Source organism: Myodes glareolus, chromosome 12 (genome assembly GCF_982192425.1).
Source record: "Myodes glareolus chromosome 12, mMyoGla1.1, whole genome shotgun sequence".
Lineage (NCBI taxonomy): Eukaryota > Metazoa > Chordata > Mammalia > Rodentia > Cricetidae > Myodes > Myodes glareolus.
The window spans coordinates 54,992,508-55,280,865 of NC_142037.1; the positions used below are offsets into that span (position 1 = coordinate 54,992,508).

Consider the following 288,358-nt stretch of genomic DNA (forward strand, 5'->3'; position numbering starts at 1 on the left):
GGAGGGCCACTGATTTTTTGGAGTTGATCTTGTATCCTGCCACGTTACTAAAGGTGTTTCAGCTGTAGGAGTTCTTTGGTAGAGTTTTTGGGGTCACTTATGTACACTATCATATCGTCAGCAAATAACGAAAGTTTAACTTCATCCTTTCCAATTCGAATCCCCTTGATCTCCTTATGTTGTCTTATTGCTATTGCTAGAACTTCAAGCACTATATTGAAGAGGTATGGAGAGAGTGGACAGCCTTGTCGTGTTCCTGATTTTAGTGGAAAGGCTTTGAGTTTCTCTCCATTAAATTTGATGTTAGCTGTCGGCTTGCTCTATATTGCTTTTATTATATTTAGGTATGATCCTTGTATCCCCAGTCTCTCCAACACCTTTATCATAATTGGGTGTTGAATTTTGTCAAATGCTTTTTCAGCATCCAGTGAAATGATCATATGGTTTTTTTCTTTCAGTTTATTTATATGATGGATTACATTGATAGATTTGCGTATGTTGAACCAGCCCTGCATCTCTGGGATGAAGCCTACTTGATCATAATGAATAATTTTTCTAATGTGTTCCTGGATTCGGTTTGCCAGGATTTTATTGAGAATTTTCGCGTCGATGTTCATGAGTGAGATTGGCCTGTAATTCTCTTTCTTGGTTGTGTCTTTATGTGGTTTTGGTATTAAGGTAACCGTAGCTTCATAAAAGGAGTTTGGCAATGACTCTTCTGTTTCTATATTATGGAATACATTAAGGAGTATAGGAATTAGCTCTTCCTGGAAGTTCTGGTAGAATTCTGCATTGAAACCATCTGGTCCTGGGCTTTTTTTGGTACGGAGATTTCTGATATCAGCTTCTAATTCTTCGCGACTAACAGGTCTATTTAGATTGTTCACCTGTTCTTGGTTCAACTTTGGTATATGGTACTTATCTAAAAAAATGTCCATTTCTTTTACATTTTCCAACTTTGTGGCATATAAACTTTCGTAGTAAGATCTAATGATTCTCTGAATTTCCTCTGTGTCTGTGGTTATATCCCCCTTTTCATTTCTGATCCTATTAATTTTCAAGTTCTCTCTCTGCCGTTTGATTAGTTTGGATAGGGGTTTGTCAATCTTGTTGATTTTCTCCAAGAACCAGCTTTTTGATTCATTGATTCTTTGGATTGTTTTCTCTATTTCTATTTTGTTGATTTCAGCCCTCAGTTTGATTATTTCCAGTCTTCTACTCCTCCTGGGTGAATCAGCTTCTTTTTTTTCTAGAGCTTTCATGTGTGCTGTTAAGTCTCCAATGTGTGCTTTCCCCGTTTTCTTTAGTTGGGCACCTATTGCTATGAACTTTCCTCTTAGCACAGCTTTCATAGTGTCCCATAGGTTTGAGTATGTTGTGTCTTTGTTTTCATTAAATTCAAGGAAGACTTTAATTTCTTTCTTAATTTCGTCCCTGACCCAGGGGTGATTTAGTAGTTGACTGTTCAACTTCCATGAGTTTGTTGACTTCCTGGGGGTAGCGTTGGTGTTGAATTCTAATTTTAATGCATTGTGGTCTGACAAGACACAGGTGGTTACTAATATTTTTTTGTATCTGTGGGAGTTTGTTTTGTTACCGAGTATGTGGTCAATCTTCGAGAAGGTTCCATGAGCTGCAGAGAAGAAGGTATATTCTTTCCTATTTGGGTGGAGTGTTCTATAGATGTCTGTTAAGTCCATTTGATTCAATACCTCCAATAAATCTCTTAATTCTCTGTTTGGTTTCTGTTTGATTGACCTGTCCATTGGTGAGAGAGGAGTGTTGAAGTCTCCTACTATTAGCGTGTGTGGTTTGATGACTGCCTTGAGTTCTAGAAGAGTTTCTTTTACATATATGGGTGCCTTTACATTAGGAGCATAGATATTCAGGACTGAGACTTCTTCCTGATGAGTTGTTCCTGTGATGAGTATGAAATGTCCATCTCCATCCCTTCTGATTGATTTTAGTTTGAAGTCGATTTTGTTAGATATTAGAATGGCCACACCCGCTTGTTTCTTAGGTCCATTTGCTTGGAAAACCTATTCCCAACCCTTTACTCTGAGTAGGTGTCTGTCTTTGTGGTTGAGGTGTGTTTCTTGTAAACAGCAGAATGTTGGAGCCCGTTTTCGTAACCAATCTCTAAGTCTGTGCCTCTTTATAGGTGAATTGAGTCCATTGATATTAAGAGATATTAATGACCATTGGTTGTTGACTCCAGTCATTTTTTTGGGGGGTGGGTAATAGAGTGCATGTGTTTTCCTTCTTTGAATTGTGCTAGTAAAGGGTCGCTAGATGTCTGAATTATTGTAGTCAGTGTTGGCAATGTTGGATTCCTTGGGATGTAATTTTCCTTCTAGTATTCTCTGTAAGGCTGGATTAGTAGTTACTTATTGTTTAAATTTGTTTTTATCCTGAAATATTTTGTTTTCTCCGTTGATAGTGAACGAAAGCTTAGCTGGGTAAAGTAGTCTGCGCTTGCATCCATGGTCCCTTAATTTCTGCAGTACCTCTATCCAGGACCTTCTGGCTTTCATGGTTTCTATAGAGAAGTCTGGTGTAAGTCTGATAGGTTTACCTTTATAGGTTACTTGACCTTTTTCCTTTGCAGCTCTTAATATCCTTTCTTTAATCTGACTGCTTTGTGTCTTGATTATTATATGGCGAGGGGATGTTTTTTTCTGATCCAATCTATTCGGTGTTCTGTATGCTTCTTGAACCTTCATAGGAATATCCCTCTTTAGGATGGGAAAGTTTTCTTCTATAATTCTGTTGAATATATCTTCTGGACCTTTGATCTGCAATTCTTCTCCTTTTTCTACTCCTATTATTCTTAGATTTGGTTTTTTTATTATGTCCCATATTTCCTGAATGTTTTGTGATGAGAATTTGTTGGATTTGCTGTTTTCTTTGGTCAGGGCATTTATTTTCTCTATGGTGTCTTCATAATCTGAGATTCGTTCTTCTATCTCTTGTATTCTATTGGCTATGCTTGATTCTGTAGTCTCCGTTCGTTTACCTAGGTTTTCCATATCCAGCTGGCCCTCGGATTGTGTTTTCTTCACTGCCTCCATTTCAGTTTTCAATTCTTGAACTGATTCCATTACCTGTTTGATTGCTTTTTCTTGGTTTCCCAGGGTATCATTTACGAATTTACTCATTTCTTCAACCTTTTTGTTATATTTGTCTTCCATTTCTTTACTCATTTCTTCCATCTTTTTGTTATATTTGTCTTCTAATTCTTTAAGTGAGTTATTCATACCCTGTTTAAGAGACTCTATTGCTTTCATAATGACACTGTTTTCCACTTCTTCCGGAATAGGGCGTTCAAGTCCTTCTGTCATAAGATCGCTGGGTTCTGGTGTTTTCATGTTGTTTTTCAGATTGTTGGAGGAATTTTTGCCTTGGCACCTGCCCATCTCTTCCTTCAGATGCCCTCCAATGGCTCTTCCCTCCGCTGGGTCTTCTTCTACTGGATTAGTGTCCCTTGCTAACCAGGAATCACTTTGCCTGCAGTCTTAGCTCACTGCAGGCAGGCTCTTAGAACCAAGGGACTTCCTTCCCTTTGCACTCACCACCTGTCCCGACCCGCGGTGCCCACCCTGGCTGAGATGGAGGAATTTAAGCCCCGAAAAAGGGAGAGAGGACCGGAGGGGTTCCGGGCCAAAAGCTGGGATGGCGTAGCAGGACAGAGGGATTAGCTGGGGGAAGCTGCCCCTGTGGAGCAGCCAGGGAGATAAGGATGGTGGGAATACCGTGTGTACCTAACCTGAGTTGTATGGCGGTCAACACACTCACCCCTCCACAGGATCAGAGCCCCTCGCTGGTCAGAAGACTCGCTGCCTGCGGTCTTAGCTTGCTGCAGGCCGGCTATCCGAACAAGGGGACTCCGGTCCCTTTGCACTCACCGCCTGCCCTGGGCCGCTGTGCCCACCCAGGCTGAGATGGAGGAATTTAAGCCCCGAAAAAGGGAGAGAGGACGGGAGGGGTCGGGGTTTGTCAATCTTGTTGATTTTCTCCAAGAACCAGCTTTTTGATTCATTGATTCTTTGGATTGTTTTCTGTGTTTCTATTTTGTTGATTTCAGCCCTCAGTTTGATTATTCACAGTCGTCTACTCCTCCTGGGTGAGTCAGCTTCTTTTTTTCTAGAGCTTTCATGTGTGCTGTTAAGTCTCCAATGTGTGCTTTCTCCGTTTCTTTAATTGGGCACTTAGTGCTATGAACTTTCCTCTTAGCACTGCTTTCATTGTGTCCCATAGGTTTGAGTATGTTGTGTCTTTGTTTTCATTAAATTCAAGGAAGACTTTAATTTCTTTCTTTATTTTATCTGTGACCCAGGGTTGATTCAGTAGTTGACTGTTCAACTTCAATGAATTTGTTGGCTTCCTGGGTTTAGCACTGTTGTTGAATTCTAACTTTAATCCATGGTGGTCTGACAAGACACAGATGGTTACTAATATTTTTTGAATCTGTGGAAGTTTGCTTTGTTACCCAGTATGTGGTCAATTTTTGAGAAGGTTCCATGAGCTGCAGAGAAGAAGGTATATTCTTTCCTTTTTGGGTGGAATGTTCTATAGATGTCTGTTAAGTCCATTTGATTCAATACCTCTAATAATTCTCTTATTTCTCTGCTAGGTTTCTGTCTGATTGACCTGTCCATTGGTGAGAGAGGAGTGTTGAAGTCTCCTACTATTAGTGTGTGTGGATTGATGACTGCCTTGAGTTCTAGAAGTGTTTCTTTTACATAAGTAGGAGGCTTAATGACCAGTGATTGTTGACTCTGGTTATTGTTATTTTTTGTTTGTTTGTTTAGTAAAGTTTGTATGTGGCCCTTCTTTGACTTAAGCTCGTGAAGGGTCGCTAGATGTCTGAGTTATTGTAGTCAGTGATTGCAATGTTGGATTCCCTGGGTTGCGATTTTCCTTCTATTACTTTCTGTAAGGCTGGATTTGTGGCTACGAATTGTTTAAATTTATTTTTATCCTGGAATATTTTGTTTTCTCCGTTGATAGTGAATGATAGCTTGGCTGGGTATGGTAGTCTGGGTTTGCACTCATGGTCTCTTAGTTTCTGCAGTAACTCTATCCAGGACCTTCTGGCTTTCATGGTTTCCATAGAGAAGTCCAGTGTAAGCCTGATAGGTTTACCTTTATAAGTTACTTGACCTTTTCTCTTTGCAGCTCTTAATATTCTTTCTTTAATTTGTATGTTTTGTGTTTTGATTATTATATGGCGAGGGGATTTTTTTTTTTGATCAAGCCTATTCGGTGTTCTGTATGCTTCTTGAACCTTCATAGGAATATCATTCTTTAGATTGGGAAACTTTTTTTCTATAATTTTGTTGAATATATTTTCTGGGCCTTTGATCTGCAGTTCTTCTCCTTCTTCAATCCCTATTATTCTTAGATTTGTTTTTTTTTATTTTGTCCCAGATTTCTTGAATGTTTTGTGATGAGAATTTGTTGGATTTGTTTATTTCTTTGATCAGAGCATTTATTTTCTCTATGGTATCTTCAGACTCTGAGATTCGTTCTTCCATCTCTTGTATCCTATTGGTTATGCTTGATTCTGTAGTCTCTGTTCGTTTACCTAGATTTTTCATATTCAGCCGGCCCTCGTTTTGTGTTTTCTTCATTGCCTCCATTTCAGTTTTCAATTCTTGAACTGTTTCCATTACCTGTTCGATTGTTTTTTCTTGGTTTCCCAGTGTATCATTCACGGATTTACTCATTTCTTCGGCCTTTTTGTTATACTTCTCATCCATTTCATTACTCATTTCTTCAATCTTTTTGTTGCACTTCTCATCCAGTTCTTTAAGGGAATTATTCATATGCTGTTTGAGGGACTCTATTGCTTTCATAATGGCACTTTTTTCTACTTTTTCTGAATTAAGAGGTTCAAGTCCTTCTATTGTAGGGTCGTGGGGATCTGGTGATTTCATGTTTTTTAGATTGTTGGAGGAGTTCTTGCCTTGGCGTCTGCCCATCTCTTCCTTCAACTGCTCTATATTGGATCTTCTGGTACCAGGTCAGGTTCCCTTGTTGGGCAGGGACTTCACTGACTAGAAGGTCTACCTTTCCTCAGGCAGTCTATTGAAACACAGGCACTCCCTACCACCGGCTTGCACTCACAGCCCTGGCCCAGCGCACAAGGGAGCTGCTCTGGGGAAATCTTGTGGCCCCAGTGGGAAGGGGGAAAGAGCGGAAGGTGTACCTGGATGAAGGCTGGGATGGGATTTGGGAGAGCTCCGCAGGGTGGAGCCACCACTGCAGGGCAACCAGAAAGTCGAGGGGGGCGGGAAAAGTCTGAATTCCTCCTAGCCGAAGCCCTAGGGCCAGGAGAAAACTCACCCCTCCTCCAATGGATGCCTGCTAGAAGTTCACTGTCTCTTGCTGGCCAGGAATGTGGCTGAGCTGATTCAGGGCCTGCCTGTCCTCAGGCAGGCTCTCAAAGCACAGGACCTGCCCCTGCCCGGCTGAGCCCACAACCCAGGCTCAGCGTGCACGGGAGCAGCTCTGGGGAGATCTTGTGGCCCCAGGGGGAAGGGGGAAAGAGTGGAAGGTGTACCTGGATGAAGGCTGGGATGGGATTCAGGAGAGCTCCACAGGGTGGAGCTACCACTGCAGGGCGACCAGAAAGTCGAGGGGAGCGTGGAAAGTCTGAATTCCTCCTAGCTGAAGCCCTTGGCCCAGGAGCAAACTCACCCCACCTTCAATGGATGTCTGCTAGAAGTTCACTGTCTCTTGCTGGCCAGGAATGTGGCTGAGCTGATTCAGGGCCTGCCTGTCCTCAGGCAGGCTCTCAAAGCACAGGAACTGCCCCTGCCCAGCTGAGCCCACAGCCCAGGCTCAGCGTGCAAGGGAGCAGCTCTGGGGAGATCTTGTGGCTCCTGGGGGAAGGGAGAAAGAGTGGTATGTGTTGCTTTTATTGGTTGATGAACACAATTATTTGGGCCAATGACTTAGCAGAGTAAATCTAGGTGGGAAATCCAAACAAAGATATATAGAGTAGGTTGAGTCAAGGAGACATTATGTAACTGTTATAAAAAAAGATATCAGAATATTACCAGTAAGCCATAGCCTCATGACAATGCATAGATAAATAGAAATGTTTTAATTTCAGATGTAAGAACTAACTAGGAATATGTCTGAGTCATTGGGCAAACAAGGTTGCTATTAATTTAGATTCTGTGTGATTATTCAGGTCTGGAAACCAGGAAACAAAAGCATAGTCTCTGTCTACAATTTCTGTGTTTGTTCATATATATCTGTGGGTGCTCATACCTGCATATACACAGATAAAGCCAGAAGTCAACATCAGGGCTTCTTGAGTATCCCACTATCTACTTTGTATTTAGAAAGTAAGCAAATAGCTGAATGATTTTCTAAGCTAGATATGTATTTCTTCTCAATATTCCCCATGAACAAATTGACCTGTCCTTGTAAACCAGGTAGGCCTTGAGCTCACAGATATCCACCTGCCTCTACCTCCTGAGTGCTGAGATTAAAGTCATACACCACACCACCTGACAACCTCTCCCTGATTTTATAGTGTTGTTATTGGAATTCAGGATCATTTTTCACAACAAGTAGTTTGCCCACTGATCTATGTCACTCAAGGTCTTGTACACTTTTAAGATTAAAATATTTTTATACATCATATTACCATGAAATGTATATGATTGCTAGTGCTACAGTATAAGAAATATAGAATGACCAATAGCAAACAAAGACAAACATATAAAAGTATAACTACTTTTACAGTACAAAAATGCTTAAACACTGCTGTAGGACAATTGTCTGTATTCTGTCAATTTTATTTTAGATAAATGCTGATTGGCCAGTAGCCAGGAAGGAAATAGAGGTGGGACAACCAGACAGATAATAGAGATGGGTCAATGAGAACAGGAGAATTTGGGGGAGAGGAGAAGGAAGCTCATTCCTCTGCAGTCCTGGCCCAGCCATTGAAGACGCAAGATGTGATGGCTTCGCTGAAAAAGGTACTCATCTGTAACATGAGAGCCGGCTTGTTGGGGTTTCTATCCCACCCAGTACCCCACAACTGGCAAATCCCAAAGAGAAAATAACACAGACGGGACTCCATAAGATTATAAACTGATTGGCCCATTAGGTCAGGCTACTTATTAGCTCTTATAACTTATGTTACCCCCTTATCCTTATCTACGTTAGCACATGGCTCAGTACCTTTTCCAGTGGTGCAGCTTACATCTTTCCTCTCCGGTGGTCTGGACAGAACTGCGGAGGGAGCTTCCTGCTTGCAAGTCTCTTTGCTCCACCTCTATTTCCTGACTGACTTTCCTGCCTATACTGCCTGCCTGGCCAATCAGTGTTTTATTAAAATATGATTGACAGAATACAAACAATTCTCCCGCACCACTCATCCATGTGGCTAACACAGATAAGAATAATGGGCTATTATAAATTGTAAGAGTTAATAAGAAGACTGAGATACTAGACCAATCAGTTTATAACTAATATAGCCCTCTGTGTGATTTCTTTGGTACTTAATGATTGTGGGACAGAAACCTCAGACAACAAGGCACACTTTTACGTATAAAGTCTAAACATCAATGTTTGATAATAAAACTAATCCAGAGGTAAAAATAATTTGCACAGCAAATCCCACTTCCACTTAGCATTTTTTTTGAAAAGATGCTCCTGGTCATAAAATTATTACAGATATACAATAAAGAAAGATCCAGATTAAAAAATAATCTGAATTAAAAAAAAATCTAAATGAGCTACCATGTGTTTAAAACTGTATGTAGGCTTAAGGGGAGAAGAAAGAGAATATAGACAATTATAATAATTAATAAACCAATTTAATAAATAAAGCATTATTTAAAGAGACAGAGTACAGTCATAGATTAAAGAAGAGTCCTTCATTTTGATTGGCAGACAACAGGAAGTAAACAGAGTTATTGGTTATGGCTTGAGAATATATGTGACACCAATGCCTGTTCCCACAGTGGCATACTTGCACCCAAATGGCCACACCTACCCCAACAAAGCCACACTTTCTAATAATGCCACTCTCTATGAGCATATGGGATTAACCACACCCAGCCTACCACAATGTTAAACTTTGGATATGGATTCATATGCATGTAATCTTTTCTCTTTTTTAAAGACATTTCATTTTCATAGTTTTATATGGGAGTCTTTCAACCAGCCATATTACCTCCAAGATCCATTGACTATGTTTTTTTTGTAATAACCTAACTAAAGATGCATGTTGAGATGCAAAAATCTTACAAGTTGCCACCTGCCATCCCAGCTCCCATCCAGGTACGAATTCCTATATTTCTCCTTTCCCCCTGGAGCCATAAAATTTCCCCAGCTCAGCTGCCTTGGGAGCTGGGCCTGGGCTGTAGGCGCATCCCAGCTGGAGGCAGTTCCTGGGTCTTTAAGGCCTCCCTGAGGACAGGTGGACCAGGTGTCAGCTCAGCGACATTCCTGACCAGCAGGGGCCCTGACTTCTAGCAGAGGGCCATCGGAGGAGTGAGTTTGCTTCGGGCCCCTGGCAGGGTCCCCGTGAGGAGGAGCTCGAGCGTTCCCTGACCCATAGACGCCCAGGTCTCCCTGCAGTGCTGGCTCCCCCCTCCCGCCTGCTATCCCAGCTCCCATCCAGGTACGAATTCCTATATTTCTCCCTTCCCCCTGGGGCCATAAAATTTCCCCAGCTCACCTGCCTTGCAAACTGGGCCTGCATTGTAAGCGCATCCCGGAAAGAGGGAGTGCCTGTGCTTCAATAGCCTGCCTGAGGAAAGGTGGACATTCTGTCAGTGAAGTCCCTACCCAAGAAGGGAACCTGACCCGGTACCAGAAGTTCCAATAAAGAGCATTTTAAGTAAGAGATGGGCAGACGCCAAGGCAAGACCTTATCCAACAATCTGAAAAACAACATGAAAACACCAGATCCCAAGGACCCTACAATAGAAGGACTTGAACACCTTAACCCAGAAGAAGTGGAAAAAAGTGCAATTATGAAAGCAATAGAGTCCCTTAAACAGGATATGAATAACTCCCTTAAAGAATTGGAAGAGAAATATAACAAAAAGTTTGAAGAAATGAGTATAGAATTAGATGAGAAATATAACAAAAAGTTTGAAGAAATAAGAAAATCTGTGAATGATACCCTGAGAAACCAAGATAAAACAATCAAACAGGTAAAGGAAACAGTTCAAGAATTGAAAACTGAAATGGAGGCAATGAAGAAAACACAAACCGAGAACCGGCTGGATATGGAAAACCTAGGTAAACGAACGGAGACTACAGAATCAAGCATAGCCAATAGAATACAAGAGATAGAAGAACGAATCTCAGATTCTGAAGATACCATAGAGAAAATAAATGCTCTGGTCAAAGAAACGGCAAATCCAACAAATTCTCTTCACAAAACATTCAGGAAATCTGGGACACAATAAAAAAAACAAATCTAAGAATAATAGGGATTGAAGAAGGACAAGAACTGCAGATCAAAGGCCCAGAAAATATATTCAACAAAATTATAGAAGAAAACTTTCCCAACCTAAAGAACGATATTCCTATGAAGGTTCAAGAAGCATACAGAACACCGAATAGACTGGATCAGAAAAAAAAAAAAAATCCCCTCGCCATATAATAATCAAAACACAAAACATACAGATTAAAGAAAGAAATTTAAGAGCTTCAAAGGAAAAAGATCAAGTAACTTATAAAGGTAAACCTATCAGGCTTACACCGGACTTCTCTATGGAAACCATGAAAGCCAGAAGATCCTGGATAGAGGTACTGCAGAAACTAAGAGACCATGGATGCAAACCCAGACTACTATACCCAGCCAAGCTATCGTTCACTATCAACGGAGAAAACAAAATATTCCAGGATAAAAATAAATTTAAACAATTCGTAGCCACAAATCCAGCCTTACAGAAAGTAATAGAAGGAAAATTGCAACAAAAGGAATCCAACATTGCCATCATTGCCTACAATAATCCAGACATTTAGAGACCCTTCACAATCACAACTCAAAGAAGAGAAACACACAAACTCTACTACACACACACACACACAAAATAATAACCGGAATCAACAACCACTGGTCATTAATATCACTTAATATTAATGGTCTCAATTCACCTATAAAAAGGCACAGACTAAGACATTGGATATGAAAACAGGATCCAACATTCTGCTGTTTACAAGAAACACACCTCAACCACAAAGACAGACATCTACTCAGAGTAAAGGGTTGGGAAAGGGTTTTCCAAGCAAACGGACCTAAGAAACAAGGGGGCATGGCCATTCTAATATCTAACAAAAGTGACTTCAAACTAAAATCAATCAGAAGAGATGGAGATGGACATTTTATACTCATAACAGGAACAATTGATCAGGAGGAAGTCTCATCCTGAATATCTATGCCCCTAATATAAAAGAACACACTTATGTAAAAGAAAAACTTTTAGAACTCAAGGCAGTCATCAAACCACACACACTAATAGTAGGAGACTTCAACACTCCTCTCTCACCAATGGACAGGTCAATCAGAAACTCAACAGAGAAATAAGAGAATTACTAGAGGTAATGAATCAAATGGACTTAACAGATATCTATAGAACATTCCACCCAAAAAGGAAAGAATATACCTTCTTCTCTGCAGCTCATGGAACCTTCTCAAAAATTGACCACATACTCGGAAAAAAGCAAACTTCCATAGATACAAAAAAATATTAGTAACCACCTGTGTCTTGTTGGATCACCACGGAATAAAGTTAGAATTCAATAACAATTCTAACACTAGAAAGCCTACAAATGTGTGGAAGTTGAACAGTCAACTACTGAATCATCCCTGAGTCAAGGAAGAAATAAAGAAAGAAATTAAAGTCTTCCTTGAATTTAATGAAAATAAAGACACAACATACTCAAATCTATGGGACACAATGAAAGCAGTGCTAAGAGGAAAGTTCATAGCACTAAGTGCCCAATTAAAGAAAACGGAGAAAGCACATATAGGAGACTTAACAGCACACCTCAAAGCTCTGAAAAAAAAAGAAGCAGACTCTCCCAGGAGGAGTAGATGACTGTGAATAATCAAACTGAGGGCTGAAATCAACAAAATAGAAACACAGAAAACAATCCAAAAAATCAACAAAACAAAAAGTTGGTTCTTGGAGAAAATCAACAAGATTGACAAACCCCTAGCCAAGCTAATCAAATGAAAGAGAGAGAACACTCAAATTAATAAGATCAGAAATGAAAAGGGGGACATAACAACAGACACAGTGGAAATTCAGAGAACCATTAGATCTTACTATGAGAGTTTATATGCCACAAAGTTGGAAAATGTACAAGAAATGGATTGGTTTTTAGATAAATGCCATTTACCAAAGTTAAATAAACACCAAGTGAACAATCTAAATAGACCTGTTAGTCGCGAAGAATTAGAAGCTGTTATCAAAAACCTCCCCACCAAAAAAAGCCCAGGACGAGATGGTTTCAATGCAGAATTCTATCAAAACGTACAGGAAGAGCTAATGCCTATACTCCTTAATGTATTTCACAATATAGAAACAGAAGAATCATTGCCAAACTCTTTTTATGAAGCTACAGTTACTCTGATACCAAAACCAAGCAAAGACACAACCAAGAAAGAGAATTACAGACCAATCTCACTCATGAACATTGACGCTAAGATACTCAATAAAATACTGGCAAACCGAATCCAAGAATACATTAGAAAAATTATCCATTATGATCAAGTGGGCTTCATCCCAGAGATGCAGGGCTGGTTCAACATACGCAAATCTATCAATGTAATCCATCATATAAATAAACTGAAAGAAAAAAACCATATGATCATTTCACTGGATACTGAAAAAGCATTTGACAAAATTCAACACCCCTTAATGATAAAGGTGTTGGAGAGATTGGGTATACGAGGATCATACCTAAATATAATAAAAGCAATATATAGTAAGCCGACAGCTAACAGCAAATTGAATGTAGAGAAACTCAAAGCCATTCCACTAAAATCAGGAACACGACAAGGCTGTCCACTCTCTCCATACCTCTTCAATATAGTGCTTGAATTTCTAGCAATAGCAATAAGAAAACATAGGGGAATCAAGGGGATTTGAATTGGAAAGGATGAAGTTAAACTTTCGTTATTTGCAGATGATATGATAGTGTACATAAGCGACCCCAAAAACTCTACCAAAGAGTTTCTACAATTGATAAACACCTTTAGTAATGTGGCAGGATACAAGATCAACTCCAAAAAATCAGTTGCCCTCCTATACACAAAGGATAAAGAAGCAGAGAGGGAAATCAGAGAAACATCACCTTTCATGATAGCCACAAATAGCATAAAATATCTTGGGGTAACTCTAACCAAGGAAGTGAAAGACCTATTTGACAAGAACTTTAAGTCCTTGAAGAAAAAAATTGAGGAGGATACCAGAAAATGGAAAGACCTCCCCTGCTCTTGGACTGGGAGAATCAACATAGTAAAAATGGCAATTCTACCAAAAGCAATCTATAGATTCAATGCAATCCCCATCAAAATCCCATCAAACTTCTTCACAGTCCTTGAGAGAACAATAATCAAGTTTATATGGAAAAACAAAAAACCCAGGATAGCCAAAACAATCTTATACAATAAAGGAACTTCTGGAGGCATTACCATCCCTGACTTCAAACTCTATTACAGAGCAACAGTGTCGAAAACAGCTTGGTATTGGCATAACAACAGGGAGGTCGACCTATGGAATCGAATAGAAGACCCGGGTATTAACCCAGAAACGTATGAACACCTGATTTTTGACAAGGGAGCTAAAGGTATACAATGGAAGAAGGATAGCATTTTTAACAAATGTTGCTGGCATAACTGGATGTCAACCTGTAGAAGAATGAAAATGGATCTATATCTATCACCATGCACAAAACTCAGGTCCAAATGGATTAAAGACATCAACATTAATCCGACCACTTTGAACCTGATAGAAGAGAAAGTGGGAAGTAGTCTACAAGATATAGGCACAGGAGACCAGTTCCTAAGTAGAACCCTGGGTGTACAGACAATAAGAGAAGCAATGAATAAATGGGACCTACTGAAACTGAGAAGCTTCTGTAAAGCAAAGGACACTGTCAGTAAGACCAAATGGCTACCTTCCGACTTGGAGAAGATCTTCATAAACCCCTCATCAGACAAAGGTCTGATCTCCAAAATATACAAAGAACTCAAGAAACTAGACACTAAAACTCTAATTAACCCAACTAAAAAATGGGGTACTGAACTGAACAGAGAATTCACAACAGATGAACTCCGAATGGCCAAAAGGCACTTAAGGTCATGCTCAACCTCCTTAGCGATCAGGGAAATGCAAATCAAAACCACTTTGAGATACTATCTTACACCTGTCAGAATAGCTAAAGTCAAAAACACCAATGATAGCCTATGCTGGAGAGGATGAGGAATGAGGGGAACACTCATCCATTGTTGGTGGGAATGCAAACTTGTGCAGCCACTGGGAAATCAGTGTGGCAGTTTCTCAGGAAACTGGGAGTCAACCACCCTCAGGACCCAGCAATTCCACTCTTGGGAATATACCCAAGAGATGCCCTATCATACTACAAAAGCACTTGTTCAACTATGTTCATAGCAGCAGTATTTGTAATAGCCAGAACCTGGAAACAACCTAGGTGCCCCTCAACAGAAGAATGGTTAAAAAAGGTGTGGAACATATACACATTAGAGTTCTACTCAGCGGTAAAAAGCAATGACATCTTGAATTTTGCATGCAAATGGATGGAAATAGAAAACGCTTTACTGAGTGAGGTAAGCCTGACCCAAAAAGAGGAATATGGTATGTATTCACTCATATGTGGATTCTAACCATAATTAAAGGTCTTTGAGCCTATTGTTCGTGATCCTAGAGAAGCTAAATAAGAAGGTGAACCTGACGAAAATCATGTACCTATCTGCCTGGAGATTGGAAGTAGACAAGAGTCCCAGGTAATATCGGGTGCATGGCGGGGTGGGAGGGTTGTTGGAAGGGGAGAGGGTTAGAGAGAAGGGAGTAGGGGAGGAATGGGGAAAGCTAGGTGGACTGGGATGCTGGGGAGGGAGGAAGGATGGATATGAGATCAGGGAAGAGTATATTTCAACTAAGGGAGTCATTTTAGGGTTTACAGGAGACTTGATTATATATGGGATCCCAGGTCCAAGGAGGTCCCCATATTGTTCTCTGGACAGAGGAGAGGGTGCCTGAAATGGCCTATGCCCATAACCATACTGATGAAGATTTTGCTTATTACCATAGAACCTTCATCTGCCGATGGATGGAGATAGAGACAGAGACCCACATCGGAACTCTGGACTTAACTCCATAGGTCCAAATGAGAAGCAGAAGGAAAGAGAACGTGAGCAAAGAAGGCAAGATCAGAGAGAACCTTCATCCGACGATGGATGGCGATACAGATGGAGACCCACATTGGAGCACCGGACTGAGCCCCCCAAGGTCCAAATGAGGAACAGAAGGACGAAGAAAATGAAAAAGGAAATAAGGACTGCGAGGGATGCTATCACCCACTGATACAAGGGGATGGATCTAATGAGAGTTTACCAAGGCCAGTTGGACTGGAACTGAACGAGGAAGCAATCCAACCAGATTCTCTGAATGTGGCCCGATTCTCTGAATGTGTTTGCCCCGGAGTCTTTCTGAAAAGCCATTGACAATGGCACTAGGACTTGTTTCCTCGGCATATACTGGATTTTGTGGATCCAGTCCGTCTGGACACTCACCTTCCTGGACCTGGAGGGAGGCGGGAGGAACTTGAACTTCCCACTGGGCAGGAAACCCTGACTGCTGTTAGGGATGGAGAGGGAGGAGGAGAGGGAGTGGGGGGAGTGGGAGGGTGGTGGGAGGAGGGGCGGAAATGGAAACTTTTATAATTTAATAAAATTACTAAAAAAAAATAAAAAAATAATTTAAAAAAATAATAAAATAAAATGAGATCTGGTGCTTGCTTCTGGTGTGCAGGCATACATGTAAGCAGAACATGCTATACATAATAAATAAATCTTAAAAGGAATAAAAAAAAAGAAAATGTAGATTTTTTTCAGTTCTTCAGTTGAGTGGCATCTAGCTTATTTCCATATAATGCTGCTATGAACATAGTTGTGTAGATGTTCTTGGGGTATGATTGTGCATCCCTTTAGGTAAATAACCAAAAGTGTTGTTTCTGGGTCTTGAGGTAGATTGTTTCCTAATTTTCAGAGAAATCACAAAACTGTTTTCTAAAGCAGTTGAATAAGTTTTCAATATCACCAGCAATCGAAGAGTGTTACTCTTATGTATTATACAATATTCATCTTTTTTAAAGTTATTATGTAACATTTTTTATTAAAAAACACATAATTTAATTATTAGTAGGCTACTTACTTCAAAATATCCTGCTGTTATTCTAAGGTCATTAGATTATTCTTCAAATGTACAGATATTACTCTTTTTAATTGCTTGAACTTTAAATGAAAAATAATTCTAGAACTATAGATGTCAATGAATGATAATATTGTTTTCTCTAATTTATTTTATTTAATAATTTTCTTTAAGTTACTGGAGATTTATGGTTACCAGAGGAGATGTGTTAAGATTTTAGTATCTACTTTTACTATTTTTTTGTGTGTGAAAATACACATGATATTTCTCGGTCGGTGATAATTGCTGATTATCTACTAAATACTTACACACTAATTACACAAAAATAAGTTACATACATACTAATTGCAAATAAAAATGAATTCATCCAACATACCCCATGAAAATTCTATATGAAATAGATCTTTTTGTTTCTAACTACTCCTACCCAGAGTAATATGGTTAGAATAAATGTCCCTCAAAGACATATGTGTAAGATGCACAGACATAAGCTTCTAGTTTATTGAGAGCTGGTTATATTTTTATTAGATTGTTTGGGTATTAGGAAGATAGGTCACTGGAGATACAGTACTGAAAGGAAAATTGGTACATTTCACCTTTTCTGCTCATCATATTTCACAAGGTAAGTAGCTTTCTCCAAAATATATTTAGCCATATTATATACTGCCTTTCCACAGGTTCACAAATAATGAGATAATTGCTATGAGTTAAGAAATCCAAAATAATGAGGTAATATACACCTTTATGGTTATTAAGTTCATTACTTAAAGTGTTTATTGTAGAAATTTAAAACTGGCATAAGTAGTAAGGAGCTTCATAAATATAAATATAGTAGGTCATATAAACTAAGAACATTGGTCCTTATCTGCTTTCCAATGAATTAAAAAAATTTCACTATAAACAAAAGTAAAAAGATAATTAGCTTTAATTTTGTATATATACAAATGTCTTAGAAATAAAAAAGGACTTTCAGATTTCAAATGTAGTATTTGCTCTATTTGTTATATATGAACCATTATAGGAAAATAACATTACATATCATTGAATTTATAGTCTATTAGTGTGAAGAGATAATATAAAATAGGCAACTCTTAGAAAGAAAATGTTTAATTGACAGCTTATAGCATGGTGGAAAGCATAACACGAAGCAGGAGCTGGAACAATAAATAACTTTACATCCTAATCTTCAGTCTGAAACCAGAGAGAGAGAGAGAGAGACAGACACAGAGAGAGAGAGAGAGAGAGAGAGAGAGAGAGAGAGAGAGAGAAACTAACCTTGACATATGCTTTTGAAATATCAAAATACATTCAGTATTGTGAGCATCCGCAATAAGTAAACTTTCCCTGTAGTTAACATCAAGAGGTCTTCTATTTCTGTAATGCATGTTTGAAATAATTCCTATTGTGCTTTAGTTAAGTAGAATATGAGAGAAAACTGGAATTTTTCCATATTTCATTGTACCTCTGCTAGTATACAGACATTGGTAAGAAAAACACCGTGGCATAAGTACATAAAGAGAGTATGCATATCTTAAAGTTTAAAAAACTTAAATGTGTTTTTCCAGCTCATAAACAGCTAGGCTATGTAACTGCACAAGTTGCCAAAGCCTGGAAATTTCTATGAAATAAAGAAACAGTTTTTAAGGTATAACTCAAATCTCATGATCACAGAGCATGTAATGCTTTTGTGAGACTGTCAGATGATAAAAGAGGATGTAGCCCCCAGAAATTAATTAGCTGAAGAGAATATCTACCTATCTCAGTGAATTCCTGTGGAAAGCATGCATTTAGTTTTATGCTAAAATCCGTTGTAGAGATGCTAATAACTTTATAGAATCTTAAATCTGAAAGAACGTGAACTATGAGTCAGTAAGCTACACAAAATTTAAGTTATTTTATTTGAATAAATTTTCACTTTGTAAGCATGATTTGAGGCTACAGAGTTGCTTATATATTTTCATTCTGAGTTTATTCCACTTTAAAAGTAATAGATAATTAATACTTCTTTTAAAACTCTGTCTTTCTAGTGTCAGTACTAGGCTCCTATTCATGATGTTTACTGAAATAATATATAAAATATATATGTAAGATTTAAAATGCCCATTTGCTTCTGACTCCCTATAGTTTATCAGACTTTCACACATTCTGTTTATATATATATATATATATATATATATATATATTCTTATATATGGACAAATATTTATAAATATAAATGAATATAAAGACAAAATATATAGATATAATATGCAGATATCCTTGAGCTCCCAGGAGTCCTGATCATTTGAATCCATAGTCCATGCTCAGTTTGTGTTCCTAACCCCTCTCTGATTCCGTTGATTCTTCCTTCCCCTTCTCAACAGGACTTCCCAAACTCTGCCTACTGTTAGATGGGACTCTGCATCTGATCCTGTCTGTTGCTACATGAGGTCTCTCTGGGCTCTTTGATGAAGATTATTCTAGGCTTGAGTACCAAAAATATTTTAAGGAAGGACAGACTGTAGGTTTAAGGGTGGGTTGATATCCCAGTCCATTCATTTGAGGCTTTGTCTGGTTACAGACAATGACATATTCAGGCTCCACGTTCCCCATTACTAGGAGTCTTTGCTAGAGTTACGTTCATAGATTCCATGGATTACCCATTGCACTATGATATCACCTTTTCCCTGAAATGCCACCAATTTCAGTTGTTTACCCAGCATTTTCTCTATTACCTGCCCAATTGATATTCTCTGTTTCCAAACCTTCCCATCACCAGTTATCCACCAGGAAAATCTATTCTATTTCCATTGCAGAGGGAGTTGCTTGAGTCTCATTTTAGGCTTCCTTACTGCTTAGCCTCTCTGGGTCTGTGGATCTTAGCATGAATATATATATATATATATATATATATATATATATATATATATATATATATATATATTACTTTACAACTAAGAACTATTTATAAGTGAATACATGTCAAGTTTGTCTTTGGTTATTTCATTCAAGATCCTGTTTGAAATTCCATCCATTTGCTTGAAAATTTCATCATGTCATTGTTTTTAACAGCTGATTAATACTCCACTGTGTAAATGTAACACACTTTTTTTTATCAATTCTTTGGTTAAGGGATACCAAGTTTTTTCCCAGTTTCTGGCTATTATGAGTAAAGCTGTTAAGAACAGAGTTGAGCATAATCCCTGTGCTATACTAGGGTTTCCTTTGAGTATATGCCCAGGAGTGGTATAACTGAGTCTTGAGGTTGATCAGTCCCCAATTTTCTGAGAAACTACCATATTGATTTCTAAAGTAGTCACACAATTTTTACTTCTATTAACTGTGGATGAGTGTTTCCCTTGTTCCACATCCTCAATAACATGAGCTGTCACTTATGCTGTTGATATTAGCTATTCTGACAGGAGTAAGATGGAATATCAGAGTCATTTTTATTTGTATTTTCCTGATGGCTAAGGATCATAAATGTATCTGTAAATATTTCTCAGTCACTTGAGTTTCCTCTGTTTAGAATTCTGCTTAGATATGTATTCCATTTTAATTTAATTACTTGGTTTATTCATGTTTAGTTTTTAGTGTTCATCATATATTTTGGATATTAGACCTCTGAAAGATGTGGAGCTAGGGAAGATCTTTTTCCACTCTGTATGCTGACAGTATATCTTTTGGAGGCTGTCCTTTGCCTTACAGAAGGTTTTCAGTTTATTGAGGGTTCATTTATTGATTCTTGATCACAGTACCTGTGCTATCAGTGTTCATTTATGGAATCTAAATCCTGCGTCAATGTTTTTGATACTATTCACCATTGTCTCATCTATTAAGTTCATTATATCTCATTTTCTATTAAGTCTTTTGATTCACCCAAACATTAGTTTAGTTCAGGGTGATAGTTTTAGATCTATTTCCGTTGTTCTACATGCTGACATCAAATTAGATGGCAAAATTTGTTGATGATCCTTTTTTATTTCATTCCAGAGCTGCTTTACTACCTAGACCACAAAATGCTAATGATTTGATGTCTCAGAGTGATGAAAGATTGACTGTTTGAGTTGCCTTTGTATTATGTTAATAAAGTCTTTTGCTACCTTTTTCCTGTCTACATTGGGTATAAAAGCTGTGGAAAAAATAAACGTGGGCGATTTTAGGATTCCAGTCACTGGAATGCCCTCCCAATAATTTCTATGGTTCTGTCCAGTTATTTTTTATGTATTTTCATATTCTTTAGTTATATTTTTAAAATTGTCATGCCACAACTCTGGAAAGTTGTATTTTTGTTGAGGCTTGTCCTCTACGTTAAGAGTTGTTATGATCATGATGTCTTTTTACAGAAATGGAACACTGAATAGGACTAAAACAGAATAGCTCCCATTCCCAAGCCCACTGATGCCTTGGTTTTGTCTGTTTATACTTCAGAACAGTGAAAAACAAACATCCATTGTTGATACATGAAAAATATTTTGTTTTAGCAGAGCAAGGTAAGAGTAGGAATAATATAAACTGAGTAAATTAAGGCAGAGTCCTTCAATATTCAATTTGAATTAGAAATGCTAACTCAAACTTATTCAAATGATACCACATTTGGTACCACTCATGGATTCTGAATTATCAAGAGAAACATATCAACACAGGAGCAATCAGACACTCATTACCTTAACAATATTAAAATATTTACGTCACTAAAAGGAGATAAAAGGCAATGCATGTGGTTCTGGTAAGAATATATTACTATTACATCCTTGCTGAAAACAACTGAATGAAATCTGAGTCTTCTTCAAAGGCCCCCCCATGTGTATATATGTATGTGTGTGTGTGTGTGTGTGTGTGTGTGTGTGTGTGTCTGTGGGGAGTATGTTCAAACAATATGCAATAGCTCAATTTTAAAATATATGTACCTATAAACCCTTCCTCCTTCCATTACTGATTAGTAGACTCAATCTTGTAATGATAGCAGTTCTAAGACAATGAGAAAAATTCTAAAACTTTTCTTTTAAATTAATTGTTTATTAAGATACAATATGACAATCCCTCCAAAATCTTTCATTTTGCTTGGAATTTCACGGATTATGTGGAAACTTTTATGTATACATGTGAATTTTAAGATGGTTTTTCTATTTCTGTGAAGAATGTCATAGAGATTATAATAGGAATGTTATTGAAACTATAAATTGTTTTGGAAGAATATTATTTTTATGATATTAATTTTATCAATTTATGAGCATTGAGAGAACTTTCTATTTTCTTTTTGATTTTTTGATTTTTAAAATTATATTTTTTGGTGTACATCTGAGGGCACATACATGCTATACCATACATTGGTTCTCTGCTTCCACATGTGGGTCTGAGGGACTAAACTCAAGTTGTCATGCTTGTTGGAAGTGCCTTAACCTGCTAATCCTTTGTGCCAGCCGTAATAATGGAAATATTAAAAAGTACTTATGGCCCAATAAAATGCAACAGAGTACACATTACTTTCAGCCCACAGGATTGAGCTGAACCAGTTCTTGAAAAGACAGCAACAATGTCAGCCTGACAATCTACAAAGTAGCTTGTAATTTTCCAATGCCAAGGTTAAGGAAGCAGCAACCATTCCATGCTATAGGTGACCTATGCACTGTGACTACTTAACTGCACACAGGGAGAGTTTTGTATGCTGAGGTCATCAGAAATTCCTGAATGGTCTACAGATGGTAAGAATGTCACCATGTTTTTGCCTGTGAGAGTCATATTTGTGGCAAAAGAGGTTTGTTTTCAGGTGGACAAATTGCCCATTAAAACACACAGGGCTGTAACATTTCCCTTGTGACGTGCCTCATACACTCTAGCACTGACTGTGTCATTAGATATCTTCTATCTGAGAGAGGGTCTAGGTTATTCAGCTGGCTTGGAATTCTCTCAGTAACCTAGGAGCAATCCTCCTGTTTTGGCTTTTAGAGTGAGTTGTTGGGAATAAGTCTGTGCTACCATGCTGTGTGTTCTAGCACTATATTTTTCTACAAGTTTGGAAGTACTTAATGCTCTCTGAGCTATATTCTCAGCTTTTTTTCGACAAGGTTTTTTGTAATAGCTCTAGCTATCTTGGAACTAGCTCTTGTAGACCAGGCTGGCAGACTCACAGAGGTCCATCTATCTCTGCCTCCTGAGTGTTGGAATTGAAGGTCTGTACCAACACTGGCATGGTTTAATCTTTTTTCTAAGAATAGCAGAGGATGACCTTGATTTAATCCTCCTGCTTCAACTTCCCAAATGCTAGAATTATAGGCGTGCACACCCATATTTAGCCTGTCTAATGTGGGATGTATTTCTGTAGGCTGTGAGTTATGTGTTACTTTTATTGGTTAATGAATAAAGATGCTTTGGCCTATGGCAGGTCAGAATACAGTTAGGCAGGAAATCCAATCAGAAATACATGGGGAAAGGAGGCAGAGTCAGGGAGATGCCAGCAGTCACCTGAGGAGAAAGATTCCCAAGCATTACCAGTAACCCATAGGGCACCAGGTGATATACAGATTACTAGAAATTGGTTACTTTATATATATGGTTAGTAAGTAAGAAGCCTGAGTCATCAGCGAAACAACTAAAATTAATATTAAGCCCTGAATGATTATTTTATAAGCAGTTGCAGGATTGGTGGGCAGCAAAGAAACCAATCCAGAGTGCTGTATGGGACACAGACATCTCCAGTTAATCCTGCCTTTATGTTGTGAGATGTCCTTTGGTCTATGTGTTGCTTTTATTGGCTAATGAATAAAGAAAATGCATTGGCTTATTGATAGGGAAGAACTTAGGTGGGCAGGAAAAACTGGGTGGAATGCTGGGAGAAAGGAGACAGAGTGAGAGAGATGCGATGGAGCCACCAGAGTCAAACATGTTGAATGTTTGCCAGTAAGTCACTGCCATATGTCAATATACAGATTAACAGAAATGGGATAAATTAATATGAGAGTTAGCCAACAAAAAGCTAAAGCTAATTGGCCAAGAAGTGTTTTATTTAATATAGTTTCTGTGTGGTTATTTTGGTTCTGGGTGGCTGGGATGAACAAGTGGCCCCCTCCAACAAATTGGTACTCACGTGGCCAGCTAAATCCACTTAAATCCTGAGAGAGTTTGAAAAGAAATTCTAGACACAGAAGTACAGAGTTTAACACAACTTCTTGCTGTTTGCTGGCAGCATACAGCAGCTCCTTTAAGAGAGATTTTCCTGATTCAGTGGAATGAAAAGAAAAATGCCATGCCATTTTGAAATGACACTGCTGCCAGCACAACCTCTGGCTCTTTCAGGAGACCGATTATTTGGATGGGGTTTGTGAGAAACATACTATAGCTTGCTTAATGGTAATGTGGATCCTCTGTATGCCTGGAAGGGAAAGATTGCATGGCTCAGAGGCACAAGCAGCTCTGTCATGCTGGACTGGGCCAGACAAGCAGGGAGTACCATATGTGCCCTAGTAATGGCACAACTTATGTTTTAAAAATTGCTTAACATTTTTAAAAGTGCTCCTGGACAATAAAATATTACAGATATGCAATAAAGAAAAATTCAGATGGAAAAGAACTAAAAATGAGTCAAATTGTTCGATAAATGTACATAGGCTTGGGAGAGAGAACAAAAGGAACATAGAGAGTCATAAAATAAAGTTAATATTTTAAAAGCAAGGGTTAAGTCTTTAAAGAAACAGAGTACAGATAGTCATAGATTAAAGGGAGTGAAAAAATATAAGCCATGTAAAATTGAAAAATTCACAGAGAGTCTATGTATTGCCTGGGTGTACCCTTGCTCCTGGGGTGCATCTTGAGGACAGTTTCTGGTCAGCCAGCTAAACATCCTGTTTGTTCCTATGCTCCCTATGCCTTGCCTGGTGATTAGCTGTAGGGCATTGTTTCATCTTTGGTATGGTAATTTCCCACCTGCCTGGTTGGAAATCCTTGTGCAGCAGCCAGGTATAATAGGATTTCCCCTACATTGAATAAATGGCATTCAGCCGATCTCCTTTTGAATGACCCAGGTCTCTTGTGTGTTTTTTCAATCTCCAGACCCTTGCCCGGACTCGCATACAGTGGCGCGAACTGTACTGAGGGGGTGACACAGAATCGGGTGTTACAAGTCTGGACTATGTATATTATTGTGTTATCTTTGAATATTTTGACTGTGAATGAGCTAAGTACAGAGACACATTTCATTGTATGGACTGCTACACTAAACCAGCATGAATATTATACAGATATCATGACTTCCAAATTTAAGTCTAATCTAAAGATATTTACTTTGGAAAAGAGGTTCTATTTTTGTATTCACAGAAGTTGAGACCTATGAATTGCTTCCAGACCAATATGGTTTGATGGAACAAGATCCCCGAAAAGGTTGCTGTTAACACCCCTACAAAGAAAATATTTCGTCCAATAAACAGCAGAAAGCGGTTTGAAGAAACTAAGCCAATATTACCAAATATTGTCTATAAATGTCTGTTTACATTTAAAGGGAGATATGATTTAGATATGAATAATCTGCATTGGTATAGATTGTTGTTTATTGATGCAAATTTAAGGTCAATCTTTTTGTATGTATACTTCTGTTCTTGATTGTGTAGTTCATTTTAAAATGTAATGTATAACTAAGAAATATAGTTTAATAAATGGTCATCTATAAGAGTCAAGATTGCAGTCATGTTAGTTAGGTTTTCTAGATATATAGAGAAATATTTCAGTTAGTTAAGAATTCTTCAAATCTTTCAGAGACCTACCTTCAGAATATGACATTTAAATGTTTAAAAAAATTAGGACATTTTATGACAGAGAGACACATGTGCTCCTGGCAGTACCAATCTACTTCAAGAGGAAAATGAGCATCAAAGAGGCTCCTTATAGAGTGTGTCAAATGAAATGGACATGCAGGATCCACAGGGAAATGACTACTGAACTTGCCTAAAGGTGTCACAATCCTTTGGGATTCATGCTTCATGAAAGAGTCTGTGAGGCATTCTACAAGATACAGAAGAAAGTGACTGGTTCATGTTTCTTGGAAAAGTCTGTTGGATACTATGGGCCTGTGGACTGAAGATTGGATGCCCCAATGGTAAAGAAGAATTTTGAGTGACTTTCCAGGCAGTGAGATGTCGCTGTCAATTCTAGAGTTTTGGAAGTTGCTTAAAATGTACTTCCTGTTTACTTAAGTAATATTATATTCCTCTGGAGTCTTTGATGGAGTTGAAAAATAGATATAGTTGTCCTTAATTATGATAAAAGATAAAGTAGATATAAATATTGTAACTGTAATTCTTGCTTGATACCTGCTTTGTAATATGTAATTTTACTATGTTAAAGTTAAAACCTTCCTTTTTTTTTTTTGAACAGAAAAAGGTAAATGGTGTGGCAGTTCCTTCTGTCTATGTGTTGCCTTTATTGGTTAATGCATAAAGAAACTGCCTTGGCCTGTTGATAGGGAAGAACTTAGGTAGGCAGGGAAAACTAGATGGAATGCTGGGAGAAAAGAGACAGAGTGAGAGAGACACCATGGAGCTGCCAGAGGCAGGCACGCCAAATCTTTGCTGGTAAGTCCCTGTCACATGGCGATATACAAATTAATAGAAATTGGTTAGATTAATATAAGAGTTAGCCAATAAAAAGCTAGAGCTAATGGGCCAAATAGTGTTTTAATTAATATTGTTTCTGTGTGGTTATTTTGGTTCTGGGCAGCCGGGATGAACAAGCAGTCTCCACCTACACCCTTGAAGCTTTCTGTTCTACCTTATGGAAATACCCCCATTTTCCAAACATTTAGATTCCTAAAAAGAGGCCTGTCTTGTCATATTTTCTTGGGAACAGATACAGCAGTGATGCAGTTCTCGGGACATTTGAGGTAAAATCTGGAATTAAAATTCCTTGTTAAATTTACAAACACATCCCAGTGATGCATACACATGCAAAAGGGAAAATGCAAACACTGAAATCACATAGATGCGGACCACATTCAAGTGAAGGAAGATAGCACAAGTAAGCTTCTCTCTCAACTGCTATTAAAGCAAGTATTTAAGGGCGCAATGAAAAAAAAAGACAAGTTTGCTAAAAACAGCGGATCTTTCTTAGTTATTTAGGCACTCTGGTAGTTTGAATGCAATTGGCCCACATAATCACATAGGGAGTGGCACAATTACGATGTATGTCCTTGGAGGAATTGTCTCACTGTGGGAGTGGGCTTTGAGGTTTTATACTTTCAGGATACTTTCCAGTGTCTCTGTTGACTTCCTGTTGCCTGCAAGATGTAAAACTCTCAGCTATTATTCCAGCACCATTTCTGCCTGTTTGCTGCCATGTTTCCGGTCATGAGAATAATGGGTTGGACCTCTGAAACTCTAAGTGAGCCATCCCAATTAAGAGCTGTCATACTCATGGTATCTCTTCACAGCAATAGAAACCCAGACTCTCCATCATCAAGTCATCATTTACAGATGTCCCCTCACAAAAGCCCTGATACATGATGACCTCGTAGTGTGCAGCATGTACGCCTTCCTGTTGGCACTGGGCAGGAGAGGTTTGCTGTATTTGCATTGAATCCAGCCTCAGTACACAGTGAGCTCTTTCCCTCGGTTCACCTTCCAGCAGCGATCCACCAGGTTTTGCACCTTTTGCAGAACCGCAGTGGTGAAGAACTTATCCAGCTCATCTTGTGTGAAGAGGTAAACTCTGGTGCCATCACCTCTCACATAAAAATTTCCGGAGAGACTGACTTTAAAAATCGAAACTGAGCCATGTCGTAGTGGCCATAGTCTCGAAGAAGTATCACCCCTCAAAGCTTTAGAAGTCGGCTGAGTCTGTTGATAGTTTTATGTATCTTGTCAGGGATAATTGCTCAAGTATTGGGTATGGGGCGAAGGATCCAGGAAATTTATAAGCACAGATTTCTGGGTGAAAAATCTCCTGAGTCTCTTTCCACAGGAGGCACCTGAGTGTCACATTTACTGCTGGGCCAAGAACACCTGTGCAGATCTGTTGTTAATCTAGGTCCCACCTCACTGTTTCTGCCTTTAGAGACCTCAATCTTCTCTTGTCCAGGGGTAAATCCATCAGCGGATTGTGACTAGGTGCCAGTTCAGGGAATTCGGTAAAAAGCCAGTGTCTAACCTTGAAAATTCCGTTTTCAAGAATTTTTGTAGAAGTCATTCCAGTACTATGGGCATTGACTTCTTAGTCAACTTGCTTCTCCGAGGTAGCTAGGAACTGTTGTCCTGCACATTCCTCTCCCCCCACTGCGGTCTGTTCCTCTGACCACTCCACATTGTCCCATACATTGTAATGAAAGACATGCTGGATTGATTGCTCAGGAACCAGTTCCCGAACTGCCGACTTTCCTAGTCCTGGGTCTCCGGCACACCTTCAGGGGAGGAGGCCACCATGACACCCAAACTTTCTATTTTCTAGTCTCCTCTTCAATTTTTTCAGCGATTTGAAGTTTTCATAGTAGAGTTTTGACTCTTTTATTAGGTTTATTCCTACATATTAAGTTTATTGCTACATTATTGGTTCTGAAAATATTGTGAAGTGAATTTATTCATGATTACCTTTCACCATCTTTAACATGGGTATATAGAAGGACTATTGAATTTTGTAAATTGATTTTATATTTTTTAAAATATAATGATTTTATAGTGGCCACATTGCTGAAAGTGGGGATCTGTGTTGTGGTAGGGATTATTCTAGAGAGTACTCTTGAAACATGATCAGAGAAAGAGCAGAGAAATTTCAATCCCTACCTTTGAAAACATAACTGAACAGAAGTTGAACCTTGTCACATTGTTCTTGTGAATGATACTTCAAACAATAATTGCACAATTTTCACATTCTTTGCTTTTAAACTATATATAAATATAAATGTTAACAGCATAAATAATAATGAAAGCAAAAATGTACAACTTCATAGAAAAAATAGACCCAGAGTTAACATTTTGCACAAAAAATTTCAGAGTGGGTCAAATATCTAAAGCTTAAAATTGAATATTTATACTTTTTACTGAAAATGTACATAAAAATATTAGTGACCAGTTTCGATCACTTTTTAGATCAAAAGACAAATGATAATCCAAGGAAAGCCATTGATTTTCATTTCATTTAAACATTAGTAAGGAAAAAGTACTACTCACATAATGAAGAGACTACAAGAAAATTTTTGTAAAACATATATGTGATTCAAGATTTGTCTATAAAATTACTTTTTATAAACTAGAAAGTAAAAAAACAGTTTAAAATTGGTAAAAAAAATGAAGAGACATAGCTTCAAAGGATTGGACAGAAGTGTGCATGTGAAAAGAACAACTTTTCATGGTAGATAATTCTGAATCAAACAGTAAGATATTAAAAGGTACCTGTTGAGTCTAAAATTCAGAATACTTATAACAAAAAGTATCATTGGAATGTGTAAAAACAGGATCACCAAGAATGTTGATGATAACACAAAATGGTACACTTTTATTAGAGGGTCGTTCAACAGTTCTTTGCTTTAGAAAATATAATCTCAGTGTGTAATCCAGAAAATAGGTGCTTGATATTTACCCAAAGGTGGTGGATCCCTGGTATTTACATAACACTAAATGCCACCATCCATAATGGTTTTAACAATAATCATGCCCTGAAAATTTGTAAACAATTGAAATTTCCTTTAATATGTGAAAGAACAAACATGATTCAACTGCCTGATAATCTGGAAATAAATGATGGAAATACTGAAAAGATCAACACTTGGTAGAGGGAGAACTAAAGGGGATAAATGTTGAAGGAAATGGTAAGAGTGAATACTGGACTCCTCTTGAGATTAACCGTTTATTATGAATATGCAGGTGAATAACTTACAGAAAAGGCTTCCTAGATTCCTTATCTTGTATCGTGTAAATTCACAAAAATCCATGAATTTGATATTGTCTTGGAATAAATCTAGGATTAATTGTGACTACATGCAAGTTTAAGAATCTAAAAACAAATATTTAAGTATATCAGAAAATGTTCATTTATGTCCTAATATGAAAAGTCATGGTGTATTTTCCTACCTTTTCAATAAAAAATGTTATTGTGTTTCAGCTCATGAGCTAAATTATTGTTATTAGTAATGATTAGCTAATCTCTGATCATGAATTAATAGGAATATTTTTATATTATATATACAAAATATTTTATAGGAAAATCAGAATTTACATGACAAATTCAGAAATATTACATGAATTCACCAGTGTTTTTGCCAATATTTTACTGTATTTTAAGGATAGCACAGGATAGAAATATTTAATTATAATTTTATAAAACTCAGCTATACATTTTTTAGTTACTGAAAATTAAATCATCAAGAAAAAGTCTGTTTACACGTATAAAATCTATTTTATGTCAGTATAGTTTCTAAAATATGTTTAGTAAATCAGGACTCCATCTTAAGGATTTCCTTATTATCTACTTAAAGATATTAGGTACTCTTTGACTTATTATAGTGTTATTATCTGAACTGAATGCCATCAGTATGTAATATTTGCCTCTACTTTGAGCAAATGGTAGAAAGCTCTGATAACTATGATGAATGACTGTAAGACCACAGGTGATTGATGAATGCCCAGAGGTCCGAGAGTCACATAATTGTCAATGATATTACAGTTTACCTTAAATGAAAAATATCACTATCTTCCTGAGCTTCCTTGAGCATCAGAGTGGGGTCTGATAAGAACTATCATTGGTACTCCAAGTTCAAGTTCGATATAGTAAAATACATCTTTAAGGTACCATTTATTATCAACGTAAGTATTTTTTATAAATAGTATCCATAAGCAGAATTCATGTTCATCCAAGGGAATCCAAAGTTATAAGTTACTATATCAACTTTTAAAAGTTAACGAGCAGCCTGGGGACTTATGATTTACTGTCAGCCCACCAAGAAATGTCAGTGCCCTAGAATAGGAGGAGGCAAGTGTCATCTGGCTGGATTTGTGAACTTTTCACTTTGCCATGCAGTAGACAGCAAACAGAAAATTAGTCTATAAATAATTGAACTTGAATTTTTTGAAAATCTATCACAGCATGCTAAAAGCAACCTTGTTCTTAAGTTACTCCTCCACAAGTAGTAAATATATCAAATAGTCCTTAAATAATGCAATATAGAGAGCAGCAGATAAGGGTTTCAAGAACAAGAGAACATAAGACATTAGGAAAATATAGGATATTGATTCTGCTCCTTGTGTTTTCAGAGAATATTAGAATATAAATCAGGTCAGAAATTAACAATTAAAGGAAAGCTATTTGCATAATGATATATCATTATTGTCAAAATTAATATAATATTTGAAATAAGCATTTCTGATGTGAGATTCTCTTATCTGCATAAAAATAAGCATATATTTTCTTTTTGATTTGATTTTTATTGAAAATAGATTGATCTCTCATAGAATAAGTCCCAATCACAGATTCAGCTCCGACCACTCCTTCTAGATTTCCCCATCTTCAATCCCTTCTGTCTCTTCTTCAGAAAAGAACAGGTCCTTTGGGGACTCCTGCAAGATAGGCCAAAATAAGGTACAATAAAACACAGAGGAGTCAGGGGACATAGCCAGGACATAGCCTTGTATAGGAACAAATGCACAAATATGTGTGTGTGTGTGTGTGTGTGTGTGTGTGTGTGTGTGTGTGTGCACGCTCATATGCATAATTACTAACAGAGTATATATTTATACACCCATAAATAACTATATTAATGCACATCTAATATACTACTAAAAAGTTGACTACTATATCTACTTGATAAAGAACTACGTTTTTATCTTTTAACATATTTATAGTTTTCTTTCTTGTTGGTAACAAAACTATATATTACATCAGATTTTTTACTCAATCCTTGTGTGTACTAATTCCCTTATCATTATTGCTATTCCTATATTTCATTTCAAAAGCCATCCTCAACCAATTCATATTCCGAGTAAATTTGATGATAATTAAAATAAAAAGTTATGATACCATGCTTTGTATCATCAATCTATTTATTTTATATATTCTCACTGGGTAGACTCAAAATCTAAAAACCATGATTCGCAAATTGTTTTATAATATTGTTCTAGGAAGAGTTTAATTCGCACCCCCAAAAAATGTCACTGAATATTGAAAACTGAAAAGGAAGTCTGTGTTCATGCTTATCACGTTATTTTTTCAGGAATATATTATTATCCAATATCTTCAGAAATAGATCTTATATCAGGTACTGGAAGGAAATCAAAGGAAATGTCAATAATCCATATTTTGTGGGGAGTTTCTTGTATGCCCGTGACCAACAACTAGAGAAGAAGTGTGCCATGACTGCTCTTGAGGTAAGAAAGAAGAAAATCAAAGACAACATAAAAATTAAGCATAAATATAACTTAAAAGTTGGGAGTTTTTCAGCCAAACTATATTATAAAGAAGAGAGATATGTTCAGGAAATCATAGCAAGACTGTGACTGAATAAATCTTTCATAAGAGGATTAGAATGGATTGAAGGAAGTTTGAGTGAATTCATGAAAACAATGACTCTAAAAGCATTTCAGAGATGTATGAGGATCAAAATCATAAAACCAGTTTGCCAGAAAAAGGAGGAGCAGAATGGTTTCCAAGATCATACCCAAATTCCTTTCAGTTTTCAGCAATAGGTCCAGTATTTTTTTATTTACACACCTTGTGCAGTATAAGTAGGCACCTGTGCAACAGTCTCCAAGAGCTATAGGCAAGAGACCTTGGTTTTGTCCATATTGTGATAACTCAGTAGAATTTTAGAATGCACAATGTAGACAAAAATAAATACCGCAGGCAGAATGTCATGGTAGTACAGGGTGGGTTCCAGACAGAGGCAGCGTTGTTGGAAAATGACTAGTAGTCTCTACCATAGAGGTTGCTATGAGTACCATGAGGTTAGTGCCACTATAAAGTGCTCCAAGGAGGACAATGCTGAGAGTAATAGGGTGCAAGTCTACAATGAAAGTCATTGAAGGTCATTGAAGGTGTGCAAAGATGTCTTTCCCTAAGATTACCAACTATAGTTATCATATGATTCATCTAACCTGGGCTAGGACCAACCTTTGAAAAATACCTCAGGTGGAAATTACCAGTAACACCATAATAGTATCAGGTATGCCTCTTTTGGGAATTTCGAGGCTCCAAAATCACAGTTGTGGAGTCCATAACCACCCTCCAGTTGTTTGCCATAGTAGGGATTGGAATTCACATCACTGCCATCTTATTTTCTTTCTCTACTTTAGAATGCGGATGTGTATTAACAGGCTTTCTTATACTCTATCTTAGTGAAATATCTGAGGAGTAGTTTCAACAGATTTTTCTCTCTGTATTTTTCAAAACCATTCCCCTTCATCTTTTCATCTTCTTTATTCTTTGTTCTTCCTTAAATATGTTATATAGGCTGAAATTCAAAGCAATCCCTTAGTATTTTCCATGTGCATATAAAATATACATGATAAAAAACCTCCATATGGTCTTCTGTTATGCATATGCATTTCCAGCAAGTGTCTTTTTCAACTAAGAATTTAGGTATCAGTCTTTTTCTTCAAGAATACAATGTTGATATCTTTCTTTCTATATGTAACAATTGTTGCCTACTGACAGTATTTCAGTTATTAATTTAAAGAATAAATTAATTTCTATATTATGAAAAGGATTGCAGTGTAGACAAAAGCAAATAAAATTATAAAAACTGAAGCAATATTGATAATCCTGAAAGACCATCACAAATAATGCCCATGTCAAAACAGCTAACTTGCTAAAATAAACGTTTATAGATATGTTAACTTTTCTTATTCTCAGACAATGTTGTGCCCTCACTTGGAAGAAAGAAGCAATATAATCCTTGGAATTACTGTTCCCTTTATTAAGTCTTTTACTCCAAAGACAATTTAAAAAAAATATGTTAAACAATCAACTTTCTAGCACCTGAATGAGAAAACGGTACTTTGAAGGGCAGAATTACAGCTGAGAGTGATTGTTCATTTGCTTACTGACCTGGAGAGTAACTGGCACTCTCTGTAATCTCCTTTGGTGCACGATGTAGTAAGTGGCTGCTTCTGCCAGCAAGTTTGCCTCCTGGCCAGTCAACAGGGGAATTACTCCAGTCTATTTTATAGAAGTAATTTACCCCTGGAATTAGTTAATAATGGCAATGGCTTTGTAAAGTTCAAGTTCTTTCAAACAAATCCAAACTTGACTGATGAAGGGGAAGAAATAAAAGCAATCTCTCTTGACATGAGCAACGATTTTGTTGCTACCTCTGAGGAGATACTTCTGGGTAAATTGAAATACACGTTCTCTATGAATTCTGAGATACTGTATTATTTTTGTTTGTTGTTTTAGTTGTTTACTCATTCAAGTAAATATTCAGTGCATTGTGCACAGTAAAGTCATAATAAAGTTATTGATAATGAGCATATTGAGGAAAAGGAAGAAGTTTTTTAATAATGTGTGGATTGAATTCTAAATTTACTTCCTAGTAATAAACCCATTACCAAGTATAATTCAAGGTCAATTACGTGATACAATGTGATTTATCCAAAAAGAGACACAAACAAATGTATTAATCACAAATGGGTCAGGAAAACAACAGGTCTAAGCAAGAATACCATGCAAGTCTAGCCTGGTGAACCCATAATGGCTTTATTGTGTTATTTACAGGAAAGTCTGCCTTTCTGTCATGTGTGCTGATTCACAAAAGCTGCATGCCTGGAGATGAACAACTTACAGACAGTTCCACTGCAACTCTTCACTGTCTTTTTGTCATTGTCTGGAGGGACCATGTGAATCTTATAACTTTCAGATCATCCCAGACATGGTAAGTAAATGTCTTTAGTTTCCTGAGCCACTTGAGCCTCTCTTTGCACTCCAGACTGGGAAGCTTGAATTTGTAGAAAATAATTACAACTCTAAATGTGCATTGACTTACAGTAATTCTGGACTGTTGCTATTATGAGGTTTCAAAATTCATCTTAGTTTGAAATTAAAGCTCCCCCTCCTCCGAAAAATGCTATGTGATCCTAAACTAAATACCTATGTTCAATCCTATCACTTTCTAATGTGTAGTTTTTAAGTCTGATTTTTGTATCCTCTTATTGAAAGTAGTGAATGTTGCAATTGTATTCATTGAAAAGACTGGGCAAGCCATATGCCTCTCACCACATTTGAATTTTGCAAATTAAATATATATATAAATATAATTTGTTTTGATTACTATGGGATAATAGCTGAAATAACTTGTAATTCTTGAACTTTTTTTCAGAGAACTTGGCATATTATGTATCTCTGTGACATAAATGTTCTTTTAAGGTGGTAAGTTTAAAATCAGAACTCTGCTATCCAAATATCATTTGAATATATTTCAGAATTTGAAGGGTTAGTAAAAGTTGTTTCATTTAATATCCTTTTGATGTTCTAATTTTCTTTAAACAATCTTTTAAATAAATTCCATTAAAATTACATTCATTGAGCACTCCCTTAACTGGTACATTTGTAGACTGGTAATAAAGAAAGATGATGAGATACTCTCAGCTTTCAGGGGACTCAGAGTTCAGCATGATGAGAATAACAGGGATAAATAAACCATATAATCCAGTAAAATGATCGTTCTGAAAGTTTCTAAAAAGTATAGTAAGAGTGCAAGAACTGGATTCACTCACACTGTCTGAGGAAGACATGGAGACATGTAAATAGAACTTTCATTTTAAGTTGGAGTGAAACTTGAATTCATATGGACATGATGGTGTCACTAAATTTATTTGAGTTCTCTTAAGTTTCATTCCCTTGTGCCTCCCAATTTTATCTTCTTCCTTAAAATTGTTCTTTATGGGACGCTGTTTGTAGATGAGGTAAAGGATAGTTTTCTTGGCTTCTTTCTCAGAAAGGTTATTATGGGGCATTGAATTTTGATCTGTAAATTTAATGAGATATTTAGTCCAAGCTGAAGATAGGAAATTACAAAGATGGGATTACTTACACTAGATTAATAGCTATAGAAGATAATACTACCAATATGAAAAACTGCATGGAATTCTTCAGATTAAAAAATATATCTTGTGATTTATTAATTCCACTAGTATGAATTTACCTACAGAAAGAAAATCAATATGTTGAAGAGATGCATATGTTGGTTGCAATAATTTTCAAAGCATACAACATATGAAGTCTATGTAAGTGTGCATCAATGGAAAAATGGAAAAATAAAAATAAATAATAATTGTGTGCATATATATGCACTTGAGTATTTGTGATTGTATATGTGCATTTATGAAAATACTATCTATATGATGTAATATTATGTAGTCAAAGAATATTAAATTAAGTCCATTGATAGAAAATGATTGATATTAGAGGACATTTCATTCTATACAATGTATGATATACAAATATATAATTATTTCACAATATCAAAACACATATGATCTAAAAGAATTCAGTTCCTTAATAGAATAAGAATTTTAGTAGCTAGAGATAGAATAAGAGTGAATATGTTGCTAATATTGTTATTGGGTACAAAGTTGACTATTTTTGAGGAATACATTATTTATCTCTATATCTCTATCTATCTATTTACCATCTGCCTGTCAACCCATATATCATCTACCTATTTATCATACAATACTTATCTCTCTCTACATATATACATACATAATATCTGTATACTATATATATATACACATAATGTATCTGTCTATATAAATATATACATATAAAATCTATTTACTAATCTTCTATCTACTATGTGTCTCTCTTTCCTAAAACATTTATTTATCTATCATCTACATATTCATTTATCTATCATCTCCTTATAATCTATGAAGTGATATGTAAGAAATTAGTATAAATTCTTTTAAGCAGGAAGGGTCTTGGCAATTTCATAAAGAAAGAGGTGAATTGAGTGAGAGGTCCTCATAATTTGGAACACTTGAATACTTGTTCTGAGTTCATGGTGATATTTGAGGAGTATTTGGAGTTTTGGCTCTGTTGACAGGAGACTGACTTTCAGAGCTTAAAGACTCACATCATTCTTATTTTGTAATTTTTATTTTTCTTTAAACGTTACAGTTTTGAGCCCTTAGTTTCCTGTTTATGATGCCTTGTAGGCAGACTTTTTACCTTCCTGCCAGTTCCCAAATAACTGACATGGAGATGTAATATAAATTACAAATGCTCAGTCAATATCTCAGGTTTATAACTAACGAGCTTTTATTGCTTAAATTTCTATTAATCTATGTATTGCTATGTGGCTTGCTTATGTCTTTTTCTGTCCTCCAGCATGTCTTTCTCTCCCTGCATTTCCTAGCAATCTCTTAGACTCCACCCTTCTTTTTCCCAGTCTTCTTAGTCTTCCTCCCTTGCTTATCCTTTCCATCTCTTGGTCTGTCAATGTACACAAGTTTTTAATTCTGTATAATTTAACTTATCTACAATGTAATTTCTCATATATTGTAGTATACTTCCACATAATCTTTTACTAGATGTAGATACAATTTCAAGTGAGGTAGAGATGAAGAAATGTAAAAGGAGAGGAAAAGGATAAACTTTGGAGATAAAGTGCACATTTGTGCAGTAGAAACTAGAATTGATGACTGGAATATGAATATTAAATCTCTTATACTTTAATAATTCTCACTTATTAGTCAAGAGCTTGACGGTTTCACTTCTTAAAATATGTTGCAATTACTTCAGGTATTTTTAATTCTCTTACTTATCCTCTTTAATATATAAACTGTTCATGTTGAGAGAATTTCCATTTCACTTTATTTTATCCAATATATAAGAACTGATATATTTTTCTACTCATACTACTGCCATTTTACAATGGTGTGAATGAATGTTGATTTATTCCTTTTCCAATGCATATCTTAATGATTTTAAACTCACACACATAACAATAGATACAAAATATATGTTTTGGCCTAATTAATTATAAATTAAGCTATTCTAACATACCAGATTTTACACAATAAAACATTCTTCTTAACTTTAATGATCTAGTAGGACTGACTGATCTCAATGGGAAATTTAATATTATTGTACATCTCCTACTCTATAGTATGTAAGCTTTTTCCATATATTAACTTTTGGAATGAACTCAACATTTTTGTCATGTTAATATAATATAGATCATATAAACAAATACTTTTTGCATTGATTTTCTATATTTTCATTAAAACAATGCCAAGTACCTTTTCTCAAAGTCAACATACTTAGTCAATAACTAAAAAATTAAATAATAATAATCATATGTAATAATAATCATAATCACATACTTTACATCTTCATTTGTGCACTATCAATATGGCTCATTGGGTAATTATTTTTATTGGACAACCTAATAGTCTGAGTTCTATTCAGAGGCATTTGTGGTAGAAGGAGAAAACGGACCCCCAACAAGTTTTCCTTTGCTTTGTATTCATGTGACAACAATCATAAACTCACACATGAATGCACCCACTAATTTCATAAACATACAATAAAAATTAACTAACATGGAATGATTGAGTAACTTTTTTGGTTACTTATTTAAGATAACACAGTCTTCAGCATTGATGAAACTTCAATATCAAGTTTTTTAAAGAATTGATTAAAATATAACTTTGCTCATAAATTATTTAAAAATCCTTTACATTTACATTACTGTTAAAACAGGAAAATTATATTGAATCATAGAACCTGAAAGAACTATTCACCCATGGAAGTTCTCATAGTTTTTAGTATGTGATTATCATTGTGTTATTAAAAGGAAGCATGCATATATTTTAATCCTGACTTATCATTTTTACTCAGAAGATTTTTTTCAGTCTATTGATATGCTAGTTAGGTAACTCAACAGAAAATAAGTGTAAGAATTGCTCAGAGGCTGCTTTATATGTATATTTTGCTTTTGAAACACCTTTAACATGTGGCAATACTCCACATTTTTCTGAACTATCATTTCAGATATTTCTCTGTAGCAAATAGGCTTTGAATATACAGTAATGTCTATTCACCTGAAGTACATACCAGGTTTAGTTTTGGACATAGAAAACAAAGATAGACACTTCCTCTGAAGAAGAGAGAATGAATGTTAACTGTCTAGTAATGACTCCTTTCAATGGAAAGTTGTGGCAGCCAAACCGCAAATGTTTCGTAGACAGAGGCTGTCCATGTGGCCTATGTTTTCGAGTAATATGACATGCTAATTGCCATCATTATTGCTGTGCTGCAAGTATAATGATCTCATCTTGGCATGTAGAACCTCATATCTTTTACCAGTATACATGAATTTATGGATGATTGACTTATTAAATGACAGGTAAGATAAAATGTCTGAACCTTCTCATTTCTTGACAGTTTCATAATAATGAGATTCATGATTACTCAATTTTCAGTGAAGAAAAGTTTTGAGTTGCACATTGATAGGATGATGAATAAAATTTAGCAAATATCATATAGATCATTTATATCGAGAAATAATAAAAATTTTCAGTGATTATATAGATAAATCATATGACAATTTGGCAATAAATTTTTGGATTTTGTTGACTTTCTTGAAAAAGAAGTGAACTAGTGTCTCTTTATTTGGGCTAGAAAATTACTCAAAAATCAATGTTCTGGTGATAAGCAAAATATCCATCAGTATGGTTATGGGCCAAGGCAGGTTCAGGCACCCTCTCCTCTGTCCAGAGAACAATCTGGGGATCTCTCCTTGGACCTGGGATCCCATATATAATCAAGTCTCCTGTAAACCCTAAAATGACTCCCTTAGTTGAAATATATTCTTCCCTGATCCCATATTCATCCTTCCTCCCTCCCCCCCATCCCGGTCCACCGAGCTTTCCCTATTCCTCCCCTACTCCCTTCTCTCTAACTGTCTCCCCTTCCAACAACCCTCCCACCACCCCCCCCATGCACCCGAGGTTACCTGGGACTCTTGTCTATTTCCTACCTCCTGGCAGATCACCATAGATCCTTCATCTGGCGATGGATGGCGATAAAGACGGAGACTCACATTGGAGCACCGGACTGAGCCCCCCAAGGTTCAATAGAGGAGCAGAAGGACGAAAAAAATGGAAAAGGGAAATCAGGACCGCGAGGGATGCTATCACCCACTGATACAAGGGGACTGATCTAATGAGAGCTTACCAAGGCCATTTGGACTGGGACTGAACGAGGACGTGATCCAACCAGATTCTCTCAATGTGGCCAGATTCTCTGAATGTGGCTGGCCCGGAGTCTTTCTGAAAAGCCATTGACAATGACACTGGGACTTGTTTCCTCTGCATATACTGGATTTTTGGGATCCAGTCTGTTTGGATACTCACCTTCCTGGACCTGGAGGGAGGGGGGAGGAACTTGAACTTCCCACAGGGCAGGAAACTCTGACTGCCCTTAGGGACGAAGAGGGAGGAGGAGAGGGAATGGGGGGAGTGGGAGGGGGTTGGGAGGAGGGGCGGAAATGGAAACTTTTATAATTTAATAAAATTACTTTCTAAAAAAAATCAATGTTCTGTATAGAGTGTAGGTTGTTATTAACTTTTTCCTCAGCAGGGGTACTTCCTTGCTACTTGGATTTCAGATTCTGTCTGTTGCTGTGTAATAACTCATCCTGTGGTTTATGCTGAATGTGAACAAGTGTTTGATATATTCTATTTCCATCATTTAAAAGTGCTAAGAGATGTGTTATATTCACTGATCAGTGACAGGAAAAAATTATAATCTCCATAAACTAAAACTCAAAATCATTTTAAACCATTGGATCATAGAGAACAGAGAAGATGCTGTTTGTGAAGAATGGTAACATCTGGTCCATTTCAAGACTCATATCCTTCTATAGTCTGTCTCAACAGTCTTAAATTATCTTAAATTATATTATTTAAATAATGGTAACATTATATAAAGTGATTGCATTAGTTTAAAGTGACTACTATTAGTTTAAGTTTTCATTATTAAAGAAATGTCTTGCATAAGAAAAAAGTTCAGAGTAAATATTATTATTTGTAATATGTTATCTCCAGTTTGGATACACACACACATACACATATACATACATACATACATACATACATACACACACACATACACACAAACACACATATATATTAATTATATACATATATGTATGTATATATATAATTAATTTGCATTAAAGGGAATAGGATGTTATTTAAAAATAATCTCAATAATTTCTTTGGAACATAGTCCTTCTTATATGAAAAAAATGATCTGTCTTGTATTTAAAATGACTAGAAATTTAAAATATATGACCAAAACAGTAAAACAAAACACTGACTTGGATTAATATGAACTTATTTTCAGACAGCACAATTTTATCGATCATGCTACAGTAAAACAAAGAGTTCATATTCTATGATTCCAATGGAAAAACCAGATTATATAGCTTGGCAAGAAATTCAGAATGCACAGTTGTTTATTTAAGTAATAATAATTGAATAGTAAATTTTTCTTTGTAATAAAAAACAGTAATTTAAGCATGTGAGCACCAAACAAACACAATGCTACTTTGAGTTGTCCTTTCTTCACTGGTGATAGACATTATTTTAATTAAACAATAGTATCCACTATCTATTCTGTCAACTTATATTTTATCATTATATATTGTAAATTGAAAGTTTTCTAGCTTCACTTGATGGTCCTATACAGATACACATATGGATATGACTAATTAGACTTAATGGGATTAGAAACCAGGACAAAAAAATCATTAACTTGGAATAGTTTTGGTGTGGGAAGACATATAAAATTGGAAGGAAATATCGGGTAAGTATATATTATCCTATTTTCATGTATTCTTGTTTGAAATTATCAAACGCAGAAATATAAAGATATAATAAATATAACATGATTAAGTGTGGACATAGTTTCTTCTTATCAAGAATGATTGATGACCATTTTTACCTGTATATATTTGTACATACATACACATATAAATGGGATAATAAAAGTAACAGAAAAAAATAAATAAAAATAAAAGTAACAGAGACTATCAGTTTGAGTGTAGAGAGAAATAGGAGAGGTTGAAGGAAGGTATCTGGAAGGAGTTGAAGGGATAAAGTGGAATTATTAAAAAGGACAAAAATATTTTTAATTAAACTATATTTACAAAATAGACAGATGTCTTAGTCAGTTTTCTATTTCTGTGAATGGACACCATGATCAAGGTCATTCATTAAAAAAAGCATAATTGAGGCTTGCTTACAGTTTTGGAAGGTTATTGCTATGGAATAACTCTTCTGTATGCTGTCAATATTTGCCACTTTTATTAGTTAATTTTTTTTTAAAAAAAAGAAGTCATTTTGGCCTATATCAAAGCAGAATACAGCTAGGTGGAAAAGCCAAACACAATACAGGGAGAAGGAAGTGTGGAGCTGAAAGGGATGTTAGCCAGTTATTCAAGAAGCAAGATGCCAATAGACCGATAATGCCATTGGCTATGTGGTAATATATAGATTAATAGAAATGGGTTAATTTAGAAGTAAGAACTAATTAGTAATAAGCCTAAACTATAAGTCAAGCAGTTGTAATTAATTTTAAGACTTTAAGGGATTATTTTTAAAATGGCTGCAGGACTGGGAAGAACAGAAGTTTCTCTGTTTATATTTGGACCAATAGGAAGAACACAAGAAAAAGTAAGTGCTGAATCTTGCCGAGACAAGGTAAGACAATGCTTCAAATTTTCCGGCTTCTAATAATAGTCTGTCTGCTATTCTAGTCCTATAAGCCAAGTTAAGCGCTCCAATATAACAAAGAACACCTTGGGTGACTCTCCAGGCAGCCAGCTATTTCTGCTGTTTCTCACAATTTTTTAAGACATCAGTTAATTGCAAATCCTGCTTACTCAGTCAATATTACTTCCTTTTCAGTTCTTTGATGGAGGCAAAGACTTGATAGCTGTAATAATAGTTGTTTGTTAGTTGTAATAAAAATATAAATTAAATAGAAAATTTAAACTCTTCAAGATATGATAGATAAATATTCAATAAAATTTTGTCAAATTAAGTAGATGAGCTATTGTAAGTGTTATTCATACTTGGTAACTGTTTTATTGTCTGTAATTTTACTATGTTAAAGTTGAAGCCTTCTTTTTTGATTAGATAGAAAGGGAGAAATACTGTGGAATAACCCTTCTGTATGTTGTGAATACATGTTGCTCTCGTGGATTGATCATAAAGCTAATTTGGCCTATATCAAGGCAGAATATAGCTAGGCTGGAAAGACAAACAGAATACAGGGAGAAAGAAGGATGGAGTTGAAAGGGTGGACAGCCAGCTGCCCAAGAAGTAATATTAAAAAATAAGTTATAACTCATTGTGTAAATGTTCCACTTTTCCTTTATCCATTCTTCAGTTGAGGTGCATCTTGGTTGCTTCCAGGTTCTGGCTATTACAAATAATGTCACTATAAACATAGTCGAGCTTGCATCCTTATGCTATGATTGAGCATACATCCAAGATTGATATAGCTTCATCTTGAGGTAGATTGATTTCCAGTGTTCTGAGAAAACACCATATTGATTTTCAAAGTTATTGTTCAAATTCACACTTCCACCAGCAGTAGAGAAGTGTTCCCTTTTCTCTAAATCCTCTCCAACATAAACCATTATTAGTATTTTTTATATTAGCCATTCTGGCATTCTTATCATATCTCAGAGTTGCATTTCCCTGATGGCTAATGATATTGAACAATTCTATAAGTGACTCTTTGCTGGGCGGTGTTGGCACATGCCTTTAATCTCAGCACTTGGGAGGCAGAGGCAAGTGGATCTCTATGAGTTCAAGGCCAGCATGGTCAACAAGAACTAGTTCCAGGACAGGCCCTAAAATTACAGAGAAAGACCCTATCTTGAAGAAAAAAAAGAAAAAAACACCATGACCAAGGCAATTTGTTAACAGTCTGAGAGACGGCTCAGAGGCAAAGAGAGCCTAACGCTCTGCCAGAGGTCCCGTCTGCTCTGTCTAATCGATCAATAAATCGCTATAAATAATCAGGAAAAAAAAAGAATTCTCTATTTAGATCTGTATCTAATTTTTGAAATTGGATTGTTTGGAATTTTGATGTCTAGTTTATTGGGTTGGTTATATAGTTTGGAGATTATTAGCCCTCTGCCACATCTGTATTTGGTAAAGATGTTTTCTAATTCTGAAGGTTGCCATTTTGTCTTATGAACCATGTTCTTTGTCTTCCAGCAGCATTTCAATTACATTAGGTCCCATTTATTAATTGTCGATCTCAGTGTCTATGCTGCAGAAAATAGTCTCCCGTGTCATTGAGCTCAAGACAATTGCCCACATTTTCTTCTATTCGGCTCAGTACAACTGGATTTATGTTGAAGTCTCTGATCCACTTGAACTTGAGATTTATGCTGGGTAATAAATGTGGATTTATTTGAATTCTTCTACATGTCAATATCCAGTTATGCCAACACCATTTGATGAAGATGCTCTTTTTTCCTATTGTATAATTTTGTCTTCTTTGTCAAAAATCCTTTGGTCATTGGAATATTAAATTTTATTAGGATCTTCTATTAGATTCTGTTGACAGACCTGTCTGCTTTTAGGCCAATACCATGTTGTTTTTATTACTATAATTTAATAGTAGAGCTTGAACTCAGAGGTGGTGGTAACTCCAGAACTTTCTTTATTATACAGGATTCTTTAAGCAATAAAGTTTCATATTGTTCTTTTAAGGTTCATGAAGTCTCCTTGTTTTATTACTGCAGATAAAACATCAAGTACTATACTGAATAAATATGGAGAGAGTGAACAGCCTTCTCATGTTACTCATTTTATTGGAATTTATTTGAGTTTTTTTCCATTTAATTTAATGTCTCCTGAAAGCTTGTTGAATATTACTTTTATGATGTTAGGTGTGTTCCTTGCATTCCTGACCTCTCAAAGACCTTTATCATGAAAAGGTGTTGGATTTTCTCAAAGACTTTTTTATCATCTAATGAGACAAACATGTGTTGTTATCTTTCTGTTGGTTTATATAGTGCATAGTATTGATAGTTTTTCATCCTTACATTTCTGGGATGAGTCTATTTGATCATCATGGGTAATATTTTTGATATGTTATTGAATTCAATTTACGAGTATTTTGATATGTATTTTTCAATTTTTGCATCTATATATGTGAGGGAAATTGGTCTGTAATTCTCTTTCTTTGTTGCACCTTTGTGTATTTTGATTATCAGAGTAACTGTAGTCTCATAAAAAGAATTTGGAAATGTTCCTCAAGCTTCTATTTTGTGGAACGATCTGAGGAGTATTGGTGTTAGTTCCTCTGTGAAAGCCTAATAGAATTCTGAGTTGAAATCACCTGGCCCCTGGCCTTTTTTGTTTTGAGGACTTCTGATTACTGCTGCTATTTTCTTAGGGTTTATATGACTATTCAAATTGTTTATTTTATTTAATTTTGGTGTATGGTACTTATCAAAAAAATTGTCCATTACTTTCAAAAATTCCAACTTTGGGGATTACAGGTTTTTGAAGTATGACTTATGTATGATTCACCTGATTTCCTCAGTGTTCATTTTTATGTCTTCTTATTCCTGATTTTATTAATTTTGTCCGCATGTGAAGGCTGGGGTTTCATTTAATATAGTCAAAAGAGTGGACGTAGCCATATGTATTTTAAATAACCTATAAAAATATATTAAATGATCCAGTACTATAATTTGCATTTTTATTCCTTGTAAATTTATTTTAAAATATATTATCCTATGTTATTTATCTCAATAATCCTGGTTCATTAAAGATAAATTTGAGGAAAAGTTCACACTCATATTTTTTAAGATAATTTGGCTAGAATTTCTGCATGGTTGTGGAACATTTATTAATGGATTGAATGTCCTAGGAACATGGGCTTAAAGATACCACATAGTTGCTTACATATAAACATTTGTAGAACATTTAAAAATGAATTTAATATCTTAGCAACATGGGCTTAAATGACATCACATAGTTGCTCGTATATAAACAGGAATGATTTTATAGATTACCAAAAATCTATTTGTGCTATTCAAATTGAATGAAAGGAATTTTTAGTTGTAATAACAAGAATATTTCATACCCTTTACAAAGAAATGTGTGTATATCTGAGAATAAATGAGAATTTAATCCTGTGTCAGAGAAAATGATGTAATTATGTCTTTTACGTGTAGTCATTCATGGCCTTTATCTCTTAAATTCTCCACAGGCCCTCCCATCCTTAATGATTCCTGAAATGTGGAGTGTAATATATATATTTTCGTCTCTTCACCTTGATCAGTTGTGGGTGTCATAGTTAAACACCATGCACTGCAAAAAGACGTTGTTTTTTTTTTGTTTTTTTTTTGTTTTTTTTTTCAGAGAATTGAGTGGCATATTCATCATTTAAACAACAACAAGTGACTAGGGTTGTTTTAATACTATGTTCATTTACCAGCAAAATGGTAGGTTTTTTTTGTTTTGTTTTGTTTTTTTGTTACTTTCTATCTTTACAGTGATTCTCAACCATCCTAGAGCTCTACCCTGTATTGCATTTCCTCATGTCGTGGTAACCCCAAACATAAAATTATTTTTGAAGCTACTTCATAACTGTAATTTTGCTATGTACTGTAAATATCTGGGGTTTTGATTGATTTTAGGGGAGGAGTCATTTGACCCTAAAAGGGTCACTAACGACAGATTGAGAAGCACCGCCTCAGATTTCCCACATTTTAACTGGAATGTTTCTTCTCCAATGTTGGGGCTCCTAACAATGGGAGCAGGGGCTGTCTCAAATATTTGACAGGCTCTTGGGAAGTGATTTCTCATACTGAGGGGCCTTATCCAGACAAAATACAAGGCACGGTGGTGGTTTTGTCTTACAGCAACTTGATATGGCATGCTTTATTGATACCCATGGCAGGGCTTCACCCTTCTGAATAGAAACAAAGGAAGAGCGGATTAAGAGGGAATTGGAAAGTTTTGAGTGGGAATGTGTGGAGAGAAGAAAGAGGAAACTGAAGTCTGGATTTAAAACAAACTAATTAAATAAAAAAGAGTTCTTAGCTCTGTTTTCTTAATTTCTATTTTATCTTCAATGTTATGGGTTTATATAATCTATTTTATTGTTTTAGTTACCACTCACAGCTGACACAGTTAATGTTTTCCCTCAGTTTATTTCAGGATTGGTAGAATTACTTTTTTTTTTTTTTTTGGCTTATGTCCTGATGGTATTTTGGTGTATTGCACTTTTTTTCTTCTCCAGTTTTAGCATTGAAATCACTGAATTCTATAGTGAGTTCTGGCTCCCTTTTCCTCTTAATAATAAAGATTTGGACACATATCATGAAATTTCAATCTTGGGTGTCAACCATAGCTTTTCAACTATAGAAAAGAAAGACATTCCTCAATGAATTTTTATGATTAGGACTCAGGAAGAGTTTGTGATAGAAAAGCAATTCACACAGCAGAAATATATCCGATCTCGTTCAGGTTTTAGTCATTTATTTAAATTTTAAGTAGTGTTATAAAATGAATGTTCAAGAAAAATACCTTGTTTCAGAATGTTTTTCATGAGTATGACAAGCAAGATAAAATATTGCAAGAGAAGGTGTGATATTGAATGTGTGGGGGCAAATGTGGGATGTGGAACAGTGTAGAAAATGTGAAACTGATCAGAATACATTTCATTAAAAATACTTTACTTAAAGATTTTAAAAAAAACAGACTACATGCATGGAAGACACATATTCTGTGATACAAAATTGAAGTTATTCTAAATAACTATGATGGGGCTTTGTACTTTTAGGACTATTTTTACTGCTGGTCCTGAAAGGTGCCAAGGACAGCTTTGTAAGTGATTCTAGCTGTAATTATACCATGAAACTTTGTAATTTCTCTCCTTTAATCAAAATGCTAATGGTAATAGCTCAATTCTTTACACCTTAAAACATTATTGATATTGATGAACAGAATGTTAATCTAAGCAAAAGTTATTATGGGGACAACACAGTATTGAAAATGTTGTATTCACCTGTGTTGGAATTTATGCAAAATAGGAAAAAGGCATCAATTTTCAAGTGATAAATTTATATATAATAACTATATATTAATCTATTATCATTCTAAAATATCATTCTCTAAATTAATTAATTGTACTTATATTCTTAACTACAGTGCAGTTATTTTATTCTGCTTGAAATTAATAATAAAAATTTTGTAGAAGGATAATATGCCAAATGTAAAAATTTCCAGAGCTTTCCATGGATTAAATTCTATGGACATGAGTGATTAATTATTATAACATCTAATTCCATAATCCTGAAAATTCGTTCATTTTATATTCATTTTCATTATTCAGCACTAAACACTTTCAAGCCCTCATTGTTATTCCTATCAGAAGTTGCAGTTTGCACTTGGTTGCATAAATATACCATGTGATCTTTCTCATTCTATGTTTTGTTCATCAATGACTCTCAAGTCAAAATAAGAAAGCTTTTAAACTTTTCCAACAGTAAAGTTTTGGTATTTTTAGTCTTTTAAAACTATACTCATAATGTTTTATATGACTGACACATTATTCAGAATGGAGAACACTACATGCTGGAAAAATATACAATTTCTAATGAATTTTGTAAACAAGATTTGGCACGTTCAGAAAACATGAAATCTAATGATTCTTGTTGTAATATAATTGCGATTTAAAGTTTGTCTTGCTTTCCTTTGAATTTGCCTCAAGTTAGTTTTCCAATAAAGTTGTGCCATCATTTATGTAAGGTAATAATTTGTTGGCATCTTCCATCAGTCTGTTCCTAAGTCTGATGCTTGATAGGAATCTTCAAAAGAAGAGTAATTAACTTCATATGGAAAAACAAAGAACCCAGGTTAGCCAAAACAAACCTGTGCAATAAAGGACTTTCTGGAGGCATCACAACCCCTGACTTCAAACTCTACTACAGAGCTACAGTACTGAAAACAGCCTGGTATTGGCTTATAAAAAGACAGGAGGACCAGTGGAACCAAATAAAAGACACATACACTAATCTACACATCTACTGACACTTGATTTTTGAGAAAAAGGCAAAAAGTATAAAATGAAAAATGAAAGCATATTTAACAAATAGGTGGGGCTGTCAAATTGGATATCAACATGTAAAGAATGAAAATAGATCCAAATCTATCACCATGCACAAAACTGAAGTCCAAATGGATCAAAGACCTCAACATTAAGCCAACCACACTGAACCTCATAGATAAAAAATTGGGAAGTACAATTGAATGGATTGACATAGGTTACCACTTCCTAAATATAACCTCAGTAGCACAGACAATGAGAGAAACAAATAAGAAATGGGACCTTCTGAAACTGAAAAGCTTCTGTAAATCAAAGGACACAGTCAAAAGGACAAAAAGGCAGAATACAGAATGGAAAAAGATCTTCACTAACACCACATCAGACAGAAGATTGATCTCAAAAATATATAAAAAAAAAACTCAAGAAATTAGTCATCAAAAGAACAAATAATCCAATTAAAAAAATGGAGCAGAGACTTAAGCCGAGAACTCCTAACAGAGGAAGCTAAAATACTTGAAAGACACTTAAGGAAATGCTCAACATCATACCCATCAAAGAAATGCAAATCAAAACAACTCTGATGTTCCATCTTACATCTGTAAGAATGGCCAAGATCAAAAACACTGATGACAACTTAATGCTAGAGAGGATGTAAGGTAAAGAGAACAATCCTACATTGCTGGTGGAAGTGCAAATTAGTACAGCCCCTTTGTGTATAAATATAGTGATTTTTCAGAAAATTAGAAAATAAGCTTCCTCAAGACCCAGCAATAAAACTTTTAGGTATATATCCTGAGGATGCTCAATCGAACCACAAGGACATGTGTTCAGTTATATTCACGGCAGCATTGTTTGTTATAGCCAGAATCTGGATATAACCAAAATACCCTTGACCAAAGAACGGATGAGGAAAATGTGGTACATTTACACAATGGAGTTCTACACAACAGAAAAAAATAATGACATCTTGAAATTTGCAGGCAAATGGATGGATCTAGAAAACATCATATCGAGTGAGGTAACCCAGAATCAGATAGACAAATGTCATATATACACACTCATAAGTGGCTTTTAGACATAAATAAAAGAAAACCAAGCTACAATTCACAATCCCAGAGAACCTAGACAACAATGAGAAACCTAAAAGAGATATACATGGATCTAATCCATCAAGGAAGTAGAAAAACACAAGATCTTTTGAGTAAATTGAAAGCATGGGGATCATGGAGAGGGATAAAGGTGAGGGCAAAGGATGGGAGGGGAACAGAGAAAAATGTGTTGCTAAAAAAAACAATAAAAAATTTTATAAAGATAGTTGATAGACAATATATAAGAAAATCAAAGTATTCATTTTTTTCTTACGTCATTTTTAACTTGATGTGGGGTATACCTTTACTTGTTTATTTTTAGTGTAACACTTCATCTAATAAATTTTAATTATAATGAGGTTAGACTTTGCAAACATTGACATCTGACTTTTACAGCAATATTTTTTCTTCTTGGTGTAATCCTGTCTGTCTCACAATGAGAAGAAACAGCATTCTCTAGTGTATTGTGATACTACAGTGTACTTCGGAAGGAAGTGTTTTACATGTCATGGTGAGGCACTTAAGATAGCTCTGCTTCTAGCAATATCTTCCATACAGTACTTCCGTAGCAAATGTGGGTTTCTCTAGTGAAAAGCAGTTTTATGATGTCATTTTGAATTGCTAACTCTTAATAATGCTAATTCGCCTCTCTATAAGAAGGCAATATTTTTGTTAGCTATTAGCACTAATATCTTAACACAGTGAAGAAGCCATAACCATTACACATTTTATAGTTAAAATTTTTGGTCTTATTGTATGTGCTTTATTTGAGCAGCCAACATAGGTCTTCAGAAACTGGAATGCTCAAGTAACAAGAAATAGAAAAGTCTCTGATGCCACATAATATTTTTTCTTAAATGAGTTACTATTTTGCTTCAACATTTGCTTCAATGTGACTACTACAATGTAATGAAGAAGCCACTAGTTAGTTCCCAGATGCTTAACACTGAAATAACCACACAGAAACTGTGTTAATTGAGTCACTACTTGGCCCATTATCTCTAACTTCTTATTGGCTAACTCTTATATCTTAATTTAACCCATTCCTAGTAACCTGTGTATCACCACGAGATTGTGGACTACCAGCAAAGGTTCAGCATGTCTGTCTCTGAGGGCTCCATGGCTTCTCTCTGATTCTTCCTCCTTTCTCCCAGCATTCAGTTTACTTTTCCCAGTCTACCTCTATTCTCTGTTCTGGCCCAAGACCGTTTTCTTCATTAACCAGTGATATTCACAGCATACAGAGAGAAATTCTACATCACTACAAATATTTACCTATGCTTCTATGACTCTAACCTATTTACAGGTTTTGACTAAGCTAGAAAGTGCTCATATTGTACTAAATCAAGTCAGCTCTTTTTGAAGCACATTCACTTCCATATTCACTTTCATCTAATATAAGCTCAGAACTGTATGACTTTACAGAGAAAACAACGAGAAATAAGTTTTGTCTATGCAAAAATGAGACAAAATATCAAAATAAATCTTGAGTAGACTATTTTTATTCATTGTTAAATAAACCCACACTAGTATTATCATAACTTATAATAGTTTGATTAATCATATTTTTCACTAATATAATCTAATTAATGAATATAACTCTGATGGTTAGAAAGCACATACTTGCATTGATAAAATTGTATGATGCAGTGCATGATTTAGGCAATGTGTCCCATTAAAATTTCAAGATTTATTGTATTTAAAGTCAACTTTCTAGATTTTCTGAGCCCCCCCTCTCTCTTTGCTATTATCCTTGCTTCTGAGTGTTAATTCGTCATTCATTTTCTGTCAGCTGTCTGCAGTGTTAGTTCATGCTTTCCAAAATGCCTGAAGGGTACACTGTCAGCTGTAGATGCTCAAGTCAACATGGGAATATCATTTGATCCACACAGTGCACACACACACACACACACACACACACACACACAGAGCTCACACTCACTCACAAAGACATACACACTCCCACACATAATGCATTTGAGGAACTATTTGGCCCATTTCCAAAACATAAACTTTGCCACTGTCTTACATGTCAGAAGTAACATAAAATTTCCATCACATTTATGCCCCTAAATTATTTTTAAGCTATGAGTGAAATGTAATGTATATTTTCATAAAAGTCTATTCAATCACATAGCTCTTATAATAAAAAATTTTTAAAATAACTCTCATTCAAATTTTTAAACATAAGTGACTGAAGGTGATTACTGTTTTTTAGGATCATGTCACTTGTGTAGACAAGCCATCTTACTAATATTGTGTTATTTTTAAATTGGTGCACAGCGGTGGAATTTAATTTATTTAGAGCAGAGACATAAAGAAAATGAACTAGACACAGATACTGCAAACAAGCAAATTCAGTATTCAAAATTATGGTGAAATATTTTACTGTCTTCTCTATGCATTCTAAAGTGCATTTTTTGACTCATCCCTTGCATACTCCCACATCTTTTGTCAGATATATAAACCGATTTCAATGTATATAACATTTGCAATAATAGTCAATCCTATGATTGTCTTGAATGTGTGTGTTTGTATATCAAAGCACTATGAAGATTAAAGAAAGATATAACCTACTTCATCCAACAAGCCATTCTTTTAAAAAGTTTTCACTGTACATGCTCATATAAAAATATATGTGAGAAGATGAACATATACAACTGCAGAGGTATAGTATGCAAGCTTATATAGTTGTAGGCTCAGACCACCTATACCTGTGAATATTCTAATGTATAATATCAGAGAAAAGAATGTAATCAGTGTAATTCCTCTCCAAATTAATTTAACAGAGGGCCAAGGATCTCCCAGTCTCAGCAAATTAGACATGCTTGGGAAAGTCTAATAAACATAGCTCAGACTTACGATCCAGGAAGATAAAAGGAAAGAACCGAGTCTAGATTGTTGTTCTCTGATCTACTCAATTATTATGTTTGCAGTCTCACCAACATACAACTACACACCTACAGCTACACACACACACACACACACACACACACACACACACACACCGAGCAAATAAAAACTTTATAAAAATTTACCAGAACTATCTAGATTATATAAAATCATTGTTTTCAATACTGTATTGTTTTTCGATATAGCACTGCGCTGGCACATGAATGAATAAGTTTTATATGAATGTGAGATTACACAAACCCATAAATATGAAATCCAGTTATGCTTTATCATTTGGGAATATTAAAATTTCATCATACAGTCAGAAAAATAAGTAATATTTTGATAATAATTAGTAATGAACTTTGAAAATAGCATTTTATAATAAATATCAAACCTTAAAATGTCCCTTTAGTCAAAACACACAGAAATAATGTTTTAATTTATTTTTAAATGTATTCTATTCAAATACAGCTTAGAAATTATAATAACATTCTAATTTTAAAAAGTTTCATTCTGCACTTTTACAAAGTAAATTCCTTACATTTCTCTTATTGTTTTTTTTTCTTCTTTTCAAACTTCTGTACTTTTTTTTCAAGGTCATAAAGCCCTGTATCAGATAGCAGTAGAGCTTCATTAATAACAACAGCTGCCATCTTTGATTAATGTAAGTGAATGCTGTTTTACAATTTTCATAGCTTCCCTCCTTTGCACTAGTTTTGACAAGGAACAATGTTGGGTTCAATGCTGGATGCCCTAGAGGTGCCCTAGAGTTATTTTAACGGATTCAATTTGCTCTGCTTTTCATGTAAGCACAGTTTTCCTTCTTACATATTTCTGGGATACAGGAGAAACTACTTCTTACATAAAATATTTTTAAAACTTTACTCTTTAAATAAGACTTTGTTTTATAGAGAATATATTGGGCATTCAAGACTCATACAGCAAAAACATTGTTAACCATCTGAGTCCCTTACTGTCTTCCTTCGTTAATAGATCTCTTCTCTCCTGTTCTCGGATCTTCTGTAGCTCAATAGCGAAAGAAAGAAAAAATAAGCCAGTTTACTTAAGTCTCATATATTATGAAAAATGAATACCGAAGTAGTTCAATCTCCCACTTCACAAATAAAGAACCAAATCTGTAGAGAAGTTTGATTAATTTCAAGGCAGTCCACAGGCAGGACCTAAACAGTGCAGTGACTTCCAAAATGAAGAAAAATTATGTGACTGGGTTGGTATTACAATCCCTCCTAGGCCTCCGGATATATGTGCCAGTTGATTTTCTCATGGGACTCCTAACAGTTAGAGGATGGACTATCTCTGTCTCTTTGCTGACTTTTGAAAGCCTATTCCTCATACTTGACTGCCCTGCCCAGCATTAATACAATGTAAGATGCTTACTAAAATTTGATATACCATGTTTTGTCTATGTCCATGGCATAAAATGAATAGAAAAGGAGGGGGCTTAGGAAAACAGAGAGTGGTAAGGAGGTTGTGGGAGGAGAGGAAGGTGGGGGAAATATGAATAGAATAAAGAAGAATTTACTCTTAGAACTTTAACTCTTCTTTTCACATTTTACTAACCTCTATCTCAATTTATAATTTCCTAACTGATAAATTCTGGCACATCTGGTTTTATTTTCATGTCTTATATTGAACTTTTTCCGATCACAAGGTCCCCCTTGTTGTTTTCTTGCCCACTGACCATACTTACTTACTCAAAAACACACATATATAAAGGTTTAATGCCAGGGTCAGGTACAAATGACAGTCAGCATGTAGTTCATGTATTTCTAAGCCTGGTTATTAAAGTATTTTTCAGATCCATTAATTTTCCTGTGAATTCTAAAAAATTTATTATACTTTTATGGTTAAAAATTCTATTATTTCAACCCCATAATGGCTCCCTCAATCAAAATATCTTATTCCTTGCTTCATTATGAGGCAAGCAAGAAATCTGGCACTAAGAAAATTCCCAGGAGTCCACAAGTATGATCATAGCTAAGAACCTAAGGAATAGAGGAGAGGGTGCATGAATTGACCTTGCCCTATAGTCAGATTGAAAACTATTCTAAATGTCATCATTGAACCTTTACTCAGCAACTGATAACAATCATTATCTAATTACTGTCCATGAAGTTATAACCAGATCCCATTAACTTGATCTTGTGAAAAGAACAGGGATATAAAACTATCCTTTCATTGGACATAGAGTCCTTTGCATATATCCACGGGTGTGCCAGGACTCAGTCACACGCTAGCTGTTTCTGGTTTGGTGAAATCTCTAAATGCTTTCTAGTGAATGGTTCCACACCTCTCATCCAGTACAAAAAGTCAATGGAAAGTAGACTAAAACCCTCCATTTCATGGCTAAAATGCAGAAATTTAATATGATCTATTAAATATTAGATAGAATTCTAATAATATGGTTAGAATTAACAAGTGTGATTGTATGTAAATTAAAAGGAAACCTTTCCTTTCTTCCTAGAAAGGAAATTATATCTACATGAGATCTAACAGTGTTTGAGCACTTACTAAAAAATAAACAACAACCTAAATTCAAGAAATATCAGGTACAAAATTGAATGTACTAGTTTTTCCTCAACAGAGAGGATAAACAGACCACTGAATAGCAGATAATTTTTACCAGTTGTGTTTCACTCAAGAATAGAGTGGCTAATATCTAGAATATAGAAGAAACTGCAGAATTAAGTACAGAAAACTCAACTATCTGATCTTTAAAGAGGAAAGTTAATGCCAGGCAGGGGTGGTGCGCACCTTTAATCCCAGCATTTGGCAGGCAGAGTCAGGTGAATCCCTGATTTCAAGGACTGTCTAGTCTACAGAACAATTTAAGGAAACCCTGTCTTGAAAACAAAGTAAAACAAAAGAGGACAGTTAAGTGAAAAGGCAGCTCTTAAAAGAATAATACAAATACTATACAACTATAGACTTTTAAAAAATGTTAACTATTCATAGACCTTAAGGAAAGGTGAAAAGGAGTCACTTGAGTTTTTATCTCACTCCACTTTTAGAATGGATATCAAAGGAAGGCAAATGACAACAAATGCTGGAAAACATGTGTGCAAAACGGGAACACTTACTCATTATTGATAGGAGGAAAATCTAGTACATTCTATCTTGTACCCGATATTTCTTGGATTTAAGCCATTGCTTATTTTATAGTAAGTGCCCAAGCACTGTTAGATCTCATGAATAATTTCATTGTAGCAACTGGTAATTTTCAGAAGAAGATAAGTAAAACTACTCCTCAGCATTGCTTGAGGAGTCAAAACATAATGGGATCTCCAAACTAATGTCACTGGAAGAGTTTACTACAGTTATTTATAATATTTTCCACATGTCTTCTAATGGTAAGAATAAAAGCTTTTACACATCAGATATTAATATGCATATTTCTGGAAAATGTGACTAGAAAGGAGAATGAATTGGGAGAAATTTAATAATGAATAAAGTTGGTAAATATGTAAGATTATTTTTTATCTTTATTGTTGACTAGAGATCCATCAATATTTACATTTCATGAAAGAGGTTGAGCATCTTGGTTAGTTGCTGTCTCAGAGGAGTAAAGTATAATAAATCAGAAACTTTGGGTCATGTCATTAGATGTGATTTTATTTTAAAAGCATAGAATAGCATTATGGCATGCTGCAAACTTCTGACTAGTACATGTTTATAGGCAACTAGTTAATTATTTGTTTTATAAATCATGGTTATAGTGATTTGTTTATGTTAGAGTTAACAAAAAGGCTGATGGATTACTAAAATGAATGAAAATCAAAATATCTTTATCACATTGATATGCTAATATTTTCAGATGAGCAACAGAACACATAATAAACACACAGCAATCTGTAGCCTTGTGATAAGAAAAAGAAAACATACTGAGGAAGAAATCAGATAAGTGATAATATTCTACTGCTGCAATAAGTAGAATGAAAATAATACATATCTTAATTCTGCACTTAAAAAAATCAAAATATCTCGGAATAAATCTAACCAAGAAATTGAAAGCTTTTTTTATACAATGAAAATTTTAAGCCTCTGAAAAGATATTGAAAGCAACGTCAGAAGGTGGAAAGATCTTTCTTGGGTGTGTGTTGATAGGTTTAACATTGTTTATGTGGTCATCCCACCAAACACAATTGAAATAATCAGGATACTCTATAGTAATAGTCCAATTAAATTCTTCACTGAAAATGAAGAACAAACTTTTACATTTTGTATGTGATACAAAAGATACAGTGTAGCCAGAACAGTCATGAATAGTAAAATCTGCTGGAAATATCACCATATCATATTTCAAGTACAATGCAGAGGTTCGAAATCAAGCATCATTTTACAGGACCAGAATCAGGCAAATTTGTCTAAGAACTATCTGAAAACATTGTCATAATCCATAGACCAATAACCACCGAGTTTGACAAAGAGAGAAATAAGACAAAGTGAAGAGTGGATAACATTTTAAACAAATGGCACTGTTCAAACTGAATGACCACATGCAGTAGAAGGAAAGTAGATCCATATCTTAATTCTGCACTTAAGTCAACTCCTAAGTGTTTAAAGACTTAAGTCTAAGACATTATACTCCAAATCTGAGAGAAGGGAAAGGAGGAGATATATTTGAACTCATTGTCACAGGAAAGGGAATTCTGAGCAGTACACCCATAAATAATAGCACAAGTTTTATTACTAAAAGTTATTAAGTAAGATAACATGAAAGTAAAATGTTCTTGTATAAGAAATGTCAGTCAGAAACTGCCCTTAATATGGGAAAACAATCTTTGTCAGCTACATATCAGCTATGATCTAGACTATCCTAAGAACTCAAAAACTAAAAATAAAGAAACAAATCAAAGTAAATATCATGACAAGATACTAAAAAGAAAGTTCTAAAACGATGAAATATAAATGTCAAAACCACACACATGTTTTTATGTTGTGCAAAATATTTAGCTGTCAGAGAAATGCAAATTAAACCTACTGTGAGAACTTATCTTACCCCATTCTGAATGGCTAAGATTTTAAAAAAGCAACAAATATGCTGGCATGGGTGTGGGTAAAAGAGCACATGGTGACTACAGGTGAAAGTGCAAACCTGAGAAGCTACTGCTATGTAAATTGATATGAAATTTCCTAAAGATCTTAGAAATAGATCTTCTACATGATTGACATGTACCACTCTTGGACAGAACCAAAGGAATCCACACCCCACTACTGACATACTATCTCATCCATGTTCATTGTTGCCTTGTTCACAATTGCAGGGAAATGGAAATATTTTAAATGTCTATCAGCTGATGCGTGAATAATGAAAGCATGGAACCATTATACTATGAAATATTGCAAACTTATTAAAAATGAAATTATGAAATCCAAAGTAAAGGTATGGAGCTTCAAACTTTCATTCCAAGTGAGGCAGCAAAGATCCTGCACGACCAATATTACATATTTTCTCTCATTTGTAAATGATATCTTTAACATCCTCATATGTGTGCTTTATTTAGAATATGATTATCTATATATAGCAATATTATGTGGACCATAAATATGTGGCTAGTCAGGTAATAGGCCTAAGACACAACCTAGGCATATGACTCTGAAAAAAAGTGCATATCACTTAAGATCTCCCTATCAATATACCCATAGAATATTTCACCTCTAAGTCCTCATCAAAACAGCTTCTTTATGCACCAGGTGGTAATGAAAGTATAGACTCACAGCTGAGCAAAGTTCAGAGAAAAAAGGACCATGGAATTCTCAGACCTAATTGCTGCATCTATATTACATGTTTTCTCCTAGTACTCACTGGAAGAATAGGGAGAAAGATCATATGAGCTAGAGCCAGTTTATCACTACATGAAAACTATCTTCTATGTATGAACATATAGTTGTGCATACGATGTCATAGCAGTTGTAACAGCAGACACAGGACCTGTGTAAGGTCATGAAGTTCTAACCTTAGTTAAGGAACTACTGGTAACTAATAACTACTGGGAGTTGGATACTCAGTTTTCTTTGAATGGACATTATTATGTCTGTCATGCTGTAGTGCATGAGCATGTCTGTAAGAGCAAATATAAAGCACAAATTATTCTTGTTGGCTTTAAAATCATTCACAGAAACAAAGAGACAGGTTAAGGGAGTCGCAGGATGGTGTGAATCTGGAAACATTTGAAAACAGGATAATTATGATCAAACTAAATTATATAAAATTTATGGAAAACTAGTAAAAAAAGAAAACTACGTAAAATAAGCATGTTACTGTTTTCTTTCTTAATATATTCCTCAAATTAACAAATACACTTGTTTCCAACTGCAAAATATAATTCTTTAACCATACTTTAAGAGATTACATATGTATAAACCAGGCCTTTTATATGTAATGCAGTTAAAGATCATCATGTAAATAGAATACTTCATTTATATGCTAATATTTTATACATTTAGAAATAGCTATAATCTTTAACATACATTTTATCAAAAGATGAGTTTTAAAAGCTATAATTGTATGAACCAAATGAAATGGTCTTGAAGGTCTTCTGCTTCATTAGTTCTTTCTATACTGAGTCCAAGTTACATAATAGGCACTACATATCCACACTGAAGTAAACATTTATAACATACAATTAATATAAGTTGACTTTAGTAGTTTTCTCATTGTTTAAATTATGTTTTTCAGAGTTTCTAACTTTTTTCTTCTTCTGTGTCAAGCAGGATAGTTAAATATGGGATCATTTCAAAATTATTATTCTTACTTATGCGTGTGCATGTGAGAGTATAAACCACACAAAAGGAAGGCCCAGGAGACCAGAAGACAGCATTTGATACCCCAGAGCTGTAGTTAATGGTGTTTGAAGCTAATCAGTGTAAGTGCTGGGAGCCACACTTGAGTCTTCCAGAAGAAGAGCAACAACATTTAAGTGCTGAATTGTCTGTCTATCCCCTATGTGATAAACACCTTTACATCATAAGAGTATATTTTCTCATGTGTTTTTAACTTTTGAATCTCTAATTTAATCTCTCATTGTGAGGAATAATTAAGTCACATACAAATTAAATTACGTGTTGGTGCTTTAATTTAAACTAAATGTATAAAATGAATAGACACTCTTTAAATCATAATTATGGGCATCATTAAAGAATTCTAATTACATATATAGATGAAGAACTGTACCAATGTACTACTTCACATCATATTTATTATCATTATGATTATTGATACTGCTATTACAATTTAAATAGCCTCATCCATTTCGTATTGTCTTTCTCGAAGTCTGTAAATGAAAATAAATTATATTATGTTGAAAGTACCAAGATTATTCTCTTTGGAAACCATAATTTCATGAATAAGAATCATGAGTGGATATTAAAATGTCTTCACTGTAAAACAGATGCTTTACTGTGATATTCACCTATTTTTGAGCCTGTCTTTTAATATGCTTCATCTTCAAAAACTGGAGATAATGTCTCATCCATGGAGACCAAAGTAGATTAACTGAATAAGTATAGGTAATGGTTTAGCTGAAGTTATTCTGAATTAGTCACATGCAAACAAATGAGAATTTTTAGTTTCCAAATGTCTTACCTCTTCATTCAGTAATTGTTCACTTGTTAAGGTGCTTCAGATATATGGAATATTGTTCCTGATTTAAATGTAAAACATAACCAAAAAGGCTCACAGGACACTTTTGTCCCTCATAAGGGACATACAATTATTGAAAAATTCCTAGATCCTGATGTACCTAACCTAATCATTGAACATCTCTCTTTATGGATTAATTATATTATATAATGGCATAATTGGGATGTGGATATTTTTTGAGTTTATATGTCACCAGATGCATGCCCTACAAAGTATTCTTATGCCTAACTTCTTTGTGTCTTACTGTCTCTTCTTTCTGGCTCCTTTGCGGTGAGTAATTATGTTTCACGATGGTCTTGCCACCATGACACTCTATTTAAGCTCAGAACCATAAGAACACAAGGTATTTGACCATGACTGTAAACTCTGAAACAAAGATCAAAAGTGAATCTTCTATTGAACTGTTTATATTAGGTATCTTTCATACTAACATGACTCTAGAATACAGAGTTATTCATTTCTTACTTTTTTCTCCTTTAATTTTTTCCTTTATCCTTTCAAATATCAGATGCTTTCAACATTTCCTATACCTTTTCCCTCTAAAACCTTACTTCAAAATAGCCTCATTTTTTTCACTAATTGTTGTTGTTCAGTATATTTATTTTCTGAATAGATAAGTATATCCCGATCATTCATTATAATGCTGCTTAGATGTGTTTATTCAGGTATAACTATTTGGTATTGGAAAACCTCAGTGTCTGTTTCCCAGGGGAAGGCTGTTTCTCATGTTCTCAGTGTCCCTAAATTGCCTCATGATCTTCGTGTTCGTCTAAGGTCTCATGGTCTTTTCTCCTTCCACTTTGACATATCTGCGTTCGTTCTTGTTTAGTTCTTGTTTATAGAGTCTTGTCTGTGAGTATTTTTTTATGGTGTAACTTTGCTTCTAATGCTACTAGGAGATACAATCTTGGAGCAACTCACTGTTCCTCTAGCTCTTAATACATGCCTATCTCCTCTTCTGTGGCTTTCCCTGAACCTTAAGTGTAAACATTGCTTTTTAGAGGTAACCATTGGGGTTGAGCTCTAAATAATACATTTTGATTGCTTGCTATTTTCTATAATGGTCTATGTTTTCTGTTGCAAAACAAGGGTTTTCTTGATAGGGGGTGAAGACTGCACTTACATATTTGTATAAGGACAAATATTTAGAATGTAGTTAGGGATTACATTAACTTAGTGCAGTGGTAAGTGTGTATTATCATCCAATACCCATGACTTCACTAGCCCTGGGTACTCAGCTAATATTTTAGTAACAGACTTGGTGTCCTTCTCTTGAGCATATTTTTTCTTTAGGATAATTGCAAAGAATTTTCTGAAAATTAAGACAACAGGAAAAGTGACCATAGATAAAACCCTGTTATAATTAAAATTTTGCTAGATGGATTAATTTCAATTGGTAATGGTAATAATAATAATAATAACAATGCTAAGACTATAATGCTATGCCTTTTAATTTTAATCAATTTTGTATATGTACTCTACTGTACATTATATGATGAGTAATCTTAGATATATTCGTGTCTAATATTCTAGAGTTTCTTGCTTATTTCCCAGAAGATGGTTAGAATTTTCTTAGTCTACACCATAGCATATAAAACTATATAGAAGAAATAATTTGAACAAAAAATATTAAAATAAGTATATATAGTGGCCAATTGTTTTGAGTTATGGCTCATCCTTGAAAAATGTATAGAATCCTAAGTATCTTGTATCTATTTGAATGATGCTTACCAGCATGGGCTGTCTTCAGCAAGACCTCTAAGGAAAGTAAAGATCCTCTACTCATCTATTAAGTACTTATCATTTCTTGCATCTTATGTTTGGTTAAGTTTTTATAACTCTAAATTAAATCTAAGACTATCAGATATTAGATTTTAATTTTTTTGTGCAATTAACAATATGAGCTAAGTCTGGTGGTATAAATTTATAACACTAGATACTAGGTGTCTTGACTAAAGAGCATCACAAATTCAAAGTCTGATTGAGCTCTAGAGTGAACTCATGATCAACCCAAGCTTCTTAGTGAGACGTCTGTAATGAAACAGTAAACTAAGAAAATTATGAATTAATTGATAAAATGTTGGCCTAACATTTATGAAGCTCTGGCTCCAGTCTCTATAGCACGTAAACAAAAAAAATGGATGGAATATAATTCTGACATTCAATGCAATCGACCTTCACTTATAGTTTCACAATTATATGAAGTGAATAGGCAGGAATGAAATAACTACTGAAAGAGAGAAATGAAGATAGAAACTCACAAACAAATAAAAATTGACCTGGGTCTTCTACATATATGTTATGGTTGTCAGATAGATGCTCTTGTGGGAATCCAAAAAATTGGAACAAGGGTCACCTTTGACTGTTCTGCATGCTTTGAGTAGCCTTTGTCTCCTATTTTGTTGATTTTTTCCAGCTTTGATAAAAGGTATTTGCCTAGTCTTATTAAAATGTGTTATGATATGGTTGGGTGATAATCCTGAGAGCACTGCTCTTCCCAAAGGCTAACAGAGAAGTGAATGTGGGAAAAAGAGGAGGTGGGGATGATAAGCTGAAAGAGAAGAGGTGGAGGGGTGCTGTAAGAGGCTGCTTGTCGGTTCCCTGCTGCTCAGCCCCCAAATAATAACACAGAAATTGTATTATTTAAATGACTGCTTAGACCATTAGCTCTAACTTCTTATTTTCTAACTTTTATAGCTCAATTTAACTCATCTCCATTAATCTGTGCATCACCACAAGGTCTTGGCCGACCTGCAACTTTCAGCACATCTGTCTCTGGTAGCAGCTCTATGGTTTCTCTACGACTCCATCCTTCTTTCTTCCAGCATTCAGTTTCGTTTTCCCTGCCTACCTCTATTGTGTCCTGCTCTGCTATAGGCTCAAAGTAGTTTCTTTATTCACCAATGGCATTCAGAACATACATTGGGGAATTCCACATTAGAAGAGGAATTTCAGTCAAGATCTGATATATGAGAGAAGAAAAGAAAATAATAAAACCTGTTATCATTCCTGATAGTAGTGAATTTTTTTTCTAATCCTTTCCATGTTTTTTTTTAAAAGCATTGCATTCTTACAATATACCATTGTACATGAATGTTCTGTAAATTAGGTTCATAATAACTTAATTCACTCTGTGATATTCAGCTTTATTCTTTATTCTCTTTGCTTTATTTCTAAACAAGAAGATATTTATCCTTAAATATAGGGAATACTTCTATTTTGTTATATCTCTCATGTAGAGATATTAGACAGAAGAATAAAACAATGATATTAACTACATATTGTAACATGAGGGCCAGCTTGCTGGGGTTCTGTCCCACCCAGTACCCAACAGCTGGCAACTCCCAAGGAAAATCACACACAGGACTCCATAAGATTATAAACTGATTGGCCCATTAGGTCAGGCTACTTATTAGCTCTTATAACTTATGTTACCCCATTATCTTTATCTACATTAGCCACATGGCTCAGTACCTTTTCCAGTGGGGCAGCTTACATCTTTCCTCTCCAGTGGTCTGGGCAGAACTGCGGAGGGAGCTTCCTGCTTCCCAGAATACTCCCAGTCTCTTTGCTCCACCTCTACTTCCTGTCTGGCTTTCCCACCTATACTGCATGCCTGGCCAATCAGTGTTTTATTAAAATATGATTGACAGAATACAGACAATTCTCCCACATCAACATATAAATAAGAAGAAAATGCTTTTATATTTCTGAATATGATATTGTGATAGAACATTGTTTCTTGTTGTAATCTAGAACCACTCATTTCAACATTTTCTAAGATAAATAAATACATAAAAATGTGTGTTCCAAGATTATTCTGGTTTAAAGTGAAGAAATAAATTCAATGTTAAGACATGCCAGAAAGTGGAAGAGAAACTTGACTTGATTGTCTTTTGGTACATGGTAGTGAGATGAAAATCTGTAAAGATACAAATGTAACTAAGCCAAGATTTAAAACATTTGTGTTAACTCTTTTAAAAACCCATTTTGTATTTTGAGGCCAGAGAACTGCAGAACTTATGTTGATTGATCATGTTTGCCATCTTGGTTGGTCATAGAATCAACTTAACTAGACCTCGGGTTGTATCTTTGAGAGGATTTCTTTGAAAGACTACCAGGGCAAGGAGGACACTGCTGATCCTTTCCACACATTCCCTGGTATCAGTGATAAGTTTGAAATTGTGAAAGAAGATGGTGAAATTAGACTTTTCTTTAACCACATTTCAAGGACCTTAAATTCTCAATTACATTCTCTGTCACGCCTCCATCCCTATTGTTTAGGATATGAATGAGGTATTTTTGAAATAATTATTATCTATTTCATGCCTTACTTTTAAAATAAATCCAGATACTATCAAGTCATAGAAAGTAATAATATTTGCAAAAATACTTAACAAATTTATTATACTTACTATGGTGATGAAGGTGGTTTTCAGTTTACCCATTACCCTCTAGAAAATCTTCACATGGTTCCTCTAATTAATTAAACACATTTTTTCTAATGCATTTTTAAAACATGTAAATTTCCGCTCAAGGAATGTTTGCTTCCTTCTCTTCCCAAACATATGTCTCTGTTTAGAATAAAGTCTAGCTTCCAATAAATAAAAAGCTTCAGGGTAAAAATGTTCTCATTTGAAAGAGTTTTTGTTTGTTTCCTACAGCTTGAAAACCTAGGAAAAGACCCACCCAAGCCTTTCCATTTGTTACATAAACAGTTTAAAATGTAGATGAAGTTAAATAACATATTAATTACTTACAAAAGATAATCTTGAAAAATCACACATTAACATGTACAAACCTAACAAACATACTAGTTAAACTAAAAACTCCCATAACGTTTAAGAATTAATTTCACTAGTAGTTCTGTACCTCATAGACTTCTGGATTAGAATTTCATAGTCCATAAATCAATCTAACTTATTAATAATTTAGTTCAATTTTTCATATAAAATATTTTCATCATATTCTTTTCCCTCCCTCAACTTCCTATTACCTCATCCACCAAGCTACATGTTCTTTCACTCTCAGACAAAGTGTAAAATAATCAAAACAATCAAACAAACTAAGCAAAGGTACAATATGGCAAAAAAATAAAAAATTATACTTCCACTGAAAAAGATCATAAAATTTGTCTTTTGTTTACCAAGAACTCCTGGGAATGGAGCCTTCCCACAAGTATGATTGATATATCCAGTGTGACTCCATTTGAGAAAACTGGACATTTTCAAGTTTCCCAATATGTATCAACTGCAAGTAGCTTTGTGGACAGTCTTTTTTTTTTGTAATTTTATTAAATTATAAAAAGTTTCCATTTACACCCCTCCTCCCAACGCCCTCCCACTCCCCCCTCCCTCTCCTCCTCCCTCTTTGTCCCCTAGGGAAGTCAGGGTCTCCTGCCCTGTGGGAAGTCCAAGTTCCTCCCCCCTCACTCCAGGTCCAGGAAGGTGAGCATCCAAACAGACTGGATCCCAAAAATCCAGTATATGCAGAGGAAACCAGTCCCAGTATCATTGTCAATGGCTTCTTGGAAAGACTGCAGGCCAGCCACATTCAGAAAATCCGGCGACATTCAGAGAATCTGGTTGGATCACATGCTCGTTCAGTCTTTGTGCACACTTCTGTCTCTCCCTGTTGGACCATTGTAGTGTTTCAACATGTGCAGGGGCTCAGTATGCTGGCTTAGGCTCCTTAAGTTCATATGTATTGGTCTGGCTGTGTATCAATGATGATATTTCCTGGAATTCATCCACTATTTCTGGATCTTACTATCATTAAGTGTTGTGTTCTGCATTGATACCTGAGCATGGAGATATAGGTTTTTACTGAACATATACATATGTAAATATAGATATATAGATGATGTGTATGATAGATATACAGATGACAGATCAATAGATAGATGGTAAGTAGATGGATAGATAGATGATAGATGATAGATAGATAGATAGATAGATAGATAGATAGATAGATAGATAGATAGATAGATAGATACATACATACATACATACATACATACATACATAGATCACCAAATTCATGGTCTATTGTTCTAAAGTCTCTCCATCTTGCAGATTTTCAGTTGTGGAACTTTGTTAATAACTATCTGTTTCCTTAAGGAGCTTCTCTGATAAGAGTTCAGTGATACTCCATTTGATGGGTATAGTGATATATCAATAGTAGTTAATTTATTTCTACATTCCTTTAGCAGGATAAAAGTAGAGTTTTCTTTTAGAGCACATGACCTCTTTATTCTCTGTTTCTTGTGACCTGTAACAGTTTCAAGTTTCCCATCTTATGGAGTGGATATTTGATTCAATATACCAAGGGTTAATTACTTTCATAATATTTTTGCTTCTATTTCATCAGTACATATTGCAAGGAGATTGCTGGTTTAGGTCACATGGTTTCTAGCTGTGTGATACTGATAGTCACTTTTCTCTTCCAGTAGTGTGCACTTTACTTTCTAAAACAGTGAAAGGTAGTCAGTATGTGCAAAGCTCCTATTTGGGCAGCAATTTAATATCTACATGTGCAATGACTTAAGTAATTATATCCACCATTAACTTATGAGTTAAGGAGAGAAATCAACATCCACTGGGAATAATCTGTTATGTCTGAGGTGCTTAGGAAACCCCTTTGATCAATGACTCAACAAGCTATTATCAATTCCTGGTACTGGAGATTTTACTTGGTCATTTACAAAGTCTTGCTGAATATAGTCCATATATGTGTGAGTGAATATGTATGTATCTATGCATGTATATGTATATATGTACATATATTTTTATAAATGCATATATATATATATATTAAAGTTAGAAAGCTTCTAAAGTAGTAGACTTCCATATGAGTTTTGAAAAGTGTTTGTGTTAGCTGTCCTTTCCCATCTTCCCTTCTTTACCCTGTTGCCCCATCTCTCTCCTCATTTTTTCTTCTTCATCAAGTTTTATGATTTATAAATTGAATTTTAATATTACCAAATCATTATTGTATTGTAAGGACTTAACTTGTTTTAAATATTTACAAACTTAAAATTTGTAAATGTTCTTAACATATATTCTAAAATTTGTTTCTGATATTCTCATATAAAAATTGATCCAAGTGTAATAAATAAAAAAAACAACCTTTAGAGTATTCAGTTTAAAGAAACTTTCATTTGAGTTCCATACAAGATGTGCATGACCATAGTCAAGATCTCTGCATAATTCATGTCTACAAAACACTATGCCATTTACTAACTCTAAAAATACTTAAAGAAACTTTTCTACCTTCAGAATAGGCTAAGAACACCCAGTGCCTTTACTTCCTTCACCTCTCTCTTCAAGGACACGAAAAAACTTGATGTTAGTACCAGGAGTATTTTCACTCCCTGCATTCAGCTTTCCTTTTTAAAGAAAAATTTCCATGTAATGATCTGTACTGCACAACTATTTTTCCATTTTCACTATAATTCATTAGACACTAGTGATTTCTTTACAGAACATTTTTTTCTTACTTTGCAGAAAACACTTCAAAAGTAGACTTTCAATCACTAAGGATGTATACAAGGAATTGTCCTTGAGGATTCTTTTGCTCTACATAATTTCTCTCTGCTTGAATTAACTTTTCAAGGTGGCCTAAACTTTTTGAGTTTCTTGTTTTAATTTGGATATGAAGTTATGATTGGAGATAGAAAGATATCATGCATATACACTTACATATAAACAGCATATTTATGTTTAAATTATTATGTTTACATATTTATGTACAATTTCACATATACAGAAATACACAAACCTCTCTCTCTCTCTCTCTCTCTCACACACACACACACACACACACACACACACACACATACACACTTACCCAGTAATGAAGTAATAATTAGCTTCCTGTTAATTTTCTTTATTTTTGTTTCTGTGTGAGTAAAAGACTGAAATAAGAAACAAACCTCACAATAGAGAGTTATTTGCATGCTTGTATATTTGTTTTACAAATTCTTTCAGGTTTTTAATAAAAAATCATATGAACCAATATGTTCATCTTTAACTATTTGAAATAACAATGTTTTAAAAAGCCTCATTAATGGTAGAAAGAGACTTAAATAAGACTTAACTTTGAGTTAGTTTTATTTTTACCATTTTAAATTTTCAACCTGTTAAGGATACATTTCTAACTTTTATTTGAAGATAAACAATACTCATTATATTTAGACAAAATCTTCAGTTTGGACTCATTATGGTGCATAATTGTATATTAACTAACAATTGCACTTTCTAGTAACTTCCTAGTACAACAGTGCTCATATAATGAACATGTGTGTGTGTTCATATAATGAACTTAGCAAAATCTGTTAAATATTTTTCATAATCAATTTACCATCAGAGGGAGACCTAACATCCTACTGAGGCCAATTTTGGATATCTGTTGTCTTTTATCAAAGTAAGGAGACTCAGGTTGTGAGTTAGACTACCACGAAGGAAAATGCAGATTTATTTTGTAGGTTTGTTTTATTTATTCTCCTGATTTATTTTGCATGACTAGTCACATAAAGTAAGGGTGAGTAAGATATAAGTCTAGTTTGAAATAAACCTATAGTTTTTTATATACTAAATATTTGACCATTGAACTAAATATTTAAATTTTAATTGCTTATATTAACAAATGTTACCTCATAATTAAATCATTTAATGAAAGGCTTTTCTTATTTGCCTCTTTATGACTTTGTAGTTGATATTTATAATTTCAGTATCCAGTAACTGATTGATTGCTCTTTGGGACATATATGTCACCCTAAATTGTATGCTAGAATTCTGTGATTATCTTGCAGATATTTTAATAGAAGGAAATTAATTTTTAAAACATATAATTTGTCCAGAAAAACACATATCATAAAATTTGTCGTAACTTTTAAAGAGTCATTAATAATGTTTCATAATTCTGAGATTTGATATAGACTATTTACTTTTTAAATTAATACCTAATTGTGATATAATTTTGTTGATAATAGCTAAAAAAATCTATCACAAATTATTTGTCTTAAGTTTGATTATTTTAGTGTCTGATGCATCACTGTCTCTTTGACACACTGAACAGACTCATCCTATTATGTTCATTCATAGCCATAGGTCATTTTTCTCCAATTTTCTCTAGAGCACTCTAGGTGGTTAACACTTAGAATAGTAGAATTAACACTTTCTGAAGCATAGTGCTTATTATGCTCCAAGTAGCATGATATGTGCATCAACTACTAGTACCCGCTTGATGAACATCATATAATCCAAACGATAAAGCATTTAAATATGCATTTCTTTTATTGTTTTATAGCTCAACAGAGTTGATTTTCAAAATTGCATGCTAAAAAAGAATTATGTTCAGAAAGATGATTAAATCTGTTTTATATATGCATGGATTTGGTGATATAAATAATTCTGAAAAATCAGTCCCTTAAAATGATTTATTTAACGTTATTAGATATGTTTAAAATAATTTCAATATTGTTTGAAACAGGAGAATAAATAAATTTTTGATATATATATATACAAATATATATATATATATAAAATGTTTATGTTTGTTGGTTGAAAATTATACTTGTCTGACAGGTTGATTTTATAGACTAAGACAAGGATGGTCTTTGTGTTTCTAAGGCTGTCGAAAATCAGTCTAAGATTAAAAATCAGTCTGTGATGATCCATAAATGAATATTCATATATGACGAGTAACTATTTCCTTACATTTGCAGTTAAACTGAAGAAAAGACAAACACTCAACATGGCAGATGAAGATGGACTGATAAAAATCAATGTTGGAAGCCCATTGCCTAATGCCAATTCATAGATTGAATCTCCTGATTTCCATTTGCCATTAGGTTTGCACTGTTTATCAAAAGTCTTGTTTTCAGTTACAAAGCTCTGGTATATAAGAAAGCTACACCCTGGCCCATTTCTAAATCTAATCCTGCAAAGTAATATACTTTCCAAAGACTTAACTGCTTTACATATTTATGAATTTCTCCACGGGTCCCCTAAGGGATTCATTTCTCAATTGTGTCATAAGACACCACAGTGCATGCTTGGCTTATTTCCCCATCAAGTATTGTTTCACAGCGACATGGTGTTTTCTATTTGTCGTTGTCTCGAGCCAGCTGAGGATGGAGCACTGACCCCTCCTGCTCGTCGTGCAGGACTCATGCCTGCAAGCCCCGGGATCTGTAGGACTTAGCACTGTATGCTTCTCTGTCATATCAGCAAGCTCATCTGCAGAAACACATTCTGACTGAGTAACCCCGAGGTAGACAGTGTTTAATTCTCCATTTCAAAATCTTCCAGGAATGGAAAAATGATTCAGCTGGAAGGCATCTGCCCTGTCAGCACCCTATTATCCTAACGCAGTGTTTACTCTGTTACTGCCTTCAGTTATTCTCACACAGTTTGATAATCATTCTGAAGCTGGCTTGGTGTAAAAGTTGACAGAGGCTCATGGTGTGGGTATGCTTGGTTTTAACATGATACCTATGGATTTCCACCTATTTTCCATCCTTCTATCTCTATTCTTTTCAATTGGACCAATATAATTAGAAAAACATAACACAGAAGGAAATGGTTTCAACGATTGAACAGCCACTTGTGAGTAATTTAATGTTATTTTAATCAGCAATCACTACTGTATTGAGTTTAATGTCCCACATATTCTGACACAGTTAAAACTGTGTATCATTGTGACTATAAATATCTTAATATGTGTCAAAATTAAATTAAAATTTTAAGAAGAAATCAAATTCTCACAAATAGAAAGTTCTTCCTCAGCAATTATTTAACATTCTTAATTTTCATGTATTTTTATAATGATTTATGTAAAATAACACATTAAGTAGTAAAAAAATTGATTGGAACAATAGATTTTTCTAGATAACTTCTTGTTACATTTAAACACCAATAAAATAAAAGTCAAATTTTTCAGAAACCAAGGAAATATATATGCTTACACATAATTTTATTATCAACACTATGAGCATTAGCATGCCACTTTCTTCATGATCATGATTAAAATGATCTGTTACAAACATGTCTCATAGTCTTACTTCTATATTTTTAATAACAAAATGTTAAATACATTTTTTAGTTTGATTTTGTCATTTTCTTTAACATGTTATATCTTCAATGCTAATATAAACAATATCAAATCACTACAACATTGATTTTCATTAGTGTCTTTCATGAAACATTATTAAAACTCCTCATCATAATAGTCCTCATAAAAGTCCCTCATCAGAGCAATGGACTGAGCCCCCAAGGTCTAGTAGAAGAGCAGAAGGAAGGAGAAGATGAGCAAGGAAGTCTGGACCGCGAGATCTTGGTCCACCCACTGATACAGTGTGCCAGTTCTAATGGGAGCTCACCAAATCGGACTCTCTGATTGTGGCTGAAAATGGGGGCTGACTGAGAAGCCATTGATAAAGGCACTGGGATTTCTTTCTACTGCATGTACTGGCTTTTTGGGACCATAGTCTATTTGTCTATTTGGAAGCAAAGATTCCTAGGACTGGATGTGGGGGGCAGGGCTTAGACTTCCCACAGGGCAGGGTTTCCTGCCTTCTTTTAAGGAAGGAGAGGGAGGAGGGTGTGTGGGGAAGCAGGAGGGGAATGGGAGGAGGGGAGGAAGGGTAAATTTTTTGAATGGAATCATAAAATTAAAAAATTAAAAAAGAAATAAAATATTATTTAAAAATCTGTTGAAATAATGTACTTATGTATTTCTTTTTAAAGTTTGTTTTCTATCTACATATTTTGGCAAACAATTTCATACTGGGATTGAGATCATTTTTGAAATTTATGTATTTGAAGGATCAAATCCTTGAATTAATTACGTACTTACATTACTACATGCCTTTGATTTTTCTTTGTAGTTTCATTTTCATTTCAATGAACCAAATTTTAATAATATGCTTGTCTACATGCACATATATATGCATTGCAATGAGTGAATAAGGAAAGAGTTCTTATTATTCTCCATTATATCTGCATGTATATGTGCCTGTGCTTGTAAATATACATGTGCATGTGTGAAAACTTGTACAGAAGTTTCTATGCATATATTCATGCATGATATCTGTATGCATGCATATTTGTGCATGGATATTGTACATTTCTGTGGGCTGAGTGGCTGTGTAATATGTTTTGGTGTTCTGATCTGTGAATGGTAAGTGTCTGATGTGTATTTATGTGTGCTATTTTTGAATGTTATATTTGTGTGTGGTGAGGGAATGTATGAGTATTGATATAGAAATCTGTAGGTTTGTGTGAATAGATGTGTGGTGTATGGTATCTGAGGATCACCATAGAAATCTAATGTTAGCTGTGTAAGTGGATCAGTAGTTCTTTATAAACTTCTGAAATCGAGACATCAACAAGCCATCTTTGTTATTAAGTCTCTGATGGAGATATCCAGTCCCTAGTTTCCTGGACATGGCTGCAGATAACCTTTTGTTTGCTTTAGTTTAAAGATGTATCAACACATTTTTGCTTCTACCTGAGGCAGAAACAAAAGAGAAAAGGAAAAAGAAAAGAAAAATGAAAAGGAACAAAGAAGCAAATAATATCAAGAAAAAAAATACAAAAATACAAAAAAAAAAAAAAAAACTCCAGCAATATAGTGTTTCTTTACCACAAGGTTTCAGCTCAAGTTCCCAGCCTGGATAGTCTGTGATGTGTTCCATTTAACTATGTCAGGGGCATCACAACCTGTGTAAAAACCTGACTCATTATTTAGTGTAAAGGCCATTTTGTTCTTTCTCAACTAAAGCAGAATCCCACTATCCAATAATCTTCTCCAAAACTGCATATAACGCTTTCCCCTAAGGAGTCAGTCAGTGTAGATAGTCAGTGCTGGATGAAAATTTTATTTGAACATAAGAAATATCACCCTCCAAAGAAGGTCTGTCCTGAGAGGGAAGGGATTTGCAGGTTTTGTCTAACACACACACACACACACACACACACACACACACACACACACCAGAGAGAGAATTAATAACAAATTAAAAGTCTAAAAGAAAATATAGATATACAAAGTCTTAACTGAAAAACATACAAGCAAAGATCGCATTGCTATATAAACGTATAACATATATATTGTCTTCATATGTCTCCTAAAGTAAACTTAAGTTCTGAAAAATAGCACAGTTGTAGAGAAATCACACAGCATTAAGGAGTCTTCCTTTCATTTAGAAGTTCAACATCCTTGCTAAAATGTTATTTAATTTAAAAAATAATTATTTACTACATGTACACATACAAACACCCCCCTACACACATGATCATACCTTCCATGAAAAATACATTTTAGTGTTTAGTCTTCCAATGGAATTAAAACTAAGTTTACAACAAATAAAAATTTGGTTTTAGTTTCCATTAATATTTCTTTTAAACCCTACATAGTATTAACACTAAAATATTATATATAAAATATTTCAGAATAAGACTACAGAAAATTCATTTATAAAAATAATTTTATCTCAATTTATATTCAAGTAAAATATTCATTATCAATTTGTTTTACATTTATAATTATTAATCTTTTACTATCAAAATATGGTTTCTAGTATCTTATTAAAATGTAATACAATAAATGCATTATAATGGGAAACTAATTATTTAGTTCATTTTAATGTAGTGTAGAAAAGCTATAATTTATTTGTTTACACTTGCTTTAATTACTTGATAAACTCTAACTGGGTCCCTCATTTTAATGTTGAATTATAAATTTATTTACTCCAATACTTAAAAAACAAATATTTGATATTTGTTTTCATGCACAAATGCATTTAATAGCTTGAAGCTAATGTGTCATATTTGACTACTCTTGTCATGTAACATCAATCATATTCTCTTCAGTGAGACAAAATCTGATTTTATTTGATTTGTAATAGTTAGAACATTTCATAAGAGGTCTAAAACATCAAAGTAATACAAAAATGTAATGTTCTAACATAAACAAAAGCACTTGCTATTGAATAATTGGAATAAAATGCAAAGGCATTTTTTATTCTCATTGTATTCTTCCTATAGTATTAAAGTGAATGTATAAAAAGTAAAATTAAAAAAGTAAATTTGGAATAAATGTATTTTAAATGTATATATGGTTATAGTTACATATCCAGAGTTTCTTGATGCTTCGAAAACAGTTTTAAAGGGGTGCTATTTGATAAATATTTGCTGAATTCATCATATAGAGATGAAAATAATTGTCGCTTTGAGGTAATAGCTCAACAGTACTTATTTAATCATTTCAGTTTTCCAAATTCCTTCATTTGAGTCCCGATTTTGCTATGTACTCCATGCCAACCTCATGTAGACTGCCCCAGTCTCCCTTCATCTGAGATAATAGACATGACCCATGAAGCCCATGGAGGCTATATAAATAAGCATATTCTGTCCAGTCACTCTGTTTCACCATACTTATTGAAGGCTACTTTTCCCTTACCAATAAATAATAATATTTTTCCACAGTCACATTGGTTTTTTACTATTACTTTGCAAAAGGTAAAATTTATAGTCATTAAGTAACACATTCCTTCAGATAATAGGACAGTAAATGCTACTATTTTAAGTAATATAGAAACAATTTATTTTAATGGATGAGGCTATTTATTGATGTTAAATATGGTATTCATCCAATAAGGTTATTAAAAGTAATTGAGAACACTTGAGAAGCATAACAGTGGAAACTCATTCTCTAAAGTTCCAGAATCTGGAAAACCAAAAGTTAAGAAAAAGACATTTTTAATGTCTGGAGCAGGTCTTTCTTTCTTGTTTGTTTGTTTGTTTTTAATTAATTTATTAAAAATTTCCACTTCCTCCCCGCTATCCTTTTCCCTCCCCTTCCCCACCTCCCTCTCCCTCTCTAGTCCTAAGAGCAGTAGCATTCCCTGCCCCGTGGGAAGTCCAACTGTTGAATTGTTTTGTCTTGATCAAAAATTTGTTTATAGATATAAATAAAAAGTTCTCAAAAAGGGGGGAATGGATGGATAATAAGCATCTTTAAAAGTATTCTATATGACTGGCCACCCGAAATTCCTTTTTATTTCAACTCATCCTAATCAGGAAAAATGTTTTCATCAAGCAAAACAATAGCAACAAAATCTGTTAAAATGTGGATGAAAATAAATGTGGATGAAAATGAACAGTTATTTATTGTTGCTGGGAGTAAGAAGTGGCAAAGTCAGTATTGAAATAATAGTGGAGATTCATTTCTCAAGTAACTAAAAGAAAACTTACCATATAATCAGGCACAGCATTCCTAAATGAATATGTATACTACTGTTGTTATACATAATTACCTATGTCCATCACTGCTCTGTTCACAATAGGAAATGAGATTAGCCTAGATGTCCAACAACTAAAGAATAGATAATAAACATTATTTAAGGTGTGTGCATAAATAATTAGATATCCCTAAGCTGGCCAAAGTATTTTATTAGTTTGCTGACACCAAAAAAAAAAAAATCTCAACAAAGTTATAGTCTTGTTTAAGATACATTCAAGAAAAGTGTTCTAAAGAACAAAAATTAGCTCATATTCTTCCTTAATATATTGAAAAACCAAAAAGAAGCATCACGTAGTCTGGTATCATTTATTTTTTTTTTATTCAACAGGTGCTCAAAACAGGTTACGATATGATTTTAGTCAGTGGCTGAGATTATACAGATCCTATCAATATCTGAAGACTTTTGAAAACAGTAGTGTGAAGATTCTAGAATTTAAAATGTCCATCAATTAGCATGACATTCGTCCAAGAAAAAAATGATACTTTACATTTTTTTCTAGATTTGTTCTAAATTATAACCATTGGGCGTTATTAATATCAAATTATTCAACATAAATGGATTATCAACTTGAAATCAGACCTTAATTTCTCACTAACTGCATATACCACTGCAGCATTTCATTCATGCGCTTATATATTTATGTATGTATGCAAGTATGTACATATTTATGTGTATGCATATTTGCATTACTGTAAGTGTGCTGTTTGTGGTATATAAGTGGTATATAAGTTCTGGTACAAATCTGCTAATAATGTCGAGGTGAGTAGGAAAATAAGTATACAGCATGGTCATTGGGCCTTCACTTCCAACTTCTCTGGGAAAGGGTTGTTTGTTTGTTTCTGTACATTCCTGACTAGATACCTTGTGATACTCTGGGGAATGTCCTGACTCCCTTTCTTGTTTCAGCTGGGTTTATGGGGATGCTTCTCTAATTCCTGTATTAGCTGATTTCTAGATTCTTAATTTATGTCTTCACACTCTCTATGCTAATTTATTGTCCAGTCACACTGTAATTATTTATTGCAGTCATCTCTGCAAATTCTTTCCTTTTTTTTCTTTTCTATTCTATTTATTATTTATTTATTTACATCCTAAACACAGTTTCCCCTCTCTCCTTTTTTCCTAGTCCATCAGCCCCTCCATCTCTCCCACTCCCCTATCAACTTCTCAATTTCTATTAAAAAAGAAAAAAAAAAAGGAAGTCTTCCCCTGGATATCGACAAAATGTGGCAAGTCAAGTTGTAATAAGGCTAAGCACTTTGACTTATATTAAGTCTGGGAAAGACAACACAGTATGAGGAATAAGATTTCAAAAGTAAGTAAAGGAGTCAAGGACAGCCCCTGCTACCAGTGTTGGGAATTCCACAAGAAGACCAAGGCATACAACTGTCACATCCTTGCAGAGGGCCTAGTTCAGTACCCATGCAGACTTCATTGTTGTCAATTCAGTCTCTGTGAGTTCCTGTGAGGCCAGGTTAGTCCATAGGATAGGTTTTCTTGTGATCTCCTAGCTCCTCCTGACTCCTACAATTCTTCCCTCTCTGTAGAAATATACAGTGACTTCAGCCTAGTGTTTGACTGTGGTTCTCTGCATCTGTTTCTACTAGTTGCTGCACGAAGCCTCTCTTACGACTATCGGGCTGTGTACCAGTCTATGAGGATAGCAGAATATTATCAGGCATCATTGCATTGACATTTGTTCCCCTCCAGTCATATTTGATTCTATCCTGCGTCTCTGGGTCATCCAGCCTCCTTGTAGATTCCTGGGAGTTTTCTCTGAACCAGGTTTGTATCTGACTCTGAAGTGCCCCCTTGCCGTGCACCGCGGGGGGTGGGGGGCACTATCTGCGCTCTATGCACTAGAATCCAGTTTGCAAGCTTCGGGCAAGGGGCTGGAGGTTGAGGAAGCACACGCAGAAACAGACCAACACACGGACCTCCAATCACTGATGCAAAGGCCCCCTTTAATAGCACCATGGAGGCTTACATACCCTGCAGTCAATGGTCAACAGGTGGAAATGCCATCCTCTGATCCTCTAGGCAAAGCACAGCTTTCAGTAACTTTAATTAGAAGGTTCTAGTAGGGAAGAGCAGCTGAAAGTCAGAACTCAATTATTCCCAACACCCCGCTTTCCTAGCTGGCTCTTGCAGGACTCTGCCCTTTACCCTGCCCCTACCTGATCTCTCACGTTTCTATATCCACCCACCCTCAGTTCAGTTTGTGGCCAGTTCACTCATAAAATCTCATCTATTTCCCTTTCCCAGAGAGATCTGATCATCCCCCTTGGTCCTTGTTGTTAACTAGTCTCTTTGGGTCTTTGGATTGTAGCATATTTTCCTTTATTTTATAGATAATATCTACTTATAAGTGAGCACATACCATGTTTGTCTTTCTGGATCTGTGGGACCTGTTTTGAGTTGATTCATTTCTAGTTCCAAATATATGACTATATATTTCACGATGTCATTCTTTTTAAAAAGCCGAGTAATACTCCATTGTGTAAATGTACCATTTTGTTTATCTATTCTTCAGTTGAGGGACATCTAGATTGCTTCCAGCTTTTAGTTAGTGTAAATAAAGTTCTATGAACATAATTTAACAAGTGTCTTTTTAGTATGATTGGGGATGTTTTGGGTAAATGCCCAAGAGGGGTATAGCTAGGTCTTAATGTAAATTGATTTCCAATTTTCTGAGAAACTGCCATATTTACTTCCAAAGTGGCTGTACAAGTTTGCACTCCCACTAACAACACTGCACATCATCTTGAGAATAAGTTTTCATTAGTGTTTCAGATCTTAGCCATATTGACAGGTATAAGATGGAATCACAGACACATTTTGATTTGCGTTCTCCTTGTGGTTAAAGATGATGAAGATTTCTTTGTTTTTTCTGTCGCAAGGGATTCTTTTATTGAAAATTCTCTGTTTAGATATGTACCCCATTTTTAATTAATTTATTTGGTTTATTGGTGACTAGTATTTTAGATCTCTATATATTTTGGAGATCAGCCCTCTGTCGGATGTGGGGATAGTGAAGATCTTTTCCCATTCTCTAAGCTGCCATTTTGCCCATTCATGGTATACTTTGACTTACAGAAGTTTTCAGTTTCTTAAAGTCTCATTTGTTAGTTGTTGATCACAGTGTCTGTGCCATTGTGCTCTCTTCAGGAAGTTGTCTCAATGTACCAATTCTTTCAAGACTATTTCCTTCTTTGTCTTATATCAAGTTCAATTCAACTGGAATTATGTTGAGATCTTCGGTCTATTTGTACTTGAGTTCTGTACAGTGTGATAGATAATGGAGCTATTTGCATTCTTCTATATGCCAACATCCAGTTGTACCAGCAGTGTATGTGGAGGATAATTGCTTTTCTCCATTGTATAATTATTTAATTTTGCTTTCTAGTTTATTTCTTTTTCCTCACCTTTGTTGCTTTTGATATTTCATTTCCTAGTATCTCTTTAGAATCTATTGAGGAGTCTTCCTCCTCCACAATGTTTTTATGATTTTCACCCATTTTTGGTTACTTCCTGTTTACTCCTCTTTTTATAGTAACTATCATTAAATATTCCTAGTTAGCAAGAAAAGAAATTCAATTGCATGAAAATTCATATTCTTTTTCTCTGATCTTTGCTCCCAAAGTTTACCTAGTTGACCAATTCTTTTAATACACAAAAATAACCTGAGTATATGAGTTACTAGCATGTTAATTCAAGAAGAGACAGACTATATAATGTTCTCTTCTGTAACCTCTACAGCAAAAGGGGTTCCAGTTACAAAGTAAGAACATTAGTAAATTGGTGAAATGTTAAATGGGTGTGAAGAAATTGGGGCATGTGATAAATAATACAATAATTATATAAATACATATACTTATGTATATCTACAATTACTTTAGTTCTTCTGTTAAAGTTCATCTTCCCCAGCTGCCTGGTATATTGTAGATTAAATTTACACAAATCCAGTTAAGGTCACTTCTGTAACACAGCAACAATGATTTTACCAATGTAGTCTGAAACAAATTGAGGTCAGTGTGCATTTTCTCATAGCCTTGCTCTTAGCTTTCTTCCATGAACTGCAGAAGGTTTCAATTTACTGAAGCACCGAGGTAGGTAAGATCCAATCAAAGTAAAAGGAAAATCAATACATGCTAACCTCGAAGGGCTAAGTAGTAGTGACATCAGTCACCAGGAAAACTTGTTTGTAGGTTTGAAATACTGTTGTTCAGTAAAGATATGGTTGTGAAACTGTGGCTGTGATCAGTTATAAATTATCTTCCCCTAAGATACTGAAAATTCCCACAAAAGAAAACCAAATATGTTACAGTCTGTGTGTTTGTGAGCACATGACAGTGAGAGAAAGTATATTCTCACCATATTAGAAAACTATGCTGTAACTGAAGTATAGTTATTATAGTCTAAACGTTTTAAATGTTAGTGATTACATTTGTATAAATAGTAATTTCTATTTTTAGGAGTGATTTTATTGCCAACATGAAACTATTACACAGATTTTTAAATAAAACAATGCGTAACCAAGGTAGAATAAAATTAGGGCTGAAAAATGCGTCATTAAAATTTATATTTGAGTCCATTAGCAAATATACATACTCACTTATAGCATTAATTCTGTTTTTACATTTGTAATAGAATGCTACTTATAAAGAATAATGATTTAAGTAAGTTAAATGACCAAAAAAACCCGATTAAGCACTAATTAAATATTTATTGACTGGGCTTGGCAGCATAGTACATTCAGAGTCACCTACAGTTACAAAGTAAGACTCTGCTCAAAAGCAAGAAGCACAGAGAAGGAGAGATAAATAAGTTAAGGGAGGAAGGGAAGAGGAAGGATGGAGGAAGCAAGGGAAGGAGAGGGCGAGGAAGTAGAGAATAGATGGAGGAATAGAGGAAGAAAATTGTAGCTACCTTCTGAAATAGTTCAAATCACTATATTGACAATTATCATTCTGACAGAATGTTTGATTTATTTTACAAACTAATATTTTCATTGATTTATGCATCACTAAATTAAACCTTTAAGTAGCAGCTTTATTTACTACTTTATGTAATAAAATTCACGCTAATTAACTCAGTCATCATAAGCTTAAAACTTCTATAAAAGTTATCATCTTATATTTTATTTCTGTTTATGAAAAAATCAATGTTACTATACTGTGTATAGGTCATACTTAACATAATCACATATCATATTATAAACCTGAATACATGTCAACATCTTAAATATTTTTCTCTCATTGTTTTTATTTGCTTCCATGTATACTATTGGCATTCTACAGACAGTACAGGGAAAATTAAATTATCCTTTCCTTTATGTTTATGTTACTATTTTAGCATGTCTATTTTGTCACTGATACATCCAATATTTGAGCTAACTCTCTAATATAAACAGACATAACTTTCAGGTATACCTCATATCACCACTAAGCAGACTGGGTTTGAGAAATGCCTGGTTTTGCCAGGGAAGATTATGATTCATCCAGAAAGGAAATGGGTTTTAAGACAGGATACTAGAACTAGGAAGGTGAAGATTACATATCATCGCCGAGGAGCAGACATGTGTAAGGACATAGCCTATGATTAAAAAAGTCTTTGCTGCATGAATCAGGTAGGGACCAAATAGATACTGGCCTCTCTTCCTTTTACCCTTTCTTTATCATCCAAGGCCTCATAAAATTTTGATTTAATGTCTTGCCTGATTTCATCTCTTCCAGGTGTGATGCATAATAGGGTCAAACAGTTAGTGGATTGATGTGAAAGCAGAACTCCCTGAGAACTGTCCATTACCATGTTAACTGGCTGGAGGTCTCAAGGGGGCTATAAACAAAGGGGCACAATGACAATGTGGCCCAAAGAATTCTTGCTGATGTTTTCTCCAGGTTAACTTTGATCACTTAGTTTGGCTTCACTGAAGATTTTTGCTTTTAGCTTACTTGGATTGAATTTGGGACCTTGTTTAGGCTGGCAAGCCCTGTATTACTGAACTATGATTCCAGTTTCATTTAAAGCTTTTAAAGAAAAAAATAGATGCTAGGCATGGTGGCACATGCCTTTTATGGCATCTGTTGAGATGCAGAATATAGATTGATCTCTATGAGGCCAAGGTTTCTCTTGGCAATATTTCAAGTTCCAGACCAGACAAGGAGAGCTAGTAAGACGCTGCTTCAAAAACAAAACCAAATAGATAAAGCTTCAAATAGTGAAGAAAACATTTGGAGGACACATAAAATTTTTGTACAAATTAAGAAGCAAAATACCTTTCATTTTGAGGCTGTGATAGTTCATTTATAATATATTGATTTTAATCTGGAAAATGCTTCAATATTATAGCCAATAATTGTTTTGTGTCTCTGGCTTATTGCCAGAATTAATGAAATTTACACTCCTTGCCACAGTCAAAGCTCAACACTTGGTGATTGAATATCCTTCTGTGTGTACATATGGCAGTCAGTCCTTTATGGCTTTTGTAATTGGTACTAAGAACCAATTGTATTATTTATTTGTTTATTTTTTATAAATTTATTTCTTCTTTGACAGTTTCAGACATGCATATAACACATTCTGCTTCCTCTTATCCCTGTTCTTTTTCTATCCACCTCACAACCTATTAAACATATCATCCAACCAAGTGTCCATTGCTTCTCCTGTCTTTGAGGTGTGCATGCTCATGTGTGTGTGTGTGTGTGTGTGTGTGTGTGTGCAACTGTGTGTGCAAGTATTTGCATGTGTGTCCTACTGTATGAAAGGAGTTCCACTTGTGAAGCTATCCACCGAAATATGGATGACTCACCAGTGCCTGCTTCACTAAAGATAATGACTTGCTCTCCTGAAGCAACCCGGCAGTGTCATTAGTTGCCCTCCACTGATACTTTCCCCATCTGTGACTGAAAGTTTGCAGGTTCAGTCCTACGTAGGTCCTAGACACAGTCAAACGCAGCTTGTGAGTTCAAGTACTGCACTTAGTCAAATGTCTATCATACCTTCATGGTTTTCCATTTGGCTCTTTCTTTCTGCCCTTCCTTGAGGAATAATTTTCGATCATTGGAAACAGCATTGTAGATGTTCCTTTTAGGTGGACAGTTAACGTTTTCAGATCCAGTAAGCACATTTTGCCTCACAAGTTGATATGCAAAGTCCAAAGGATGGAAATATTATTAGAGGTTTTCAATCTCCCAACTGCTGCCATAGCATCTTCTGACACTATGAAAACTAGTCCTGAGAAAAACTTCCTGCCCCTTTCTGATAGTGGCCCTTAATTTAGAAACTATTTTCCAGCTATAGGATGGGCTCTTACCATCTGTCCTAATTTAAATTGTTGTTATCACTAAGATAAAACAACGAACGTAAGCAACTTGAAGAAGGGAAAGATTTTATTGGCAAACAGGAAGGACTTCCTATCATAGAAGAAAGTCAAGGCAGAAATTCAAGACAAGACCTCAGAAGCAGAGACTGAAGAAGAAACCATGCAAGAATGCTGTTCTATATTTTACTCCTCCAAGCTTTCTTAGCTACATTTCTAATAGAGTTCTGGCCTACCGGCCCAGGGATGGCATTGTTCATGGGATTTGACCTCCTAAATAAATTAAATGAAAATGTCCCACAAACATTACCACAGGCCCACAAACCAGCATGATGAAGGCTGTTCTTTATTTGAGGCTGTGTCTTTCTAGATTACTCTAAATTGGTGTCATTCTTACATTTGAAATTAATTACACTATTGCACCTATTGGCAATTTGTCATAAAAATACATAAATTTAGGTCATAGCTTTTCTTTCTATTTGTTCCAAAATTTCATAATGATATCACAATATAAAATAAAGACTGGTTTTAAATATCATTTAGTCTTAATTAATATCCTAAGAGGCTAATGCTTCTTAAAGTTCTAAAGTCTGTTAATTGTGGACTCCTATAACATATAACATAAGTTATATGGTTTCTTAGTCTTAATGAGAAGAACCACAGAGTAGTTACAGCCAGTTTAAAGCTAAAATAAAGTATAAAACAAATCCTATAATGCAGTGACTGATATTTGAAAATCACTCATTATCCTATGATCCAGAGTATTCCCACTTTTCTGACTACTGCATGCACATGGTTGATCTCATAAAATCAGGTTGGCATCACCTCACACTCACTACTATCCGATGTCCTGGTATCTCCAATAACCTAAGGTCTAAGTTCAACGGATGCTTCACTTTCCCCAGTTGATTTTCCAGGCATCTCGTGGTACCAAGCCTGAGACTATTTCCATTTGATGAAACTTTGAGCAGAGGTCTCAACTGAAACTGAGGTTGGACTACTGCCAATGGCTTCTCCTGGCTTTTCAGAGTTCTAAGCCACAACTTGTCTTCATAAACACTTCATGCCTTCAAACACATATAGTATCATGTGGGGAATTAACATATTATATTATTTATTCTCAAGCTTGTAATGAAATATTGTCCTCTCTGAATCAAAGCTTCTAGTGATGACCCGATGGAGTTCATCTCAGTGATGTTTGAACCTAATTAACCACAGCAGAATTTTACCAAGTCTATCCAACATTGATCATTCCACTTTAGCAAAGTTTTCACGTAAGTGGAGATGCTCTTCCATTAATCATGGCTAATTTTCTAGTTCCAGCTGATCTGAAACCACAAATTCTCACTTCAATATATCACATGAATGATGATGAAAAACTTCTTGAGAGATAATTAACCTTCCCTCTGAAACATCATACATCAGGCCTCCATCATTTATATTGCTCTCCAAATTGTCTGAACACTCAGGACATTTTCTAGACAAAGGTTCCAGATGCTTCAACCATCTTCCTCAAGCCAATATATTGAGGTCTCAGCAATACACCATTTCCTCCAGTTCCAGTTTCTGTCCTGGTTTGCTTTCTGCTGTTGGGACCAAACACTGACTCAAAACTATTTGAGTAGTAAAGAGTTTATTTGGCTTAAAAGTTTTACTCTATCATCAAAGAAATCCAAGAAATTAATTAAAAGTAGGTACCTGAAGGCAGGAACTGAAGCCAAAATCGCGGAGGACAGCTGATTACTGACTTGACTTTGTCTTTCTCAGCTGTGTTGATATTACATTAAAGAATAGTCTTCTGTAAGGGTCTTTGTCAGTTGTGTATTGAAGCTTCTTTGCTAAGTACTGATCAAACTCAAGGAAAAAACTATTTATGTGATTATAAGTACAATTGAAGTTTTATGTATTATACAACTTCTGTACCTAATACTCAAGGAATATTACCAAAGAGGATCAGGAAGATTCTAAGAGTCAGGAGACCAGGAAGCAATCTGTGAGGTTTTGTTCTACAGGTATGAAAGGGAATACTTATCCACTATACCTCAACAATATGGCTACCTAAACAAGACTTGAATAGACATCACGAATAAACATGGTAATGTGTGAGTGGAAAATCTTTTATGGGAGTACAATCCATAGACAAAGAAGTACAGCAACTAAGGGATACAGAGAGCACAAAACATTTTCTTTCCTCTGGAAGGAGTCTATTGACCACAAATCTAAGAAATAATAGCTTGTCAAATCTGAAATCATGTCCACACAAACAACATGTAAATGACTCAGAAAGCTGTATTTATAATTTTTATATGTAGCATAAATTAGTAATAATTAAAGAACAGGAGAGCATGAATTTTAGAATTAACCAGGTTGGGGAGGGCATGGAAAGAGTTAGAGGAAGGAAGGGAATGAGGAAAATGATATGAATTTATTCTAATAAGTTTTGTTCAAAATAGCGTAGACCAAGAATTTTCCTCTTTTATCTCTATTTTTAGATTTCAGAGTACAGAGTAATAAGACAAAATGCAGAAAAGAGGCCAAAACCTGACCTCAACAAATAATCACCCACATTTCAGTGTCTGGGATGATAGTATCCTGGTTTGCATAAACAAAAATACTATAACATTATATATTTCTTTGCTCAACTGTTTCAGGGAGCCACTCCCCAGAAAAGAATTTTTGTTGATACAACCCATCTCCCAAGAAAATCTGTCTTGTTTAAACAAACAATTCCAGTAAGAAAAGATAGTTATCATGTCCATGTATCCTCCACTAAAATATCAACTTACTCATCCCAAACACATCAGAAACCCCTTCAAGACTTTCCAGACAGTTTTTTTTTTTCTGAGTCTCTGGGACTAAATAATTGTGGGGACCTGATGGGAGGACAGAAAAACCCACAAACAAGCAGGCTCGACCTCTTCATGTTACAGAATGGCGCCAAACGTGGATAACTGCATCCACAGAAAGCCTGAGAAAGCTTGGGAAAGACTAGAGTAAAGCATTTCAGTTTTAAGTTGTAGCAGGAGAAAAGCTGCGCTGTTTTAAAATGCTGGCTTTCTGGGCCGTCCTGCCAGGGAAAACTCTGATTCTTTCAAGCAGTCTGTCCCTATGGATACAATGTTGCAGCTTGCTTCCTGGCAAGGACCTTGAAATGCCTTAAGAGCTTTTGACTGTTGTTTTCTCCATATTCCTTAGCAAATTAAAGACCCATATGGTCAAAAAAAGAGAGATATACAATAAAGAGAGATTCAAAGACTAAGAAAATTTTTAAATGGTTTACAATGTGTTAAAAATATATGCAGTCTTAAAAAAAGGGTTTAAAGCCTTAAAATAAAAAAAGAAAGAAAGAGAGTAGTTCGGTGTGGTGATACACACCTTTAATTCCAGCACTGAGGAGGCAGAGACAGACAGATCTCTGGGAGTTCAAAGATAGCCTGGTCTACAGAGGGAGTTCCAGGACAAAGATATGCAGCGAACCTGTCTCAAAAAGTCAAAAGTTAAAAGTAAAAATAAAAGAAATAGAGGATAAAATAAAGCCACATAAAGATGGAAAATACACAGAGAATCTTGATACTGTATGCTATTATGCTCTCTTTGAATTGTTTAAATGCTGAGGAAGGAGCAACAGCTACTAAAAGATATTTGCTTATAAATGCTGCAGAATTAACCCAAAATAGGTATTTTGAAAATACCCTGGCTTCAGAATTAAAGTCAAAAGGTATGTTACTTTGGAGAAGAGATTTTGCTTTTGTTTCTTCAGAAAATGAGAGGCTCTGGATTTATTCAGAGTTAAGAAAAATCATCTTTGACCAAGGGAGACCACCTGAGCAATCTCCGGTACGAACAGATGGCCCAGATATCTGAGTTCTTCATCCAGAACAGGTTCAAGACCGCTGCCTGAGATGACCAACACTCACAGGATACTTCAGTCAGGATTTGATCATAACTCTAAATTTTCTTTAGGTCCCCATAAGATTATCAGCGCCCCCAACCAGCAGGAAGTAGCCTGGAATACTACGCCCACACTCCCAAAAACTGGACTATGGATACTTTCCTTTGTTTGTTTGTCTGTTTGTTTGTTTTAAAAACAGAGGGGGAAGTCGTGCGGGAGAATTGTCTGTATTCTGTCAATCATGTTTTAAATAAATGCTGATTGGCCAGGCAGGAGGTGTAGGTGGGAAACCCAGACAGGAAGTGGAAATGATGCAAGGAGAGCAGGAGAATTCTGGGGAGGAGGAAGTTGATTCCTCCCACTCCTGCCCAGATCACCGAAGCCGCAGGATGTGAGCTGCCCCACTGAAAAAGGTACTGAGCCACATGGCTAAAATAGTTCAGAAAAATGGGTTAATCAATATGTAAGAGTTAGCCAGTAAGAAGCCTGACCTAATGGACCAATCAGCATTATAACTTATAAAGATCTCTAGTGTGATTTTTCTCTGGGACTAAACAGCTTGGGGGCAGGGCGGGAAAGAAACCCCAACAAGCCGGCCTCCCCTTTCATGTTACACTGAATGTATTTAAAAAATGAGTAAAACATTGTCTCTTCTTAGCTGCTTTGAGCTGAGGATCATTGATTTTCTCTTTCTTTGTAACTTTGAGCTAAAGAAGGCCATCATTGGGGAGAAGGTGCTCACAGTCCATTGATAGGCTGTAAAGGTTTCTGTGATTGCCATCGGGATGTAAATGATCCTGTGATTGCCATCAAACAATCCTGGAGGAACATATAAAATTTGTTAGAGGATGGAAACAGAAGAAATTACAATAAGTTGAAACAGAGATTTTCCACCAAGGTGGATGGGAGGAGAGGAGGGAAAGAAGAGAAGCAGAAGGATAAGGTGAAAGAATTGTCTATCTATAAAAAGCAGCTCTCTTATTGGGTCAGGGAAAGAATATGTCTTGTACATCAAAGGGCTGTCGATATTTGACAAGGATGAAGTAGGCCAGAATGGGAAGGATATCAGTAGAGTTAATAAGATGATGAAAGGGATAACTTTATGTTGAGGACTGTTGAAAACAAAGAGAATGGTAGGTTGGAAAATTTTTTTCTATCTCAGTTTAGTAGTTCATATTGACAATGACTAGTGCAACCAGCAGAAGTGCTTCACCAAGATAAGGTAGCAGAACAGTGAACTAGAGGAGAAAATAAAGGATTCATGTGAAGAATTGTGTCTGGCCTGGGGTGGAAGCAATAAAGGTCCCTTACAACTGGAACTTCTCCACAGTTTCTAAAAGATCTCTTTGGCGACATGCCAGCAAAAATGGAGCTGTTGTAGAGTGAGAGCTATTGGGATCATTTTGTTAGGAAGTTATACGGTTACGTTAAGGGTTCTAAGTGTAAAATATTCAAAATTAGGGAGAATATGAAAGTATAAGGTTAGTATATAGTTGCAATCAAGGGGTGGGGGGGGCATCCAGAGTGGAAGGAAACCAAGAACCTGGATATTGGACAAAGCTTTTGGTGAAATTTTGTGTTTTCCCCCTGTATTTGGGGCCCCATATTGAAGCATTTTAGGGTTTATTGATATGAAAGCAGCATAGTTTCTGGAGGAGGGCACACATCCCATCCTTAACTATAGTTAGATATATTCTTCCTTAATTTTGAAGTGCTGTAGCAAAGAATCAAGTTGGTCCAGAAGGATATTAAGTTGATCTGAAATTTCTATAAGGTTTGCTGAGAACGGTTGAGGGAAAGAGGATAACTCGGGTGAAAATGGTTTTAGTCTAGCTGATTTAGTTTTACATTCTGAAAAAAATGTCTAAAGAGGCAAGAAAGATGAATTGGATGACCCATTAGTCCCCCACTTCAAAGGTTGCAAACTGTTTTTAGAGAATTGGGGTGCAGAACTGTCTTAATTGCTTCAACTCTTCAAAAGGCAATGTACGAAGGGCAGTAACTAGAGTGCCTCAGATGAATGTCCTCTGATATGATAAATCAGGAGCAATGATAAAACTTAACATATGGCAATGATCCAAAAGTCAGCCATTTGGTGATAACCCTTCTTTTTATTATGTGAGGGAGATAATTACTGTACAACTTTGTAGGCAAACATTAAAAGACAAACTTAGTGAACAAAACTTTACATCAGGATTAAAATAAGTTTTATTTACTAAGGTTAAATATAATTGTACAACTGACTGGAACAGGTATCTGAGCTGTGTAAAAGAATAAAATAGCTCTAATTAGCTGTTTGTTATGGCAGACTTCTACATTAGGAACTAATACCTGGAAGCTTTATAAGAGAAATCAGTTACATTTTGAATCTAATTGACAATTTAAAAGAGAAATAGAACCCTATTGAGTCATTTTTTGCATAGAATTATCTAGTAATGTTCCAAGGACATTGCTTGGATGTCCTGAATAATTTTCCAAAGCTGTGAGTCTGGTGACAGAATATCTGGCAGCCTCTTTTAATCAGGGAAAATGAGTGGATAAGGCATGGACTCTTGAATTGGCTTTAACTAATAAGAAGAATTAAAAGACAGGGTAAAAGGGCATGGCAAACTGAACTAGCATACATATATCATACCAGTTGGGTTGTAGGTTTTTGTATAAAGTTCCCCTGTTCACAGCACCCTCATATGTCAATCAGGAAACATTGAGGGCAGAATAATTGCTGTTTGCCTTTTCATTGTTTGGACTTTTAGGATGTAAATGCTTGCATTCTAAGACCTTCCACTGAGCAAGAAAACCCTTCCCCCACCCTGGTGAAACATAAGCTGCTAGTCATTTTCTCTATGGATAAGTCAGATACAGGAACAGCATAATTCTGACAGATTTTACTTCCTCATTCATTCTTATCCTGTAATAGGGCAAACATGCCATTTATTTTGGTGGAATCTGTGCCCCATCCTAATGTAAAGATAACTTGACCATGCAGAAATCTAGCCATGCAAGTATATTGTAAATACCTTTGTGTGTATGTGTGGAAAGTGTTAACTTTTTCCTAATGGGAGATTTTGCAGTTTTTAAATTATGCCTACCTGCCCCAAGAATTTTACAAATTCTGAGAGTAAGAAAGTTTATATTTCAGTCAGATCTACATAGACATCTATTACCCCAAATGGAGAAACATATTTGTAACTAAACCAAGAAAAGTGGATGTAGTCAGAGAACTAGGCATCTACAATTATAATTTAGACATCTCAGCTTTTATTAATAAATCTCTCTTGTTCAAAAATAGTTAAATAACATAAAAAATAACAAATAACTCATTGGTTGTAATAAAATTTCTAAGAGTGAGGGGTGTTAGGTAAGAACTGGATCATTTGTTCAATACACATAACAACTGTATTATTGCTGTACATAGTGGTGGGCCTCTTCCAGCATTATTTGTTTTAAGTCTTTATATCATAGTTTCTCCATAAGAGCTTGAGACTTCCTTCAGTCAAGTAAAATTGCATACAACCAGCTGGGTTGAATGACTGTCTACTGAGGAGAAGAGTTGATGACCTTGCTCTTTTTATTTTTTGGTCTATGTGTTTATAACTGAAAAACACGAAGAAAGGCAAGAGTATCCAGACATCCAGGCTAAATGAGACAGAAAAAAGGCAGATCATAGCTAAAAGTCAAAAGAGTTCCAAGAACAGAAAGACTATCCTATCACAATCATGGGGGAAGCAGGCTTGGAGACTCAGCAGAATGATTATTAAGATCCACTATAGCTTCTATGTCCCTTCTTCCTCCTGAGTCAAAGAGCCTACAGACATTCCTACAGAGAAAAATTATAGTAATAGTATGTTACATAGTGATGTGGGATTCCCCTCTGTATGCTGCAAATACCATTGGTTAATAAAGGACTCTCTTGGCCCTGAACAGGGCAGAATGGAGGTAGGTGGGAAAAACTGAACTGAATGCTGGGAGAAAGAAGGAGAGTCAGAGAGATACCATGTAGCCACTGCTGGGAACAGATATGCTAGAAACTTGTCAGTAAGCCACTGCCACATGGCGATACAGAGATTTATAGAAATGGGTTAAATTAACATGTAAGAGTTAGCCAAGAGCTTCTGCAGCAGGGTCTTCGGTGTTCCAAGGGACCCCTCCCCTCCCCCCACTACTGCGGGCCCTTTGTCTCCTGAGTCCTGGGAAGACCAGCTAGCCCTGTTGCCCTGCTGAGCAGTTCTTCCCAGAGAGGTGAGTGGGTGCTAGCCTGGGCAGCCTGCCTGCCTGTCAGGGAAGAGAGCACAGCCCTTCCCCCCTCAGCTTCTGCGGCAGGGTCTTCGGTGTTCCAAGGGACCCCTCCCCTCCCCCCACTGCTGCGGACCCTTTGTCTCCTAGGTCCTGGGAAGACCAACTAGCCCTGTTGCCCTGCTGAGCCGTTCTTCCCAGAGAGGGCTGAGGAGCTCTATCCAGAGAGTGCTGTGAAGTCCTACCCAGAGAGTGCTGAGGAGTTCTATCCAGAAAGTGCTGAGGAGTTTCATCCAGAGTGGGGAAGATGGGCAGGCGCCAATGCAAGAATTCCTCCAACAACCTGAAAGGCAACATGACATCGCCAGAATCCAGGGAGCTCGAAACTAGAAGAATTGAACACCCTACTCCAGAAGAAATAGAAGAAATCGACTCTAAGCGCTTCTTTATGAAAATAATAGAGGAACTTAAACAGGAGGTGAAAATCTGCCGTAAAGAAATGGAAGATAAGTATAACAAAAAAATTGAGGAAATGAGTAAAGAAATGGAAGAGAAATATACCAAAAAGTTTGAAGAAATGAGTAAATCCGTAAATGAAATTTTGGGAAACCAAGAAAAAACAATCAAACAGGTAATAGAAACAGTTCAAGATTTGAAAACTGAAATGGAGTCAATGAAGAAATCACAAACCGAGGGCCAGCTGGCTATGGAAAATCTGGGTAAACGAACAGAGACTTCAGAAACAAGCTTAACCAATAGAATACAAGAGATAGAAGAAAGAATCTCAGACTCTGAGGATACCATAGAGAAATTAAACACTCTGTCCAAAGAAAACAGCAAATCCAACAAATTCTCATCACAAAACATTCAGGAACTGTGGGACACAATAAAAAAACCAAATCTAAGAATAATAGGAGTAGAAGAAGGAGAAGAATTGCATTTCAAAGGTCCAGAAAATATACTCAACAAAATTATAGAAGAAAACTTTCCCATCCTAAAGAACGATATTCCTATGAAGGTTCAAGAAGCATACAGAACACCGAATAGACTGGATCAGAAAAAAAACATCCCCTCGTCATATAATAATCAAAACACAAAGCATTCAGACTAAAGAAAGGATATTGAGAGCTGCAAAGGAAAAAGGTCAAGTAACTTATAAAGGTAAACCTATCAGACTTACACCAGACTTCTCGATGGAAACCATGAAAGCCAGAAGGTCCTGGATAGAGGTACTGCAGAAACTAAGAGACAATGGATGCAAACCCAGACTACTTTACCCAGCCAAGCTATTGTTCACTATCAACGGAGAAAACAAAATATTCTAGGATAAAAACAAATTTAAACAATATGTAGCTACTAATCCAGCCTTACAGAGAATACTTGAAGGAAAATCACAACCCAAGGAATCCAACATTCCCAACACTGCCTACATTAACTCAGACATCTAGCGACCCTTCACAAGCACAACTCAAAGAAGGAAAACACATACATGCTACTACCCAAAAAAATGACCGGAGTCATCGATCACTGGTCATTAATATCACTTAATATCAATGGTCTCAACTCACCTATAAAGAGGCACAGACTTAGAGATTGGATACGAAAACAGGATCCAACATTCTGCTGTCTACAAGAAACACACCTCAACCACAAAGACAGACACCTACTCAGAGTAAAGGGTTGGGAAAAGGTTTTCCAAGCAAATGGACCTAAGAAACAAGCAGGTGTGGCCATTCTAATATCTAACAAAATCGACTTCAAACTAAAATCAATCAGAAGAGATGGAGATGGACATTTCATACTCATAACAGGAACAATTCATCAGGAAGAAGTCTCAATCTTGAATATCTATGCCCCTAATATAAAGGCACCCACATATGTAAAAGAAACTCTTCTAGAACTCAAGGCAGTCATCAAACCACACACACTAATAGTAGGAGACTTCAACACTCCTCTCTCACCAATGGACAGGTCAATCAGACAGAAACCTAACAGAGAAATAAGAGATTTACTGGAGGTACTGAATCAAATGGACTTAACAGACATCTATAGAACACTCCACCCAAATAGGAAAGAGTATACCTTCTTCTCTGCAGCCCATGGAACCTTCTAGAAAATTGACCACATACTTGGTAACAAAGCAAACTTCCACAGATACAAAAAAATATTAGTGACCACCTGTGTCTTGTCAGATCACCATGGATTAAAATTAGAATTCAACAACAATGGTACCCCCAGGAAGCCAACAAATTCATGGAAGTTGAACAGTCAACTACTAAATCACCCCTGGGTCAAGGAAGAAATAAAGAAAAAAATTAAAGTCTTCCTTGAATATAATGAAAACAAAGACACAACGTATTCAAACCTATGGGACACAATGAAAGCAGTGCTAAGAGGAAAGTTCATAGCACTAAGTGCCCACCTAAAGAAAACAGAGAAAGCACACATTGGAGACTTAACAACACACTTGAAAGCTCTAGAAAAAAAAGAAGCTGATTTACCCAGGAGGAGTAGAAGACTGGAAATAATTAAACTGAGGGCTGAAATCAACAAAATAGAAACACAGAAAACAATTCAAAGAATCAATGAAGCAAAAAGCTGGTTCTTGGAGAAAATTAACAAGATTGACAAACCCCTATCCAAACTAATCAAACGGCAGAGAGAGAACTTGCAAATTAATAGGATCAGAAATGAAAAGGGGGACATAATCACAGACACGGAGGAAATTCAGAGAATCATTAGATCTTACTACGAAAGTTTATATGCCACAAAGTTGGAAAATGTAAAAGAAATGGACATTTTTTTAGATAAGTACCATATACCAAAGTTGAACCAAGACCAGGTGAACAATCTAAATAGACCTGTTAGTCGTGAAGAACTGGAAGCTGTTATCAAAAATCTCCCTACCAAAAAAAGCCCAGGACCAGATGGTTTCAATGCAGAATTCTACCAGAACTTCCAGGAAGAGCTAATACCTATACTCCTTAATGTATTCCACAATATAGAAAAAGAAAAGTCACTGCCAAACTCCTTTTATGAAGCTGCAGTCACCCTAATACCAAAACCACACAAAGACACAACCAAGAAAGAGAATTACAGGCCAATCTCACTCATGAACATCGATGCGAAAATTCTCAATAAAATACTGGCAAACCGAATCCAAGAACACATTAGAAAAATCATCCATTATGATCAAGTAGGCTTCATCCCAGAGATGCAGGGATGGTTCAACATACGCAAATCTATCAATGTAATCCATCATATAAATAAACTGAAAGAAAAAAATCATATGATCATTTCATTGGATGCTGAAAAAGCGTTTGACAAAATTCAACACCCTTTTATGATAAAGGTGTTGGAGAGACTGGGGATACAAGGATCATACCTAAATATAATAAAAGCAATATACAGCAAGCCGACAGCTAACATCAAATTGAATGGAGAGAAACTCAAAGCCTTTCCACTAAAATCAGGAACACGACAAGGCTGTCCACTCTCTCCATACCTCTTCAATATAGTGCTTGAAGTTCTAGCAATAGCAATAAGACAACATAAGGAGATCAAGGGGATTCGAATTGGAAAGGATGAAGTTAAACTTTCGTTATTTGCAGACGATATGATAGTGTACATAAGCGACCCCAAAAACTCTACCAAAGAACTCCTACAGCTGATAAACACCTTTAGTAACGTGGCAGGATACAAGATCAACTCCAAAAAATCAGTGGCACTCCTATACACAAAGGATAAAGAAACGGAGAGGGAAATCAGAGAAACATCACCTTTCACGATAGCCACAAACACCATAAAATATCTTGGGGTCACTCTAACCAAGGATGTGAAAGACCTATTTGACAAGAACTTTAAGCCTTTGAAAAGAGAAATTGAGGAGGATACCAGAAAATGGAAAGACCTCCCCTGCTCTTGGATTGGGAGAATCAACATAGTAAAAATGGCAATTCTACCAAAAGCAATCTACAGATTCAATGCAATCCCCATCAAAATCCCATCAAACTTCTTCACAGACCTTGAGAGAACATTAATCAAGTTTATATGGCAAAACAAAAAACCCAGGATAGCCAAAACAATCTTATACAATAAAAGAACTTCTGGAGGTATTACCATCCCTGACTTCAAACTCTATTATAGAGCTACAGTATTGAAAACAGCTTGGTATTGGCATAAGAACAGAGAAGTCGACCTATGGAATCGAATAGAAGACCCAGATATTAACCCACAAACTTATGAACACCTAATTTTCGACAAGGGAGCTAAAGGTATACAATGGAAGAAGGAAAGCATCTTTAACAAATGGTGCTGGCATAACTGGATGTCAACCTGTAAAAAAATGAAAGTAGATCCATATCTATCACCATGCACAAAAATCAAGTCCAAATGGATTAAAGACATCAACATTAATCCGTCCACTTTGAACCTGATAGAAGAGAAAGTGGGAAGTAGTCTACAAGATTTAGGCACAGGAGGCCTCTTCCTAAGTAGGACCCCAGCAGCACAGACAATAAGAGAAACAATGAATAAATGGGATCTACTGAAACTGGGAAGCTTCTGTAAAGCAAAGGACACTGTCAGTAGGACAAAAAGGCTGCCTTCTGACTGGGAGAAGATCTTCACCAACCCCTCATCAGACAAAGGTCTGATCTCCAGAATATACAAAGAACTCAAGAAACTAGACACTAAAACTCTAATTAACCCAATTAAAAAATGGGGTACTGATCTGAACAGAGAATTCACAACAGATGAACTTCGAATGGCCAGAAGACACTTAAGGTCATGCTCAACCTCCTTAGCGATCAGGGAAATGCAAATCAAAACCACTTTGAGATACCATCTTACACCTGTCAGAATAGCTAAAGTTAAAAACACCAATGATAGCCTATGCTGGAGAGGATGTGGAATGAGGGGAACACTCATCCATTGTTGGTGGGAATGCAAACTTGTGCAGCCACTTTGGAAATCAGTGTGGCGGTTTCTCAGGAAACTGGGAGTCAACCTCCCTCAGGACCCAGCAATTCCTCTCTTGGGAATATACCCTAGAGATTCCCAAACATACTACAAAAGTGTTTGTTCAACTATGTTCATAGCAGCACTATTTGTAATAGCCAGAACCTGGAAACAGCCTAGGTGCCCCTCAATAGAAGAATGGTTAAAAAAGGTGTGGAACATATACACATTAGAGTTTTACTCAGCGGTAAAAAATAATGACATCTTGAATTTTGCATGCAAATGGATGGACATAGAAAACGCTTTACTGAGTGAGGTAAGCCAGACCCAAAAAGAGGAACACGGTATGTATTCACTCATAAGTGGATTCTAACCATAATTTAAGGTCTTTGAGCCTATTATTCGTGATCCTAGAGAAGCTAAATAAGAAGACGAACCTGATGAAGATTATTTAGCTATCCGCCAGGAGGTAGGAAATAGTCAAGAGTCCCAGGTAACCTTGGGTGCATGGGGGGTGGGGGGGGTGGGAGGGTTGTTGGAAGGGGAGAGGGTTAGAGAGAAGGGAGTAGGGGAGGAATGGAGAAAGCTCGGTTGACCGAGATGGGGCGAAGGGAGGAAGGATGAATGTGGGATCAGGGAAGAATATATTTCAACTAAGGGAGTCATTTTAGAGTTTACAGGAAACTTGATTATATATGGGATCCCAGGTCCAAGGAGAGATCCCCAGATTGTTCTCTGGACAGAGGAGGGGGTGCCTGAACCGGCCTTGGCCTGTGACCATACTGATGAATATTTTGCTTATCACCATAGATCCTTCATCTGGCGTTGGATGGCGATACAGATGGAGGCCCGCGTTGGAGCACCGAACTGAGCCCCCCAAGTTCCAAATGAGGAGCTGAAGGAGGAAGAAAATGACGAAGGACTGCGAGGGATACTATCACCCACTGATACAAGGGGTCGGATCTAATGAGAGTTTACCAAGGCCAGATGGACCGTGACTGAACGAGCATGTGATCCAACCAGATTCTCTGAATGTGGCCAGATTTTCTGAATGTGCCTGGCCTGCAGTCTTTCTGAGAAGCCATTGACAATGACACTGGGACTGGTTTCTTCTGCATATACTGGATTTTTGGGATCCAGTCTGTTTGGATGCTCACCTTCCTGGACCTGGATGGAGGGGGGAGGAACTTGGACTTCCCACAGGGCAGGAGACCCTGACTGCCCTTGGGGATAAAGAGGGAGGAGGAGAGGGAGGGGGGGAGTGGGAGGGCGTTGGGAGGAGGGGCGTAAATGGAAACTTTTTATAATTTAATAAAATTACTTTCAAAAAAATAATTAAAAAAATTAAAAAAAAAAAAGAGTTAGCCAAAAAGAAGACAGAGCTATTGGGTCAAGCAGTGATTTAATTAATACAGGTTCTGTATGGTTATTTTGGAGCTGAGAAGTCAGGAATTAACAAGTGGCCTCCCGCAACAACATAAGAAAAGCTTTCTCTGCATTTCCTGGCCACTCTAAAGTGGAGAATCTTCAATCGTTGCTGGAAAAGCTTTTAGGATCTCAGGTAAAAGCAGGGAAGGACTTATCTATTCCCAACCTCATTGCAGTTCTTGCTCCATGGCTCCTGAAGCCACTCTTTTCCCTGGCTGTCCTGGTTGGACCTAATCCTGCAGGGCTCAGCAAACAAGACTCCATGACTTAGGAGAAGTGATACAGGAGTATATTAAGTTTGAACTCTGGGAGAAATTTTCAGTGGGATCCAAGCGGCCAGGATAAGAAAGGTTGAGATAATCTGGAGGCTTAAACAGCATGGAGGCTCTACATTCCATTTTATGAAGTAATCCAAATCTGTTAAAATATTTTAATTAAAAAAATTATGATTTCTGACCAGCAATTGTCATTGTTCAGTATATATACAGGCCAGATTTTCAATGAAAGCAAAGAAAAGCCATATGTCTTTCTTCTTTTAAATGGTTTTCCTTAAAATTAGCACAAAGTGTCCTTTGGTACAGATAATTTGGACCCCATGGCAGGTACAGGATCAAGGAAAAATGGGAATCAGATTCATCTTCCCAATACACACCTTAAATTTTAGAATAACCTAACATGTCTGGAAATTAGGAAGGAGTCCCTATACTTACACAATTCATTATTCAAGAGGTGGGGAGCAGGCACTGTAAAGTTGCTGGATCATTCAGGTTTGGGTAAAGTTCCCAGAACTCCAGCCATGTGAAACTCAGGATAATACTAGGCAGGTGTCTTCGCGTAAGGCTGCAAGACTTAACCTCTTTGCCTCCAAGTTAGAGCTGTTGAATTACCATCACCCAGCATTTGATTGCATTGAATGTGTGGTCTCTGTTAAATAGAAATAGCCTCTTATCTGGAGGTCAGACAATGTCAGGACAAAACAGAAAGAAGTGAGAAGAGAGACTAAGGATGAAAGAAATGTCTGCCTGAGAAGGGTGGGTGACATTGTCAGGCCTACGGAGAACTCTACATGGTATTTGAAACTATTACTAATAAACTACTCAGAACAGATGCTTGCACAGCACATGAAGACAAAAGCCACAAAAGATCAGCAATTACAGTCATCAAAACTGGTATCCTGGCAGCGTTTTCTGTTCATGAAGCATGAATCCAGCAGGTATCTGTTGTCCTGAAGGGATGGGTAAGGCAAGTGGAGCAGACAAAACTTTTTGACAGAGGGCTTGGGCTGCCACTGGACCATAGCGGTCCTCCTGGATTTTGGAACCCCAGATGTTAGATTTCAAAAAGCAGATTCAATAGCTGTTTTCTTTAAGGTTGCTTTGAACCTATTGAGCATTTTCAGCAATTGCCTTGACAAAGACAGATTCATAGACACAGGCACAGCAATGCACACACACGCATGTACATACACACACAAACACAGACACACACACACACACACAGAGAGAGAGAGAGAGAGAGAGAGAGAGAGAGAGAGAGAGAGAGAGAGAGAGGTTGGGGAGGAGACAATAATATAATATTCTTGTGGGCACTAGTAGACATGAATAAAACTTATAGTTTTAGAGACCTCAAGTGCTTTCCTTATCAGCCTGCTGTAGGGAAGTGTCCCAGTACTGACACTGGAACTAATTTGCTTTTATGCAATACAGTTTAAGACACTGAAAGAGCAAATTGACCCAGGAGTATGATTATATCATTATTCACTACCTCATTTGCAAGCAGTAATTAATTGATAAGAATCAAAACAAATAACAAAGAAAAAATATGCATCCATAGTTCAAGAAAGTGAGAGATAGCATATGTCTTTAAAAGGGTGGGATTTATTTGCCTTAATTTTTTTCTGTGACTTACTTTAAAAGAACACAAACAATTTTGATTAAAGAAAAGAGGAAAGAATGACTAAAGGAATATGGTAATTAATTGAATTGGGACATTGCAGCTCGTCTTACGTTGCTAAATGATTTATAGTGATAGCATCTATCCTCTATTTTAATTGTCAAACAATGTGGCAAATATTTTGGCAGTTTTCTTCTCTTTTTCTTGTAAAACTGATGCCAAGAATACCAATGATTTCCACTCCTCTGTGTCAAATATCTAGTGTCTGAATCTGTTCATCTGGAATTTCCTATAAATTTATGCTTACAAAATGATTGTGTTTTAAACAAGCTTTTTATGAAATGGTTGCTAAGCTAACATAAAGTTGACATTTTGACATTTATATAATTCAACTTTTACTATTCAATCTTGTCTTCGTGACTCTTTTGATCAGATTTCTTAGACTCAAACCTCACTGTGCCAATCCACAAGGTCATAGAATAATACACTTCTCAAATTCTTTCTGAGTTTAATTAACTTCCTTTCTGGTTCAAATTTCTTGAGCTAAAGCAATTTTTCTAAGCATGAAAGCTAAATATTCATCCCCAATTGTCTGTGTGACCGAAGCACATCACAGTTGTGGAGGTCACTGGTTGTGACAGCAGACGGGTCATGTATAAAGACCTTTGGTTTTTTAGTGTGATGAGTCCTGGTTCACTTGGTTTGCATGTGTCTCTTCATTTTGGTTAAAAGTAGATAAATTGGAACAGTACAATGTGCAAAGTTCATTTCATGGGTAGATAGTAGAAACTGGCAGAGTGAAGCTTTTTATAAGTTGCAGAAATATGGAGGTTGTATACTTTAATAAAGTAACAAAATGCCATCATATAGAAATTTATGTAGAATATAAAGGAGGAAACTCACCAGGGACACACAGAGAAACTCTATCTCAAAAAAAAATTGGCCCTCCACATAAAATTTACAAAGAATGAATAAAAAAATAAAACTAAGAAAATGAAGAAAATTATCTTAAGAATAAATTTGTTAAGTTGTCTCCAAGACCTGAAAAATATACAGCAGGACACATAGTTAACGTTCCTGAACATAATTCTGGGAAATCAAGAGAAGCTACATATAATAATAACATTTATTAGCTGTGAGAATCTGCAGATATAATATTAGTATTAACCAAAATCCTCAGTGCTGTGGATGATGTCTTACTCAGGATTTAATAATTTATATCTTTTCAACGATATCAAGGTGCTGAATATCAAGCACCTTAGAGACTGGATTAGAAATTTTGTAGAAATAAGATTACCTACTACCTAAAAATAAGAAAACTATTTTTGAAATTGCCATAGTGATAGTTTTTAAGTCAAAGGAAATATCTCATATTTACTTTAAAAAATATTGTTAAATATTCTAAAGTAACATTTAAAATATTATTTAGCATAATATTATTAAGTTTTAGAATCAATAAAAATGAATTATATTAATAATATACATTATTAATTAATAATGTATTTCTGAATATATTCTATAGTAAAGTCCAGAGGGCAGTAGTGGTAAACAGTGAAGAACTGTGCTTCTCTAAAATTTGTTATCTTAGAGATATAATACGTAATATTATATAAAATATAAACATAATGATTTACTGAATAAGCAGTCATTCTATACAGTATTGTATCTCACAGTCTATGCTATGGTAGACTAGATATTACAGTGACAGGAGCTTTATTAATTTCCTCATAGGCTTTAAACAACAACTCAGTATACACACACTGATTGTCCTACGGAAACAGTGTGCTGGTGGCCTTATCATCTCTGGTACAGACACCATGACTTCTTCTGTGTGGAACACTCAGATGTGAAAGGTGCATGGGTGCAGAGATCAAAAGGAAGAGACACGTAGCAACTGGGAGCTGGAAGGTAATGAGTCCTTTAATACATACTACTAACTGCATCACAGTTGGAGAATATTTGCTAATAAAATGTTATTGGATAAATATTTGCTAATAGTAACATGAAGCAGGTTATAGGTTTAGCTAATGGAGAGAGTTAGGTAGCACAGTCATATATACCTTCATTTACCAACAACTGGGATAGAAACAGATAAAAGGGGTGGTTGATTTTTTTTCAGTATTAGGATGGTTCTTCAAAATAAAGAAGTGAAGAATTAGAAATCTTGACACATGGCGTAACTTTTGTGAACTGAATTGAAAAGCTTTAACAGAGAAAAATCAACATGATGCCCTGATATTATGAGGTATATCATCATTCAAAATAGGGGAGCAGAGAAAAATGTAGAGCTCAATAAAAATCAATGAAAAAAATAGGGAGTCTGACTTACAACCAGAATAACATGAAGTCATAGATATAAGTCAGCTTGACAATGTTTCTTGCAGCTGAAAAACTATCAAATAGACTAAAAAGTATTGGTTTGATGGTAAGTGTTTGAAATTATGATTAAAGCATGGTATCAAATGACTCATAAAAATATAATGAATACTATACAGTCATATATGTTCAAATAAAGCTATACTCTAATGAAATTAATGTAAAATGTGTTTATAATCATGACATCATCATAGATTGTACAAACACAAATTATGATGGCTGTTCCCTTGTTAGGGCCCAGAATCCTACCAGGATGTGATTACATCTGCAGTTTTTCAGATGAAAGGATGAAATGACATAACAGCTTACATAACTCTCTCTTTATATAATTTACACATACAGATATTAATGTTTGTAATGTAATTTGTAATATATGTGTACATGTGTGAAATTTACATAAATATAACCCATATATCTTATATTTACACACTTATTTATTGTGTAAATAAATAATTTTTTGAAAATTATTTTGAAATTTATTGAAAAAATAAATAATAAACAAATAAATCCCAGGTTTGAAAAAAATAGTTCAGCAGTTTAAAGTTCTCACTTCCCTTGCAGCAGGTCAATGTTCAGTTCCTAACATCCTCGTCAGTAGCACACAATTAACGGTAACTCGAACTTCAAAGCGTCAAATACTCCAGTGGCTGAAAGTCTTTCATAAAACTGAATATAAAAGAAATATCAAATAATTATTCAGTGAGTATACTAGAAGTTGGTAAGTGGTATGGTTAAAAGAATAAACATTGGAGCTGGATAAGTTATTCTTGAAATGAAAATGATCTTTGTTGGCATGCAACCGAATTAAAAAGCAAGTAAATAATGAGATTGAAATAGTCTTACTGTTAATGATTCCTTTAATGAAATCAACTTCCAGTGATAAAGTAGAAGGAGGCATAAAAACCATTAAGAAAATTTAGGGTTGGCAAGAGACTGGACTCTAGAGGGGTTCCCAGGTGTCCAAGGAGATGTCCCCAGCTTGTTCCTTGAGCAGCTGAGGAGAGGGCACCTGATCTGGCCTTATCCTATAGCCACACTGATCAATATCTTGCATATCACCATAGAACCCTCATCTGGCGATGGATGGAGATAGAGACAGAGACCCACATTGGAGCACTAGACTAAGCTCCCAAGGTCCAAATGAGGAGCAGAAGGAGAGAGAACATGAGCAAGGAAGTCAGGACCGCAAGGGTTGCACCCACCCACTGTGATGGTGGGACTGATCTAATGAGAACTCACCAAGGCCAACTGCACTGGGACTGATGGAGCCTGTGATCAAACCGGACTCTCTGAAGGTGGCTGACAAGGAGGGCTGATTGAGAAGCCAAGGACAATGGCACTGGGTTTTGATTCTACTGCATGAACTGGCTTTGTGAGAACCTAGTCTGTTTGGATGCTCACCTTCCTAGAACTGGATGGGGGGGGGGGCTTGCACTTCTCACAGGGTAGGGAACCCTGACTGTCATTTGGACTGGAGAGGGAGAGGGAGGGGGAATGAAGGGAGGGGAAAGGAAATGAAAGGAGGTAAAAATTTTTAATAATAATAATAATAACAACAACAAAAAACCTGAAAAAATTTCAAGTGGGAAAATTTGAGCCAAGAACAAACAAAACCAAACCAAATGTTTTTGGGAGAGTTGAGGCAGTGGGAAGTTCAAGATATGGAGAAGACAAAATTCCAATCTTATGTTTACATACATTATTTTTTAAAAAATTACTCACTTAACATTAACATCTCCTAAATATTTCCAATAACATATATCTCTGTCACTTTTTTATCCTCAAATTTACTGTTTATTTCTTCAAGGCTAAAATATATATGAGGTATATAAACAATATATTAGAAAAATGTTGACAAATATATCTGTAAATTAGATAACATGATAGTGCAAATATTTCATAAAAGATAAAAAATAAATGAAGTTTAGGGAAATTATTTATATTCCTATGAGAATACCAGTAATTTAATCCAGCTAAAATAAATCATTACCCATATCTAAGTATGTACAATGAGATAGACCAGAGAAGACTTTTTTTGATGCCAAAGAAAATAAATTCAAAGGTACTTTAGATGTGGAATCTGAGACAAAGAAAGCAGACAAGAATGAAAGCAAGATATTTTTCCTAGTAATTGAAGAAAGATGATGTCATCTCAAATAATAGAGAGCTGCAGAGCATAAGATGGGAAGCTAAAATTGATAATCCACTTTTAAGTACATGAGATAAATTGGTCTGTTAAATATGTAAATGGAATTTCCAAATAGGCAATTAGATATATATCAGTCTTGTATTGGAAGGAGTGGTGCAAGAAGTGTAAAGGGATGAAAGTTTGGAATGGAGATACCTACTTGGAGAACTTTGCTCCAAAATGATTCAGCCAAGATACTAGAAATGTTTGAATGATAACCCCTGCAGATTTAATTGAATTTAGTAAATGAAGAAAATTGTATCACATAAAATACTAATGGAATACAACCAAACACTTGGAGACATTCAAGAGAGATGCTACACCAGTGAGGAACATTGGAAGTTTTGATACAGTTGTTCAAATATTGAGACTAGAGGACATTAATGCAATCTCACCTTTACCTGGGACTCTCTTTGCTTCCCTAAAAAGTACATGCTCAGTGAGCTAATTTTTCTTAGATTTAGAAGAAAAGTTAGATAAATTTTATTATTTCTTTTCAGTCTTAAGAAGTAGAATTCCTAAATTTGTATAGTGTAATTAATTAGATTTTTCAATAATTAGATTTTTCAATCAAGAAAATGGGCAAAATTGTGAAATAAATTTAATGTTAAGTATCAGCATTTACTTTCCTGGAAACTCTAAAGCTTTTGTTCAGGAAGGATGGTTGAATATGGTAAGTCACAAGACAAAGCCCCCCTGCCATTTCTTTTCAAACAACTATAAGACTCAGACATGGGCAATGTTGTTGACTTCACAAGAGCATCCCCTTAAGTTCGTGGCTGTGGGCATACTTCCTTTTCTTTCTTTCCTTCAATCTTAGACCTCCACTAGACTCAAAAGGAGATGTGTTTGTTTGTTTGATGGAAAGGAAAATTTAATAGGATTCAGACAATAAACCTGTTTGAAATGCTGACCCCATTTGAAAACTAGAGCTGTTATATTCCAAAAATGCCAGAAACTATCCTCTACCATTCTGCCCACTCATTCTTTCACCTTTATAAAGTCTGCCCCTTCAGACTTCTTGGAATAGGTCTAACACTGATCTCTCATGTCTCCAATTTCAAGGATAATACTTACATTTCTTATATAGGTACCTTAAGTGTATTTTCCCTGTCCAAGCTAGGGATGGTAAATAACACATTTATAGCCAGACATTGCTCAGCCATATTCCTGCAGGTTTTCTCAGTCCTCTCTCAATATTCTTGAATTAGGTTAACATCTAACTACAGCCACAGGTCTTCATCTTTTTTTTTTTTTAAATCTCTCTCTCTCTTTTGGTTAGTTTTTTTATTTGTTTTCTTTGTTTGTTTTTTTTTTTTTTTTGTGGGTGGGGGTTCTCTGTTTAACAGCTGTGGTTGTCCTAGAACTTGCTTTGTAGAAAAATCTGGCCTCAAACTCAGAGATCAGGAAACAAATGAAGCTGTGAGTGAATATGTGGATGACTCCAATACCTTGGAGTTCTTAGAAACTGACAAAAACCAAACAAATGGTCCCTATATGGGTCAGACCGAGGAAAGAAAAAGTCTTTCTCTGACAACATACAATATTTTATAGATGAACACAGAGTGTATACGAAACAAAGCCGCTGTTGCTCTTTATCCCTACTGGATATTTACAGCCTGAGACTGTGGCCTTCCTATCACAGCTCCTCCTGTTATATGACATACACAACTAACTCTCTGAGATTCAGGTCGCAGTGTAGTAGTTACAGGGCCATGGCAGTGCCAACTCCTGCTTATCCCAACTAATCTGTGTATGTGTCTGTCTTTTCTTCATTCTCTTGTTAACTCTAGACAGGACTCCAAGACCCAAGCCTAATGCATCATAGGAGAGATGAATGCTATGCTCACTGAATCTACATGATTCATACCAAAACCTGTTATTAAATAATCATTCATTTATAGAGCTGACAAGTGACTTACCAGACAAAAGCACATACTTCGTAAGAATGATGACATATGTTAATCTTCAGTACCCAAGGACTAAGGAGATTCAAATTCTGAAATTTTTCTTTTGACTTCCAGAGAGCAACTATTTCCTGTACCAACAATAATAAATAAAATGAAAATAAAGATAAAAATAATTTGCTATTTATGAATTTTCTGATATAAAATTAAAAATAAAACAGAAAATAATACAATATAAATTTACATGGTTACATAAATCAACAATGTTTTCACTGTGAATAGTTCATAATACTTTGAAAATATAATCTCACCTGATTTAAGAGAATTACTCTTAACTACAGAATTATAAATTCTGATAATTTAACATCCAAAATTACATGTATTATTGGATATTAAAAAATTACTTGCAATCAAACTTGGTAAATAATTTGTTTACTAGTACTTAATGAATAGTACTAAGATATAATAAATTCTCCTTTAAAAATATAGGCAAGTATCCCACACTGTGCATTAGTTGTAGATGGTCTCTTTATTTTTAACTTAAAAAAAACTTCAAAAGGAGAACATTTAGGAATACATTAAATAGTAATTTATTTGGAATCTCAAAAATCAATTTTCACAAAGCACAGAAAGTTTCAGAATATTATATTTCTGCTCTGCTAAAACACCAAAATAATTTTATGACTTCATCTACATTTTAATAGTTAAACTTCAGAAAATATGAAATTTTAACTGAATGTGGCAGCATTCAGACTGAATAGAAAATGTACGACTTTTCATCTTGGAAAAATAAATAAGAAAAAAATAGAAAAAAGCACTTATTTTGTGAACTTACCAATTTTATGATAATGGATTATAGAAACTTTCTCAGAAAGACTATCTGATAAAAATCTTAGAGGCAGGTGGAAAAGTAATTGTAGTATTCAAAATATTAACCTTAAATAATTCCACAGGGAAATATTGTGATAATTAAGGTTACAAAAGAGAAATTGGAAACTTTCAAATGAAATATTAAGGATTTTACTTTTAATTATTATGCAATAAAGGATAAATAAATAATATTTTATAAAGGTGAGACATATGTTTATGCACTTAATATGAGGAATTTATTGTGCAAGAACCCAAGGTAAAGATTCAACTAAGGTTAACCATAATAGTAGCTGTGCCTAGAGACAATAACATGCTACCATATCAGAGAGAACCAGTAAGAAATTCATTAAATTAATGAAATTAGGTTAAAGTTTCAGAAAAATAACATATATAAAACAAGAAACTTAAGGATTGAATTCAACGTTTCAACAGTGTTATATTTTGAAATTACTTAAAATAAAGCATGAAAATTAAAAATAGAATATAAGACTAAATTTGGGAAAGGATGGAGATAGGAAATGAAGATGTTCATTATGCTTTCTAAGACTGGTTGCAATATGAAGACTAAAATCCAGGTAAAAGAGAGAGAACTGTACATTAGGGTTTGAAGCTCATATAAACATGGAATAAAAGAAAGTATTTATATACAAGAATGTACATTATTGGGCGAAAATTTGCACATGTAGAAAGCAGAACTTGGTAGGTGTTGTGTTTCAAAAGTACTGTGGTATTCTTACACAACCCCAAGAAAATAGAGTCCCTAAACTGAGATAAGATTTAAAAAAAGTCCTTAATTCTGAGCATTTTCATCCAGATTAATCATCCCATTGATGAAGGCTAACCATTGGACAAGAACAACACAATAATACATGCTCAGCTCTGTGGTGTCAGCCATCAATACTAGTGTTATGAATGAGTTATTTCTCTTAAACTGAGGCATAACCCTTTCTTTCTTTCACTTTTCCCACTTTTGATTCACATTTGTAACAGTAGCTTCAATACATATGACTCATATTCTCCAAGACTCCATTTTATGTATTCTGAGAGAATGTATAATTTTTTTCAGATGGGAAAATGTGTTGTTATCTTTCTTTCCATTTCTTTGATCTCAGTTACAATATCTGATACTATTTCCCTACCAACAACATGGCAAATTTGTTGGTCTGAGAGATTTTTCTAGAATTAAAAACAATGTTTAGTCATCCGTAATGAGGTGTCCAATATGTGCTAATTTACTTCTTCATTTAGTAGGATAATTGAATGTGTGAAGTACCACATGAAATCTCTAAGGCTAATTATTGTAAACAATACTTAGCTACTATCTGTTTAAGGACAAGATTATATTATTCATTGACAGTTTGATAAAACCTCTGGTAAACCTTTTGGTTACTTCATTTGTATGTCAATACATGAAAGGACTGGAAAGAATACATAAAAGTCATATTTTAAAGCTCATTTGCAACTCACATCTCTGAAGACTCTAAGTTAATATACACAGATATAAAAAAATATGTATGAGTCTTTCGGGGTCTGAGTTACCTCAATTAGAGTGATTACTTATAACTCCATAGATTTACACATGAATTCTATTATTTTATATTTTATCAACCACAATATTTAATTGTCTTAATGTGCAATAATTTTTTACTATTCGTCAAATGATAAACATCTAGACTGATTAAATTCCCTGGCAGTTATTAATATAGCATCAATAAATATATAGATAGCAGGTACTTCTATAAGAAGATATGGAGTGTTTTGATTGTCCACAAGTGGTATAGCTTGATAATATGACAATTCTATTTTTAGTTTTTTGAGAAATCATCACATCACAATAATTTTCAACTTAGTTGCACAAATTTATACTCCCTTCACCAATGAATCAAAGTTCCTCTTTGCCATTTATTGTCTAGCATTTTTAAAATTTTTCTTAAAGTCTTAATAATTATGATTGCAGCAGGATAAATCTCAAAAATCTTTAATTTGTATGTATGTAATAAATGGGTATATTGAACTTATTTAAAGTGTTTCTCAATCATTTGTATTTTATTTTTTGACAACTCTGTTCTAAATCCAATGGTCCATTTTTCAATCAGATAACTTTTTATTTTGCTAATATATTTAGTTATTTATGTATTTTAGATACTAACCCACCATCAGAAGTATGTAAGGGGTCATAAGCAGATTTGAAGGAAAAGAAACATTAAAGACTTTTGCAAGAGGAAATGATAGAATAAGAATAATTAAATTGAAAAGGGAAAGAAGAGCAGATTAGCACAGAGAATATATAGAAGGATAATTATCACTAATGACATTTAAAATGTCATATGAAAACTATCTTCCATAGAAGATTAACAGAATATATGCACTGAAGGACCCTAAAAATTGCATTATTTACTAGAGAAATCTGTTTTAGTTGTGGTGTGGCTCAGCCCTAGTACACTTCTTTAATCAAAGAGCTCTCCGAATATTTTAAACAGAATAAAATAAAGTCAACCAGAGCTCAAGAGGCAGAGCAAGCAACAAGTTCATAGGAAGTGAACATAAATTACGAAGAAATAAACAGAGAGAGGGGGGCTTGAGAGGATAGATAGAGAGAAGCACAGAAAATAGATAAGAGGGACACGACTCAGTGGATTTTGTGCAACTTGCTTGAGAAGGTAGGAGGAAGACAAGGCTTCTGGGACAACAGTTGTTACAGAAAGTCAGCTGGGTGCTTTCTCAGCCCTCCAAGCTAGAAGGCTTGTATCCCAGCATCTAGCTAACAAGTCTTTATTGGTAATGGGGATTTTCTTAAAAACAACTCATATGTAAAATGAGGTCAGGTGATGATACCTTATACAAGGACAGCAGTGCCCTTACTAGATATGAAAGCTTGAAAAATAGCAAGTCATGCAAGGGATGGAACACATTTTCTGGAATTGTTGGACAGTGGAGTTCAATAGAATCACAAAAATCACATGCTGTTACCAATGTTGTTATTTTCCAGAAACTGATTATAAATTTTAATGTATCAGAATAATTATCAACCTTATTCATTTATGAAGCTACAATAGCAACCTGCCTGGGAAAACATGTTTCCTGGTACAATAGTGGCATGAAAGTCATAGGAATAACCAACCACTTTCTGATTATATTTAAGGACAGCTCCACAATTTTGAATCCCATGCCTAATATTGTTATTGGTTCCAAAGACCATTGAGTAGACAGGATATATTGGATAACCTACTTAGTGGATATAGTATTAAACTGGCAACTAAAGACTTATTGTAATTCCCCAGAAAATTCCACCAGTCAACCAGAGTCAAAGACACTTCTTTTAACACAGAGATTTCAGGCAGCCAACTGTAAAGGTAAAGAAAATTAGTGATTGAGGAATAGTCATGCCAACATGAGTCATTTTTTATTGCCCTACTCCCAAGGCTCATAGATCATGTCAGAAGGCAGTTGGTAAGACTGTTAACACCCCAAAGTAGTTCATAGCTGCAAGGAAACTGTTTTACAGGCCCAAGAGAGCATTTACACACATGAAAATTGGGTGCATGAGAAATAAGGAAGATCAATCTAGACAAAATTCCAAATGCAGCACAGTGCTGGTTATGAAATCCTACCTGTAGCTGAGCAGTATCACCACTATCAAGGTGAAGCAAATAAATGAGGCAAAATAAAGTCTCAATCAATAGTCAGCTCTACCTAAGCCTCAGTCAGTTATTCTCTGAGGGTTAAGAGAGGCCACATGAGTAAAGTTCTCATAAGTTCAAACTGTATATAGTCACAAGGACAAGCCACATGTGTCAAAAATATTCTTCCTATAGCGTTAAATAAGGATAGTTTTAGTATTTAATAGAGTAAATACTGAAAACAATACTGATTTATATGAAGTGAACTCATTCCTATCCAGTATACCAGGAATGACCAAAAAATAAATCACAAGAATAATTCCATATTTTGAAGAAACTGAGATCACAAAATGCTTGTCATCTTTCTTGGTATATTCTCTCAAGCATTCAAAATTCTCCTCACAGGACTATATGTCTGAATCAAGTTTAGATAGAGGAATTAATACCAGTCAATTGTGGATGTAACATCTGTACTCATTCATAGAGATGTGTTCGAGTTATGCTGATCACATTCCAATGGAAAAACACATATTTAAGTATATACGGGCAGTATAATCTGTTCTCAATTTATTTTTAAAAAAATAGAAAATGAAGATATAAGGCTGGGTAAGAAAGGAAGGTTATATAAAAAGAGTTATGGGTAATAACTATTGTTAATGACTAATAAAATAAGTGGTAAAGTTCAGATACTATATTATCTGGCAAAACTATGCCTTTCATTTTAGAGACAACATATTTACAGAGTTCATACTATAAAGATGTAACATTCTTCATGTGAGACAGTTAAATATTGGAAAGGAGGTTATGGTAATTACTTTTAAAATGTCATCTAATGTTTGTTAAAAGATAAATAATACAATAGATTCTGGAGAATAATATCCCATCCTCATAGTCCTCTGCATATCATTAATAATCCATTCGAGAGCATTAAGATACAGCGTGGTTCGTAAATGGTTTTCTAGCATCCACAAAGTCCTATGGAAAATTTCTACCACTACATATTACCTGTGCTTTTTGATGCAGAAACAGAACCATAGAGTTTTAGAGGCCAAAACAGGAAGAGTTGAAATTAAAAATAATCTTCCAATAGTTAGAGTTTGGTGACATTTGAAAATCTTGGAATCTTGTTTCCCAAACACCAAAACAAAACCACAGAAGGAGTCCATTTCATTGTGTATCCATGCTCATTCAACTCTGATATTACAGCATTTGACATCTAATGAATCCCTCTTCCCTGTACATTGCCAGATATTTATAATACTTTTCTTTATATCAAAGGAAGTGTCATGAGTCATCATTGTAATGACTGAAATATTCTGTTATCTCTAAAAAATGGTACTTATAAACTTAGCCAAAATAAAGAAAAAAAGTCAGTATTATTTATCAGTTCAATGCAAAATGAATTTTAACCTGCACTGGGTACAATCATTAGTACCAAGTGTCTAATTGTTCCCTAATATCAAGAGATTAATTGTATCACTAAAGGATGTTGAAAAGTTTGAGTTAAGAATGCAGTTACTAAATATATACAATATTATGTTCCTAACGTTATGGCTATCTGCTCTAACAAAAGTTCATGTTCCTTGATAGACTATTGAGAAGAATTCCTGTATAAAGACGAGTTTGAACTATTTTATGAATTCTTTACTTTGAACTACTTGCTTGTTTGATAAAGCCAATCTGATAAATTAAATAGTGCTATTATGAAAACAGCCATTCCCAATTTTTATTTGTGAGCCATCACTTCCTCCTGCATGTGATACCCGTTTATTTCTTCAGTAGCAAATAGGGACAAAATCAGAAGTTTTCTTTCAAAATTCCCTGTGGTAGAACTATGTGATTTCTCTGCCAACCACCTGCCGAGAAGTGTGAATGGTTGGAGGCTTTGCCTCAGTTAAAAGCTTACAATTTAGTCTGACCAAGAAGCTGCAATGCTTTCATATCAGGGTAAAATAATGTGATTATACAGACATGATTGTGCTGCATGAATTTTGCAGTCTCATAGGTACACAGCTCTCTGTAATGGCTAGTGGATCAAGTAGATTCAGCAAGTAACATGTGACATTTTTCCCTTGAAATTATATAATGCTTGAGAAACAGTTCTTGATAATAGGCAATGTTTATGTCCTTTGCTTTTCTGAGTTTGGGGGCATTTCAACATTATATTGAGAATTACAGAATATTGTCCTTTTTGTCAAAGTGAGGCACCATCTCATTCATCCTAGGCTATTTTAACACTTGAAAAGACATTTTCAGAACTATAATCAAACATCTCTGTACCAATTTTACCAGACATGAGGGAGATTGTTGCAACATTATATTTCTAAGCTACTGTTGTATAGCTGTTCCTCAGGAGAGGTGAGCGTGTCTACTTAGTCTGGATAGGTCACTCACAACAGAACGTGGAAACAATTCGATCAAGACTTTTTATCTACTACAGGAATATCTGTGAGGATTTTTCAGAGGAGCAGTGATCACTCACAAGCAGCTATATCACCCAAAACACACACCCAAGCAAACGGAGACATGTTGAGGCTGCATACATAGACTGTCCTGCACTATTTTGAGACAGTTCACTGAGGAGTGCATTTTCTCTAGTAATCATTTACAATGTATTAATCTTTAGGTAGAAGCCTTGTAAGTCTTTCCTTCCTCAGCTAACTTACAGTGTGTGTGTGTGTGTGTGTGTGTGTGTGTGTGTGTGTGTGTGTGTGTGTGTGATTTCCTGGTCCTCCACAGTTTCTTGAGTCTCAAGGGCCTCTCTAATCCCTTGGGAATGAAAGTTTCACCACAGAAGAAATGACTACAAAACAACCCAGCAGACTGCAATAGAATAATTAAGTCGGGAATCAAAAACTATATCTCTGTTTGCAACATAGACAGAGTGAACTCTATGAAGCAGACCTAGATCAAGACTGTCAAGACTTCACCATTTGTCTCCTATGCATCAAGGTTTCTAAGGATGCAGAAATAAGTCCTTGCTGAATCTCTCAGTGTAAACAAACTTCCACCATATTAGTCAGAAGACACATCTTTTGACCATAGTCCTTCACTTTCCCAGGAATAAGCACAAAAGTAAATACTGAATTAAAGCTGAGAAGAATGGGATTAAAGTTTCCAGAAAAGAAAATCTCTTGAAAAGCAAGAGATTAAAAGCACATGAAACACAAGGATAAATCTCAGCTCAAAGAAGCATGGGCAGCACTCAGGCTTCAAATTCTAGTACTAAAAAATTGTGAGTTAATAATCAAAGAAAGAAAGAAGGAAGACCAAAGAAAAGGTGAAGTGATAAAAATATCTAAGAAAGGAAAAAAAGAAGTAAAATAGACTTGAAACAAAGACTAGAAAAAGAATTAAGGGATTAAGAATAGAATAAAGATAAGCAACAGACAATACCAATGCTTTCAATATTCATGATTTTTTTCAAAAAATATTTTACACAAATATACAACTTTATAAAAAAGTTTTAATTTTTCTGTCCATAGAAGTCGTTATTTTTCATGTATTCTATTATAAATAATTTTATTCCATATTTTTAATTTCTAATTAATTTTGTTTTAAATTTAGCTGTAAATGTGAAAGGAAAAGAAAAAAAGAGAGTAGAGAAAAACTTCGGGGTGGGAATCACCTAACTTTCTAATGTGAAGGTCAGTGTGCCTTTTCTTAGAGTATGTAGCACGGGTCGTTTGGTGCTGTTGTGGACACACTGGCATCAGGCACTCTCTACCATCATTAGCGATGGCAGTAGGGCTTTGGGTCCTGCAGTGAGGAACGCTATCCCTGCCATCTCCTTTAGAGAGCTGTCCCATTTGGCAAATATTCCGCCTGACTGCTATTGAGCTTCCATCTGTTACAGCTCAATGCTACATCTAGGACAGACACTTCAAAAGGGCAATTGCTTCACTGTCTAGTGGACTTAAAAGTAATGAGAAAAAAGATATCACCATGGGTGTTTACATTAAATAACAGCAGAAACTCATCTAGTGAGTACTTCTTACAAGCCAAGCAGTGTACATATGCTTACATTTAATTAATACAAAGCCTTCTAATGTATCCATTAATTGGGAGAGAAAATTGGTAAAGCAATACATTTCAACAAAAAATATGAGAGTTATATTTAAAATTCAAGCTTATGTCTGCCAAATTATTTTTAATGATTAAGACCTAATACTATTTTAAGATTTCCAAAAATAATAAAAAAAATCTCTTTTGTTTAAAGATACATATTCAGTAAGTACCCAGTTGATGCGATAATTTGCAAAGGTTTATATTATGGGAATTAAAAGGAAAGCACAGACTCATAAAATAGAGGAGAAGATGAAAGTTGTAGTGTCTTATCAACATGTCCCTCTGCTCCTCTCCGAGAGATCTTAGTTCTGTTCAGGTCTCTCAAGAGAGTGAGAGAAACCCCTACTCTTACTTATAAGAGATCATGTCTGCACACATAAGCTGTGCCTATGACTGATACTATAAAACTATTGGCAGGAATAAATTCCCAGAGCATTTCCCCATTTTGTCTAAATAAGAAGGTTCTAAAACTGATACGAATATCAAGTACTGTCCAGGAGAAATGAAGTATATTAACATACACAAAAATAGTATTATAACTAGCAAAAACAACTTTAAGCAAGAAACAAAAACTCATAGTAAATGTTCAGGCTATCGGTAATAGGCAACTAACAGAGATTATTCTAATAGCTGTCCTATCCTAAGGATTCTAAGTCTTTTACCTAAAATGCATCTAAAATGTGAGAGGGTAGTAGCTGTGACTATCGAGTCTTCAACCCCCATAAAATTCCAGGGAAGGAAAATAATATTACCTGAGTAATCATTGTAATTGTAAGCAGGTGCCTTCCAAAAGGTGCAAGGAGTTAATGAAACAGCTGGCTACCTGACATCCACCCAAAAACTTACTGCAATGTTGGGGCAACTAATTTTGGCTTAGCTCTAGAGCATCTGATAGACCATTTTTAGAATAAGGAAAACTCAAAAGACTGTCCTATCCTGCCTTGGCAAAGTTCAGCAGACACTTCTGTATCCTGTTGTGCAGATGAGACAACATGCCTACTGTCAGCAGTAGTGGCAAAGACAGTTCTTTGCCCAAAAAGCCAGTTTTGGGGGAAAAAAGCTCCATGTGTAGTATCTTCTGTGTCCAGCGTTCTCTCTGGAATAGATTGCTGCTGCCTGTAGCAATTATATCTCACATTCACAGAATCCTAAGTTATTAATATACTAAATGCCATAGTTTAAATCTCATAATATCCAATCTTGAAAAATTTTTTTTATTAAGACTTTGTTCAACTTGTGAATGATCAGTTTCTAATAAAACAATATACCATAGGTTGATTTCATTATTTAAATATAATTTTAGTTATTAATCCTACTTAAAATGAACAGTGTGTACAATGACTTCCAATAATTGGAACGATCTGACAAAATTATTTCTGCCCTAATCTTTTGTCTCACTTTGTAAATCACCAATATACAGGAATATATGTGCAGCAATCCCATATTCCCATATTAGACTAGAAATAGTTTATTCAGTGATATTTGCATCTTTAATGCTTTATTTCTTTTAAAAAATATTGATTAATCATGGGCAAAGAGACATAATAGATAATCCCCAAGCATCATAGGGTACTATCAATGTTATTGGTTACTCTTCCAATTCTGATTTAAAGCTCTATTTCTTTTTTTTTTTTTTTTTTAGTAAATTTTATTAAATTATAAAAGTTTCCATTTCCACCCCCCCTCCCAACACCCTCCCACTCCCCCTACTCCCCCTCCTCCTCCCTCTTCGTCCCCCAGGGCAGTCAGGGTTTCCTGCCCTGTGGGAAGTTCCAGTTCCTTCCCCCTCCCTCCAGGTCCAGGAAGGTGAGTATCCAAACAGACTGGATCCCCAAAATCCATTATATGTAGAGGAAACAGGTCCCAGTGTCATAGTCAATGGCTTTTCAGAAAGACTTTGGGTCAGCCACAGTCAGAGAATCCGGCCAAATTCGGAGAGTCTGGTTAGATCACGTCCTCTTTCAGTCCCAGTCCAACTGGCCTTGGTAAACTCTCATCAGATCCGTTCCCTTGTATCAGTGGGTGATAGCATCCCTCGCAGTACTGATTTCGTTTTTCATGTTCTTCCTCCTTCTGCTCCTCATTTGGACCTCGGGGGGCTCAGTCCGGTGCTGCAATATGGGTCACCGACTGTATCGCCGTCCTTCGTCAGATGCAGGATCTATGGTGAAAACATAAATCTCATTGAACATGGAGAAGTCAAGCTGGTGACTAAATAGAAGTTTCAATCACACTGACTATTTTTCATGGTACTGAAAGGTAGTTTCTATGATACCAGAGGAGAAAGATCATCATCAATATCACCCAGATATAAATTATATAACCTAAAATAGTCACCTGCCTTCAAGATATACTGATGCAATAGAGGTACCAATGTGATGGGGGGAATAACCCTCTTTTGGATTTAAGGACCACTCCATGAGATGGAACACATACCTAACACTGCTAAATTGATCAAGAACCTAAGACTAGAAAGAAACAGACTTAAGGGAAAACCAAATACTATTATTTGCTGAAAGCATATAACAATAAAATGACCCTTAATGTATTTCTGCTATACCCAGAGATTAGGACTTTGATCATCTTTCTTTGGAAAAGTTTCTTCTTGCCATGTTTGTGATATAACAAAGAGATCTACAACTGGATAATATCATGAATGAGATGTCTTTATCAAACTCATCTCATAAAGAGGAGGAATCTATGCAGAAGGGGTGCTTAAAAGGTTTTTAAGTATAAGAAGAGATGTATTGCTCCAAGTAAACGGTATCTTCTGGACACTGTAGGACAGATTCACATATGAACTCACAGAGACTTTGGCTGTATTCATAGGGCTTGCACAGGTTTAAGCCAGGGAGGGTAACATCACTGAAAAGGGAAAGTGGATATGAGCTCCTACTTCTAACCAAGAAATTATCTAAAGTTAATACCCTTTGTAAAGGAAATAATATTATACACACACCTTGTAGTAGGTGTGATATTCAGGAGAACTTGGGCAGAATAAAATGAATTCAATGGTATTTTAGTAGATTTTTCATTTTGGTCTCATTTTCCTTTGTGCAGACATTTTTGTTGTTGTTGTTTCATGAGTCTTCACTTAAATGTTTTAGTTTCTATTTTGGTGTTTTTTTGGATTTTTGTGTGTATGTGTTTCTATCTTTTCTTTTTTTAGTTGTTTTGGGGTTGCTTTTTGTTTTTTAAAGAGGGACAGAAGAGCATAAAATTGGGTACCTTGGGAGGTGCTGAGAATTGGAAGAAATTTGGTGAAAGCAAAAATGCAATTAAAATATACTGAATCAAAATAAATACAACAAAAATTGACTCGTGTGTGTGTGTGTGTGTGTGTGTGTTTGTGTGTTATCTGTATCGAGTTTGAGGAAAATTGGTGGGATTCAGCTATTAAAGTATGAGCTCTGTAAACCAAATTAAATTAGGCAGAAGACCAGACATGTTTGCCAGTGAGTCAACTACCTTGATAATCTTCCAGTCTAAAAATATTCTTTTGATCTTCATAGACATTTTAAATTTTGCATTCAAACCCCATGAGAAATATTCCTTCATTTTCATTTATTTTTCTGATTTTTTAAAAGGTCCATATTTTTGTTCTTTGTTAATGTACTCATCACTATTCAAAACATTTTAATAGAAAGCCAGTCTTATTGTTTATGTTTTGCTGTTCCTCTGTGATTAAAGCAATGAAAGTTATCTCATACTGCTTGGCATAATCACATCTGTTAGTTATGCACATATTATACACAGCTCTATTAATATTAATCCTCTAAAGTATAAATGATTCATTTCCAAGAGTTTGAATATCACATAGTAAGAGTCTTGTACTGTTCTTGCTCATAAATTAAGAGCAAGGCTTACTAATAATTTTATTTTCTTATAATACTGTTATTCTTGTGGAAATAAAAAATGATTTTTAAGTTGTAAATTTTAAATGTTTTATGTTTTATGATTTCTAAAATAAAATTTAGGTTAATTGAAATAATGATTTGGTTTAATAAATTTATTATTAGCACTTGCTCATGGATGCATCAAACAGTGAAAATGCTTTAAAATGTCTCATAATGATCATAAAAATGAATGCCTGATTTTGGGCTGTTTTGTAATCAGAGACTTTTTTTCTGCAACTTATTTTCTGCCTGGAAGTCCAAAGTTAACTGTTTCATTATTGTTATATAAAATGTTCCATCAGTGAAGTCTTTACAATTGAAACGCAGAATTGATAAATTACACAAGAACTGTATTTGTAGAAAATAAATGCTAAAACACAATGCTTATGAAAGGATTTTGTAGGAAAATTGAGTCCATATTCCATTTTCCCCAAAGTTATACTTAGGAAGACTTTATTTTATTGCTATGCAATTCAGCAAGCATGAGTAATTCCTCCATTAATTCTTTTATCCAGTGGCAACATAAACACTCACACTTTCTGAAATAAAGGAGTTGGAGTATGCGACTTGCTCCATCCAGGCAGCTATTTGTAAGGCTGTGTCAGCATTTCCATTATATACCCAGTTTCTCAAAGTTTATAACTTGCAGTAAAAACTAACCCTTGGGTTGAATCTTTACTTACAGAGGTATTTTTTAGAGCAACTTATGGAGACATAGCTGCAAGACACCCCATTTCTGCTAATAGAAGCCAGGTCATGTATCCCTTTTTGGCACATTGAACAGATTTATCCTGCAAGTTTTCTACCTGTAGAAAATTATTTTTTATCTGAATGGGAGAAGTATTTTGGGTTGAGTTCTGTAGAGCTATAAAATGTAATGCCTGTCTGATGCAGGTATGAATTTTCAAGAGCTTGGCTGTGCTTGCAGCAAACGTTTGCTTATTTTTTTCCTCTACAAATATGGCCTTGGCAAACGATAAGGTAGTTATTTTTTAAGTGTAATTAAAATTAGCTTATTGTTTTTCTTCAGAAAAATTTGAATATTTATTTCTTAATCTGACATTAGACTTAAAAACAATTTAAATAATAAAATAGAATGAAACCATCATAAATCCTACCTTTATTGTGTGTGTGCATGCGTGTGCATGTGTATGTGTGTGTATATTACACCTACTGGTATACCACAGTTAGTGAACAATTTCATTATATTCCATAAACATTACAAATAAGTAATATTTAATAGTTATTAAAATTTAAAAGGCACATCACAAAAGGATTTAATGAAGAAGTTAAGATGTGTTCTTGTTTAAAAAAGAAATTATGTCCCAGCTTATTTATTGATAAAATTTGCCTCCTCTTTTTCATTTTAATTCACAAGTATTGATATAATTACTCAGTATATAAAGTATTCAAGTTTAACAACAAATAGTACATGTTCTGAAAAACTAAATGCTAAAATCAATCAAATAAGTTATATTTGAGGCAATGGCAGATATAACAATAAATATAAATTTTAATATAAATATTCGTAAAATGTGGTATAGTTTACAGAGAATTATAAGAGATATTATGACAAATAAAGGAAAAATATATTATACCTTTGTTAAACATTTATTGTTCAGGTAATGTCATAAATATATTAGTATTTGTTTCTGTATTATATATAAAATGCATTCTTTTTATTCAAAGTTTATTAAATTATAAAAGTTTCCATTTCCGCCCCTCCTCCCAACACCCTCCCACTCCCAACATTCCCTCTCCTCCTCCCTCTTCGTCCCTAAGGGCAGTCAGGGTTTCCTGCCCTGTGGGAAGTTCAAGTTCCTCCCCCCTCCCTCCAGGTCCAGGAAGGTGAGTATCCAAACAGACTGGATCCCCAAAATCCAGTATATGCAGAGGAAACAAGTCCCAGTGTCATTGTCAATGGCTTTTCAGAAAGACTCCAAGCCAGCCACATTCAGAGAATCTGGTTGGGTCACGTGCTCGTTCAGTCCCAGTCCAACTGGCCTTGGTGAACTCTCATTAGATCAGTATCCTTGTATCAGTGAGTGATGGCACCCCTCGCGGACTGATTTCATTTTTCATTTTCTTCCTCTTTCTGCTCCTCATTTGGACCTTGGGGGGCTCAGTCCGGTGTTCCAATGTGGATCTCCCTCTGTATCGCCATCCATCATCATATGAAGGTTCCCTCTGGTCTTGCCTTCTTTGCTCACGTTCTCTTTCCTTCTGCTTCTCGTTTGGACCTAGGGAGTTAAGTCCAGTGTTCCAATGTGGGTCTCTGTCTCTATCTCCATCCATCGTCAGATGAGGGTTCTATGGTGAAATGCAAAATATTCATCAGTATGGTTGTCGGCCAAGGCCGGTTCAGGCACCCTCTCCTCTGTCCAGAGAACAATCTGGGGATCTCTCCTTGGACCTGGGATTCCATTTATAATCAAGTCTCTTATAAACCCTAAAATGACTCCCTTAGTTGAGATACATACTTCCCTGATCCCATATCCCTCCTTCCTCCTTCCCCCCCATCCCAGTCCCCCAAGCTTTCCCCATTCTGCACCTACTTCCTTCTCTCTAACCCTCTCCCCTTCCAACAACCCCCCACCTCCCCATGCAACCGAGGTTACCTGGCACTCTTGTCTATTTCCAATCTCCAGGCAGATAACTACATGATTTTCCTCAGGTTCACCTTCTTATTTAGCTTCTCTAGGATCACGAATAATAGGCTCAAAGACCTTTAGTTATGGCTAGAATCCACTTATGAGTGAATACATACCATACTCCTCTTTTTGGGTCTGACTTACCTCACTCAGTAAAGCGTTTTCTATGTCCATCCATTTGCATGCAAAATTCAAGATGTCATTATTTTTTACCGTTGAGTAAAACTCTAATGTATATATGTTCCACACCTTTTTTAATCATTCTTCTATTGAGGGGCACCTAGGTTGTTTCCAGGTTCTGGCTATTACAAAGAGTGCTGCTATGAACATAGTTGAACAAATGCTTTTGTGGTATGACAGGGCATCTCTTGGGTATATTCCCAAGAGTGGAATTGCTGGGTCTTGAGGGAGGTTGACTCCCAGTTTCCTGAGAAAGCGCCACACTGATTTCCAAAGTGGCTGCACAAGTTTGCATTCCCACCAACAATGAATGAGAGTTTGCCTCTCTCCACATCCTCTCCAGCATAGGTTATCATTGGTTAAAGTTTTTGACTTTAGCTAATCTGAACGGTGTAAAATGGTATCTCATAGTTGTTTTGATTTGCATTTCCCTGATCGCTAAGGATGTTGAGCATGACCTTAAGTGTCTTTTGGTCATTCAAAGTTCTTCTGTTGAGAATTCTCTGTTCAGATCAGCACCCCATTTTTTAATTGGGTTAATTTGAGTTTTATTGTCTAGTTTCTTGAGTTCTTTGTATATTTTGGAGATCAGGCCTTTATCTGATGAGGGGTTGGTGAAGATCTTCTCCCAGTCCAGAAGGTAGCCTTTTTGTCTTACTGACAGTGTCCTTTGCTTTACAGAAGCTTCTCAGTTTCAGGCGGTCCCATTTATTCATTGATTCTCTTATTGTCTGTGCTACTGGGGTTCTACTTAGGAAGTGGCCTCCTGTGCCTATATCTTGTAGACTATTTCCTACTTTCTCTTCTATCTGGTTCAAAGTGGACCGATTAATGTTGAGGTCTTTAACTCATTTGGACTTGATTTTTGTGCATGGTGATAGATATGGATCTACTTTCATTCTTCTACAGGTTGACATCCAGTTATGCCAGCACCATTTGTTGAAGATGCTTTCCTTCTTCCATTGCATACCTTTATCCCCCTTGTCGATAATCAAGTGTTCATAGGTTTGTGGGTTAATATCTGGGTCTTCTATTCGATTCCATAGGTCGACTTCTCTGTTCTTATGCCAGTACCAAGCTGTTTTCAATACTGTAGCTGTGTAATAGAGTTTGAAGTCAGGGATGGTTATACCTCCAGAAGTTCCTTTATTGTATAAGATTGTTTTGGCTATCCTGGGTTTTTTTGTTTTTTTTCATATAAACTTGATTATTGTTCTCTCAATGTCTGTGAAGAAGTTTGATGGGATTTTGATGGGGATTGCATTGAATCTATAGATTACTTTTGGTAGAATTACCATTTTTACTATGTTGATCCTACCAATCCAAGAGCAAGGGAGATCTTTCCATTTTCTGGTATCCTCCTCTATTTCTTTCTTCAAAGACTTAAAGTTCTTGTCAAATAGGTCTTTCACTTCCTTGGTCAGAGTTATCCCAAGATATCTTATGCTATTTGTGGCTATCGTGATAGGTGACGTTTTTCTGATTTCCCTCCCTGCTTGCTTCTTTATCCTTTTTGTATAGGAGGGCAATTGATTTTTTGGAGTTGATCTTGTATCCTGCCACATTACTAAAGGTGTTTATCAGCTGTAGGAGTTCTTTGGTAGAGTTTTTGGGGTTGCTCATGTATACTATCATATCGTCTGCAAATAGCAAGAGTTTAACTTCTTTTCCAATTTGAATCCCCTTGATCCCCTTATGTTGTCTTATTGCTATTGCTAGAACTTCTAGCACTATATTGAAGAGGTATGGGGAGAGTGGACAGCCTTGTCATGTTCCTGATTTCAATGGAATGGCTTTGAGTTTCTCTCCGTTCAGTTTGATGTTAGCTGTTGGCTTGCTGTAAATAGCTTTTATTATATTTAGGTATGATCCTTGTATCCCCAATCTCTTCAACACCTTTATCATAAAGGGATGTTGGATTTTGTCAAATGCTTTTTCAGCATCTAATGAAATGATCATACGGTTTTTTTTCTTTCAAGTTTATTTATATGATGGATTACATTGATAGATTTGTGTATGTTGAACCAGCCCTGCATCTCTGGAATGAAGCCTACTTGATCATAATGGATAATTTTTCTAATGTGTTCTTGGAATCGGTTTGCCAGGATTTTGTTGAGAATTTTTGCATCAATGTTCATGAGTGAGATTGGCCTGTAATTCTCTTTCTTGGTTGTGTCTTTATGTGGTTTTGGTATCAGGGTAACTGTAGCTTCATAAAAGAGTTTGGCAATGACTCTTCTGTTTCTATATTGTGAAATACCTTAAGGAGTATAGGTATGAGCTCTTCTTGGAAGTTCTGGTAGAATTCTGCATTGAAACCATCTGGCCCTGGGCTTTTTTTGGTTGGGAGGTTTTTGATAACAGCTTCTAATTCTTCGCGACTAACAGGTCTATTTAGATTGTTCATCTGGTCTTGATTTAACTTTGGTAAATGGTATTTATCTACAAACCAATCCATTTCTTGTACATTTTCCAACTTTGTGGCGTATAAACTTTCGTAGTAAGATCTGATGATTCTCTGAATTTCCTCTGTGTCTGTGGTTATGTCCCCCTTTTCATTTCTGATCTTATTAATTTGAGTGTTCTCTCTCTGCCTTTTCATTGTTTTGCCTAGTGGTTTTTCAAAATTGTTGATTTTCTCCAAGAGCCAACTTTTTGTTTCGTTGATTTTTTGAATTGTTTTCTGTATTTCTATTTTGTTGATTTCAGCCCTCAGTTTGATTATTTCCAGTCTTCTACTCCTCTTGGGAGAGTCTGCTTCTCTTTTTTTCAGAGTTTTCCGGTGTGCTGTTATGACTCCAATATGTGCTTTCTCTATTTTTTTAAATGGGCACTTAGTGCTATGAACTTTCCTCTTAGCACTGCTTTCATTGTGTCCCATAGGTTTGAGTATGTTGTGTCTTTATTTTCATTAATTTCAAGGAACACTTTAATTTCTTTCTTTATTTCTTCCTTGACCCAGGGATGATTCAGTAGTTGACTGTTCAACTTCCACGCGTTTGTAGGCTTTCTGGTGTTCTAATTGTTATTGAATTCTAACTTTATACCATGGTGATCCGACAAGACATTGGTGGTTACTAAACTTTTTTTGTATCTGTGGAAGTTTGCTTTGTTACCGAGTATGTGGTCAATTTTCGAGAAGGTTCCATGAGCTGCAGAGAAGAAGGTATATTCTTTCCTATTTGGGTGGAATGTTCTATAGATATCTGTTAAGTCCATTTGATTCATTACCTCTAGTAATTCTCTTATTTTTCTGTTGAGTTTCTGTTTGATTGACCTGTCCTTTGGTAACTGAGGTGTGTTGAAGTCTCCTACTATTAGTGTGTGTGGTTTGATGACTGCCTTGAGTTCTAAAAGTTTTTCTTTTTCATTAGTGGGTGCTTTTATATTAGGGGCATAGATATTCAGGATTGAGACTTCCTCCTGATGAATTGTTCCTGTTATGAGTATGAAATGTCTATCTCCATATCTTCTGATTGATTTTAGTTTTAAGTCAATTTTGTTAGATATTAGAATGGCCACACCAGCTTGTTTCTTAGGTCTGTTTGCTTGGAAAACCTTTTCCCAACCCTTTACTCTGAGTAGATGTCTATCTTTGTGTTTGAGTTGTGTTTCTTGTAAACAGCAGAATGTTGGGTCCTGTTTTTGTATCCAATCTCTTAGTCTGTGCCTTTTTATAGGTGAGTTGAGTCCATTAATATTAAGTGATATTAATGACCAGTGGTTGTTCATTCCGGTTATTACTTTGTGTGTGTGTGTGTGTAGTAGAGTTTGTGTGTTTCTCTTCTTTGAGTTGTGGTTGTGAAGGGTTGCTAGATGTCTGGGTTATTGTAAGTAGTGATGGCAATGTTGGATTCCTTGGGTTGCGATTTTCCTTCTATTACTTTCTGTAAGGCTGGATTTGTGGCTATGAATTGTTTAAATTTATTTTTATCCTGGAATATTTTGTTTTCTCCATTGATAGTGAACGATAGCTTGGCTGTGTATAATAGTCTGGGCTTGCATTCATGGTCTCTTAGTTTCTGCAGTACCTCTATCCAGGATCTTCTGGCTTTCATGGTTTCCATAGAGAAGTCTGGTGTAAGCCTGATAGGTTTACCTTTATAAGTTACTTGACCTTTTTCCTTTGCAGCTCTTAATATTCTTTCTTTAATCTGTATGTTTTGTGTTTTGATTATTATATGGCGAGGGAATGTTTTATCTGATCCAGTCTATTCCGTGTTCTGTATGCTTCTTGTACCTTCATAGGAATATCGTTCTTTAGATTGGGAAAGTTTTCTTCTATAATTTTGTTGAATATATTTTCTGGGCCTTCTCCTTCTTCAATCTCTATTATTCTTAGATTTGGTTTTTTTATTGTGTCCCACAGTTCCTGAATGTTTTGTGATGAGAATTTGTTGGATTTGCTGTTTTCTTTGGTCAGAGTGTTTAATTTCTCTATGGTGTCCTCAAAGTCTGAGATTCTTTCTTCTATCTCTTGTATTCTGTTGGTTATGCTTGTTTCTGAATTCTATGTTCGTTTACCTATATTTTCCATAGCCAGCCGGCCCTCGGTTTGTGATTTCTTCATTGACTCCATTTCAGTTTTCAAATCTTGAACTGTTTCCATTACCTGTTTGATTGTTTTTTGGTTTCCCAGAATTTCATTTATGGATTTACTCATTTCTTCAAACTTTTTGGTATATTTCTCTTCCATTTCTTTATTCATTTCCTCAATCTTTTTGTTATACTTATCTTCCATTTCTTCATGGCAGATTTTCACCTCCTGTTTAAGTTCCTCTATTATTTTCATATAGATCTGCTTAGAGTCAGTTTCTTCTATTTCTTCTGGAGTAAGGTGTTCAATTCTTCTAGTGTCGAGCTCCCTGGATTCTGGAGATGTCATGTTGCCTTTCAGGTTGTTGGAGGAATTCTTGCATTGGTGCCTGCCCATCTCCACCTCTCTGGATGAAACTCCTCCGCACTCTCTGGATAGAACTCCTCAGCACTCTCTGGATAGAGCTCCTCAGCACTGCTACAGGAATAGCTGGTCTTCCCAGGGCCCAGGAGACATTAGTGCAGGGCAGTGGGGGCAGGGAGGGGTCCAGTGAAACATGGAAGACCCTGCCGCAGAAGCTGAGGGGGGAGGGGCTGTGCTCTCTTCCTGGGCTGGCCGCCCAGGTTAGCACCCACTCACCTCTCCGGGTAGAACTCCTCAGCACTGCTACAGGTATCTATAAAATGTATTTTGATTAATGGTTAAAGTTGGATAATTTTATCTAATTGTACTTTATGCTGTCTCTATCAAAATATTATTACGTATTTAAAATGTAGCCACTTCAAGTGCAATTTATATTTGGTGGATTGTTATTTTAATGATTTAAATATCTTCATAGCTTCCAAAGTGTATACTTTTTCAATATTTTTTAATTACTCTCATACAATATACTTTGATTTTTTTTCTTTTCTGCCAACTCTTCCCCAACACTTCCCATATTACTACACACTAAATTTCATGTTCTTTCTTTCTCTCTCTCAAATAAACAAAAATCAAGTAAACAAATAGCAATAAAAACAAAACCCAAAACAGATAAAATAAAAAGAAGGAAATCAATACAATAAAAAATAACAAAACAAAAAGTACATACAAATGCTCATTGTATATACTTTTGTATAGTTTTCTATAGTCCTGTTTTTGTTGGGCAAATAATCCTGATCTTAGGACATGTACTATATTGTTTCTCTCCACTGAATAGAACTGATTTTCACTCTTTCAACCTTCATCAGGCAAGTTTCTACTTGCTGTACACAGTAATTAACAGATATTCATAACTGAACATTGTACAGAGAGTGGAAGACTTTGGAGCAATCATCCCTGGAAAGACTGTTTTTAACAAAAGTTCTCCCCTCAAGATTCAGGAATTTATACAGAACAGTGGTGAAATTATTTGTAAGAGCTTCAGGTGGTAGATGACTCCAGGAACACAGCACCTTCCAGACATGAGAGGACTGAAGCACATGAGAATTTGCAGAGGTTGAGACACCATGCCCAAGAGACTCACACAGTTTCAAACTAAACAAAAATTCCAGCACTTAGAAGGAGAAGTGAACACAGAACACAACCAGCCATGAAGCTATTTGCAATAGGCACATAAAATTATACTTATATAATTTAAATAAATTGAAATTTTAATGAAGATTATTTAATTTGTTCTGACTCATCCATTTACCAATATGTAAAAGAATCTAGAAAAGACAATGTACTATGATTAAGAATGTTAGGTCAGGTGGTGGTGGTGCATGGCTTTAATTCCACAACTTGGGAAGCAGAAAGATGGATCTCTATAAGTTTGAGAACAGTATTGTTTACAGAGTGAGAGAGTGAGTTCCATGACAGACTTCAAAGCTACAGAGAAATGCTGTCTCAAAAATAATAATAATAATAATCCCAGTATTGTTGAAAGGAGGGCTGCTTGTCTCTTTTCTGGCTGCCTGGCAGCTCTGAAATAATCACACAGAAACTATATTATTTAAAACACTGCTTGGCCTATTAGCTCTAGCTTCTTATTGTCTAACTCTTACATCTTAATTTAACCCATATCTAGTAATCTGTGTATTGCCATGTGGCTGCGGTTTACCAGGTAAAGTTCTCAGCCTCTGTCTCTGGTGGGGCTACATGGCTTCTCCCTAACTCCTCCCATCCTTCACCCAGCATTGAGGTTCGGTTTTCCCCGCCTACCTCTCTTCCCTGTGCAGACCAAAGACATTTTCTTTATTAACCAATGGTATTCACAGCGTACAGAGGGGAATCCCACATCACAGTATTCTGGAAGCAGAGTCAGGAGGATCTCTTTGAAATCAAGGCCAGTCTTTCATATAGAGCAAGTGCCAGGCCAGCCAGAAAGTTTGAAATGAATGAATTTAAATAAATAAAGTTTAAAATAAATAAAGAAGCAACAGTTCCTTAATACAGGTTTTGAATAAAAATTCAAGTTTCAAAATCTTGAGGAAAAGTGGTTAATAATTAAACCCTTGCGTGTCCTGCAAGCTTGGAGTTACAAATGGTTTGTAACACGTTAGTAATAAAAATAAATAGGAACACTCCAATTCTTCTTTACAAATTTTATATACTTAGTTTAATATCTGTGCCAACTATTCCCAGTTGTGTTGCTCATCTCGCTTCAATGACACTCTTAGTGTGAATACTAAGCTCTAAATCAAGCAGAGACAAACAAGGCAAATATAACGTGCAAGTCATTTAGACGCCAGAGAGGTACAGCACAATGTGGGTTTGAGCCTCTGAACTGAAATTAGTGAGACAAATGAGATAGATATTTAAGAAATATTTGCGTAAACTAGGTAAATTATACTCTAAGAGAGGAAGTGCAGTGGCTAGCCATCTTTGTTCCATGTTAATGACATATACAAACACTCCCTATCCGCTTAGATGGCAGAGGAATCAACTTGCACTATATTTTTCTAACTTACGTTTCTGTGGGGTTTTTGCTCCATTGGGGAGCAGTGAGGGAGACAGAGTCACAGTCATGTGTCCTGGGAAGAGGGAAGAAGACCCCGGAGACCAGCAGATCTGGTTTAATGTGTCTGTTCACTGGCATCTATGTATACATCATTCCATCCTTTCAGGTCATATCAAGTTACTGTCCAATGAATCCAATTGACACACAACCCACATTATGTGATGATTTGTGTGTTGGAGGGCGGGGCAGTATGCCCAGGCAGTGTGTCTGCAGACAAAGAGCAGGAAGCAGGCAATGTCATGTGCTTTGGTGGCAAGTTAGAGGGTCTCCAGGTATCTGAGACTCCATTATGAGCATCTAGAGTTTCAGAGACTATGTTCTGCTCAAACAGCAACAGGAGGTGTTGGCACTTCTCATGTACCCTGTCATTTAGTGACACCATCTGAACAGAAACTGACCTCTCTCTCTTTCTTTCTCTCTCTCTCTCTCTCTCTCTCTCTCTCTCTCTCTCTCTCATTTTTTTTGCACAGTATTAACATTTGTGAAAATATGTTGACACATAACTGTAAGTCATAAAATCATTAATGTGACTGATTGTCCTATTGAAAAGTGTAGTTGTTGGCAATTATTTTTTCTCTGGTTTTAGTAAAGACGTGACACAAAAAATAAATGATATTCTATATAGGGAGATAAGCAAATGGGTCGCATTAGTAATGGTATTTATGCTTTGATGGCGAGTGACTGCCAACCACATACTGAAATTCACCTCCACACACATCTGTGTTTAATTGGCATGACAGCAGTGGTTTCCATATTTTCTTTACCCATTTACATCCTAGCCACTGTACAAGGGTCTCCTGCCCATCCCATCAAGGACACAAATACAGGAATTCCACTCAAAATTCAATTTCGTTACTGTTGCAATATTAGTCTATGATCTGGAAATAAAAGTGATGAAATTCATAGTGAGAGCAATAGCGGTAAAACAAGAAAGCAGAGATACAGTTAACAAAAGGGTGCATCCTGTACGCCGCCATGTATTAAAATTTGTAGAAATAATATTTAAGTCATAGGAGCACATTTCTATAAGAGACTGCTTTTAGTGGATTTTTTATTGAGTAATAATGAAGGAAACTCATAATTTATGCTAAAATGGATCAAACCAGAGAATATCAAGTTAAGTTAAATAACTCTTGCACGGAAAGGCAATTGTCAGTTTTACTCTAATTATTCATCCAAAATATTGTGAAAGGAAATAAAAGGAAGACAATTATGAACTAGAGAGAGACTAATAAGGAAAAGTGGAAGAGGAGAGGGGCTAAAGAGGACTAAGTAAAAGTACATGCATGGAAAAGTTGCATTACACATGTATGTATTAAAATACCAGGTGGGGCACCCTAATCATTTACAACAAACTTTATTTATATAGTTAAATTCCTATATTTCTACTCTGCTATTCTTATAAAATTAAACTGATACAAGGGGACGGATCTAATGAGAGTTTACCAAGGCCAGTTGGACTGGGATTGAATGAGCACGTGATCCAACCAGATTCTCTGAATGTGGCCGGATTCTCTGAATGTGGCTGGCCGGAGTCTTTCTGAAAAGCCATTGACAATGGCACTGGGACTTGTTTCCTCTGCATTTACTGGATTTTGCGGATCCAGTCCGTCTGGACACTCACCTTCCTGGATCTGGAGGGAGGCGGGAGGAACTTGAACTTCCCACTGGGCAGGAAACCCTGACTGCTCTTAGGGATGAAGAGGGAGGAGGAGAGGGAGTGGGGGGAGTGGGAGGGTGGTGGGAGGAGGGGCGGAAATGGAAACTTTTATAATTTAATAAAATAAAAAAATAAATAAAAAACAAAAAATTAAATAAGCTGTAGTTGTGGACTAGCATTATACTTAAAATGTAAATTTGTTTTAAAATTGTGTGTTGAGCATAATCAAAGTTGCTTACCAAACTTAATGGCATTAGCATCTTTACCTCCATTCCTCTCTAGGGGATATCTTGTAAGAATTCTCTGTATGTTCTTAATCTTCCTCTTTCTGTTTGTTTTCTTTTTTCTTTTGCATGCTGCAGCCTAAAAGAATGCTATAAATTAATGCATCTTCTAAAGCAAAGTTCTGAATCAATTACCAGTAATAAGAGGTAAAACAAATGCAGTTACATGTATTATTAGATAAGTACTTGCAATTACATCATGTCTGGAGTTCCAATTTCAAGGGAGTAGACCATGGAATTAGGCTGAAAGGGGAGTTATGCAATTAGTTGTAGAAAACTGTCCCTATAAGCTCATGACACAGCCCAAAGCAATCTGTATACAGGACCATAAACACAAAACAGGAGGATCACAGGACTGCAGAGAGAGACCCTTATTAGAAAAAATAATCATGAATAAAGGGGATAGCAAGAATTTTCTCATTCTTCATTTAACTGATTTCACAAATTTATAGTTTCTTTCAATTGAAAATGAAAGGGATAAGCTATTTCTAATATTTTCATTTACAAAATCAAATAATGATACAAAACATAAAATGAAAATGCACCATAATTTTTGAATTTATTTTTGGCACAACCATTTTTACCTCCAGGTTCACAGTAACAAAATCACTGGTAATTCAGCACTTCTTTGATTTGTCTAATATTTTCCTAACATGTTGAACTTAAAGGTGAAATTAAAGTTTGTGCATCCAAATATATTCCGGTATCCTTCATCTTTTGTTGCAGTAGCATTTTGCCTTCATACTTACATTAATAGGATCCTTTATTTTTCAAAAACTTTATTGTTTGTAATTGATATGCTTATGCATTCTTAACCTAATATTTCAAATACATGAACCAAAGATAAAGCAATCATTCCTCATGCTTTTTAAAACTGAATACATATTTAAAGGATTTATATAACTAATAGAAGTATTCCTTTATGTGTTAGAAAATTAATTTAGCTGACAGATCTTTATTTTTGATAAGCCAATAAAATTTTTATTGACTATCTTCTATGCTTTTTCACATTTTTTAGTGAAGGAAAATAGTATTTATAATTGTTTTCTCTAACAAAATTATATTTATGTAAATAAATGTTATGTGGGCATTATGTGTATGTGCATATAAATATGAATATTTACATACATATGCCCATATGTTTATGTTACATATAAGATATAACTTTAAAAACATTACTTCCTTTACTTTTATTACATTGTAACTATATAATTACACATTTTCCTTTTCCTCCCTCCAAATCTTCCAAGAGAAGCCTCCTTGCTATTTCTAGGGATTTTTCCCCCCAGGGAAACCCTAGGACAGCTCAAAAACCTGCAGCAGTTAAAGAATGCTAAGAGCGGGAGAAATAGTCTTCCCTAGGAAAGAGCACACCAATTGTTTACATACAAATGCTCAACACTTCTGAACACTTTCAAACAAGTAACGTTATATGCAGCTCTTAAAAGTTGCATGAAATAACTGAGAATGATTATCTTTATCTTCCAGATATTTCCAAATTTTATAAAAGTTTATTAGCCTGAAAATATGTTTTATGAACATTGTATACTATTGCATGTGGTCATTACATAAAATTAGCTTCACAAAAGAAAATACTTTAAAAATAATTTCACAGGACAAAGTTCTATCAGAATGTAAACTAGTATAATCATTTGGGACACACTTTATTAAGATGGAGATTCAATGCAAATACTTACAAGAATAGACTCTGTTTGCAGTTGTAATAATGAATACTTGAAGGAATGACAAGATAGACAGCCTGTCATGGCAGTAGCTACTCCAAACTGTACAAGAGACATGGAAAAGAATGAGCAGTCTGTCTGTTTCCTACCTGCTCTGAGATGTATGACTGCTGCAGAGATCATGGCCTAAGGCACGTCTATATGTATGCCAATTAATTGGAAAGTGAATATGTGAATTTTCCTAAGTAAAGAAGGAATTCCAAATGAGAGTATTGTCATTGAGCCTGCACATTTGTTCTATAAGCTACATTTATTGATCATTTGATTTAATTGATTTTATTCATAAAGTAATCCTCACACAGAATCTGAATATTAATTTGACTAATAATTTAATTATGCTAATTTATAACAAAATCCTGGCCTTTGTCCACTTCTTTCATTAAACCAAGTTTATTGTAAGGGAAGAAAAAGTTATTAAGCCAGGTGCTATTTCCTTAGTGCAGATTATGAAACATTCAAGAGTTCAAAGGAAAATGAGCAGCAATTCAGTAAATCAGAATTGTTTTTTTGTGAATTTTCAGTTCCTCTTATGGCTTTCCATTTTCTTGTTGATGTTCGCTACTATTTGATGTTTATGAGTTCTTCATCACTCATATTGGCAAAGGTTAGGTTAAATATGAGTTTTGTCTCTGTGACCTCATGTTTAGAATGGGAACATTATAAACAGAGTCTTAAATAAGTTAAATAAATCAAAATTTGAGTAAAGAGCAAAAGTAGCAGACAGGGAACATGCACTTTGAAATAAAGTTCATAATATTTCTTGTAGTGATATTTTGTTTGTATTTTAGAAAGTAAAGCTTGCCTGATGATCAGAATGCAAAGCTAATCCACTATAGGTCACGGAGTGGTGGCACACACCTTTACTACCAGGACTCAGAAGAAGGAGACAAATGGATCTCCCTGAGTTCAAGGACCCTGGGCTACACAAATTCAATCCAGAAACAGATCCAAGAAAAGGTTGCTCACACCTTTAATCCCGGTATCTGGAAATCACACACCTTAAATCCCAGCACTAGGGAAATGGAGACAGGAGTGATATGACTGGGCAGAGAGAGAATATAAAAAGGAAGAGACAGGAATTCACTGGAGTGTGTAGTCTGAGGATTCAATTTGAGGAGACAGAATCTTGTCCTTTTAGTCTGAATACATGGTAGAGGTAAAAGATCTCTCTAGAGGTTGATTGCTTTGTTTTTCTGATCTTCAGCTTTAACCCCAATTTCTGTCTCTGGGTTTTTGTATTATTTGTGCTACAATTTCTCTTTATAATAATGACTAAAATTTGGAGCAATCATGACAGTCCTTCTGGACTTTTATAAACTGCCCTGTTGATATTGTTGTGTGTGTTTCAAGCTGACTTAAATGCTGTACGTGTTCGCATTAGTATTCAACTGTATTCAGAAGCTGTTCATTTCAATAAAAATAAAATATAAAATACTACATTATCATAAGATAAAAAGAACACAACAGAGAAAGACAAAACAAACAGATAGAAGGAAAAAGGATCCGTGGAAGGCACCAGAAACAGGGACCCACTTGCTCAGCCACTGAGGATTTCCATAAAAATACTAATCTGAAAGCCAAAATATATACACAGTGGACCTGGTAGAGATATGTGAAGGCCCTGATCATGTTGCCTCACTCTCTGTGAGTTCATGTGAACTCTGATGTGTTTGATTTACAGGGTCTTGTTCCCTTGATCTCGATCCCTTCTGACTCTTACATTCATTATGCCTCCTCTTCAGCTGGGTTGTCCGAACTCTGAGGAGAAAAGTTGGAAAGAGACATCCCACTTAGGACTAATTGCTCCAAGAACTCTTCACCTTCTACGCGTTGGCTGACTGTGTGTGTCTGAGTTTGCTCCCATCTAGTACAGGAGGAAGCTTCTCTGATGATAGCTTCAGAAAAGCACTAATCTATGGGTAAAGGAGAATGACATTTTATTGTTTTCTTTTGTTTTAATACAGTAATATTGAGTTTTACCCTAGGTCCCTGAGCTATGTAGTCTCAGGTTCTTGATCAACAACCTGCGTTCAGTAAGCAGAGATGGGGTTCAGGCCATGGAGTGAAACTTACGTCAAATTCAATATTGTTTGGTTATTCCCACAACTTTATGCCACTATTGCCTAGTGTATCTTGCAGGCAGGACACCATTGTATAACAAAGAAATTCGTATGTTTTATATGATACTTACGTTTGCCTTGGAATGTTAAGAAATATTAAGACATTGGTTATCCTTAAAATGTAAAATGTGTCCTGTCCAATACTTTTTGAAACATTTAAATATAATGTGTATAAGAGTTTGTATATATTTTTTCACAACAAAATAAACTAATATATATTTAATTATATGATATTACATTATTGTATCCTTAAATGTAGAGTACAAATTTTATCAAACACTATGAGATGTTTAGGAGTAACAGAAACATTGTCTTTCCACAAATATTATCATCACTAGACTTAACGTCAAATGTACAAAACTGTACCATATACCGTATGATCATAAACTATGAAAACTAACAATAGTACATCTCTCAGGATACACAAAACCTGTACAATGTTATATCCCTGTGTGTTTAGAAAAGATATGTAATATAAATTTAAAGATGTAGATAATGCTCTCCTATTAGTTGTTTAAAAATGTAATTGCCTTTTTCATTCATACTCACTTAAAGATGCACCAAAAAGAAATTGTTGCTCAGAATACCAAGGAAGACACATAACATGGACAGAAAAGTATCCAAACGGAAATATATTAGCATATAATTATATAAGTGTGCATGTTCAGATACAATTTTAATGCTCCTTTAAAATAATTTTCACCCAAGAATGCTAATTTTCTTTTTATATTTGTCAGAGTTGAATGATACAATTTCAACTACACATTACCTGTTCATAGTCGTCATAGTGACTTGTTAAGTAGCAAAACTCAATTTTGACTTAGCTCATCAATCCTCAGTTTCATGATGATTGGCAGGGTATGTTTCTATGTTTTGCTACATCATTTTTCTGTAACTGAAAGAAGAAATCCATCTTTAGGTGGAAAAAGTATGGGCCCAGCTTTGTGTAATACTAAAAAGATACATTAGTAGATCCATGACATATGCAGGATATATGCCACATTATATTCTACATCAAAACTCAGAGAAGAAAATACACATTGGTTGTTGGTTCCAAGTATTTCACACAGTCATCTATGACAGCATCTTACCCAGAGTCGTAGGAAAAAAAATCTAAACCTTAGAGTTTAAACATAATTATATTTGGTAGATGATAATGTTGCCATCAATGGCAGGCGACATAACTACAATATGAGTACTTCTTAAATATTCAGAGATAAGTGAAAGAGTAAAAACATGCTTACTTTTCAGTTTTTGTTATAAATAAATGAAGTGTTGACTTGGTTACAAATAGATAATACAGTTGTGGAAAATAATATTTGTACTGTGTGATGAAACAATCTTGAAAAGAAAATCTAATATTAAGTAATCTGTTTCTCCTATGTTTGCAGAAATTTCTGTCCTGCAAGGCACTACCAAGTAACTAACACAGAGGCTTAGTATTAGTTATAAATGCGTTGCTTATAAATCAGGCTTGTTACTAACTGTTACCTTTAAATTAACGCATATTTCATATCTGTGCTTTGTCACATGACTTGGTAATTTTTCTCAGAATATCATCCCCATCTTGCTTCCCAATCAACTGCTGATGATTGCTGAATCTGCCCTTCTCTCTCCCAGCATCCTACCAGTCTGGCTATTCTGACCAACCACTTCCTGCACAGCCATTGGCCAGCCAGTTCTTTATTAAACTATGAGAGTAGTATATATTCAGAGTGTATAGAAGGACAATTCCACGGTACTTTATGAGGTAATTTGAGCTTCTCTGCCTGTAACATGAGGGGCTGTTTGTTGGGGGTTTTCTGTCACGTCCAGCCTCCCAGCTATTTAGTCCCAGAGAAAAATCACACACAGATCTCTTTAAGTTATAAAGTTGATTGGCACATTAGGTCAGGCTTCTTACTGGTTAACTCTCACATCTTGATTAACCCATTTTTCTGATCTATGTTAGCCATGTGGCTCAGTACCTTTTTCAGTCGGGCAGCTCACATCCTGCTGCTTTGGTGATCTAGGCAGGAGTGGGAGGAATCAACTTCCTCCTCCCCAGAATTCTCCTGCTCTCCTTGCATCATTTCCACTTCCTGTCTGGGTTTCTCACCTACACCTCCTGCCTGGCCAATCAGCGTTTATTTAAAACATGATTGACAGAATACAGACAATTCTCCCGTACCATCTGCCAAGCATTTTCAACCGCCAGAGACTGGAGTCTTTGAAATCAGAGAAAAAATAAATATTTCCTCCCTTAACTTGTTTATGTCAGGAATATTAATCCCGGTAATAAGAAAAAATAGGAAAACAAATAATTTTATAATTAACACACACTCGTACTGGGTACATTGAAACTCTCTCGACTTAGTCTTAGAAACTATGCAGTCCTAGGTGAAGTTTTCTCTTTCTGAAGCATGTGATATCACCACTAATGCCTAAGCAACATAGTTTTCTAGTAACCACAGGTTACATAATTACAATACCCAGAGCAACAGGAAAATAAAGAAATCATTTATTAGACAAACAGAGAAACACTACAAGAAAAATTATTACAGGTACGGTATATTTTTTTCTATGTTCAATTTTCAAGAGTAGATTATAACTTTCAACTTTGTATTAGATTTTCCAATTTAAAATGAAAAGAAAATATTTCACGTTTTATTATCAAGCTTTATGATGATAACTTAAGTGTCAATTTAAGATATAAATATGATACACCTAAGTCCCACATGAAATGATTGAAATTCCAAATTTTTGAATGATTTTTTTGCACATATTTCATGTTTGCTCTTTAAAAAATGGCTTAAACTCTTTCAATGCCAAATTCTTCTTCTCAAATTCTATGGGTTGGGTGGTACTTATATAAACTACTTGGTTTCAGGTTACTGTGGGTTTCACACACTTTTAGATTTCAGAAATAATAGAATATCTGAAATGGTATTGTGTTGGTGATGAGAATAGAGGCAAAGTGAAAAACTTCCCTTATATTTTATACACTGTAGACAGGAGCATCCCATGGGAAACTTGTGCTTGATGATATGCTTGAAAATGGGCTGAAATACATTTGATGATGTCAGGTGTGGGTTTTCTAAATCTGTCATTTTTATCTTCATGTAGCTGTAGATTTTGATCATGAAAGTTGGATTTTCAAATCAGGGCTGGTCATTTTTTAAAATAACCTATTTGACTTACTCAACAATAATAAAGTGTACCAAAATTTTTTTGGGGGGAGACTACTAGCCAACTCCCAAATCATGACTAATTAGACCTATGCTTAGACTCATTTCTTGCCAACTTTTAAAACTTCACCTTTCTCTTTATCTACCTTTTGTCTCAGGAATTTTATCTTTTATTCTTTCTGTATGTCCTACTTTCCTGCTTTTTTCAGTGTCTGCTTGGCTGACAGGTGCCTGACTTCTGTTCCTAGACGTGTCCCTTTTTCTCCCTAATTCTCTTCTCTTCTCACTTGAGACGAGATTTCTCCTCCTCCTTATTCTCTGTGACTAACAGCCCCATCTCTTCCTTCCATCCTTGCTATTGGTCATTCAGCTTTTATTAGTCATATCAGATACTTTAGGCAGGCAAAGTAAAACAAAACTAACATATCATTATGCAATTAAACAAACACAGCATATCCAAATGTAACACATCTTTATGTCATTAATTACATCAGTAGAAACAAATATAGCACACTTTTACATAGTTAAAATAGTATTCCTCAGCATAAACAAATGTAACATATCTTTACATATTTAAGTATTCCACACCATTGAAGGGTTAAACAGGAAAAAAAATGTGTGCCACATTAATATACCCATGCCTCCTGTAAACTTGCTTATACCTAATTTATTACAACAAGAAAGAATTCAGATAACAAATGGATGATTTTCTGAAGTTCTAGGCCTTATATCAACAGTGGATGTTTCTTCATGTGGAACAAGTTCTTACTTTAATGACCCCAGTTAATGAAAAAGAAATTGTGCTCCCAGTGCTTCCTTGGTACTCTATTGACATTTCATTGAAAGCACTCGCATCTCAGGTCTAGATGCACTACTTCAGTAGATCCCGGGAAGTTTCTAAAATTTCTACATATTTTGAATATATTTATTCTCATGAATAATATGTTAATAATCATATGTTAATGCATTGGTGAATATCCTCTTTTTATAAATACTCTTTGACATATTTTAATGAACTTTTTATGTGGGCTATTATAGAATATCAGTATAGTCAATCTTATTTACTCACTTAAGTAGTTATTTTTCAAGTTTCTACGTATACATAAACGTATGTGGGTGCAGTTGCCCCTGTGTGCATGTTTATTTCAGATATTTACTTTATTATCTTCCACGTTATTTTTGAGACAAAGTTTCTTACCAAACTGCAAATTCACTATTTCACCTAGATTGCCTGACAAATGACACCTAGTTTCTGCCTGTCTAGCTTCCTGGGATGATGTATGGATGCCGTTGTTCTAATTGTTATTTAAGTTTTGGGGAAACAAACTCAGGTTCTCATGCCTTTGCAAAGAATCGTTATACCTCAGCCATGTTCACTTTAAATAAAATTAATTTACTTTATATATTGAAAAATCATCTTTTATTTGGTGTACAACTCTAGGATTTATATTACCCCACTGCTGTTCTAAACTTAGCTAGATAACAGTATATGGTAAGCATATTTTCAGTTGCATATTAAAATAATGCAGGTAGCAAGAAAAAGTAAAATAAAAAGTTGTGACACACTATCATCAAATCAGGTACTTAGTGTAACTAGTAAAGAAAAATTAACCTGTAAGCAGAATTAAAATAGTCAGATTGACTTTCCCATACTAAGAGCCAAGGGAAAGCAGACAGATATTAAATCTCAATTTCATATCTCAATTAAAGTTTACAGTTAAATAAAACAAACAGACACTCAATTAAAATACAAGAAAGCTGTAGTTAGGAAGACAATATCAAAGCAAGGCTCAGAGCGTCCCTTTGAAATCCACTAGAGAACTCTGCCTTTGTAGACAGCCATGTTGCATTTTCTCCAGGGATGAACCTCTGGCTTGTCCTTCCTACTCTAGAAACTTTTATAGTATTGGCAAAGCAGTAGCAACCTCTGCTTGAAATAGCTCATCTTTTAGGTCTTTTCAAGGAGTTAGTGTTTAAATACCCTGCAATCTTTGACAACCTCCTTTCTCTGTGATATAAAGGCACAAGTTCAGACTTAATATGGATAGGAAATGTGGAAGGACATTTCCGATAAACAAGCCTACGTCTGAGACAAGATAGCACCCCCACTTATTCATCACATAGTCTCGACAAGTACAAACACCACATGACATCGTACAATTTTTATTATAAGACATCTTCCAACCTTTCTAACTATCTACCTCCTTCTATGATTTTGAGATGTCTGAAAATCACTGGGCTATAAAATATGGTGAGATATTTGATCACACTTTGAACCCCGAGTTTGCATTTATGTTAATTAAATAAAATCAACCTTGCTTCGGAGGGGGGTGCTGAGCTAGAAGCTAGTTGACTGGTATTAGCAGTAGAGAGTACAAGAGGAGCCAGGATAGAGAGACACACAGGAAGAAGGAGGAAAGGACTTAGAGTTCCAGGCTTTCTTTTTGATTGGTAACTGTGGAGAAACCCCTATCTTGCTGGATCTCCAGCCAAAAGGGAGGATCAGCTGGTTGCTTCTCATCCTCTCTAATATAAGTGGGTAGTGGTTTTCACTACCACACCTGACTTCTGAATCCTTGCCTGTAAATGGAATGGTAGAGACTTAGATAAAACCTACTCAAAGTGGCAGTGGCAGAGCTGGGGTAGAGGGAACAGAAGTTCTTCCATGTTCTGGCTTGAGTTGCTGTCAGGACTACGGGACCACAGACAGTAATGAAATTATCAATAGATTCAAATACGACAACTAAGCAGATCAAAAAATATGTATTTCCAAATCTTATGACAGTAAAGCAATTTGAAACTAAGAATTTGTTGTATTAAAGAGGCTAATTTTCATGTTCTAGGCTTCTGAAGTTGTTCTTAAAGAATATTTGCTCTTTTTGAAATAAAACATCCCTATCTACATATTTAATTTCATGGAAAATATACTTAACCATTATTTTATGAGGACTCAAATTTTCTTAATGTCTTTAGTGTGTGTTTTTGAAATATAAGTAGTATTGAATATTGGACCAAGGCTCCCAGACATGATAGGAAAATTCTCTACCCAACCCACAAATAGCCTTAATTTCTATGTACAATATAGAGCTTATGAAACAATTGATTAAGACTATTTCAAGAATAAATGACCATGCCTTTTAGGTCTTTCGTCACCATCATTGTATCTCCGCAGAAATGTACTTGGTTATCACATTTGATTGCATTAACTTTTCATTATTTAATTTTAAAAGCGTATTTTCTTTCTTCTGCTTTGATTCATGGTTTTAGACCAAAATTCTATTGTTAGAGTCACCTTGAAAGGGGCAGAAAACAAAGAACATCTTTCCGTAGTGTACGTACACATTCATCAATTTAGATGGCAATTCTATTGGAAATCAATAAGCAGAGAACACAGAAATTTCAAAGTTGTCAGCTAAATGGCTAAGGTACTAGGGAGCTTAGAAAAATCACCCAATATGTGATTGCTGGCTTAAGAGAGTGAACCACATTATGATCAATGTCAAATATAGCTTACATATGATATTATCTAACATTTTTTTCCTGTTTTGTGGGGATGTTTTCCTATACAACCTTTCTAAATTTTTCCATCAAGTAATAAGAGGTAAACATCAGCAGCTATAGAGACACAAATTGCATTAAAATATAAGTTCCTCTTGTAGAATAACTCGAAGGTAAATTTTAAAAATACTACTAAAATATGCACCATAAAAATTAATCTTCTATATTTCAAGAAGTTCAATATTACTTTATCAGAGTAGTGACAATAATAAAATAAATTGTGTGAGCTTGCACATTTTAGGCAAAAAGTAGTATTAAAATTGCATTTAAATCTAGATTATAAACAATAGTATGATTTACTATGTTATGTGTTTATAATAAATGACCATTTTGAATTAATTACTAAGAACACTAGGCAGCTCAGTAGAATATTTTTTATTTAAAGAAGCACAAAGAAATATGCCTTACTTTAAGGACATAAGAATATGTGTGTGAAAATATTGACCAAATTTAATTTAGACCAATCACAAATATATTTTAATTTGTGATTATTTATTTAATTTTCTTGTGACCACGATATAATATGTAATTGTTGTGGGAGTATCTTCCGCTGCCTCAGCCAATAGTGGCTGGAGTAGGAGCCGGGAGCAGGAGCCAGGACCAACGCCGGAACCAAGAGGGCCTGATCCAGATCTGTGTCTATTTTTAAAAGAGAAATATACCACGCCCCAGTGGGCTGGTTATTCAGCAGCTATTGGCTGATGGAGTGGAAGTCGCTCCCCGCTGCACTGTGGGCTCATGCTTCAGCGACTATTGGCTGAGGCAGCGGAAGATACTCCCACAGCATGTAATTACATAAACAGGTAATGTAGTTGTAATATTGCATCTTATAATTTCTCCCTTCTTGTTCCCCTTTCCAAATGCTTACATATACCTTGCCTTAATCTCTTTCAAATTCATAGTCCTTTTTTATCATGGGAAAAAATGTTTATTTTGAAATTATTCTAGTTTGGAAATACAAAACCTCTTGGGGAGGGGAAAAGGAAAGAAAAACACAACGTATACAGGCAACTTTTTACTTCATAAGCTTCTCACACCCTCATTTGCTCCTAGGTCCCACGAAGAGGAAGCACTCAGCTACCCACAATAATGTTATTAATAGGGATATGGATCAGTTTCACAAAGAAGCCAATGAATCCCATGATAGCAAATCCTATGCTGTGGCCATGGCAATCTTCTGGAATTCTTTTCTGTCGGGCTTGGTGCACCTTTTAACCAGCCGAATTGAGTCCTTTACGAACTGCCGACTTGGCCCAACAAACTGCCTTACCTGATCCATGGCTGATTGCAGGACTGCGGCTTGAGGAGGCAAAGACACGTAACTTGGGAGACGACTGATTGTTATAATACATGTATACACTTATGTGTTCCTAAATAGTACTTGTTCATCCCTTTAGTGTTGCTTATATATTTATGTTATGTCATTATATTTAGAATGCCATTTTCCTTGTATTTCTAAGAGATACTTTAATAGTCTCAATCTTGATGGATTTTATCATGCTTAGTTTAACTTACTACAGTCGTGAAGACTCCTGCAAAAAGAAAAATGACTGTTCGGCTCTTAGTCAACGCAGAAGTATGAATATGTGAGATTAATGAATTTTAAAACTTTATCCTAGTGGGAGAGGAAAATATTTTCAAAATTAGTAGGACCTAACAATACAGACATTTATGATCTTGAACCTTCAAATCGTCCTCATGAGAGCTTCACAAAATTGAAGTTGCAGTGAAATATTTCAATTATTATGAAAGATACTTGTCAAAACAGTTAATTTTTAGACATTCTATAAGGGTCTGTCCAGACCAACGGATTCTCCATATTCCCTATATTCATGATCATCTTTGAATTTTAAAGAAAGCTGAGAGCTATAAATTGAAACATCAGAATAATATTTAGATTAAATATTTTGTGCACTTCTCATTTGAAATAGTCTTATAAGGAGTGGTGAGGAATTGAGCCAATTTATCTCGAATAAAATAATAAAACACATAAAACAATAAAACACATGAGATCTGATATTTTAAATGTTTACTTATTTTAACTTTTATGTCTACTAGTAGCTTGCCTTCATGAATATCAGCATACCAAGCAACTGCCTGATGCTTGTAGAGTCCAGAAGAGAGTTTCAGATCACTGAATACTGCAAAACAGAGAGGAAGGTTGTAGGAACCAGAGGGGTTAAGAACAACTGAAGAATACAGCCCACAGGAGCAACTAAGCAAGAATCACAGGCACACACAGAGCCTCACGGGCCTAAGTGAGTCTGCATAGGTACTGTGCATATATGCTGCAAGTTACTTGGCAGATTTAACTTTTGCTCATATAGACAAGAAATGTTTATAGCCCGGCAGCTTGCTACCTGATGGCAGTATTGGGGGAGTATAAGCATGAGACTTGTTGTTTCCTCCACCATGTTGGAAAGATAAGTGGAGTGAAGCCAACAGCCAAAGCCACCACTTTGGTCCTAGCCATGCCCGCTTACCATTTTAGAAACTTTCTTACTCAGATTCTGGGTCTAGGTACCTTACTCAATATCATGTTTTGTAATATACCCATTTGCCCAGAAATTTCAATATGCCATCATTTTTTTCAATGTGTATTACTCCATTGTGTGAATGTACCTCATTTTCATTCCTTGGTTGAGGTGCATTTAGGTTGTTTCCAGGTTCTGACTGTGACAAATAATGCTGCTGTGAGCATAGTTGAGCACATGTCCTTGTGGTATGATTGAGCATTCTTTGGGTATATACCCAAAAGTATTGCTGGGTCTTGAGGTAGGTTGTTTCCTAATTTTCTGAAAATTGCCACTTGATATCGAAAGTGGCTGTACCATTTTATACTCCCACCAGCAATGGAAGAGTGTTTTCTTCACCCCACATCCTCTCCAGCATAAGTTGTCATCAGTATTTATGATCTTGGCCATTCTTACAGGAGTAGGATGGAATCTCAGAGTTGCTTTGATTTGCATTTCTCTGATGGGTAAGGATTTCATTAAGTGTCTTTACTCATTTTAGATTCATCTGTTCAAAGTTCTCTGTTTATGTCTGTACTCCATTTTTATTGGATTATTTGTGTGTGTTTTTTTTTTTTTGATGACCTATATACTGAGTTCTTTATATATTTTGGAGATCTGCACTGTCTAAGGTGGGGTTGATTAAGACCTTTTGTCATTCTGTAGACTGCTGTTTTTGTCTTGTTGACTGTATCCTTTGCTTTAGAAAGGCTTTTCAGGGGGCTGGAGAGATGGCTCAGAGGTTAAGAGCATTGCCTGCTCTTCCAGAAGTCCTGAGTTCAATTCCCAGCAACCACATGGTGGCTCACAACCATCTGTAATGAAATCTGGTGTCCTCTTCTGGCCTGCAGGTGTACATGCAGACAGAACACTGTAAACAAAATAAATAAATAAAACTAAAAAAAATACAGTTTCTGAAATGATTTTTTTTAAAAAAAGAAAGGCTTCTCAGTTCCAGGAGGTCCCATTCACTAATTGTTGCTATCAAAGTCTATGCTATTGTGGTTTGATTTAGAAAGTCTCCTGTGACAATGCATTCAACTGTACTTCCTACTAGCTCTTTGTTGATGTTCAGTGTGGTTGGTTTTATGTTGATGTCTTTGATCAATTTGCACTTGAGTTTTGAGCATGGCAATAGATATGGATATATTTTCATTCTTTTAAATGTTGATATTCAGTTATACTAACACTATTTGTTAAATATGTTTTCTTTTTTCCATTTTATATTTTTTGCTTCGTCAAAAATCAGGTGTTCATAGCTTTTTAGATTGATATCTTGATTTTCCATTAGGTCCATTGTTCTTCTTGTCTGTTTTTATGCCAATAACAGGATGTTTTCAGTACTGTGGCTCAGTAGTAGAATTTAAAGTCAGGAATTGTGATGCCTCCAGAAGTTCCTTTATTGTAAAGGATTGCCTTGGCTATCTTGGGAATTTTGTTTTTCCATATGAAGGTGAGTATTATTCTTTTGATGTCTGTGAATAATTTTACTGGGATTTTAATGGGCATTACATTGAATCTGTAGATTGATTTTGGTAAGGTTTCCATTTTTACTATGTCAATTCTACCTAGCCAAGAGCATGGGTGATCTTTCCATTTTCTCCTGTCTTCTACAATTTCTTTCTTCAAAGAATTAAAGGTCTTGTCATACAGATCTTCTGCTTGTTTGGTAAGAGTTACTCCCAGATATTTTATGCTATTTGTGACTATTGTGAAGGGTGAAGTTTCTCTGATTGCTTTCTCAGATCATTTATCATCTATTTAAAAAAGGACTACTGACTTTTTTGTGTTTATTTTGTATCCTGCTATATTAGTGAAGGTATTTATGAGTTGTACATGTCTCTTGGTAGAGTTTTTGGGTTCACTTATGTAAACTATCATATCAACAAAGAATGAGAGTTTGATTTCTTCTTTTCTAACTTATATTCCCTTGATTTCCTTTTTTTCTCTTATTGCTCTAGCTAGAACCTCAAGTACTATATGTAATTGATATTGAGTGAGTGTACAAGCCTGTCTCATTCCTGATTTCAGTGGGATAACTTTTAGTTTCTCTCCATTTTGTTTGATGTTGGCAGTTGGCTTACTGTACATTGCCATTATTATGTTTAAGTACGTCCCTTGTATCCCTATTCTCTCCAAGACCTTGATGATGAAGGGATGTTGTATTTTGTCAAAGGCTTTTAAGGCTTTTTCTACAGCTAATGAGATGATTATGTGTTTTTTTTCAAGTTTGTTTATATGGTGGATTACATTGATAGATTTGTGTATCTTGAACCCTCACTGCATCTCTGGTATGAAGACTACATGATCATAGTGGATAATTTTCTGATGTTTTCTTGGATTCAATTTGCTAGTATTTTATTGTGTATTTTTGTTCAATAGTGAGATTGGTCTGTAATTCTCTTTCTTAGTAATGTCTTTGTGTGGTTTGGGTATTAAGGTAATTGTAGCCTCATCAAAAGTGTTTGAGGCCTGCCATAGTGGCACACGACTTTAATCCCAGCATTTCAGAGGCAGAGACAGGTGAATCCCTGTGAGTTCAAGGCAAGCAAGGTCTACAAGAGCTATTTCCAGAACAGTTAGTACTGTTACACAAGGAAACCCTATCTCAAACAAACAAACAAATAAAAAAATTCAGAAATGTTCCTTCCGTTTCTATTATGTGGAACAATTTGAAGATGGGTCATTTTCTTCTCCTTCATTTATATTGGGGTGTTCAAGTCTTCCTGCTATAGGGCCACTAGTTCTGGAGTCTTTGATGAGTTTGAAGACTAGATCTTTTTCTTTGTTATGATAAAAGATAAATTAGTTATAAAACATTAGATTCACAAAGATAGGGTAGATAATATTGTCTTTAATTTTGTCAAATTCATAAGATTAAATATTGTAACTATAGTTCTTGCTTGATAGCTGTTTTGTTATATGTAATTTTACAATGTCAAAGTTAAAGCCTTCATTTTTAATTAGAATAAAAGGGGAGATGCGATGGAATATTCTGTACTCTGAATATATTTGTCTCTTTTTGTTGATAATTAAACCTGTTTGGGCCTATGAAAAGATAGCTATGTATATGGTATAGTTAGGCAGGAAATCCAATTATAGATACAGAGAGAAAAAAAGCATAGTCAGGAAGATGCCATGTAATTCCAAAGGAATAACATGCCAGGACATCACTGGTAAGCAACGGCCATAAGGGAATATACAGATTAGTAGAAATAGGTTATGTTAATTGTGAAAGCTAGTCAGTAATAGGCCTAAGCCATTGACCAAACCATTAAAACTAATAGTAAGCCTCTGAGTGGTTATCTCATAAGGAGCTGCATGGATCAGCAGTTGGAGAGAAAGCAGTCCAGTGGGACCAGTTGAGAGGAAAATTGTCTCCATTTTCAGAATACTACAGTTGCAACGTATCTTTGGATAGAAGAATAAATTAAAATAAAACTGGAACTCTAGAAAGTTGTGAGCCACTGTGCGGGTACTGAGACTGGAGTCTATGTTATCTGAAGGAGGAGTAAGTACTATTGACCACTAAGACGTCCTCAAAGCACAAGAAATCTGATGTTAATTAGAGCATAGAAGAATTAGCATAAAAATCACATCAATGTTATTTTATTTAAAATAATTTTATAGGAAATTTTTATAAAATTATAATTATTAAAATTATATATATATATATAATACTTTGTAATTATTGAAGTCTGTGTACACTGGTCATGAAAGTAGCTATTCCATTAACTTTGACCTGCTGTGAATCAAAGTGACAAAAACATTGAGAGCAACAAGATATAGCCAAATTCAGTGTTAATCATGTAATGTTAATATTTAAATGTCAACTGGAGAAGACACTGAGATTTCTTCACAAATTGATGATTATCCTTAAAGATTTAACTTGATGTGATAGATCTTTCATATGCTTAAAATGCAGATACACTTATTTAAAAAGAGAAATAAAAGCTATCTCTTTTTAAAAAATATATTATTTTAATTTTTACAAATACCATAGCATATTATTGAGTCTATCATTTCTTTGACTATTGTCTGTTTTCATTATATATAATGGAAAATACAAATCTGTCACTGTTGATTATAGAACTTTGTTCTGAGAAAACCATCACTGCCTTAGAAAAGGCAAAATGAGGTCACAAAGATCTCAAAAAATCACCAGATTTAATTTTATAGGAAAACAAATATTTACCTAGGGAACATGAAATACAGTATCAATAAGCACACAAATAAATGATAGACACACTAATTTGGACTCATTGATAATGCTACTTAAAACTCAAAGGTATATGATTAGTGAGAAAATAGCAAAATTATTCTGTGCAATAAAATTATGCATGCTGCTTCAGTAGCTTGTCTAGCATAAAGCCTAATTATAATGTTATCTGGGCAACAGTTCACAACTCTCTTATGCTATATTGTCAATACCAATTTAGAACTTTATTGAATAATTTCTTTCAAAGAAAAAATCAATTCAAAATTGACATGTCATTTGTTTCCAAATAAGTATTAATCACAATGACTCCCACAAAACTATGCTAATTTTCTGGTAGGATCTACATTAAAATTATGAACAACATATTAATGAAGTGCAATTAATTGGAACTATTTGTTTATATCATTACTGTTAATTGAACTTTAAATATGAACATGTCACTGATTTATATCCCAGAGTTTTACTCCATTTCTTCCCTAACCCATATTATGGACAGATAATCAGTCTCCTAATAGTTGTACTAATCTGGGAGTTGTGAAAACTGCAGTATATGAGTTCTAGTTTGTAAAGAGCCTGTCTCTGTACCACAGTCAGTTCCCAGGTAATGACACACCGACTTCTTATTAGATATGAATGCTCAGCCTATAACTTAGTTCCTAACTTGTAGTTCCTAACTAGTTAGGCTTGTTTCTAGCTATTTCTTATAACTTAAACTAACCCGTTTCTATTAATCTATGTTTTGCCTCAGACTTTTTGCCTCTCCTTCATTCTATATGTCTGATTCCCTCTGTGTCTCGTTGGCATATTCCCTGCATATCTAAATTCATCCCAAGTTCCTCTCCATTTCCTGTTAGTCCTGTCTATCTTTCCTGCCTAGTTATTGACTATTCGATATTTTATTATAACAATTCAAAGTATATATCTTCACATAGTGTACAAATAGCCCATAACACTATTTGGTACACATGAACTATAGGAGCAGACTGTGAGGGTTGCTAGTCAGCTCTCTTTTAGATCTAGCCCTCTGTCTCCTGACTGGGTCTCACAATTCACTCTCCTACTTCGACTACCCAGGTTGCGTCCACCACCCGGTCTTCCATGCCACATGAACGGTGTTATTTGAAGTTATAAGCAAATTTATTCATTGGTCCTTTCCATTCACCAAAGTTTCTGTGACATATACAAGAAAAGGAACCTTGAAGACCTTGTGGAACTGCCAACATTGTTTTCTTCCTGATTTGGATTCAATGTTTACATCACTTTCGTAGAGGACTCATTACTTTCCCCATCCTAGGTCTCTAGGCTTCTTAAGGAAGTTTGGCAAGTAATGTTACTTAATGTCTTTTAAACGGCATATAAAATAAACATGTAAAAATGTCCAAATGACAAAACAAATGTGTAAAAAGAGCATTGAACTGTACTTACATAAGTAGAGAATTAACAGGAAGGAGAAGGAAAGAAGAAAAGGAAAGAAAGTAAAAAGAGAAAGAAAGGGAGGAAAGAAAAGAAGGAAGGAGGAAAAAAGGAAAGAAGAAAGGAAGAAAGCACATATCAGATTCAAGAAATTTTCCTACTTGATGAGGGTAAGGATGACTGTGAATAATGAGCATGGTTATGTGTGGGTTGAATGATTGGGATCGGGCAGTTTGAAAAAATTATTTTGTTATATAATATATATATATATGATTAAATGTAAAATTATTGCAAATATAAACCTATATTTAGATCTAATACCCTTTTCTTAACTTTTGCAATTGTGAGAAATTAGCATATATTACAGCTGAGGAAAGATGTTAGTGGGAGTGGTGGTCTTCCTCAATGAATAGCCCTCCAATTTTTTGATCAGTGCGAAAGTGTCAGCCTGAAAACATACAATCAGGAACCATTATATGAACTGTACAACTATATTTAGAAATGTAATTATATACACATATATGCATGCAGTAGTAATTAGTGAAATAAAAACTTATGGACTTGAAGGAGAATGAGGAGGGCAGTATGGGATTGCTTGGGGAGGAAACAGAAGGAAGAAATAATATAATTAAGCTATCATTTCTTAAACTAAAAGATTATTTAAAAGTAAAAGGATGTTATAGTGTTTATCATTCCGGGACTATGACCTGTGTCATGAAAATTCAAAGTTTCTTCTTCTCACCTATTTCCAAGTGTAGCTGGAGAATCTCTCATTCTCGTTCAAACACACTGGTGTAAGATGACATGATTATGTTACACGTCTTAAATATTAATGAAGGTTTTAGTAACAAAAATTCTCATTTTATATATTTATGTCAAAATGTATTCATTAAATTTATAAATATAAGGAGATACATATTTAATTTCTTATGAACCAATCTATCATAAGTGAATTAACAATGAGGTGTCAATTCTATTTGTCTTGGGAGTTATTGCCCTTCCTCAGTAAATATAAAAAAATACCTTCTGAGTATTATTTGTGAAAATTGCTTCCTGTCTCATTGGAGAAGGCAAATATATACAAAGGGGCTTTATCTGGATATATAAGTAACATATCAAATTTTCCTGTTTATCTTACCAATACTCCAGTTTAAGTCTACATGGTGAAAGAATCAAGACTAAGACATTAAAGGAAAGCACTTGAGAGCAGCAGTTCACTATTCTAACATCTAGTTTTTTTGTGAATGGCGTTGCATTCAGGTTAGAACGTTTTTTTTTTCTTTGTGATAAAAGTTGTAGTTGGAGATTTCATCCCTACTAACAAAAAGTACATTATATCATATAAATTAGTTTGCTGAAATTTAAAACAAAGCCCAAGGAACTTATTTCTTCCTACTGCTTCTGGATGAAAAAGCAGAAATGACACTGTGCTATGAGCTTGTTTTTACAGTAGGTAAGTTAGGTATTTTAAAGTTAATAGCATATATAAATCAGAAAAAAATGAAGTAAATATTAAAATAAAATAGTTTCCAATGAGGACATGCATAGCCTCATTATTTAGTAAGAAAAATTGGACATCAGAAATTTTTAGAGCTGTACTTAGAGACATACTTCAGAAGTAGAATAAAGATCATAGTTGTTTTATGGAAAAGTAGTAAGAAGTAATATTAGGAGTACTCGTAGCTAACTGAAAAAAAGCAGCTGTTACCTTGTTGGATTAATAGATGAAAATATGATACCTGTGTTCTGAAAACACTGATCAGTACGGCAGAGTCATATATATGAACTTGGATATACTAGTGTACATATATAAGCAAGACGTTTAATAATATGTATTGAAAATTTATCATAATCTTTGTAATTTTGTACATTTTTGTAGTAATGGTGCTTTCAAAAGTTAAAAACCATTCTTATTCTTGTAAAACTTGTATTCTAGGTAGGTAAAATCAGTGCATGAGAGAATTTTACCTGACTATTAGTTCTATATGTGAGTAGTTATAAAATAGCATATCTGAAAGAAGATAATTGTATTGGGGCCTGAAATACAAAGAATAATAATGGAAATTTATTGGAAAAGCATGAGCCCAAGTAATTAAAATTTTACATAATTGCAAAAGTTACAAAAACCTATCAGAGTTAGTCATGGTACATTCTCAAAGAAAATAGCCTACTGTATACAATTTGTATAGGCTATTAAAGCATTTTGAGCAGGGGGACGGTGGAATTATGAAGTCAACCAAAGTTGATCATAAAGATCTGAGAAGTCAACTGTGATAATAACTCCATTAAGTACATTTTATTAATGATTAATTAACAGGGATTTATTAAAAAGTAGCATGGTAATGCATGATTTGTAATTTGAGAATCATTAGAAGAATGAAATAAATAAAGCAGGAATTGAAAGGTGCTTGTCAAAAGTATTGCCTAGGTTGTAGACCAGATACAGCCAATTCAGGATAATTGCTGACAATAGATCTCTACACCTTTTCCAAGGAACTTCATGTAGGAGAGGAAAATCGAAGAAACAGTAGCAATTTCTGCTTCAAATGCTTTTTCTTATTGCTGTTTGTTTTTGAACAACTGGATGTATATACTTGTCATTTAATAAATGGGAGGAAAAAAACAAGGGAGGAAACATCAAGGCTCTAAGAGAAGTTAAAAGACAAAAAGAAAAAGAAAAGAAAACAAAACAAAACAAAAACTAACTGTCCTCCCTGGTTCACTGATAACTTTAAGTCCTGAAGTCCAGCTTCACTTTCCACTCAATTGTTTGTTTATGAAAAGCACTGAACTGTATGCAAATGAAATGGAAAACCTATGCACATCATAATATTTTAAAAGAAAAAAAACATTTCACATAGCTTTTATTATTAATAGCTGATAGATATTTCTGAGAAAGCCATAAATATTAACAGCAGTTTTAAAATTTACTTATAAAACGAAATATGGCATGTAATGGTTATTCTTTGTTGTCAACTTAGCTTTGTCTGGATTAAACTACAATGCAGAAATGGATAGCACACTCGTGATGTGGGAAGACAAGGAGTATTTAATTCAGATCGTGAGGCTGGAGAACACAGACATTAGATAAGAATCATGAGTTTGGATGGCACAGACCTCTAAACAAGACCTTGTGGTGAGAAGACACACTCTTTTGGATCACACTTACTACTGGAAAGCCTATTGAAGGACATTGTAAGAAGGATTTTTTTTCGCTCTTCCCCTGCTTGCCCTCACCTTGCCAACATATTTCTTTACTGATATTAAAGCCTAGTTCTTTAGAATTCAAGCATATACAGAAAACCATCAGAGACATCCAGAGGCATGAGACTGAGCAACTCTATATTCTTGGACTTGCAATTTACTGATAGTTGGAATAGTTGGACTGTAGTCTGTAAATCATTTCGTCATATAACACATTCACACAAACACACATACAGAGAAATATATATATATATGAAGAGAGTGAGCGAGGCAGAGCACAGTTAATTCCATGAATTCTGTGACTCTAAGAATCCCTGATTAATAAAAGACATACATATGCTTTTATGTCTGTGAAAATGTATATATGTTATGAGTGTGTGACAAAATAATATGGAATCAAATCAGAAAACTACCTTCCTGAGATAACTTGGTAGCATTTGCATTACTGTTTTTAAAGGAATGTAAAATGAAGTACGTGATCTCTAAGGATAACTTGTATTCTTAACTTTGCTTACAGCAGACCTGAAATACAGAAGTGCTATAGTATATCAAATGTTACTCTAGGGTCTGAAATAAATTACATAGAAAAATCTATCAGTCTTTATGCTCCAGCAAGATTTTTTTTTAAAAAAATGAAAGACTGGCAATTGTCCTCAGGCCTTGTAGATTACATTGTTTTGTTCCAGATTCTTGTACCTTAATACCTACATTAATTAGTTCCAGGGTATACTGGTAATACCAAAATCCATAGATGCTTATGTAGACACCTGTACAGTTGGATATTAACATTACAATATTTTAGGAAATAACAAAAATGATAATACATAAGTAATTAGTATAAATAGAATGGTTTTGATAAAAATATATTTTTGCCCACTGTGTTTGTATATTTGTATGTGTTCTATTCACAGCAAACAGAAGGATTTCAATTTTGAGGTAAGCACAGTGCGCATAGTGAGTTCTAATCCAACTAGGTTTACTATTGAGATATTATCCCGTGGTATAAAAAATCAAAATATAAAGTCTACAGTTGTAGATTTCAATATTTAGTTGATTGACTAGAAATGAGGCATGCTTTCTACTCGTAAAGATTCAGGAAACTCTAGAATAACTTCATCATACAAATTGGATATCCTGCAAGTATTTTAATCCAATCTATAATGCAGGAAATGGACATTTTTCATGCTTTTGCATAAGAGCCAAAAAGGAAGTAAATTTGAATAAGCAAGTTAAAAATGTATTGAGATTATATTTATTCAAATGAAAATGAATGAAGCAGATGCAAAATATCAAACTTCATGCTCTCCAAAATATGAAGTACAAAACTGATTTTTTTTAAAAAAAAAGTCATCTTATACTTAAAAGTAAGTTTACAAAATCCAGCCTAAATTTATGATGTCTTTTCAAACTTTAATCAAAAGATCGATTTAGTTGAATAGTGGGAAATGCAGTTCAAAAACAGTTGTTAAATTATACTTTACATTTGCTAAGTTTCCACGGTATGAAAGAGAAAGGGAAACCATGTCTTCCTTCCTCAGAGTAAAGTTGTTACTATAAAGAATTTTTCAGGCAACATTGACATTTTGTCTAGTTCTTTGATCATGTTCTATGAAAAAATGAGGATTAAAAGTTGAAGAGAGAAATTATAAAAAAAAAATGTGGTGGAAAAAAGAAAAAAATACATTTAGAAATAGAAAAGTAAGAAATACATGTTTGGATTCTACTAAACTGCTCCATCCACTTGTTAAAAGAAACTCGTATGATCAGTGTAAGTAGTTTCAGCTAAAAAACAGTGAGCTTGAAACAAGATATGTTTTCAGGATTACGTTTAGATACAAATAAAATATACTTTTGCATCTAACTAAATCTCCAATGGATGGAACGTTTCCTGTGATAGCTTCCTGATTTCTGAAATTAGCAATCCACAGAATTTATGGTTGGAACAAAAATAAAAAACAGTGCAACTCTAATAACTCTGTTATTATTTAATAAAAAACATGTTACAAGCGTTTATATAGATAATTATGACATCTATAAGCTCGTGTAAAGTGAAAAAAATCATCAAGATCTTGTTCTTTCATATGGTTTTCTAGGACAACTATAACTTACTAGTAAAAGAGTACATACATCTGTAAATTGCTGGCAAGGAAGATCTGTAACTCATCTGAAACGACTGAGAGATTTGGAGAATAGACTGGGCAACCGGATAAAATTAGAATGACTTGTAAACAGAGATTTCTGTTCCGCCCGATCCGGCAGGCTTTCAGTATCAAGGAAACACACAGAGGCATACATTAATAATAAACAAGTAGATCTATTAACTCAGGCTTCTTATTACCTAGTTTTTACACTTTACATTAACCCATTATCCTTGTCTATGTTAGTCATGTGACTTGGTACCTTCCATCAGTGTTTTTCATCTCTGTCTAGGTGACAACCACAGACTGAATATTTCTGCTTCCCAGAATTCGCCCTTTCTGGTTGCCCCACCTATACTTCCTGCCTGGCTATTGATCAATCATTTTATGAAATTAATACAAGTGACAAGTCTTTATATAGTACAAATCCCACAGAAATGGCTGAGTAGGACATCTGCCGCACTATCTTTCAACCATCTTTTCCTGCAATGATTTTTATTATGGTTCCTTATATTGAGATTTCTTTATTTATTTTTTTGGTTCTGGCTCAATCCCACTTCTGTTTTCTTTTTGCTTTCCTTAACTTGAAATGAACACACAGGCATGCCTATCTTTTTTCTGTATTAATTAAAATAATTTAAATATCTATATGCATTTACAATACCATCATTTCTGAAGAAATCCATTCAAAATTAGTAGCCAGTTAAAACATGGTACCTCTTATCACTTTAAAATTACTATGTATAATTAAAAGCTCTCGGTTTCAATATACTTTAGATCCCTTTGATAATATAAACTATGCATTGGCTACCTATATCATCTATCGTCTATCAGCCATCATCTTTCTTTCATGTAGCTATCTATCATATTTCTATGAATCATCTATCATCTATCTAACTGTAATCTATGCATGATTTCTTTTTCTTTTGTATTATTTTACCATATTTTGTTCGTGTGAGGTGTTTATGTGTGCATGTGGATTATCATTACATGCAACAAGAAACTTGTATATTGGTACATCTGAGCATATATGTGGAGGCCTGAGAGTAATATCCATAATCAATGTCAATCTTTCTTTCTTGTTATTCATTGAAGCAGAGTCACCCTAAAACTTAAAGATCTTTGACAATGAGTAGTCTTGCTATCCAGTTTGCTATGAAGATACTCTCTTCTGCATTCTGAGATTGAATTACAGACAGGCTTCCAAACTCTTCCTTCATTTTACCTGTTTTTCTGGAGATCCAAACTCAGGTTCTCATGTTTGTGTTGTTGAGTCACTTATCAAGTGACAATTTTCTTAACATGCTTATGAATTTATCAGACAAACTTAGAATATTAGTAAATGTAACAATTGGCTATTATTTGATTTCTTTTGAAATCTTATGTTGAACTATAGTATCTATATATAGAATTTATTTACTTCCATAAAATACCAAGGTCTGCTAATATTTGAATCAAAGACATTTTTATTTATTTTATTTGTTAATAAATTAATCACTCAAAATTTATCAATTTTTTTACTATAATATTGACCAAATAAAACTCAATAAGATTGTGATCAGAAAATAATATCTGTTATCATATTAACTAACACATTTCCAAACAAATAAAAAAAGAATTCATTGTGTGTTAAATATCAACAGATGATAAACTATTCCCGTTATGGATACATGAAGATAAATAAGGAGAAAAACACCCTATGCATCAAAAATTTCAACAATTATTCACAGAAAAGCATTTAATAATTTTTTCATGAAATTACATTAGTATATTAAAAGCTATGCATATACATTATGATTTTTATAATATCTCATTATTCCATTTATTTTAAATTTAGCTGAGTATGTGTAAAGCACTTGTGTGGGTATCCAGAAGTCTATATTACTCTAATTTAAAGTAGGAGGAAAACACTAGAAGTATTAAGTGAGAAAAACAGTTTTGATACAGCAATCTATTTTCTAGATGAAAAATATAAACTACAACTGTATATTTGACACGAGTATATATCAAAATCTTTCCTCAATGTGGATTGATGCCTGAGTTGTTACTTGAAGGCCTGATTACAGTGCAAGAAAAACTCAATAAAAATTGTAACACTCTACCTGTTCTAGGCACTTTTCTCTAATAAGAATTGATTTTGAAATATTGGTAAAGATTGTGGCTTCTAGGCAAGAAATTGCTGCCACAACTATACTACAAAAATCACTGCTTATTACTAAGTGAAAGTATTAGATATACTTTACTTAATTTAATATACATAACAAAATTGGAAGAAGTAATGATTTCTGCTCAGTGTTAAACTTGACATTTTCAAGATAATTTAAACATGATAGATTAATTTTATTTGCAGACAATAAAATTTTAGTGTGTACTGTTTTTTAAGGGCAAGTCAATTTATATGATGGAACACTGCCTACATTAAAAAATGTATGACTGAGCATAAATCTGATGTATTTTATTTTTTAAACTATTTTATTCAACATAATAATCTCTAGTTCCATCTATTTTCATACAAATAGAATATTTTATTCTTCTTTGTATCTGGATGAAAAGTCCACTGTGCAGATATGCTGTTAAATCTTTATCTGCTCATCTGCAGATAGACACCTAGTCTTACTCCATATCTTGAGTATAGTGAAAAGTGCACCAGTAAAACAGCTTTTCCTAATGATCTCAACAGTATGCATAGTCAGCCTTGTTTGGGCACACTCACAAGAGATGGATATTTTTAAGGTCTTTGTGAAGCTTCCTTATCTATTCAAATAGTATGGGAATAAATTTACATCCCTATCAAATGAGAGTAAGAGTTCTTTTCTTGTGCCATCCTTATGAGGATTTGTTGTTATTTCTTAGAAAATTGTCAATCTGATTTAGGTAATAAATGATCAAAAGATAGATTTACATGCCCTTTTCTTTGATGGCTAAGGATATTGAACACTTTTTCATTTGTTTTCTTTTTTATATTTCATCTTTCAATAACCAATTAGTCAGGTGTAGTGGCATGCATCTCAAATCTATAACCTGCAGTTTGGAGTTTGATGTAGAAGTAGAAACATCTCTGAGCTAGGAGCAGCTGTATAATGAGTGTAAAGCCATCCTTAGCTCTCAGAGAGTCAGAGCTGGGTTTGTGTGATTTGTCCATTATTTATTGTCTTACTTACTTTGTGTTATTTTTTAGTTATCTATATATTCTAGATTTTAATATAATGTCATATTGTTGCTAGCAAAAAGTATGTCACTATTCAAAAAATAGTTGGTTCTTAGTGCAATAGAAACCCTTACTGGTGCAGGATTTCCTTTTTAATTTTCTGAAATCCAAATTTTCAATTTCCTAGTGCAATTTCCTCATGATTATGCACCTTTTAAAAAAGTCCTCACCTATGCCCATACTGGTACATGTTTTATCTATTGTTTCCTCTAAAAGAAATTCAGGGGTCACGATTTGCATAACAATAGGATCCTTTTGGAGATGTTTTCTATTGTTGAATGAGAGGTAGAGATCTAGTCTCATTCTTTTATAGATGGGTATATAGGTCTCCAGAAAATTTCCTTGAAAAATTATCTTTTCTGAATATATATCCTTTTGGAATCTGTTGGTAGCCAGGCAACTGCTGCTGTGCAGATTTTTATTTGAGCCTCTATTTTATTCCATTAATTTTGATGTCTTATTGGTATTCTGTTATTGTTACCATGGTTCTGCCACAAAACTTGGAATCAGATGGAATAATGCTTCTATCAAGGCTCTTTATGTTCAAGATTGCTGTGGCAACACACTCATTTTTCTACCATGCTAATTTTAGAACTTTAGAAATATTTCCATGAATAATTTTTGTAGGATTTTTCTCTTTTTATTTTCTTTTTAACTGAAATGAAATTCAATCACCTTTTCTCTTCTTTTTCCCCCTCAAGTTCTGCCAGCTACATTATCTCAAACTTCTCCAATGTATTCCCCACTCTGCAGCTGATAGTTTCTTTTGCTTTAGCTACTGTTTTGTATGCGTGTATGTATGTGCATGCACAAATACATATAAACACAGCTTAGTGAGTCATTTTTGTTCATGGCATGTACATTGTACATGGTTTCAAGGTTCAGCAGTATGCTTTGGACAACCAGTTAACCAGTAGGAAGGCTCTCTCTGGGGAGAGGTTAGTTTTCCTGCCAGTGTAATTAATTGCCCCTAATTTGTTGTTTAGCTGAGGGATATTGTGAATTTCTCTCCATTTTATTATCACATAACCACTGACGGGCGCCACTTTTCTGGTCTTCTTTATGCAGTCATTCCTAGGAGTGATGTTTCATAGCTGACTTACTGATAAACTGGCTCTGAAAATCTTTAGATTCCCTGTTCTGAGATGTCCTCTGAACCATAATTACAGGAGCTACCAGGAAGAGTTAGTTATTAATCTAAGTGGCTCCTAAAATAATCCAGATGATCACTGTAGCCCTTGGTTACATCTCAGAGACTGGCAGTGTTTCCCTATTGCTGGAATTTCCACACTTAGGACACAGGATTCTGATAATTCCAGGAGGGTCTTCCTGGAAGCCTCTTTCCTGAAGTATAGTATAAATGGTCCCAGAGAGTACTAAGTAATCTGCCAAAGGAGGGAAACAATTAAACAGTCCTACCAACTGCAACACCTAGGAACCACAGCAATTACTGGCATGTTGTAGGGATTTTGATGAGGATTGCATTGAATATATGTGTTAAATTGGACTGCAGGGCTCTTTTCATAACATTAACTATAAGCACGGGGGATACTTAACATGTCCTATTTTACTTGTCAGCTTCTTTCTTTAGTAATTTAGTACTGTTCTCATGAAGCACTTTAAAAATATTTCCTTGTAGAAACATTATTAGATTGTTTCATTTTTATTTTGAAACCACTGAGAACAGTAAAGTTTTTAATATTCCTTTCTTAATATACTTATTATGGGTATAGGAGAATACAGAAAAGTTGCTCACATTTTCAAGTTAGTTTTATTCTGTTACATTTCTGAAACTGTATTTTAGTTCTAACAGGCTTCAGCTTGAGTCTATAGGCTCCTCTGTTACGGATTATGTCATTTATAAATAGAAATAATTGATAGCTTCCTTTCCTTTGGTATAGATTTTGGGTTTTTTTTTCCTATTATATTGACATAGAGAAGAGTTTGTGCACTCCAGGGAACAAGAGTATAGAGATGGGAGGGTTTCCGTCGCTCTACAAGAAGGAGCTGTTTGAGCAGATGACCTATTCCTCAGACAAATTACCAGGAAAGATCAAACCCTGCCATGCACTATACTGTTTCAGTACTTATGCTGTAACCCAGAGTTATTTCTTTTCTCCCACTCAAGCCTGTTTTGTGCCACATTTATCAAGATTTGAGCATCTTTTGTAGATTGTAAAAATAGACCCTTCAGTAGTGCTGAAGTTGTATCTGGAGTTTTGTGTCCAAGAAAGTTGTGATATGCTTTGTTAAAGGATTTTTTATTGATTTTTAATGAGCTCTATCTTTTTTCCTCTATTCCCCTCCCTGCCTATTTCCTCCCTCTTACAAACCTTCCCTAAGCTCCTCATGATCCCAATTTACTCAGGATATTTTATCTTTTTTACTTCCCATGCAGATTAAATCTATGTAAGTCTCTCTTAATGTCCTCATTGTTGGGTACACTCTCTGGGTTTATGGTTTGTAGGCTGGTTTTCTTTGCTTTATGTTTAAAAACCACGTATGAGTGAGTACATGTGGTAATTGTCTTTCTGAGTCTGGGTTACCTCACTCAAAATAATGTTTTTTAGCTCCAGCAATTTTCCTGCAAAATTCAAGATGTCATTACTTTCTCTGCTGGGTAGTTCTCCATTGTGTAAATGTACCACATTTTTCTTATCCATTGTTCAAACAAAGGGCATTTAGGTTGTTTCCAGGTTCTCACTTTGACAATCAATGCTGCTATAGTTAAGCACATGTCGTTGGCACGACTGAGCATATATACCCAGCAGGGGTATTACTGGGTCTTGAGGTATGTTGTTTCCTAATTTTCTGAGAAATCGCCACACTGACATCCAAAGGCCTGTACCAGCTTGCATTCCCACTAGCAATGCAGAAGTGTTCCCTTTTCCCCACAACCTCTTCAGCATAAGTTGTCAACAGTGTTTTTGATCTTGGCCAATCTTACAGGGGTTGTTTGAATTTGCATTTCTCTGATGACTAAGGATGTTGAACATTTCCTTAAGTGTCTTTCAGCTATTTTAGATTCCTCTGTTGAGAGTTCTTTGTTTAGATCTGTACTCCTTCTTTTTTATTGAATTATGTGTTCTTTTGATGACCAATCTTGGGTTCTTTGCATATTTTGGAGATCAGACATCTGTCTGATATGGAGTTAGTGAAGATCTTTTCCCATTCTGTAGACTGTAGTTTTGTCTTGTTGACCATGTCCTTGCTTTACAGAAGCTTTTCAGTTTTCATGAGATCCCTTTTATTAATTATTTCTCTCAGTGTCTGTGCGGCTGGGATTAATTTAGGAAGTGGTTTCCTGTGCCAATGCATTCAAGTGTACTTCCCACTTTCTCTTCTATAATGTTCAGTGTGGTTTGCTTTATATTGTGGTCTTTGATCCATTTAGACTTGAGTTTTGTGCATGGTGATAGATTTGGATCTATTTTCATTCTTCTACATGTTGATATACAGTTATACCAGCACCATTTATTAAATGTACTTTCTTTTTTCTATTTGATATCTTTTGTTTTTTGTCAAAAATTAGGTTTTTGAAGGTGTGCGGATTAGTATCCATGTCTTCTGTTCTGTTTCATTGGTCCTTCTGTTTGTTCTTGCCAATACCAGGCTGTTTCCAGTACTGTAGCTTGGTATTAAAGTTTGAAGTCAGGGATTGTGATGCCCCCAGAAGTTCTTTTCTTGTACAGGATTGTTTTGGCTATCCAGTGTTTTTTTGCTTTTCCATATGAAGTTGAATACTGTTTTTTGAGGTCTGTGAAGAATTTGCTGGAATTTGATGGGCATTGCATTGAATCTGTAGATTGCTTTTGGTAATACTGCCAATTTTACTCTGTTAATTCTGCCTACCCAAAAGCGTGGGAGATCTTTCTACTTTCTGGTGTCTTCCTCATTTTCTTTCATCTACGATTTAATGTTTTTGTCATACAAGTCTTCCACTTGTTTGGTTGGATTTACTCAGAGATATTTAATGCTATTTGTTGCTGTTGTGAAGGGTGTTATTTCTCTGATTTCTTCCCTGGCCCTTTTATATCTGTGTTTCTCTGATTTCTTCCCCGGCCCTTTTATGTCTGTGTACAGAAGGCTTACTGATTTTTTTGATTTAATCTTGTTTCCTGCTACATTACAGACATTTTTTATGAGTCATAGAAGTTCCTTGGTAGAATTTTTGGGACAGCTTATGTAATCTATCATATCATCAGCAACCAGTGAGAGTTCTCTTCTTCTTTTCCAATATGTACCTCCTTGATCTCCTTTTGGTGTCTTATTGATCTAGCGAGGACCTCAAAAACTCTATTGAATAAATATGGAGAGAGTGGAAAGACTTGTCTTGTTTCTGATTCCAGTGGAAACACTAGGAGTTTCTCTCCATTTAGTTTGATAATGGCTATTAGTTTCCTGTATATTGCCTTTATTATGTTTGTCATGTTCCCTTGTTTTCCTGCTCTCTCCATGCCCTTTATTATGAAGGGATGTTGTATTTTGTTGAAAGCTTTTTTTGGCATCTAATGAGATGATAATGTAGTTTTTATTTTTCACCTGGTTTATATGATGGATTGTTGCAATGAGAGGCAGCTTGTTTATTCTGGCCACCCAACTAGCTTATACCCCAAATAACCACACAGAAACTATATTAATTAAAACACTGCTTGGCCATTAGCTCTAACTTCTTATTGGATAACTCTTACATATTAGTTTAACCCATTTCTCTCAATCTGTGTATTGCCACAAGATCATTGTCTACCAGAAAAGTTTCAGCAAATCTACCTCTGGCCACTGATTCATGGTGTCACTCTGACTCTGCATTCTTCCTCCCAGAATTCAGTTCCATTTTCTATGCCTACCTAAGTTCTGCCCTATCTACTAGTCCGAGGCAGTTTCTTTATTCATTAATCAATGAGTCCATTTACATTAAGGGATATTAATGACCAGTGATTGCTATCTCCTGTTAATTTAGTTTTCTTTGTTGGTGGTGTTAATTTGTGCTTTTTCCTCCTCTTTTGGGATTTTCTGCTATGAGATCTGTTTTTTATATATTTTTTTTTTGAGATCTGTTTTTTAAAGTCACCTTGTTCCAGGCTTGAGTTATAGTGGTTAGCCATTTCTTCAGTATTAATGACTTTACAGTATAGAATAAATTAAGTGCCTTAAGACCATAAAAATATTACATATGATTATGTGATATTTTGTTCATGAAAATAAAATAAGATATTTTCAGGAATTTCATCCCATGTACTGCTCAGAGAAGTGATTCATTGTGCTAATTCCATTTTCATGATACTGGAAATATTCTTAATTTTCTTCCATTACACATAGAAACTAAAATAATTACAGACTTTTCTTTATAGATGAGTTTTCCAACCACTGGAATGTCTATAAAGTGATGCAAAAGTTTATAGAACTAATTTATAAATTAAACTTGAGTTTGTAAACTATTTTCAAATATATGACTTATTTTAAAGGCACACTTGGAAACTGTAAAGATACTACACATGAATGTTTGCTTTAAATATCTCTATATATAGATATAAAACATTTATATACATGTATGTATAGAAAGATATTTTTTTCATTAAAATTATATTTCAACTGCATTGTTTAATTTCATTAAAAATATTCATAACATACAACCAATTTAAATAATGATAATTCTAGAGTTACTGTAATATTTATTTTATTATTTGTTATTAAATTTTACTCCAAGTTATTAACAATAAACTTGCTCTCAATTATTATTAAAAATCATTTTTACTGACTACTTTATAGTTTGTAATATTCACTTTATCATTTGAATTATGTTCAAAACTTCTTTATTTCTGCAATTATTATTTTCAGTACCTAATCTGAACTTTCTGACCAAGGCAAATATAGTCATTACAAAAAAATGAAAAAAGTTCCCTTCTGTATTCAATCAATTTATTTTGATTCCTCATTTATCTGTGTTATAAATATAGGCTACAGAAGTTGAAAAATGACCTAAAATTTTTAGAGCTACTGATTGACAGGATAAAAAAATACAGACAAAAATATCTGTAAAGACATTTTGATAGGACTTTATAATCTCATTTGTGTTATAAATAGCAAGGAATGAAAATCATGTGTTATCCTTTATGAAAGAAAAATAAATAATCAATAGTTTATTTCAAAATAAAAAGGTTTTAAGCAAGCTTCATAAAATTTTAGTTATATTTCTGTCTGGTATAAAGGTAATGTATTTATCTAAGTTTCAAATGGAATAATTAAGATCAATAGTTGGGAAACACATTCAAACAGGTCCATAATTTTTCAATGATTGGTACGTAGAATCACTCACAGAGTCTAAGAAGGGAGAAGGAAGACTGTAAAACAATGTTCACAAATTATAGAAAACTAATGAGTTTTGTATTTATATTAATGTATATCACTATAGTGCTGGTTCAATTTAATACCAAAGTTTTCTCTGTTACAATAGAAGGTATAAAAAAAATCCATCTATTTATAGAATGGGAATATATTCACACAGAAATCAAAAAATTTAGGACATAAGCAATGTTTGTGTTCTCTGCTGTTGTTAACACTCTGAGAAATTCTAAATATTTGTTCTATCAATTGTGATCTCTTCCTAAAAACTGGAACAATTTTACACATGTTAGAAAATGCTAATGCAATAACTCACCAGATTATATTAGAAATAATACAGTCTATAAAACATATTTGTTTCTTGCCTAATACCTAGTAACTAAATTTAGAGTTTTCTTCATCATTTGCATTTTTATTGTCAAAATTATACTAAAATATCTACAATAGCCAAAGTATTTTTTTCTTTTTGCCATGAGTCAAATTACAACATTATTTTGGCCATATTGAAAATGAGTTTCATATTTTGATTGTCATTTTTGATCAACTTCAATTTGCAACTTTATTCTTACTATAGCTACATCCTATTCATTAGTGGCATTGAAATATTTTGTTTTCCTTCTCAGAGGCAAAACAGTTTAATGCTATGGCAGGAACACAGCGAGAAGAGAATTTTCTTGTTTTGCTTGTGGCTCATTCATTCTCATTTGGAAATGATTTCAACATAGTGTTATCTTGACCAATCCAAACTGTCTCTCAACTCTCCAAGCCTGATAAATGCTTAGGAAAAGTATTTGATGAGGCGAAGTATTAGAAACTAAGTTGGTATTGGCAGTAGGTGAAATCTGAAAAGAATTAGGAGAAAATAGTCATTCATTGATGGTCCTTGACAGGCTATTATAAACCTTTATGAATGAGAAAGTTCATCAAAGCTGTTTCAGCTTTTATAATATCTTCAGATTTGTAGTCAGATTTACATCTATTATTCAGTATCTTCAATAATTAGTTTCTAAGTATTTAGCAATTTATCACAAGGATCTATGTGTTCCCTCCTAAATTTACTCATTAGGAGCTTGATTTTGTTTAATTTATTCTCTAACATTTCATTAAAATAAATTAAATTATTTTGTTCTCATTAAAATTAAATGAGAAGTATTATCATGAGATTTGTAAAAGAACATTTTTAATTTCTTTAACAGATTCATTTGTTAATATTTTATACCAGTTTTCTTAATTGCATTATTTTCTTATATGTATGTATATTATTCTTCTATAATTCTTAATCAGATATGGATATGAAATGAATTTGTTACTATGTTAAAGTTGTGCTTTACTTTAAAAATGTTCTTTAAATACATTAAACTATAAAACTCCCAGGCAGTTATTCATTCAAATAACATAATAATGTAATTTTTAAAATGAAATCTCCCCCATTTAATGTATACATGTGTTTTCATACACAGCCAACTCATTTTTTGACAAGAACAACTAGACACTGAAGAAATGATGCCATCATCAGTAAAAAGTTACTGGTCAAATCAGTTTTTTTTAAAAAAACTATATTTCAATCTTTACTTTGCAGAAAACTCAATTTAAAATGCAGCAAAGACCTCAACAAAGACCTAGTACTCTCCTTCGTATAAAGCAGAAAGATAATGTGATCAAACTATAGGCAAAAGCAAGGACATTCTGAAAAGAAATCTGGTAGCCATTTGCGGGAATAACTGACAAACAGGACTTCATGGAATTAAAAAGGTTTTGTACAGAAAGAGACTGCATTCATGGAATGAAGAAGGAGCCTTCAGAATGAGTCCATTCTTCTTCTGCATACAAGAAACACATCTCAACCTCAAAGACAGACATTGTCTCAGAGTAAATTTTGGTTAAAAAACATATACCAATCAAATGGACCTAAGAAACAAGCCGGTGTAGCTAATATCTAATATCCTAATATCTAACAAAATAGACTTCAAACTAAAGTCAATCAAAAGAGGCAAAAAGGGTCATTTCATATTAATCTCAGGAAAAATCCATCAAAAGGAAATCTCAATACTGAACATCTATGCCCCAAATACAAGGGAACTTTCATATGTAAAATAAACACTTCAAAACCTTAAATTATACTTTAAACCCCACACTAAAAATAGTGAGAGAATTCAACACTCCCTTCTCACCACTGGACATGCCAGTTAGACAAAAAAAATGAACAGAGAAATAAGAGAACTAACAGATATTATGACTCAAATGAACTTAACAGACATCTATAGAATATTCAATCCACACAAAAAAGAATATACCTTCTTCTCAGCACCTCATGGAACATTCTCAAAAATTGACCACATACTCAGATATAAAACTAACCTCAATAAATACAAAGAAAGAAATAACCAAATATTCCTTATCAGATCACCATTGTTTAAAACTAGAAGTCTAAAATCTACCAGAAGAGATGGAGGTGGACATTTCATAGTCATAACAGGAACTCATATCAGGAAGAAGGCTAGATCCTGAGTATCTATGCCCCTAATATAAAGGCACCCACTTATGTAAAAGAAACTCTTCTAGAACTCAAGGCAGTCATCAAACCACACACACTAATAGTAGGAGACTTCAACACCTCTCTCACCAATGGACAGGTCAATAAGACAGAAACCCAGCAGAGAAATAAGAGAATTAAAAGAGGTGATGAATCAAATGGACTTAACAGATATCTATAGAACATTCCAACCAAATAGGAAAGAATGACCTTCTTCTCTGCAGCTCATGGATCCTTATCGAAAATTGACCACACACTCAGTAACAAAGCAAGCTTCCACAGATACAAAAAAATATTAGTAACCACTTGTGTCTTGTCAGATTAGCATGGATTAAAGTTAGAATTCAACAACAATGATACACCCAGGAGGCCAACAAACTCATGGAAGTTGAACAGTCAACTACTGAATCACCCCTGGGTCAAGGAAGAAATAAAGAAAGAAATTAAAGTCTTCCTTGAATTCAATGAAAATAAAGACACAACATACTCAAACCTATGGGACACTATGAAAGCAGTGCTCAGAGGAAAGTTCATAGCACTAAGTGCCCAATTAAAGAAAACAGAGAAAGCACACATTAGAGACTTAACAGAACACTTGAAAGCTCTCGAAAAAAAAGAAGCAGATTCACCCAGGAGGAGTAGAAGACTGGAAATAATCAAACTGAGGGCTGAAATCAACAAAATAGAAACACAGAAAACAATCCAAAGAATCAATGAAACAAAAAGTTGGTTCTTGGAAAAAATCAACAAGATTGACAAACCCCTCTCCAAACTAATCAAACGGCAGAGAGAGAACATGCAAATTAATAAGATCAGAAATGAAAAGGGGGACATAACCACAGACACAGAGGAAATTCAGAGAAACATTAGATCTTACTACAAAAGCCTGTATGCCACAAAGCTGGAAAATGTAAAAGAAATGGACATTTTTTTAGATAAGTACCATATACCAAAGTTTAACCAAGACCAGTTGAACAATCTAAATAGACCTGTTAGTCGTGAAGAATTAGAAACTGTTATCAAAAATCTCCGTACCAAAAAAAGCCCAGGACCAGATGGCTTCAATGCAGAATTCTACCAGAACTTCCAGGAAGAGCTAATACCTACACTCCTTAAGGTATTTTACAATATAGAAACAGAAGAGTCATTGCCAAACTGTTTTTATGAAGCTACAGTTACCTTGATACCAAAACTACACAAAGACACAACCAAGAAAGAGAATTACAGGCCAATTTCACTCATGAACATTTACGCAAAAATTCTCAACAAAATACTGGCAAACCGAATCCAAGAACACATTAGAAAAATTATCATTATGATCAAGTAGGCTTCATCACAGAGATGCAGGGTTGGTTCAATATATGCAAATCTATCAATGTAATCCATCGTATAATTAAACTGAAAGAAAAAAACCATATGATCATTTCACTCTTTGCTGAAAAAGCATTTGACAAAATTCAACACCTCTTTATGATAAAGGTGTTGGAGAGATTGGGGATACGAGGATCATACCTAAATATAATAAAAGCAATATATAGCAAGCCAACAGCTAACATCAAATTGAATGGAGAGAAACTCAAAGCCTTTCCACTAAAATCAGGAACACGACAAGGCTGTCCACTCTCTCCATACCTCTTCAATATAGTGCTTGAAGTTCTAACAATAGCAATAAGACAACATAAGGGGATCAAGGAGATTCGAATTGGAAAGGATGAAGTTAAACTTTCGTTATGTGCAGACGATATGATAGTGTATATAAGCGACCCCAAAAACTCTACCAAAGAACTCCTACAGTTGATAAACACCTTTAGTAATGTGGTAGGATACAAGATCAACTCCAAAAAATAGGTTGCCCTCCTATATACAAAGGATAAAGAAGCAGAGAGGGAAATCAGAGAAACTTCACCTTTCACGATAGCCACAAATAGCATAAAATATTTTGGGGTAACTCTAACCAAGGAAGTGAAAGACATATTTGACAAGAACTTGAAGAAAGAAATTGAGGAGGATACCAGAAAATGGAAAGACCTCCCCTGATCTTGGATTGGGAGAATCAACATAGTAAAAATGGCAATTCTACCAAATGCAATCTATAGATTCAATGCAATCCCCATCAAAATCCCATAAAACTTGTTCACAGACCTTGAGAGAACAATAATCAAGTTTATATGGCAAAACAAAAACCCAAGATAGCCAAAACAATCTTATACAATAAAGGAACTTCTGGAGGCATTACCATCCCTGACTTCAAACTCTATTACAGAGCTACAGTATTGAAAACAGCTTGGTATAGGCATAACAACAGAGAAGTCGACCTATGGAATCAAATAGAAGACCCGGATATTATCCCACAAACCTATAAACACCTGATTTTCGACAAGGGAGCTAAAGGTATACAATGGAAGAAGGAAAACATCTTTAACAATGGTGCTGGCATAACTGGATGTCAACCTGTAGAAGAATGAAAGTAGGTCCATATCTATCACCATGCACAAAACTCAAGTCCAAATGGATTAAAGACATCAACATTAATGTGACCACTTTGAACCTGATAGAAGAGAAAGTGGGAAGTAGTCTACAAGATATAGGCACAGGAGACCACTTCCTAAGTAGAACCCCAGTAGCACAGACAATAAGAGAATCAATGAATAAATGGGACCTTCAGTAACTGAGAAGCTTCTGTAAAGCAAAGGACACTGTCAGTAAGACAAAAAAGGCTACCTTCTGACTGGGAGAAGATATTCACCAACCCCTCATCAGACAAAGGTCTGATCTCCAAAATATACAAAGAACTCAAGAAACTAGACAATAAAACTCTAATTAACCCAATTAAAAAATGGGGTACTGAACTGAACAGAGAATTCACAACAGATGAACTTCGAATGACCAAAAGGCACTTAAGGTCATGCTCAACCTCCTTAGCTATCAGGGAAATGCAAATCAAAACAACTTTGAGATACCATCTTACACCTGTCAGAATAGCCAAACTCAAAAACACCAATGATAGCCTATGCTGGAGAGGATGTGGAGAGAGGGGAACTCTCATCCATTGTTGGTGGGAATGCAAAGTTGTGCAGCCACTGTGGAAATCAGTGTGGCGGCTTCTCAGGAAACTGGGAGTCAACCTACCTCAGGACCCAGCAATTCCACTCTTGGGAATATACCCAAGAGATTCCCTATCATACTACAAAAGCATTTGCTCAACTATGTTCATAGCAGCACTATTTGAAATAGCCAGAACATGGAAACAACCTAGGTGCCCCTCAATAGAAAAATGGTTAAAAAAGGTGTGGAACATATACACATTAGAGTTTTACTCAGCGGTTAAAAACAATGACATCTTGAATTTTGCATGCAAATGGATGGAAATAGAAAACACTTTACTGAGTGAGGTAACCCAGACCCAAAAAGAGGAATATGGTATGTACTCACTCATAAGTGGATTCTAGCCATAGTTAAAGGTCTTTGAACCTATAATTCGTGATCCTAGGGAAGCTAAATAAGAAGTTGAACTTGAAGAAAGTCATATAGTTATTCTCCTGGATATTGGATGTAGACAAGATTGCCAGGCAAACTTGGGTTCACGGGGGATAGGGGGTGGAAGTAAAGGGAGATGGTTAGAGAGAAGGGAGAGGGGGAGGATTGGGGATGGCTTGGGGGAATGGGATGGAGAGAGGGAGGAAGAATGGATATGGGAGCAAGGAGGTATATATCTCAAATAAGAGAGCCATTTTAGGGTTTGCAAGAGACTTGATTCTGGAGGGGTTCCCAGGCCCAAGGAGAGGTCCCCAGATTGTTCCCTGGGCAGCAGAGGAGAGGGTGCCTAAACTGGCCTCGGCCCATAACCATACTGATGAATATTTTGCATATCACCATAGAACCTTCATCTGGCGATGGATGGAGATAGAGACAGAGACACACATTGGAACACTGGACTGAGCCCCCAACCTCCAAATGAGGAGCAAAAGGAGGGAGAACATGAAAAAGGAAATCAGGACCATGACCACGAGGGGTGCGTTCACCCTCTGATACAAGGGGACTGATCTAATGAGAGCTCACCAAGGACAGCTGGACTGGGACTGAATGAGCATGTGATCAAACCAGAGTATCTGAATGTGGCTGACATGGGAGCTGACTGAGAAGCCATTGACAATGGCATTGGGTCTTGTTTTGTCTGCATGTACTGGCTTTTTGGGATCCTGGTCTGTTTGGATGCTCACCTTCCTAGCCCTGGAGGGAGAGGGGAGGAACTTGAACTTCCCAAAGGGCAGGAAACCCTGACTGCTCTTAAGACTGGAGAGGGAGGAGGAGAGGGAGTGGGAGGAATAGGAGTATATGGGGAGGAGGGGAGGAAGTGGAATTTTTTATAAACAAATAAATAAATAGATTTAAAAAACTAGAAGTCAACAACAATACTAATTCCAGAAAACCCTCAAATGTTATTTCTTACCAGGATATATATTAGTGGTGAAATTTTAGATATGTGTATTGAAATTTAAATAGTCATAGGACTCTGGAAACATAGCATTGTAGTGGAAACATATAGAATAGAATCAACTTCTATTTTTAAGTTTCTTTTTTGTCATTTGTGGGTAGAGGTTTCTAGAGAAATGCAATAAAGAAAAGGAAAAGGTTCCTTGGCCTTACTCTTTTTATGGTAGAATAATTTGATCAGTACAAATCAGACTTGTATCAAGATGTCATATATCAATTAACATGAATTAGAACAAAAACATTTAGAGTTTTCTATGGAATGTTTATCACTTGTTGCCAAAGATAAAGTAAATAAAGTTTTTTATAAGTAGTGGTGAATGCAAGTCTCCTAGATTTTCCCAATAGAGATGAGTATATCAGCATTTACTTTTCTTTAGCAGCTTGCTAGGCATTACAACCTAGTTGTTGAAAGGTTCCAATCGGTTGCAGAGTACAAGAGACATGACATAAATGTCCCTCCTGTCTTGAGTTTTGTTTTTGTTTTGCTTTTTAAGATGGAAATTTAAGGTGCCATAGCTACTGCTGCCCCTGGAACAGTGTGCTTAGGGAAGATTTTAAAAATATATTTTCATTGATTTTATTGAGATATACATTTTTCTCTGTTCCACTCTCTTTCTCTTCCCTTCCTTTCTCCCCTCTCTCATCCCCGTGCTCTGAATTTACTCAGGAGATCTTGTCTTTTTCTGTTTCCCATGTAGATTAGATTTATGCATGTCTCTCTTAGGGTCCTCGTTGTTGTCTAGGTTCTCTGGGATTGTGAATTGTAGGCCGGTTCTCTTTGCCTTATGTCTAAAAGCCACTTATGAGTGAGTGCAGATGATATTTGTCTTTCTGATTCTGGGTTACCTCCCTCAATACGATGCTTTTCATATCCATCCATTTGCCTGCAAATTTCAAGATGTTATTATTATTTTTCCTCTGTGTAGTTCTCCATTGTGTAAATGTAGCACATTCTCCTTAGCTATTCTTCAGTAAAGGGGCATTTAGGTTGTTTTCAGGTTCTGGCTATGACAAACAAAGCTGTTATGGACATAGGTGAGCCCATGTCCTTGTGGTACAATTGAGCATCATTTGGGTATATACTCAAAAGTGGTATTACTGGATCTTGAGCAAGGTTGTTTCCTAATTTTCTGAGAAACTGCCATACTAATATCCAAAGGGAATGTAACAATTTACACTCCTACCAGCTGAAGAGGAGTGTTTCCTTTAGTCCACATCCTCTCCAGTATAAGTTTTCATCAGTGTTTTTGATCTTGGCCATTATTATAGATGTAAGTTGTTTTGATTTGCATTTCTTTGGTGGCTAAGGATGTTGAGCATTTCCTTAAGTGTCTTTCAGCCATTTTAGATTCCTCTATTGAGAGTTCTCTGTCTACGTCTGTACTGCATTTCTTTATTGGTTCCAAAATGATTACACCCTACCTTCTCCTACCATCTCTAGAGTGTCTGAACAAATAAATTTAGAAGTTCTGGATGTCTTACTATGAGGATATTGCTTCACTGTAGTCTGAGGACAGAACATACTGTTCAACATATCACCTGAAATGGTAATGATAAATTGTCTTTACAAAGACCAAGATTCTCATGACCTTCCACATGTGTGCAGCCAATTAAGAATAGTCCAGTCATCTTAATGGTTAAAACATCAGGACAGCTGGATGAAAAACATTAGCAGGAATTCCTGTGTCTTCTCACATGAGAAAAAAAACCAGATTTTAAATTAATTATAATTATCAAAGTGAATGTATATTTGAAAAGTGAAACTTTTACTCAGAACTTCTATTTCAAGAACAAATGGGTTTGAAGGAGATCGCACACCTGAGCCTTAAAGTGGAAATTATGAAGATATTAGATGAAAATTATTATAAAGTCTTGGAGAGTGAGGATTGACATGAATTCTTAGACAAATAGCAGAAATCAATAACCATGAAATGAACACATATAATAGCCTTCATAAATATCAATACTTTCTCATCAAAATATACTGATAATAAAATGAATATACAATCTACACACCTGGAGGAAACTTTATCAAAATAAACATCTATAATACCTATTCTTAATTCATTTAGAAGAGAAACAACCCAATAAAATAGGTGAACATTTGAAAAGTCATTTAACAAAAGATGAATGAATGTTGATTAACCACAGAAAAATAAGCCCACCATTACACACAAGCTTTGATGAAAAATTAGATTAAAATTCCAATACCATCAGTGTTATGCACTGGAAGGGCTGGGTGAATTATAAAGAGATCATCAAATCTGGAAAGAATATTAAGCAAAAGATCAAGCAAAGGTGATGGATGATTTAAATAATATACTCTTTTTCCAAACGCTTAAATTATTTAAAATATTAAACTAATATATATATATATATGTATATATATATAATATCAATCTGTGAATAGAGCAAGTTAATTAAAATATTAATCACATTAGACAGGAATGTTTGTATTTTATTAATAATAGCCTTATATTGTAAATGTAGTAAAAAGCACAAGTGTGCATCAATAGAAAAGTGTATAACAGTAACACATTTACATAATTTTATGTTATTCCACAATAAAAATTATGATATGATTATGAAAATCAACTAAAATATCAAAATTATTTTATTTCCAAAGAAATATGAAATAAGGAGAACACATTTTGTGACATAGCATTATTTTAGTCTATGCTAAAACCTTTATCACACTGATCACCATAATATACATAAAATATTAAAATATCAATATTAAGGATATATTAAAAAGGACCATGAATCAGTCAGTGAGGTTTTGTGATATTACATATTTCTCTACAGTTCTTATTTGGGACTATAGGTATAGTTACTTGTCAAAAACAGGGATATCCACATACATAAGTTTTGGGTATTTTGATATAAATTCACTGAGACTATGGTCACATGCACAGGCCTGTACAGTTTCAAGTTAGATGGGGTCATTGTTCTGAGAGGGGGAAGCAGAAATGAATTTCCATCCCCGACATAGAAGCTACATATAATCGACAGCTTCTTTCAAAGGAAATCTTAGTTTTCTTCAATGAGTATTTTAAGCCACATTATGAGTAGATCCCATACTATTAACTAAATGGTTCTTTGCTGTGGAGTAATCCTTTTGTATACTATGAAGAAAAAAATCTCTAAGCAAGTTACAATGTGTTTAAAACCATGGAAAGTCTTGGGAGAGAAATGATAAAGGGTCGAAAAAGTTCTTTAAAAAGAAACAGAATAGTAAGAAAAACAATAAGCCACATAAAGAGGGAAAATGAGCAGAGAGTCTGAATCCTGCATGCTATTGCATTGATTTTAATTTTTTTGGTTGCTAAGAGACACTGGATTATAAAACCAACCAATATGTTTTAAATATATCTAGACTTCAAAATTTATCACAAACGATGTATTATATTAGGGGAGAGGTTGTGCTTTAATTTCCACTGAAAATGAGCTGTGGATTCATTCCAGGTTAAAGAAAATCAGATTTGATTGAGGAAGAACCCTTTAAATCCCGACTACATATATAAAGAAATAAACCAGAAAGAATGACAAGACACACGAATATAGTTATATTTTATGTATGTTTTAACAAATAAAACTTGCCTGAAGATCAGAGTGTAGAGCTAAGTCACTAGAGGCATGGCTGTGGTAGCACACACCTTTAATTTGGGAGAGAGAGTCAAAGGGATCTGCTACTTCAAGGTCACCCTAGGGTAAACAAAATTGATCCAGTATACCAGAGAAACAGAGCTCACACCAAGGCCATACCAAAATTTGGAATCATACATCTTTAATCCTAGTACTAGGGAGGTGGAAACAGTAGTGATATGGCTGGGCAGAAAGAGGAATATAAGGGAGGAGGAGACAAGAGCTCAATTAAGTCTCATAAGACAGTAGAAGGATAGACTCATTCCTTAGGTCTGGGCATTGGTAAAGGTAAAAGGTCTCTCTAGTGAATAGCTGCACTGTTACTCTGGTCTCTCAGCTTTCACAGCCTAATATCTGACTCTGGGTTTTATTTGTTATTAACAGTTAGTATTCGTGCTGCGCAAGAAGTATATTTTACCTGCTCAAACACATAACAATCATGTTTGGCTGACTTGTGTATAATATGCAGCCTGTATTTGTATTAATGCAATATTTTCATTACCTTTAAAAGTTTACATATTTTCAGAGCAAGGGGACCAGACAACAATAAAAATGGTTCCAGTGATCCTGCATTCAGAAAAGCTTCAAGGCTACTGACTGAGATTATTCAGTCTAACAGATTATTCCAGCCAAAGCTTAATAATTATTCTTATTTTCTCAGTATTTCCCCAATGATTCCAGTGTCCCCCGACAAAAGAGAGTAGTCTAAATAACCATGCCCATATTGTGAAAAAATGGGTTATGGATGTTTATTTTCATTTAAGGAGGTTTGTTTATAAATTGTTACTGGTCATAGTAAAATAAAAAAGTAAACAAAGGAGTTAAATTCCAAGATCTCTTTCATCTCTTTCTAAAGAAGAAAAGGGGAATATAATAGAAGATGTAGAAATGGAAGCATAAAAGTGTAGATTACTGAATCTACTTTTAATCCAAAAAAACCAACTACTAGTTATAATTATTTTAAGTTGGTGTGAATTTTTGTTACTCTATATATGTTTCTTCTCTTGTTTAAGACACTTCTGTACATTGATACTTTTGGTAAAACCTACTGCAGCTACACTTTCACTCTCAATTGGAGAATTGTACTTATAGAGCTCATTTAAAAATATAATCTATAATTAAGAAATATAGGTGAGTAGCTAATAATCTATAATAGTAAAACTTACAGTCACATTAGGTATGCTTTCAAGGTTAAAAATAGATACATTTAGATAAATAGATGGTCTTCAAATACTTCAAAAACCCATAGAATTGAAATTTAAAACGTTTAATAACATAAGCGTTTTCAGATTGTAGGACAAATCTGCTTCTGGCACCACCAATCTAATTCAAACAGGATGATAGACATCTAGGAAACTCTGTATAGAGTTTGTTCTCTCTATGGCAAAAGTTTTCCATGTGGTAAAATAAACTACCCTTGCCTCAATTGCTGACAATTGCTGTCCAAAGTGGACAAACAGGATGCAAAAAAATCAACTGCCAAACTTTGCCAAGAAAAGTAGGACATTAAAAAAAAATCCCTGCCTTCAGAAACGTAGTCAATGGTCAGCCTTTCTCAAACTGGTGGGATAATGGCAGCAATCAAGTGGCTTTTGGCAGAGGAAACAAAGGATTCATTGTGTTTAACAATGACGACAAGGCTTTGTCAAAAACGTTACAGACTGGCCTTCCTGTTGGCACATACTGTGATGTTATTTCTGGAGACAAGATTGATGGCAAATGCACTGGAACTAAAGTCAGTGTTGGCAGTGATGGCAAAGCTCACTTTTCTATTAGTAACTCTGCTGAAGACCCATTTATTGCAATCCATGCTGAATCAAAATTGTAAGAACCAAATTAAATACATGTAAAACATCAAAAAAAAAATCCTATGCTTCTCAAAAATGCTGTCAGATATTTTAGGCCAGTAGGCCAGGAATGGATGCCCAATGTTACTTAGGAAACTTGGGTGACTGTTCAGGCAGCCAAATGTCCCTGGTGATAGGTAATGTTTAGCACTTTTGGGGTCTTAGATAGAGTTGAAGACTAGATAGTCATAATTAAAGCTTTTCTTAGTTATAATAAAAGTTAAATTAGGTATAAAACTTTTGGCTCACAGATATAATATAGATAATAAAATATTTCCTGTAATTTTATCAAATACAAAGGGGCTAAAAATTATTATTGCAATTCTTACTAAACAACAATTTTCGTTTTATAAAAACTTGTTATATTACAGTTAAAACCTTCTTTTTAATTAGACAAAATTGGGAGATACTGCAAAATAATCCTTTTACATACTGTGAAGTTTTGTGGATTTAATAAAAAGCTGAGTGGCCAGGAGTCAGGCAGGAATTATAGGTGGAACAACCAAACTAGAGAGTTATGGGAAGAAAAGGGTTAATTCACAGGCGATGCCAGCTAGCCACTGACAAATCATGAGCCATGTGACAAAACATTAATTAAAAAATAGGGGTTAATATGGGTTAAAAGTAAGAGTTGGGTAGTGACTAGCCTGAGCTCTTGAGTGAGCGTTTATAATTTATATTAAGTCTCTGAGTCAGTTATTTGGGAAGCTGCTGCTGACTATTTTGTATCATGCAGTTGGTACGGGAAAACTCTGCCTATTCTTTTGCATTTTATTTTTTGTCTCATTTGCTTTGTTTGGTCAGTTTTTGTCTTACTGTTCTTTTGCCTGAATATTGTTTCTGAGTTTGTGTTCCTGTGTGTATGTGTGTGTGTTTCCTGTAGCTTTTCTTGTTATGCTTTACTGTTATTTGATTCTTTTACTTTGATTCTTTTAAGTTATCTATTTGTATTTTAAGAAGAGAGAGAAAGAAGTAGTGAATTTGGATGAGTTATTTTGGCAGGAAGGGAAAGGAATAACAAAATCAAAATATGTTGTATGAAATACAAGTATATATTAAAAAGATTTGTCCATTTTTGCATATGGAATTTTATAACAATAGGAGAAATCAAAAAATAAAACTTTAGTTAGTGATATTCTTGGTAATGTTTGTGTAAGTAATCGTATTTTCTATTTTAAAATACACCAAATAGAATAAATTGATGATTTCTAAGAAAAATGAGTTATGTGATAAGTTATAGTGAAATATTAATGGAAGAGTTTGATAATAGGTATAATGAACTAATTTTTATTTTTTGATGTTTGCCAATGGAACTTTAACACACATCATCAATGGATGTTGAGAGAATATCTTTGAGAAGGCGTCTCAACCGGAATGATCCCCCAGAAGTAAAGCTCTATTGGACTACAGCTGGTATTGTGCTGATATAACAGTTCTCCTGCTCTTAGTCTAGAAGAGAGGACAATGGAAGTGTTCACACTTTACATGTGAAACATTGCCCTCAAACTATTGAGGTGTAGGTTTAGTTACCAGTGCAGTGTGAAGTTGGACTTTTTGGAAGTGATTGATTCATGGTGTCCCTTACTAAATAAGTGAATGAATCCATTGAAGAGTTCATAGCTTGATGGCATAGTGGGTTGTATTTATAGTGGGGAGTAGGGTAAACATTTAGGAAGTGGGTCAATGAAGGCATGCTGTGCCACTTGTATCTTGCTCCAGCTTGATGTCTGCTACCTAGTCATCAAGTTTTTGCCCGCTGCTGTGAGAGTTTATCTCCTGCTTTGATACCTCCTTCACATACCATAAACAGTAGAGCAAAATGACCATAGGTTTAAGAAACAAAGAGTTGAAATAAATTCTAATTTGTCGAAATTGGTTTCCTCAGGTATTTTTCACAGAGAATGAAAAATAAATGCATGAACAGATTTTTTTTTAATCCAAACAAGTAGTATGCTGACAAAAGGAAATGAATTCTCTGACACCTTCTTCTTGAACTCTACAAGCCTTCTGGCTTACCCATTTTATCATACTACCTCATACTGACAGTCAATGCTACATAGATTTTCAATATAAAATCTGTTTCTATCCTGTTTTTCAACTTTTACATAATAAAAAACTTCACCTTTTCAATGTCATACCCAATGCCAAATTCATTTCTGTGGTGTAATTATACTATTGGCTTCAGTATATTTATATTTATATATTTTATATTTATATTTTGATAATAACTCATTTTATATTCCAACAGATAATTTATTTGTACCTTTATGAAGATTTACTTTTCTTATTTTAAATTATGTGTATGTCTATCTGCATGTGAGGGGAGTTATCAAGCAGAGGCTAGAGATGTTATATACCCTGAAGGTGGTGTCACAAGCATATTAACTATGTAGTGCACAGTGTCATTTCTGGAATTTGAAATTTGGTTCTCCTGAAGAGCAGTTTGTACTAATAACCACTGAGCCATCTCTCTAATCCCTAAAGAAGATGCTTGAAAAGCCAACATTGCATTTTCCCTTTGCTTCCTTTCTGTTTCATGAGATAAAAATTTCCTAACAGACTCTATTCAATTATATTTTCCTCAATAATGAGTTCCAGAAGTTAAAGTCAATTACACAAAACCATACAGGACATAAAGTTGCAATGTTTTGTAAATGTTTAAGAATTTGTAGTTATAATGGTAATGTAAGAAATTTTATCTAATAAAGTGCAAATATGATGTTATAAATAATAAGTAACCACAATTTTTGTCATAAATAATTGCCAAGTTCTAAGAAACAAAATTTAGAGACCTATACACTCTTTGGGTCAAAAGAGGGTATGACTTTTAGTAAATAAACTGTCTAAAGGAAGGTGAAACAAATATATAGGAATTGATCATTTTTAAACTTGATACAGCACGTGACAATTAATTTAGAAATATCATTATGTTACTTTTATTACAATTTTGGGTGTATGTTGATATCCCAGAGCATTCAAGTGATGTGTTGTACATGTGGAGATGAGAGAACAATTTGCAGAGGTAATAATTCTTCTGCAGTTATAGAAGTCATGGTGGTCAAATTCAGATCACAGTACTTGAAGGCAAGATTTTTTGACCTGTTGAGCCACCACACCAGTCTAGAAAAATCAATATTTCAGATATAACTTTAGGATTCCTCTGTACTATTGAAGTGATACTTTTGTAACTAACTAGGTGATTTGAGTATAATATAGGGGCTGCAGGAATTTGAGTATAAGTAGCATGTTGTATATCATTAATCTGAGGGAACAGAAAACCTTCAATTACAGTACTACTAAAATTGATGAAAATGGTCTGCTAGAAAATAATTGCACGAATGTAATGAGAAATAACTGCATATGAGCATAGATTAATATGACAATTCATAAAACTTCATATTTTTGTTTATAATGTGCAATATTTGACATTTGCTTATGCATAAAAGTAAACATTTTAACATACATAAATATTATGAGATAGGAAAATGAATATAACAACATGAACAAATAACTGACAAAATTATGGTTTAAACATTATTCCATGAACCAATAAGTGCCTGAAGTAAAAAAAATGCCTCTTCTCTTAATATTTTGTAATATTTTGACACTTCTCCTTTAAAATATCAATGTTATATATTTTATGGCTCAAATGTGATACCCCAATGTTTTATATATTTTAAAGTTCTCCATTATTCATTCAAAATTTAAAACTCAGTATATTTTCTTTCCTATATTATCTTTTAGATAAGACAATAGCAAACACTGACAGTATATATTAAAGGAAAAAATACTGATTTTTTTTCCATTTTTTCATCTCATGTTTCATAATATTAGAAAAATCAATCATCATCCTTGTTCTCCCTTAATGCAAATATTCTCAAGTTCTTTCATTTTTTTTATTTGTTATCAAATACTCATTCATCTACAATGTAGATATAAACATAAAATAAATGAAATGATACTGCGTAAATCTCTCCCTATTTTATTATTATGCTCAGAATAAACCCCTTTCTTTAATCAAAATGCCTTTTAAAAATTGGTTCTTCTGGCAATTATTTTGTCTTTTTGTTTTTGTCTGAATCGAAATTTTCATTTAACTTTTAGGGTTTTTTTCCCTAAAAACATTTAGTTCTTTTCTTTAAATTTTTCCTTTAGTCTTCAGAAGGTATTTGTGCACAAAAGATTGCTTTACCAATAATTCCATTATATATATTCTATAGGTTTCACCATTAGAAGTAATTTTTATGACTGTCTTCCTTGAAAATGTAATGAAATAATTCCTTATTATTCTCCCCATAAATATTTTGTTAAGATTACAGCACACTCAGTACATATTGTACAAACTCTCTGTTATATTTTTTATCTCTTCCAGAATGCTTGCTCAATGAAAATGTATTTACCGTTGCTTATTATTATCAATTACCAAAGGTTGAATATTAATTACAAATCAGTATACGTTAGTTAGTGGAAGCATAGAATAACTTCATGAGTAGTATGTAAGATAATTACAATCACTTAAAAAATAAGGTGGAATTGAGAGGGTAGAAAAAAGAAGTAAAGCATAATGTTTGCATTATTGTGTAATATGATTTAATTATATTTTGACACTATTAAAATTATATAATTGCTGCTAAACAAACCAGTAACATTCCAATCAGAAACGTTACATATGATTATTCCTGCACATATAATTTATGTGATGCAGTTTTTATTTCATGTAAATCTAATAATTCTTAATAAGGATGAAGTGAAAAGTTTAATATACATTCAGGTGTATTAATTTCTTTAAAAAATTCTATTAGTTCTTTGATAATTTATTTGAATGTGTTTCTTTTAATATAAAATCTTCTTCTTTCAATTCTTTCCAGATTCATTCCATCTTCTGTACATGCTTACCTTTGTGTATCTTTGTTTAGAACACAAGACCAATTATTGCTCTTCAAATAATCTTGGATATGCAACCTTTCACTGGAAGTTGATTTACTGGAAGAAAACCTGAATTTCCCTCTTTAGCAGCTATCAATTGCCTATAGCTCTTGAGCTAAGGGTGAGACTTTCTGTCCAATTTCTTTCTTTGTGGTGAGATTTAGTGTGCCTTGGGGTTTCACAAGTCTTATTCATGCTACCACTATTGATGTGAGTGCTTATGAGTAGCGGTTCTTTTAGATGTACAAAACCTATGTTCTTACATTCTTTCTACCACCTTCTTTAATGATCCCTGGGTCTTGTAAAAAGTGAGGTGGATATGTATCTGTGTGTGTGTGCATGACTTTCTTTTTATAATATATATACAGTGTAATATAGATTAATTTCTATACATATTTTATATGATATAATGCTATATAATGATGCATGTCATGTGATATATAAATTATTTTTAATATATATGATATATAGAAACACACATATATGTGCGTGTATATGTGTGTGTGTGTGTGTGAGTGTGTGTGAATTTATGTCTACTCCAGACCTCTACATGCTGTGAGTTTGTGTGGCTTGATTATGGGAAAGTTTTGTGTGTGCTCTCACAATCTATATGCATTCATATGTACAATGGCACTGATGTGATTAAGAAATATTGTCTTAAAATCCAGATTACTGTAAAACAATTTATCCAAATGGCAATGAATATTTATCTGTGAAACTACATGAAAATTATTTCAAAGTTGTAGAAGAGATATTTTAGTTTTTATCCCCACACTAATTATCATTTTATCTCTAGTGATGGAACCCAGTTTGCACATGTTTATTTCCAGAAGAGAATACTCATTAATCCCATGCCTGATTACTCAACTGATATTTTTTATTATATACATATATATGCATATATACATGAAATGTATGAATATATACACATATAAGAAATATATATGATGGAAATTTATATATGATATATTTAAATATATGTAATTGTTATGATATAAATGTGTCTATATATTTACTTTAAAAAATCATTGCTGTTTACCCTCCTTCCACTCCTTTCAGTTCCTCCCACTCCTATCTTCCCTTTCCTCTCCCCCATATACTTTTCCTCCTTTTCCTTTTAGACAAGGTCAAGCCTCCCATGGATATCAACCAAACACAGTATATTAAATTGAAGGATGAAATAACCCACTATGAGGATAAATGTCCCAAAATTCACCAAAAGAATCAGAGATGGCCCCTGCTCCCATGTTAGTAGTCCTACAAGAAGACCAAACTAAGTAACTAACAAATATCCAGAGAACCTAGATAAGTACCATGCAGGGTACGTACTTATGGGTCAGTTTCTCTGAACCACTATGAGCCCAGGTTAATTGACTCGTGGGTTTTTGTGGTATCTTTGACCCTTCTAGATCCCATATTTATAATGGCAATTTCTTTCCTACGTGGTTCCATAGCCATTCAGTCCCTAAGAAACATGCTGAGGTTTTTATCTTTTATAAACTGGTCAACTTGTTCAGGCTTATTATTAACTAGCTCTTGCACATTAAATTAACCCATAATTCTTTACTATGCTTAGCCACATGGTTTGCTTGGCACCCTTCTCAGTAAGGCATTCTCATCTTGTTTTCTTTGTGTCTGGCTATTGACTGACTGTCTCTCATCTTCCCAGAATTTTCTTAGTCTGGTTGCCTTCTTTATACTTCCTGTCTGGCTACTGGTCAATCACATTTTATTAAACCAATACAAGTGACAAGTATTTAGAGTGTACATAAGCATTATCTTCCTCCACCTCTTTTACATGCTTTCCTGAGTCTGGCTAATGATTGTCTGTGAGTCTCTTTATCAATTTCCACGAATTGCTTCAGGAGCTTCTCTGGTGACAGTAAGCCTAGACCCAAATCTATGAGTATAGTAGAATATTATTAGGAATCATTCCTTGATTATTTTCCTTTTTCCCAGTTATATTATTTTCTATTCTATGTCTCTGGGACATCCTACGTCTCAGTCCTGGCCTTCCAGGCAGTATCAATGGTGGGCTTTTCCTTATGGCACGGGCTTCAAGTTTGACCACTCATTGATTTACAACACCCACAATTTCTGTGCTGCCTATACTTCAACATATTTTCTAGTCAGGGCAAATTGTAGGATGAAGGATCTGTGACTGGGTTGATGTCTCAGTCCCCCAAATGGAAGTCTTGTGTACTTACAGCTGATAGCCAGCTATGGCTCTGTGCCCCCAATGCTAAGAGTCCTTAGCTAAAGTTAGCTTTGTAGATTCCTGGGAATTTTTATCATATTCTCAGGTAATAAGATAGTATCGATAAAAAAAAATCACAAAATATTCTACCAGTAAGCTCCTGCAGCTGATAAACACCTTTAGTGAAGTTACTGACTACACGATTAACTCAAAAAATTCAATAGACCTCCCATATACAAATGATAAATGGGCTGAGAAAAAATTAGGGTAACAAGCCCTTTCACAATTGTGACAAGTAATACATCATATTTTTGGTGTCATGCTAAGCAAGCAAGCAAAAGATCTGTATGATCTGTATGACAAAAACTGCATGTCATTAAAGAAATTAAAGAAGATATCAGAATATTCTAGGAATGTGAATAACTCTTAATAGTTCATATGAAAACTAGTTTAAAATTATTTTAATCCTATTAATATCTATTGGCATAAAATTTGACTTCCTAAATTCCTCGATCACTCCACATACATCTCTGTATTTGAAATTACAACAATTTTTAAAAAATATTTGAAACATGAATGTATATAATCACTGTTTAATATGTTAATTATATTATATAGTTTCATTTCTTAAATATAACTTGATAAAATGCATACAAGTAATCATACCATAACACCATACCTAATAGTACAATAGATATGTATATACTCTCCAATGGAGTGACACTGAATATATTGAACACACACAAGCATATGTTTCTTGATAGTGAGTAGATGATTACACAAAACAGACTCCATTATTATTTGTGTATGTTTTTTGGTTGTTTTTGCTGTTCTGTAATGGTTCAGTGCTTTTATCTTTTGGGTTATTTTATTTATATTTATTTATTTATTGAGAGAATGAGAAAGAGCAGGAAGTTTTGGACTAGTGAGTTAGGGAGAATATTGAGGACTTGCAAGAAAAGAAAGAATAAGATAAATATATTTTCTGATGCTAAATATGAAGTGTAAAAAAAGAGGTAAAATCGTTGACCTATCTGATTGCTTTATTTTAAAATGCTGGTAACTGTCTTATTTATTTATTTATTTATTTATTTATTTATTTATTTATTTATTTATTTATTTAGGGTCTTGCTTTGAGGGACCCTAAATAATAGGTATCCTGAAACGTAGTAAGTAACAGGACCTGAAACTTGCTTTTGAGAACTGGCTAACCTTGAACTTGTCTTCCCTCTCTCCAGAGTGCTGGGATTACAGTTGTGTTCCACCACATTAGACTGCACTGGTAAGATCAGATTCAAGGAAACACTTTCGAAATACTTAAGTAATTGCTGTACTTTCTGGTCTTTGGCCTATTTTGTCTCATTCCCTAACTTTGAAGGCCAGTGAGGGAGCAGACAACAAGTTATTAAACTGTTTCATTATATTTTATATTATCAAGACTTTCACATTTTGTTTCTCTGCTGTGTATACTTTTCTAACTTCTGTATATAACTCTCCCTTTGATGCCACGTATCTGAATTCCAATATACTCCAATATACATATATCCATATATGATGACCTTGTCTTTGTTTTCCAAGAACATATTAATTTGTTACCATAAAAGTTTGTATAAATAATAATTATTACTATTCCACTTCTTTCCCTGCTGTACATCATAGTATTCAGAATTTGGAAATATATGATTACTGTATATTGGATATCCTTAAAGAATAAAAGTAAGAATGAATGCATTGTGTATTTTATTTGTTTATATCTTTTGCGTATTATATATTCTGATGCTTATAATATAGAAACTGCACTCACTGTTTTTATGTATCTATCACTGAAAAGAATCATATAGGAAAATACCTGCCAATCCATGTTGGAGTCAAACAAAATTGATGTAGGATACTGCTGCTCCAAATGAAATAGAAATGCAGTCTGTAAATTTGACAACTCTTAAATATATGACATAGCATTTACTTTCTTGAACAAAATTTCTTCTCGCATTTTAAAATGATAAAATATTTATTGTTTTAGGAAACAGAATATCACCCCCCAAAATTTCTATTGATTAATACACTATTTGAGTGAATTTCAAATCACATAGAAAAAAACAGTCTTTAAAAGGCAGCACTGTGACTCGTGTATTTATATTTAATATTTAGAATCAGGAACAAATGAGAGAAATCTAGTATGTTACAATGTAAATAAATAATATACATTTTCAACTAAACACAGTGAGATATTGAGGAGATAGTAGCTTTTGTTCCATGCTGTCAGATACTATTTGTTATTTAACAATGGAAGCTATGAGAGGGTAGATGCCAATGGATTCATTTTCTCTAATAATAATAGCATGAATAGTAGAGTACACCAAAATTAACTTCTCATAACCATTAGGTCCAAGTACTTATAGATGAAAGATAGGTGGATGAACGGATAAATAGAAAGAAAGCGGGTAAGAATTTCTCTTAGTGACCTATCTGACATTTTTATAAATTTACTTCAATAATTCCAATACAAATACAAATCAAATAACTGATAGAGACTCAAAATTAAGAAAGTCAATGTATGATTCCAAATTAAAAGTTAGTTTGTTCTCTTTCTCATACTTCTTAAGATAAACATATTTTCACAAATTTTTATGTGACTGAAATTGAGTTTAATTAAAAACTTAATCACAAAAGAAAGTGCAAAGACTAGAGCTATAGTTAATTATTATAGAGCTCACTAAACATCTGGAAGATCCAGAATCAATTTCTAGCAGTAAAGAAAGAATAATAAAGAAAGAAGAGAGGTATTTTGCATCTCTAAAATCAGCTTTGTGATTTTTTTAACATAAGTGAAAACTGAATGAAATTAAATATTATATACATATGACTTCAAAAGATGAAAAGTTGCATAGATCAAAGCCAAGAAGCAATATACTTGAAACATCTGAAAGAATATAAAATTTGAATATGATGGAGAAACATATTATAACCCTAAAATCTTTTAATTTTGTGACTATGATGGTTAATTTGAGACATTAACTTGACTAGATTAAGAGATTCGTTATTAAATGTTCTTTTTTATACATAAGAAAATATTTTAATGAGACCTGAATTGTCAATAAAAGGCTTTAAACTGAGATGTAAAATAAAGGATGAATAGCAAAATAAAAATCTATAACTGGTTTCTATATGATTTCATAACCTGGCCATTTCCTATAGCCACTATGCCTTTTTATGCACATTAAAAAGTTGTGGAAAAATGACATATTCTATTAGAAAGAAGATAATTTCTTATTATGGATTTATTATTATAAAAATACACTACAAAAATTATACAAAAAGAAAACAAATTATTTTTCACTAAAAGTTAGACATTTCTTAATGCCTTCTCCTTTTACCTATTGTAAGATAGTGGTTACTATTTTATTCATTTTAAAGCATGAATTGATTTTCAGCTATACATTTAACTGTTGGATACAGGTATAAATAAAAAGACACAGGTTTTAAAAGAGTGCTAATAATTTGTTTTGTGAAATTATAATTTGGCCTCTGATCATCTAGTGTATTGTAAAGTCCAAGGAGATGAATGAAAAGAGAATAATCCAATTCTGTTCTGGAGGAATAACACAATTTTTTTCAAGTAAGATAAAATGGAAATCAATTTTTTAGGTTTATTATTATTTAAATTGAAATTAGATACATTGTCTCCTCTATCACTTTCTGTCCTTTAACATCTTCCATGACTCAAGCCTCTGATTTTCCCCCAACGTCCATATTTCTGGTCTTGTGTTTTTTTGCTTTATTCATAATGAAGATTAGATTAAGAGTTTCTTTCTTGTCTTATTCAGATATCACAAAAGCTAGGGACAATAACATCACTCCCCAATCATTTGCTTGATAAAGAATTAACTGAATTATTATGTCCACTGATCCACAAAGGAAAATAAAAGCATTTCATTGAGATTTACTGTCCTTGAATAAATTTTCATTGCTTTCTATCTTCACTTCATGTCTTCTTTTAAGGACCACAATAGTACATTCTTAAAGTTTATATTTACTATATTTTTCTTTGTTTTTAATACTAGCGATTAAATCAGGAACCGTTCATGTGCTAGGCAAAGGTTCTAACATCTAAGTACACTTCCATCACTATAGCCTACTTCCAAATAAAATTTATTTGCTCCAAGGACAGGATTTCTTTTTATTTAATGGGGGAAAAGAGGCTATATCTATTGCAAGATAATTAGATCTACAGAAGAACTATTACCTATTAAAAATGTCAATGACAACTTATGCTAGCATGAATAGAAGGAAGGAAAACACAAGCTTGCTCTCAAATAAAGCTCTAATTTTAAACAGTATAATGACCAAAAGTATGCACTATTCAACCCACTGCGAGGTGTGGATGCTCACTTTAAACTCCAGCATAAGTTTATCCTGCTAACGAATCTAAAGAAGTTATTTCTCACACAGTCCCAGTTGCCCTTATTAGTTGCCTGATTCAGATTCAGATTCAAACAGTGGGAACTGATTTAACAGGGTGACAACTCTCTTCTCTTCCCTGAGGCAAAATCTATTTAACCTGGACTGACTACCTAACCAGGTGTGAATCCTCACTGAGGTGCAAATTTGTTTCTGTACAGTAGAATGGCGACCATCTCACCCCTGGGAAAGGAACAGTTGCTCAACAGTGAACCAAGTTCACTTTAAAATTATTATTTGGGAAGTCTAAGTTTTCAGAAACAAAGGACAAAGGCAGGAATGCTTGAAATATATATATTTTATTATAGTTTTACTATGAAGTTGTGTGATGAGGAATTTCAGATGCATGAGAAATAGTTCCTAAAAGACACTTGACACTCAGTTGCAATTAAATCTTGTACTATATCATATATTGCTGAGGTGAATCAGCTTTACTTCTCAATAGCCTAGTCTGTCCTTTAAGCTGTTGCCTTTCTAAGAATTTCTTTCATACCAACTTACTGCAAAGAAATATTTTTGTTATTGTACAATATATATGTTTGACACTTCAAATGAGTTTCTTTGGCATCTAAGGGGCCCTTTGCCATAAAACCTGTCTTGTTTAGAGTGATAAGCATCTCTGAACTTTATGTCATTGTTTACTATACTACTATGTGGCACATAATTGTCAATATATATGATGAAGTACTATTGGAAGTGCAGAGGTCTATCATGTTTCATTGTGTAGCACAGCAGCATGGCAGCTGAAATAGAGATAGAAGGTGGGCCATTTCTCTCCTTTAAAATAGATTGATCAAGTGGGTAATTATGTCAGGGTTTTAATAAAGCAAATCCATGTCAGATTTTATTTAACTTTCTTGAATTTCTGACATTTCTAAAAGTAAATGGAATAATAATGTTTAAATAGAATATATTCTAGCAATCACATATTCTAAAAGTTCCTTCATTTACATATACATATACATATACATATATATATATATATGTATTTCCCTAGTAGGATAACTTCTAAATCTCTTTATCAACAAGACAATTCCAGTTGAAGAAATAACATTAAATTTCATACCTCTTAACTGATTCATTTATCATTTAATTTAAGGTTCTAATACTGTTTTTCAGAGGCAATAACAATTTTCAAAAGACATGTAATCACAAATTTGTATTCCTTACTTCATTGTCCAGTTAATTTGTCATAGTGATTATAGCATTCTTAGCACCAATGTATAACTGATGACAAAATAGAAATTCTTTTAATGTTGGGAATGGTAGAAAATAACAGGCATTGTAGTGTGAGATAATTTCATCAGTCAGACATTTATAGCAACTTTATATGTAAGGAAATCAGCTAAACAAAGAAAAGAATACAATTTTTGTATAAATAGTATACAGTATGCCACAGACTGCTTTGACTTGAGGATTTAAAAATGTCCATTTGACACTGTGGTCATGAATGAAAAGTCCACACACAAAAAGAGACTAAATCTTAATACTACTAACTCTGATTAAAATACTGATAAAAGTGAAAATGATATTAACAAAGTCATGATTATTATAAAAGTGTTCTAATTTTATATTATATTTTATATTTTATAATTTATGGAGTAAAAGTACAATAAACAAACAAATTTTACAAAATGAGAGAGTTAACATGGAACCAATTTTGAAAGTGTTATTGTGAATACTATTGTAATCTTAACTATTAGACCCTGGTTTTCTTGCCTTAAACATGGAGAAACGCATTCAGAAAATTTAACTGGCTGTCAGCTGGTTGCCTGCACAAACATTTTTTGTTTTACTTCAATTTGTCATTTGAAAATATTATGTATTTGTTATTGTTGTTTTTCAATTTGTATGAAAAATGAGAATACAACTCCTTGTACCAGTTATCTAATTATATAACATCATCTGATTAATCCATCACAGTTTTTTTGAAGGTAAACTGGAAAATTTGTCAAAATTTCAAATCCTGGGAGATATAATAAACTGAAGTAAGTCTCATTTATGTTTTTATTGTCTTTTTACATCACTATGTGTTGGGGGGACAGAAGACGTAGCACATATCTGGATATTTAAGTAAAACCCAGTGGAATTGCAGGTCTTTACCTTTTTATTACTCTTACTAAAGTACTGCAGTGTTTTAGATATGCTCTGCTACAGCAAATACTCACACAGGAATTTAGTTGCTATTGGAAAACAAGTTAGAGGAAGGTTTTAAGAGGTGTTCAAATCATTCCTGTATCACCGTCAAGGAAGGGATTAATGCAGTTCCAGAAAAAGGGATTTAGGAGGACAATGTTATAAATAATCTGTCCTATTTGTCCTATTTTTCCTTTGCACAAGTACTTAATCGTAAACTAAATAAACATTGACACCAGGACTTTGGAATTCCAGAACTTAGGCATATAACAAACCTTCTCCTTTATAGATTTCCAAGTCATAGGCTCTGTTAAAGAAATAACAAGAGAATTGATAGCTAAAAATTATTTGTTCCTATAAACTTCATATTCGTTAATATCATTGTTTTTCTATAAATGCATTTCTCCCAGGCACATTTCATCAGTATCTTAAAGGCTTGAACCAAAATACCACGGTCTTTATACAGCTTCCCACACCAGTTTTCTCCTTTTAATTTGTATCTCTTATCACAGTTATTAACTTCTCCCATCAGCTCTAACCTGACCAATGAATTTCAAACTTGTCCTATTCTCTGTATCTCAACAGCTCTTTGTATTTAGATTTTTTAAGTTATTTTTAAGGCAAGCTTTCTCTGTAGTTTTAGTTCCTTGAGTAATTTCATCTTGTTAGAGATAGTCTTATAAGTTAAATTTTATTATCTTAGAGCACATACTCTAAATTATTCTTTGCTATTGTGAACATAAGTGAAAATAATTATCATATAAAAATGTGGTATTATGCATGTTTTGAAGACATTCGCTAGTTGATTAGGAGTTCATTGGTCTGAGGTGAGAAATCTACTGTAATGAAATATTTCAATATAATAATTCATGTACATACAGACATTAGTAAATTGTTAAGCTTTTAATAATATAAAACACTCCCCAATGAAAAAAATCCACTTAAATCACGTGGGTAAAACTTAAAACTGCATTGGCTTTACAATAAGTAAATTTAATATATGTAACATTTTGTATGTGTTATAGCTGTAAAACCATAAGTTTATTTTGAAAAACACCTATAAAACACTAATTTTAACCTATCCTTTGATATGTAAAAAAGGTAAAAAGCAATCATGAAAAAAGCTAAATAATGACGTCATTCACCTTTCATCTTGGAAGAAAAGTTCTGCGAATATATGTACTTATTAGCTCTTTACTCACTTATGTTTGGGTTCTTGGGCATCATGGTCTTTTCCTGGGAAAGACTGCTAAATTTTAATTTGTACATATTGCATTTAAATCTTTATGACAGAGGTCTTTCAGATATTATCCTCATTAATATATCCTTTATAAATAGGTGGCTGAAAGCTTAGGGACCAAGGAGGAGAAGCAGAAGCAATGGTAAATGGGCTGTTTGAAGAAAATCTTAAGTCCAAGATCACAGTCAGTCTCTAGAAATTATAAGAAGAAAATTCTCACCTGGAGCTTGTTGTGAGTTATGTAATCACATCTACAGTTTAGTGGGAATCCAGTGAGACTGATTTTAAACCTGCATAACACTATTCTTCTATACAAGTACAATTTAAGTAAAATTGACACATTTACATTCTGATAATTTTATACTTTTGTTATGAGAAATTAATGCATCATGAAATATAAAAAATAACACCAATATATTATTTGGATAATAAGTATGATTTTACTATGGGATATAAAAATATACTTGAAGATGATTCTGAACCAAATGCCTATAAAAGATGGATATTCTAAGATAGTGTCCAGCTAAAACTTATCAAAAACAATCCAATATACATTTCTTTTATAATTATGAAGATCAGAATGAGGCATTATTGAATATTTCTGTTTGGTTTCACATATATTACTGTAAATTTAAAGCATTGTGTATTTTAAGTTTGTGCTTTACTGTCTTTGATATAATAAAAAGTGGAATTTTAGATTATGACTTGTGGGAAAATTCTACTTTTTATTAAATATTATATAAACACATTGTCTCCAATTGTGAATATACATGTACAGTTATGCATACTTTCAGAAAATTAAAAGAAATATACTAGAGATTTTAAAATTGACAATTACTACATATAACTGCACCTGTTCAAAAAGAATCATTGGAAAAATGATCAATTTTTTTAGTTTTAGGGTTTCTTGAAAGTTCTGAAAATTCATAAAAAATTGCTCATATTTTGCAAAAAATATCTTTCTATCATCTTAAATAGGTCATTGAAATTAGTTATAATTCTGTAAGTAACCTCAAGAAAGACTACAATTGTTAAACACATTTGCCTTCATTTCCCTTTCAATTTATCGGTAAACCATCAAAGATGTTTATAAAATAAATTATGTCCACTGATATATTTAGAAGACTTTGCAGTTTACCATTATTTAATTAGCTAGATATATTTTCCATACATATTGAACAAAGGGAGCCAGAGTTCACAGAGGTATAATAATCCACAGAGAAAACCATAACCTGAGTTGGCGAGAGGGGACAGCGGTGAAAAATACAGCTGGTCTTTCTATTATCCTTGCAGCTGGAATACTGATTAAGAACTCCTTTTTGATGCACTTTTTTATTAACTTCAGTAAGGAAAGGTTCCTGAAAATGAAACATTTTTCTACGAAATACTAAACTCTCTGCTGGCAGAACTGTTGCATGATGTGACACTCTGTTGGTTTTGGTTGTTTTTCTGTTTTGTTTCACTTCTATAATTATTTTTATATACAGAAAACATATTTTTTCCTCACATAATATAATCTGATTATGGTTTCCCATCCTTCTCTTCCCCTCATTTCCTCCCACCTCCTCTTCATTCCAAGTCTTCCTCCTTTCTGTCTCTCATTAGAAAACAGGCATAACAGACTTTGCTGACTCCCCATGGAAGGCCTTATCCTTTCTGAGGAGTAAATGGAGGATGGGTTGGAGCAAAAAGGAAGAGAGTGGGAGGATAGAAGGAGAGAGAACTGTGGCTGGTATATTAAGTAAGAAACATTATAATTAAAGATTCTTTCATAGAAAAGAAAACAGGCATAATTCAGAGATAATATGTGTGTGTCCTTTTTTTTATTAATTTACAAAAGTTTCCACTTCCGCCCCTCCTCCCAATACCCTCCCACTCCCCCCACTCCCTCTTCTCCTCTCTCTCCATCCCTCAGAGCAGTCAGGGTTTCCTGCCCTGTGAGAAGTTCAAGTTCCTCCCCCCTCCCTCCAGGTCTAGGAAGGTGAGCATCCAAACAGACTAGGATCCCAAAAAGCCAGTACATGCAGAGGAAACAAGTCCCAGTGCCATTATCAGTGGCTTCTCAGACAGTCCCCGTGCCAGCCACATTCAGGGAATCCTTTTTCTGTTTCATTTTGTTCTGTGAGACAGGGCTTCTCTGTGAAACAGTCCTGGCTATCCTGGAACTCACTTTGAACACCAGGTTGGCCGTGAACCCACAAAGATACATCTGCCTTTGTCTCCTGAGTGCTAGGATTAAAGGCTTGTACCACCACTGCCCAGCAGAGATAATAAAATAATTAGTAGTAGAATATGATATGAGAAAATAAAAATTGGAATTGGACAAATCAAACAGAAGGAAAAGAGCCCAGGATAAGGCACAGGAATTAGAGACCAACTAGTTTGCACACTCAGAAATGGCATAAAGCACAAAAATGAAATCCATAATATATACACTACAAACCTGATGCAGATCCATACACAGACTGGGCGTGCTGCTCAGTCCCTGTGAGTTTGTATGAATTATTGCTGAGAGCCTTGATGGATTTTAATGGGTCTGATGACCTGGAATGGATGTGTGAAGATGGAGAAACAAAGAAATGTCTGACCACCTGTTTCATACAAGTGGCCCTGGACAGCCTGAGTCATTTTTATTTACTGTTTCAATAATCTGCATGAATACTTTTAGAATTATATTTGTTTCCTTAAGCTTTTAATAATAATTGCAATAATTGCCAGTTTCTTCTCTTATCTCCTTTCCTTTCTGTTCCTCGACTTCCCTACCTGGTAATCATTACCAACTTGATTTGTAGACTTAATATTGGAAACATAAGCGGTATAGCCAGCAACAAAGGAAGTTTTCTTTCTTTCTTTTTTCTTTAGGCTCACCTACAGTTGGAACAGTGGACCCGGTTGGCAGCATTTGAGTTTACAGCTTCATTGAAAGTGAAAGAAAGTTTTGCCACTAATGGTTAATGTTTACCCCTGGGCAACTCTACACTCTCTCAATCAACTCATCAGCCAAGGCTGAATCAACACTCCTGTGGGGATATACCAGATTTTTTCCTAACATCCTATAAATTACATAACTTAAAAGCTTACTCTTACTACTGGACACTGCTTATTTCTCATTCTCGTATCTCATCATTTCAGCTTTCTACAGCATTGGCTCCTACAATACTGACACAGGTACAGAAATGAGAGCTTTGTGAGTTTCTATGATTCTATTTTCTTCCCTATTTCTAGACTGTTCCCATTAATTCTTGATATTATCTATTCATTTGCATTACCCCTAGACTCCTATGTTTAGAATCATTCTCTCCAGGACAATTATGCCAATATGTAGTGTCTTGAACTACTGTGACTCTTTCAGATTAAACACAAGGTGCAGTGGGAAGGTAGCATCTTGTTCTTACAAATTCAAACTTGAAACCTCGAAGGCTTTAGGAGCTGAATCAGGTCCACTATACATTTTTAAAAATATCCCCTCTGGGGCACCCAGAGGAGAATAATCAGGGGAAAATATTCCTAATAAAATAGCCATTTCATCTACGGCTCTAACAAAATGAAACTAAAGCAACCAGCAATAATTTGTGTAAGGAAACAAGGAGAACAGATAGCACATAGGCTCCTGGAGTCATTCCCAGAATTACACAGCAAACTACCCATCGGCCTTGCCAAAAATGGATTAAATTCTCCATTGCCTTGCCAAAAAGAGAACTTGTTCATGCTACTCTCAGGTCTTGTCCTCCAAAGAAGTCACATGGGTCGCAGCAAGTTATGATAATTTTGATTTAGAGGACTTTGTTTTCTTGGTACCATCCCGTCTGCCTCTTTTGTCTTGCTTTCCATACAGTCCCCTGAGGTCTAAGGGGAGGAAATTGATGGAGACATCTCATTAGAACTGAGTAGTCCAAGGTCTCTCACTCTCTGCATAATATCTGACTGTGAGTTTCTATGTTTGTTCCAATCTGTTGTAGGAGGAAGATTCTATGATGTTGGCTGAGCAAAGCACTGACTAAGACGTATAGGAGAATATCATTAGGAGGTTTTTTTTTCTGTTTTGTTTTTTTTTTTTTTTTTGTAAAACAGTAGTATTTGGGTTTACCCTAGGATCCAGATAGCTGTTCTCCAGTTCCTGGTCGTTCAAATATTGTCAGGTTTCATCTGGTGGGGTTGGCCTTAAGTCAAATCAGGTATTCATTCTTAATCCCAAAGAACTTTGTGCCACAATTTTCCTATCTTTCAAGAAGAAAAGCATTTTACATGAAAGTTTTATGACAAGCTTGGTAGTTACATACTAAAATTGTTCTTTGGTAGCATGCTATATCACTGTACCGATGACATTATGGATGAAGGAACTATGTAGGCACAACCCTTTTCACTGAGTTATGTGAGTGTTATCTTCAGCGATGCAGCCTTGCCTTCTGTTTGTGTCAAACAAACTGTAGTCTTGGTAACAGCTTCAGAGACACTTTCTCAACCATATTTATTCTTGCTTTATCCATTTGGATACAAAATTTGGAAACAACTTGCATGTCCCTCAACAGGAGAATGGATAAGGAAAATGTGGTACATTTACACAGTAGAGTATTACTCAGACATCAAAAAGAAGGAAATTTTCAGATAAATAGGAGCAACTAGAAAGAAATTTCTGAGTGAGGTATTATAGATTCAGAAACATGAATACAGAAGACATTCACTTATATGTGGATATTATTTATTAAGTCAATGATAAAAAAGAACTACAGAGGTTAAAATAAATTTAGGAACTACAGGAGACAGGAAATATAGTAGATAATTATGCATGGTTGAAGGCAGGTGTGTGTGTGTGTGTGTGTGTGTAAAACAGGAGATTGAGAAATGAGGAGGAAGAGAAAAACAGATAATGGAGGGAATTTGGGGAGGCGGGTATAAAGAAGGGCTATTTGATGGATAGAATGGAAACCTAATTAGAGTAAAAGTTTTCTAACATATAAACCTACATGAGGGTGATCTAAATGAAATTGCCAGATAATGGGGGAGACAGAGACACAGCTGGTCATCTCCTGTCTCCAAAATAAAGTTTCTGGTATTGGAATAGTATAAAATCTAATTGAGTTGTTGGTAAAATGGATCATCTGAGAACCCCATGACAACCCCAGGCTATTGCCAAGACTATAGATTGTTCTCCACAAGCTATGTGGTGTTTAAAGGAAGCAGAAGCACAGAACATGTAGCAACAACCTACAGAAAATAGGAAGAACTTAACGCTGGCTTGAGAACTTCTAGATGATCTTTCTCTGTATAGATCTAAATTTGCATTCCATGTTATTTTGTTCTCAACCCTTTCACACAAATGGACAAGCAAACGAACATAATCATGTAAATCAGTCTTCAATCACATTAATGGTAGCATTTTAAAATATTCAGCAAATTATTTTTCATGTGTGGAATAATACAGAAATATTTATTGACCATTAACTTTTATATTTAATTTTGTTCTTTTACAACATTTATAAAAGAATATTCATCATGTATTTTAGATATTAAATGAATTTATATCATTGACACAGTTTACCTAATTAATATGTCTGTTATGTTTTAGAAACATTGTGAAATATTTAAAAAGTGAATTAAATAATAAGTACCAGTGACCTCTAGGAAATGATAAGCCATAATCATGCTACTAAAATACTTTCATTTTTTCCATTGGTTATTTTCTTTTATAAAGATATACTATGTTAAATTCAAGAAAAAGAATCCAAATGTTCTTCTGTATTTGTACTCTTTGCAGTGTTTTTTACTTTTTGTATTAGAGATTGTATCCTTTATCTTGCTTATCCACCCTAATTACAGAAAACTTAGTTTATTATTGTTAAAGTAAAAATTATATGAAAATATGCTTTGCAGTCTCTAAATGTGCCTACCCACTTGCTAGTGCAATACAGCTTTACATGGCAGTAGTATTTGATCAGAGTCAACCCGCTTTGACGTTATTGAACTGGAGACAGCTGAGTGCTTGTTTGCTGGAGCAGGTTTTAACATTTGGCACTCTCAGTATATACTTACTCCTGTTACATTTAATGAAAATTCTCTATCTATTACTGATAAGTTGTAATTAGGCCTCAAATTGTAGGGCATAAAATTTATATTTGATTATAATAATTAGCATATCCTAATCCCGTATTCTTAGCACATCTATAATCATATGTAAATTGATAGATAACATGTAGAGATTTAAATCTTTAGAAAAAATAGGGTGAATATAGTAATTTTATAGCTGTATCTCTTAAGGTATCATGTGAAATTTATATGTAGTCTAATTACTACTTTATTAAAATTAATTAATTTTTAAAACAGAATCTCATTCTGTAGACCTATGTTTGCTCAGTACTTATTGTATTGCTGAGGTTGACGTGGAATTCATGGCAATCTTCTTGCCTTCTCATTCCCATGATTGCAGTATCAATCCCTCTGCCTTTCTTCTCCTAGCATTCAGTCCAGTCTGTTCTGATCATTTCTAGTTCATACAGCTGAAACATAATCACTTTATAATGTTTTTTTATAGATAAGTTATTCTATGGGACAGAAATTATCACCATTGTACAATTAAAAACTTTGTTTATTCCAGTACAACATAATTGCATTTGAAAATGTATTTTTACATTAGCATGCAAAGTAGGCCAACACCCCAAACTCTTAGAATAATTCTTAATGGTTCTTTAAAATGCATATAAAATCATAATAATACACTTTCCAATTTTAGGAATATTATTTCCAATATCCTAAGTATTCCTACACTGTTATTTATGTATTAGGCATGATGATGGGAGGAGAGAGACAGAGACAGAGAAAGACAGAGAGATAAAAAGAGTTTATCAGTCAGTTGATTTTTCTACACTCAGAAAAGATGCTATTTATGAATTATCAATTTGTTGAGTAGGTGTTCGTGTTCTACGTGAATCAGAGATAGGCATAATTTATGTTTGTGATGCTTTTAGGATCATTTAACTTCTTGGTATTTTACAACACTAGGCAGGAGCAAGCAGATAGGTGACAGTGACCTATGGGAGATGGCTTCTTTCAGCGTCACACTTCTCATGCTGGACAAACTATTAGTTCAATGAATTTACAGCTGCTGCATAGGCCTAGAACATTAGCACTCTTAGGTCTTTAAGTATAAAGGCTTTCTGTAGACTCCACAGGATCCTTCCCCCCTTTGATCATTCAAATATAATTAGCCCCCATAATCTCATAGGAAGTGGCACTATTAGGTAGTGTAGATTTGCTGGAGTGGGTATGGCTTTGTTGGAGCAAGTATGCTACTCTAAGGGAAAATCTTGAGGTTCTCTGTGATCAGAATACTGCCCAGTGCATCAGTCTACTTCCTCTGGTGGTGTGTGAGGTCTTTCTGTCTATGTGTTGCTTTTGTTGGTTAATGAATAAAGAAACTACCATGGCCTGTTGATAGGTCAGAACTTAGGTAGGTGGGGAAGACTGGACTGAATGCTGGGAGAAGAAAGGCAGAGGGAAAGAAGCCATGGAGCCACCGGAGATAGATGCTGGTAAGCCACAGCCACATGGCGATACACAGATTAATGGAGATAGATTAAATTAAAAGGTAAGAGTTATCCAATAAAAAGCTAGAGATAATGGGCCAGGCAGTGATTTAATTAATACAGTTTCTGTGTGATTATTTCTGATCTAAGGTAGCCAGGTGGCCAGGACAAACAAGCATCCCTCTTACTACACTGTGGTTTGCATAGCAAGATATAGTCAACATCATCTCTGCTACCATGTTCCCAGCATGAAGATAATGGAATGAAACTGTAATCAAGCCACCCCAATTAAATGTTTTCTTTTTAAGAATTACCATGCTTCTGGTATCCCTTCACAGAAATAGTAACTTTAAACAAGACATCCCTTAGTAGTATCTGGGGTTGCAGCTTCTGTGCTGCATTAGAATTTCTAAGACATAGACCAGTGCTGAACCTAAGATGTCTATGAATCTTAGCTGTAAAAAGACAGATAGCTGTTTTGACCTCTTCTAGTGGCTCAGAGTACAATTCTCTCTATATACTTCCATTCTTTTTTTGTTTTGTTTTGTTTTATTCTTAGTTTTAGTTTTTATTAAAAATTTTCACCTCCTCCCCTCTTCCCACTCCTCTCCTCTCCCTTCCCCTCAATACACCCTCCCCCTCCTTCTCCAGGCCAAAGAGCAGTCAGGGTTCCCTACCCTATGGGAAGTCCAAGGTCCTCCCTGCTTCCCCCAGGTTCAGAAAGATGAGCATCCAAACAGACAAAGCTCCCACAAAGCCAGTTCATGTAGCAGAATCAAAGCCCAGCGCCATTGTCTTTGGCTTCTCAGTCAGCCTCCACCATCAGCCACATTCAGGGAGTCCAGTTTGATCACATGCTCCATCAGTCCCATTCCAACTGGCCTTGGTGATCTCCCATTAGATCAGCCCCACCGTCCTTGTTCATACTTACATTCTTGTATCATTTTCACTCCCAGTTCTCCGTGATCTTTTTACTTCCCTGTGTCCCATACTCTTGCTCAGACATTGTCCCCTGTTCAGACATCTCTTTCTATCTGCTAGTCCATGGCTGTGATCACTTGTTGTTTTTGAAATTTTGCTCAGCACTGCTGCCACTCTGCCATTACTGCCTCTCTTTAATTTTTGTTATTTATGTCTGTTATGAGCTCAGCACACATTACTTCAAAATGGAAATAAAAAAAAAAGTCAACACTAAAACCTTTTGCTGAACCTAGTGTTTGAACATTAGGAGAGATATCACAAGCGTATCATACATATGACAAAAAAAAATCAGCTGAAAAGTTAGATCATGCTGCAAGAAAGGAGGGGTGGGGTGGTGATTGCACCAATCACTATGCTTCTTAGATGTAAACAGAGATCTTTTGAAGATAGCCATCATAGCAACCACTCATGCAAATGGATAAAAAAATTTAATATAGTCTGTTTCTAAGGTCTGTGTCTGAGTCTGCACTTTGAGAAGTCTGAGCAATCGAACTATGGTCATTACGTAGTTTTCTCAAGTCATCTGTACATTGGTCAAAGTAAAGACTCTTGGTCTAAGAGGGGACTCTTGTTATTTGTATTTTATCCAACAGATCAAGTAGAAATGGAATTTATCAAACTTGGGAGACAGACTGCCCAGTCCTCAGTTCCTTTGCTTAACGCCATGAAAAGAATAACAGAAGCAAACAATTTCTCATGAACAGCAATTTGAATGGTGTGTTAATGTATATTAACACCTACTCAGTGTCCCAGTCGTCTTCTCTCTCTCTCTCATTAACACTTGACCACACTAAGACGCCTATTTAATATAAACATAGCCACCAGGTATTTCTCAGTCTTGTTACAGGGTATGGCTGGCATACCCTATTCTCTACCTTGAACTCTCACAGGGGTTGGGATTCCCTTCTCCCAGAGGCTCTTCTCTATATAATCCAGCCATTTTGGTTAGTTCGTGGTTTTTGTATTTTCTCTACTCTTCCAACCCCTTGTTCTCCCTTTTCCCCTCTCCTCCCATGACCAGGGATAGGGGAATGTTCTTTGTGGACTCTCCCAAATGTCCCTGCCTCTGGCTATGTTCTCCCTTTTTTATATAATAAACTCTGTTCTGCCACAGCTAGGAACAGACTTGTCCTTTTCTTTTTATTTCTTTTGTTTTTGTTGTTCTTGTTCTTGTTTTTGTTATCCACACATATTGCTAATCCCAACAGTTGAGAATAAGACTGCTATAACAGTTTAAAGTCAAATGAGAAGCAAACTTTAATTACAGGCCAGGTGCATGGGCTCTGCCAAGGCCATTACATGATTTCTAAGTCCCAGTTTGCAAGGCTTAAACTATTTCCCATCAGGTTCAATCATGGACAAGCATACATCCTGACATATTTTTTGTCTGTGAACATTCTACCCTCATATGAGATCAAGCATATCTGGTGCAGATGGGCCAACCAAACTTGTTTAGGGCAGTGAAAACACGTGTGGTTTGTTATCTCCAATAAACAGTAGCCTTCTGCATTTCAGGAACTTTCTGTCCTTGGACAAGTAACTTGCAGATCAAAGCATTTTTGATTCATGGATCTCTTAGACAAAGTATTTAATACTAAAAATGTAATTTTAGCACTCACATATCTATCCTACCTTGAATCAAGAGTTTTCAAATTATTTTCTAGGGAAGGTATATTAGTCTTGGATGAAGTGTCAATACAATACAAAAGAAAATAGCTCTCATCTTAATTGGAATCAAGGAGAATTAATTCTGGAGCCATTTTGAGTGACTATGGCCCCAAAACACAGATTTACATTACCCTCAATTCTCGGTTCCAGCAAGGAAAAAGAGTTTCCAGAAAGTTTTTATAATTTTACAGAACAGAGACAGTCATAAATCAAGGCAAGTTACAAATATACTGGAGGGTACTTTGGTGGAATTCGATCCAGAAATGAGTCTGTGTGAGAAGATTTCTGAGAGCTTGTAAGAAAATTCTAAGTAAAAAAGACAAGAGTCTTATATCCTTTGTTCCTCCATAACACGGGATATTCTTTGAATGATCCATCATGCTCCTCCCTGTTGTAATAATTGGAGAGGGCATACTTTATATTACATATAATTTTGTTCATTATTATTTAGAAAGCTGTATTCAGCAGGAGTCATTATCTGAGTGTGTACAGCCTAAACTCATGTGACCTTGCCCTTGTGGCTGTGTACAACTTGAACTCAAGTGAACTTTGTTCATACGACCCTGCTTAATTCTCAGAATGTAAATTGTCTGAAGTCCTGAATAAAGTTGTCTATTCCATGAAAGTTTAGTTAGCTTCCGTTTTAGACCCCACTCTCCCAGGTTCCTGCTGGCAAATAGAGTGATAATCGCCATCAGAGAGGGCAGCACATCAGAATGGTAGAAGCTTCCCTGTGTGCACAAGATGCTATCTGACAGTTTTCTTAGGTGTTGGATTGGTAAAACCTAGTTGTTTGCTAAGTCAGTAAAGTCTATCCCATGGTCCTTTGTTTGTTTTCATCTATTGTCACACGATGTTAGTTCTGAACAGAGAGAGGCAACAAATGGCTGTTCTGGAAGGCCAATATTTAAACAGAGATAAGGTAATTATCCTCTATACCTGCAGCATCCCAACCTCTGCATAGTTCTTAGATTTTAATTAGCAATCAGTGTCTGAAGACACACATTCCTTTTCTGAGTTTTCAGTCATACCCATATACAGCTTCTTTCCAGATATTTTCATTCACAGAAGCTTTTGGGTGTCCTCGTCCAAGACTTGAAAGATGTGTTTATGCTTATAATTAACAGATCATCACTATTTAAAGTATGTGCTAATGAATCTGACTGACAGAGAGAAATAGACAATTTTGGTAAGGTTTAACTGTATTTACCAAAGCATTAAGTAAGGAGCTTTAGTTTGTGAACTCCAAGGGCCACTAGTTGAGTGCTTATATTTTGAGAAGTTCAGAACATAGGCAATATTTAGTTGGAGCCTCTGTATCACAACTCCACAAAGCTCTATTACTATCTCTTTCTCTGTCCAAATTCCACTCACTCAGAGAGTCTCAGAACAAAGAAAAGGCACCCGAAAGCCCAGTTCAGCAAACTTGACGATGAATACAATTTTCTATCCTGATGCCACCAGCCTCACAAGTACCTCAACTTTTGACCCTACTTGGCCAGAAAACCATCTTGCAGCAGACACATCATCATCCCTTGCCTACAATCTATAAAATCTCTCTTCCTTAGTTCAGCATGTAATATATTCTTAACTTCAACACCCTCCATGACCTTGAGAATTTCTGAACAGTAGAGACAAATGTTCATAGCTCCCAGAGTTTTTGAGTTCTGCACTCCTGTCCTGCATTCTATAGCCAGTGTTTGACAGCCCCACCTGTGTCTCCCCTTCCTATGCCATCACATGCTACACTTAACGGCCAGTCTTCTTCCCTTTATCAACCTCCACTTATTCCCCATTCAGGACAAATGTCTAGGGCCAACCTCCTCCCCCTTCCCTACTTTCTTGTCTTCCTCTCCCTTCTCCTACTACCCCTCCTTGTCTTTCACCGCCTGCCACATGGCCCGCTCCCCTTTCTACAATGCCACAATCTGTACCTTGATCCCTATCCAAACATTGACCTATTCCCTGAGTCCTCCCCATTGCTTCTCATATGTGTTGACTCGGAAGACCCATACCTTGCTCTGAGAGGTGACAGGAGCTGAGGGAGTTGTCTGAGGCCATGTCCTTTTATGCCTTCTGAACCTCTCACAGAGAAAAACATAATTAGGCTCCTTTTCTGTTATTTCTCCACCTACATTATCTCTCCCTGCCCATGACCTGACCTGCCGTGACCTTTATGTCATCCAGACCTCTACTCTCACTCCTGAAGAATGCCGAGTGTTTACACAAACAATAGATATGAACCGCCTAGTAGAGAATATGCTTCCTGTTGACATGTCAGCGCTGGTGACACAACCCAACTAGGACTACCTGCCAGGTCAAAATGGCCAACAGAGTAGCTACTTCACTTTCTGCTGCTTCCTTCCTGGTATGAAGACAGTCTTGAACAAAGCTGTTAATTTTGACAAGCTCCATGAGATTACACATTGATGCTGATGAAAATCTGCTCATTTCTCTATATCAATTACAAGAGAGCATGATTTAGTATACTTCCCTTCACTCAGTCTCCCCAACAGAAGCCATGGTCCTGGCTCCCCATTTCATTTCTCAGTCATCTCCAGATATTATAAAGAAATTAAAAAAGGTTGAGGATGGTCCCTAAGTCCCCATATAGGAATTAATGAAGATGGCTTTTAAGATTCTTAACACCCAAGAGGAGGTGACTGAATTTTCCAAGTAAGCTTGGCTAAAAAGAAAGTTATTCTTTAAGCTCATGTCTAGGTAGCTACCCTGAGGCTATCAGCACATCCACAGAGGTAACAAGTGAAGTCCACAAGTCTCCATCCCGCAGAAGTTCAGTCAAAGTCAAGTACTCCAGGGCCCTGCTTCAAATGTGGCCAGAAAGGCTACTGGTCCCTCTGGTCTCATGGCTGTCCCAAACCTTGGCCACCCATCAGGTTAGGTTCTGTTTGCTGTCATCCTGGGGAATGAAAGTCAGAATGCTCCCATGTGAGTTTCTCCTTAGAGCCATGCCATGGTGGTCCAACCCCACCAGTGCAGGTATCTGAACCTGTTCCATTGGCTTTTCAGTTCCTCAGTCTGGAAAAAGACTGATGGTAACAATACTCAGAGACTTGTAACACTCTCACCTAGACCAGGTAGCAAGTAACTCAGTCATCTTCCTGCTGCATAGAGGGACTACATTTTCTGTCTTGAGCTCACACTCAGGTCCCTTTGTTCCTTTGCTGATTTTTGTCATGGGGGTGAACAAGACCCCTTCTTTACACCTAAGACCTTATCACTTCCCTGGATGATTCTTCTGACACTCTTCTGGTCAGGTCCACTTGTCTGGTGCTTTTAATTCACCACCATATTCTTTGGCTCTTTGGGACCACCCTGTACTTGGCCCTGCCACTCTGTCCTGACTTCCATTTTCTTCCCTTAACTGCTTCTCAATATTCAGACTGTCCTGTCCCTACCTTCCTGGTTCCAGTTGACCTCCCAATGTGTACAATCTCCACCCTGGTGATTGTGGCCCATCACCAGCCAATCCTCATTCACCTTAAGGACCACTCCTTTTTCCCTTCAAGACTACAGTTTCCTATTTCTGAAACCTATTGTCATGACCTAATGTTTATTATCATCCACTTTTTATCTCGGGGACTCTTAATCCCCTTTGACTAACCTTGCAACACACCCATTCTCCCCATGCATAAGCTTTCCGGGGCTTACTGCTTAGTTCATGACCTATGTGTCATTTACGAGGCACCCATCACAACCCACCCTGCAGGTAACAACCTTTATACCCTTCTCTCTAACATTCCTATGACAACTTCCCACTTTACAACACTGATCTAAAAGAAGCCTTTTTGTTCTGTCCCTCTATACCATGATTCACATATTCTCTTTGTCTTCACCTGGGAGGATCCTGTCCAAGCCATGAGACAACTCAATTGGACAATTCTTCACCAGTGCTTTCAAGAGAATCTCCATTTCTTAAACCAAGCCTTGACCCAGAAGGTTTCCATCTTTGACCCCAAACCTAGCACACTTATCAAATGTATAGAAGACTTCCTAGAGGGCACCTCTTTGCACCTAATTTACCTTGACCTCCTGGAATACCACATTTCCCCATCTGAGGCTTAGCTATCCTCTTCTGCTTTTGTGTACTTGGGGATTCAGTTCAGTCTCTCATCCCTGTTCCTCATCTCTAACCTACAGAATATATAGACCCTGTCCATTACAAACCATATTCTCTCATTTTTGTGCTTGATGGGATTCTTCCATCATCAGATCCTTAACTTTGGCATCATGGCCAAGTCCCTGTATTAGATGGCCAGAGAGAGCCCCCTATGGTACCTTTACCAAACTAGCCCCCACCAACCCCCACTTCTCTTTACTGCTGGTTACTGCCCGAACAATCCCTGCCCTGGCTTCCTAGACTCCACCTTCTCACCCATCCGTACCGATGAAAAAGTGGGAGTGGCTCCAGGGTTTCAAGCCCATCCCATTTGACCCTCACATCAGGCCATTGCTTTCATTGCTTTTCTGTCCAAACGTATGGACAGCTAACATATGTGAATGGCAGCCAAGTTTTCGAGCCCTAGAAGCAGAACCGAACTCACCTGAAAGGCCTTCAAGATTACCCAGTTTCAACCAATCACTGTTTACTTCACCCATTGCCTCTCAGATCTTCTGAGCAATTCTCTCCTTTGTTTTGGTCCTACATGGGCCCATGTCTTTCATTGACTTTTCTGGATACTTCTAAATTACCTTGTCCTCCAGACCTGCCCTAAACCTTGCAACATAACTTATGAAATGCTCTGCTGTCTCCTAACTCTTGCTGACATGGTTATAGGGTGGAAAGAGGAATTTCCCATTTACATACCTCCTATTGAGCCTGAACCCACAGACTCCTGACACCCCATCCCCAACTTGTCCTATGCCAATAGGAAATAGCCAGGTTTGAACTGGTAGATACATATCCGAAATTATTTGGTTGTTTAGTTGGAGTCTAGGAGTTACCCCTGCATTGTCATGAAAGACCCATTCCTGAGTATTTGAACAAAGGAATGGCACCAAAATCCCAGCTCTACATTCGTAACGACTATTACAACTTTTTCCTCTGATGCTGCCAGTCATCCAGATACCCACATAAGTACTCAACATTAGTCATACTTGGGCACAAACCTAGCTTATGACAGTCACGATATCACCCCTCACCTACAATCTATAAAATCTCCTTTCCTTAGTTTGAGTATACTACTTCTCTGGCCCCATTTTCTGATACTGTGAACGCACCTGGGTGTTGCTTTGCTCAATATTTCTGTTATACTTTTTCAATTTTGCTTGATCTGGCTTACTGCATCAGTGGAGAAACTTATTACCTGGGGGCACAAAACCTATTCGATAGGACCTATTATTAAGGGAGATTTTCATTGTTTTGGCAAGAAAGGCACTTCAACCCATACATTTAAGGTGACAGACATATCACCACCACAGGAAAAAAAGCCTGAAATTATAGCTATTACTTCCATTGCTCTTTGAGTCAGTCTGTCTTCTGTGCTTTTAGCTAAATTCACATCCTTCCTCCTTAAAAATTACCAAACAGTGTTTCTAACAGTGGTGATGAATTTCTTTGCACATATTTTTATTTCCCCCCTTTCAAAACAGTTTTCATTGAAAAGAAAATTCCATGTGACAACTTTTCAACCATATCTTTAAGAAATTTGTTAATTGTTCATGCCATATTTGTTGCCACTCTTAAAAGAGCAGTTTTCGGCATCATTATTGTTCTTTTAGTAGTAATAGTTCTCCTTAATGCAGTTACACATTTTTATCTCTTTAAGTGCAACACTTTTATTCTAATGCATTTATAAGTCACCCTGCCAGCCAGCCAGCCTCCCTTCCTTCCTTATTCTCAACTTCCTTCCTCCTTCTGTTCTTTTCCCCTTTCCTCTCTCCTTCCTTCCTTCCTTCCTTCCTTTCTTTCTTCCTCTATCTTACCTGTCTTTTCCTTCATCTGCCACTCCTTTTTTATTTTTCCACTTTACAACACTGATCTAAAAGAAGCCTTTTTGTTCTGTCCCTCTATACCATGATTCACATATTCTCTATTTGTCCTCCCCTCAATCATGTATTTCACTCTTATAGAATTATTTTTCTTTTATTGTGTGTTTTTAAATTACTTCATGCTAATCATAATATTTAAACTTTTTGTTGACAAGCAAATGCTTGATTTTTAAGTATTTATGGCTCTATAATTCATACTATTAATTTTAATTGTGTCTTATAAGCAAAAATACAGTGACTTTTTATCTGGGATATATTCTGATCAATCTAGGTAGTGAAGATTATTAACATAGATCATGTTAACCTTATTTAGTGACCCTAATTTGATTCTGGTTAATAGTTGGTGGGATTTTACCAGTTTGTCAGGGCTTACAATAGTCGACAAGAAAAGCCTTGTGAAATTCTTTTCTTGGATTCCTCTTCAGAGTTAGAAGTTAGAGGAGAATCAAGTCTCCTTTTCATCTTTCCCTTCTTACAACTTCTGAACTTAAAAAATGTATCTGTTGGAAACTTTTTAGAATTCTTTTTCTCTTGCCATTTCTTTAACCAACTCTACATATTAACGGTGCTCTTTGAATTCATAAATGTATTAAAGATTCATACAGAAACTATGCATCACAAGAGAATAACAAACATAATTATTGAACAACCAGAACAATTAAATAACTGTCATCATAAATTATTTAAAATTTAAGCATTATTTATTTGTAGAATTTTTGAGTCAGAATTAATTTCAAGTACTCCAAACGGTGGTAACAAAGACCACATAGTAAACAACCTAATTCATTAACTCTTATGCAGCTAAAAAGAAGGCTGCCCTTTTAAGCCAGTAGACAAATATTAAATAAAATAAATATGATATCAAAAAATAAAGATACTTGAAATATTTTATGTCAACTACAAATGAATATTTTTCAGAAATACATCATGTACTACTTAAATTACTACAGAAGAGTTATTAATATATTTATTTTTCAAAAATATAAATTTTAAATAAAAAATATCTAAAGTCATTCCATAAAATTTACATTTCAAAATTATATGTGAATGTGAGGATTTTTAATTCTCAATCTTTTGAAAACTGGTCATAATCAAAATACCCTTCTTGACAAATATGCTTATTTCTATAAACATTTTGATATTTTCTGAGTAAAACTTAGATTTATTCATTGGTATTAAAGTCCTTAATCTATATTAATACTCCGCAAAGTACATTTATCTCTTGGTATTTATTAAGATATAAAATGTTTACTATTGTCAGTGTTTGACAAAGAATTAATGCAACTATTATTCTTCTCCACACTCCCTCCACTTTATGTTGTTCTAATAATCCAGTACTTGATTCACACAAAAGCCATTTGACACATAAAAAGCAGAAATGCCAAAGTAGGGAATAAAATTTTTAACCTTAACATCTGGGTATGTGCAAAGCTCTTAACTCCTCTTATTGCTTGAAAATAGCTGCTGGATTTGTTGATTCTTTTTTACTAACTATGTGTCGTAGGCTTCACTAACCTGACAAGGAACACAAAAATGGAGAAACTGTGATAAAGTGTCCTCTAATAACTGATCTTCTTGCTTCTGGATGACTAATGTCCACACACATTTTGAAATTTTCTATATGTAGTAATAAGAAACAAAACTATATATATATATATATATACACAAAATTTATATATATATAAATTTTGTAATCAACCATAAACACTGAATAGAAGTATAATATAGTCTCGTCCTATAGAAATATTAAACTATTATAAAAATAGGAGAAGATCTTCACAAATAAGGTAAATTGTAAAGGCTGTTATTATGGGGTAAATGTTAGAGCAAGGGTGCTATTAAATACTTAACTATTTTATAATATCCTCAAAATATACCAAAACTTCCTTTAGTGTTTCTATTTAAGTCTCCATTTCTTTTTGTTCATAATATTTTGAACTTTAAATTTTTCTCCTATTTATAAATATTGAGCTTAGTTCATTTGATTTCATTATATTTAAAGTACTTGTTGTAAACAAAGAAAATATAAAAGATGAAATAAAACACAAACCTTTATCAGTCAAAAGGAATTTTCAGGTAAAACCAAACTAAATAATTAGTTGTATTAATATAAAAGCACTGAAGAATACTTTGATAAAACCTCTAGAAATAGTCTTCACCTTGCTAACAACATGTTTCTATCTTACCAACAATTGGAACACAGAAGCTATGACTTTCTGAGATAAATATTAATGTACATGCTGATACTAATATACAAGTACACTACCTTAATCTATCTCTAAAGCTGATTACTCTAGCTTCAGAGATATTCATGTTGATTATTGTGTGCTGTAGTTGTTTGAAAATATTTCTTTCCAAAGTGTAGAGGAATCATTTGGATGACACTGTCAGCTCCTGGTGCCAAGCTGCCACATTTTCTTCCAAAGACAGCATCTGGCTCTTTGGCAAAATCCATTGGTAGTTTTTGTGCACCTCTAGGTCTGTTACATGGCTTGCTGCTTCTGAAGACTGTTTTTTACTCCACTAAAATGAAGGACTATATAAATCACTGAAACATTCTGTGATGTTGATTTAAGCACCGGTTTAGGAACCAGGCCTCCATACAGATGAGCAAAGTACTGATTCTGTATACTTAAACACTACACGAGCAAGAGTTGCTACAGTGCCTGTGTTTCTCAAATGTTTGTGCTCAATAGTTGTCTTATGCATTTGGTGCAAGTAAATAAAATACTTGACACTGTCTATATATAATCTTTACGTATTGGAGCATTGATAAACTCATGACTTTCAAAAAGAAAGGAGTTTTTGGAAATCTATTGTTTCAGAAAGGGCAAGAAGACAAACGTAGTTAATACCACCAAGAGAACAGTGTCTTTGTTCTAGACACACCCGGGCACATAAACAGAGAAACACAGCAATTTTGACAACATGTTCAAGAGCAGTGAAAGTTCAACACAGAAAACTCCAACATGGAGACGGGAAGGGTGACACAAAATTTCACCATTAACCCAGGTTGACTTCAAACTCATGATCTTACTGACATTGCCTTTAGTAAATCCTTCATGCAGGAGTCACCACTACCAACTGGACAGACCTGGTACCAAAGTGGACTTCTAGTATCAGGACTGTCTTACTCCTAATCAAGTCTTTCGAGCAAATGGTTTCCATAGTAAACTAAATACATTTTTTAGAGCCTCAACATTTACATTTGACAGTGTTAATGCTTTATTAACACGCCCTTTGTTACCCCATGTGAGTGTCGTTCATAGCATAAACTTGCAAATTCATGCTTTGGTTCTTGGGCAAGTTGTTTTGTGTAATCGCTGCTTAAAAGTGATGGGAGAAGATGAAGAGAACCACACCAAAGCAGTTTGCTAACCTCAGGAAACGCCTACACCCATGTAAGGGTGGGTGTATGTATCATAGGAACTGAAACGTGGGTCTGTACTAGTTCCTCTGCATACATGCTGTGGTTATTTAGCTTGGGGTGTCTGTGAGACTCTTAACAGTGGAGTGTGTCTCTGACTCTTTTCCCTGCTCTTGGGATTCTTTTCACTGGGAGGTCTGCATTCCTTTTCAGAAGGGAAAAGGAGGAGCAGTGGGCCTGAGCAGCAAGACATGGAGGAATGGGGAAAAGGGAAGTTGAGTTTGGGATGCATAACATGAAAGAAGAATGAATAAAAGGAAAAAGAAAGTTGTGCAAAGAAAAAGACTGAATTAACAATTCCAATGTTCTGTTAAATATTTGCAAAGCTCTGGAATGGTTAGAGAATGCTACTGTTTACCTCTTGTAGAATGAAGGACATGTGGAGTCAAAGCCTAAAGTTGACACCCTTATGGTGAAGCCAAACTGTGTCACTGAGAGCTGCACTAACAACACAAGCTGGTACAGCTGAGGGGAGAAAATCTGTTCAATAGATTATGTTCCATGACTTTAAATACTAAATGAAGTATTGTTCTCTTGAAGTTTGTCATGTAACATTATACTGTAGGTACCGATCTGGAGAATGTTATGCCAAAATGTGAAGTGCATAGTCCAGAAAGAAAGGGGATAGCAACATAATTAGAGATAATTTTGTAGAAATATAGAAAATGTTAAACAAAATATCACATTAGAAGTTTGTAAAACCATCAAGAACACTGATTGATACTTTAAGGAAGGAAAGTGTCAACAATTTTAGAAACTTCTATTTAAAACTGAGTCATTGTGGACTCTAGAAAAAACAATGGGACCTACAAAAGTATTTACAATCTCTAGAAAAATTTTGTAATAAGGCAGATATATATTTCTATATAAATCCCTCTTTTAATAAACGTTTTAATTTAGTTTTTTAATTTCATTTTACATTGCATCCACAGTTCTCCCCAACCCCTCTTCCCACCTCAATCCTGTCTTTTTCTCAGCTCACTCCCCATCCACTCTTCCCAACAGGTAAGTACTCCCATGGGAAGTCAGCCTAGTCGGTACATTAAGTTAGAGAGAGAGCCACTAAGGAGTTAGGAAGAAACCTGAAGCTAGGAAAATTTCCCAAATCCACAGCAGTGACTCCTAGAAATAGTGGAGAGGATTTCTGAACTGATCTTCCCCTGTAATCAGATTGGATTTTTGTAATCATACCTGTCCATCCTGATTTATGCTAACTTCTAGAACACAATCTTAAGCTATTTATCAGGACCTCATCTCCATAATGAAATCACTTCTTAAAGGTTCCATTTCTTATATAGCTAAAATAACAATTAGATCCCAATATGACTTAGAGAAAATATTCAACTCTGAATATTTTTATAAGTAAATCATCATTCTTTCTCTGTCCTTTGGATAATATCAGCCCTTCCATCCTTCTATGATTTTATATGAATTCTCTCACAATTGTCTAGGCTAGGGGATTGATTCCCGGTCTGACCCTCTTATGAGAGTTAGAAGCTTTAGAATGTGATGGGTCCTAGAAAAATCCTAAGGTCACAAGGGGTGTGACCGTGTAGATGATTCTGGAATTCTAGTCTTTATTCACACCCCCTGTTTTCAGGCAGATAGCATCTCCTTGTTGTCTCATGTGTCCCTCCATGATGTAATATACATCTTTTAGTTCAAAAAGAACTGAGATCATTTGAGCTTGGACAGAGAACTCGAGAATTAAAAGCAAGAATATACTTCCTTGATCCCATATCCATATACTGGATTTTGGGGATCCAGTCTGTTTGGATCCTCACCTTCCTGGACCTGGATGGAGGGGAGAGGAACTTGAACTTCCCACAGGGCAGGAAACCCTGACTGTTCTTAGGGATGGAGAGGGAGGAGGAGAGGGAGTGGGGGTAGTGGGAGGGTGTTGGGAGGAGGGGCAGAAATGGAAACTTTTATAAATTAATAAACTTTAACAAAAAGCAAGAATAACCTTTTCTTTTTGATTTTTTAGAATGTTGCCCCAGGTATTTCATTACAGAGATGGAAATCTAACACAAGTCATTATTCAAATACAATTTATATATCTTTTGGGGCTTTAAATGCTATTAAATTATTTAAAAATTGATAATCCTAATGTGCACATTATTTTATGTATATCCAGTAATGAGAATTTTTCAAAGATATTTTTGTATTTTATAGTCTTAGTTATGGTTTCTATTGATGTTTAGAGACACTGTGACTACAGCAACTCTTATAAAATAAAATATAGTTTGCTGACAGTTCAAAGGATTAATCCATTATCATTATAGCAGGAAGCAAGACAGTATGAAGGTAGACATGGCACTGGAGAAGAACCAGAGAAATCTTGTGTCTTAATCCTGAGTCAACAAGAAGGAAACTTTCACTGAGTTTATCTTGAGCATAGGACACCTCAAAGTGCACCCCAAGAGGGACACACTTCCTCCAAAAAGAACTCACCAACTCCAACAAAGCCATACCTCCTAATATTACCATTCCCTTTGAGGGACATTTTCTTTCACACCACCACATTTGGTGACCATTATTACTACATTTGATACTAAGACAGAGAAAATAATTTATTTACCTAGTGGAACAATTGTTGAATATTTAGGAAAAAGTGTCATAAACTTTACATATATATACACACACACATATATATATATATATCCCCATTTTTACATTGCAAAAAGTAGTTTGTGGTAGAATTCTCTAGAGTTTATGGAATGATTCTCTCTCTCTCTTTCTCTCTTTCTCTCTCTCTCTTCCTCTCTCTCTCTCCCTCTCTTTCTCTATCACTCTCTTTCTTAAAGTTCAAGAATCTTATTGTTGCTTATTCCCATAAGGCTGGTTGTCCCAACTGGTCTTTTGAATATATCAAAACCCTGAAGAATTATGTTCTAGATCTATTTAAGGAATTGATTTGCTAATAAGGTAAGGGCAAGCAGAAAAAGAACAAGACTGTCATTCTTCTATGTCCTTATATGGGTTCTTGCAGGCGGTGTGGCCCAGATTAGAGGTATGTTGTTTCATCTCAAGATATGGGTTAAAGGCTTGTTCTCTTCTCAAGTCAAGATCTGGACACAGGTGTGCCTTCCATTTCTGAATTATAGTTCGTTCCAGATATAGCCAAGCTGACAACCAGAAAGAGATATTACAAAGCCTTATTAAATGATTTTATATAATTTGGTCTTAGTGATTTTCCAGTTTCTATAACATACATCTATTAATTTCCTCAATACATTCAGAGAAAACATCATTTCCAGAGTTTTATGTAATTGTACACCAATGTGGTTATAGTTTTCCAAAGACAGCGTTTGAAGAATTATTTTTGACAGTAGCAATTGGCAGAATTAGCACCCTCATTTTTAAAGTACTGTTTTGCTGCATTCATTTACAATAATTTTGAACAGCCATAGGACTTTGTAAACAGATTGAAATAATATTCCTTTTTACTTGATTACTCTTATAATTATTGATTTTGTTTTGAAAAGAAATAATGCACAGTAATGAGAGTGACTATTTTTGAAACATTCAGTTTTTAAATTTGAATGTTCAAAGATGTTTCCAATGCATCCTGTCATTTTGATGTGCAAAAAAATAAGCTATTAAAAATAGTACTCAACTTAAGGCCTCTCACACTGCTAAAATCTTATACCTTAAATTAATGCATAGCAACTTATAAATTAAGGCATATTATTTTGTCCAAATTATAATAATTAAAAACTAAAGGAATCACTTAAGATATAATGTGAAACTAAATACATGCTGCATTCATTAAAAAGCACTATAGATATTTACAGAGACAAATCAGTGTCAACCAAGAATGTATAAATATATTATGCTTACTTTTTTTAAAGCATGGGATTTAATTGCATTAAAAACACAGAAATTTCTTTAGGCTTTGTGGTTACTCACAGGTATCAGTCACAGTGTTTTTCTAATACCAAAGTCTTCAAATGGCCAAGTTCTATAATTAAAATTTCATTGTATTTTTATATAATGCACATGACATTCCATAGGTAGGTCCTACATACTTATCATCAAAAGTGTATTTGAAATATTAATTGAGAAGTTCTTATGCTATATTCTTTTAGAGAATAAGCAGTACGAGAAAATTAACCTCTAATATAGATGCAAATTGTTTTTGAAACTTAGTGTAACTGCAGATGTAGAATTAGTAACCATGGAGGGCCATCTCTACACAAACATGCATGTACACAGACACAAACATAAACACACATAATCACACACATACACACAAACACACACACCTTATCTCTAAATTTCCCTTTCTTTCCTTTCTTCTCTCAAATTCACCCACAGATATGTATACATACATGTATATATGAATATATAAACTTAGCTTAAGGGATGATTAACTCAGCATATGATAACTGAAAATATTTATTAAACTGAGCCATGTAGAAAATCTAATATCAACCAAAAGTAATTTCAATTGAAATCAGTTTCAATAACTCTATTGTTAGTCTGTATAATTTAAAAATCTATGGCGCCAGCACTAGGGAGGCAGAGGCAGGTGGATCTCTGTGAGTTCAAGGCCAACCTGGTCTACAAGAGCTAGTTTCAGGACAGGCTCCAAAGCTACAGAGAAACCCTATCTCAAGAAAGAAAGAAAGACAGAAAGGAAGAGAGAAAGAAGGAAAGAAAGAAAGAAAGAAAGAAAGAAAGAAAGAAAGAAAGAAGAAAGGAAGAAAGAAAGAAAGAAAGAAAAGAAAAGAAAAAAAAGAAAACAAACAAACAAACAAAAACCCTATGGCTTATAGCTTATATGGCCATATTATTTGAAATGATATTGATTGTGTTTCATTAGATTACTTTCAGAAAGGTTTCTGTTTGTTATTTTGACTTTTGGAGTATTTTTCTTCCTTTCATGTAAATCCATGCTAGTGTCCATGCATGTATGAGAATTCTGGTATAAATATGGTGCTTCTATGTGTTGAAGCCTGAGCTAGATTTGAGGAATATTTACGTATTTCTTCTTCAACACATTCTTTGTCACATAGTTCACCTGAAATCTATGTGGATGTGATAATTGTCTTTCTGTGTCTGGGTTGCCTCACTCAAAATAATGTTTTCTAGCTCCATCCATTTTTTTTGCAAAAATCAAGATATCATTATTTTTTTCTGCTGTGTAGTACTCCATTGTGTAAATGTACCATGTTTTCCTTATCCATTCTTTGGTCAAGGGGAATTTAGGTTGTTTCCAGGTTCTGGATATGACAAACAATGCTCCTATGAACATAGTTGAGTACATGTTCTTGTAGCATAATTGAACATCCTTTGGATATATACCCAAAAGTGGTATTACTGAGTCTCCAGGAAGGTTGTTTCCTAATTTTCTTTGAGGAGTGAGTTTTTAAACTGCTCAGTTCTCCACAACCCCACTTTAGATTTTTTGGTATACAGAACACAGTTCATTATTTGTTTCTAAAGTATAAAGGAAACTAAAATTTTTCTTTCCTGCTAAAATTTGTACAGAAATCTACAAGACTAGGAATGGGGGTACTAAAATTTATGAAGTTTTTTTTATATAAAGAAAGATACATGGGCATTGAATATTATATGTTGTAACTATTATTGACATTAGTAGTAAAAAATAGTAAAAATCAGCTGCTATCTCTAGAGAAGAGCCAGTGATATTAAATTATGATGTTAAAATAATTTAATAGAATTAGTAATTCATATATGAATGCATGCATTGTTTAGAATATACTTCTTAAAATTATTAAGTACATTATTTTATGCAATATTTTCAGTATTTTATGAGAATTGCAATATGATATGTTTGTGGTTTAGAAATTATTTATGAAAAAGAAACAAATAAAGAAGTTATTTATATGTAAACAGACACACACCATATATACATAAACAGAGATGTCATTAAAGTCCTAGGCTTGTGGCTAGGTATTGGATAAATCGAGCTTTCTCATGGAATATCTTATTTTGTTTTTCTATGGTGATTGAAAGTTTTGCTGGGCATAGTAGTCTAAGCTGGCATCTGTGGTCACTTCATATCTGCATAACGCTTGACCACGGCCTTCTAGCATTCATTGCCTCCAATGAGAAGTCAGGTGTAAGTTTGATAGATCTCTCTTTATATGTTACTTGGCCCTTTTAGTTTTTCTGCAATTGAAATACTAATTAAACGATATTAAATCACTTCTTGTAGGTCATATCTGTTAAATAACCTAGTACTCCCAATTGTATTTTCATACAAAGCCATAAAAAGTTACAGTGCCTGCTAAACAAACTTTCTGATCTCTCTTCTACAAATACTGACCAAGTATTTGCTTCTGCTAAGTACCAGTTATTAGTGGAAAATAACACGTATGTCTATACAAGTTAGTGGTACACTGCACCTAAGACTATGGATTGCATGAAGTTTGGAATGTCTTCAGGACTTAATACATAAAATATAACACCTATAATGTAAAAATTACAGTGCTTATATGTGAAGTCTTTTGATTATAACTAGAATGAAATTGGATCATTAATGATTGATTCCATGGTTAAAATTTGATATCTTTAGTAAGAGGGAGAAAAAGCAGAATCATATACTTATAATTCCAAACAGGTTTTCCTCCCCTTCAGGAAGGAAAAAATATAGTTCTTAGGAAAAAAAATAATAAAGGCTCCTAAAATATATCCAAAAAGACTCATTTTATAAAAAATGAAAATACAAAGAGTAATTTTATAAGTAATATCACACTAACAGAATTAATATTTTACTTGCTAGTTGCAATCATCTTACAGTTGAACATTATAGAAAAATATAAGATGTACAGCATTTAATATCCAAAAGGTGTACTATTTGTGGAATAGCTTTATAAATTTATTTTTAATACATGAATATAAGATGTTCCCTTAACAAGTATTCATTTCTTCATTTTCCATATTAATACATTAAAAATAAATTCAATGTATACTCTAGTGACAAGTAAATATTATTAATTCTATAACTTGCAAAATTTTCAAAAGGAAAAAAATATATTCATTATATACTAAAAGTTATGGTTCTAAAAATATTTTAAGAAATTATTGAAATACTAGCTAGAAGAGAGTGTATGTATGTATATATTTGTATACAGATATACATGTATATATATAGAGAAAATACATATAATATAGAACAAATATATTCACAAACAAGCACATATGTAAATATATAACATTTGACTTCAGTTCCTGAGGTCTAAAATAATAAATATAATGTATCCAAGACTGAAAATAAAAATATAGAGTAAACTAAGTTACACAAGAACAAAATGTCAAATCTTTAAGATAATTTATTCATACATTCTAGAATTAAATTTATAAGGTTTATTGAAATAGTCTACCTTGCTAATATATTTTCTAATATATCCTGGTAACTGTTACACTAATTTTAAATTATACAAAATCTGTTTCCATATAATAAATACTTATTCTATTCAAATTTCCTAATGTATATGTTTTCTGACTGCAATTGTATATTTATGAAAAATATTTAAGCCAGTAACAAACAATTTATTAAACAGCAGAAATGCCAGGTGAGCATATCAGTTATTCTTTGAAGACATTTTGATTGTTTTAGGCTTAAATACATTTTAGTCCCTGATTTACTTACTATTTTTATAACTACCCATTTACCTTACATTCATTACAATTCAGTAATATTCTTGGAATAGTAGAGCTGAATGAAATACATTATCTTGAAGCTAATCAATGAAGTAAAGGTAATTAGTATAGATCACTACTAACAGGAACTTTCAATTTTTAATGTGCTTTTCTTTACATGTTTTGAATTAAATCTCAATTATAATCTTTAAACATATGTTAAAGCCACAAATTTTATATTTATTAATTGTTTAAGTGTAAGAAAGTATTTGAATAAAATTAAATTTTATTTTTTCCTAAAAAATTATGATTGCACCAAGTGTATAATTAAAGTCTATGACTTTCATTTGGATATAATATACATCTTTAACAACCTAGTAGTTCCTTTGTGATTCAATATGAAGCAGTAAAATAAGCAAAATGGTAATCCATAAAACTCAAGAAAACTTAATACAGCAAAAATTGAATAAAGGAATAAATACAATTCTTTTTAAATTATGAAGTATTTAATTTTGTCTTTTATTATTTATTATTATTATCAAAATTTTCCACTTACTCCCATTTTTCTTCTCCTTTCCCCTCCCCCCTCCCCCTCCCTCTCCCCCTCCCTCTCCAGTCCAAAGAGCAGTCAGGGTTCCCTGTCCTGTGGGAAGTCCAAGGTCCTCCCCACTCCATCCATGTCTAGGAAGGTGAGCATTCAAACAGACTAGGCTCCCACAAAGCCAGTACATGCAGTAGAATCAAAACCCAGTGCCATTGTCCTTGGCTTCTTAGCCAGACCTCCTTGTTAGCCACATTTAGAGAGTCCGGTTTGATCACATGCTTCTTCAGTCCCAGTCCAGCTGGCCTAGGTGAGCTCCCATTAGATCAGTCCCACCATCTCAGTGGGTGGGTGCTCCCCTCGTGGTCCTGACTTCTTTGCTCATGTTCTCCCTCCTTCTGCTCCTCATTTGGACCTTGGGAACTCAGTCCAGTGCTCCAGTGTGGGACTCTTTCTCTATCTCCATCCATTACCAGATGGAGGTTCTATGGTGATATGCAAGATATTCATCAGTGTGGCTATAGAATAGGGCCAGTTCAGGCGCCCTCTCCTCAGCTGTCCAAGGAACAAACTGAGGACATCTCCTTGGACACCTAGGGAACCCATCTATTCTGCAATGAAAAGGATTTCGGTGAAAATCTTTATACTCAACATACAGGCTGAAGAATTTTATATAACTGCTTTTGGCTTTGCTTTTTTCCATGAATGTCCTGAGAGTCTGAATCTGCTTGTCTCCGCAGTGTTATGTGTTTCTTGTGACTATTATTGGGCTCATTTGTTTTTTGTGTTTGGTTCTTTTGTTGTATTTTGATCTGTTTGATTTTCATTTATATCATTATATTATTTTATTTTTGTTCCTTAGATGCTTGTCTGTTTTCTAATGAGGGACAGAAAGGATGTGGATCTGAATTAGAAATGAAGTGGGGAAGAAGTGGGCAGAATGGGGGTGAATAATAATCAGCATATTTTGTATGAAAGAAATCTATTTTCATTAAAAGAAAAAATAAAAGAAAACCAGATTTTTACAAAAAAAAGAAAGTATTTGTTAAAGGAGAATCTTTAAAGCAACAAAATTTATAAGATTGTTTAGGGAATTTTGTGATTCTTCAATGATTTTAACATCAAAATTTTCACTTTACTCTAGAAGAAGTCCTAGCAATAATGAAGGATTCAAACAATCTTTATGCCCTAATGAGAACAAATACTGCATGGATTTGCTGGAATAGATCACATCTAAACCCTTTTTTTGATTTTGAATCCCAAATCAGAATTTTCTTTCTAAATTAAAATCTGAATGCTTGTCCAAGTTCATGTTAGGACTTTACTGTGATGGTGATGGTGTTAGAGTTGGTCCCTTCAAAATAGTGATGGGAAAGTGTCTTGTAAAAACAACAACCACAAAATAAATAAATAAAATAAAACAAATACAAAATTATTGGTAGGAAGTTGTTTACATCCTTTTCTCTTTTTAGCTTTTTCCTGAGAAAATACAGCACTTCTTTAGAGGCTGTTCCTACAGGAAGTTGATTCCATTCAGAGTATCAATACTGATCAAACAATGCCTATTAGCGCCTTGCCTTTGGATTCCTCAAATATCTAAAATAAATGTACATAATTCATGAATTATTCAGTCTGTCTATAATTAAAAAACCTTGATGTCCCTTATTGAATGTTTTGTATTATACTAATGTGTTTTCCCCTCAGCAAATGAGTATATTCATGTAATGATGAAGGAAAGAGAATCTATGACAACTGCATTGCCCTTTGTAGACATTTCTACTCAACATCTAAAGACTACATTTGTGTTTGTGGTAACTTTGTACTGATGACTATAATAGTCAAGAGGAATGTCAGGTTTTCATCTTCTTAATAAACCTTCCAGTTAGTAAGTACTTATGTTTTTGGGAAAATACTGCAAATCCATGAATATAGTAAGTAGAAAACCAAATACATCCATTAAATAGGTTTGCTATTATTACATTGTTGCAGGGTGAGGACACACTTGTTTATCCTGGCCACCCATTTAGCTTAGCCCCGAAATAACCACACAGAAATTGTTTTAATTAAAACACTGCTTGGCCCCTTAGTCCTAACTTCTTATTGGCTAACGTTTACATCCCAGTTTAACCCATTTCTATTAATCTGTGTATTGCCACATGGCAGTGGCTTACTGGGAAAGATTCAGCTTGTCTGACTCTGGCAGCTCCATGGAGGTTCTCTCCTCTGCTTTCTTCCTCCCAGAATTCGATTCTGTCTTCTCCACCTACCTAAGTTTTGCTTTATCAGGCCAAGCCAGTTTCTTCATTCATTAACCAATGAAAGCAAGATATAGACATAAGGACCTCCTATATCATTACATATAACAAATTATTGATCCATAATAAAACTAATGAATTAAATTTTCTGTAAAAAATCAGTTCTCTTTGAAATTTTAATATGAAACTGAAGATATACATTAATTTCTTGTGGATCTTTGAATAATTATCATATATTCATTTATGATTACTCAATTTTAAATAATCAACAACTATTTGAGATATTCATAAAGTTTGGATATAGGATCAAGTGTAAAATCCATTTGGTTTTCCAATTGAAAAAAGATAGATATTATGGATTCTTTGACTTTACTAATTTCAATAGGAGAGGAATTAGCCCCAAGTTATCTTAATTCCAAAAATATATATTAGGAATCACTTTTTCATATATTCTAATAAACTTCAAGAAATAAAAAGATACTCAGAAAGACAAACAATGAAAAATATCTTGAGATAAATGTAAAAAAGTATTCCCAAAGAGAATCAAACACTATGTCATTATTTGTTTTTAGATACAGTCTTTGTTTCAAAGAATAAAACTGATCAAATTAGTCTTAAAATTAATTCTAGGCCTTTATTATTTCATGGTTAGTTAGCATTTGTAAGTTACCAAAGCAAATCCTGTTTATTTGATGTAGTATCTAATAGAAAAGTGTTCAGCGTGAAAAAGCCTCTGGATTTTGTGCCTAATCAAATATTTTTCACCATAGATATCTTACTAGTTTATACATTCCTCAATACAATGTCCCCAAAATAAAATAAAAGTTCCTGAATTTTACAAACAGTCCGAATCATAAATTAGCTCATTAAAATACACTTAGCTAAGACAAGGCTAAGTATGTATAATACTTTCTGCTTAAACATAACAATAAAAGTAAATAAAATCAATCAAGAGAAAAAATCACTGCATTATGGTGCACATGAATGCGGTCTTGATTAGAGGCAGCACACCAGGAGACTGAGTGAAAGTGTATCCAATTATTTTTTATAGCATTGTTTATCCTCCTCTTTCCTTTTTTCACACTTTGAATCTCAAATAAGATCTTCAACTTTTGTACCAAGTTGTTAATTATTATATTAAAATATAACTATATCATTTTCCCCATTTTCTTTCTTCTTCTCAGTCTTTGCCATAAACCTGAAATGTATGTTTGTGCTTGCATGTGTGTGTGTGTATGAGTGATTTCTGTGTTTTTTATCATGTGTTCCCATATTTTATAATATTAGAAAGTAATATGTGCTATAAGTGGTTTATATTGTCGTGTGTGTGTGTATATTTTGTAAGTGTGTGTGTATGAGAGAGAGAGGGGAGCTTCCTGTTTTCAAGGGTGTCAAAAGTTGACAACCGAAGTTATGACACTCCTATTTAGATCAACAATTTCCCATTGGTGCTCAACAAAGAAGTAATCATAGATCTGATTTTGAAGACTTCTTTCTCTAATTGTTTTTGTGTCTATGTAATATTACTCTAAGAAAATGTTCTTTAAAATCTATAAAAAAGAAAATGACAAGAAGGCAGAGCAGTTGCTGGGTCTTGGATCATACAATGATGGGTGAGAGACCAGCAAAATCTATTAAACCAGAAGCAAATATAATCCAGAAAAAAAAATCGCCATTGGACACACAAAGCTTTTTAGCTATAGAACCCAAGATGGGGCTTCTGGGGCTGTTTTGGGGCCTAATCTTACAGTAAAATCAACCACCAGGTGTGGGTCAAAGAGCTTTTACAACCTTGAGGTCAGGTTAATTAAAGTCATATTACGTTGTAAGTTTCACAATTTTTGGTTATAAGACTTTAGAATGTTAACATAGGATGTTTGCCAAAGCCTGTGTCTGACACAGGCTGTTTTCACTGTCCTTGAAAGAATGCAAGGCAGAGAGTAGAGTCACATAGGAAGACAATTGAAAATTAGGGAAATGCAAGAGGCAATAATTAGAAGCTAATCTTTTTCTGCAGTTACTGCCGAGCTGGGAAGCTGGGAGTCAGTAGAAAATTGCTAAAAGCTTACACAGTGACTACCAGGATGTCTGCTCTTAAGGCAGAAAGTGTTTGTTAAAGGTTAACAGTGGCTGACCTGCCAGCTTTATTTTTTTTCTTCCAAAATGTGTTTGGCCTTACAACTTTGTATTTTTATATTCTGGGGCCAGACCCTTTATTTCTATATTTTATTCCTGGATGTTTCACAGTAAAGAGCACTAAGCTGCTTGTGGGGAGGGCCTGAGTTCAATTTCTAGCATCAGGTTAAGTGATACTCAAAATACTGTAAATTCTAACTTCAGGGGATTATATGACTTATTTTTGCCTCCACTGGGAAACACACAGACACAAGCATGCACACACATTAACAAAGGAAAAGAAAGACATATATACACATACATATAAGTAACCACGAATCCAGCATAATTGTGATCAGAGTCTTTATCCAACCTCTGATAAAAATGGATTCAGACACATACAGTCAACATTAGGCCAGACTCATGAGGAAAAGGAGGAGGAAGGATTGTAGGTGTCAATGGATCGAAGGACATCACAAGAAAATGGCACACAGCTGTAGTATGAAGGCCCCCTTGATTGTTCCCAGCTGCTTAGCCCCGAAATAACAACACAGAAACTGAATTAATTAAAACACTGTTTGGCCTATTAGCTCTAATTTCTTATTGGCTAGCTTTTACATCTAGAATTGACCCATTTCCATTATTTTATAGTTTACCACTAGGCTTGTGGCCTACCAGCAAGGTTCCAGCTGCCAGCTCACTTTTTCCCCTCTAGTGGCTATATGGCTTCTGGCAACTTTACCTTTTTCCTCCCAGTATTCAGTTTAGTTTTCCCTGCCTAGCTCTACTCTACCCTATCACAGGCCAAGGCAGATTTTTTTTATTCATTAACAATAAAAGCAACACATATACAGAAGGACACCCCACATCACACTGCTTCAACTAGATCTCATAGGGGTACATAGAGATTGAAACGACCATCAGTGAGCCTATGCGGGTCTGACTTAGATCTTCTGAGTACACAATATGGATATATAATTTGGTCTTCTGGGAGACTCCTAACTGTGAGAGGAGAGACTGTCTCTGACTCTTTTGCCTCCTTTTAGGACTCTTTTCCTCCTCCTCCCAGGTTGCCTCATTCAGCCTTAATAGAAGTCAGGACTAATCTTATTGCAACTTTATACGCCAAGTTTTAATGATGTCCCTGGGAGGTCTACCCCTTGCTGAATGAAAATTGAGAAGGAATGAATGGTGGCAGGGCATGGGAGGAGAGGAGGGAGGAAAAACTCTGGTCAGAATGTAATGTATGAAAAAATACATTTAAAATGTAAAAAGTTAATTGAAATATAAAATCTAAGTAAAAGTGTATACATTATAGGAATTATCTGTAATTAATCTGTTGAACTATGTATATTAACTCTTAAGTTTGGAAAATGGGGTGATTTTTCTTTACTAGGGGACTGAAGATTATTAGCATAATTTTTAATTGTTTGAAGAATAAAAATATTATAGAGTTCCATTTTCGAGACAAATTTAGTCATCTCCATTTAATTAATGACTCTTTTTCAATTTTCCCAAATGTAAAGTATTATATTGTGACACTTTCCTATTATATTTTTAATATTAAAAAATTCTGCATTCTTGAGGATCTAAGTTGAAGGCTTATACATGCTCAACAAGGACTCCACTACTGAGTTACAACCTCTTATTGTAGTTTATTTAATAACTTCTTGTTGTGTTTTTTTTTTCATTGTAGAAATGTTCACTTTCTGGTTGTTATTATATAGCTTATTATGTCATTTCTGTCATACATGCTATGTATGTTTCTTTATTGTCATGAACAGAATCCATTAACAAGCAAGCCAGTGTGTACCAGCTAGCACAACTTTATGAATACTTGCTCATCGATATCACTGAGAAATTGTTGCTAATAATATTGTCATAATAAGTTATATTTCTCTGTAGATTTCCATCAAAGAAAAATTATTTTAAATTGGAGCTCTTACAAATAGTTGAACATTATATTGATTTAAAGTCACCTAATTAACAAATTAGCTACTTCTTTTCATTTCTTGATATATTCCTCTTTGGTCTTACTTCCCTCTCCTTATGTTATTTCATAATGTCTACATATTGCTTTATTGTTTTCCAATTTTGATTTCTTTGTAAACGACACACACCAGTAGAATAAAAATAATAAATAAAAATCAAAACTCACCATATGGCATGCTTACACAAAAACCTGTGTTCTTCTCTCATTTGACATCCCTTAAAAGACAGTAGTTTACAGGAAGTATGTTCTCCTAAAGAATTTGAAACATTTGAATTCCCTTACACCAGTAAACATTAGTGCCTGCTCTCTCTCCTCTGTTCTTTAGAGTGTTGCTGTCAATTTTGGCCTTCTTCTTGCCTGATGTAACAGCCACAAATTTGCAAAATATGTTTATTTCTCCTCCTTTGTTCATATAGTTTATTATTTTTTATATCCCAATTTTTATACAATTTTCTTAATGAAACTTTAGTACAGAATGGGACTCTGCTCATTGCACCCTTTTCTATTAAACTTATTTGTAATTTTGCAATCATATCACCACTCCATACATAATGGTTGTATTATTAGAGTTGTTGTCTGAGTCTAATATTCATGCAGATTTATGGCTGCTTAATAATGACAACTTTTTAATATCTTAAGGAATAAAGAAGTAAATGCCATTTGTATTTTATCTGTGTGAATCTTGGAGAAGAAATTCTTGTTTTTTTTCTGTTCAATAATTTAGGGAAGAGATTTACTTCTTTGGTTTTTGGCTTGTTTTGGTTTATAAAGCAATATATTTGAGGGTAAATGCAAGCCACACTGACTATGATAGAAAAACAATGCTTGATTGATAATTGTAAGCTATAAATTAAATAGTTAACCTGAAGTTTACAGTACATATCACATTGAAGTTTAGAGTATAGGTTTGTTTATCGATACATTTTAAATTATTTTAGCTCTACCAAGAGCAGGGTCTAGATACTGTTCTGTGTTTTCCTGGAAAAATTTGCATAAGTTAATTAGAAAAAAGATTAGTAGAAATTATCTTGTGTCCATTATTTTTATAACAGGTCAAACTATAATAGAATTTAACTCCTTGTCTCCCATTCACACCTTCTCACAAACTTTACATGTCAAAGACTGTGTAGTCAAATTATTTTACTCTTTTAAGCACATGATGAAATACCCTTGGTTAATTGCTTCAGGATTTTTTTAAACTTGTGGCAGATGTGTTCTTGAAAAATTATGCCTGTTGGAGAAAATTTGGAAGGAGTCCTAGAACACCCAATTATGCAAGAGTTATGGATCATATAAGGGACACCTACTGTTTTAAAATGTAGCATGGGATTTATAAATTTACCACAAAGGAAGTATTGTCTGGAAGATTGAATGGGTTTGGGATTTGTACAAAAGGTATTTGTTGTGTTTTTTATTTTTCTGACACCTATTTTGTCAACACCAATTAATTATTAAATGCCATGGTGGTTTGTAATCCCAGCATAAATATTTTACTCAAACCTTGTGAATCTACCTGATGTGTAGCCGCAGTAGAAATGTATGAAGCTTTGGACCTGTTTCCAGTTGTATGTCTATCTCTGTAACTTAAAGAAGGTTAAAAACATTAATATGCATTCTTCCTACATAGATCATTTATCTCATGTAAATTTTTTTCAAAGTTTTTGCCATAGCACAACAAATAACTACTTGTAATTGGTTTATCTGAAGAAAGTAGGTATAGTAAATGCAATTAAATTATAAAATTAATCTGTTGCAAGTGATATATCTATATCTGAAAATCATAAGGATAAAAATTAAATGAAATCATCATTATTTTAGAGTATATTGTCCATATAATTGTTTTGAGTTATAATAAAGTGTGATAATATACTAGGATCTTGATAGAATTAACCAAATAATTTGTCTAGTTGAAAGTAAAAGTATACACTAAACAAAATTAAAGTTTAAATTAATTTTAAAATTTTATCTGGGAACTCTAAGAGCTGATAAACACCTTCAGCAATGTTGTGGGATACAAAATTAGCTCAAAAACTCAGTAGCCCTCCTGTAAACAAATAATAAATGCACTGAAAAAGAAACCAGGGAAACATCTGACTTTACAATAACCACAAATAGTATAAAATATATTGGGGCAACTATAACCAAAGTTAAAAACCTGTTTGAAAAAAAATTTAACTCTCTGAAGAAAGACATTGAAGAAGATATCAGATAATGCAAAAAAATATCCCATGCTCTTAGATAGGTAGTTTCAAAACAGTACAAATGGCGATCTTACAAAATGCAATCTACAGATTCAAAGAAATCCCTAACAAAATCCATTAGAATTTTTCACAGACCTCAAAAGAACAGTACTCAGCTTCATATGGGGAGAAAAAAGCAGAATAGCTAAAACAATTAGCTGCACAACTAAGGAACCTCTGGAGGCATCAGCATCCCTGACTTCAAGCTATACAATAGAGGTATACTATTAACATCAGATTGGTATTGGCATAATAACAGTCAGTCACTTGAATCAAAGGAACTGAACCTAAGACCCTGACATTAATCCATTCAACTATAAACACCTAATTTTTTGACAAAGTATCCAAAATTGTACACTGGAAAAAGAAAACATCTTCAACAAATGGTGCTGGCATAACTGGATGTCAACATGTAGGAGAATGCAAATAAATCCATATCTATTGCGATGCACAAAACTCAAACCCAAGTGTATCAAAGATCTCAACAAAAATCCAGTTACACTGAACCTGCTGGAAGAGAAAGTATGAAGTAGCCTTGATTGCATGGGCCCAGGAACTCACTTTCTAATTATAACAGCGGTAGCACAGACACTAAGAACAACAACTAATAAATGGAACCTCCTGAAACTGAGTTGCTTCTTCTGTAAGGAAAAGGACAAGGTAAATAAGAAAAAAAAAATGTAGGATTTTTCCTAAAGAATGGAACCAGATCTTCACCAAACCCACATCTAAAAGAGGGCTAATCTCAAAAATATATAAGGAACTAAGAAACTCGACATCAAAATATCAACTAATCTAATTTAAAAATGAGGTACAGATATAAACAGAGAATTCTCAATAGAAGATTCTCAAATGGATGAAACACACTTAAAGACTTGTTCAACATCTTTAGTCATCAGGGAAAAGCAAATCAAAATGACTCTGAGATACCATCTTGCACCTGCCAGAATGGCTAACATCAAAATCAATCACAGATGACAGTTTGTGCTGGAGAGTACGTGGAGTAAGGGGAACACTCCTTCATTGCTAGTGGAACTGAAAACTTGTATAGGAACTTTGGGCATCATTATGGTGGTGTTTCAGAAAATTGGGAATCAATCTACATCAAGAACCAGCAATAACATTCTTGGGCATGTACCCAAAGGATATACACTCATATCACAGGACCTTTGCTCAGCTATGTTCATAGCCACATGATTCATAATATCCAGAACCTGGATACAGCCTAAATGACCTTTAACCAAAGACTGGATAAAGTATATACTGCACATTTACTCAATGGATTATTACTCAACAGTAAAAACACAAAGACATCTTGAAAATTGCAGGCAACCCATACCCAGAAAGACAAACAGTTTAGATACTCACTCATGAGTGGATATTAGATACAAAGAAAATGATAAGCAAGCAATAAACCACAACCCCTGAGAAGCTAGGAAACCTAGAAGAGAACCCAAAGAGAGATACGCATGGATGCCCTGGGAATGGGAAACAAATAAGATCTCCTGAGTAAATTGTGATGGGAGGAGAGTAGGGAGAGTTAAAAGGGAGAAAGAGGAGAACAAAAGGATAGCAGGGATGGTTGTGGCAGGAAGGATAAAGTTGGAGAGCAATGGAAGAGACACCCTGGTAGAGATAGCCACTATGTGTTTAGGGAAAAACCTGGTTAGCTAGGGAAATTCTGAAGAATATGCAAGGATGACCCCAGAGAAGGCTTTAAGCAATAGTAGAAAGGGTTCCTGAAGTGGCCTTATCCAGTAATCAGACTGATGACCATCCTAATTATTGTCAAAGAAACTTCATCCATTAGCTGATAGAAGTCGATGCAGAAATCCACAACTAAGCACTGGCCCAAGCACCTAGAGTCCAATTGAAGGGAAAGAGGAGATGTTGTATGAGCAAATGGGTCAAGATCATGATGGGTAAAATCCACAGAGATAGCTTACTTTAGTGGGTGCTCACTGACTCTGAACTAACAGCTGGAGAGCCTGTATAGGACTGAATTAGATCCTTTCAATGTGTGACAGTTCTGAAGTTTGAGAATTCTGTGGGGCCACTGGCAATAGGACCAGGATTTATCTGTAGTGTATGAATTGCATTTGGAACCCACTGCCTGTGGAGGGATACCTTGCTCAGCCTCGATGAAAAGGGAGGAACTTGGTCCTGCCTAAACTTGATATACAAAACTTTTTTTGACTCCCCATGAAAGACATTACCTTTTCTGAGGATAGCGTGAGGGTTGAGTAGGGTGAAGGTGCTGGGGAGCGGTAGGAAAAGAGGGAGGTGGAATAGTGGTAAGTATGTAAAATTTAAAAAAAAATTAAAGAAATAAAGTTTGAATTGTAAACTGCAAAAGGCAAGAAAAGGGAATCTAATTTTTAAAAGAAATATTAGTATTTATAATAAGGTTTTTTATTAAGTATTCTTCATATATGATATATTGAAATGCCTAGCGGTAATGCTTTTGTCAGTGGTGGATGCTAGATAGAATTGTATCCCGATATATTGCAGTGAAACTGGGAAGTGTCTGTATCCCTGTTAATTTACAGTTGACTAAGAATTAAGAGAAAGCAAAAAAGAAATCCCTCAAAAAATTCAAGTAAGAGTGTGAGAGTGAAGTTGAAAATTCTTTAAATTTTTTTGAGCTATATGAAAGATTTCAAATTTTCCATTAAAATACCAACAGGTTTTCGTTAAAGGAGAAAAACATTCAGACTATTTCAGAAAGAAAGAACAAAAAACTCTATAAGGATTGCAAGAGGGAAGGGTATCTCATAATGTGAGGATCCCAAAGAGATTTTTAGAATATATTATTAATATTATGTGTGTGTATATGTGTGGACATGTACTAAAGTCCACGCACAGAAGGCTAAACAACTTTGAGGACTCAGTCTTTCCCTTAGAGCTTAAGTGGATTCTAAGGCTCTAACCAGTTACTGTCAGGCTTGCATGGCAAGTTCCCCAACCATCTGAGCCTTCTGGTCAGCCAACAATATGAGAGTCAAGGTATATAAAATGCCAATGGAATGTAATATTGTTCAAGGAACACATATGTTTTCTATTAATGAAAATTAAAAATCTACAGATTTCCAGGCAACTAATTGAACATAGTTTTAAAACAAAGTTTCACTTCAGTGGAACTAACAAGACACCTTCTCAACAAATGTAGGAACAAACAAGCAAGATAAAGGCTGAATGAAATCATGTGACTCTAAAACTCTAATATTCCTTGATGAATATGATTCTCCTGGGCTGATTCTGCTACTCCACTGTGTGACAGAAAACTGCTCTTTCCTTGGATTCCTTGAAAACGTTTACTATAGATTTTCTCCAGCTCTTTATTTCCTGATTATTCTGCTTTGAAAATTGTTAGCATGTGCTTTAGTAAAACATCCACTCATATATTACCTTTTCACAATTTCGCTATCACTTTATGTAATATAATAGCTGTCTTTCTCATTTTCATTTTCTTAAATTTTATTCTTACCTTTCTCAATAATTTTATCATAGTGTGGCGTTTCATCTTTCACAGAAAAGTTCTAAAATATCCCTCCATAGGCAAATAAGCAAATGTAGAACCAAGTATTAATAGACACATATAACCATATATTAATATATAGAGATGATATAGATAAAATAAATGTAGAAATTAAATGTTTCATGTTTATAGTTTTAAGGGTAAGAGATATTTGCAATGGATAATTCTCAACTGAAAGACAAAGTTAAAAATGGATTGAAAGTAGTATAGGATGAACAAAGACTGAATAAGAAAGAAAGCAGTTCATGTGTAGATGTGAATTCACGAAAAAGTGAGTGAGCCAGCTTACGCCTCTTAATTGGTAACTGGTGTCATTCACTATGAAAGCACACATTTTTCCTGGTTCAATGTATACTTTCAGTTTCTCTTTGTAATAAAAATAATCTGTCAAGGAAAAGCAATTGGTAATGAAATGCAATTTTCCATGTAAGTGTACTGTATTTATAAAATTAAAATTGATTACACAAAAATGAAAATTACTTTATAAATCTTTGAGAGGAAACTGCTTTTGCAATAGATATATAGATAGCGTGCAAATTAATTGATGTTTTTAAAAATAGATGGAATTCTATAACACAAAAAGGAAATTCACATACTCAAATACAAAAATATCATTTACAAACTTGAGTACAAACTAAGAAGTAAATAATAAAGTGAAATAATTTAAGAGTATAACTGAAAGTCATGGGGACAATAGGATCTTATCTATTTAACCCCAGAGTTCAGTCTATAAAACTGATGGGAAAGAACTTCGTGTGATAACGGTATGATGATGGAGAGACCCACAGGGGCAGGAGAACAAATCTTGTACTGTTCATGTAGACTGCAAATGAATGCAGAAAAGTTTAAGTTAAAAAACTGCTGGATCTTATCAATAATACCTGTCAATGTTAGTACAGCAGTAAATATATAAATGGATAAATGAACGGCTCTAGGAATATTTGCAGTAATGCTTCAGAGTTAGTGATGTCATTAGGAACTCATATAGATTAAAATACAATAACACTCTCGTGTTTCTAAATATATATAGTGTCATTATATATATACTACGTTATAAAATTGACCAACACTAATAAAAGAAGACTAATTTTTGCTTTCATTAATGGAAAGAAATAAGTTTTTAGTAGATTTCAATACACCAATTTAATTTATTTAAGGAATATTAAGATTTAAAATAAAGTATAAACTAATTGTTTAAAAACTATTTTGGAGAGTATAAATGGGAAAAATAAGAAATTTGATTATAGTTCTTTAAAGATAAAGTGGTAAGATTTGATATAGACATACTCAAGACCTATTATATAATAATATATTTCCAAATATTCATAATTACTAAAGTTCTGTTGCTAATGAAAATATTGTCTGTGTGACTTCAGAAAAAACACAATGATTATATAAAACTAGGGTTATAGTTGTTCAAGAATTATATACCACAGTAACAATAGAGGGGTCTTTATTATTCTCACAAATTTAAAGCCTGTTCTAAAGTGATAGTTAACAACAAAAACTTATTTGATGACATATGAAAAATTACAGTACTTAACAAAGGGAAGTCATGAAACTGTAAGAGATATACATGTCAGAATTGTATTATTTTCCTGTCTTTTTCTATTTTCATTTGCCTTATTTCAATATGCTTTCATATTTTTCTCTTCTCACTACAGCTCTGTCTCTCTGGAGTAATGGCCCCAAAATGTAAGCTTATTCCACCTTGTCTAAAGTTTGGAGAGTTTGGTTATTTTGCTCACTCAAAGTTGTTGACAACAACTATGGTGCACACCCTGACCTAGGGTGTGGTTACTTGGTGTTTTGAACACTGGGATTGCCCATATAGGTAGATTTGCTCTATTATGACCAAAAGTCAATCAAGCATACTTCTGCATTTTTCTTTCGAAATAGGAGGTTTAAGCTCAGGAGTATCTGCCTTCAGGATACGTTTTCTAGGGTATTTTCACTGCCCAATACCAAATATTTTGCTCAAGAAAAAAATGACTTATTGTCTCAAAGTTTTGAAGCAAGTAACTATTCTAGTTGTCCTCTGTATCATGTTAAAGCAGTCTTTGTCTTCTTCCCTGTTTTGTACTGGGGTTTAAAAGTGTATAGAAAATAAACATGGAAAATCACAGGAGTCAAAACTCAGTATGGAGGGGACACTGAGATGCCATCCTAATACTACCCTACGTTTCTGTGTCTCTTTCTTACCTCTGTTCCTTCTTCTTACCATTTCCAACCCTCATACCCCTACCCTGGATCATACCACAGCAAGGATCGTAGCAGGAGTTACCCCCAAAAGGTGTCTCCTGGCACCTAACATGTCATGGTTCGTGGAACTCTGGAATCCCTGTCTATTACTGTGGAAAAAAATCCTAAACTCTTTTGTGAAGCCCATCTTTATCATTTTCCTAGTCCACCTTTACCTCTTCACCAACCAGCTACCTACTGAAGCACTCTCTCAGCCGTCCCTTTAGCCACCACACCAGGCTAAGACACAGAGAGAATCCAACCAATATAATACCAATCAACAAATACAAGACCAGCTATCAACAGGTAGAATCACCTCAATCATCCCAAACACAGATACTATATCACCAGCTCCCACCCATAACAAACATTAACAGTCAAGGGGAAAAAAATGCCCTCTTAGAACCCAGTAATCCTAGTCTACCACATTTTGACATGAGAAATTCAGTATAGCTGACATATAAGACAAGGATTTCAAAGTAAAAATTATGGAAAAGTTGCAAAGAAGAGATAAAAATGTCAAACATGACAACTAATCAGCACCCACAAATATATAATATGTAATATATTAACATGCTTATATATATACATAAATAGCATAAAGAAGATAATATTAAAATAAAAATCAGCAAAAAATTTTGGAGAAATTTTCAAGATATTTTCAATTAATTAAATAGAATTAACTATTTTTAAAATTATAGACAAAATTAAAATAAAGATGTGATTTGAATGTTAAGTTCAACTATGGTAGGCTTTGAGACTAAAAGCCTCATTCATACTAATTGAAGTTCATCTTCTGGTTTTTATTTGTGAATGAGAGCATGAACTCTTAGCTTCCTGCTCTAGACAGCATGACTTTTTGTAGACGGTGACTGGTTCTTCATTTTGCAGCCTCCAAGACCAAAAATAATCATATAGAAACTATATTAATTAAAATACTTCTTGGCCTATTAGCTCAGCATTTTTATTAATTTTTACATTTTAAATTAACCCATTCCTATTATTTTGTATTTTATTACAAGATTTGGTTTACTGGTAAGGTTCTGGGGTGGGAATCTTTCTCCTTCTGACGGCTACGAGTCATCCCTCTGACTCTACCTTCTTTTTCCTCTATCTCTTTTTAAAATTTCTGCCTTGCTCTGTTCTGTGCTGTTATAAGCCCAAAGCAAGGCCCCACAAAAAAATTTCTCTGACCCTCCAAGGTTACTTTATCCAATAAAAGCTAAACGGAGTTTGAAGAAAAAAATATGCCCAAATTCCCAAATAATGTTTATAAATGTTTGTTTCCAATTAAAGGGGGATATGATATAGAGATGAATACTTTTCATTTGTTTGGATCTTTGTCTATCACTACAAATATAAGGTAAATTTTGTTACATGTATATTTTTGCTCTGGATTGAGGTATCTTGTTTGTGCAGCTCATTTAAAAATATTATGTATAATTTAAAAATACAGGTATATAGTAATTTATAATAGTAAACTTGTAGTATTGTTATTTAGGTTTTCTAGATGTACAGACATATATTTCAGATGTGTAGGTATTCTTCAATCTTTCGAAGACATATAGAATATGGCATGTTAAATATTTTAAGAACTTAGACTTTTCTCAACAATTAGATATGTCTCTTTCTGGCAGCACCAATTACTTCAGAGATGTTTACAGGTATTGAAGAAACTTATTAAAGGATTTGCCTTCAATGTGTCAAGGCTAGCTATTTGAGCAAGGAACTGCTCTTGCCTGGACTGCTTGATGTTTTATAACCTGGACATGCAGAACCCATTGAAAAATGACTGCTGAAGTTGCCTAAAAAAGGTGAGACAGTCCTTAATGGCTCCTGCTTCATAAAAGAGTTTGTCAAACATTCTGCAGGACACAGAAGAAAGTGACTCATAAACTGCCAATATAGGTGAAACTGTCTTTAAAATTTCCTTCTTCATGAAAAAGTCTACCAGATACTATGGACCTGTAGGCTGAAGACATTTCAGAAGAACTTTGTTACAGAAGAACTTTGGATGACTGTCCAGGCAGAGATATGTCTCTGTCAGTTCTAGTGTTTTGGAAATTGCTTACGATGAACTTCTTGTTTATTTAGGTAATATTATATTCTTCGGAAGTTTTTGATGAAGTTAAAAATTAGTTATTATTATAAAAGATAGATTAAATATAAAACTTTAGACTCACAAAAATAAAATAAAAGATAAAATGATTTCTTTAATTTGCCAAATGTAAATGGACTAAATATTGTAACTATAAGTCTTGCTTGATAACGGTTTTGTATGTATAATTTTACTATGTTAAAGTTAGAAACATTCCTTTTTATTTGACATAAAAGGAGAAATGGTGTGAGAAGTCCTTCTGCATATGTGTTACATTCATTGGTTAATGCATCAAGAAGCTGCTTGGGACTATGAAAAGGCAGAATAGAGGAGAAAAAAATGCAAAGTTTGAGAGATGCCATGCAACTGCTGAAGGAGAAGAATGCTGGAAATTTACCAGGTAACTATACACAGAATAATAGAAATGGTTTAATTTAAGATGTAAGAGTTAGTTAATAAGAAGCCTAATCTAAGAGACCGATCATGATATTAGTTAATCCAGTTTCTGTGTAATTATTTTGGGTCTGGGTGGCCAGGAAATGCATTAGTGGCCTTCATCTGCAACTTTTGATTATGAGCCATTTTCTTTCTAAAACATAATAGTCTAATGACCACATGTGAATGTACATTTGAATATGCCTGTGAGTATGCACATAAGTGTGTGCCTGTGTGTGTATGCACATGTGCACTATAACGCTGGATACTAGTAACTTTCATGTGTGCAACAGATTTACATTCTAACATGAACTTTGACTTTCAAGTAAATAGCATTCATTCACTGTGATTTTTCAACAGCATAATTGTGCAGTGTCAGAAAATTCATATGCTAAATTGCATATTTTAGACAGTTTCGTTGAACTTCTCTGATACTTAGTGATTTCCTTTTATAACATAAAAGCATAAACAGTCTGTCCCTGGTGCTTCTCATGTGGAAAAAAAATGCATTAAGGTGACACAGGGTGCAGTGTTTTATTTCAATGTTTGTGCTAAACTAGGGCATTAAAAGGAAACACATTTTTGTTGCTGTTCTTGAAAAGGAAAGGTTAGAGTTTTCTTAAAATTGATGTAGCTATATATGTATTTCAAATACAGTGCTCTTATAAAAAGCCAGTCTTTCAAGTCGTGCCTGTTAGGAAAACACAGGGAATATACAATCACCTGTGAGATAAACAGAACTTGAACATCACTTTCATAACTATACACTTACGGTCTATATGGGGATATCATATCTTTCACTCAGATTTTGCAGATGTGCCTTCAGAGGAACATAAAAATGTAAATAAGCTACCGATTTTTAAGGTGAATGCTAAGTAGGAGTTATATCCATTTATAGAGCAACCTTTATCTATTTTATATATCATGCTTCTTTATTTGCAATAATAATCAACTTTTAGTACTCTTGCTCTGTCAAAACCATATCATAGTACATTTTAATTTCTCAAATGAAAAAAATACTAAGTCGGGGGCCATTGGTACTGTTTTAAAGGAATTTTTTATAAATATTTTCATGAACAGCTCTTGGGAACTAGAAACAAATACTATATTCTAGTTATTGTGAAATAAATACCCTATATTACCGTGTGTTTTATTTACAGCTATGGTTTCCATTTATATATATGACTGGTATTTTAATGTTCTGAGTATTTAAATATTATCTCCCATCATCTATTGATTCTCACAGTGATAAGGAGGGTTGCTCATAGATACACCATTATTACACCACAATTTATTTAAAGTCGATCAGCTAATATCACTTTATTTAATACACTAATATTATATGGCATTGAATATTAGCTTGTTATAACTAATTTCATGTTTTTCTGCTACTAGAAAATCTTGTCTCTGAAGCTATTTATTCATTCATTTATTTTCTTGCTTTGTTGTATTTTATCTTATTTTTTGCTTCACTCTCTTGCTCTGTAACCTAAAATGGTCATTTTTGATACTCTTGCTTCCACCTCTCTTTTGGGAATACAGACTTCATACAATTTGTTTCTTTACATCTGTAGAGTACCCTACAGGCAATCATTCAATTTTTTTACTCCAAAACTCTCTTTTCTCCTCCCCATTTGATATTTGTGTACAACGATTTCCCAAAAATATAATCATGTCACTCCAGCAGAAAAATTTTTCATCTATTTTTTCCTCTCTACTTAGTGTAAAGGAACATGAAGAACCTTTTTTAATTTATCCCTTTCAATATGGGGCTAAAATTCTAGGCTTTTATGTGGTAATGGACTAAATGTCATAGGAAATCAAATGCTGACTGCTTGGGAGAATTGTCTCTAAGGAGTGTGGAAGGGTGTCTTGTTGGCAGAACAAAAGATGACATTTGGGAGAGAGTAGAAACATATGGTGTCTCTGAGAACAAGCACTTGATAGCATTTCCATCTGTGCATGAAGCCAGTGCTGCTCAGCATGAAATCCCAAGGAGAGTAAAAAACGGTTTGGTCAAGCTACAGTTGGTGCAACACATAAAGCCCATACAGACTCTTGATTTCAGAATAGAGATCATTAAGCCCTCAAGTAAACTGTCTTCATTGATGAAGTTGTCCACAAATAGATTTTGTTTTGAGCTAAGATTGGAAGGTCATTTATAGTTCATGCCAAGAAAGTACAATAACAAAAACAGCACCATTTTATAATTTCTTATAAAGAGAATCTTCACAGCTTTATAACTTACTATGTCCTTCCTGTACTCTTTAACTTACTGTAAAGAAAACATTGACATGGTTCATGCTCTTTTAAACCTCTTTAAGAACAATGTTTGTGCTATATATATATATATAACACCACTAGTAAGAACAGCCTAAAGTATGTTTCCTACAATATTTTCAGTTCCAGCAGACAAAACATTGTTGATAATAGTTAAATAGTTTATATTTAAAAAAGAATCTAATTACGTTCTATGACTGTATGGTTGAATAGAACAAATGTGTAGGAGAAAACTAAATGAACTTATTTTTCAATGAGAATTATATATAATATATTCTTTGGATTCAATGAAAAAATATATTCCAAAGGAAATATGTTCAACCCATTCACCTTTGAGAAATATAAAAATAATCATTTTAAATTCTATTGTGTTTCTGAAAACTGTAGTCCTTAATTGAATGGGTGTTGATTTTAAAGTGTTATTAAAAAGAATTAGTCTATGAATTCTGAAATAGGAGAATAGTTTTACAATAAAATTCAAGCATAATTAGGGCAAATTATTTTTAATATCAACATTTCTACATTAACTAGCTGCCCAAACTCGAAAGACTATGACATTGTCGCCTGTTTGAGATTTAATTCTCCTTTACACACACCATTTAAACAGAGCAGATGTTTAAAATTACTACTATTTCTCAACTAATGTACCTTGTTGCAAGATTTTAATTGTTAGTATTAGAAAATTGTGGTTTGTAGTAATATGTTTCTAGCAAATTTAAATTTTAGCATGTGGGATCATTACTTGCACTATTGTGTTTAATGCAATATCAAAGTTGTATTTCTACTTTTTTTTAAATTCACTTATTTATTTATTTATAAAAATTTCCACTTCCTCCCCTCCTTCCAATACCCTCCCTTTCCCTCCACTCCCTCTCCCCCTCCCTCTCCAGTCCTAAGAGCAGTCAGGGTTTCCTGCCCTGTGGGAAGTTCAAGTTCCTCCCCCCTCCCTCCAGGTCTAGGAAGGTGAGCATCCAAACAGACTAGGATCCCAAAAAGGCAGTACATGCAGACGAAACAAGACCCAGTGGCATTGACAACGGCTTCTCAGTCAGCCCCTATGTCAGCCACATTCAGAGAATCCGGTTTGATCACATGCTCGTTCAGTCCCAGTCCAGCTGGCCTTGATGAGCTCTCATTAGATCAGTCCCCTTGTATCAGAGGGTGAACGCACCCCTCACGGTCCTGACTTCCTTTTTCATGGTCTCCCTCCATCTGCTCCTCATTTGGACGTTGAGGGCTCAATCTAGTGCTCCAATGTGGGTCTCTGTCTCTACTATTAAAGTTAAATTACTTTTATAGATCAATTACATATTCCAATATTATTTAACAGTGTAAATAGAGTATATATAAAAATGGTCCAAAGTTTTAGAAAAGATAAAAATAATTTAAATTAAGTACATAAATTTAGCATTGTATTATTGTGTTTGTGAATTTCTATTTTCTAAATGATTTGTGTGTGTGTGTATCCATTTACATGAATTAGCAATGTATTAGAAATGCCTGACTTCTAATTTATAACATTGAACTTAAAAATTTGTCTCTAAGACTACTGTTTTGTATTTCCATAGTCTCTTTTGCTGCATTTGACTGGTATAACTGTGAGCCTCTTTCAACTAACATTACTTACTTTATACCAATGATAATGTACAGATTTGATCTGTGGTTTTTAAATACAGCTCACAATTAAGAGATTTTTCTTAAGATAAATCTTTAGGATTTAGATATTTTTTCTTCTCAAAACCAACAATTGAATTTTATGGTACTTAACTACCTAAAGAAAAAAATTTGTTAGTTTTACAGATTTTTAATGTGTTTGTGTGTGTGTGTGTGTGTGTGTGTGTGTGTGTGTGTGTGTGTGTGTGCTGAGTTGACATATGTACAACATGTGCTTGCATGTGGCCTCAGAGGACAAAAACTGGTTTTGGACTGCCTGGAAGTGGAGATGCAAATTGTAGTAAGACTTGTGGTGTGGGTCCTGGTTACTGAAACTGGGTCATTTCAAGCAGAGCAACTGCTCATAACTGATAAGGTAAGTAAACCCAGTAATGGAATAGAATTTAAAAAAATTATATGCAATGTTTTTGCACACTATTATTTGTTTCGTTTTCTTTCCTCCATTGCCTCTTAATACTGCATAAAATTTGGAAGACTATTATCTTTCTCAGTGCCTTGTGTTTTCATGAAAGGGTCGTATTCGTGACCTTTATTTTCCATTCTCATTAAATCATTAGATCTTCATCCTCAAACCTACCATCTATTATTTGCCTTATTGTTTTATATTAGAATGTCAAGTTTTAACTTATTTTATGTAAAGGTATTACTGAGATTTCAAATTAAGTTCACCAGATACTATAGGGCATTGAAATCTTAAATATTTGTCAAACCTTAATAAAATAAAAAAAATTCCTTGTCTTTTTTAAATCAGACAGTAGCTAATAAAAAAATCTAAGAAACTCTTTTATAATTTTAGTTTTTCATGACTATGACACTTTTATAATTTTGTACTTTAGTGATGTAAACAATAAAGGAACTATTTTAACTACTAAGTCCTTTTCTGCCCATTTAAAAATCTACCCGTACAATCATGCACAATCACTCATTAAAACAGCCAAAAGATAAGGCGCTCCTCTTGTTCATCTTGCAAGTGTTAAATAACAATCTGGCTGTGCAGATAGCTTTGCTCTTTCCCTCTTTTCACTAAAGGAGGTTTTTCAGCCTGACTTTGTTTTGACTTCTTTCCAACATTATTATACACATGCCAAAATTTCTTAGGAACTGGTTTTAATATTTCTTGTTCATTCATGATTAATATTGTCTTTTTATTTTTATTTAACCACTTTATTGATATCAGAGTTCAAAGTATTTAGCTGCCTTCAGGGGCAAATACAACTCTCTTCAAGACTTGATCTGGAGTAGATTTCACTATCTCTCTAAACACCTTGTTGATATTTTCTAGTCCTTAATCTAAAATAATAGTTGAACTGAAGTATAAATATCAGTTTCCTCTTCATTCATTCTGATTTGTATGGTGCAGTTTATCAATTTAAAGTAATGCATTTTCTTCAGTACTTTTGATTCTATGTTGCTTTAACATGCTATACCTTCTTGTTTCTTCTCGTAGTTGTTAAATTCTTCATTGTATCTCTTTATTGTATGCTGTATTTTTTCTCAAATATTTTGTCAGTTTTTTTGTTTTGTTTTAATTTATTTTATTTTTCTAAAAAAGAAAACAAATTATCTTTTTCTTTCATTTTATACACCAATCCCAGTTCCCATTTCTTCCTCTCCTCCCATTCCGTCCACTTAGTTCCACAACCCCCACCCCTATCCACTCCTCAGAAAGGATGAGGCACATTGCTTTGGAGACGGTCCAAGACCCTCCCTATTATATCTAGGCTGAGCAAGGTATCCATCCAAAAAGAACGAGTTCCCAAAAAGCCAGTACAAGTAGTAGGGATAAATCCTGGTTCCACTGCCAGTGGCCCTGCAGTCCACCCCAGACACACAATTGTCACTCACATTCAGAGGAACTAGTTTGAACCTACGCTTGTTGCTTCCCAGTACGGCTGGAGTTGGTGAGTTCCCATTAGCTCAGGTAGACTGTTTCAGTGGGTGTTTCATCGTCTTAACCTCTTTGCTCATATTCTCACTCCTTCCACTCTTCAACTGGGCTTTGGGAGATCAGCCCAGTGCTATGCTGCGGGTCTCTGCCTCTGATTCCGTCAGTTGCTGGGTGAAGGTTCTATGGTGATGTTTAAGATATTTATCAATCTGACTGCAGGACAAAAAAGCCAGTTCGAACACCTTCTCCTCTATTGCTTGGGGTCTTAGATGGGGTCATCCTTGTGGATTCCTGGAAATTTCTCTAATGCCAGGTTTCTTACTAGCTTCATATTGGCTCCCTCAATCAAAGTATCACTTTCCTTTCTCTCATCTCTGTCCTTGCTCCATCTCGTCTCTCTCGCTCCCTCAACTTTCTATTCTTACTCCTTTTAATAGTTACACAAGAATGCTGGGAATGTAAAGGAAATCTCTGTTGCAAGAAGGCTTCCCGATGAGTGTTTTCTTGAGAAGCAGAAGTGCCATGCTCCCAATATTGTGTTCTAAAAAGAGTAAGTACTCTATTCAGAAAGTCTTATGGCATTATGCTTATCCCATGACTCCATGCGTGTAGATTTGGGTTAGTTTCGAGAGTTTGCCAATTTTTTTTTAACTATTTAAGAAAGTCATGTGCATTCGATCAGTCCCCTTGTATGAGTGGGTGATCGCACCCCTCGCGGTCCTGATTTCCTTGTTCATGTTCTCCCTCCTTCTGCTCCTCATTTGGACCTTGGGGGCTCAGTCCAGTGCTTCAATGTGGGTCTCTGTCTCAATCTCCATCCATCGTCCGATGACGGTTTCCTCTGATCATGTCTTCCTTGCTCACGTTCTCCCTCCTTCTGCTTCTCATTTGGACCTAGGGAGTTAAGTCCAGTGATCCAATGAGGGTCTCTGTCTCTATCTCCATCCATCGCCAGAGGAAGGTTCTGTGGTGACATGCAAAATTTTCGTCAGTATGGTTATGGGCCGAGGCCAGTTCAGGCACCCTCTCCTCTGCTGTCCAGGGAACAATACGGGGACCTCTCCTTTGACCTGGGAACCCCTCTAGAATCAAGTCTCTTGCAAACCCTAAAATGGCTCCCTTAGTTGAGATATATACTTCCCTGCTCCCATAACCATCCTTCCTCTCTCCCCTCATCCCATTCCCCCAATCTTTGCCCAATTTTCCCCTACTCCCTTCTCCCCCCCCCCCCCCCGTGCACCCAAGGTTGCCTGGCAATCTTGTCTACTTCCAGTATCTAGGAGGACAACTATACGATTTTCTTCAGGCTCACCTTTTTATTTAGCTTCTCTAGGATCACGAATTATAGGCTCAAAGACCTTTAATTATGGCTAGAATCCACTTATGAGTGAGTACATGCCATATTTCTCTTCTTGGGTCTGGGTTACCTCACTCAGTAAAGCGTTTTCTATTTCCATCCATTTGTATGCAAAATTCAATATGTCATTGTTTTTTACCGCTGAGTAAAACTCTAATGTATATATGTTCCACACCTTCTTTAACCATCTTCTATTGAGGGGCACCTAGGTTGTTTCCAGGTTCTGGCTATTACAAAAAGTGCTGCTATAAACATTGTTGAACAAATGCTTTTGTGGTATGATAGGGCATCGAGAGCTCACCAAAGCCAGCTGGACTGGGACTGAACGAGCATGTGATCAAACCAGAGTCTCTGAATGTGGCTGACATGGGGGCTGACTGAGAAGCCACTGACAATGGCACTGGGTCTTGTTTTGTCTGCATGTACTGGCTTTTTGGAATCCTAGTCTGTTTGGATACTCACCTTCCTCGACCTGGAGGGAGTGGGGGTAGAACTTGAACTTCCCTCAGGGCAGGAAACCCTGACTGCTCTTAGGACTGGAGAGGGAGGAGGAGAGGGAGTGGGGGAAGTGGGAGGGTATTGGGAGGAGGGGCGGAAGTGGAAACTTTTATAAATTAATAAAAAAAAGAAAAAAATGAAAGTCATATATATTTATATTCTAGCTCTTCTCCAGAAATATATTGTTGTCCAAATAGTAACATTTATTTCCACCTAATACTGAATTTCTTCCTTCTTATTTCTTTGCTTTGTATTTCTCCTCTGCTTCTCATTCCTTAGTCATATTTTACTTATACCTAATACTTTCAAAGTATCCATAGAAATATATATATATACATATATATATGTGTATATATATATGTATATATATATATATATATATTTCCCCCCCTCGGGTATTTTTACTACAGAATTTTAGGTTGTATTGGATTTTCTATTTTATTCTTTTTTTCACATAAATTTCTTTGTTCTTTTATATTTGGTATTTGAGCAATAAGTATATTTAAACTAAAATATAATCTTTTAATTGTTTTTTACTTATTTTTTTCTTGATTGTATACTGTTTTTTCTGAATATATCTTTTTTAAATATTAAACCAATATTCTCTCTAAAAAGAACATTTTATATCCCACAATGAATTCTATCTTGTCTGATTCTGTAATATTAGACATGTTTTGTAATCTAAATTTATTATCTTAATATTTTTAACAATGAAATTTCAAAGACATGGTTGTCTCAATAAGACATGAACAATTCTAAGAACGTTGAGATCTCATTTTCATTGGGGGAAATCTCATAGGGCTCCAACCCAAAATGAAAAGCAACAGGCAATTCGTAAAGGAAGAAAGAATGAGTATTAAGAAGGGACAGTACCTGATTGGCAATCAGATACAAAGTGGTTTATCCCTAGAGAAATGGAGAAACAGGCAACAGTGACCAGCCTTAACAGATTGTAGTTATATTTTTATTCATTTATATGTACATAACAACAGTGGTTAAAGAACAGAAGGCTGTGAATTTGACAGGGAGTGGCAATTGGACATGAGGGATAGGAGGGGGGAGAGAAATGGGAAAATGATGTAATTAGAATGAGAATCTAATTAATTAAATAAATAATGAAACAGAAATGAGGGGTTTAAAAGCTTTCCATCACTTCTCCTTTAATTTAAGTCTTTTGACAATATCTGGCTTTCTACCTCCACTTTGTAAGTGGGTATTAAATATGTATTGTGGTTTGAACTTCAAATTGATTTCAATAACCACCTCTAAGCACTGTGGAACAGGTCCAAGACAAAAGTGATCACATGAATATTTATGAAAATTTATTCCAGTGAAGTATGAGATAAAATTCATCATCAGTGAGGCAAAACAGATGACACAAAATGTAGGATATTAAAGTAGACAGATAACAGAGTAAAATTCCTCTAAGGTATGCACAGAAGAAATAGTGTATTCAACAGCAATGAAAAAGAATTGCCCTGTTCTTAGTATAGTCTGTAGCATTACTAATTTTCTTTTCCTTTAGAATTATCTGATCTTTACACATCAGATTTCATAAAGTATTTTTAATATACAATATTTAGAATATTGACTTATATTAGGCACATTTTTAAGACTCTGAAATATAAATTTATTTAAAATAAAAGTAATCTTATCAGAAATATATACTCTACAAATGAGACCTGTTTGATAATAAAATTATGTCATGTTTTCCAGTGTTTTATAGACGTGATGTCATTGTACACAAGAAAATGACAAAAGAAGGCAGAGAAAGAAGCTATAGAACTGCATTTGCTTGCACACAGAAGTGTCTATTACAAATGCATTCTACTGAAGGTCAAGCAAGGCATTGAGATATTTATTTGTATTTGGACTCTCATAACCTTCTTTTTAAAAAAATAATTGAATTTCTATCATGGAGACAGACCCAAGCATCTATTATGAAATTTGGCCATTCAGCTAGTCCTGGTGCTTATGTTACGTTTTACTTTATTTTTTCAACAACCCGTCTGAAAGTATAGAGAGGGGTCCATGTGGCACAGAAGATGTCGTAAGAATGACAGAATGAGAAATAAAAGTGAAAGTGAAAAGAGGAAATTCAAGGGAAGGGAAAGTAAAAGACAAAAGGGGAGGAATAAGAATGAGAAAATTAGATTTCAGTGTACTTGAAAGTGAATTGTAATGAAGGAACAAATCCATGTACATGCTATCAAGGAAACCTAAGTGTGTGACCTAATCAGCCCATGTCCTGTGTAAGAACAGGAAGACTCGCGGTGTCTGAAAAATATATAAATGAAATCAAAATCTCCAACTTGTTTTAACTTGCATTTTCATTTACCTAATGGCTAAGGCTGATGAACACCTTTTAAAGTATTTCTTAGCCGGGTTTATTTTTATATCGAGAACACTGTTCAGACCGGTTTCCCATTTTTTAAAAAAATGAGTTATTTGTTGCCTTCACTTACTTTTAGAGTTCTTCATATACTCTAGATATTAATCCTCTGTCAGATATATAGCAAGCAAAGATTCTTTTTTATTTTGTAGATTTCTTCTTCATTCATTTGATTCTCTCCTCAGCCATCCAGAGCTACTTAGTTTTATAGGTTTCCTACTATCTGTTGTTGGCCTTAGTGGGTAGCAAATGGACTCATATAGAGTAAGTTATTTCTTACACTTATGCCTTATAGGTTGTTGACTATATTTTCTTCTAGGGGTTTAACATCTTATATTTCAAACTGATGTTTCAAACCCACTTAAATCTTTGTTTTTATTTGTTAATCGAGTATACAAGGTGGTAAAAATGTGTTTAACATCACTCTCCTACATGTGGATGTTCAGTTTTCCCTATAATATTTTTAGAAAATACTGTTTGTTCTTGTGTGTGTTTTAGATGTATTGAATTTAAGTACTAAAGAAGGTCATATGGTGAAACAGTAATGCTTTAAGTAAAGAGAAAAAATGGATAGTCTACAACCAAAATGTTAAAGTAAGATGTCAGTAGCTGAATAGCTTCCTTGGGAAATACAGACACTGACAAATTTTGCACGTAGAGTATAAGCTGAAAACTCAGAAAACTTTTAAACTGATAGAACATTTCAGTGCATATTTAATTTGTGATTAAATTTATTGAATACTTTTTCTCCTTGGAAAAGAAATCTAAGAAAAATTGCAGTGTTTTAAAAGATACTTCTACACTTTATTTACTTAAAATTATTTATTTTTCCATCATATAAATAAACTGAAGAAAAACCATATGATCATTTTATTAGATGCTGAAAAAGCATTTGACAAAATTCAACACCCCTTTATGATAAAGGCCTTGGAGAGGTTAGGGGTACAAGGATCATACCTAAATATAATAAAAGCAATATACAGCAAGCCAACAGCTAATATCCACCTTCTTTCTCCCAGAATTCAGTTTAGTTTTTCCTGCATACCTCTATTCTGCCCTGCACAGGCACCAGAAAATCCTTTATTAACCAATGGTATTCACAAAATACAGAGTGGAATCCCACATCAGAAATTTTTTTCTCTACTTCTTTAAATTTCTTTCTATTGTATCTGTATTGGAATCAGCTACTAAAATGCCATCCATTTACTATAGATTGAAGATACTGTTTTCATTTCATTTCCAATGGCTCATATACAAAATAGTGGCACAGGGTGTGGTTATTTAACATTCCCTATGGGTGAACCTTCCATTGATATCTCTTATCAGACTGACAGTTATTATAAGTAGGTATTGTAAAGATAAATTTTTCTCTATCTTTTTCTTGCAAACACATAGTGAAAAGGGTTTTTTTAAATAAAAAACTGTAAGAGGTCATCCATTAAGTAATAAAGAAGGAAAATAAATTCCAAACTGTGGAGACCCCATTGGCCAAATCACCTTAGTAAGAGCTCCTATATCTGTTGCCATTCTCCATTTTCTAGATTTCTTTTTAATAACAATTATAGGAGGAGCATTATGTTTAGCTTATGCTTAGAATAAAACATTGTTTCTAGGAATGCCCTATAGTTAAATCCATTTCAGGTGACGTTATTTACTGCAATTGCAACATTTAAATTTTAATTTTTTTTCGAAGCTTTGGAAAATACCTCTCTTATCCAAATATTATCATGGCCATGAGATTCAATATTGAATGTTTCACAAATCCATTCCTCCAAGGTTGCCGATCATGCTTTAACAGCCTAATTGCCATTTTGCATTAGGAATTACCATTTTCAAAACCCAAATATTCAATTATTGTTTGCCTAGTGTCTGAATTTAGTGTCGTTTTATTTACTGCTGAAGTTAGACTTTGTGAGACATCAGTGAATGTTTCTTTTGTTATACTTCATTGTTTAATGGTCTTAGCCTCATCTTTCTACCAAATCCTCCATTGAAATTAAAGATTAGTATCTAAGACAGCTGTAACCAATTCTTTCCAGTCTTGATGAATAATTCTATTACAAATTGACCTTGAGTTTAACATTTGCTTCACAAAAAATGAATACAGGACATATGAGAATATTGCTACCATGAATCTCATTTAGTCTAACATTTCCACAAGATTATAGTGAGTGCTTAAACAGTCTTGGGAACATCTGTCTTTGGGCAGGTTCTCTAGTATGACTATATGAGTTAAGCTTGGTTGTTTGAAAAACCTTAGTCTGTTTTTCTCTAGTTTTATAATGGCATGCTGAAATTTGTGCTCCTTTAAATTTCTCTGTATGGATTTGAATATCTCTTTGATCTGTTTTAATAAATTTTTCTAAGGCTTGTATCTTGGCATTCATATCAACCAACAACTTAGTGATAAACCAAGAATTACCAAGATGATAATTAACATAACATTGTGTCAATTCAAGTGATTTGATTATCCTTTCATTGAGTTAATTTAATTTTTTCCAATTATAAATCTTGTTTTGTATAATCATACAGAGATCTAAATCTTTCCATTGCAATTGTGTTTCCCATTTTTAATGTGAGAAAAACTCTCTCTCTCTTTTTAACTAATCCCCCCCTTTAAGAATTCTCTATTGGTGTTATGAATATAGTTGAACAGATTATTTTGTAGTATGATTGAGCATCTTTTGGGTATATTCCCAAGAGTGGTATTGCTGCGAGGGACCTGGAGAGATGGCTCAGAGGTTAAGAGCACTGACTGCTCTTCCAGAGGTCCTGAGTTCAATTCCCAGCAACCACATGGTGGCTCACACCTATCTGTATTGAGATCTAGTGCCATCTTCTGGCCAGCAAGCATATAGACAGACAGAACACTGTGTACATAATAAATAAATAAACCTTTAAAAAAAAAGAGTGGTATTGTTGAATCCTGAGGTAGGTTGACGCCCACTTTTCTGAGAAACCGCCACACTGATTTCCAAATGGTTGCACAAGTTTGCATTCTCACCAGCAATGGAAGAATGTTCCCCTTACCCCACATCCTCTCCAGCATAAGCTGTCATTAGTGTTTTTGATTTTAGCCATTCTGACAGGTGTAAGATGATAGCTCAGAGTTGTATTGATTTGCATTTCCCTGACAGCTAAGGAAGTTGAACATGTCCTTAAGTATCTTGTGGCCATTTGATATTCATCAGTGTTAAAAAATGACATCTTGAATTTTGCACGTAAATGGATGGAATTAGAAAACACTATCCTGAGTGAGGTAATCCAGACCCCCAAAAAACAAATATAGTATGTACCTACTCATAAGTGGGTGCTTGCCATAAGCAAAGGACATTGAGCCCATATAGTTCATGATCCTAGAGAAGCTAAGTAATAAGGTGAACCCAAAGAAAAACATATATAGACCCACCTGGATTTGGAAACAGACAGGATCGCTTGACAGAATTTGGAAGTATGAAGGCATGGATTAGAAGGAAGGGGAGAAGGTGAGTGTTGAGAAGAATTTGAGGAAATGGGATAGTCGAGATGGTGGAAGGACAAATATAAAAGCAAGGAATGAGATATCTTGATTGAGCGAGCCATTTTGGAGTCAGCAAGAAACCTGGCTCATTTAAATTCCTCAAGGATGACCCCAGATAAGACCCTAAGCAATAGAGGAAAGGGTCTGAACTGGCCTTGCCCTGTAGTCAGACTGATGATTATCTTAAATATAACCATAGAACCTTTGTCCAGCAATAGGTGGAAACAGAGGCAAAGATCCACATTGGAGCTCTGGAATGAGCTCCCAAGATCCAGTTGAAGAGTGGAAGGAGTGAGAGTATGAACAAAAAATTCAAGACCATGAGGGGGTCATCCACTGAGACAGTTTGCCTGAACTAATGGGAGCTCACCAACTCCAACTGGACTGGGAGTAAAGGAGCATGGGATCAAACTAGTTCCTCTGAATGTGTTTGACAGTTGGGGCAGACTGAGGGGCCACTGATAGTGACACTGGGATTTGTCTCTACTGCATATACTGGCATTTTGGGATCCTATTCTCTTTGGATGTATACGTTGCTTAACCTAGATGTAGTGGGGAGGGCTTTGGACTTTCCACAAGGTGGGGTGCATTGCCCTCTCTTAGGATTGGAGGGGGATTGGGTGGGAGGGTATGTGCAAGGAGTGGGAGGGAAGTGGGAGGAGGGGAGGGAGTGGGAATTTGGATTGGTATTTTTTAAAGTAATAAAATAAAATCAAAAATAACAACAACAATAATAATAATAATAAAGAATTCTCTATTGTCACGCCAGGTCTAATGATGATGATGATAAAGATGTGATGCTGACTACTGTTGCTTAGAACAATAGAAGCCAAGGTTTGGCAGCAGACTGAGAAAAGGGTACAGGGAAAGTCCACAAGGTGAGAAGAAAGGAAAACCCAGCAGGCTGGCCAGTGACTCTGGTTGTGTTTCGCTCTAGCCTATGCTAGGGATTGGAAAAATCACAGGCTGGCCACATTTTTTTCATGAATGTGTGTCTTAAAGATGGATGCCAGATGTAACACAATTTCTAATTTGTCTTAATAATAAAAACCCAGAGTCAAATATCACGTGGGTAAAAGATGAAAGATCAGAGAAGCAGAACAGCCAGCCACTAGTTCTTTCGTCTCCAAAGCCTCCGACTGAATCCTGAGCAATTGTGTGTTCCCAAATTCTACTCCTCTCTCCTCCCAGCCACATCACATTTCATCTCCAACTTCCCAAGGCTGGGATTAAAGGTGTGAGCTACCACCACTTTACTTTGTTTTTCTCTTAGACCAATTCAATCTCCTGTATGACTTTTCAAACAAAATTGAAGTTATTTGAATTCCTTCTGGTTTCTATATTCATACACTCATTACATAAACCTCATCATGTAGATATATATTATATTTAATTGGTTATCCATTAATTGGATAAGTCCAGTTACATCAAGACCACTTTATTAATACATGTATCACCTCTCTGTAGTAATTATTTTTTTGTATATTTTATTTAAATTACTTAAGTATGATATAAACTTTTAAGTATATAGTAATAAAAGTTTTATTTTCAATTTTATTCAATGTAAATTTTAAAGAAACTTTTAAAAGTTTAGACATTAGTGTTGTCCATGCATCTAACTTTAGCTTATTAGCTTATCTATTAAAGACAATGAGTGTTTGCTTTGGATTTACTTAACCTATATTTAGGATAATGAAAAATTAATGCAAGTATCTTATTTTTTATGGTAAAGATCACTAACACCAATATATTGTTTTATATTTTAAAACTTTTAAACCTCATGCCTTAAGATATTTTTTAAATTAGTTATATCTGCCACCTATATTTAAGAGATAATTCCTCTAAGCATTGAGAATCAGCTATACAATTTAAAGTGGGAAAGTATTTGCTCAGAACAATATTAGAAAATTATATATGGGGATTAATCAAATTGTACACTAATTACCAAGTGCTATTCAGCAACAACCACAAGAATGAACAAAGAAACAATAATACAGGAAAGAAATAAGCATGTCTCTTTTCTTCTTGTGGTTAATTAGAACAAAATACAAAAGTAAGCTTACTTCACACTGATTGTCAAAGCTTAGAGAAGTACAAAATCTTAGATTAGGGCTGTTTTCTGTGTAAGATTTCTGGACTGTCATCAACTCTCTAATAAGTATTTGCCAAGGTTTGTTCCATGAAAATGCAAGCAAACTGTTACAAGATCCAGACACATATGATACATGTCATTAGCACTCATTCCACTCATAAAATTTTCTTAAAGCCTCATTCAATGCACTGGCTAGAGCCTTGTTTCTCCTTCACTCTAACAACCGAAATTATTTTCACTGGAATGGTAAGACTGGTGCAAGTATAAAAAGATCCATATATTGCTGCTACTAATGGCTACTATTGCAGCTAATGATGCTCTTAAATTTAAGGAATTTATTTAATTTTAATATCAGAATTTTTATATGCATTTATTATTTGTTATTAATAAATAATTATGCACTAGTCATATGTTTATCAATACTTTCTCTCAACAAACTTTACATAAAATGACTTAGCTCACTGTTTTTGGTATCAAGCTTTATGGTTTCTTCTGAGGGCCTCTAATCTTCTAACATTACATTAAAATCATGTTCCTAAAGATTTTGACTCATTTAATAAAAGTCATCCACAACTAAATTGTTTGAGGTTTTTGTTTAGTTATAGCTACTGTATTCCTCTACGTTAATCTTCCATATTCATCTCATTACTCAATTAAGATTATGGTCATCTTTTTATCATCCCCAGTTACCTGTACCATAGCAAGTTACTTAAAATCCCTCCTCCCCAGTTTCTTGTTTCTTTGATATCAAATTATACACTCTGGTATATAATTACCATATTATGCTATTATGCAGAAAAATTATGCTATTTTTAATGTTAAATGTAACACATAAGGCATAATAACAAAAAATATATAAATTTGTAAAATTTCAACTAAATATTCTAACAGTACATACCTAAAAAGAATGTTTCACAAATCACACAACCCACAGAAAGCAAATGCAAATTTAAAATTCTCAGACGTAAAAGCACCCTTTGTATCTTTTGCATGTCTTTAACTCCACCAATTGTGGTAGATATCCATTATCCATTCCTTTAACAGCACATGTCAGGATTCTTTGGCTTTAGAGCTATTTGGGGAGTACTTCAATTTTTGTGGAAGGTTGTGTTAATTTAGAGTAATTTAGATTTGTCAAAAAGTTACAAAGATACTGGAGTTCTCTCAACAGCTTCTCCAAGCTCTCCCTAATTGCTCACTTTTTCATAGAATGTTATTAGTCAAAAAGCAAGACATCACTGTTGTATTACACTATTAACTAAGCTACAAACATTTTGATTACTTTGTTTTTACATGACTGTCTTTATACTAGCCTCGTATCCAATTTGAGACCTATATTAAATTCAGCTGCCACAACTCTTTAGTCTTTTTTCTTCCTTTTATTGGAAACAGGATGTTTCCCATCATAGGTCCTGATTATCCCTGTGCTACTCCTCCCAGTACCTTCCGTCTCATCTAGATCCACTCCGATTCTATCTTTAATTAGAAATCAAGCAGGCTTCTAAGGGATAATATTAAAATAAAATAAAACAAAATAAGATAAAACAAGAACTAACACATCTGAGTTGGACAAAACAGCCAGAAGGAAAAGAGCACAAGAAATAGAACCATTCTTTCAAGCTTTCAGGAATCCCATAAAATTACTAAACTGGAAGCCATAATAATCACGCAAGGAGCTGGTGCAGACCCATGCAGGTCCTATACATGCTGCCTCAATCTTTGTGAGTTTATATGAGTTTTGATCATATTGAATTAGAGGACCTTGTTTTCTTGGTATATTCCCTCTACTCTGACTCTTACATACTTTTTTGCCTCCTCTTCTGATGGGTTCCCTGAGACCTGGAAGGAGAGTTATGATGCACACCTGCTCTTTAATAGTGAGTGTTTATAGGTCTATCATTCTGCGCAAAATATCTGGCTGTGAGTTTCTGTATTTGTTACTATCTACTGAGGAGGAAGTTTCTCTGATGATGGCTGAGCAAAGCCCTGCTCTGCTTTCCTGCCCAGAGTTGAAAGGACTTATTTATTTGTGACATCTGTCACAACATTTTTAATAAAGTTTCTAATATATGTGAAACATTCCAATCTATGCAGATAGCAAACTTTATTCAGCATTCTGGTTTAGATATACATGAGGCTAATCTGTTTTCAGCTTTTCATAATTTTCAAAGTATTCACCTGAACTCTGGTGTGTGTTGCCTTGCAATGTCTTAGTGGGTATTTACTTGTTAAATAGAATAATTTTTTAAAAGCACAAAATAAATGTGATACCTTGCTTGAATTCCTTCAGAGACTTGCAATTTCATTACAAACTGAACTAAAACAGTTATGAAATCTTTACATCATCTGTCTTTTCAATTCAGTACAATTTATCTTCCACTTCTCTCTTTTTTTCTCTGTGCCTATGCCATTGAAAGCTCTGCTCACTGGGACACAATAGGTTTTAACTTATGTGGAATTAGATGCTCTAGAACATTTTACTGAAAGATGCAGTCTTCTTTTCATTAGACACATACAGGATACCTTATCCTTTAAGGTGTGGTGCTGTGAAGGCTTTGTAACCCAGAAGGGTAATGTCATTACTCTTCATCTTTGTTCTCTCTCACAACATTATGTTTCTTCAAACATTTGTATAAATGTAATTTTTCAAATTTCTTCTAAAGAAGTTAGTTATATATTTATTTCAAATTTTTAAAATGAGCATCAGGAAGCAGACATTATCCTTCCTTAGTTTATTACTGTATAATTTATGTAATATATTTAATTCTCATTTTTTCAACTATTAAACTGATTTAGACTTTTTAAAGATACTACTATGAAGTTTTCCTCCAGCATTCACCATGTTTTAATTAAGTCAAAGAAGATCAATGAACATTAGAGCTTTAGTTGTAGTTATAATTGCTATGTATTTTTAACAGTGAAAAAAAAAGATAAGACTCTTCAAACACATCCAAGTATGTCTAAAGACATTTAAATGAGTGCACTAAAATAGTGCGTGCCAACCAATGATTGACTGTTATACAAACAATTAGTTCATTGGAACGATATTAAAATAATTTAAGACATGAAACTGTTTACAGTGTATGTGAAAAATAATTTTACCAATTGATTTTATGACTTTGATGGTTACAATCTACTAAAGTATCTAACTTGTCTAAACTTGTCTCTCAATTGTGGTTTTTTTTTGTGATTAAAAAGCACCTCCCATACATTTTTTCCATTTACTTGCATGATAAGTAATTGATGAGGGTATTATCTAGGATTAAGGAAAAAAATGATAAGAGATAGAGCTGGACACTATAATGTTGGTGTGCTAGACGGTGGATTAGAAAATCATTGTTAAAAGGGATTTTTATCTCGTAGCTGTTCTCTTATTTCTACAGATCAAACTTACTACTTTCCTCTGTAAGAGTCTTCAGTCAATATCAAAATATCCCCAATTTCAATATTCGTTTTTTTCAATAGAAGTCTTAGTCAAAACCAGTTATTCTTGTTTTCTCTATCATTCATTCAGAGAGAGAGGAAAAGAAATTAGAAATGAGACAAAAACTCACCATTCCGAACACACAAATACATTGTCTATATTACTGCTTTGTTGGAATAGAAAACAAAATCTTGTCATTTTAGCTCCAACCAAAGTATTTGTTCATGTCGTTGTCACTTTAACAAGAGAATGGGCATATTGCTGGCCTCAGCAATCTTTCCATACCCTAAACAAGAGAACCCACTGTTTCTCATGAGGGAACAGAGCCCTGAGTTATGATATCCCTGCTTCCATTTGAGGTGTTTATCTGCAAAGAAAACATAATAAATTCCCTCTGCTCCTGAAGTAGGGGAAGGAATTTTGAATGCGCAGTGACCGTTCCTTGATCCCTGCTGGGGTCAGGTTACAGTCCCTTCGCAGCCACCTCCTCATTTGGAGCCATGGTATAAAAGCCAGCCCCAGCAGAACAATAAAGAAGCTGTTCCACCTCAACCTCGTGCTCTGTGCATTCATTCAACCTGGACACCCTTCGCGAGATTCTTGGTTCCAGCCCGCGCTGGCGCGGCATTCTCATCCCCAGACTCCAGACAGCATAGCTCCAATGTGTTCTATTTTTTGCTTTACATAGATGGGCATCTCCTTTCAAATGAAAGATAGATGTGAATATTGTCACTTTGGGACTTTCATAAATAGAAAAGATACTTTTTTACTTTGTAATAACACAGAAACAACTGGAAAAAATGTCTATAATGGTGAAAAAAGGCAGCCTTCAGGCTGAGACTAGACATAAAAGTATTATTCTTAATGGTGTCTACAGAAAAAAACAATAAGCAAACAAACAAACAAAAACAGTGTGATTGACTGGGAGCAGTGCCCTGTAATAAAAAACAGCCCCACAAAACTCAATTTTACATTTCCTGTTGCAAAGGATGAAATACATCCCACATGTTTTGGTCACACATCTTAGTAATATGATAGAGTTTGCCATATATTATTATTGACATTGATTTATTAATATTGATTTCTAAGCTGTAAAACATAGACAAAGCTATTTTCTTTTGGTTTCTTTCCAAAGGAGATCAAAATAAAAATAGTGAATTATAGATTGTGGGCTGTCTTGCTTTCTGACACACTATCAACAGAATGGTTTTTCAATGTCATATTTCAACAACTGTAATTAATTGTGTTAAAAGTATACTCTAGAATAAAATGGAATCATTTGACACTTCAAGTATAGTTACATTTAAAATAAATTGATGCTATTCATAAGAATACAAGATATTGACTTTAGAGTAATTTTACTGCATAAGATAAATTTATTATTTTTAAAAAACATGTAGCTAAAGTATAAATACTTTTAAAAATGTATTGCTACCATATGCTATAAGGCAACTTTGTATTTTACTTTTGAACAAGAAATATTTTCTTAGGCAAAATTAAAACTAATTTTCAAATCCATATTTTTAAAACTAAAAAGGTATTTTTTCAAGTAGTTTTGCAAGTTCTTATGTAGATATTAAAATTTTAGCCAGATTCTCAGATTTGCAGCAATTCTACCTCTGATTATCAAATTCATGGATTACAGGCAATTGACATTATACCAATCATTTTAACATAGATTTTGAGAATATAAAATATAAAAAGTAATCAGAAACACATTCTAATCATTAAATAAATTATGTTTTAATATTTTTGGAGAATGTGTATCTGAAATAGAAGACTATCTAGAATGTCTCTCTAACCAAAAAATACTCTACAATTAAATTATTATATCTCTCTCAATAGTCAAATTTCTTTAGGCACTTAGAAGAAAGACATACCACCTACAACAAAACAATAAGAATTCCAACTTACAATTTGCACCAAAATGTTTAAAGTCTTTTATATTTTACAACACATACATAGACATATTTACATCATTGTAATTTCATTAATGAATAAAAATATACCTTGAACTCTAAAAAAATTAATGTATCACTATATAATGAAATCTCCATATTAGCTTTATATGAAGATGATTTAAAAAGAACTCATGGTAGCTACTGTAAATATTTCTTGTAATAAATTCGTCTAGATGGTGTGATAGAACTTAAAATATTTGGTGTTTTGCAGTCAATGAGATTGACTCTATGAAAATCTGTCACCAAGAAATTAATTGGATGCTGCATAGTTATTCATGGTTGTTCTACTTGTGTTATTAAGTCAACCAAAACTACTGGACCACAAAATGAACATTCTAGTTATTTGGGCAGACTCATCTGAATGGAAATGATTATGCATTGATCAAATCAGGTTCTCCAGGGGTTGGCTGTTAAGAAGAGTGAAATGCTCAAACCATCACAGCGTTTGTTGATTCATTAGCGCTTTGTATATTTTTTCTCTAATGCAGAATTCAATAACTGAAAGTCTCTTCAGGAAGCAATATTTGTTCAATTCTGTCTGTTTCACTAGACAATACTCAGATAACTTGGAGAACAAATTATAACATTTATGGAATATACCTAGTGAAACAAAAGTATAAATGACAATAGTCTATACAGAAAGTACTTTAAATATTAAAAAAAAATCCTATAGTTTGACAGTTATCAATGTGCTCCATCACTTAAGTGATCATCATTTTCTATGGGTAGCAATGAACAAACCACATAGATTGGCATGTTCTTTTAAACTTTCATTACTTTAGTTTAGTTTTATTGTTAGTAACTAAATGTAGACCTGTTATTCAATCATTTTATACAGGAAACTTTGTATAACTTATTTTGAACTTATTCTTTCACACATAGCTAATTTGGCACTGACAAATATTAAAATTAAGTATCTATAAAATAAGCCTTAAGTAAAATGCTGGCTAGTTTTATGTTAACATGAGATGAGCTACCATCATTTGAGAAGAAGACTGAACTGAGAAGATTTCACCTTAAGATAAGGTTGAGAACAAGCCTCAGGGCATTTTTCTTAATTAGCTATTGATGTATAAGGATCTATTCCATTTGTTTGAGGCCACCCAGGACTGGTGGTGCTGGGTTCTATAAAAAACCAGGTAAGCAAGTAATGAAAAACAAATCAATAGCAGCACTTCTCCTTGGTTTCTGCATCAGCTTTTGCCTCCAGTTTCCTGTCCTGTTTTCCAGTTCCTGCCCTGATAATTTTGTGACAGTGATGAGAAAGAATAATACAAATAAAACCCTTGCTTCCTAATTTGTTTCTTATCATGATGTTTCATCATAGCAATCACAATCCTAACTAAGACAGTAAGTAAAGATAAGGAAGGTATCAGGATAGTTAATTCAACTTTAATTTCATTTCTACACTTCAAATTAACATTATGAATTTTAATGATTTTTAAATTTCTGAAATCTATTTCTTGCCATGTCTACTGAAAATTCCATATCGTCTTAAAACATATGAGTTATTTCTAACAGAAATTGGCATGGGTTTTAAAAATGATGGATCGCAGTATTTATAAAATTGTAGTATTTCTATTCACCGTTAATACAAATGGAGAACATTTTCACAGTAAGCATTTTCAAACAGATGTACATGTATTTTAAAACATTCATTTTAACTACTTGATTTTCTTTTATTTGTTTCCATATTAATTATACTATATCACATTAGAAAACTACATAAGAAAATGTGAAAATAATGCTTATATATAAATACAAACATTAAATACATTTAAAATTATGACAAAACAAAACTTTTTCGAAGAAAAGTAATAAAAGAACTAGAATAAATGCATGATTATGTTGGCTCTGTAATAGTCTATTATAGAGTATTTGAGGCCTTGTCGTTTACAGAGAGATATGAAGACACCAAATTACAGAGGAGTCCAGCTCAAGACTCATATTAAAAAACTGAAAAACAGACAAACAAGCAAAAACAACAGCACAAGCAGTAATAATTAAAATCAGTAAAGGCTTGATTTTCTTTTGCTCCTAACATTTGGGAAATATTACTTAATCTTTTGTGTCTGATTTAAAAAATTAATATAGATTGATTCTTCAGCATGCTAGCGTATCTACTGCTAATCTGCTGTCTGATTCTCTCTATGGCCTTCCTTTTTCCATATCTTTGCCAATGCTTGTTTTTCTCAATATGACTGGAATAAGATGAATAAGACCAAAAAAAAGATAAAAGAAAAGAAAAGAAGAAATAAAGAAGAGAAAAGATAAAACGTTACTAGAAATAGGAAAAGAAGTCAACGTTTCCTTCTATGGAAATGATATGAATCTGTACAAAAAAAGGACCTAAAAAATGACATTAGCAAATTACAAAACCTGATAACCTATTTAAACAAATTGGCAGAGCAAAAATTAGCACACAAACATTAGTACCTTTTCTGTATTTCAATGAAAACAACAGTGAATATGATTCAGGAAAACAGTCACATTCACAATACCTTCAAAAACCTCAATGCTCATACATTTATATTCTTATTGTTTTTAAAACACCTATTTTACTAATAGGATTTACAGATTCAATGTAACCCCTTCAAAATTCCATCTTAATCCTTCAAAGAAATTACAGAAACGACAACAAAAACCTTTACATTTTATATTGAAGCACAAACGTTAACAAAGAACTAAAACAATCATGAATAATTAACACAATGTCACAATGCCTTTTTTTATTCATATAAAATCCACAGAGTCCAATTAGTGCTGACTGTGTAAACATGGATGTCCGACCAAATTCTGGAGTGTGGCTAGCTAAGGCCAACATGGCCAAAGCAAACTGACTTTCCCTCTCCTAATAACTATCACTTGCCATTAGCTTCTAAGCTATGGGAAAGGCCTTTTCAATCACTTTCCACGCCACGTTGGAGTATTGACTGGTTTGAATAGCACAACTCTTGCACAGACAAACACAGCTGCTGCATTTTTATAAGTGCCTTGGGCCTGTCATGTCCAGAAAACATTGTTTTATCTTTGTATTCCCTGAATTTTGGGTATAAAAGTCTTTCTGTCTCTTTTTTCACAAGCGTCCCTGAGCCTTGAGTGTAGGCAATTTGGTATAGATGTTCCATTTAGGGTTGAGCGCTCAACATCCCTTATTCTCGCATTTTGACTATTTTAAGTCTGTCAAAGTTCTTCAGTTGCCAAAATAGGTTCTCTGTTGATGGTTAAGAGTGACAAAAGTCTATCAGTAAAAGGAAAATAATTTAGAAGGTCATTTGATATTGTGCATCTTTAACAAAAGAACAGTAGTAAAATCTATGGTATCCCCATTGATCTGAGGCAGTTTCTTGTGGGATTAAAACTTTCCACCTTGATGCAGAGGTCTTTGGGGCACATGATTATACAACAGGTTAAAATGGCCGACTTTTTAAGGCTTAAAATTAAGAGAAAGGTGTAATAGCAGGAAATTTTAAGTGGAAATGAGCCATTTCTTTTAACACAGGAAGTTACAATTTAAATTTGCTTTGTAAAAACCCTGAATATCACAAGATTCACAGGATTCCTCCATTTCCAAACACGTTGAAGTAAGAAAGACTGCTAAGATTCACTGACAGATAAGTGGCTAAGTTGTCTAGAAGGAGGGACCAGCTTAGCTGCCTGGAAAAGGCTCTAACCAAATAAACTTCCTTAAGAATAGAGTATACATCTTATTTAACTGCCAGAAAGTTACACTGTGCTCCAGATGTGCCTTCACCTATATTCCTATAAGCAATCCCAATAAAATCCATTAGTTCTTCATGGTATCCTATCAGGAATGAATCGAGTTTTGTTCACGATTTCATCAGGAAATATGGAATGCAAAACCCATCCATAAATTCTTGACTAGTTTTGGACAGGACTAAATTTTCTTCTGTGGAGTAGGTTTTCAGCAGAATTCAAAAGCTGTTGATTGCATCCAAAACATTGTTACATTGAAATGATCTACATGAAATAGTTATTGACAGAAATGTTGATTAATCAAATTAAAGTGTTTAGTCTTTTTATTACTGGCCAGCTACAAATGGGTTTATGCCTCTAAAGAGTCTCTTGGTACACAAGCTCAGGGATAGAGCGTTTTTAAAAATAAATCCACAATTGCATTAGTTTTCAAATGGGAGTATAATAGTCAAAGATTTTTGACAACCTGATAATATTATCTCTCTTTTGTAAGCACAGAAGTACTTTCTAGATATTACGTGATATGTTTAGACCACGGTCAAGGTCTAGGACAGCCTGACATGTATTCTCAAAGCAAATTTGGCCATTAGGTGATGGAAAGATGAGAAGGGATCAAGCAGTCACAAAGTAAAGTAGTATAGGATAGTACTACCTTAGTTATTTTAACATGTGGACATATCTTTCAATAATGGTCATTACTGTAGCTGTCACAGTTCATAGACAGGTAGCTGGGCTGGCATTATGATTGTTACTGTCTAGGCACAGTCGTTAGAATGTTATAACTAGAGGCATCTACCATACAGCCTTGGATTAGTTTTTTATATCTTCATGGAAATCTTAGAATTAGTGCCTTTTGTGTGTGCATCTGTATGAGAACTTTATGAATTATAAAGCCAAACATTATGCTACATTTCTACATCATTAAATACTGAAAAAAGACCTCTTGAACTTTTCTACACCAAACGCCAAGAATGGAGGTTGGGATGGTAGGGAGTGGGGGAGTGAGAGAAATGGAGGGAAGAAAACTGGGTCAGGTATTTAAGTGGAAAAAAATGCATTTTATTTTATTTTTGGTTTATTTCAACCAAAAATACCAACCAAGTTCCCCCTTCCGTAAGCTTTTTCCCCTTCCCCACTTACCCCCAACGCCCTATCCACCCCACAGAAAGGGTAAGGCCTCCCACAGGGAGTCAACAAAGCCTAGCACATTCAGTTAAGGGAGGACCAAGTCACCCCCTCCTGCCATCAGCACTGCAAAGGCATGCCATCATATAGAACGGGCTTCAAAAAGCCAGGTCATGCATTAGAGATAGATCCTGCTCTCACTGCCAGATATTCAACAAACAGGCCAGGCTATAAAACAGTTGCCCAGATGCAGAGGGCCTGGTTAGTTCCTGTGCAGTTTCCAGCTGTCTATAGTCTGTGAGCTCCTGCAAATTTGGGTCACCTGTCTCTGTGGACTTCCAGTTATGATTATGACTCCCTCTACTTGTGTAATAATTTCTCCTTCCTTTCTTCAGCTGTACTTCCATCACTTGGCCTGGTGCTTGGATGTTGATCTCTGCATCTGCTTCCATCAGTTAACTGAATGAAGAATTCTATAAGGATAATTAAGGTGGTCACCAATCTGATGATAGGGGAAAGACAGTACAGGTACCCTCTCTGCTATTGGTAGGGGTCTTACCTGAGGTCATTCTTGTGGATTCCTGGGAAATTCCTGAACATCAGGTTTCTCACATCTCAACCATCCTGTGCCCTCATGTTTTTATCCACCATCCCCTCAAATTTACCAGTCCCCCACCCCCAGCTGACCCAGGAGATCTCATCTATTTCCTCTTCCCAGGGTGATCCACAATCCCATCTTGTTTCCAAGGGTCCTTCTTGTTTCCTGGCTTCTTTGGAAATGTCAGTTCTGGTATGATTATCCTTTGCTTTACAGCTTGTATCCACTTATGAGTGAGTACATACTGTGTTTGTTTTGCTGGGTTTGGGATGCCTAACTCAGAATGATCTTATCTAGTTCCATCCATTTTCCTGTAAATTTCATGATGTTATTGTTTTTCACAGTTGAATAATATTCCATTGTGTAATGTACCACATTTTTTTTATTTGTTCTATGTCTGAGAGACATTTAGGTTGTTTCCAGGTCCTGACTACTATGTGCAATGAAAAAAAATCAAATAAGAAAATGAATGAAAGTTTTGCAGTTAATATTCCAGCTTGCTATTTCTAACTATGAAGCCTAAGAAAATATGTCTTTCATTTTAAACTCCAGAATGAGAATGACAGATAAATGTTGTATGTATAACAAGGCATCGTAGGAGAATGCATGCTTTATCTATCTAACTTTGACGCTAACAAATATTTTGTCTGTAAAATCTTTCAATACCACGGTATAAAAATTTTCTTAACATGAACAACCTATTCTAAAATATGGTGAGAAGAATGAAGACAAATAGAAAACTTGATGATCATTCATAACAAAATAAAGTTTCGGGGCTGGGGAGATGGCTCAGAGGTTAAGAGCATTGCCTGCTCTTCCAAAGGTCCTGAGTTCAATTCCCAGCAACCACATGGTGGCTCACAACCATCTATAATGGGGTCTGGTGCCCTCTTCTGGTCTGCAGCATACACATAGACAGAATATTGTATACATAATAAAGAAATAAATATTTAAAAAAATAAATAAATTTTCATATATAGGATAAAATTAATAAAATTAGAAAGTACTCAAAATGCAAATCAGTAACATATAGGCTGCTCATAGAAACATAACCATTTTTTTGGGTTAGTAAAATGCAAAGGGAATGTACTAAAACACAATTTCACATGCTTAGGGCATTAAAAATGATTTTAAGGTACATGATACTTGAAACAAAGGAACTAATATATTTCTGTGAAAAGAACACATTGCTACAATTATTTTCTAAAATAATTACTTTCTACTGTTCAAGGGCAGACATGCTCTAGTGCTTAATAAATGTGAGCATATTTATCATGTGTGATGTAGCATTTCTAATACTAGACACATATTTCCACATAGCCTAAAGAAACTTGAAAACTGGATTTTATGAACAATATAAAAGTTTTTTAAATTGAAGTAAATAGTAGATGGAAATAAGTCAAATGACCAACTTCCAGTAATGCTCTCATTTCTAGACATAAGTATGTGTATGATGTGTACATATCTATACATATTTACATAAATATTTCAACTTGTTTGAAGGTTGCAACGGGTAAATATTATAGTTTCATTTGTTTTGCTTTCTTCAGTCAGCAACGAATAGGTTAGTTAACCTGCTTGTGCTAATACTATCCCTAATATTTAACCATATATTTGTAGCAGAAAGAAGCAATTCACTTGTGTTTACTCTATTTACTAGAAAAACTTTGATTCTATTTAAAGTATAAAACTACTAAAAATTATAATACCTAGTATAATTTGTACATAGTTCATTAATGCACCTTAATGTAAAGAAAATACTAAGATTTATTTCTGTATTAGATTATATTGGGAATTACTTGGAAGACACATTGATTTTTTTTAGCAATCTTCTTTGTCACTCTCATATAAAATGTCATTTAGCAGGAAAACTACAGTCCCTAATCATGAGAAATTACCCAGTTCTACAGTAGGAGTGTAGCAGAAACATCTATATGCTATATTCCTAAGAGATTTAAAGATACTCTTGAAGAAAGAGAAGATAATCCATGATATATTTTAACCTATTGTTTGTGCTTTCAGTTTTGAATTTACAGAAAAACATGTACAGATATACATAGTGCTGTCCCCATTATCATTTATTTATAATGTGGCATATATGTTAAAATTGCTGAACAAATATTACTGTATCCATAAATGTGCAAAGTTTCTATAGTGTGTTTTAATTTTAGGCATTTCGGTAAGTGCTCAATGCCACCCATCTATTATGACCCCTTCACAAAATGCGGCTTCACAGCTTGCAACTGCCTTGTGTTTGTTGATGCTCACACGCACCTGTGTCACTGACAATCAAGAGTCATGTCACTGGTTAGCTTTATCTACCATATCTTACTCACATCTGAAACACCCAAATGCGTTTCTCATTCATATTAGCTTCTTTCGCTTAGCAATATTGACATAAGCTTGCTCCATATATATCCAAGTGCTTAGTTCTGTATTTATTATATCTCAGGAACAGACTACACTAATAATGAATGTTTTTTTCATCCACTGCTTTTTGTAAGACACAATGCACTATTTTGATTTGACTGTATGTGTATAACACTGTGTTTCCTTCCCTTTCTTCTTGTTCAGCATAACAGTTGTACATGTATATTTATCTATACATGTATATTTAATCAACAAACACAAACCTAGTATTTTATATTGAAGAAATTATAATTGTTACTAACCTCTTCTTTAATAGCTCTTGCTTTCCTTATGTCATCTCACATTTGTTATCTATGCTGTTTTTCCTCTCTCTGTATGAATATATATTTATATAATATTTCATACAAAGCACATCTTCTGAGACCAAATTTTTATGTGTCAAGGATAATTCTTATATATTTTACAAGTAAAATATTATTTAAGTTTAGTGAAATGGTTCATTGAGTAATCATTTGATACCAAGCCTCAACACATGAGTTTATTACAAAAATCCACAAGGTGAAGAAAAATAATTGACCCTGACAAGTCATCCTCTGACCTCTACACTTCTACCAAGGAACTCACACGCTTCATAAACAAAAAAGTACATATTTTAAAAAATAATTTACTATTTTTAGTATTTTATTACATTTGTAACCTGTCTATTTCATTTAAGCTGTCATATATTAAATTACGTTAATTGAATTTATTGATCTTTGTCCTAATGGTTAAAATTGTAGCTAGATTTCCATTCATTAGTAACATTTGCATAAATTTTTCATTATCAATGCATTCTATGTCCTTTTAATTATATTTTATTTATTTTTATTTATAAGACCAGAAGATTTTTCATTATGAAGGACACTTTTTTTTTCATTGTATTTCATAGCTTATTGTTGGTATATAAAAAAAATTGTATTGATTTTTGGGTTTTAGAATTGTTTCTGGTTTTCCTGTAGCACTCCCGTATTATAACTAATTGCTTTCAGTGTTGATTTCTGTGGATCCTCTGGTTAGGAGGTCTAAACTTCTGAATATAATGAAGTGCTCCTGTTCACCCACACAAATACTTCAATGAACTCTATTGATGTAAGCACAAAGGAAGAAAATGACTACACCCTAACAACAGTCTCTTTCAGAGAAAATGGCCTTTGCTAGGCTGGATCTTCCTGTGAAGTCTTAAGACCAAAAGAGGAACAATGAACTATCTCTTCCTGAATTCACAGCAATTCATTTATATCTGCCCTATTTGCATGATGATCTTGTTTCATCACACTTATTATTATTTAAATATGGTCTCTTTGTCCTTTTTTACTTCCATGAATCCATTTTCCAGGACTCCTATTCAACCAAGTCCTTTCATTATGCCTATTCTGAATCAATTGCTCCAAAATCAAATGTACTTTCTTTCTTACCTTATTTTTAGAAGATAAATAGGCTCCTTGTTTTCATGGGAGCTTACATTTCACATTTTAAATTACATTTCATGATATCAATAAATTCATTTTATCCAAGGCATCTGGGCTTTATTTGTTTTTTTTAATTTCAATAGTATCTCTTCATTAATTTGTTACTTATCCATTGCTATATTTTTCCTGATTATGCATGCAATTTTGAGGATAGCCATTTTTTGTATAGTAGAAGGATGTTCTCAATAAAGGACAATAAGATCTCAGATAATAGAGACCACATCTGCTGTATTTGTTACATGATACATAGCCAAAACAAGGAAAACATATTGACTTACTGGTAATCTCCTTCTTTATAATTTACATAAGCTTGTTATTCAAATCAGTATACTTGCCATAGACATATTTTTTGTCATAACTATTTTTTGTGGTTGATGTAAACTGCACACGACTTAAAATATTTACAATTTCTTAATGTGCACATTAAATATTATTAATATTTGATATACAGTTAAAATTGTTCCTCAGAGTAAACCATCATTCTAACATTGAATTTTATCGTCCTTCATTTTTGGTATTCTTATTATCCTACATGAATGACTAGCCACGTTATAGTTCTATATTTGAAATAAATAATATGACTTCATCTGAACAGTCTGAAACTGTGCTCTGAAATTTAAATATAACATTTTCCCCCAAAACAAAGAATGAGCATTAAGTATACATAAATGGTTTAAGTGTTTATGTACTATTTGGAAAAAAAATGAATGAATATGGAAACCATGAGAGCCAAATTTACATTTTAAGTTTTAATTACTATTCCTAAGAGATCCATGAAACAAAAATGCCTTGATCTCCAAGCACCCTGCCCAAGGATAGATAGTTCCTGAAATTCTGTATGCCATTGTTTATGTAAGATAATAAGTCACATATTTTCACTCCTCCAATTTAATTCAACTACAACAGATAAGTTTGATCACATGTGGGTGGCATGTTTATGGACAGAAAATAAGTGAGTATGTGTGCTTTCCCAATTGGATGCACACCTTGGGGAAGTAGGCAGGAAGTACATCAGGATGTATGCTTGCCCTTGTCTGAACCTGGTGGGAAATCCATTATGACCTGACAACGGTGACTCGGAGCCTTTTCCTAGAAACCTGGATATAGATCTGCCCAGAGCCCATCTACCTGGCCAGTATTTAATTAAAGCTTGTTTCAAATTTGCTTTGAAACTGTGGTAGAGGTCTTATTTTTAACTGGTGCAGTTAACATTTTCTGTATGAGCCCAATGAAATTTAGACCACCTAACCAAATTCTAAAGCTGGACCTTCACTTTAGAACACCAGGCCTGAGGGATCACTCCAGGTGGCATGTGCCTTGAGACTTTCCAAGGTTTAGAGGCTGCCCCAATTCATGTTCTATTTGAGTGAACTGCAAAGCTGAGACATACAACAAACATTTATAGAAGCGCCTTGATGTGGGCTCCCTGTCTGTGATGTGGTGAGAGCTCTAATGGACTGAAGTAGTCCCCCATTTAGGGAAAATATGAGAACAACCCCTGCATTCCTAGTGCTGGTTGGTTGGAAGGCTTTGTCTGTTTCCTGCGAAAGTTTTGGCTCTCTGTTTCTCATGAAAATTGTGTCTGCCTATTTTGTTGGAAAGTTGCGTCTTCCTGATTTGCTGGAAAGTTTTGTCTGTCTTGTTTTCTGGTGTGATATTAAATATTGTTTAAACATGGAGCTGAGTCAAAATTGTGTTGGATATTTTTCATGTCTTCAAGGCCATTAGCCTCCATTCACCACCTATACTGCTTTTAAGGCTGGGGCTGAGAATTTATCTCTGAGCTCTCTGGTCACTGGATTTAGTTTAGCTGAAGTTCAGATGTCTTTGGGGTATGGATAACATTAAAGTTGTTTAATGCTGTTCTACTCTACGGGAAAGCTGACTCTAGAGTTGGGGTATGGCTTTTTCTTTTCTAGACCCAGCTATATTTGGAAGTTTCTTCTATGCCTAGTGTCAGTTGAGCAACCTAACAATATGACAGGGAAAAGAAATCAATGAAGAATTACCAAAGAAAATAATTAAACTTGGTTTATGTGAACATTCTATCCCTCAAGATTTACAAGTCTGTTTTATTGGATATAGTTAAAAATCTGTAAAATCTATGAAAAAAAGTTAACTTAAAACTAGTGCATTAGAAGTTGTTAAAAACCTGTGTGCAGATGATTTTAAAAGAAACTTGTAACATGATTCCATTTTGTGATATAAGCAACATGTAGATTGCCATCATCTTTAGGGAACCAACATTGCTAGGTTTGGAGAAGACAGATGTCATGTGACTTTGCCAACATCTTGATTAAAGTTGACCATGTGGAGTGGGCCAACACAGGTGGCAAAAACAGGCCTTCAAGATATTTTGGAATAGGGTAGATTTTAATATGCTATTTCCTGTTGTGTACTGAAAATGAGGTTTATGGAAGATAGGATTTCAAAAGAATGCTCGCTTAATAAGTATAGAGCCACATCTCTATGTCTTCATATGTAAGAATGTACTACATGCTGGTAGCTATACTTTGTAACATAGGAGTCACCCAGATAATATTGGCTTTAAAGACATTAAGGGCTAATGGGGAACAGCTGAGGCCTGCCAACATGTGACAGGGCTAGAGTTCCTAAAGGGAGTTCAGTTGCAATAGTGGATGCTAGCAGTTTTAGAAATGTGATGGCCACCAGAGCACTAGTCAAAATAAAATGGAACAGGCTGGGATCTAGCAGGCAGGCTATGTATAAGATGCTAAAAGGGGAGCCAAAGAAGACATTCAAGACCTTCAGTAAAATAGAAAGGATTATGAATGATTTCCAAGTATTCTACTTTAAATTCTTTGCACTCTTGGAATTTGGTTTTGCTTTATTAAGATTGTGGTCATACCCTGTTTTCTCCCCTTTGAAGTAAAATAAGAATTCGTATTTCATTTTTATATTGTACAACCACACAATTGGGAGATTTTCAACTTTTTTTTAAGAGGCCACTTGAAGTTTCACAGAAAATTTAGATAAGACACTGGATTTTCTTTTAAGGAACAGTTTTAAAATATTTTAATTTGTAAGACTATGGGACATTTTAAGTTTATAAAATGTTAATATTACTAATATTTGAACGTTAAAGTAAATAAAACACTGCAAACTAAGACCACAGCTATGAGCACCAATACTGGACACCAGAACCTGGAATGTTCCTATATTTTGTTGTAGCATGAAAATTACATAAGCAGTCTGGCAAAGAACATGAGCAGCTTCTCAGCCTATACGTCTTCACCCTGTGGGGAATAAAAGATTTATTAACAGGGGTAGAGTAGGACCACCTGCATATTGGATGTTGGCATTGACATTTCTAACAGTCCCAAAACAGTAGTCATGAAAAGCAAAAGGAATCATTTTGTGTGTGAAAGTGGGGGTGGGGGGGGTGGTAACCACAGCATGGGCAACTGTGTCGAAGGATCATTGCAATAGCAAGGATCCTTATTGGAGAATGTTCCTTCTTCCCTAAGGTCTATTTTTGCTTAGGAATGTATTTCTAGCCTTCGTTTCTTTGAAACCTTTTTAAAACTTAAGCTACTTTGATAAACTGAGTCATACAAGAAAGTGTTACATTCTATAATGGTATATAGTAAAGAATCAGGAAACTTCCCAGTCCCTCTCTGGACTGTGTTTATGACTTAAAAGTTTTATTTTGAAACCAAAAAAAACCTTCAGTTCAGAAATGATTTTTTAAGGCTCAGCCTCAAAAGAGTAAAAGCTGTAAAGTCCTGATCTTATAACAGCTCATAACTGTATACTGTAAAAAATAATTAAGACACGAAATTTAATAATCATCTTATAAATGATCAGTACATGGTCAAATTCTTTTCTTTCTTTCATTTTTTGCTTTCTTTATTGAGGCATGATTTCTCTGTGTAGCCCTGGATATCTTGGAACTCACTCTATAGATCAGGCTTACCCCACACGGAGATATCTGCCTGGCTGTGCCTCCTGAGTGCTGGAATTAAAGATGTTCAACACCACCGCCTGGTTGAATGATCAAGTTCTTATTTTGTTCAGAATTGTAGCTTTACTTGGACTAAGCACTAATACAATTAATCAAAGGAAAAAGTGTTATTTAACCACCCATGTATTTTAAAGGTTGAGCCTAGGTTTCCTTGGCTTACCTAGCCTTAATAGATAATAATCCTCAAACTTGTAAGAGATATGATGAATATTACATTTAAAATATTTGTGGAAAAAGCTCACTATGACAGAGACACCCCCCACTACCTAGAACTAACCCCAAGGACTCTTGTGAAGATGATGGGGCACCAAACAACTCCACCTGGGTTGTGGTAATGCTAACTACTCAGCAAGACAGCCCCAATACTGCACCGGTCACCAGGATTTAGTCCAAACTGTGGATATACAGAACACTGGAGAGTTTATTGTCCCACTTTGCTTAGGCAAAATAAAATCAATCCACTCACGTTCTTTCTTGCAGGAAAATCTCTCATCATCTGGGATGGTAGTCAAAGACTGACACTCTCCTTATATCTCTGATCACAATGCCATCTAGATCACAGGAGCTGGGGATGACCATCTAGGTAACGTACTAGAATTTGTCATTTTACTTGATATACCTATATACATTATACTTTCTGTTATGATTTATAATAAAAAAACATTCTCTGCAATGCTTTTTCTCAGTAGTAACTACTTATATCTCTGGGAAATGATTACGTGAAAAGAAAAACCGTTAAAATATACACAAGTTTTGAGCATCTAAGACATGTTTTAGGACATATTTGTGTGTGTGTGTGTGTGTGTGTGTGTGTGTGTGTGTGTGTCTGAGGATATTAAAGCTTAAGTAAGTTCTGAGGGTCTCAGAAAATGATTTAAGATGTACATGTGCAAGTTTTAATGGTATAATAAATATTTAAGGTATATAAAAATGGGAAATATTTCAGAATTCTTTCCTCTTCTATGATATTGTACACTAAAACTTCAAAAATTCAGAGTTTTAACACTGTTCAATGAAGTTCTGATATGCTTGTAGAGCACTGACTACTTATTGTTCAATCACAAGCTCATTGATGCCCTAACTAAATAATAATTCCTGTCTGGGTACCATTGAGATGGTGGTTAATAGATCCTAATATAAACAAGTACCCATCACAGAGCCAAGGATACAACTCACAAGGGGAATCTGAGTGCCAGAGTTTCATTTTAAGTTGTAATTATTATGCCTAGGAGATTCATGAAACAAAAATGCCTATGATGTGCAAGTCCCTTATGCAAGGACAGATAGTTCCTGAAATGTTGCAGGCTACTATTTACAGAAGATAGCAATTCACATGTTTTGACTTCCCTAAACAAGCCTGTTTGACCAAAATGAACCTTATTTCTTGATCATATGTGGACAGAATGTTCATAGGTAAGAAATACATCAGGATGTCTATTTGTCCCTGATTGGATTTAATGGGAAATATTTAAGCCCTGCAAATCATTATGCTGGGACATTTCCAGGGAACCAAAGAGGAAGGCTGCTTGCTTGTTCCTGACTGCTTAGATCCAAAATAATTACACAAAAATTGTATAAAATAAATCACTTCTTGGCCATTTACTTAAGTCTATTGTTTTCTAGTTCTTATTTTTTAAATTAACTCGTTTTTATTCATCTGTGCATTTCCATGTGGCTGTGGATGACTGGCAAGTTTCTGGTGCATCTATCTCCGATAGGCAGCTACATGACTTCTCCTTGACTCTGCCTACACTCTCTACATCTCAATTCAGATTTCCCACCTGGTTTTACTCTGTTAAGCCATTGGCCAAAAGCAGCTTTATTTATTAACCAACAAAAGTAACACATATACAGAAAGACTTCCCACACCATTTCCCCTTTTATGTTTAAATAAAAAGGAAGGTTGTATCTTTAGCATAGTAAAATTACATATAACAAAGCAAAAATCAAACGAGAATCACAGTTACAATATTTTTATCTACTCTACCTTTTATCATTACTAAGGAAAACTCTACTGATAATTATCTATTCTTCAACTCCATCAAAGTCTCCAAAAGGATATAATATTATCTAAGTAAACAAGAAGTGCATTATAAGTAACTTTCAAAGATCTAGAATTGACAGAGACATTGCTATCTGGATAATAACCTAAAGGGAACTTTCTGTAACTTTGGGGTATGTATCTTCAGCCTACAAGTCCACAGTATCCAACAGACTTTTCCATAAAGCAGGAAATTAAAAAGATAGTTGTAGCTATATTGGCAGAATGTCAGTCACTTTCTTCTGTGTTCTGCAAAATGTCTGGTAAACTCTCTCATGAAGCAGCAACCTGGAAGGACTATCTCACCTTCTTAAGGTAACTTCAACAGTCATTTTTCTATGGGTCCTGCAAGTCTAGGGAAACAGTTTAGGCAAGAGAAGTCTCTTGTCCAAATGAATAACAAACTCCGTAAGGATCCTCTTTGACGCCCATCATCCTCTTGAAGTAGATTATTGCTTCCAGAAGCAGATGTGCATTGTGTCACAAAAAGTCTTAAGTTCTTAAAACATTTTAAATAACATATTCCATAGGTCTTTGAAAGAATTGAAGAATACCGAACTGAAATATATCTCTATATATCTAGAAAACCTAACTAAAATGACTACAAGCTTGACTATTATAGATGAATATCTATTAACCTGTATTTCTTAATTATATATTACATTTTAAATGGGTTGCACAAGCACAATACCTCAATCAAGAGAATATATATAACAAAATTGATCTTGATTTTGTATCAATAAATCAAGACACATACCAATGCAAAGTATTGCCCTCTATATAATATCTCCCTTTAAATGTAAACAAACATTTATAAACAATAGTTTAGAGAATTTTGGCATAATTGTCTCCAAATTGCTTCCTGATTTTGTTGGGCAAAGTAATTTTTGGGAGTGTTCACGCAGACCTTTCAGGTCATCTTGGTCCATCAAACGACATTAGTTTGGATGGAATCCACAGGTTCTCATCTTCTGCGAATATAAAATAGAACATCTTTTGCAAGCAACATATCCTTAGACCCAAATTTTTAAGTCAAGATACCTTTAAAGTATATATGTTGGTTCAGCTTAGCAACCTGTACAATGAAATGTCTCTCTGTACTTAGATCCTTCATAATCAAAAAATTCAAAGAAAACACAATACTATACATAGTTCAAATCCTTTGTGTATATTCCATCTTTATATGGCTTATTTTTCTTTATTCTTTTAATTTAAGACTATCTGTACTCTGTCTCTTTAAAGACTTTTCTTCATTTTTTAAAACTTTTTATTTCCATTTATAACTGTCTATACTTTTTTCTCCTCTCTCCCAAGCCTACATACATTTATCCAATACCCTGACCCATTTAAAGGCCTTTTTTAAATCTGAATCTGTCTTTATTGCATATCTGTAATCTTTTTTCTGTCAAAGACTGATTCTTAAAATGCTAAGTGGCATAGTTATGACTAAGGATACTTTGCCTTTCAGTTCTGCCCAGTCCAACATGGCGTATGCATATTTACTGCCTCTGAGACTGCCAGGTGGGAGCTATCCTCACCATATCAACTCTTAGAAATCATATACAGCATATAAATCTTTATTATGTGAATAAAAGCTAAATCTGCCATGCAGCACACAGAATATCCTGGAAATGTCTCTGTGTATTGCTATGTGAACCTGCCATGCTCTCCTGCCTGTGAACTAGCAGACCTGATCCAACCACTTACCCAGGCAGGGAACACTGAGCCACAGACATGGTCTTAAATACTTGATGCCCAGCTAGCTCAGTCAGCAGAACTTGGGACTCTTAATCCTAGTGTCATGGGTTCAAGCCCCACTTTGGGTGCCAGATAATGATGGATATTACAAAATAATCCTACACTAGCTCAGAATTGAATATAATATAGGGTTAATTTTTCGGAATAGACTCACAGATCACAATCCTCTGCATAAACAGGGAACAAGAACTGAATCCAGCAGCTGGAAGAGAGAGCAAACACATGCTTTACATTGGCATTTACAGCATAAGAGGCCATGCCCAAGAAGGCTGGTATATTAAAGGCTACTGGCTGAAGAATGTCCTATAGCATGGAAGTATGGATGTGGTTAGAGGCCATCAACTTGGTCAGTATTTAATTAAAAATTAGTTCAAATTTGACTTTAAACAGTGGTAGTGGTCTTGTTTTTGAATGGTGGTATAAAAAAAAACAGGAAAGAACAAACTTATTAACATCTTTGACAAGTTTATAAAAATAAAATAAAATGTAGAGGTGAAATTTTAAAAATATGTAGAAAACACAGACATAATATTTCAAGTAGATGTCCCTAAGGTATATGGTGTATCATCTATATTGTTCAATACATCTCTAGCTCTCATAGTGTTCAAGTACAGAGACTACATATGCAGTCTTTATTTTCCTTGTATTTACAAGATTATTTCTCTAAACTGATTGGCAATTATTTCTCAGGTAGCCATTTCCTAATATAATGTGTTCTGGAATTCATATAATCCATTTATGGCTAAAATTATCCATTCAGTGGGATGCCCTGCTTTTCTTTTGGATTCTTTGTCATTTCTCTATATATCAGTTAGAATGATATTTTCAAGACCAATATTAAATCATGTTATCCAAGTCCATTACTTATTCATGACATTTAAATAATGCCTAGTATATATCTCTGCATATATATTTTTTTGCATGTCTTGAATTACTTTACAGATACACACACACACACAAACACACACTCAAATACAGACATGATAACACATACACACTAACACTCACTAGCATACACACAGACATACACTTTTGTATAATGAGTATATAAATATATATAAATGTACTATACAGAGAATCAATAATTAACTGCAGTTATACTATATATAGGTATACACACACACACACACACACACACACATATGGAGAGAGAGAAATGAACTACTAATTGATTTAACCATGTAATCGTTTTGTTAAAAAAAATGCACCTTTTATTTTCTCCTTCCCATTTATGCATTTTTTCTTTTCCTTAAAATCACTCCTGACTGGCATTATGTCAAGCATGGCTTTGTTGATTTTTGTTTTTGATTTTGTTTTGTTAAAGTTTTTCTAAGGACCCAGAAAAAACATGACACAAATTGTTGGTATCAGTTCCTCTTTGAAATTTTATTTTTATGAAAAATTAATCTATGTAAAATATCAAGGGATAAACTTACAAACATTAAATTTAAAATGTAGAGGCCAGGCATGGAGAAGCATGCTTTTAATCCCAGCACTTATAAGGCACAGCAGGCAGAGCTCTATGACTTCCATGCCAGCTGCCTTGTTGAAAAAAAATTAATCTAAAAATATTAAATGCCAAGAAAAAGGAAAATTAAGCAATGTACAGACAAGGAAAAAGTAAATTATTGTCCCTTTTGTCTAAGCATGATGCATACTAAAGATGTAGAAAGAACAGAACAAAACTGTAGGGTTTCTATTGATTTAGGTCGTCTTTATTTATTCATGTATGTCTATGAGTGAGTATGTGTATTTATGAACTTGTATTGGGCACACAAGTGACATGGGGCACATGTGGTCAAAAGACAAATTAGGATGTTGGTCTTTGCTTTTTGCCTTGTTTGAGGCAGTATCTCTTTGTTATTAACCATTATAAGTGCAAAATATTAAGGGATTTTCTTGTTTTTGCACTTCCCTTAGGAATACAGGCTTTATACAGTCATGCCACTGTGCTAGGCTTTACATAGGTTCTGGAGATTTGTACTCATGTGTTCATGTTCTCATGGCAAGCAATAAACCTACCAAGCCATCTCCTCAGCACACTGTATTCCTGTTAATGGAAGCTATTTTGAATCAACTTCATGATATTCAATGTATTAGTTGATTCAAGTTCTGTATCTGTATATTAATATATTATAAACACAAATATAATTCCTGATTTTGTAGCTGTATAAAGGGGAAAATAATAAAATATTGAATAATTTTACAACTCATACTTGCAAATTTTCTAATGTAAATCAGGATGAAATTAAGTCATAGAAAATTATAGTAATCAAGAAAGTGTAAAGACACCAGTGCTTTGTAAACTAAGATTGGCCAGAGCCATTTTCGGATTTTTTTTTCCTGTAATGGCACTTCCATTTAGGTAGCCAAGCTAAATAAATACTTTGTGCAAAGGGTTCTGATTAAAATCTTTAAATCATTTCTGCTCCAACACACTTGATAGCTAGTTTTGCAATTTTGTGTCTTTCTTGGTTATGTTCCCAGCAGGTTATTAACAATTAATTAGCAATACTTCTCAAATGTTATCTGTGTTAGTCTTCTAATTGCAGGGCAGGAAAATAGAAGTTCCCATTGTAAACAAGCTGTAATCACAATCATTCTTTTTTCAGTAAAGCAGGAGAATCCATCTTAAGTTTGTGTTGTTGTGAAAACAAAACTGAGTAAGTTATTTTGGGAGAATAAGATAATCTGCCTATACATTTGTAGCAGATAGTAGATATACTCATTTTTTAACAAAACCATTTTATTTCTATACTACCTGTGTTCTAATCCTTAAGGAGTGTATTTGTTTGTTTACATTTATGTGTGTTTAGCATTTGTATACTTAAACTAATTCATTGAAGCATCACGGATACAATTAAAGTACCACTATTGATTCTAGGATTAGCATAAATTTCATATAATCTAAATGCCTTTGTGGCTTTTTTTAAGGGAAATGTAATTCATTCTAGTTTTCAAACTACAAAGTTAAAGTTTTAGTCAAGAAATATCATACATTTTAATAATTATTGTCTTCAATAGTATCTCTGGTACTCTCTTTTGTCACCTTGTTCAATACCTACCTATGAATTCAACTCACTACACATTCATATGGTAGTTAAAGTTATATAATGCTTCATCTAACATTTATATTTTCTATTTTCTAGTCTACGCACTTCATTTTATGGTTGAGGAGTCTTAGCATGAGAAATGATAATTTGAATTTTTAAAGGTCAGTTTGAGAGGTACAACAGATTGACTCTCTACAACATAAGCAAAACTTTAGGTTACATTTTTGGATGTCCAATAAGGGATGTCTGTAACTGAATTTCTTTAGCATATTTGTGCATGTTCAGTATCATCTTGGCAAATGTACGTTCAGATCTCATAAGTATCGAGATGGTGTACAAATAATCCTTTTTGATAGATTGTGTTGAAGTTGATTTAATGTAAACTGTGGAGTCAAACCCATAATGTTTAGATGGACTCCACACTGTAGTTATGGTCATAATATTTTGGAATGATACTGTGAGGCTAAGTGACTGATTGGATCCTTCATGATGTTAACACTTTAGCACTTGTGTAAGGTCTGTGTCTCCTCATGTTATATTAATATCCTTCAATAATGTGTGAGGTAGAAAATGATCTATGTTTAAGGGAAACCAATCAAGGATGACCACTCAGACACAGTTTATAGTCAATAGAATATCTTTATTACAGTTCGCTTGACTATACTCAGGTACTGGGGATCCAAGTGTTTCCACAAACATTTAGAGTATTGGGCTTACAAAGGAAAAAACCATATCCCGGTACCTTGCTCTGCAGACGCAGAGGAAGGCGTCACCCAAGCAACCATTTCAAAGAAGTTGTTAATTGAAGAACAGTTTTGCTAAAGCAGACAGTTTAATAGAAATTAAGTTAGTTGGGCATCTGGACCAGAAAGTTTATTGTAGATAAAAGAAAAGGCTCAGTCAGAAGCAGACACATATGTGGGAGTCCAGAGTAGACATGACCCTGAGCCTTGTGAAAAGAGTTAAAAGGAAAGGGAGAGGGACAAGAAGGGAACCTTGTGCAGTAGCCAGGTGTCCTAAAAAAGAGCACAGTAACCAAAATGTTTGGATTATTTATAGTTTATAGAAAAGAACTGGGGAAAAGGCAGGCTAGGAGTTTAGGGTAGGTAGTGGGGTATGCCAGCCAGAAGAGCCCTGTGACAGGTAGGAACTGAGAGATTCAGGGAGAACCTCATAGTCAACATCTACTTCGATATGATAAACAGGCACCTAAGCCATTTTTCCTGGGTTAGAGATGTAATATCCCAGTCTTCTTGTTGATAATAAATAAATGATATTTGACAATGAAGTCTTCTTGTTTTCTCTGTTTATTTGTTTCCTTGTTTGGTTGGTTTGGTTTGGTTTGGTTTTTCAAGATTAGGTTTCTCTGTGTACCCTTGGCTGTTCAATAACTCATTCTGGAGACCAGTCTGGTTTTAAATTCACAGAGTTCTGCCTGCCTCTGTCTCCCAATTACTGGCATTAAAGGCATGTGTCACCATTGTTCATGAAAAAAAAATTTATGATTACTTCCTGTTTACATTGGTGCATAGTTGTTGGGGAATCCAAAGAAGCTGGAATCCTAGCCATGTCCAGAAAGAATGGGTTGTTTCCCTTGCTCGTTAGAATCTGCAGAACTCTCTGCGAGTAGGGAAGTGCAAGAAACACTTGGAGCAATTAGAGAGGCTGAACCAAATGGGGTTAACCATTTTGGAGCCATCTAGAATGCAAATTCTTAAGGAACACCTGAAACAGGTGAGTTCCTGGAGCAGTCTGTAGTTAAATCTACTAGGACAGATAGAGTTTGGAGACAAGGTAAAGTTAAGAAGCTTAGGGAACTTTAAATATATATATATATATATATATATATATATATATATATATATATATTCCTAAACTCATATATATGCAGCCATATATATGTGTGTATATGTAGACAGAAATACATATAAGTATAGATATAGATATCTTAGTTGCATATTTTAAAAATTCTCTGCTGGAGGCTCTGTAGCTTTCTAGTGAGGCCTAATTTTTACATATGATCATATGAGGAGGAGGCATCCTTAACCTGTGAAAGGGGCTGGTAAATTTGCTTCTGCCAAAGTTAGTCAGTCAATTAATATTATCAGAGATCTGAGCAGGATAAATTATAGCTGGAAGTATAATGATAATCTAATATATCAATTAAAGTGACAGTTAATTTCCTATTACCTAGACTCTCACTCAAGTCTCGGGATAACACGACCCACCAAGTAGTCACGAGAGACCGTCCTTGTTGCAATCACACGAGGTTTATTCACAAGAACCAGCACGCTGGGGCCGAGATTCATATCCCATGCAGATATGCAGGTAGAGGAGTTTGACCCCGACTAGCAGGGAGAATGGGGTATTTAAAGGAAGAAACCATATCCCAAAGGAGGTAGGGAGGGCATCATTGGAAAATTCCAAAAATACCAGTGATAATCACAAGGGGGTAACTCCTCATTTTGTTCTCAAGATTATAATCTAACTTTATGGTCGGATAGTTCCTGGAACAGAGTCACTAAACCAGACAACCTAGATTTTTGGCTCTACTCTTCCTGCTAGAGATTTTTGGCTCTAGTCTTCCTGGTTCTTCAATTACACTTGTCTCACATTGTGTGTCATTGGGTACCTTTCTGTTGTGGGATATTTGTTCACTGTGTAAAGGTGTGTCACTATGGTTGATATACATATTTGTACATTGTGTAACCATATATCACTGTGATTGATATAAGAAAGAGTTCAGTAGCCAATAACTAGTCAGAAAATGATTGGTTGGACACCTAGGCAGAGAGAGAGAGAAAAATCAGAGTTAAATTACCTGGCACAAGCGAGAAGGAAACATGGAACACACAAAAAAATCTGCTTAGGTTTTTATTAGAGGGGACATGCACAGGCCTGAGAAGTCAGTGTGCAGAGAGAGAGAGAGAAGATGGCACATCTAGCTTTTCAAAGCTGCCTAGCACATACACACAGGGGTTTAACATGGCTACCTCATAGGCAGATGACGGGGCTCATACATGAGCACAAAGGCTTAGCTGAATCATGAAGTAATCCACAGGATGTGGGTCTTGTGGGGGTCCTTTAACATCCCCAGGGGTGTTTAGGCACTTCTTCCTGAGGGCTTGTCTGCACCTGCAGGATACCAAAAACCTGGAAGTATCAGCCTTTTGTGTATGAAATCATTACACACAGGGGGAAATATAGGCACACTGGAGAAGTCAATGGTAGTCTCGGATCCCAAGCATGCACAAAATAATGGTGAACAGACCACCAAACTGTAAGAATCAAAATCAAACTATATTCCAATTACCACAGGTGCACAGAAAGCTTCAAGTTCACTGGGGCCACAGGTCACAATTTAAGTCTCTGACACTGTGACTATGTTTTAGGGCCTTGAGTCCCAGACTCAGCAATCCCTCGGGGTTCAGCTAAGTTTTGCTATATGTTTTACTATGTCAAGCAAAATGCTGGCTAATTGCATATTAGGGTAAATGGAATAAATTATCTCATGTACATTACCTCTACATGTTCTTTATTCCTTTGGACAAAGAAACAGTAAAAAGAGACAAAAATGGAGCAATCTCTACCAGGTTTTTAGTTTTTATAAACATGGTTAAAAAATACCAAAGGCAAACACAATGATAATATTCATATCAAAATTACAAAAAAAGTCTGGGGAACAGCCTGACAAAGCTGCACTCCAGAATAGATAACACCATCCAGAAAAGAAACAACATCCCACGGGAAATACCTGACATTCCAGAGTTACTTAACTTCCCTGAATCCTGAACACACCCACACCCAGACCTGTTTGCCTGGTAGGGATGCTGTCTTCCTATCCTTTTGAAATTCCTTTTTGGTCTGTTAGCAAAGGTAATTTGAGGGCATTTAATGTGCAAATCTGACTGCTAGAACCAAGAGTGAATGTTGTTGCTCTAAGGCATTGTGGTGAGATGATCATTCTGTTGCCTGTACAGGAGGAGAAAGTATACTGCTGAGGTGTTTTGGGAACAAATCCCATTTTGGATGGGAAAATCAGGGCTTCACAAGGTTTTCACAGATTTCACAGTGACTTGTCCAGAAGAGAAGTGGTCCGCCAGCTCTGCTGAATGGGTTCTCCATGTGGATGTGTACACTTCCCGTGGGTCTGCCTATAGGTCTGGCAGCTGTACAGTCATTATATAACACTTGTGGGCTCTCTACAGCAATGGAATCAGGTTTTGTAGAAATGAGTGGCGCCTGTTTGTTTGTGTTTTTCTGTCCTGCCCGCCCCCCCCCCCCCAGCTGTTTAGTCCCAGAGAAAAATCACACACAGATCTCTGTAAGTTATAAAGCTGATTGGCCTGTTATGTCAGGCTACTTATTAGCTAACTCTCACATCTTGATTAACCCATTTTTCTGATCTGTTTTAGCCATGTGTACCTTTTCCAGCTGGTAAATCACATCTGGGCAGGATTGGGAGGAAACAACTTCCTCCTCCCCAGAATTTTCCTGCTCTCCTTGCATCATTTCCACTTCCTGTCTGGTTTTCTCACCTACATCTCCTGCCTGGCCAATCAGCGTTTATTTAAAACATGATTGACAGAATACGGACAATTCTCCCGCACCAAGGTTTGAGTCTCAGGATAACATCATGCACTACCTGTGGATCAAAGAGCTTTTACATCCTTGGGGCAAGTTACGAAGCAAACTTAGGATGTTTGCAAAACCCTGTTGCTAACATAGCTGCTTTTTGCTGTCCCTGGAAGAATGTGAGACAAAGAGTTCAGTTGTTATGGTTCTGGCCATACGGACACAGGCACTACAGGTTCCGAGGCCACTCATGTGTAAACAAGCACTCAGGCAAAATACTTAGCCACCTCGGGACCTTAAAAGGCCCTTTATGGTCTATATATGACGCAGCTATGTAAGACCTTGTGCGCATGCTTGAGCTCTGTCATCTGTGTATGGCATACCTAAATCAACCCCCTCCCACCCTGTGCGCATGTGCTAGGCAGCCTTTAAACGCTGGAAGCACCATCTCCAAGCTCTCTTTCTCTACCAACTTCCTCAGGCCTGTACACATGTCTCTCCTCTAATAAACTCTTAAGTGGGTTTGTTGTGCTTTGTTTTCACTCGAGCCAGGTAATTTCAAGAGTCTCGTAGGAGGACAGGAAAAAAAAAATATGGGAATACAATGCAAAGGGGCCCATAAAGGCAATAATTAGAACCACTATAACTACCTAGCTGGTAACATGTTTAGCTGGAAGGCAGGAGGAAATTGTGAAAAGTTTACCTCTGTACGGAATAGCTGCCAGGATGTCTTCTCTTAAGGCGAAAAGAGATTCTTAAAGGTTAACTGTAATTGACAGCTTTATTTTTTTTTTTCGAAAATGTGTTTTGGGTTTGCAATTTCATACTCTGTACTCTTCAGGACATGGAACAAGATGGACATACAGGACAGAGGAAAGTTAACCAAGACACGTCAAAGAAATAATATTAACAGAAACATATTAATTAAGTTATAAGAACTACTTTGAAAAAGCCTAAACTAAGGTCAAGTTTTCATAATCAATCATAATTCACCATGTTATTGCTTGTTGACTGGTGGTTCTGACGAAAATTATTACTATACCACTTCACTGTCATACCCAGGTCTGAGAAATTTTTCTGTATAGGAGGAACTTGGGAGATGGGCTGACTTTGCTCAGGTAGAATATGGCAAGCAATACAAACATTGTTTTCTGTTTGTGTAGGGCCCTGACATTATGCATGATATGGGGTATTTTTGCTCTGTGGTGAGTGTTGCCCTAATAGAGGAGGAGTCTTTGTGCCCCATCTATCTTCTTTAGAAACCCTCAGATTCCCACTATGAAGGAACATGTCTATTAGGGAAAGTTTAACCATTTTAAATGTTATGTTTACCAGATGGAAAGTTATATTAAGTGAGGGTGAAAGAGGCTTCCTGGACACTGGGGTGGCTTTTATCATAGCAGTACACAAGGCAGGCAAATCAAGGTGACACTTACCCAGTAGAGAAGAGGGGAAAGATCAGGAGAAGGGGGAGTTGTCCACATGGGTGTGGCAGTCAGAGTCATGAATGTCTAGTCAACCTCTTGGAAGGCATAGAAGACCAGAGGCCAGAGAGACAAAGTTAGAAAGCAGGTAGAGTAATGGAAAAGTCAAAGAATTAGACTCTAGAATTTGGAATCAAATTTTTAATCCAGCAAAAACAAATGATCCATACATTCCTTGGGACAACCAGAGCAGCAGTTTGGTTCAGCGGAATTCCCCTAGAGTGGGCTCATTAATGCTACTCTTAGGTTTTCAGCACCAGGTGAATGAAAAAAAGAAACGAAAAAGGAAAGAACGGGAGGGGTTCTAGGTATTGTGGAGGAAAAATTTTACTGTAGATTAATGGAAGAGAACAGATAAAGGCAGAGACATCTGGGCCATGTGAGGAGTAGGGATGGGAGAGGGGAATCAGGTTCAACAGTCAGGAAGCCCAAAAGAAATAAGGGTAACCCAAATCTTTGCATAATATAGGGAAGGGCAGATTAAGTAAGATCATCCCAGCTACTGGTCTGGAGAAGTTTAGAATATCCCACATGTTAGGAATAATCTTAAGAAGAGCCTCTCAACCGACGCAAATAATTCCAATCAGACCAAATTAGACCAAATCAATGCCCACATTTACTGCAGCGCTCCCAGGAGGCTGGGAGCATGGCGAGGGAACGGTGGGGGTGCGTGGGCACTACCCAAAGACCATGTGTTCCTTTTCTGCACAGCAGCCAAAATAGCTTGTGTGGGAATGGTCCTGACCCTCCCTGGGATGGGGCCAGCACTTGGAAAGCTTCCCCAAAAGAGTAGTCCTGACCAAGGCAACTCCCACGGGAGGGAGCTTGAAATGGAGCTTCCGGCTCCATTCCTGCTCCATTGGCTTTCCAAGGATGGGTTCCAGGGGCTGGGGTGTCACTTTCACCCAAACATCCCAGACTTCCTGGATATAGGGGTCTCAGGGGGCAGGGGTCTCACTTTGACCAAACACCGCAGGATATGCGAGCCAGGAGGCTCCTATAACAGGTTGGGACTGAGGGATGCAAGAAGAATCTGGGTGCAGTGTCCTCTTTGATATGTTAAATAGGCACTTCAGACATTTCTCTCCAGATTTGAGACCTAGCAGTTGGATTCGTAGAACAGAGTTGGATAATTTTGCACAGGATTTTCCACCAAGTAAATCAAGTTCCAGTTAAGCTGGAAATGACCTCAGCAAGAATGCAAAATGATGAGACCACAGGACTGTCTTTGTGTCATACTCTATTATATTTTTCTTCCAAATTAAACTACAAAGAATGATTAGTACTGTCTGAAACAGAATCATAAACACTAACAGGCATAAGTACTAGGATAGTATGACTTAAAATAGAACCAAACCCAAGGTCATCCTTTGCTATTCGAAGAGAAGTGGTAGACTAGACATTCACACGAATATGAAAAGTCATTTTGATAACAATAAATGGCCTGCCCTTTTGTCTGATAGGCACAATGGCACTGACAAAAATAACCGTTTTCCTCATTGCTTTTCAAAGTCTTTCACTGTATAGCATGAAAGTAAAACTTTTTTAAAAAAAGTTATGTGTTTTGTGTGTTTTACAAAAATAAATGGATTTAAGTAACCCTAGTTACGATCAGGGCATCTAAGCCCTTGGTATGGTGCTCTAATTTTTTTTTTTTTTTTGATGGCCCAGTCCATTTGATGGTCTACTTAACTAATCCTATTTATATTTAAAAAACATTTGTATGTGGGGAGCATATACCTAGGGCAAATGTGACTTCTAGCTTCCTATTAGCATGTATCTATAACACATACAAAAGTCCTCACTAACCTCCAGGGTCCTTGTTCCATCAAAGCACCAGAGACTTGTAGCCTGTGATCTTCGCAACCCCCATCCCATCCAGGCTGTCCCAACTTCCAACTTCCTTTCTGCTGCAGCTACTTGTTTTATTTATAACTAGCAAGACTTTCTGTGCTTTCTTGCTGCTCCCCAGAAGTGGCCATGGCACCCTGAACTCCCCCAGATGTTTATGGCTATTCTTTATTTAACACCTGAGAGAGACTCATATAGAAGTTTCAAATCTCTGATCAGTACATCTTCTCACCCACTGAGGAGCCTAGTTTGGTGGTTTCACTGAACCTTCCCTTACATGACTGTGTAAAACTCACCTTGAAATCTTCCATTTGGCTGAAGTGAAAATGCTAATGTTCTGTACAATTGTGGTCCATTGACAGTTTTGTGATAACCAAGGGACTGCAGCTTCCTTCTTGCAGAAGTTGACAACCCGAGACTGCTGTGCAACAGAGACCTCCAACTGAGACTACCTATCTCGTTCTGTGATTTTGTCCTTAAAACATGCTGAGTTTCAAGGTCATTGCTTTGTAGGTGTGACTCTATCAGAATACACGTAACACACATGACCACAGCATGCATATACATGCATCTGTATGCCAGTCCTTCGTTACGAAAGTCAAATTGCAGGGACTCAAGTTTGCTGAATGGTATTTCTTATTCAAACTTTAAATTGAAATATCCGAGTAATGATCACTATCGCTTATTTTCATAGCTCATTCAAGCATCTGTCCTCCAAAAATTCTTAAAGTCTATCAAGATCTCAAAGTCACAAATTATTTCTCTTTTTTCTCTCCTTTTAAATTAGGTTAAATTCCAAACTTTATATCATATACATCATTTTTAACCATTTAATGCATGTATTATTACTAGAATTAAACAATGAAAGCTTCACGAGGCAACTATATGTTATACAGTACAAGTTTTGTTGTTTTAAATAAATTCTCCTGGATATGCATGGAAAAATGTTTATATATAAATAAATAAAAATAGATTTTATATTTTATTAAACTTTTCATTCTAGATTTCTGCAAATTTTTGAGAAATATTTTCTACTAAGTTATAATTATTTTCTTGTTGCTAATAACTTATAATTTTTAACACTTAATTAATTACATATTTGGGTGTTTTAATACTTATAATAAACTTATCAAGATTTTATGCTTTATTAAGGTAACTGTTTATTTTTTCTATTGATTTGTCTGGGTTTTGATTATTTCACAAAATGTCCAACAAAATCAAGATTTGCTTAATGATACATTTATGTTAAAATATTTTAAATAATTTTTGTAAGTAAATATTCAAAAATAATTTCCATGCCATTGATAATCTCTATATCTGACTAGAAATTTATATAAAAATGTTTCAGTTTTATGTGTTATGCAAAAGTTAAGAGTTATGGACATGAACACTTAATATAATCTTCTCTAGTACATAGGAAAAATTAGGAAAACCTCAATTCTAGAACAAGCTTAAAGAAGTTTAAGATATAACATTGAACAAAATATGATTTCTCATATTAATTAGAATTCAATAAACTAAAACTTTAACCTATTTTAAATAGAATAAAATTAAAATTTGAGGACCTAAATCGTTAAAAGTGTAAATGAGATGGTCAATTGATCAGAATATCAATGCTGTATATATTTAATGTTGCAAATTCTAGCCCAAGTATTTTAACTCATTTTCAGGTTTTTCAATAACCTTTTATCACCTTACTTCTAAGACCTTTATTTATTGACCAAATGAACACCCGTGTGATCACAGGTAAATCTTTGAAATATTTGTATAACTTAATTTTTGGTTGCTGTTATAAAAGATTATGACCAAGGCACTTTGTTGAAAAGAATAGCTATTTAGGATTATGGTGAAGTGTGACATTAGGCAGAAATAGGAAGTTGGAGCAGTAATCTCTGTGCTTCTCCAACAGCAACAGGCAGAGAGAGCGAGCTGAGTGGTGTCGTCATCATCAGTGGTGCCACACCTACACTAGGAGCATAAGTAACTAGAGAGCAAATATGCAAACATCTGAGCCCATAGGTTACATTCATATTCACAGCGCTATATTTGTAAAGCTGATCACAGGCTTCTACCAACCAAAGGGCATTAGATAGCGACTGAGGAATACAGTTAAGACTTTCTTGCTTTTTTTAAACTTCTATATGATGTGTCAATCAAATTATATTAAATGTATCTTGATTTACAATTTTCTATTTTTGATACAGTAGAAGTTTCAGGAATTTGCTCCCATATTGGAACCTGAAACATGAGTTTTCTCAGTCACCAGGTCATGATCACTTATGAACTCTTCTGAGGTCCATTGTACATAGAAAAAATGGACAGAGAACAAGCTGACACAGTGACCAAGAAGAAAGAATTTTGGTAAGATAAATCTCTCCTTACCTCCAAATTAAAATGAAGACCTAGGGAGATAGCTGATCACTTACAGGCTCTTAATGCTCTTGCTGGAAGTCCGAGTTCCATTCCAAGCAACCACATAGTGACTCACAACCACCTGCAACTCCAGTTTCAGGAGATGCAATGCAATTTCCTGATGTCTGCTATCATTGTATACACAAGGTGCATTTACCTTCTCTCAGATGCAGATATATACACATTCAATTAATTAATTTTAAAAACAGAAATTTTATCACCTAAACTGATGGTTTCTTCTGTTTCCTTAATCTTGAACATTGCTCAAATCTTTAGATAAAAAGCAAGTATGCTGGTCATGGAAACCCCTACCTTTACCTCACCAAAAGGAGGTGGAAAAGGACACCTCAATTTGAGGTCAAAGTCAACCTGTTCTATGTAGTGAAACTTTATTTAAAAAAGAAACAATACTGACAAAAATTCACCTAAGTCTTTGATGTCAGGGAGATAGCTCAGGGGTGATGATCACTCATTACTTAGAGTGGTTTGAATGAGAATGATTCTCATTAACTAAGACATTTGTATCTTGGTCACTAATTAATGGGAGCACTAGGTAAGGATTAGGAGGTGTGACCTTGTTGGAGGAGGTGTGAAACTGGATGTCTTGGGACTGGAGTACTTTGAGGTTTCAAT

The 288,358-nt window shown here is 34.8% G+C and overlaps 2 pseudogenes; both read right to left on the minus strand.

Moving 5' to 3' along the window:
- Positions 1-27,227: 27,227 nt before the first annotated feature.
- On the minus strand, positions 27,228-27,826 carry LOC125392292 (tRNA N(3)-cytidine methyltransferase METTL2 pseudogene; annotated as a pseudogene).
- A 114,218-nt stretch (positions 27,827-142,044) lies between these two features.
- On the minus strand, positions 142,045-142,261 carry LOC125392422 (protein transport protein Sec61 subunit gamma pseudogene; annotated as a pseudogene).
- Positions 142,262-288,358: the final 146,097 nt, after the last annotated feature.